The sequence below is a fragment of the Jaculus jaculus genome, chromosome 10, assembly GCF_020740685.1.
Source record: "Jaculus jaculus isolate mJacJac1 chromosome 10, mJacJac1.mat.Y.cur, whole genome shotgun sequence".
Classification (NCBI taxonomy): domain Eukaryota; kingdom Metazoa; phylum Chordata; class Mammalia; order Rodentia; family Dipodidae; genus Jaculus; species Jaculus jaculus.
In genome coordinates, this window is record NC_059111.1 from 14,200,713 (window position 1) to 14,462,497 (window position 261,785).

At 48.1% G+C, this 261,785-nt stretch overlaps 2 protein-coding genes across 3 annotated transcripts; one reads left to right on the top strand and one right to left on the bottom strand.

Moving 5' to 3' along the window:
- Positions 1–21,299: 21,299 nt before the first annotated feature.
- On the top strand, positions 21,300–158,118 carry Smad3 (SMAD family member 3). Its single transcript, XM_004662563.2, has 9 exons — positions 21,300–21,909; positions 134,973–135,166; positions 135,329–135,460; positions 137,172–137,246; positions 140,066–140,116; positions 149,395–149,607; positions 151,715–151,852; positions 152,778–152,922; positions 154,562–158,118. The coding sequence occupies exons 1-9, from the start codon at positions 21,704–21,706 to the stop codon at positions 154,683–154,685; spliced, it is 1,278 nt and encodes a 425-aa protein (XP_004662620.1). The 5' UTR covers positions 21,300–21,703; the 3' UTR covers positions 154,686–158,118.
- A 4,111-nt stretch (positions 158,119–162,229) lies between these two features.
- On the bottom strand, positions 162,230–206,105 carry Aagab (alpha and gamma adaptin binding protein). 2 transcript variants are annotated; one of them, XM_004662566.2, is made up of 10 exons: positions 205,992–206,105; positions 189,931–190,121; positions 189,701–189,797; positions 188,872–188,961; positions 185,179–185,262; positions 169,750–169,832; positions 168,666–168,762; positions 165,013–165,117; positions 164,583–164,632; positions 162,230–164,025 (listed from the first exon to the last, which is right to left on the bottom strand). In XM_004662566.2, the coding sequence occupies exons 1-10, from the start codon at positions 206,062–206,064 to the stop codon at positions 163,948–163,950; spliced, it is 948 nt and encodes a 315-aa protein (XP_004662623.1). In that variant the 5' UTR covers positions 206,065–206,105; the 3' UTR covers positions 162,230–163,947. The 2 variants fall into 2 exon arrangements, with proteins under 2 accessions (XP_004662623.1, XP_045016157.1); XM_045160222.1 differs by lacking the exon at positions 205,992–206,105 and adding an exon at positions 194,990–195,103.
- Positions 206,106–261,785: the final 55,680 nt, after the last annotated feature.

Sequence of the window (261,785 nt, forward strand, 5' to 3'; positions counted from 1 at the left end):
TGCAGTGTTGAGCACTCCTGTCACTTCTTTCCAGCACCATGATGCCTTCTGAGTCATCCCAAGGTCACTGCCATCTGAAAAGAGAAGGTTCTCTACCAAAACCAAAAGTGAAAGTAGCCTTAATATATGGGTATGAGCATTAAGAGAAGTGCTTACTGGGCAATTTGACGAACATAGTGTATACCAGTCATTATTTTTATTTATTTATTTATTTATTTGAGAGAGAGAGAATGCACACATCAGAGCCTCTAGCCACTCCAAACAAACTATAGATGCATATGCCACCTCGTGTATCTGGCTTATATGGGCACTGGGGAATCAAACTTGGATCCTTAGGTTTTACTGGCAAGTGCTTTAACTACTAAGCCATCTGAAGCTCTCCAGCCCTCCAATCTTTATTTTTAAATACTTTTTTTTTTTACTTATTTGAGAGAGAGAAAGAAGAAGATAGAGAGAGAATGGGAACACCAGGGCCTCTAGCCACTGCAAATGAATTACATTATGTTTTCCTGGCTGCTTGACCCTGTTGAATACCTTTTCATATGTTTAACAGGCCTTGGATAAGTGTTTAGGTATCCTCTCTTATAAAATGCCATTCAAGGGCTGGAGAGATGGCTTAGCGGTTAAGCGCTTGCCTGCGAAGCCTAAGGACCCTGGTTCAAGGCTCGATTCCCCAGGACCCACGTTAGCCAGATGCACAAGGGGGCGCATGCATCTGGAATTCGTCTGCAGTGGCTGGAAACCTTGGCATGCCCATTCTCTCTCTCTCTCTGCCTCTTTCTCTGTCTGTAACTCTCAAATAAATAAATAAAAATAAACCAAAAAAAATTTTAAAAAATAAATAAAATGCCATTCAAGGGCTGGAGAGATGGCTAAGTGGTTAAGGTGCTTCCTCGCAAAGCCTGATGACCAGGTTCGATTCCCCAGTACCCATGTAAAGCCAGATGCACAAAGTGGCACATGCATCTGGAGTTTGTTTGCAGTGGCTAGAGGCCCTGGAGTACATTCTCTCTCTCCCCACTCCTTGCAAATAAATAAGAAAAATAATTTTTAAAGTGTCATTCAAGTTTTTTTAAGTATTTTGTTTATTTGACATATGGTGGGGGAGGGGAGAATGGGTGTGCCAGGGCCTCCAGCTATAGTAAGAGAACTTCAGGTGTATGGACCACTTTGTGCATCTGGCTTTACGTGGGTGCTGGGGAATCAAACCTGGGTCCCTAGGTTTTGCAGGCAAACCACCTTAACCACTGAGCCATCTCTCCAGCCTCTGTTTTTTTTTTAAATTTTTGATTTATTTATTTGAGAGCAACAGACACAGAGAGAAAGACAGATAGAGGGAGAGAGAGAGAATGGGCGCGCCAGGGCTTCCAGCCTCTGCAAACGAACTCCAGATGTGTGTGCCCTCTTGTGCATCTGGCTAACGTGGGACCTGGGGAACCGAGCCTCGAACTGGGGTCCTTAGGCTTCACAGGCAAGCGCTTAACCACTAAGCCATCTCACCAGCCCTGTTTTTTTTTTTTTTTGTTTGTTTTTTAATCTAAGTAAACTGCACAAACATGTCCTCAGTGCTGACTCGTAGGTTAAATGCAAGGGCCTGGCTCAGGAATGGGGAACTCGGCTCACATTGGAACCATATCCCAATCTGGGCAAAACCAACAGGCAACAGGATTTTATTTATTTACTTTTATTTACTTTGCAGTACTAGAGATCCAACCCAAGGCCTCATGCATACTACATCCCAGCCCAGAAAATGGACTTTTAGACTTATAGTTGCAAAATCCCAAACCTCTTTTCTTTGACACCTCATCCCAATCCTGAGGAAATCTTTGTCCATGGTCACATGTCCAGCGAGTCCTTTCTGGAGGAAGGCTGAACCCACTGCTGTAGTTGCCTTTTTTATTTTATTTTATTTTATTTTATTCATTGAGAGAGAAAGAAAAAAGCAGATAGATAATGAGTGTGCCAGGGTCTCTATCCACTGTAAACGAACTCCAGATGCATGTGCCACCTTGTGCATCTGGCTTATGTGGGTCCTAGGGAATCTGACTCGGGTCCTTAGGCTTCACAGGCAAGCACCTTAACTGCTAAGCCATCTCTCCAGCCCTGTAGTTATGGTCTTGTTGCTAGGACAAAGCACCCAGCCAACAGCAGCTGATGGGAAGACAGGGTTGGTTTTGGCTTACATTCTCAAGGGGAAGCTTCATGATGGCAGAGGACAGCATGTCATGGGCAGCGGCTGTACATCACTCCTTGCCACAGCAGGTGGAAGACAGCAAGAAAGAGCTGCACTGTGGCAAGGGAAGCTGGCTGTAACACCCCTCAGCCTGCCCCCAGGAACACACCTCCTCTAGCAAGGTTTTACCTCCCAAACTGCCACCAGCTAGGGACCAAACATTCAAAACACACGCGTGACACGGGAGGGACATCCCACTCAAACTCCAACAACCCCTGTGCCCGGGGGAGGGGTAGGGAGGTACTTCAAGGGACAGGCACTCTTCCCCATGACCCTCTTGAGGAGAGACAAGGACACTTACAGAGGACGGGAGTTCTGTTCCGTCTTGAGGCCCATGTAAGGCAAGCCCTGGAAGCCACACCTGGTTCTCCTCCTTTGTGGAACTGAATCCCTCCCACTGCTGAAGCCGCCTAGCCCAGAAAGGCTGGGGCCAGGGAAGGGCCTCGTGGAGCTTCCGTGTAAATGAAGAACGGAGAGCTCAGCCCAGGGCCTGGCACGGGCCGCAGTGATGTGTCACGGCTCCTGTGAAGATGGCTGGATGCATGGTGGAACAGATCGGTGATGTTAAAAAGCAGGGTTTGCTGTTGCGCGGGCGCTGGGGAGATGGCTTGGCGGTTAAGGCGCTTGCCTGTGAAGCCTAAGGGCTCGGGTTTGATTCACCAGGCCCCACATAAAGCCAGATGCTCAAGGTGGGATGTGTGTCTGGAGTTCGTTTTCAGTGTCTAGAGGCCCTGGTGCACCTATATTCTGTCTCTCAAATATATATATATATATTTAAGGCAAGATGTCTGGACCACAGTAGGTACCTTCCTTAGAGCAGCTGTCTTTCAGATGAGTTTATTACACCCTGGAAGTGAGGAGCCGACTCTTGTAGAGTTCTGTGATACAACCCAGGAACCAGCAGGAAGTTAACTGTAAGCCACCCCGACCCCCAGTGGGATTCCAGTTCCAAGCATTTCAAGTCCCCAGTGGAATTCCGAGCAGATCAAAGGAAGCTAGTTCCCCTGACTCCTAGATCAGCTGACATTGGTCCCAATCGAGTGTTGCTAGCATGTCCACCTGCCCTCATGTGAATCGTATCGATCCTCAGCAACATGATGTGACATGTGGCATCCGTTGCAGAGCCGTGGAACCATGGTGCCCAGCCACACAGCCACAGGGGAGCCCTGTTCCTCCTTATCAGCTCTGGAACACAGGCATGGAGACTGGAGAGGCTGGGCTCAGGGTGCCTGTGGGCCACGTTATGAGACCTTGATTCAGCTCTGTGGGCCCACAGGCACTGCAGTGGCAGTGAGCTGAGTCATGGCCCTCAGTGCCCTAGAAGAGATGGCCTCCCTTGATGAGATTCAAACAAAAACAACCCGAACCCTGAAAACGTGCCATCCATCAGTCACAGCTTCCTGAGGCTGGGGAGATGGCTCAGGAGTTTAAGGGGCTTGTCTACCAGTCTGCCAGGCTGAGTTCAATTTACCAGCACCCATGTAAAGCCAGAGTGGCACCTGTGTCTGTCATCACAGTGGCAATGGAGATGGAGCCAGGAGAATCTGGAAAATTGTAAGCCAACTAGATTGGCATGCAGTAGCAAAAACAAGGCAGATGGCTGGAGAGATGGCTTAGTGGTTAAAGTGCTTGCCTGCAAAGCCAAAGGACCCAGGTTCAATTCCCCAGGACCCACATAAGGCAGATGGCACAAGGTGGCACATGCATCTATAGTTCGTTTGCAGTGGCTGAAAGGCCCTGGCACACCCATTCTCTCTCTCTCTCTCTCTCTCTGCTTCTTTCTCTCTCCCTTGCAAATAAATAAAGTTAAATTTAAAAAACAATAAATAAAACAAGGAGCCAGGCATGGTGGTGCACGCCTTGAATCCCAGCACTCTGGAGGCAGAGCTAGGAGGATCACCACGAGTTCAAGGCCTCCCTGACAGTACAGAGTGAATTCCAGGTCAGCCTGAGCTAGAGTGAAACCCTACCACGGAAAACCAAAAATAAAACAAACAAGGGAATAACTGGATCAAACAAGATGGAAGGAGTGAAAGACTTCTCAGACCTTCACAGATGCATGCACCCAGGTATGAGCATGCCCATAAACACACACACACACACACACACTTCTAGAGATTATGATTGCAAAATTCAGAATTTATGCAATCATGTTCACCTTTTTTCCTTGGGTTAGGAGTGGCAAAAGTAGGAAGGGTTTACTTGCTCTGCCACCTAGTCCCCTGGTCTGCCTAAGGAGTCCTTGCCCACAGTGGATATCTAGACCATGTCTTTTAAATTGAAGTGTGCCCACTCCCAGAAGGGGACCAGATCCAAACAGCACTGTGTTGGGGTCTGGGCAGAGAACCAGCTGGCACTTACACACACATACTCACACACACACACACACAGAGAGAGAGAGAGAGAGGGAACATACGTGTGGGTTTAGCAATCTTCCTTACTCCAATTTGAAATAAACATGAAAACACAGTGTTCCCTCTCATCATTAATAATGTGCTATAGTTTCCACATGTGGCCAGGCTGCTCTCTGTGCCAACTGACCCCTCCCGGGCTAGCTCCCCACAGAAAGATTGATTAAGACCCTGACCCACGAGGGCGGAGTGCCTGGATGCTGGACCTTGAACCCCAATCTTCACAGAGGATGCGATTCCCAGAGGAAATGTTAGATTTCCCCCTTGCGGCCCGGGGGGAGATGAATGCGTTCCTGCCTGAACCTGGCTTCCATCTGCTCCAGAAACACTCCTACATGAACACTCCACACACCACAAAACCGCAGGAAGTGGGGGTCCGAGTTTTGAGGGGGAGTATACGATTGTGTGTGTTCTGGACATTAAGTTAGGGTAACGTGGCTTCTCTTGGAAAAAATCTAAGAGGCGGAGGGAGCGCCCGTGGAAACGTGAGCTGTGCGCTGGCTGGGGGCTCAGCAAAGTACAGCCAAGCTCTGGATGGAATGTCTTACTAAGCATGTGTGTGCGTTGGCTCTTCATGTGTCCATTCAAATCCCTATGAAGAGGCTACCTACCTTGTACCAGGCACGGTCCTTGACACACCTTTGCTTATGTAGATGAGTTCCTGCTGTCTGCTGGAGTCAGCTGGGGACAGAGCCTCCCCCCCAACCCCGCCACATACTCTGGCTGTAGCATGAAGATGCCTGCCCATCCATCCAGCCTTTCTTCCACCAAGCACCCCGAATGTGTTTGCCCTCAATGGATGCTCAGGCAGAGGGCCCAGGGCTGTGTCCTGGTGCCCTGGTAGTGTCCGGCTTCCTTTCTTTCTGTCACTCCCTCTCCTGATGTCATCTCCAGGGTCCCCGCGGGTGGTCTTGGCAGGATCTGACCCTGAGAGTTCAGCCGCAGATTAAAGCTGACAGGAGCCTAAGGCTTGAGATGCTACTCTCCCACCATCCTCTGCATCTAGCTAGGGGATTCCCAAGGACCAGAGGCAAATGCCTCTATCTGTGGAATCAGCCAGAGCTAGAAGAGTCTCAAAGGTAAACAGGTTTTAGCCAGTAGCAGGATAGTTGCAGGGAAGAGCTCCACAATTGATTAGTAATGTCTGCTGTGGCCAGTGCAAAGGAGGGTAGTGGAGTCATGTGTACACATTAAAATGGGTTCAATCCCTTAATCTTACAGATGAAGACATTGAGACCAGGAGTGTCGATGCCATGCAAGCTGGTAGTGGGTCTTTTGAGATTTCCTGGCTCTCTAGTCAGGCTATTTCCTGCCACTTCCACAGGCTTCCAGCCCTTCAGTTTCTTTGCAGGCAGAGGGACTTCTCCCCAGGCAGGAGCCATCACCTTGATCTATGAGTGAGCTCAGCCCCGTCAGTTCATCACCCTGCACTGTGACCTGTTTCTTTCAGTCCCTGTCATTTCCTAGTGACGATTCGAGGGTGGTAAGGCAACTGAGGCTGAATTCTTACTGGAAGCAGCAGGACTGTGGTCCAGGCCTCTTGGCTTTCAGCAATGTACACAGAGGGCACTGCAGGAGCCCCTGACTGGAGGCCTCAAATGTAAAACAAGATGCAATACTTAAAAAAAAAAGTATGGGCTGGAGAGATGGCCTAGCGGTTAAGCACTTGCCTGTGAAGACTAAGGACCCCAGTTTGAGGCTCGATTCCCCAGGACCCACGTTAGCCAGGTGCACAAGGGGGTGCATGTGTCTGGAGTTCGTTTGCAGTGGCTGGAGGCCCTGGCATGCCCATTCTCTATCTATCTGTCTCTTTCTCTCTCTGTCTGTTGCTCTCAAATACATAACTAAAAAAAAAATAAAAACAAAATAAAACAAAAATTTATTTATTTATTTATTGGGGGAGGGGTCAGGGATAGAGAATCAGCATGCCACCAGGGCTTCCAGCCATTGCAAAGGAACTCCACACACATACACCACCTTGTGCATCTGGCTTTACATGGGTCCTGGAGAATCAAACCTGGGTCCTTTGGCTTTGCAGGCAAGTGCCTTAACTGCTAAGCCATCCCTACAGGCTAGTATTTTCTTTTTCTTTTCTTTCTTTCTTTTTTATGCAAAAGAACAAGAGTGAGAGGGGGAGAGAGAGGATGGGCATGTCAGGGATCCCAGCCACTGTAATCAAACCCAAGATGCGTGTGTCATCTTGTGCAAACGTGCGACCTTGCGCATTTGTATCACCTTGTGCATCTGGCTTACGTGGGATCTGAAGAGTCAAACGTGGGTCCTTAGGTTTCACAGGCAAGCACCTTAACTGCTAAGCCATCTCTCCAGCCCAAGATGTAGTATTTTAGTTATGAAACCTCGGGCAAGTCACTTCAGCTCTCTGGATCTCCATTTCCTATTATTAGCCATCCATCCTCCAAACATTTATTAATCACTCTGAATGTGCTCAGGCACTGGTGGTGGAGGCAGAAAAAGCAAGATGAGGCTCTGGACACGAAGGGGCATAAATCAAGCATCATGCATCAGTGACGCCAATTACATATGCCAGTGGGTTCGGGCTATTAATTGGCATGGAGGGCTGAACTGGGTCAGTTGGGGGCTGAGTCCTACTCTAGAAAGAAGAGAAGAAAGACTTCAGACAGGGGCGATGCTCTAATGTGTTTTCACATGAAGAGGAGGTGTTTGTTTAGTTGGAGAGGTGGGTAGGGATCACAGGTAGGGGCCGAGGACATAGCTTAGCAGAGGTGTTTGCCTTGTACGCAAGGTCCTAGGCTCCACTCTCCAACATTGGGGGGAAGGTAGAGAGAGAGAAGGACAGAAGGAAGGGAGAAGAGATGGAGGGAAGGAGAAAGAGGGGAGAAGAGTGAATTGAACAGAAGCACAGGACATGAAAGAACCAAGAATAGTGTGATTTGCCTGGAAAGTAGATGGGCTTCCAGGAAAAGCCCCACAGATGAGACGGGATGGGCCATATCTCCAAAACCTTCTCTTTTACCTGAAGGACCATGATCTCCATTCTCTGGATCTGTGCTTCCCGTAGGGCTGGCCACTAGTGCCTGTGGCTGCTGAGCACTGTAAAGTGGTCACTCCTCATGGAGATGGACATGTGATGCACACAGTGACTTGTATACATACAAAATGATGTGACTTTTCTATCGATTACATATCAAAAGGATGCCAAACTAGATATAGCCAGTTTTAAAATTTTTTTAATTTTTATTTATTTATTTGAGAGTGACAGGGAGAGAAGGAGAGAGAGGGAGAGAGAGAATGGGTGCGCCAGGGCCTCCAGCCACTGCAAATGAACTCCAGATGCATGTGCCACCTTGGGCATCTGGCTTATGTGGGTTCTGGGGAATTGAACCTGGGTCCTCAGGCTTCACAGGCAAGTGCCTTAACTGGTAAGCCATCTCTCCACACCCCCCCCCAAAATATGTTTAATAATACATTATAGGGATTATGGAGATAGCTCAGTAGCTAAACTGCTTATCATGCAGGTATGAGGGCTTAAGATGCATGAGCTGGAGTGAGTTTAATCCCCAGCACCCATGTAAAAAACTGGGTGTGGCCACACATGCCTGGAACCTCAGTCATGTGGGGAGCAGACAATGGAGAGTCACGGGGGCTTGCTGGTCAGCCAGTCTGGCTGGACAAGGCAGCTCCAGGTTCATTGAGAGATGTTTGTCTCAAGGAAATAAAGCCGAATAGTGATGGGGAGAGCAGAACATGTGATGCCCTCTGGTGTCTGTTCATGCATGCAGGGTACATGTGTCTGCACACATGTATGCATACAAACACCTCCCCACAGCACCACACGCACTGTACATGCATGTGCAAAAAATCCATTATTAAGTTGGGAAGGTTGAGGGAGAGGGATCGCAGTGAGTTTGAGGCCAGCCTGGGTTTACAGAGTCAGTTCCAAGTCAGCCAGAGCTGAAGTGATACCCTGTGTTGGAGAAAAGGTGGGGGAGCTGGAGGGATGGCTGAGCAGTTAAGGTGCTTGCCTGCAAAGCCAAAAGACTCAAGTTCAATTCCCCAGGACCCACGTTAGCCATTTGCCAGATGCACAAGGGGGCGCACGCGTCTGGAGTTTGTTTGCAGCAGCTGGAGGCCCTGGTGCACCCATTCTCTCTCTCTCTCTTTCTCTCTCTCTATGCCCCTTTCTGTCAAATAAATCAATCAATAAAAAATGTTTAAGAAAAAGAAAAAGGGGGGTTGGAGAGATGGCTTAGCAGTTAAGGCGCTTGCCCATGAAGACTAAGGACCCAGGTTCGATTTCCTAGTACTTAAATAAGGGATACACACAAGGTGGCACAAGCATCTGGAGTTTGTTGGCAGTGACTGGAGGTCCTGGTGCACCCATTCTTTTTGTATCTGCCTCTCCACATAAATAAATAAATAATGTTTACTTATTTTTCTTTGTCAGAGAGAAAGAAGGAGAGAGAGAGACAGAGATAGAGACAGAGAGAGCGGGAGAGAGAATTGGTGTACCAGGGCATCCAGACACTGAAATTGAACTCCAGACACATGTGCCATCTTGTGCACATGTGTGACCTTGCGTGCTTGCATCATCTTGTGTGTCTGGCTTACATGAGATCTGGAAAGTCGAACATGAGTCCTTAGGTTTTGTAGGCAACTACCTTAACTGCTAGGCCATCTCTCCAGCCCTAAAATATTTAAAAAAAAAACAACAACCCATTATTAAAATGAATATTCCCTGTTCCTTTTTCTTTTATTAATAAAATACAGCCTTAAGAACACTTAAAATCACACATGCTACTCTCATTATATTTCTATTGGACAGTATTGCTGAAGACAATGGCAAATCACTGAAAGGGATTTTTTACAAAGCAGAGGAGATGTAAATTAGATTTGTGCCTTAGAACTCTCCCTGTGGCAGCCAGCAGAGAATGGAGACAATTAGAAAATTGTCATAATAATTGACGGTGAGCAGCGACAGGGGCCCGAGTTAGATGGAGGCCTGCGTTGGAGAGATGGATTGTTTGTTTGGAGGTTGGGGGTGGCTGAGCTTTGGGGTGTGAGAAAGGAGGAGCTTCAGGGCTGCTGGTTGGGCTGACCATCTGGAGGTTTGGAGGACGAAGTAAGAGGCTCCCAGAGAAAGCTGTCACCTATCAGTGATGTTTATAGGGAGAGGTCTAGACCATGCTTCAGACCAGTGGTCTATCAACCACTGGGCTCAAGAGTGAAAGGGGAGGGTTCTGACATAACTTGTCAGGATTCAGTTCTTAGTTTTTCTATGTGTTTTACATACTAGCCGAAGTTAAACTTATTTAAAGAAAAAGCTAGAGTATTTTTTGTTTGTTTGTTTGTTGTTTTTTTGAGGTAGGGTCTTGCTCTAGCCCAGGTTGAATTGGAATTCACTATGTAGTCTTGGGGTGGCCTCGAACTCAGGGTGATGCTGAGATGATGGGGGTGAGGGGGTGCTATATTAGGTACTTTCCTTGTTGTTGTGACAAAATACTTGAGAAGAAGAAACTTAAAGAAGGACTTATGGTGGCCCGCAGTTTGAGGGGATATGGTCCATCACGGCAGGAAGGCCTGGTGACAGGAGCTTGATGAGGCAGCTGGTCACATTCCATCCACACTGAGGGAGCAGAGCTATGAATGCTGTTGCTCAGCCTCCTTTCTCCTTAAAAAACAAAACAACTGTTTTGGGATGGAGGGATGGCTTAGTGGTTAAAGCGCTTGCTTGCGAAGTATAAGGACCCATGTTCAACTCTCCAGATCCCACATAAGCCGGATGCCCAAAGGTGACGCAAACGCAAGCTCCCACTAGGTGGCGCAAGCATCTGGCGTTCCATTGTAGTGGCTGAGGTCCTGGCATGCCCATTCTTTCTGTCTCTGTCTCTCTTTCTCTCAAAATAAAAAAAAAAATGAAAAAAGTTAAATTCATTTATTTGAGAAAGAGAGAGAGAATGGGTGCGCTAGGGCCTCGCAAACGAACTCCAGACACGAGCGCCCCCTTGTGCATCTAGTTTACGTGGGTCCTGAAGAATCGAACCAAGGTCCTTTGGCTTTGCAGGCAAGTGCCTTAATCACCAAGCTGTCTCTCTAGCCCCCATAAAAGTTTTTTTAAACTTTAAAAAGTTTTTATTTTTATTTATTTGAGAGTGAGAGAATGGGCACACCCAGGGCCTCTAGCTACTGCAAATGAACTCTAGATGCATGTCCCAACTTGTGCATCTGCCTTATAGGGGTCCAGGGGAATCAAACCTGCGTCCTTAGGCTTCGCAGGCAAATGCCTTAGCTGCTGAGCCATCTCTCCAGCTTCTGCTTTTTCCTTTTCATTCAGACCAAGATGCCTGCCAGTGGAATGGTGCTGTCTACAGTTAGTGTGGGTCTTCCCACCTCAATTAACATCAGCAATTCCCTCACAGACATGCCCAGAGGTTTGGCTCCTAGGTTGACAGTTGAGATGAACCATCACAGGCCCCTGAGGAGTTCCGGGGAGAAGTACGAGCTGGATACTCATATTTGAGAGTCATATGCTAACCCTAGACTCAAGAGCAAATAAGATTACTCAAGGAGGGCTGGAGAGATGGCTCAGCCGTTAAGGTGCTTGCCTGCAAAGCCTAATGAACTCAGTTTGATTCCCCAGTAAGAGCCAGATATACAAAGTGGCACACGCATCTGGAGTTTGTTTGCAGTGGCTAGAGGCCCTAGTGCACCCATTCTCTCTGTCTGCCTCTCTTCTCTCTGTCTTGCTATGCTTGCAAATAAAATATAAAGATTACTCAAGGAGAGGATTTGTCCTTGGGGACATCAGTGTGCATGGAAGTTTGGGGTGGGGGGAGAGGTTCCTGACAATCTCCAAATCACCACGCACCAGGGAGCACAGTTAATGCTAAAGCTTCCTGGTTCTCCTGAGTGGAGTCACTGAGGAATAAGTGAGACAAGAGGAAAGATGTGACCCCTCGGTTGTCAGGCGGCGTGACAAGGATGGGCTGTTCCAACAGCTTTCCAAGGGGCCCTTTGGTCTTAGCATCAAAAGCAGCAATTCAGGCTGGGGAAACGGGTCTGTAGTTCAAAGCACTGGGTGATGTAAAAAGCCCGATGTCTGAAGTTTGGATCCCCAACACCTACATCAAGCTGGACGTGGTGGTGCATGTGTCTATGATGCCAATGGGAGGCAGAGACAAGAGAATCCCAAAGTGAACAGGCCAGCTAGTCCGGTGTTCTCAGGAGTGAGCAACAAGAGAAATCCTGTCTCAAACAAGGTGGAAGGCGAGGGCTCATGCCCGAGCCTGTCTTCCGTCCTGCACACACTTGCCGTGTGTGTGCCCCAAATCACACACAGACACAGCACACACCAAGCAGCAAGTCTCTTTCTAGGGACGTATTCAAATGAAAACATCAGTCACATGAAGCAATGGGTATATGCAAAAATGTCTGGAGCGTCACCTTTTATGATGCCAAATAACATCAAGGAGCAAACTTAAATGTTCAATTGTGGGAAATTAGTTTAAAATGATGACACAAAATCCTTTACAGACATTCGAAACAATGTTACAGATATCTATGCATTGACATAGAAAGACAGTCACAATAAGCTCAATGCAAAAGCAGGCGATTCAGCATGATTCCTTTTTATTTAAAAAAAATATTATTTATTTATTTTCACTGAGAGAGAGGCAGATAGACACAGAGAGAATGGGTACGCCAGGGCAGCCAGCCACTGTGAAGAAACTCCAGACACATGTGCCACTTTGTGCATCTGGCTTTACCTGGGTCCTGGGGAACTGAACTATGGTCCTTAGGCTTTGCAGACAAGCTCCTTAACCACTGAGCCATCTCTCCAGCCCCAGTGTGCTTCTTTCTAGTTGGTGACACTTATTTCCATTGTGGCTAAGAACAAGGACAGTTGAGCTAGGTTGTCAGAGCATGGCCACTCACAGATGTCATATTGCATGTCTCACTGAGCTTTTCTCAAAAGAAAATGACAATAACATAGCCCATAGGCAGGTGTGAAAACTAAGTAAGTTCACCTACCCTGTGAAAACAGGGCCAAGCACTCCTAAGACGTCAATACGGACCAGGCTTTGGTACTAGTTGTTTTTTTTTTTTTTTTTTAATTTAGTTTTTTGAGGTAAGGTCTCATTCTAGCCCAGGCTGACCCGGAATTCACTCCATAGTCTCAGGCTGGCCTCGAACTCACATTGCTTCTCCCACTTGGCCTCCCAAGTGCTGGGGTTAAACGTGTGTGTGCCTGGCTACTTTTTTGCTTTTGAGTGTGTGTAGTATGTGTGGTGTGGTATGTATGCGTGTGTGCGCATGTTGCACACATGCGCGTACAGAGGCCAAGAGGAGAACTTCCTGGTGTGCCTCCACTTTGCTCATCTGCATGTTCCTTTGACATGAAGCCTCTACTGATTCTGGAGCTTGCTGGGTTTGTTTGTTTGTTTGTTTGTTTTTGCAGTGAGTCATAGCAACTCTCCAGTCTCTGCACCCCCACGTACTAGAGTTACAGACATGTATGGCCATGCCCAACACTTTAAGTGGGTCCGGGGGAATTGAACTCAGGCAGTTTCAGACTTCCTTAGGCCTCAAGTTTGCACAGGAAGTGCTCTTTCCCACTGAGCCATCTCTCCAGCCCCCACTGTTGCTTATTTTTTTTTAAAGTCCCTGTAATTCACTCACTTAAAAATGCACAATTCAGTTGTGTTTAGTATAGTCACAGAGTTGGATAGTCACAACAGCCAATTTTTAGAACATTTTCATCACCCTAGGAAGAGACTAGTACACATTTGAAGTCATTCCCCACGCCAGCTCCTTGCCAGCCCTTGGCACCCGCCCCTCTTTCTGCCTCAGAGAAGATCCTCGCAGGAACATTTCATAGACATGGGACCGCACAGTGCGTGGTCTTCTGAGACCTGTTCTTTTACTGAACATAGTTTCAAGGCCTATTATGCCATACCATGTGTTGGCACTTGGCTTTGTTTCTGTAGTAGATAGTGTGTGTGTGTGTGTGTGTGTGTGTAAGCGTGCAGGAATGTGTGCATCCATGCACGTGGAGGCCAGAGGTTGACATCAGGTGACTTCTCTCACTGGGTCTCTCACTGAACCCAGAGCTCACCAGTTTGGTTAGATACATTAACTAGGAAAGCCCTATCTCAGCCTCCCTAGCACTGGCTTTAAAACAAAAAAAAACCACAAACAAAAAAGGCATGTTACATGGGCTGGAGAGATGGGTTAGCAGTTAAGGCACTTGCCTGTAAAGCCTAAGGACCCAGGCTCGATTCCCCAGTACACACGTAGGCCAGATGCACAAGGTGGTGCATGCATCTGGAGTTCATTTGCAGTGGCTAGAGGCCCTGGTGTGCCCTTTCTTTCTCTCCCTCTCTTCCTCTTTCAAATAAACACATAAATAAATAAAAACTTTTTAAAAAATGTACATTACAGGCACATGTTACCATGCCCAGCTTTTGTTTTTGTTTTTGGTTTTTTTTGAGGTAGGGTCTTGCTGTAGCCCAGGCTACCCTGGAATTCACTAGGTAGTTTCAGGCTGGCCTCAAACTCACAGCTAGAGTGAGATCCTACCTTGAAAAACCAAAACGAACAAACAAGAATATTCTAGATGTGTGTATGATTTTTGAGAGGTCAGGATTCTGCTCTGCCTCCAGTCACATCCCAGTACCTGACTACTCAGGAACACTGGGGCCCTTTAAAGGACAGCAGTGCTCACTGATGAAAAATATAGATAGGAGCCGGGCTTGGTGGCACACGCCTTTAATCCCAGAGCTCGGGAGGCAGAGGTAGGAGGATCTTTGTGAGTTTGAGGCCACCCTGAGACTCCATAGTGAATTCCAGGTCAGCCTGGGCTAGAGTGAGACCCTACCTCAGAAAGCCAAAAATAATAAAACAAAACAAAAAAACCAGATAGTCATTATTTCTTCTCTAGAGTCCACGTTCTTCCTTGGGACACACTCCTCTGCTTTCACTCTAGTACCGCTTCCTTTCTTTCCTTATTTAGTGCTAGTTTTTTAAGGAACATTGTATTTCATTTTTGGAGTTTACTTTTAAAATTGTGGTCAAATACATTAACAAAGTTTACCACGTCATTGATGTCAAAACGTCTAGTTCAGAGCTGTGTCTGAAGCTCGGTGGGAAGAGTGCTTTCTTAGCATGCATGAAGATCTGAGTTCAATCCCCAGTACCACATAAAGCGAGCATAATACCTGGTGTATAACTGTAATTCCAGCATTTGAGAGGTAGAGGAAAAGGATCACAAGTTCAAGGTCATCCTCAGCTACATATGGAGTTCCAGGCCAGCCTGGCTGACAAATCAAAATGTTCATGTCACCGGGCATGGTGGCGCACACCTTTAATCAGGAGACAGGGGTAGGATCACCTTGAGTGAATTCCAGGTCAGCTAAACTGAGACCCTATCTCACAAAAACAATGTTCAGCCAGAAGTAGTGGCTCACGCCTTTAATCCCAGCACTCAGGAGGCAGAGTTAGGCAGATTGCCATGAGTTCAAGGCAACCCTGAGACTACATAGTGAATTTCAAGTCAGCCTGGGCTAGAGTGAAACCCTACCTCAAAACAAACAAACTAAACAAAACCAATGCTCATGTCAGCAGTATTAAATACATTGACGTTTTTCTTCTGATGGCCACTACCACCTTTTATTTCTAGAACTTTCTTCATCCTGTAAAATTTAAACTCGGCACCTATTCCTAAACATGAACTCCCATTCCTTTCCCTTTCAGGGCCTGTAAACCACCATGCTGCTTATCTGTCTCTGAATTTTATTACTTTAAGTATCTCATATAAGTAGGATCATACAAGTTTTGTTCTCTTGTGACTGGCCGATTTAACTTACAAAGTTCTCAAGGTACATCCATGCGGTAGCATGCATTAGAATTTCCTTTCATTTTTAGACTGAACAATATTCTATTGTGTGCACATACAAACCACATTTTGCTTATCCATCTGTCTGTTGCTGGTTATTGTTATTCATGCAGCTGTGAACGTGAGTGTGCAAATATCTTCTGGAGACCCTGAATTCAATTCCTTGGGTATATACTTCTTTTGACTTTGATGTAAAAATAGCATGTAATTTCAATTTTTAAATTTTATTTATTTATTTGCAGGCAGAGATACAGACAGAGACATATACAGGGAAGGAAGGAAGGAAGGAAGGAAGGAAAGAAGGAAGGAAGGAAGGAAGGAAGGAAGGAAGGAAGGAAGGAAGGAAGGAAGGAAGGAAAGAAAGCAAGGAAAGAAAGCAAGGAAAGAGAAGGCAAGCAGGAGTCTGGGCTAGGGCCTGTGTCTACCAGTCTCTTCCGTTCATTCCCTGGAGTTGCTTCTCAAGCCAGCAATGTTAGGCGCGGGGGTGGGGGTGTCTAAAGCCTAAAGTTCACACTCAAAGCCTAGCTGCACTATAGGTGTATGTAGGTGGTGTGACCCAAGGGACTTGAGCTCTTAGTGATGGTGGGCAACTGGCAACTGGGGTGGGGAGAGGGCCCCACGTGCATTTTAGGAGTAAGAAGGGTTAAGGTGCACCAGGAACCCAGCTAGGAAGGAAGTAACGCTTGGGTGTTTTGTTTTACCGAGAAAGTAAAGCTGAAAGAAGGGAAGTGAGTTCCTCAATGTCAAAAAAAAAAAAAAAAAGATGGGGTCCGGAGGGGGAGAGGAAGGAGTAGGAGGAAGGTTAATCAAAATATAAGATGTAGGGCTGGAGAGATGGCTTAGCGGCTAAGCGCTTGCCTGTGAAGCCTAAGGACCCTGGTTTGAGGTTCGATTCCTCAGGTAAGCCAGATGCACAAGGTAATGCATGCATCTGGAGTTCTTTTGCAGTGACTGGAGACCTTGGAGCACCCATTCTCTCTCTCTCTCTCTCTCTCTCTTTCTCTGCTTCTTTCTCTCTCTGTCTGTTGCTCTCAAATAAATAAATAAAACCAAAAATAAATAAATAAAACCAAAAATATTAAAAAATATTAAAAAAGAAAGGAAGGAAGGAAAGAAGGAAGGCAGGAAGGAAGGACAAGCATACCAGAGCCTCCAGCCACTGAAAACAAACTCCAGATGCACATGCCACTTTGACATCTGGTTTATGTGGGTACTGGGGAATTGAACCCAGTTCATTAGGCTTTGCAGGCAAGCACCTTAACTGCTGAGCCATCTCTCTAGTCCTACTGAAGGTAATTTAAAGGCATATGAGCTCACCATTTTTCCAGAACTGTATTTTATTTCAGCCTCTTTGATGGCTGCCCATGTGCATGGTTTTTGAAAGCAGATTCAATGATAAGGAGCCAACAGTTTTCCAGCCATTGTATGTGTGTGTCTAAAAGACTCTGGGCCTGGGATGAGGCAAAAACACAATGACCTCTATACTTAATACATGCATATATGCAAATACAAATGCAGGGAGAGAACTCATATAACATATACTATTGCACTTAAACAAGCAGGGAGAGAGAGAAAAAAAAAAAAGAGAAAGAGGTAGAGCGAGAGAGAAAGGGAGAGAATGGGCACACCAGGGCCTTCAGTTGCTGCAAATGAACTCCAGACACATGTGCCACCTAGTGCATCTGGTTTACATGCGTGTCTTGGGGAACTGAACCTGGATCCTTTGGCTTTGCAGGCAAGTGCCTTAACTGCTAAGACCACCTCTCTAGACCTATTTTTTAAAAAGAATATTTATTTATTCACTTGCAAGCACAGAAAGAAAAAAAAGACAGAGGGTAGTTTGGAGAGAGAGAGAAGAATGAATGAATGAATGAATGAATGAATGAATAAATAAATAGGGGCATGCCAGGGCCTCTTGACACCACAAACTCCAAATGAATGCATCACTTTGTACATGAGTCTTTAAGTGGGTACTGGCGAATCAGACCTAGGACATCAGGCTTTACAGGCAAGTGCATTTAACTGCTGAGCCATAGCTCCACACCCCTCTCCGCCCCTCCTCTTGCCACCTTTCTGTGCAAAGTGAAAACAGAACATGTCCGATGCTCACCACTGGTTGCCCGGACACCTGTTAGCTAGCAGGGACACAACCCTCACTTCAGTCAGATGTTCATTTCTTTGCATGGTCCAAACACATTTTGGCATCTTGGTCCTCCAAGCTTAGTCCTGAGAGCCCTGTCCGTTCCCAGGAAGACAGAGTCCCGCCTCCGCCCCCATACCGCCTCTCCTGAACTTTGTACTTACCATGATGAAAAATTAACTGGGCTAATGTTTCCCTTCCAAGGACAAGGACAACCTCTACAAGGCAGGCCTGGCTGGGCCCCAGGAGACCAGGCGTCAGAATGGAGTTGTATCCAATCCTGGGCCACCCACTCATTCGATACCCAAAGTGGACAGGTCATGTAGGGTCCTCTCAGCCCAGAGAGGAATCCCCGTGCCCGCCCCCCCCCAGGGCCAGGTGCCCCCCCAAACCTTTTCACATAGAAGGCCAGGGCCCGAGGAGAAAGATGGAGCTCAGAAACATTAGGTGGGTTCAGCAGTTTCCCTGCCCGCCAGGTGGTCCCTGTCACATGGATGCTGGCACGGGAAGGAAGTACCCAGCAGGGTTCAGGCAAACCAAGGGGCTGGCTGACTACCTACTTCCTACTCTTGGGAAAATTAAGGGGTTGAATAAGGGCCCCTTCCAAAGCTGTGATTTTAGAGGGTGGGGTACAGGCCAGAATCTTCCATGCCTCTGAATCCTCAGTGCGTTCCCTTGCGCGCTCTCTCTCCCCTCCTTTTCTTGCTGTTCTCTCTCCTTTTGCCTCTCCCTCTCCCTGGATCCTCACCTCTGGGGGGCCAATACCTCCCTCAGACAAGGCTTCCTCTGTGCAAGATGCAGGGCTTGCCCTGGAGTAGAATGAACCCAATTGCTTGGAACTTTCTAGACTGAGCACGCTGTACAGTTAAGAGTTGTTCGGTCTACCCTCAATAGCAGAGTTGGGTGAATGAGGCCAAACGCTAAGGTGGGTCAGGGATGCCGCCTGAGGCCCTTGGACTTGACCCGGCTGCCTCACAAGAAAGCTGCTTGGTTTGATGGTCAGGTTAAAAGTAAACCATTCACTTGGAAGATGTTGACAGCAGAATCCCTTTCTGTCTTTCTCCACCCACTCAGGTACACCTCCACCCCTGCCCCTTGATGCTTCCCCGGCCTGTGAGCTTCTTGCGGTTAGACCTTCATCCTTCACTGAGGCGGTCCCAGCCATGAGGAGGACTGTGTGATGGAGCTGCTGGAGAGCTAGATATAGGTCTCTCCCTCTGACTCACCCCTCTTCATGGCCTGGGTACTGGCCACAGGTGTGCTTCTAAGTATTGGAATGCCTGCAAAGCCCCAAGTCCCACAGCCAAGCTAGGAGGCTGTGGGGAGGGCAATCTGTAACTCCATTTTACAGGTGAGCAAACACTGGCTGCCGGACTGAAGTCAGAGCAGGACAAGTCATTTCATTTGTGTCCTTTCAGACAGCTCTCAACGGTGTCCCTGTTGCAATCTGTAACAATTTGGGAAGATCACGGACAAAGGCTGCACAAAGACAGAGTTCAAACCCTGGCTTCTGCCTCTTGCGCTCCTGAGAAGTACCTTGTGTCACCTGCGAATGTGACCCATTAAAAAGCTGTATTTCACGGGCAGAGCTTGGGCTGTCAGGAATAAAGACAGCAAGTAATAGGGCTGACCCATCTTCCTTCCCCTCTCAAGAGGGCTGGGAAGACTGAGGGGAGAGGGGGGAAAGGGAACAGGGGGGAAGGAAGAAGAGAGAGAGAGGAGAGGGAGAGAGAGGGAGAGAGAGGGGAGAGAGAGAGGGAGGGGGAGGAAGAAAGGCTGTTGTAGCTACAAAAGAGCTGAATTCATCTTGGGGTTTCTCTTTCAGGACCCAGAAGCCTAGAGGTAGGAAATGTTGGGGAAGCCAAGGGGGGGGGGGGTCTGACAGGTTGATGGGGGTGGGGTGGGAATGGGGAATCCTTGGTGGACAGGGTCTGAGCCCCAGCAGCCGTTGATTTTGTGGATTGGACCACACCTCATAGGGCTTTGTAACTCCCACTCGCTCTGGGTTTAAAGATAACTTCTTTCTCACCACGGGGGGTTTCCTGCTGTTAAAAACAAACAAAGCCTTAGCTACAAGGCTAGCCCTACGGGGAGGCCGCAGCGGGAGAAAGGCCCGCGTGTGTGTGTGTGTGTGTGTGTGTGTGTGTGTGTGTGTGTGTGTTTTGGGGGGGCGGGAGGCTGCAGTAACGCCTCCGAGCCACGGAGGGGCTGTGAGTAGCCAGCCCTGAATGAAATCTGATGAGATGTGTGTGGGGGAAGCCCTAGGGCTCCCCAACTGTCAGGTTCTCTTGACATCCTACCTAGGCTAACTTTGAATATGTAAACTTCCTAAGCCCTCCCCTCGGACTTCACTTTTTTTTTCCCCCTCCTTTCTTTCTTTTTTGGCTAGTTCACTGCTTTATAAACAAAGCCCTCGCTCCCTATTTATTTGGTGTCGAATTTCAGATCTGTCTCTACTGAAAGTCTACAACACCCTGTAATGTTAATTTCCCCCAAGGATAAATTCTAAATGGCCTTCAACCATTCCTTCACCCTCAACTCGACTGTGGTCTGTGAGGCCTCAGGCCCAAGAGACACCCCCCCCTGGCTCCAGCAGTTGCTCAGACTGACACCGACGCCCCTAACTCTACACTTTAGGGAGCCTTTCCCCCTTTCAAACTCCCTCCTCCGCGCAATCTCGGGGCTGGCAGCTGGGGTGACCTCACCCAGGAGAAAGTAAAAAAAACAAAACAAAATAAAAATAAGACAGCCCCCACGTAATCAGCCACAGCGCTTGGCTCCAGACCGACCGAGATGAGCTGACCCCAGACTTCCTGGGCCTCAAACTTTCCCGCACCCCTTATCTCACTGTTCAGGGGTGGTGGGGGGGTGCAGCCCGCCCTGGCCCATCGCGCCTGTTGGGTTATTAAAACTTCCTTGCCAGACTCCCCGCAAACTCCATCGGAGCTCGCCGAGCTCTGGCCTCTAGCCGTGGGAGGAGGGGGGCGGTGGGTGTCCTCCGGGCGCCCCTTTCTCAAGATGTCCCACCCACCCCCCACGCCGCCCAGCTCCCCCGGGGGCGGAGGCCCAGGCCAGGGTCCCCAGCGCGCGCGCTGCGGCGGGGACGCCGGCCCTGCCCGGTGGCCCACGTGGGCGTGCGTGCTCGGCGGGGAAGGGCGGGCAGGCTGCCCGGGGGGATGGGGAGGGGGGCCGGCGGCGGGGCGCGGGGGAGGAGCGGGGAGCCCGGGCGGCGAGGGGGCGGTGACAGCGCTGGGAACGGGGGGGTGGTGGAGCCGGGGGGGGGGGTGAGATAGGTTTGCACGCGGATTTGCATGAAACAAGAGACTGGGAGCTGAACGGGAGCGCGGCGCTGCACGGCCCGGGACGGGCTCTGAGAGCGAGCGGGAGGAGCGAGGAGGAGGAGGAGGAGGAAGAGGAGGGGAAGGAGGACCACAGGGAGGCGAGGCCGCAGCAGAGGCGGAGGGATCTGCGCATCCAAGCCCAGCCGAGGCGAGCAAAGTTTGGCTTTAAAAAAGGGGGTTGGACTTTTTTCTCTTTTCTTTTCTTTTCTTTTTTTTTTTTCCCATTCCCGGAGGCGGCACCCAAACAGCTTTAACCCCGTGCGGAAACTCAAAAAAAAAAAAAAAAAGACAGAAAAAAAGAAAAAAAAAAAACTTTCTTGCTGCCACTCTGGGAGTCTCGCGGCTGCAGTCCCGTCTCCGCCCCGTGCAAGCCTGGGACCTCTGCGGGACCCGGGAGCGGGGTCGTCGTCGGTCAACACCGCTGCCTTTCCGTCCGTCCGTCCGTCCGTCCGTCCGTCCGCGTGGGAGATCATCGGGCGCCCACCCTCTCCCCCCCACCCAGCCTCCCAGCTGCAGCGCCGCCGCCCGGCCCAGGCGCTTCCCCGGGACAAGTTAGTTCGCCAAGAGTTGAAACGAAGTGAAGTTCGGGGCGCCAAAGGGGGGGGGTTCTCTCCCCCTTTTCCAACTCCCCCCATCCCCCCTCCCCCGGTGCCCTGTGCCTTGGCCGCTCGATTCCTCTCCCTCCCCGCCCCTCCCCTCCCAGCCATGTCGTCCATCCTGCCCTTCACCCCTCCGATCGTGAAGCGCCTGCTGGGCTGGAAGAAGGGCGAGCAGAACGGGCAGGAGGAGAAGTGGTGTGAGAAGGCGGTCAAGAGTCTGGTGAAGAAGCTTAAGAAGACTGGCCAGCTGGACGAGCTGGAGAAGGCCATCACCACGCAGAACGTCAACACCAAGTGCATCACCATCCCCAGGTGTGTGTGTGTGTGTGCGCGCGCGCGCGCGGGTGTGCATGTGTGCAACGGGAGGTATGTGTGTGTGTGTGTGTGTGTGTGTTGGGGGGGGACTGAGACTTAAGAGCGCGGGTTGAGAGAGACAGTGGGGGTGGTAGAGGTGGTGGGCAGAGCAGCCCCCACCAAAAAAAAAAACCCTACCCCATAAAAACCTTCTTCCGGATTTGCCAAAGGCTCCCAAGCCCCGGGCTTCCACGCGGCACTCTGGCTTCCAGACTTCAGGATCGCGGTCCCACCTCCGGGCAGCGGGACGGTGGTGGAGAGGGGGGCAGGGGGATGCTGCTTGCTGAGGGTTGGCCTCGATCTCTTCCCCCCACCACCACCCCAAACCCACACACACCCCACCCCCGGGCTGCGGGCTCCGAGGCGGGCGCGGGGGGGGGGGACGCTCGCTTTGTTCGGCTCCGCGGGGCCGGGCCCCTCCTCCGCCTCCCGCCCCGCGCTCGTGGAGGTGGCGCGGAGGTGGCGGGCGAGTGATGTCCCTTTCTTTGCTCCCGTCCTGTCCACCGCCACCCCCACTCCTCCTACACCCCAATCTCCTCTACAGGAATGCAGTCCGTACAGCTGAGGCTGTGGGCGAGGAGACAGAGAGGAGAGAGGGAGAGCCTAGTGATTGACAGATTCCTTCTTCGCTTTCTTTGCCTTCGGGATTAGCATTTTTTTTTTTAATCGAGTATTTTTAGATTTGGTGGTGCCAGTCTCCCGCCACCAACCCCCCTTCCCCCGCGCGCACGCACGCACGCATGCACGCACGCTGTTAGTTGCAGAACAAGGCTCTCTCTCTGACTCTCAAGTGGGAAGAAGCAAGGAGCAGGAAAAGTAGGGGCCTCTCCCACTCTCGACCCCACTCTACCCTTCCTTATTTTTAGTCCTGTTGCGGGTGCCTACGGAATGGAGGGGTTAGCTCCAGACAGATAACAAAACACACAGCCCGGAGCGGGCCTCCCGTCGGCCTCACTGCATTCCTGTGCAGCCCTCTTTCCCAAAGCGTTTTGCCATCTGTCCTGACCTCCTTTATCCTTCCCGTCGGGCTAGTGAGGTCGGCTGGGAGCTCACAGATGGCTAATGGAAGGGGTCAGTGACTTCACTACCCAGGGCCTTCTTAGAGGGCCTAGCTGCACCTGGCTGGGCATCGGGGTGGGGGAGCTCTTGGGCTTTCTGCCTCCGCTTTTGAGCCCCCTGTAAAGTTTGATTCCAAACCAAGAGGGAGGGAGGGAAGGGAGAGAAAGAGAGAGAGACAGAGAGAGAGAGAGAGAGAGAGAGAGTGAGTGTGTGTGTAGGGCATGTTATTTGGGGACACTAGGCTGCAGAGGAAGAGTACAGATTCCAGGGGCTAAGATCTCTTCTTGTTTCCGAGCCAGGGGTGGCCTCCATCCTTGGCCACCTGCTCAAGGCAGCTGTGCGGGGGCTGCCAACAGTGTCAGGGTACAAAGCAACATCTGTCCACGGGAACCCAGGGCTGGCCTTCTCTGGAAATAAACACCACATATGGTGGGAATGCTGACTTAAAAAATAGTTTTTTTCTTTTAAAGCTACTGAGTGCCCCCCCCCACATCACTAAAGGAAGAGGGACAGCGGTGTGCTGTGCATCTGGGGAGGGTATTCTGGGCTTCTGATCTGAGCCAAGGCTGACTCCAGGGGAGGTGGTGTAGTGTGATGGTCAGTGACATCTAGGTTTTGTCCCCTTTCTGGTTCCTTATTCGCTATTCTCCGCCCCCCCCCCCCCCGCAGTGAAGGAGGGAGGGTGGATGAGTTTCATTTATCTCTGTCTGAGGAAGGGCCTGAAAAATCTGCTGTCTCCAATCTGCCTGAGTGTGCCAAGGGACCAAGTGCTTTATGCATTGAATAAGGAGAAAAAAAAAAAAAAACCACCACCAGTGATATCAATTACGAAACAGACATCTGTGTAAAGTGTTTGACAATTTGCAAAGCACTCTCGTCTGGCTTTGTGAAGTCCTCCAAGAAAGACAAAAGGAAACTGGCTCCTGGAAAACAGATAAGGCAGTTAGGCCCTAAGATGATCTCGTTTTCAAAATATTTCATTTTTATTTATTTACTTATGAGAAAGAGAATGGGTTCGCAAAGACCTCTAGCCACTGCAAACAAACTCCACATGCACGCACCATCATGTGCCTCTGGCTTACCTGGGTCCTGGGTAATCGAACCTGGCTCCTTAGCCTTTGCAGGCAAAGGCCTTACCCGCTCAGCCATCTCTGCAGCTCACCTGACTACTCTGGGCTTTGCTTGTTTGAACATTGTTTGCAGAGTGCTGAAGCGTTATTATTGGGGGGGGGGGATGCACAGGCGGTGGATCTTTGCTTGGGAGGTGGTTCTTGTTTAATCTTCTGGTTAGTGACAAGAGAGGTCAGGCCTTCCCTTGTCTTGGTTTGCCGCCCCAGGTGGCATAGTTTGGCCTGCCTTTTCTTCCTGTGTAGACTTCCCAAATCCGGAAGCATAGGAAAAAAAAAGCTTCTGAGAGTTCAAGTCTCCCTCCTGGCCTTCTTGTGGCTCTGTTAGGCCTGAGCATCTTCTGCCTGTCAGGAGAGGACCCGGTGTCAAAGCAAGGACCTCCTACATGCTTGGCCAGTGTTCTGCCTCGGAGCTACTCCCCCAGCCCTAAGCAGGTTGTTTTCTTTTGTTTTTCTTAGCTAGAGAGATCAGTTGCTTGGGTGGATCCAAAGTGGATTTCCATCCCTGGATTTCTAAAAAATGTTTTCATCCCTGGATTTTGTGCCCACGCCTCTGGATCACCTTGTCTCCCTCGGCAACAGCTGCGGCTGGTTTTGTTCATGGGCAGAAAACCAAAGGGCTCCTCTGAGGGAGGTTAGGATCTGTCCTCTTGCTGGCTGTCAGTCTGTCTACTGAGTCCCACCATCGTGGCGGTGGCGCCAGTCCCCTTGCTGTCCTCATGCTGCCTCTGAGAACGAGGGCTTTTTGAAAGCTTTTGGAAAGCGCTCTCTTCCATACCCCGTAGGTGTCCACATCCTGCAGAGGAAAATGTGTGACTTAAGTCACTTCACGGCGTGTGGGGCTGGAGGAGGGACACTGGGTAGATACTTCAGAACGTGCTGGGAGATCTGGACTCTGGGGTTTGAAGACCGAGTCTTGAGATTCAGCCGATGGCGCTGCCATCCCGGGCCACAGTGGCTGCATACCGTGCCGGCGGCTCCTGTGTTTCCCTTAGTTCTGGCCCGTTGAAGCGGGGTCGGGAGAGCAGAAGTGACACAGACAGTTACTGAGATGGATGCCAGTCACGGAGGTGACAGGAGCTGGCTGTGCATACTTCACAAAGTGCCCCCCCCCCCCCGCCGCAATTCCCACATGCTGGGGCAGGAGCAGCCGGGCAAAGCCGCAGGTGTCTGGCTCCATCTCCCGAGGGGACCTGCGGCCCTGGCCTCTGACAGAGGTGGTGAGGTCTGCGGTAAGTGGTCCTGAGATGCCCATCTAAACCATCCTTCTCATAGCCGCTGGCGTCTTGTGCTTCCTTCCATCAGTGGGATCCATGCCTCACCCAGTTTGGGGGAGCTGGATCAAGCCAAAGGCATTGCTTGTTTGGAAGGGAACTTGGGCTCCCCCCCACCCCCGCGCATCGGAGCACCCCGACCAGAGGAAGATGGGAACAATGAGTTATGTACTAGGGCCATCACACAGCATCGCCTCCCTCTCTCTGCACTCCTTCGTTTAGTAGGACCTCCTCCTATGACATCCTGAGACTTTTGATGGGGAAGCAGATCCTCATCTGTCACACCACTTCTTGGCCTTCTGGGGACAGCCATGACACCTGGGCTCCAGGGCGCTCTCTTCCATACCCCGTAGGCGTCCACATCCTGCACCTTCCACATCTGTGTGAACCAACTGCAGCAAGCCCGCTCCCAGCTGCCAGGGAGGGAGCACATGGGGAGAGAGGCCTGCGGGACAGTGCGTAGGGGACAAAGGGGACTGACTCAGCCGCCCCCGAAAGAGGAACCAGCCCACCTGGCCTTTCCTGGCTGTATGGGATCTTGACTCCCGCTGCTTGCACAAAAAACATTATCTGAATGTTTAAGCCTTCATGTGGCAGGGAGCCCCTTGCAGCCAGTTCTGATCAAATGTTAACCGGGCCGCGTTTTGTGGATCCATTGAGATTAATCAGATCTCCGTGAGATCTGAGGCATTGTTACAACCCCTGGGGAGGATGCTGAGGTCCACTGGAGAAAATTTCTGCCTGTGAAGAACATATCCTGCAATGAGAAAAAACATTCACAGGGCATTATTTAAGAGTTAAAAAAATATTTATTTAGGGCTGGAGAGATGGCTTAGCATTTAAGGTTTGCCTGCGAAGCCTAAGGACCCAGATTTGATTCCCCAGTATCCATGTAAGAGGGTCACAAGTGTCAGGCGTTCGTATGCAGTGGCTAGAGGTCCTGGCATGCCTATGCTTCTCTGTCAAATAAATAACAAAGTAAAATAGTAAAAAATTATTTATTTATTTGCAAGGAGAGAGAAAGAGAGAGAGAGAGAGAGAGAGAGAGAGAGAGAGAGAGAGAGAATTAATGGGTCTGCCAGGATCTCTAGCTACTGCAGTTGAATTCCAGATGCATATGTCACTTTGTGCATCTGGCTTTATGTGGGTACTGGGGAATCAAGCCCAGGTCATTAGGCTTTACAGGCAGGTGCCTTGACTGCTGAGCCATCTCTCTAGTCCTATTTGAGAGTTTTTAAAAATTATTTATTTGTGGGGGGAAGCGTGCATGTGCCACAGTGGAGGTCAGGGGACAACTTTGAGGTGAATGTGTTCCACCTTTGAGACAGGGTCTCTTGCTGCTCGCTGCATATGAACTGCCAAACTGCAGAACGCAAAGAACTGTCAGACTAGCTGGGTGGAGAAGAACTTCGATTCTCCTGCTGGGACTGTGGAGGCTACTTTCCGTCTAGTTTTACATGGGTGCTGGGGAATTGAACCAGGGAGTAGACCCTGGGCAAGCATTTCTTTCTTGCTTGCTTGCTTGCTTGCTTACCTGCCTCCCTCCCTCCCTCCTTCCTTCCTTCCTTCTTCCTCTTCCTTCTTTCTTCCCCTCATCCTCCCTCCCCTCTCTTCCTTTTTTTTTGGTTTTATGAAGTAGGCTGTAGCCCAGGCTGACCTGGAATTCACTGTGTAGGCTCAGGGTGGCTTTGAACTCACAGCTATCCTCTTAGCTCTGCTTCCCAAGTGCTGGGATTAAAGGCATGCACTACCACACCTGGCTTTTTTTTTTTTTTTCTTTTTTGCAAATGTTTCTTTTGTTTCATTATGGCATTTCCTTTTTGAAAATATTTTACTTCCTTGAGAAAGAGAGAGAAAAAAAAAAAGCAGATAGAGAGCAAGAGAATGTGCAGGTCAGGGCCTCTAGCCTCTGCAAAAGAACTCCAGACGCAGGTGTCACCTTAGGTATCTGGCTTCACATGAGTGCTGGGAAATTGAACTTGGGCTGTTAGATTCTGCAGGCAAGTGCCTTAACTTCTGAGCATCTCTGTAGCCCTCATTACGACATTTTAGTACGTGGATATCATTCGCTTCCTTTCCCCTTGTTGATTCTCTTCCCAAGTAGTTCCCCTGTTCTTTCATGTCTTACATTTTATTTATTCATTCCTTTAATATTTTATCTTATTTATTTATTTGACAGAGAAAGAGGGAGCGAGAGAGAGTGAGGAGAGAATGGGCACACTACTGCAAATGAACTCCAGACGTGTGCGCCCCTTTGTGCATCTGGCTTATGTGGGCCCTGGGGAATCGAACCAGGGTCCTTTGGCTTTGCAAGAAAACCCCTTAACCACTAAGCCATCCCTCCAGCCCCATTCACTTATTTATTTTGCTTATGTGTGTGAGGGTGTGCATGCATATATACGCATGCCTACCTGCGTGTATGTACAAGGCCGTGTGTGTGTGTGTGTGTGTGTGTGTGTGTGTGTGTGTGTGTCCAGACTAGAGGTTGATGTTGCATATTTTCCTCAGTTGCTTTCCACTTTATTTACTGAGCCAGGGTCTCTAACTTGAACTCAGAGCTCTCTCATTGGACTGGTCTTCAGAGTCAGCTCGCCTTACAGAAACCCTGTCTCTGCCTCCTGAGTGCTGGGGTTACCAGTGGGCCACCACGTCCATCCAGCATTTGTGTGGGTGTTGGGGATTGAAACTCACTTCCTCATACTTGTGCAGGAAGCGCTTTATCCTCGGAGCCATCTCAGTCCTTACACGTATCTTTTTGTTGTTGTTTTAAAGAGCTAGATTATACACGTGAGAGGAAGCATGCTATAATTTGTCTTTTTCATTTTGATTTTGCTTGACATAATGCTCTTCGGTTCCATTCATTTTCCTTCAAATGACATCATTTCATTTTTTTTTTTCATAGAAATGTGTTTGGACCTAGGGAGAGTTGTCTGTCAGAATGACACCTTTGGGCTGGGGAGATAGCTCAGTTGATAAGATGCTTGCCTTGCAAGGATGAAGAGCTGCGTTTGACCCCCAGCACCCGTGTAAAAGAAATAAACAACAGGGCTGGAGAGATGGCTTAGCGGTTAAGCGCTCGCCTGTGAAGCCTATGGACCCCGGTTCGAGGCTCGGTTCCCCAGGTCCCACGTTAGCCAGATGCACAAGGGGGCGCACGCGTCTGGAGTTCGTTTGCAGAGGCTGGAAGCCCTGGCGCGCCCATTCTCTCTCTCTCCCTCTATCTGTCTTTCTCTCTGTGTCTGTCGCTCTCAAATAAATAAATATAAAAAAAAAGAAAAGAAATAAACAACAACAACAAAAAGAACCAACCAAAAAACAAGGTGTTGTGTGATCCCAACACTGAGGAGGCTTGTTAGCCAGCTAGCCCTAGCCTTATTGGTGAACTGCAAACCAATGAAAGACCCAGTCTCAAAAAAGAGGTGAACAACCCCCTAGGTTGTCCTCTGGCCTCCACACATACACACATGTGCCCGCACACATATGAACGCAGTGCATTCTTGCCCCCCCCCCACACAAATGGTGCCTTAATCTCCTGCCTTTTACCAAACCGAGAGCTGCTGTGAACGTTGAACCTCCTCCCTTGCCTGTGAGCTAGGTCTCAACTGTAACCTGTTTTCTCTTTGAAATAGAAAGTAACTTAGTGTTACAAACTTGAAATTCAGGTTTCCTGGGTGGGAACAGAGACTTTATGAGCTCAGAGTCTGATAGCGTGTCAATAAAAAGTGGATGACTTGTAGCTGATTGTGGATGCTTAGCATTTAACCTGTGGTCAGACTTGATCTTTCCTTTCTTTGATTAACACTTGATTTAAACAACAACAAAATCATATAAGCCTGTGCTTCTGAATGGATATACGCACTTTTAGTAATATATCTTCAAAAAGTCTCTGCGAGGACATAAATGACTATTTTTAAAATATTTTATTTTTACTTATTTATTTGGGAGAGAGAAAGAGGCAGATAGATAGAGAGAATGGGTGTGACAGGGCCTCCAGTCACTGCAAACAAACTCTAGACACATGTGCCACCATGTGCATCTGGCTTATGTGGGCATTTGGGAATCGAACCTGGGTCTTCAGGCTTAGCAGATAGATAGATGCCTTAAGTGCTGAGCCATCTCTCCAGGCCTAAATGACTATCTTAAATAGAAAAAAGAGCGGATGGATACCAAAGTCATTACTTTTGATGAGAAATAAAAGAAGTTAAAAATTGAGAGAATTTGGCTGGAGCTTATCACATCAGGCATCCAATTAAAATGAGTTTTTGAAAAATAAATATTGGTTTAATAATGTAAACTTGTGATTGCTGCTATATTATTATAAGGGAAATAAAATTAGCACGATTTAATGAACTGAATGACTTAATTTCCACTTGTTAATTTATTGGGAGATTTTAATGCCATTTAATGCACTGTATGGCCATTATTCTAAGTGAGCCTCTTTATGAAAGAAACAGGACCAAGCACTGCTTGAAGTTGAAACCAGGCTTAATTCCCTATTACCATACTCTCCCATCTTCATTTTCCACTGGCCTCCCCCTTCCCCTCCTAGATGGGAAGTAATAGATCATGAATAGTTCTAATTGAATTTTGTCCTTGACTCTTTTGCTCTTTTTAAAAAACTATTTATTTTAATTTATTTATTAGAAACAGAGAGAATGTGTGCGCCAGGGTCTCTAGCCACTGCAAATGAACTCCAGACACATGCGCCACCATGTGCATTTGACTTATGTGGCACCTGGAGGATTGAACCTGGGTCCTTAGGCTTTGTAGGCAAGTGCCTTAACCGCTAAGCCATCTGTCCAGCCCTGCTTTGGCTCCTTTGACTGGTTAAAAACGAGAAAATAGGGGCTATTTGATTCAGCAGTTAAGACGCTTGCCTGCGAAGCCTAAGGACCTGGGCTTGATTCTCTGGTACGCACGCACGTAAGCCAGATGCACTAAGTGGCGCATGCATCTGGAGGTTGTTTGCAGCGGCAGGAAGCCCTGGCACAACGATACTCATTCTCTCTGTCAGCCTTTCTCTCGTTGCCCTGCAGGCATAAGGACCCGAGTTCAGATACCTGGCAACTCGGGTGTGGTGGCGTGAGGGTGTGGTGGCATGAACTTGAAACTGGGGCAGTGGAAACAGCGAATCCCTGGGCACCATGGCTAGCCGATGTAGCTGAATCTAAGTGTAAGATTTAGTGAGAAACCCTGTCTCAAAGGTGTGGTCGAGAGTGACCCCTACCTCTGTCTTCCACACACGTGTGCATATGCAGCTGCACATAGACATTTGCATGCCCATCACATATACATACATGCAAAGAAAGGAAGAAAGAAAGAAAGTCAGCCTTTCTTTCCTGGCGAGAACGGCCCAGAAGGCTGTACCCTGGGACAGTCAGCTTCCTGTGCTGGGAGGCACCGGTAGCTAGAGCGATGTTGCCCAACCCACTAGGCCTTGCCATCTCCAAGCACAGGGTTCCTGGAAACAGCTGGAAGTGGCCATGCTGAGTCCCACCTTCCCGCAAAACTGTGGTTTTTAATTTCACTCTGTTCCAGGCTTTAGAAGGAAGAAGGTTCTAGAGAACTTAGCAGCTTCTTTGTGCTGCTGTGTTTTCCTTGCACTTACCAGGTGCTCACCCTGGAACATCTTGAATGAGAGCAATTCTGTTTCTGTCGTCTTCACTCTGCTGGCTGGTTAAGCATAGGTAGCTGTGTGTGTGTGTGTGTGTGTGTGTGTGTGTGTGTGTGTGTGTGCTTGTCTTTAGTTGATTTGTAAAGGCTGCTTGCTTCGTGTTAAAAAACCCGTTTCCTTAAGCTCTGTAGTATATTGCCTTCTGACAAAGGTGACTGTGTGCGTGTGTGTGTGTGTGTGTGTGTGTGTGTGTGTGTGTATAAGAGAGAGAGAAAGAGGGAGGGGAGGAAGAGGGAGAGAGAACACATTAGTCTTTGTTTTGACTTAATTAACAGTTTGAGAAATAGCGCATCTGTAGGACAGACAAGCCCTGCCATCCTCCGTTGATTATTTGAGGCCCCTGCTGCAAACAGCTGCTGGCCACAGTGACACCCTGCAGCATGATGTTTTGACAGAGAGACTCAGTTTAAAGTGAAAACACAGTAGAAGCCTATTAATTAACAAGTTTGGCTAATTCTGGACCAAACTAAAGGCCCTTTCTCCCCATAAATGCTATCAAAAGAAAAAACTAGCAATGAACTTGGTCTTGGGATTTATTTTGGAGGCAGGAGGCCTGGGTCGTGCTGGACCTAGCTCTGTTTCTGATGAGATGTGTGACCTAGGGCAGGTTGCTTCATTTCTCAGGGCCTCAGATGTTGTCAGCTAGGAAACTCTTTTAGATAAACTAGTGTCAATCGCTCTAAGTTGCTTTCCATGCAAGTATTTGAGAGATTTCCATCTGTGGGCTGGGGAGATGGCTCAGCCTGTAAGAGCGCTGGCCACAGGAGCATGAGAGCTGGAGTTCATTTCCTAGCACCCGTGCTCAAAAACAGCCACGTGTGGCCAGGCGTGCCTGTAACCTCCGCCTTGAGATGGTGGAGAACCCCCGGGGCTCACTGGTCATCCATTCTAATCAAAACTGGCAGCACTGGGGTTCAGTGACAGATGCTGTCTCAGGAAAACAAAGTGGAAGAGTGACTGAGGAGGGCACTTAACATTTTCTCACCTTTGCTTGTGTGTACCAAAAAGTACCTGGCTGGAGAGATGGCTCGGCCATTAAAGCTGCTTGCTGGAAAGCCTGATGGCCTGGGTTCCGTTCCCTAATACTTACGTAAACCCAGATGCACAAAGCGATGCCTGTATCTGGAGTTTGTTTGCAGGGGCAAGAGGCCCTGGCATGCCCATACCTAATCTTTCTGCTTGCACATTGATCAATACAATATTAAAGAAAAGAAGTTTCCATTTGCATGCAACTAGTCCATCAATGAATCTTACATCTTTCTTTAAAAGTTTTTTTTTTTTTTACTTAAGCTGGAGAGATGGCTTAATGGTTAAGGCGCTTGCCTGTGAAGCCTAAGGACCCAGGTTCAATTCTCTAGGCCCCATGTAAGTCAGACGCACAAAGTGGTACATGGGTCTGGAGTTAGTTTGCAGTGGCTAGAGGGCCTGGCATGCCGATTTTCTCTCTCTCTCTCTCTCTTTCTCAAATAAAAATAAATAAATAAATAAAATTTTAAAAATTTACTTATTTTTTGCTCATGTGTGATGTACATGTGTGCATATGCGTGTTTAAACGTGCATCGGCACATGTATGTGTGTGGCATGCATGTAGAGGCCAGAGGTTGATGTCAGATGTTTTCTTTGGTCTTTGACCACCGTATTTTTGAAACAGGGTCTCTAACTGAACCCAGAGCTCATTGCCTTGGCTAGGCTAGCTGGCCAGTGACCCCCAGGGAGCCCCTATCTCCACATTCCCCCAGCACTAGAATTATAGACGCCCACCATGCCTGGCATCTTTACCTGGTTGCTAGGAATTCAAACTCAGGCGCGCCTGCTTTTGTGGACAGCATTTTCCCCAAGGAGCCATCACCCCAGTCTTCTTACTGTTTTGTGTATCTTTTCAAAGTATTATTCCAAGACCTACCTGCCCAGTACCTGGTAATTTATAGAAAAGAGAAGCACAAATCTTTAATTCACTTGTAGTCATCCCTCGTGGTCCTCCGCTCTCCTTTCCTTACCCCGGGAGTCCAGATCGGTAAAATTTAACTTCAAAGGCGTGTAAAAATAACTGCACGCTAGGATGAAGACACGGAGGCTGTGTGTGTCTTGACATTCAGTGAGAAAGTTTTCTTTCTTTTGTCTCTATTTTTGGCTGGTCTCAGAGCAGGAAGTTTACTTAAACTAATGACCACAAATGCCTAAAAATGGTTAAGTGTAAGAGATGGGCTTTCTAGAGGATACCTGTGGAAAATGTTTGCTCATATGTCAGCGTTTATTCAGGAAGCTGCCTTTATTTATTTTCAGGCACCTATATAAAGACCGACGGCCCTGGATTGCGCAAGCTGGGGTCCCTTTGTCAGACAGCGAGGAGGTTCCTAGTGTCAGTCCCCTGCTGGGAAACGAAAAGCAAAGCCAGTTCCCTTTCTGTGTGTCACAAGGCGAGAGCTCCTGCCTCGCTCTGGCAAGTTCTCCTGAGTGCCCTGCGGAGCATCGTTAAGGAAATGGTGTGTCCACGCTCGCCGTGGACATACACTGTGACCAGTCTGGTCTCTTTCTCTGCTAAGTGTTGCATCCCTGGCTGTCAAGCCAAGTTATCGCTTGGAAGGGTCCCCAACTTCTTTTCTTCTGCTTTCAAAAACTAGGTTTTTGAAAATCGTAATGCTTTCTGGGTGTCTGTGTGTGTGTGTGTGTGTTTAAAGGTCTGTTTTGATGTTGTCATAGCTCAAAAATGCCAAAAGGCATTTTTTCCTTAAAAAATCACCTCTGGGCCGCGCCCAAGTGTGGAGTAATGGATCCAGAAAGGGCTTTTTTGAGTAGTTACAAGAGCCGTCTCGAAGCTGGAAATTGGGTTTGCTCGAACCACTCCCCGATGGTATGAACTCGTGGCTTTGCTGGGATTCAGGCTGGCGGCACACGCACCTCTCTGGAGCATGCTTTTTTGTGTGTGGCACTCTCTCTCTCTCTCTCTCTCTTTCTCTCTCTCCAAACAGGTTCTTCATACATCACCTGGGAGCAGGGAGGGAGGAGGGCAGGAAGTGCAGAGCCAAACAGAGAGCCCTTTGAGTCTTGAGAGCTGTGTGGTGCCCTCTGGCATTCCCATCTGGAACTTGCCAGCAGACCACCTACCTCACACAAAATAAGTGAGATAAGGCAGGCCAAGCCTAGGTGTAGCTCACTGCGCGTAGTAGGTGCACATAGCGAGTGCACATAGTGGGTGCTCAGTAAGTGCTCATTAGTCCCCTTTAGAGGGAAATTTTTGACTGATGGTCTCAATGAGTAGTAGTAGGGCACACCCCAGACCCCCTAGTTTTCAGAGCTCACTATTTGGGGAGCGTCAGTGTGTGTAGGGAAGGGTCTATTGTCAATCTCGTCCCCCAACCCCTGGGAGCATACAGCCATGGTGTTTGTTGGTTTAGGGTTTGGTGGGTTCTTGAAAGAGGAATGCTTGGAGTTCCCCCTCACCTTCTCTATGGCCATTTAAAAAGGCTTATTGGACTGACTAAAAATAATAGAGCGGCAAACAAACTTGGATGAATCAGTGCCCCTGGTGGGGGATGGGTAAGATCCCGAAGGAGGAACGTGTGACTCACGCACTGGTCACTGATAGCTGCCTGTAGTGTGTGATTTTTGTTGTTGTTGGTGGTGGTGTTTTCTTGGGACCAGGCTGGAAGTCAGTTCCATTTTCCCTCAGCACCTGGCCTGGCTGTTAAGTGACAATAGTCACAGCGTCGGAAGTTCATGGTCCCAAAGTGATTGGGCTGTGCTCAGTGGGACCTCAGATCTGTGGAGGAGGGACGGACGCATGCTTAAGGAACCAGACTGAGCCCTCCTCCTCACCTGGTGCCCACGGGGCAGGAGGTATACAGAGCCAAGGGGCAGGCCCATGGTGAGCCTGCATCTCTTCTTCCAGTGGGTAGTGGCGGTGTCTCTTTCTTGGGCCACACTGGCCTCTTCCCCACATCCATCTACCGAGGGAAGATCTTGTGTGTATCGTAGGTAGACGTATGGGCCTGAGTTCTGGGGAAAGAGAAATGCCGGGGGCTGGGTGGAAGCATCTGGAATGTGGACTTACGGTGTGGAGAGTTTTCATAGACACGATTGGGGGATGTTGCTGGGCCTCCACATTCCGCTTGTGAAACCAAGGGGTTGGAGAATTCTTAACATCTGGACATCAAGGTCGTGTTAAGATATTTGCCAAGACAGGATGTGAGAACGCATTCCAGTCCAGTTTGCTCCTGGAACTCTGTCTTTGAAGTGTTCCATGCAGGGTGCAGGCTTGTATATGCTCTTGTGCTGTGCAGCCGATGGCCGGTGCTAATGGCCGTGGTGTGGTCTTGGCTCTGAGTCCCACCCGCCGTGACCAGCCTGGCAGTGGACGAGGGACTCCAGCCCTTGCGTGTGTATTTGTTTGGCTTTTGTCAGTGTGACCACAGAGATAAAATCCTGTTTGTGAGGTGTCCAAAGGCAAACAGGGACAGGGGGACCAGCGTAACTTAGTGGACCCTTTCAAGAGAACACTCTAAGCTGGGCGTGGTGGCGCATGCCTTTAACGCCAGCCCTTGGGAGGCAGAGGTAGGAGGATCGCCGTGAGTTCAAGGCCAACCTAGAACTACAGAGTGAGTGAGTTCCAGGTCAGCCTAGGCTAGAGTGAGACCCTACTTTGAAAAAAAAACAAGCAACAACAATAACATAAACACACACAGGCTGCAGAGATGACTCAGTGATTAAGATACTTGCCTGTGAAGTCTAAGGACCCAGGTTCAATTCCTTAGTACCCATGTAAGCCAGATGCACAAGGTGGCACATGTGTCTGGAGTTTGTTTGCAGAGGCTGGAGGCCCTGGCATACCTGTTCTCTCTCTGCCTCTTTCTTTTTCTCTTTCAAGTAAATAAATTTTTTAAAAGAGAGACAGTCTACCCATGGGCACAGAAGATGTCCTGTAGGAGTCCAGGGGAAGAGTAACCATCCTGGTAGGGGCAGAGGGTTTCACAGAAAAGCGGTCCTCTAGCCGGGCCTTGAAGGATGCCCAGGACTGTGGGAGGAGGGGGTTGGAGGCTGTACGGAAGGAAGGCCAGACAGCGTGGAGAGTCCTAACGTCTGGGAAAGGTAGGGCGGCTCGGGGTGGCCAGAGTGGGGAAAAAGGAGCCGCCAGAGGAGTTGGAAAAGACGGTGCCAAGCGCTGGGCTGGCCAAGCTTGGCGTCTGGACCTCGGGCTGTAAGCCTCCAGGAGATTTTAAAGTAGGCGAGTGGCGTCTACAAGCCACCGCTCCCTTCGTATTTTGTTTCCTTCCCCCTGACCCTGAGGCCAAGTAACAGCAGGTTTTCTGCCCGAGTTCTCCAGGTTGGAGTCATAATCCTTACACCGCCATGTGGACGGCTTTAGGCTATGTCTGGAGCAGGTTGAAAATAGCGTTTTGTTGGCTGTCAGGAGTGAAGACATGTTGTTCAGCCAGGAGGCTCGGGGCGTGGAGAGCGTTCAGGTAATAGGCCTGTGAGTCATGTCATGAATGCTTTGGGAAATGAGGGGTAATGCTGTTGGGTTCCCCAAACACAGGCCTGAAGATGAGATCTGAAAACCCTCTGGATTTCCCTGGGCCTGGCACACAGCCTTATGCCAACTGCCTCTGGCCAGTGCAGCACATTTTTCCACTGATGACCAATTCCAGACCACGCAGCAATCAGCCAGCAGAGTTGAGCTCTCCACTGAAGAACCCTATCAGTGCATTCAAAACAGGTTCTGTTTTTAAAAATATTTATTTATCTATTTATGAGAGAGAGGGGAAGAGAGAGAGAGGGAGGGAGGGAGGGAGGATGAATGGGCATACCAGGGCCTCTAGCTACTACAAACAAACTCCAGATGCATGTGTTGCCTTGTGCTTATGTGGGTACTGGGGAATCGAAACTGTGTCCTTTGGCTTCACAGGCAAGCTCCTAATCCCTTTAACCACTAAGCTATCTCTCCAGCCCAGGTTCTATTCTTTTTTTTTAAGGTTGATTTTTATTCACAAGTTCCATAATTATAGACAGTAAACTATGGTACTCCCCCTCCACTTTCCCATTTGCAACTCCACTCTCCATCATATCTCCTCTCCCTCTCAATCAGTGTCTCTTTTATTTTGATGTCACGATCTTTTCCTCTTATTATGATGGTCTTGTGTAGGTAGTGTCAGACACTATGAGGTCATGGATATCCAGGCCGTTTTGTGTCTGGAGGAGCACGTTGTAAGGAGTCCTACCCTTCCTTTGGCTGTCACGTTCTCTGAGAGAATCAGGTAGACTAGGTGTGGGGATACCCGCTTGTGACCCCAGCACTCAGGAGGCAGAGGCAGGAGGACTGTGAGTCTGAGGCTAACTAACTAGGTTACATAATGAGATCCCGCCTAGAAAAATGAAAAGGAGAGTAAAATACTTGTTTAGATCAGTGTTACTCATCTTATCATTGAGCGCAAACAGAAGTCCTGTTGACCATTTAAACAATGGGTATAATTTTCCTTATCTCTTGGGAGTCCGCTTGTTACTGTTGCTAATCTGAGTTAATAGAGTTTTGAAGAGATAAGCTTTTGTGTCCGTGGACTGATTCCTGTACAGGGGCCATTTTTCTTTCCTTTTTCTTTTTTTGGCAAACATCTCTAGTCATCTGTGGCCAGTGATGACACCAGGGGTAGCCTGTGGTGTGTAGTGTCCTGAGTTCAAATCCCTGCTTCCCCGTATAAGGAGCTGGTGACCGTGGACAGGTCACTTAACTTCTTCTACACCTCCCATTCCTTATGAGTAAGGTGAAGGGAATAGTCCCTTCCAGTTGGTTTCTTGAAGTTACTCATTTACTTCTGGTCTGCGTTATGAGCAGCTCAGAGGAGGTGGGGCTGTTTGTGTCACCTGCCACTGCTTTCTGAAGCAGAGTTCTTTGGGTTTCTGAGTTCCCACCCAGGACTTCACGGATTCCCACTGTGAACTGTGCACCCGCACGGCAGGAGCTCGGACTCAAGGCGTGCACGTGCTTCCATGCCTTGACCTGGAGCTCGACTGAGTTGTTGCTCTTGGCCTTGTGCAAGGACTCGAGTTAGAAGATAGTTGGGGGAGGGGGGGCCGGCGCTGTGGAGATGGCTCAGCGGTTACAGGTCCTGTCCTGCAGAACCCAAGGACCAGGGTTCAATTCCCCAGTGCCCATGTAAAGCCAATGCTCAAGGTGGCCCATGCATTTGGAGTTTTTTTTTTTTTGCAGCAGCAGTTAGAGGCCTTAGTGTGTCCACTCTCTCTTTATGTCTCTGCAGTGCCAGCCTTGGGTACTCTAATCCTTTCTTGTCGTGATTCTGCTCCATGGTGTGCAGACAGTGTCCAGTGCAGGCTGGAGGCTGATGGCATCATTCTGGGCAGGGTGGGCCATCTCTGTCCCCACAGGAGGCTGCTGAGGCCATGAGGGTCAGCAGCAGGAGGTGGGACTCAGGAGTCCAGAGTTCCCCCCTCGCATTGAGTACTTTTGTCAGTGTTGTGACAGAATACCTGACAGAAGCAACTGAAGGGAAGAGAGGGGGAGAGAGAGACATTTTATGCAGCGGTGTAGTCACTGTTAAGTTGACTGTGCTCTGGTAAATAACCCCTACCTGTGCCCTTGCAGGCAGCCTTATTTAAAAGATTTATATTTATTTATTTGAGAGAGAGAGAATGAGAATGGGTGCGCCAGGGCCTCCAGCCACTGCGAACAAACTCCAGATGCGTGTGCCCCCTTGTGCATCTGGCTTACGTGGGTCCTGGGGAATTGAACCTGGGTCCTTTGGCTTTGCAGGCAAGCGCCTGGACCTCTAAGCCATCTCTCCAGCCCAAGCAGGCAGCTTTATTTAAACTCAGGGCAGTGCACGCACGCGCACACACTCAAAAGAAAGGCTATTTGGGAAAAAGAAGGGGTTCAGTGGGGGGGGAAGGAAACAGAAAAGTTAATGGGGGTGAATATGACCAAAATACATTATATAAGTATATAAAAATTATTTTATTTATCTGAGAGAGAGAGGAGAGAGAGGGAGAGAATGGGTGTGCCAGGGCCTGTAGCCACTGCAAATGAACTAATGCACGCATTGCCTTGTCAATCTGGCTTATGTGGGTATTGGGGAATCAAATCTGGGTCCTTAGGCTTCGCAGGCAAGTGCCTTAACTGCTAAGCCATCTCTCCAGCCCCCAAAATAAAAATTTAAAACTGAACCTTACAGGGAGTTACCAAACTATTGTTATATGCTAGCATCATGACATGGTAAAAGAAAAAATATTAAGTTCGAAATAGAGAAAACCTACCTTTATTAGAGAGAGAGAGAGAGAGGTGGGTAGGTTTATCTTGGCTTACAGTTTTGATGGTACAATTCATCATGGTGAAGAAGGCAGTCTTGTGGCTTCCTGATGGTGGGACCTCACAGCTTGGCCTGTTCACGTTTCTGTAGGTCAGGAAGCAGAGGCAGTTGGCATTAGGCCTGGGCTATAATCTTTCATTGTCCACCCCAGGACCTCCCTCCACCAGCCAGGCCCACAGTGCTACCAGGTGAGGAGCAAGTGTACAAATACATGAGTGTGTGGGGGGGGGGGCATTTCTTTTTTTTAAATTTTTTTTTAATTTATTTATTTTGAGAGTGACAGACACAGAGAGAAAGACAGATAGAGGGAGAGAGAGAGAATGGGCGCGCCAGGGCTTCCAGCCTCTGCAAACAAATTCCAGGCGCGTGCACCCCCTTGTGCATCTGGCTAACGTGGGACCTGGGGAACCGAGCCTCGAACCGGGGTCCTTAGGCTTCACAGGCAAGTGCTTAACCGCTAAGCCATCTCTCCAGCCCGGGGGGTGGGTAGGGGGCATTTCTGATCTAAGCCTCTATATAAGCCCTGCTCTCTGCCCTCTGTCCTCCAGCACCGTGAGAGGAAGCGGATTGCTCACCCTCCTAAGGAAAGCCACGAAATGAGACATCATTCCCCTCATTTTGTACACAAGAAAACCAAGGCCAAGGCCAGTTTCCTTAAGAAGGTTGCTGAAGGTCTCATGATAAGGGGTGGACAGAGTCCCGCCCTTGGCCTCCTTCTAGAATCAAGGGTGACTGGGTAATACGCCACACCACCCTGGTTATTTCTAAGTATGTAAAGGAGAACTGCCATTCACAATTACACCCAGATAGTGGTCAGACCTGTCCACACAAGTGGTCACCCTGACTCACCCTGTCCCTGCACCAGTGACTGTCATGCCCGACCACAGTTAATTGGGAGAGTTGGACTGGCTGGTGTCCAGGGCTTTTGCTGAAGGGAATGACTGTCTGAAGTCCTGAAGCAGGTTGGCAGTGTGATATTTTACGACAGGCCAAGACCCTCAAGATCACTCGACATAGTGAAGTCATCACCAGAGTGGGACGGAAGTCAGAGTTGGGGAGCAGGCAGCTTGGCTGGTGAAGGGAGGGGAGACAGGCGGAGGAGGAGGTGTCACTCGTGGGCTGTGGAGAATGAGAGATAGAGGGTGTCTGCCACCCACGCCAGCCCCGTTCGTTTGAAGTCAGGGTGTGCTGCCAGGCCCGATGCCCCTGGGTGACGCTTAATGGCTGGGGCAGAGTTCCCCGTTCCCCTGCTCCTTTTTTATTTTTATTTTTTTTGCTGAGCCTCAGACAGGCTGTTGGCGGGGATAGGTGGAAGTTTAGCGGCTAACCCTCCTGCTGAAGAATTTTGGAAGGTGGCGAGGAAGGAATTATAAATAACAGCGCGCTTGCCTTTTCTTTCTCTTTGATTGCGGTAAGTGCGTGGCCCGTGCCAGGCTCGTGGAGGGAGCATGTGGCCTGGAGTAACCCCCGTGCCAAACAGGATTGTGTCAGAGGACAAGTCGACGGTGCTGCCTCCCTCCGCCTCCGGCCCCCAGCGCCGGCTTTCCGAGTCATCCAAACCTCGACTTCGTCTCTTGCCCCAAATAATTTATCGGAAGTCTGGAGAGGACCTTGGGTTCCTGAACTCTTCAAGCCAGCTGCGGCCATGGGCAAGGAGGCTCTGTGGTGCCAAGCTCCGAGGAGAGCAGCTGAGGTGACAGAGGAAGGGCGATAGGCCGAGCACAGGTAGATGGCAGTCAGGGCAAAAGGAAGTTGGCACCGACGTGGGGAAGTTCAGTTGGGAGCACGGTGCTCCTTATCGGCCTCCATGGCCCTGGCGGGGCTCGTAAGTAGAGCAGCCTGCATTTCTCCTGCAGTCACCCACGGTGAGGAGATGGAGAGTAGTGACCGCTTCCCAGCTCAGGGTCTAGAGAGCCCTGATGTCGGTGGGACCACTAGGCTTTCCTGGTGGGAGACCAGACCTCAGAGAAGATCATGAACGGTGAACCCATCTCATGTGGAGCTGAGGTCCTTCCTTGCCCTTGTGCCTTGATGATGCAGTCAGCTCTGGACCCATGCCCTCTCTCCTGTGCCCACTTCTCTACACTGGGGCCAGATTGGCTGGGGCAGGACGCTTCTGGCTAAAGGTAGCCCGGACCCCTGGATCCCAGCAGATAGCTTCTGCCATATGTTGACTCATTGTCTCACCAAATTGTGGAGGTGCTCGGAAGGACTCAGGAGCCCTTATCTCTCTGCCTTGCCATCTTCGGTTTGCTGAGTCTTGTCCCCTTATGGTCCACAGGTGGATACGGTTGTTAGAAACATCAAAACATCACTGTGTGTGTGTGTGTGTGTGTGTGTTTGACGTGCACGTGCATATTTGTGTATGTGTGCATGTATGGGGTGCACATGTATGTAGGGGCCAGAGGTTAATGTCAAGTGTCCTTGGTAGCTCTCCATCTTATTTATTGTAAGAGGGTTTAAAAAAAAAGTATTTTATTTATTTATCTGAGAGAGAAAGAGAGCATGCGTGCAGGCACACCAGGGCCTCTAGCCCACTGCAAATGAACTCCAGAGGCATGCGCCACCTTGTGCATCTGGTTTTATGTGTGTGTGGGTGGGTGGGGGGGCATTGAACATGGGTCCTTATACTTTGTAGGCAAGTGCCTTAATGGCTGAGGCATCTCTCCAGCCCTGAAATAGGATTATTCACTTGGACCCGAAGCTTGGTGATTTAACTCATCTAGCTATCCAGCTTGGTTTAGGGATCCCATTTAGGGGTTACAGTAGGGTCACCACACCCATCCAGCTTTTCTGTGGCTGCTGGGGATTAGAACTCAGCTTCTCATGCTTGCAGTGCAAGCGCTTTACTGAGTGAGCCATTGCCCCAGTCTAACATCGCCTTCTCTAAGCAGCTACAGACCATGGCAGAAGAGGGGTACCTCTCCCTGGGGGTGTCTATGCTAGAAGAATTTCTTTCCCAGAGCCTCCCGGGGTGTCACTGGTCTGTGTCATGTCACATGCAGTTAATGGCAGAAATGCTGGATTGTCACCACGTTCTTGGAAGTCAAGGTCCCAGTGTATTTCTTTGACTCATTTGAGTGCTTGGAATGGTGCCAGGCACTCAGCAAAATCTTACTTCATATCTGCTGCTTGCTGGTCTCCCTCTGAGGGAGACTCCAAGCATGTACCCACGTCTTGATGCTTTCTGAGGCCACGATGGCACAGAGGCTGGGCCCTGGCTCCCCTCCTTGTAGTTGACCGGGAGATGCAATTACGAAATTGTGCCAGGCCAACTTGTAGAAGTCTCCAGTTGATCTGCAGCTCTCTGGGCGACGTGCTTAGTGGCTCCCAGAGCTGCACGTGCGAACTAGAAGGGACTCTTGAGCACTGTGCCCAAGGGACATGCATTTTGTGACTCAGGTCCTTTCAGGCAGCTCAGATTTTTGTCTCCACCCCTTGCATACCATCTCATTTTCCTCTTGACAAGGTGAAGATAAAACGTGCCCTTGAGTGAGCGGTTGGGGGCGGGTACAGATACAAAAACCTCCTTCCCCAGGGGGATTGTCTAAAGGTTCCTGTGGGATTCCAGCCTCAGAGCCATGCCCTGTGTAATGTCATGTTTGGTCCTGCCTGCTTCAAGATTACTCTAAGAGGGCTTTCTCCCATGTTCTCTTAATGTTGGATGGCCAAAGACGGAAGTGCTGGCCCGTTTGGGGTAGGCTGTTTGCTATTTCCTGGTAAGGAATACCCTGAATCTTTTCACAGTGTTCTGCAGGTGCTCAGTCCAATTCAGAGGAAACAGCCCATCCCTGGGAGGCCTCCTGTTTTATTTCCCTATTGATCTAGGAGTTGGGATAACTTGACACCCCAAGGAATGTCTCAAAGCTAATTAAAGATGTTTATTTGAGGTTTGCCTGTTTTCATTGCCTGGCTGAAAGAGTTGCCCTTTTGGCTTTGCTTAAGAGAAAAAATCATGGGGTTGGGGTGGTGGCTCAGCAGTTAAAGGCATTTGCTTGCAAAGCCTGATGGCCCGGGTTTGATTTCTCAATACCCACATAAAGCCAGATGCACAAAGTAGCACTTGTTTCTGGAGTTCTATTGCAGTGGCAGGAGGTCCTGGAGTGCCCAAATTGTCTTCTCTCTCAAATAAGTAAATTAATAATTTTTTTGGCGGGGGGATGTTTGAGGTAGGGTCTCACTCTAGCCCAGGAGGACCTAGAATTCACCATGTAGTCTCAGGCTGTCCTCAAACTCACAGCCAAGGCGTGAGCCACCACGCCCAACTAACTTTTTTAACAGAAGAATCCCTGCGACCGATCCCAGGAGTGGGAATTTCCAGGATGGGGAGGGGAGGGGAAGGAGAACTGTCTTCTACCCCTGTCACAGAGTCCAGCACAGAGAGGCTTCTTTGAGCATGATCCTGTATTCCGAGCTTTGCTTGAACGCTCTCCAGTTCTCAGGAGCAGTTAAGTGAGTAGTGAGGTAAACCAGGCCGGGAAACCCAGTGAAGCTATCTCAGTGTGAGGCAGGCTCTGTTTGATCAGCCTCGCCTCTGAAGTTAATGGGGCAGGCTCCCCCCTCGCACGCACAGAGGGACTATTGGTATGTGGGGAAGTGGGGCGGGGGCTCCCGACCTTTTCTGTAACCATGCCACGGACCAGCGGTGTCTGATGTTTACTGTCGCTTGTTTATGAGCGGGAAGTGTGGTCATAGCTTCGTCTCTTGTGGGCTGCATGGTCGTCCTGCATGGTTCATGTGGGAAGTGGTTACCATTAGGAGGAGGAGGAGGAGGAGGAAATAACACGATTCACGAAAGAGCTTTGATCCAAAGGCTTTTTTTTTTTTTTTTTAAGATTATCATCTGGCCACTGTGTTTTCTGTTTTTATTTTATTATTATTATTTTTTTTACTATCTGCTTTTACTCCAGTAATGAGAAAATTGAACCATATGTTGGGACATCATTCTGCCCAACTGGGCTGAGTCAGGATTGCGAGTTACACCTCTCCTGTCTCTGGGTTCCATTTGTCACCACTGTAGGGATGACTTCTAGGTCTGCAGTTCTTCAGAGCTCCAGAACCTTGCCTCTAGCTGCGGTCTTGGCATCCCTACCTGACCATCCGTCCCTGCAACAAACACAGCCTGGCGAGTATCATTTCTTTCTTTTCCTTTTCTTTCTTTCTTTTTTGGTTTTTGAGGTAGAGTCTCACTCTAGCCCAGGCTGACCTGGAATTTACTATGGAGTCTCAGGGTAGCCTTGAACTCACGGCGATCCTCCTACCTCTGCCTCCTGAGTGCTGGGCTTAAAGGCGTGCGCCACCACACCTGGCGAGTATCATTTCTTTCTTCCCTCCCTCCCTCCCTCCCTTCTTTTCTCTCTCTCTCTCTCCACACACACACACACACACACACACACACACACACACACACACAGAGAGAGAGAGAGAGAGAGAGAGAGAGAGAGAGAGAGAGAGAGAGAGAGAAATAGGTGCACCAGGGTCTCCAGCCACTGCAAATGAACTCCAGATGCATGTGCCACCATGTGCATCTGGCTAACGTGGGTCGTTAGGCTTCCGCAGGCAAGCGCTTTAATCGTTAAGCCATCTCTCCAGCCCATGAACCATTTCTTTTTCTTCCTCCTTCCACAACCTGCTCTGGTCTGCACCATTATTGAAGCTCCCCGGTTCATGAAGGGCTGATACAGCCCGTAAACACAGGAAACAAAATGCCAGTGATCTGGGATCCTCCAGGCACAGTGGTGCACGCAGTCCTGGTACCCAGGAAGTAGAGGCAGGAGGATCGAGAGTTTAAAGTCATCCTTGGTCACATAGGGAGTTTGAGACCAGCCTGGGCTACACGAAACCTCGACTCAAAAACAAAAAAACCAAACAAAGGGCCTGTTTTCTTGGTAAGGCTGAGGCCTTTTGACCATTCTCACTGAAAGAGGCTGGCTCTATCTGTGACTTTGGGGAAATGTCACCTTGACTTCTGGAGCACTAGTCTTCTTATGGACAGAGTGACAAGTTTGAGAAGAGATTTGCAGAAGTCTCTGGCAGTCCTATTGGTTCATGAGTCCTCTCTAAATTCTCCTCCTTGGCTTTTTGCCTTTCAGTGTGCATCTAGGTGGGATGAATATAAATTTTCAATGATGATTTGCGTCCAAAGATAGCCCATTTCTTCTTTTCTTTTTTCCTTTCTTTCTTTCTTCCCTTCATTTCTTTGCTTTTTCTTTTTAAAAAATATTTTTGTTAGCCAGGCGTGGTGGCGTACGCCTTTAATCCCAGCACTCGGTAGGCAGTGGTAGGAGAATCACCATGAGTTCGAGGCCACCCTGAGACTACGTAGTGACTTCCAGGTCAACCTGGGCCAGAGTGAGACCCTACCTCAAAAAACTTAAAAAAAAACTTGTTATTTATTTGTGTGCGTGTCAGGCCCTTATAACACTGCAAATGAACTCCACATGCATGTGTCACTTGTTTTTTGTTTTTTTTTTTTGGCTTTTCGAGGTAGGGTTTTGCTCTAGGCCAGGCCGACCTGGAAGTCACTACGTAGTCTCAGGGTGGCCTCGAACTCTCAACAATCCTCCTACCTCTGCCTCCCGAGTGCTGGGATTAAAGGTGTGCACCACCACGCCCGGCTTGTGCCTGGTTTTACGTGGGTACTAGGGAATTGAACTCAGGCTAGCAGGCTTTGCAAGCAAGTGCCTTTAACAGCTGAGTAATGTCCCCAGCCCCTTTTTTCCTTCCTTCATTCTTCCCTCTCACCTTCTCTTAATCTTTTGGCATGTGTGTAGAGTACGTGTGGTGTGATATGCAGTGTGATGGGCATAGTTTATTCGTGCATGGGCAGATGCACACGCCGTGTAGTTGTGTGTGCATCAGGTGTTCTTTTCACTCACCTGACTGTTTTCTTGAGACAGAATCTCTCCCTCAGCTGGTTTCCCTGCCCCACCCACCCCACTGGAGTTACAGGTGTGTATGGCCACACCTAGCTGCTTATGTGGATCCTGGGGAATTGAACTCAGGTGGTCTCAAGGCCTCTCAGGCCCTCGTACTTGTAAGCGAGTACTTAGCCACAGAACCATCTCTCCAGCCCCTATGACTGTTTCTTGACCTTTCATGATTGCATCATAGTTGTCAGTTCCTTGAAATTACGTGCCCGCCTGCTTTCACTGGTGGTGGTGGTGGAGGTGCCGCTAGACCCTGGGGCTTGGGAGCCACCAATACATGGTAGAGCCAGAAAGTCATGTCCTCCCTGCCCTCATGGTCCGTCCCCTACTCCGGGGTAAAGTCAGGCTAAGGGAAACCAGGTTGCAAGTGCTGAGAAATATGCTTTAACTACCAAGCACGGGCGTCCTGTGCTTCGAGGCCATAAAAAAGAAATAGAGGAAGGAAGGGAACAGTGTTCACAGGCTAGTTAGAGATTTCAATACCAACAGTCAGCTCTCTTACCCCTCAAGAAACCAGAGTCCCAAACTACACTGCTAGCCTCAGCCTCCCGGGCTCACAGCTCCATAGAGCGCCCCGTTAAAACTGGCTCAGACCTGCTAATGGTTTTACTCAGGCGCCTTAACCAGCCACAGACGCACCTCCGAGGGTTCCCATTTGACCCATACACCAGGAGTGGCTCAAGAAAAGACCGTAAACTAGGGAAACACCACCTTCGCCCTCAAGTGTCTTAAGACCCCTGACACGGCACCTGGATGGTGACCTCAGAAAGCATCAGGGTAGGGACTGTAGAGATGGCTCAGTGGTTAATGCACTTGCCTGCAAAGCCAAAGGACCCAGGTTCAGTTCCCCAGTACCCACGTAAAGCCAGATGCAGCAGGTGCTGCGTGTGTCTAGAGTTCATTTGTAGTGGCAGGAAGCCCTGGCACACCCATTCTCTCTCTTTGCCTCTCTCTCTCTCTCAAATGAATAAATGAATAAATAAATAAATAAATAAATAAAAGCATCAGCTTAAGCACACAACTGACCTGTCCTCTGACATTGTGTGTCTAGCATCCTTCAACATCGAGACCCTCTTTGTGATGAGGAAGGGAGAAACTTAAAAGACCTGGCTCCCTGTGCACCAGCCTTGTGACCTTGGGTGAGTCACTTTGTTAACCTCAGCCCCTGACTTCCTGGTCTGTGAACTTGACGTTGTAGGATTTTAACGTTTCCTTCACCTTCGAGTTCAAATTACTGCCCTTGCATTCAAAGACATGACTGTTACTCAGCCTGAGAGTTTCGGAATCATGGTCCAGTTACTCTGGGAGTGCACAGAAGTCTGGGGGTTCACAGGTGAGGGCCAGATGGAAAGAGGTTTGGCGTTCCAGGTAAAATGCGGCTGGGACTCTTGCTTCCTTGAAGTTCACTCTTGGTAGTTTGGGTCACTGTTGGAGGCTCTTGACCTTGGCTAACAATTCTAACTCTAGAGCAGTTAATTCAGAACAACTGCAGGTTAACTGGGGGAGGGGGGCCGGCGGTGGCAAGTCAGTAATTCTGAATTTTTCCAGGTGATTCTAGTGTGCAGCCAAGACCGAGAGCCGCAGCCGGAGGTACTTACGCGAACCTGTGGTTTGGTGTGATGGGCATGTGTTCTGGGTGGAAAGTGATAGTGGCCAGCTACAAAAATAAAAAGCAAGCAGGAAGAGAAGAGTCACGAGTCTGGATGTGTGTAGATGCCTGTGTGGTGAGGAGCTGCCCCCGAGTTTGGAGCCCCAGTTTTCACGTCTCTCTAGGTCAGTGGTTTCTCAACTGCTTTGAAGTAACGGCACCATCTGCCTGTTGGTTATTTCTGCCCAGGAAACCAGAGTACTGAGTGGGGGTGGAGCCAAGGGTGGAGCAGGAATGGATTCAACAGGCCATTACACACCCACCCACACTTTTTTTTTTTTTTTTTTTTCCTTCATGAAACTTAAGATGCTTCTGTTAGAACTGGCATTCCTCAGCGCCGGATCCTTGGCAGTGCCCTCGTGGGTTGTGGGGGAGGGTTGCGGAAGGGGGTGGGGAATGTGTGTCCCTGACCCCGAAGCCTTGGAAAAAGGGACTGTGTATGTGATAGAGATGCCACTTCATTTGCCCTGTCGAGACATTCCCCTCGGTGCCTAGCTGTTTCTGGTTCCTTAGCAAGCATGCAAGATATTTAATATGGCACAGCAGTGGGCATGAAAACGTGAACTTGAGAGAGAGGGAAGCGGGGTTGGAATCACTGGTCCAGGTAGAGGCAGGCAAGGGTGAATACTTAATTGTGTGGCCACGTGGGGCAAGAGAACTTGTTAACTCCAGTGAACCTCGAGGCACCTCACAGCTAAGGGTGGGGATGGCGTAGCTAGGCGAACAGCTTGCTCTGAGAGGTGCAGGTGAAGTCAGTTTAGGTCAGGCTTTACATACACGTATTTGGCGGAGGATACGGGGCATCTGTCGGTGACGCATCGAGGGAGCTGTGCGAGGCCTTCGCGGACAACTGCGCGCTGTGGTCCCTGTCCTGGGATCCACTAGCGCTGCTGTGCCGGGAGTGTCCTAGAGACCGGGAAGCCGTCGGGACTGGACAGGGACAGATGCTTGGAGGGACATGGCCTTGAACTAGCAACTCTGTGTGTTCTCCTTCCCGGCATGATACCAGGTGTGCCCAAGAAGCACCTCCGGCGGGCACCTCATTGTTGGCGAGCTTTGAGGTGAGGTTTTGCTCCCATGCTCTCGGGAGTAGTTTCCTTGGCCTGTTCTCTCTCTCTCTCTCTCTCTCTCTCTCTCTCTCTCTCTCTCTCTTTCTCTCTTTCTCTCACTCTCTCTCTCTCTCTCTGTGAAGGTTGGTCTTTGCCAAGTCTCTGTTTTCTTATTTTATTTTTTGGTTTTTCGAGGTAGGGTCTTGCTGTAACCTAGGCTGACCTGGAATTCACTGTGTAATCTCAGGCTGGCCTTGAACTCATGGCGATCTGTCACGCTTGGCTAGTCTCTGCTTTTTTTTTTTTTTTTTTTTTTTTTTTGGAGATAGGGTCTTGCTGTAGCCCAGGCTGACCTGGAATTCAATTCACTATGTAGTATCAGGGTGCCCTTGAACCCACAGTGGTCCTCCAACCTCTGCCTTACACGTGCTGGGAATAAAGGTGTGCGCCACCACACCTGGCTTAGTCTCTGCTTTTTAATGGGACCATCCACACACCTCAGTTTCCTGCGTCCTTCTGGTTGGAAAGTCCTCTCCGTGTCTGCACCATGTATCTAATACGTTTTTGGTTCTGGGAGCCACTTGGCACCTCTTAGTGAAGGCTGTCTTTCAGGAGTTGGTGGTGCTAATTTTCTTTGGTTTGTCCCGTGAGCATGATGGTGATGGACCGTAAATACAGGACTGGCTTTCCGAGGCCCCGGCGTGGCCAAGGCTGTCATTTCCGTGCGGCTGATGATTCCAGAGTTTCCAGTCATGTGCCGAGCGTAATCAGTGGCAGATAAGCAAGCCATGTGCATACTTTTTAAGGTGGGCAGCGGAGGCCTTCTGTGTACATGTGTGTTTGTATGCTTAAAAAAAAAAAAAGCCTCTATTTTTCTGGGCAGCAGAGCTTAAGTTTCCAGTAAACATCGCCTCCCTTTTTACTTTACCTTTTAATTTGGTGTTTATGGTCTGTGCTTTGAGATTGAGTCTCTCTGATGCCAGCTCTGCCTGAGCCAGCCACCCTTTGTGTCCTGTGGCATAGAGAGCAGACTCCTGGCCGTAGTTCCATGCCGCTGATTGACAGCTCGGACTGCTCGCTCCAGTTCGTGGGTACAGATCTGCACTTCCTGCACCACCCCGTGATCACCTTGCTGGCAGGAATTTGTAACTCTGACCCAGGCTGTGTTTCCCATTTGCTCTTGTTGGTGCGGGGGGGGGGGGGACCGCCTCCCCCCCACTTGACCTGGAAGACTGGCTTGAGGATTGACCTTTTAAGCTAAGCTTTTGAAATTCTGTGGGTGGGATCAGGGGAGACAGGTGGGTGAGCAGAGGCGGTGAGATGGACAAGAGGCCAGGTGTGAACGCGCTGAAAAGGGAAGCTTCGGCAAGCAAGACCTTGTGAGCTGTTCACCCGGTGGCACCCCGCAGAGGCAGTCAGAGACCCCGGCTGGCCGGGTGGGGGTGGCAGCCGAAGGCACCGCGCGCTGGTGGCTGCTGTGGTGGCTGGTGGCAGGCTGCGCTTTTTTTTTGTTCTCTTTTTTTAGTTCAGCCCTGCTAGAAAGACTTTCAGAATGCTGTCCCCCGAAAGAAGGGGGCGGGAGGGAATCTGCAAGGCGCGCTGCTGCTCTCTGTTCCCAGCGGGAGGGGAGTGGCTGTACTGTGAGGAGGGGACAGATTCCTGGCTGGGACAGGGCTGACCTCTGACCTTTGCCAGGGTAACTGTTCCCCCAACAAAGGCAGCGCATTGAGCCCAGAAGGGAGGACACTCCCTCCTCCAACCTATAGAGTCCCTTGCGCAGAGTGGGGACCTCTGTCTCTGGCAGCGTTCTCTTGCAAAAGTGGGCTTTTTGAAGGTGCCCCTGGCTGCTTTGGGCTGTTATGAAGCGGCTAGGAGAGAGAGCTGACCTTGGCTGCTGATACCTTGTATTTTTCCAAGGACCAACCTTCCCCCCTCTCCCCATACCCCTTTCCCTGAGCCTCTGGGAGATTTGGAATAGCAAAAATAATAAGCCAAATTCCCTTCCATCTGGGCGGCTCTGTGTACAGCCTGGCAGAGGCGGGGTGACGTGGCCACACACTGTGGTGGTCAGTGCACTGGTCTGATGGGTATCTCTATAGTGACCCTGGGCGGGGACAGGGCAAGTGTCTTGTTTCTCTTTTGTAGGTGGCCAGGGACGGCTTACGGTGAGTGGAGGAGCAGTCTCTGGCCAGCCCTTCTTAATCTCCTGAGACCTTTTAATGGCACTGTTGCATTAAAAAGAAACACCCACGCTGTGCGCGCTCTCAGAAAATAATGGATTCTCTTTCATGTGCTGTCACTGGGACAAGGGGAAATGCTGCCACTTCCCTGTTTTCCTGCAGGTTTACAAAGCAGTCTTTCATACGGCGTTCCCTTTCATCTCCGGACAGCCCCTGCCAGTAGGTGCTGGGATAGATGTACAAGCGGAGAGGCAGCGGCTGGACTGGTCCAGGGCTCACAGCTGGGCAGTGGCTGGGTGGCTTGGTGGGTGGCTCTGACTGGGGGCCTTGGGTGGGGAGGAGAGGACCGGATGGAGGGGTGAGTGGTCCAGACAGCAGCCGGTGGTTGGCTTTGCGCCCCCCACCCCTGTCTTCAAAGCCATGTAGCGGGCTTCTGTTGCTGAGGGCCGCCCTCTCCCAGAGGGCTTGGCTGTGTGCATTCTGCCCTGTGTGGGAGCCCGGATCAGTGTGACTGAGGGGGAGGCAGAGTGGGCCAATGGAGTGTTGCCCTGAGCAGCTGGCGGCAGGCCACACAGGGAGCTAGCTTAAGGGATTCCCTCAGCAGGGTGGGATCCTCTGTCTCATGTGGCTGAGAGGTGGGTTTTGAAGGAATGAGGCATTTTGAGCCTCTCCTCTCCTGGTGGTTGTGAAGGATGATGGTCATAGGGTCTGGTTGTGTCAACACTCGGCTTCACCACTTAGCAGCTCTTGAGTTGGTCCTATGAACCCTTCAACCCTCAGCTCGTGATGCTCGCCTCCCTTCAGAAGCCGTGAAGGCATCTCCCCCCACCAGGTGGGACATATCACATTAACTCCCTTGCCCAGAAATTACTTGAAAGGCCACCTAGTCTGTCACTGATAGGTGGGGGAACTGAGTTCCTGGGGGGTGTGGTGTTAGGTCCAAGATCATGTCGTAAGTTAATGGTAAAGTCAGAGATAGGGTTAGGTCTCAGGCTCCCATGCCGTTAGGTTTTCTTTTTTTTTTTTTCTTTTTTCTTTAAATTATCTTTCTGCCTTTGCAAATAAATATAGAGGGAGAAGGGGAGAGAGAGAGAGAGAGAGAGAGAGAGAGAATGGGTGCGCCAGGGCCTCCAGCCACTGCAAATGAACTCCAGACGCGTGCACCACTTTGTGCATCTGGCTTTACACAGGAACTGGGGAATCAGACCGGTGGTTAAGCTTTGCAGGCAAGTGCCTTAACTCCTAAGCCATCTCTCCAGCCCTCTTAAAAGTTTCTTGAGGGCTGGGGAGATGTCTTAGTGATTAAGCGCTTGCTTGTGAAGCCTAAGGACCCCGGTTAGAGGCTTGATTTCCCAGGAACCATGTTAGCCAGATGCACAAGGGGGCGCATGCATCTGGAGTTTATTTGCAGTGGCTGGAGGCCCTGGCATGCCCATTCTCCCCCCACCCCCGTTAAATAAATAAATAAAAATATCTTTTTTAAAAAGTTTCTTGAGCCTCCTTCCTCCCTCCATTTCCTCAGGACTGAAACATTCCTCCTGGACACATAGGATAGCTATAACATACCCACCTCCATTTTCTTGTTCGTTGACAGCCTGACCAATGGTCATTTTCCTAGAGCACTCGTCATCTTAGGAGATAAATATGCCAGCTAGCACCTAGGAATGAGAGCGTGAGGGCTTGATGCCAACTTCTAGGGGAAGGAGAACAGGCTGGGAAAGACTTTGATGTTGGCTTACAGAGCCTGATGACATGTGGTGTACGTCGAACCCTGGCTTTCTAAGAGTGCTTGATGGTGCGTGCGGTGCAGGAGCTCAGTGCCTGGGCTTCAGATCATGGAAGACCCAGATCCCTGGAAGCCCTCGGGGCTTTCTCTGTTACAGCTCCTTCCCCATACCTCGGCCTCCGAGTTTCTCTAGGATTTCAAATCAGGGTGAAAGGCACTGTGTGTGTGTGTGTGTGTGTGTGTGTGTGTGTGTGTGTGTGTGTGTGTCTCTCAGAGAGAGAGAGAGAGAGAGAGAGAGAGAGAGAGAGAGAGAGACACAGAGAGAATTGGCACACCAGGGCCTCAGCCACTGCAATCGAACTCCAGATGCTTGTGCCACCCACTGGGTATGTGTGACCTTTCGCTTGCCTCACCTTTGTGCTTCTGGCTTAAGTTGGATCTTGAGAGTCGAACATAGGACCTTAGGCTTCACAGGCAAGCGTCTTAACCACTAAGTCATCTCTCCAGCCCTCTTTCTTTTTTAAAAAATGTTTTATTTATTTGAGAGAGAATGGGTGCGCCAGAGCCTCTAGCCACTGCGAATGAACTCCAGACGCATGCACCACCTGTGTATGTGGCTTAAGTGAGTAGTAGGGAATCAAACCTAGGTCCTTAGCCTTCGCAGGCAAGGGCCTTAACTGCTAATCCGTCTCTCCAGTCTGAAAGGCACTCTTTCTATCTAGGGGTAAGCCCTGGTGTGCCGGAGAGTCCACAAAATGGTGGGAAACAAGATACTATTGCCTGCCTTCAGTTACCCTGTCATCCTGGGGGTCTCCATGTTGCCCCCATGCCCACACTTTCCTCACTGCTGCCATGCCGGCTTACCAAAGCTGCCCTCTTCTTGTCTTGCCAGCGATGAGTCCGGGGCTTTGCACGTGCTGCACAGTTGCTGGAGCGCTGAGGGGACGCCCCAGCCCTTCACTGTCTCCCCTGCACCCCAGCACTCCCCAGACGTTCCTCTCTGTGGGCATTGCATATCTGCCATCCAGACCCGAGACTTGCCCCTAGTCTCACAGAAGGCTGGAGGGGTCTTGCGGACTGAGTCTGCTCGAGTCACCTGCCTTCCGCCAGCAGCTGAGCGCCCAGCATGATACCTCCGTGTGACCTCTTCAGCAAGTGAGTCATTCGTCCCCCAACCCACACCCAGATAACCACCCTGGCACTTTCAAGGGGGAGAACTTCTGGTATCATTGTAGCTGTGGCCATGGTTTCTCCAAAACAAGGTTGTTTTTTTTTTAAAAAATGAAAGTATAGGGCTGGCTTGTCTTCGCGTTGTCATGGATTGTCAAGTCCCCAAGCCCGTCCTCACCGTTGGCACTGGATTTTGGATATGAATTACAGATGACCAATATCCTTCTAAAATCTTTGGTGGGGGGTGCTTTCATAATTTGACCTCGTTCTAATTCTTCCCTGTGGTCTTCTAGAATCATCTGCTTGAAGGTGTGTGTGTGTGTGTGTGTTTTTAATTGCTGTAATCAGATTGTGTCATTCACCGTGTAACTAGGAAAGCCTGAAACCATATCACGTATTTACCGCAGAGGGAACTTAATACAGGGCCTTGGCTACCCTGGTGATAATGGAGCCAAGAACCCAGACATGCGAAGGCGAAGTGACCCAGAGCTCAGCAGGAGGCCACTGCCACTGTGAGGCTGGAAGGACAAAGGGAAGAGGTGGCATTCCAAATGCCCAGGGTCGAGGTCACCGTGGCCTTGCGTAGAACAGCTGCGGCAGTTTCTAGAAGTGCCTTGGCTTCTCCATCCTTCCCGCTCCACTCGCCAGCGTGGAGCTTAGAGGGTTGGGGGTCAGCCCTAGGCCGGCTGAGCAGGCAGTTTGGACTGGAGCCAGCTGAAGGTGCGAGCCTGATGCTCTAACTGGATCTCGTGACTTGCTTTCCCCATGGCCTCCTTCCAAGTATCCATGCCACTCCGTCCACTGAATGTCCCACTGTTCATCTAGCCGGTCTTGATTGTTGGGTGAGCACTGACTTAAGAGATGAAATCAGCAGTTCTCAGTGTGGTCCCTGGACAGCAGTATTGGCATCTCTGGGATGTTGTTAGGAATGCATCTTCTCCAGGCTGGAGAGATGGCTTAGCCGTTAAAGCACTTGCCTGTGAAGCCTAAGGACCCAGGTTCAAGTCCCCAGTACCCACTTAAAGCCAGATGCACAAGGTGGCATATGCATGTGGTGTTGGTTTTCAGTGGTTAGAGGTCCTGGCACTACAGTTGTCTCCCTCTCTCTCTCCCCCTCCCAAATAAATAAAAGTATAAAAAGTAAATGAATCCTCTTTCCAATCCAGGCCTCTCAGAAACCCCGATTAGGGGAAAAGAGGAAGCCTAACCACCTTTATTATTTTTTTAATATATATGTTTAAAATACTTTATTTGACAGAGAAAGAGGGCAAGAGAGAGAGAATGGGCATTTCAGGGCCTCTAGCCACTGCAAACAAACTCCAGACACATGTGCCCCCTTGTGCATCTGGCTAACGTGGGTCCTGGGGAATTGAACCTGGGTCCTTTGGCCTTGCAGGCAATGCGTTAATTGCTTAGTCACCCCTCCAGCCCAATATATATATATTGGTTTTTCAGGGTAGGGTCTCACGCTAGCTCAGGCTGACCTGGAATTCACTAGTCTCAGGGTGGCCTTGAACTCATATCGATCCTCCTACCTCTGCCTCCCGAGTGCTGGCGTTAAAGATGTGGGCCACCACACCCAGCTCCCAATAAATATATTTTTAAAATATGTATTCATTTCCAAGGGGGGGGGAGGGAGAAGGGGTGGGGAAGTGGATACACCAAGGTCTCTAGCTGCTACAGACATATTCCAGGTGCATGCGCCACTTTGCGGTTCTGGCTGTATGTGGCTCCTGGGGAATTAAACCCAGCTCATTAGGCTTTGGCAGGCAAGTGCCTTAAGCACTGAGCCATCTCTCCAGCCCCAATGTTTTTCCATTTTGTCAAACAGCTAAAGCTAGCAAAGGTGGGAGTTTGTTTTGAGGAATACACATGGTGTCAGGAGCGATAGGTATCCCATACATGTTGGGTCTCCCAGAGCTGCGGAGAAGGCGGTGTGGCCATAGGAAACTGCCCTGTGTTGGTTCCTGAGGTGTGAGGGCTGGAGAACAGCTGTGGACACTTAGGATTCATGTTAGCTTTTTTCCCTGCCCCCCCCCCGAACTGTTTTCATTAAGAGTTCTAATCTGACCCTGTGTGACCAAAACGAGGCTGGCCTGGCCCCTTCCTTCCTTAGCGACATCACTTGAGCCTTCTCTGCTTCTCTGCCCTTCTCCATCAAGCCCCTGCTCGGACCCCCTTCACTGGCCATGAGATGATTGGGCGGCAGGAAATTGCTCTCAACCTCATGACCAGCCCCCCCCCCCAGATATAAAGCTGATTGGGGTTCACACATCTTCCCGAGCCTGTGGCCAACCTGGCCACCTCTGGGAGCCTTTGTCCTAGCCTAGTGTGTGTGTGTGTGTGTGTGTGTGTGTGTGTGTGGGGTGCTCACAAGCAAAGTCACCAAGCTGGTCTCCCAGACTCTGCATTCATTTTCTTTCTCTTGTGTGTGTCTTGTATCCTCCTGTTTGATCTCTGACAGGCAGGGAGTTCAGCAGGCGCTGCAGGCTCAGGAGAAAGGCCCAGTCCCGAGGGGCAGATGGGCCTGCCCAGCCTCCGAGCCATCGGCGGAGTCGCTGCTCACAAGCGAAAGGGGAACTGGGTGGTAAGCACTTTTGCTGACTGGTGGTCATGGGTAGGCCAGTTAAGAACGGCCATGCCAGTTGAAGGCGAGTTACATATAGGACACTAAGGAGACCTTTGTTCCTGTCTTCCTGACTCTCACAGCCTCTGGGACCAATGGGAGGACTCACCATGACACACTGCATGCCGTGACCAGGGTGGCCCAGTGTCTCCTCTGATCAAGGCCTTTCCTAGCTCGTGGCTATAGCTCAGAGAAAGAAGGCTTCCTCCCCTTGGGTGTGACTCCGGCACGGAGTCTGAGCCCGCGTTGATTCTGGTCCACAGCTGTTGGGACCGTCACGGCGTCCCAGGCCCCCATCCTCTAGGGGGGTTCACGGGGCAGGCCCAGGACCTCCCAAGACAACCCGCACAGCTGGCCTGGGGAATGCTTCCAGTGAAGCCGTGCCCAAGCTGCGGGCAGGTTGCAACACGCTGTCGCCAGACGCTGGCACTATTAAGTTGCAGCTAGAAGTGGCATTAAGATGGGAGGTGAAGAGGAGAGGACCAGCTGCTCCCATGTCACCCCCCCGTGCCGCCTCCCCCCCAGAGGCTCTTCCCGCATAGGGCGAGAGCAATTACCTGGGCATTCTGAGGCAGAGTCAGCACAAAACCACCCCATGCTCCTCTCAAAATTGCTGCCCCGGGAGAGGGCCGTGCCAGGGTGGGGAGGGGTGGGGTGATAGCTCCAGCCCAGGGGCCTGCTGCAACAGGTCCTAATGACTCTAAATAACCACGTTGGAGGCAGGGCCGAGCCTTGAACTTAATAAACACACGTTACTTCTCATGCAGCCTGTGACCACTGGAGGCTCTTAATTATCTGAGATGTGCTTTACAGGCATTTAGGGAATGCACCAGGATGGGACTAACGCAGGCAGGGGTGAGGCCACGTGCCTTTATTATGGTCTGAGGGACCTGGGCTTGAACTTCGCGTTTAAACCCTGGCAGGTGGTGGCTGCCTCGGTGTGTGGGAGCCTGTGAGAGCCACTGTCATTTTCTTTTTGTTAAGTGTGCTTGCATTTGAACCAGCCCCAGTATCCCAGCCTCCGGCCAGGCACCAGGGCCGTGTGACAGAGAACTTGGTGGGTGCAGAGGGAGGACAGTGAGCTGGCTGGGCAGGCCATGGGCGAGTCACATCACTTCTCTGAGCCTCGATTTTTCTCCAGCGGGAAGCTGTTTGGGAGTTGTTGTAAGAGGGGGTCAACGTGTGTACAAATCACAGGGAGTGTGTCATTGGGGGGTGGATCTTGTAATCCAGCCCTACTAGGTATGGAAAGAGCAGTTTGCGCTCTGGCTCTTCATGCTTACTGGCTGTTTGTTTGTTTGTTTGTTTGTTTGTTTGTTTGTTTGTTTTTCCTGTCTGCTTTCCTGGTGTGTGATGGAGTGAGCCAGCTGCTTCCACCGCTGATGGTGTTTCCGCTGGATTCTGTCAGCCTTGAATAAACCCTTCCCTCCCATAGCTGCTTCTGGCTGGATGTTTGTCCCAGCTGCGAGAAGGTTCCTGCAACACTGACTGAGCCGTCCGTCTTCCTTCGCCCCTGGGCTCTTTTCTCGTACTCCATGCCAAACAAAGTATGTAGCCAGCCCTGACTGTGGTCCTAGGCTGAAGGTCCCAGGCTGGTCTGATACCTTTGTCACAGCCTGGATCTCCTCTTACTGGTCTGAATTGCAGAGCTAAGAAACAATTCAGAGGCACGTGGACCACGCCGCCTGCTCTGCTTGGAAGAGCCCAGGCCGCTGCAGGTGGTGGGAGCCCCATTGATGGCGAACAACGTGCCCTTGTGGGAGGTGTTCCTGGACCTACTGGGCAGGCACTGGCCTGAGCTGTGGAGCAGTTTCAGTGTGGAAGTTGCGCGAGGTCCATGGTTTGAGTCCCTGCTCCAGCCTGGTCTCCCGAGCGAGCCCTGTGATCTTCACTAGACAGCCGGAGTCTTGATTTTTCTGAGGCTGGGTTCTCGGGGACTGAAATCTCAGATTGGAGTTGGTTCTCTTTACTAGTTGCTTGTTCTTGGGCCAGTTATTCACACCTCCTGCAGCCTTGGTTTGTCCATCTGTAAACTAAGGATAATGTGACGCCTCCTGGGTAGTCGTGGGGATTCACTGAGCGCAAGGGAAGGAGGCAGTGTCATGTGTCTGGCCCATGGCAAGACGTGGCTGGCAGTGCTCCTGGTGGCGAAGGTCAGGAAGGGGTGGACGTGGTCAAGGCGCTGGGATTGGTGTCGGCTTGGAGCTGCAAGGTCTCATACTGAGAGTTCATGAATGCGCCCTGTGGTGGTTTTCCCAGACTTGTGACTTCCTCAGTCTGTGCTCATAGATGTTATCCAAGGGGGTGCGGGGGCATCACAGAGATCAGAGTGTAAAGACCTGAGTTCTTGTTTTCTCAACATCTGCCCCTCATTCATGTGCGCTTCAGCCATCGCTTCTCCATGAATCTCAACTTCAAATGTAAAACAGTACTGATGGGGTGTGACCTGATGAAGACTTGGGTGTAGAAATCTTTCATAATTACTTTAGGGGAGAGGAATAAGAGCAAAGTATGCATGAGCCCGCCATAATCAAACCCACTAGAGCTGGGCATGCTGACGCACACCTTTAATCCCAGCACTCGAGAGGCCAAGGTAGGAGGATCGCCATGAGTTTGAGGCCACCCTGAGACTACATAGTGAATTCCAGGTCAGTTTGGGCTAGAGCAAGACCCTACTTTGAAAAACAAAAACCCCATGAGTTTGGGGGTAGGTCAGTGGATAAAGTGTTTTCCATGTAAGCCTGAGGTCCCAAGTTCAGATCCCCAGCGTTCCATGTAAAAAGCTGGTTCTGGTGGCACCTTCCTGTTATCCCAACAGTGGGCAAGTGGAGACAGGTTGATCTTTAGGACTTAACTGCCTGGCTTGTCTAACTGAGTGGGTGAGCTCCAGATTCAGTGAGTGACCCTGCCTGCAGAATTGAGATGGAGAGTTCTGGGGAAAAGACATCCAACATTGACTTCTGGCATCCCTCTACATGCATTCTCACAAATGCAATGCATGTGTACCCACACACATACATATGCCCATACACATATGCCCCACGCATATACACATGTAACACACACACACACACACACACACACACACACACAACAAAAAAAAACACCATTAGTTGGGCTGGAGAGATGGCTCAGCTGCAAAGCCTAAGGACCTAAGTTTGATTCCCCAATACCAGTGTAAGCCAGATGCATAAGGTGACACATGCATCTGGACTTCATTTGCAGTGGTTAGAGGCCCTGGCACACCTATTATCTCTATCTGCCTCTTCCCCTCTTTCTCTAAAATAAATAAAAATATTTTTAAGAATGTTAAGATATCTGTTTGTATAGTACTTGAAAATTAATTTTAAAAAACTAGAAAAAAATATGATACTGGGGCTATCTGCATAGTCTACACTATCTAAGTGACGCTTGCCCACTGTTTTCCTGAGGAACTCGAAGAAGCAGTCATTGGCATCACTTAAGGTCAGAGTGCTAGATTTTTGTACCACACAACTTCTCCTGAGCAGGTTAAAAGAGAAGGAAGAAAGAAGAGAGGAGGAGGGAGAAAAAGCTGCTGGGTGACGTTTAGGCTTGTCCCCTAGCTGGAGCCACAGTGGTAGGTCTCAGGGCCTCAGGAAGGGAGCAGCCCCTGTGGTTGCAGGACTAGCGTCAGCTGTGGGGAGAGGGGGCGGCCGGAGTGAGTACTGGGGTTTCTTCCTGCCCAGCCTCCCTAGCTGGGACCGTTTCTGCCTGGCTCAGGCCTGGCAGCCCAGCAGCAAACCACAGAGTACATTTGGGGCCCCAGCCGCTCATTTCGAGGGTGGGGCTGCGTTCTTCTCCTGCCACAGTGAGCTAATTAAAGAAAAGCTCTGGGAGTGGAGAGAACTGGCCACAGGACGCTGGGGTGGAGGATGGCTTGGGGCAAGGATGCCACCACAGCCCCCGGAAGGCAGGTGGCAGCGGGTGCTGTGGGCCCCATGCGTGCCTTGTGGGATTTTTTTTTTTCTCTTCTCTCTTTTTTTTTTTTTTTTTCCTCCTTTTCTCTTTTCTTTTTCTGGAAGACTGGAGGGAGCTGTGGAGGGGCCAGTGGGATGGAAGGTGGACTTGGTCACCGAGGGGACCAGTACTAAAGATGAGATAAAACTTTGAAATACTTCATGAATGCGGACTTTTTCCCCATCACGTCCCAGGAGCCAGTTGTGTACCAATGCAGATTTTTTTTTTTTTCCCTCTGAGACCCTGCCTTTACTAGCCTTGGGGAGACTGGGTGTGACTCACATTCCCTAAGAGTCAACTGAGGCTGTGAGAAGCAAATGGATGTTCTTGTTCAAAGTCACAGGGTTAGGGCTGAGACTAGAGAGATGGCTCAGCAGCTATGGCACTGGCCTGTGAAGCCTAGCGGCCTGGGTTCGATTCCCCAGTACCCACCTAAAGCCAGATGCACAAGGTGGTGCATGTGCCTGGAGTTGGTTTGCAGCAGCTGGAGGCCCTGGCAAACCCGTTCATTCCCTTTTTCAGTCTCTCTCTGCTTGTAAATGAATAAAGGAGCAAGGACTTGAGACACTTGTTTCTAGTGTTGGCTGAGCATCTCATTACAGGGGGAGTAACACAGTTCCTAAGGTCTGTCCCCATCTTGGCCCTGCAGGACGGGAGCCTGGTTCAAAGAGCCATGTAACGGTTTCTTGAAACACCTTTGTGGCTGAAACACTGGTTGTCTACATGGATTTGTTTTAGGAGTGCCGGGAAACCCACTTAAAGGAGTCCCCTTGTGAAATCATTTCAAAAAATGAGGAGTTACACCGCCTCCCCATGACTTGCTGCTTTGGCAAATGTCACGTGGCAAGGTGGCTCTGAGTGGTGCCAATGGTGACTACCGCATGGGGAAGGACTGCCCATCCAAGAAGGGGGCCGTGTGGGATGTGTGCAGGAATGTTGGGGTGCGCACACTCAGAAGTTGGGACCTACACGGGATCCCAGGCTGTGTTTCTCTGGTTGAGTTATGATGTCATCAGTGTGGCATGCTGAGAGGTTTAAACCACAATGCTGGTGGTGACAAGCCAGTGAACAGTCACCATTGCCCCATGCCCTATGCATGTTCCTTTCTGCATTTTCACTAGTCATTAATAGTTCCAGAATTTGTGGGTGACTGACTGGCTTGAAGGCAGGTTTGAGGTTGGGGGTCTAGCTCAGTTGGTCGAGTACTTTCCTAACGTGCATGAAGCCCTGGGTTTGATCTTAGGAACCACATTTAAAAAAAAAAAAACTAGGCGTGGTGGCGCACGCCGTTAATCCCAGCACGCAGGAGGCAGAGGTAGGAGGATCGCTGTGAGTTCGAGGCCACCCTGAGACTCCATAGTGAATTCCAGGTCAGCCTGGGCCAGAGTGAGACCCTACCTCGAAAAACAAAACAAAAAAAACCAAAAAAATAGAACAGAGGTATTTTTTAAATTTTTATTTGAGGGATAGAGAATGGGTGTGTCAAGACCTCTAACCACTGCAAACATACTCCACTTGTACGTGCCACCGTGTGCGTCTGGCTTACGTGGTACCCGGAGAATCGAACCCGAATCCTATGGCTTTGCAGGCAAGTGTCTTTAACTGCTAAGCCATCTCTCCAGCCCTACACATGTATTTTTATTTATTTCTTTAAAGTCAGGTCTTTTAAATTTATTATTTGTGAGCAGGGAGGGAGAAAGCGTGTGGGTGCACCAGGGCCTCTTGCCGCTGCAAGCAAACTCCAGATTCACACGTCACTTTGTGCGTCTGGCTTTACATGGGTGCCCGGGAATCAAACCTAGGCTCGCAGGCTTTGCCAGCAAGCGCCTTTAACTTCTTAGCCAGCTCCCCAGCCCTAAAACTTTGTTTGTGGTTTTTTGAGGTAGGCTCTCACCCTAGCCCACGCTGACCTGGAATTCACTTGGTAGTCTCAGGATGGCCTTGAACTCATGTTGATCTTCCTACTTTGGTCTCTCAAGTGCTGGGATTAAAGGTGTGCACCACCATGCCTGGCCTCAGTATTTTTTTGAGGGGGGGGGGAAACAATGACACCAGACAAGTTTGGTGAACCAATAATACTATTGGGGTTACTTACAGAGCAGGATGAGGGGTTGTTTACAGGAGCAATAGATGTTACATTTTTATGTTATATAAAATGTACCACAGTATATAACAAGTTTAAGTCCATTCTTCTATTGGTGTCCTCTGATGACCTGGTTCTTTTATTTTATTTATTTGAGAGCAACAGAGAGAGAGGGCGAGAGAATGGGCGCACCAGGGCTTCCAGCCACTGCAAACGAACTCCAGACGCGTGCGCCCCCTTGTGCATCTGGCTAACGTGGGACCTGGGGAACCGAGCCTCGAACGGGGTTCCTTAGGCTTCACAGGCAAGCGCTTAACCGCTGAGCCATCTCTCCAGCCCTGACCTGGTTCTTGATGTGTGGGTTGCATGAAAGAAAGAGTGAAGGAGTCGTCTGTTTGTGTCCGCTGAGGCTGAGAGGGGCTGTGGTGGTTTGATTCATAAACTTAGGTGTTCTGAATGCTAGCTCCCCAGCTGATGGAGATTTGGGAATTAATGCCTCCTGGAGGGACTGTATTGTTAGGGACGGGCTTATAGGCTTTATAGCCAGTTTCCCCATGCCAGTGTTGGGCACACCCTCCTGTTGCTGTGGTCCACCTTCTGTTGGCCAGGGGGTGATGTCCACCCTCTGCTCATGCCATCGTTTTCCCCTGCCATCGTGGAGCTTCCCCTCGAGCCTGTAAGCCAAAATAAACCTCTTTTTCCCAGAAGCTACTCTTGGTTGGGTGATTTCTACCAGCAATGTGAACCGGACTGCAACAGGGGCGTAGGACTAATTGAAGCTCTACCTTTGTGAGATACCAGAGGCCCAGAGAGGGTGAATGCCTTGTCCAAGGATGCAGAAGGAGGCGCCAGAGTAGAGAGTTTAAGTCTGGTCTCCTCCCTCTGCACTGGGGAAATCACAGTGGACAAAGTAGGGTTGTGGCTCTTTCATAGTGCTGGGGACGTCTGGGTGGCAAAAGGGTCGCTTCCATTCCACTTTGTGTTTTGTGCTTGGCTATTTTTTCCCCTTGGGTGCTGGGGACATCGTTCCATGCCAGAATTAACTTGGGAGGTTCTGGCTGCTGGGCAAGTAACGAAGCATGGGCCATGTCCCCGCATGTGACTGGAACGACTCCAAACCCAACGTGACAGCAGCAGCTGAACGAAAGGAATCACGTATGTGTGACCGTGTACACTGGGGCGAGAGGGGACAGCCCCGTGTAGCAATGCACTATTTTTCTCTGAGCACAGAGATCTGACGTTACAGGAAACCATCCTTCCTAGGACTAGGTTCCTGCTCACCCTACTTGCAGACCCCCCCCTCCAATCCTCTCAGCTCAGGGTCAGTGTGTCTGTGGTTTATGGTAATACGTATGGGCGTCATCGAGCTGTTAACCGCTTGCATGTGGAAGAAGGCTTGAAATCTTGCCAGCACCGTGGCCCTTCCCCTCAGGTTGGTACGCCGGCCCGTGCTCTCACGAGCAGCTCTGGCACACTGTCCAAATTGGTGGTTGGCAAGCGATGATGATGCAATTGAATGTAGATTTGGTCCTTAGGAGAACTTCCATAGAGTTCAAAACCTTTTTAAGGTTTTCTTTTATTTTTGTATTTTTTTTTTATTTCCTTATTTGCTAGTAGAGAGATAGAGAGAATGGGTGCACCAGGGCCTCCAACTACTACAAACGAACTCCAGATGCATGTACCACATTGTGCATCTGGCTTTATGTATGTACTGGGGAATCGAACCCGCGTTATGCTTTGCAGACAAGTGCCTTAACAGCTGAGCCATCTCTCCAGCCCCCTCTTTTAAAATCATATTTGTTTATGTGTGTGCGTGTGCGGTGTGTCTGGTGTGTGATAGGCATATGGTGTGTGCAGTGTGCCTGATGTGTGATAGGTGTATGGTGTGTGTGTGTGTGTGTGTGTGTGTGTGTGTCTCACATGTGTGTGTATCATAGTGCACGTGAGGAGGTCAGAGGACAGCTTGGGCTTTAAGGGCCCAACTTCCACTTCGTATGAACAGGGTCTCTATTTTTAGCTGCTGGCTTCACCTCCTTTCTCACCGTAGGCACGCTGGGATTGTAGACGCGTGCTCCAGAGATAAGAAGGGACAGACCCAGGGTTTTATTAGACCAGTGACTTGAGGGAAATGACTTGTTTCTAAGTCTCAGCAGCTCCCTCACTCCTTAGTGTGGACAGCCACCTGGCCCTCACAGCTTGTGGGGCTGGTGTGAAATGATGGCCTGAAAGGGCCTTGTGACCTGTCCAGTCACTTGGGGGATGGCATATAGAATCGAGGGGACCGCTGGGTTGCAAGATAGAGTAGAGTGAACGTCTCCTGGCTTGTGGGGAAGCTGGATTCAGAATATGTCTGCTCTGTTTAAGGTTGTGTGGATGGAAACCCAGTTTGCATTCTTCAAGGGTGCCTAGACTGTCTTCTCATAGGGCACCTGGCAGGTCATGTCCGGAGTGAGGGGCATTGATGTGATCATTCTGTATGCCAACCATGCCAGTTAGACCATCCTGGGGGAACTGCTGGGAGTGTGTACTGATGGCCTGCACGGCAGTTTGTGTCATAAAAAGCTGACGGAGTAGAATGATGTTTTACAATTTTTGTTTTAAATTTTGAAACATGCTATGTCCACACACACAGCAGTTATGAACTTGCTCAGAAGTATGCAAAAGCCACTTGAAATGTGCAAAAAAGGAGGGCTGGAGAGATGGCTTAGAAGCTAAGGCATTTGCCCATAAAGCCCAATGACCTGAGTTTGAATTTTTTTTTCCCCCAGTACCCACATAAAGCCAGATGCACGGTGGTACATGCATCTGGGGTTCGTTTGCAGCAGCTGGAGATCCTGGTGCACCTATATTCTCTTTCTTTCTGTGTCTCTCTGTCTCTGTCTCTCTCTCTCTCTGCTTGCAAATAAAATACATATTTTTTAAAATGTGCAAAAGGAAGCCAGGTGTGGTGGTGCACCCCTTTAATCCCAGCACTGGGGAGGCAGAGGTAGGAGCACCACCATGAGTTCGAAGCCACCCTGAGGCTTCATAGTGAATTCTAGGTCAGCCTGGATTACAGTGAAACCCTACCTCGGGGGGGAAAATAAAAAGTACAAAAGGGGCTCCTCTTCAAAGTATCCATGTTGCCATCTTCTCAGAGCAGTGGAATGAATGTGTGTGAGCACTCGGATCGTTCCTGTTCTGTAGAAGTTTGGGGTCCGTGCATGGCATGGCGCTCATCCAGGACCCCTCCAGCAGGTGTGGGTGGCTATGGGTGGCAAATGAAGGCACCCAGCCCTAGGGATTCTGTTGAACTGGAGCAGGGAGAGGAGTATTGTTTCTATGGAGAGGTATGCAGCCCCTAGCCTGGAATTGACTACCTTTTCAACCTGTCTTCTGTACGCAGGGTCCCTTCTGCCCCTCCTAGATGCCGCTCACTTTCTCCACGGGACACTGCACACCCACTACCACATAGCACCCCCCACGTTCCCCAGGCTGCTTCCCAAGCCCCTATGCGCCTTTCTGTCATTGTCTTAAAAAATTTTTTTTTGCAAAAAATATTTTAGGGGGCTGAAGGGGATGGCTTAGTAGTTAAGGCATTTGCCTACAAAGCCAAAGGACCCAGATTCAATTCCCCAGGACCCACGTTAGCCAGATGCACATGTCTGGAGTTCGTTTGCAGTGGCTGGAGGCCCTGGCACACCCATTATCTCTCTCCCTCCTTCTCTGTCAAATAAAGACATAAATAATAAAAAAAGAAATATAAAAAATATTTTAGAGCTGGGCATGGTGGCACACGCCTTTAATCCCAGTAGTCAGGAGGCAGAGGTCAGAGGATTGCCGTGAGTTTGAGGCCAACCTGAGACTACGTAGTGAATTCCAGGTCAGCCTGAGTGAGACCCTACCTCGAAAAACCAAAAAAAAAAAAAAAAAAATTTTTTTTTAATTTTTTATTTATTTATTTGAGAGCGACAGACACAGGGAGAAAGACAGATAGAGGGAGAGAGAGAATGGGCTTGCCAGGGCTTCCAGCCTCTGCAAACGAATTCCAGACGCGTGCGCCCCCTTGTGCATCTGGCTAACGTGGGACCTGGGGAACTGAGACTCGAACCGGGGTCCTTAGGCTTCACAGGCAAGCGCTTAACCACTAAGCCATCTCTCCAGCCCTTTTTTTTCTTTTTTTAAAGGGTGTGCCAGGGCTTGAGCCAGTGCAAGCCAACTCCAGACGCATTGTAGGTCCCCCAAAACGGGGCCCCCACGCTCTGCCCGGATATGGCGACACCCCAAATCACTCACGAGAAGTGGTCTTGATGCAAAACTGCAAGAGGATTTTATTCCAAGCGCGCTGGGGCCCACAGTCGTACACCTCACAGGGGTAGAGGACTGCAGAGCCCCGAATGCAGGAACGGGACAGTTTTTATAGGATTTCTAACAAAGCCTGTGCATTAAACCAATCATTTCTTAACATCAGGAGCCCGCGCAGTGCGAGCCAGTCAGTTTATGCCACTCCATAGTTTCTAAGCCAATTGGTCCACAGGGGGCTTGAGTAATTTAAACTAATCAGTTTCCTATGACCTCGGCGGTCAGCATTTGCGCGGGTCCTTGGGTCCCCACCCAAGGAGCAAAGTGTGGTCTGAGGCAGGCTGCTACAGCTTACGGTGCAGGCTATTAAGGCTTACGGTGCGGGCTATTTACAGAAACCAAATAAGCGGTTTACTCCATTACTCATTTCCCATCCTTGAGGGCTATCTCACGCCCTTTTTACCTAGTTTTATATTAGGAGCGGGCTCTGATAAAATGAGAAGAGGGATTCTTTACTTACTTCCAACAGAGAGTAGAGCCTGGAATTTGAGGTGTGTAGGGGCCGCTTAAGCTCCTTTTGGAGCGTGATAGTATTTCTGGGCTTCTGGATTCTTGAGCCTTTCAGCATGTGCCACTTTGTATATCTGGCAAACATGGGTTCTGGGGAATCCAACCTGGGTCCTTAGGTTTCACAGGCAAGTACCTTAACTGCTAAGCCATCTCTCTAGCTCCTCTCTGTCTTCTGACCTCAGAATGGTTCCCTCTCCCTGGCCTTGGTCACCTCGGCTCCCTCTGATCCCCTCTCCTTTCTCTGAATGTTTGCTGAGTCACTTCCTGCCATGGGTACAGAGCTCAGTGGATCTTTTTGAATGTATGCACTTGGCCCTTCTCCATGAAGGTAACTTGCCTATGTGTCATTCATCCGCCCAAATCTGTTTGTCAGCTTCCGTTGTTCCAGACCCAGGTCTTATTTATGCCTGTTCTCCACTCTTCCTCTTCCTCTTCCTCCTACCACCCACTGGGAAGAGAAACAACCGAGGTCAAGGTGGACATGTGGCTTCAGACATGGCCCATGGGCTCCCCCTTTGTCTCACATCAGTGGGACACTGACACCTGCTCGGCCTGTCGTGTGGGGGCCATCCACATTTGTGACCTGATGATGAAGTTGGCCGTGGCTCAGGGCGCCCAGCATAGGTGGAGAGATGGGGGGTACTGCTGACGCAGGAAGTGGGACCCTTGAGCCCCACACACCCATCCAGAGCTTCTGTTTCCTCAGCTGAGCTGTCCTCGGCTCTGACATTGGTGCCTTGAGGACTGTTCATGTCCAGGAGCCCAGCATGGACTCCCCACTCGTGTGTGGTTTTCATAGGCACCCGACTCAGCAGGGCTCTGGAGCTGAGCTGAACCAACCATGGTTTCCTCTGCCTTTTAACTGCTTCCGGGGCAGCTGTGGTCCTCTGATCTCCCCCAAAAGACCTGTTGGAGAAAGATTGATTTCCCTTCCCCCTTTTTTTTCCCCAGGGTTGGGTGTCACTTGAGCTCAGACTGACCTGGAACTCACCATGTAGTCTCAGGGTGGTCTTGAACTCAAGGGGATCCTCCTACCTCTGCCTCCTAAGTGCTGGGATTAAAGCCATGCAGCACCATGCTCGGCTTAATTTTTTTTTTTGGTTCTCCCCCCCCTTCTGTTCTTAGCTATGGTTAGACCACTGTAAACAGTTACTTGGATTCATCCACATTGAGCGTGCATTGCTCAAGGGGGTGAGTGACTTGACCTTCTCAGAGGTGTTGACATTCAGGGGCCTTGGAGGTGGCTGCACAGAGGGAGGCAGACCTGGAGGAGGAAGGAAAGGGGCCCAGGGCTGAGCAGTAGGTAGAAGGGCCTGCTTTTCAAAGAGCCTGGCCCCTGCTGGGTTTGTTGTGGCAGCATTCAAAGGCAGGAAAATAGATAAGATCAGACTTTAGGCAAAGCTTTCACCCCCTCCCCCGCCCCCGCTTTTGATAGCCCAGAACTTTACCTAGAGCAAGCGTGGGTACTTTTCAACTTTCATAAACCCTGCATCCAACACAGTGCACGGGACTGCCTCAGGCGCAGAGAGTTTGGTGAATGGATGGATGTGTGCTTCCCTGTTCCCATGGCAACTCTAGGGTGGGGGGTCCAGTGTGTACACGTGAGTCACAGGGAGAAGCAGCTTTGGGAAGGTTAGGCATGCTAATCAAAGTGTCTTACCAGAGAAGAGGAGGAGCTTCTAGAACAAAAGGCCAGTGGCTAAGCATGGTGGGGTGCACCTGTAATCCCAACAGTAAGGCTGAGGCAAGAGGATCAGGCGTTCAGAAGGCTAGCCTACGCTACAAAGTGAGCCTCTGTCTCAGAAAACATGGGCTGGCTGGAGAGATACCTCAGTGGTTGAGGCACTTGGCTGCAAAGCCTCACTGCCTGGATTCGATTCTCCAGTACCCTCGTAAAGCCAGATGCACAGAGTGGTACATGTATGTAGCGTTCCATTGGTAGCAACTGGAAGCCCTGGTGTGCCCATTCTCTCTCTTTCTGCTTGCAAATAAGTAAAATATAGTTTAAAAACTTTAAAAAAGTATAACAACTGGGCTGGAGAGATGGCTTAGAGCTTAATGCACTTGCCTGCAAAGCAAAAAAGGACCCAAGTTTGATTTCCCCAGGGCGTACATAAGTCAGATGTCTGAAGTCTGTTTGCAGTGGCTAGAGGCCCTGGAATGCCCATTCTTTCTATCTGCCTCTCTTTCGCTCTCTCATAAGCAAATAATAAATAAAGACAGAGCGAAAGAGAGGCAGATAGAAAGAATGGGCATTCCAGGGCCTCTAGCCACTGCAAACAGACTTCAGTGGACTGTAAACTGAAATAAACCCTTCTTCCCTTAAACTGATTTTTGTCAGGTATTTTGTCCCAGCAATGAAGTAAGGTTGACTAATAGTTTGGTTATTTGAGAGAGAGAGGCAGATACAGAGAGAATGGGTGTGCCAAGGCCTCTACTGCTGCAAACGAACTCCAGAGGCATGTGCCACCTTGTGCATCTGGCTTACGTGGGACCTGGGGAATCAAATCTGGGTCCTTAGGCTCTGCAGGCAAGCGCCTTAACCACTAAACCATCTCTCCAGCCTTATGAATTTCATTTTAAGGGTTGTCCTTTGATGCTGTCTCTCATGGGCCACCCGTCCTTGGGTCCTAGTTCAGGATCATCTGGTTGAGAGGTGTGAAGCCTCTCTGCCTTTGTTCCCACTGGGGATGCGTTCACACTCACTGTGGGCAGTGTCGTTCTCTCACTCATTTCCCGTTAATACCATCTACTGTGGCAGGTGGCTTTGGCAAGGGGCTCGGGCTAAGTGGCCAAGCTTACACGGGATCTCCTTATTCTGGTTTTCTTGGTTTCCTCAATGGTTGTCAGAGGAGAAAGTGCATCCTTTGTGGGGCCTTGCCCACCCCTCTTCCCTTATCGGTGGTGAACTCCATCTCATTATGCATGAAGCCATCTTAGTTCGGAGCCCGAGGGCTGACTGAGCGTCTCTCAGAGAAGTTTATAGGGTCTCTGGGGTCTTTTTTCTCCTTGTCCCTGGGGGCCAGCTGTTCTCCCACATTGAGCATTGATGCCAGCAGGGAAGGACAGACCCGTGGCCTCCCTGTGCACAGAGTTTGGCCTTGTGGGTTTCTGGGTAGTTCTTGTCCACTGCCCCAGGGCCTCTCAGTGTCAAAGCGGCAGACAGTTTGATGTCACCTGCCCCTCAGGAGGCGCTGTCAGTCAGGAGGCCCTGGCGACTTTGGCCCTATGCAGAGCTAGGAAGGAAGAGCTCTGGCCTGGAGTTCTTGTCTGTCTTGCTATGTGACCTTGAGCAATAGACTTGATGTCCCAGTCTGTTTGCTCCTGACAAAACAGATGGACAGGTACTCTCTGCCATTGAAAAGAGCTTCCTGTGGATGGGAGGAGAGCTCATAGGCCCCCTGCAGAAGCACAGCGACAGCCCTGCATGCGAACTCTGAGGAGCAGGCCCTGCATGCTGAGAAATGGCTGGGGGAGGTTCGGGGGAGGTAAGCAGAATCCCTCCAGGAAGCCAGTGGGATCATTCAGTCCCATGGGACACCGAGGTCAGGCTGAGCACCCGCGAGGTGGCAAAGAGCCTTGTGACTACCCCTGTGGCCCATCCAAATCCACACACGCTGCCGCAGTTGGGTCTCTCGGCCCAGCCTTCCTCTGACTTCCCCTTGGACACTGGGCCCATCCTCCAGCCACATAGCCAGAGACACCCCTAAAAAAAAAAATGTGCCACCTATCATTTGGCATCTGCTGAAATTTGTTCAGGGACTTACGTTGAAGGTTAAGAGACCATGGGATATGGCCCTGATGTGGGCACTCAGCCCTTTGCTGGCCTTTATTCTTTTCCTAACTCGGGACCCTCTCACACGCAATTCTGTTTGTTTGGAATGGTCTTCCCCAGAGGTTTTGGCCAGCTACGTGAGTGATGTCTCTGCTTAAATACCATTTGAGGACCCAAGAGATGGCTTCGTAGTTAAGGCGCTTGCTGGCAAAGCCAAAGGACCCCCAGGTTCGATTTCCCAGTGCCCACATGAAAGCCAGATGCACAAAGTGGCACATGCGTCTAGAGTTTGTTTGCAGTGGCTAGAGGCCCTGGCATGCCCATATTCCCTCTCTGTCTGCCTTCCTTAAATAAAATATTTTTGAAAATATCTTGTGAGAGAGCCCTCTAGCTTAATTACATTCCATGCACACTCCCTCCTAAAGCCTTGTTTTTTTTCTTCAGAGACCTAAGCCCAGCTTGTAGGTATAGATCAAGGCTATTGATTGCTAAACTCAGTCTTTCCCTGGAGGGTAGGGACCATCTCTTCTCCGATGTGCTCAGGCCCAAGACCAAGGGGCTCAGTAAACATTTGTAGGTAGGAATCAATCCTACATGTAGGATGCATTGCCACCCCTGCACCTGGTTTCCTCGGGTGGGGGGGTTCTGTCCCCTCCTCTCTAGTCTCTGAGTGGCCACTGCACACCTGCCTGCCTCTTCCTGGCTTCTCTCCTCTGGCATCAGAACTTATCAGTCACACGTCTCAGCTTTTTGCACTTCCTCTGATTACCTAATTCACACGTAGGTGTTAATGGTGCTAATGACATAGTGTTTATTACCCCACGGGATGCAAAATGATGGTATCAGAATATCAATTCCTGGGTGGTTTAAAACCCTTCCCGGGAACTCCTCTGGTTAAGTCCATGTTGATCCAGTGGTTCCCGAGGCCCAGTCTGCCCAGTTTGGTTCTTTCCGACTTCGTAGCTTTAGTTGCCTCTTATCATCCACCCAGCACAGTGCCTGGCACGGGCAGGACCTCTCAGAATGTTTACTTCATAGATTTAAGAGTGGCAGATGATGTGACCATGTCTCACCAATACCCATTTGGTGATTGGGCCTTAGACACCAGAGGAATGACAAAGGGTTGGAATTTTGGGCACAGTGACTGTGACGGCTCCAGAAAGACCAGGGGGTGTTGTGTCCCCTGGGTGGAGGCCATTGCCCATTAGATCTCAGAATCCCAATGCGGTCCCACCTAACGTATTGGCTACACCCCATCTGTCCTCTGAGGGTGAATGGCACTCCTCTGCTTTCCAAGGTGTCCTCTTGACAGCTTGTGGTCATCTTCAGGTGGGACAGAGAGTAGCCTCTGAGCCCTGCCCTGGGTACATTGGCACCTAGTCTAAGCCGGTACCTGCCTGGCTGTGGTCCCTCCATGGGCAAATTCTGCACGCCCCCTCCTGCCCGAGGGGACAAGGGGAGAGTCCTGTGGCTTTGTCTAAAGAAAACCTCCTTTTAGGTTAGTTTAGCCTAGGCAGGGGCCAAGTGCTGTGGAAAGTGCGTGGGTGGTTTGCTAAGCTTGGGCTGAGGTGGCTGGGTTCTCTGGGGTGGGTGTGAGGCTGAGGCCTGTGACATCATGCTGACATTGGGTGTGGAAAGTCACCCTCTCTTACCTGGGCCATGGGCCCTCCCTTTCTCTTTCCCCTGCCCAAGGTGATCTGTATCTATGGAGGACAGGGGCCGGGGTTGTTTCGAGTGTGTTCAGGTGCAACGTGTGTATACACATGAGCTTTGGGAGGCCAGAGGTCAGCCACAGGTGCCACTTCTTAGGTACCAACCTTTTTTTTTTTTTTTTTTTTTTTTTTGACCCAGAACTTGCTGATTAAAGCTAGACTGGCTAGCCGCCTAGTCCCAGGCATCCACCTATCTCTGCCTCCCCAGCGCTGGGATTATCAGCCTGCATCCCCAAGCCTAGCCTTTTCTCTCTGAGCTCTGGGGCTAGAACCCAGGTACTCATGCCCGTGAGGCAAGTACTTAATGGAAGAAGCGCTGCCCAGAGGCAATTTCTCTAAAGGAGGAGTGCACCCAGCCTCTCTCTGCTCAGTCCCCACCCTCCCTGGCTTGTCCCTTGGGGTCTGATCAGTATCTGTGTCCTCCCTCATTGGGCCTTAGTGGCTCTGGTAAACAGCTTTCCACCCAGACTCCAATTTGCTGCAAGTGAAAGTAAGTCCCCAAGAAGTGAATGACTTCAGGGACAAATCCGCGTCGTAGTGCCCATTGTGAGAAAGGTCTTCTCCAACGGTTACTAGAGTTTGAAATAGTCACTTTGTCCTAAGAGGATGACATCCTGTCTATGGGTGTCAGAGCTCAGCTGCTGGCCTGCCCAGGATGCACCAGCCTGTTTAGCTAAAACATCTCTTCTCGTTTCCAGTAGACAGCCTTCCAACATGCCCCTGTGTACCCTCAGCCACTGGCAAATCGTGGCCTTCCATGAACCACAGTGTATCAAAGCAATGTGATGTGATTTTTTTTTTTTTAATGTTTGTTTTTTGATGTTTGGATTTTCGAGATAGGGTCTCACTCTAACCCAGGCTGACCTGAAATTCACTGTGTTGACTCAGGGTGACCTCAAACTCATGGCGATCTTCCTACCTCTCTGCCTTCTGAGTACTGGGATTAACGGTGTGTACAACCATGCCTGGCTAAGATACTTATTTATTAGTGAGAGAGGGAGAAAGAATGGATGTGCCAGGGCCTCTTGCTCTGTAAACGAGTTCTAGATGAATGTGGTGCTTTGTTCCTCTCGCTCTTTGTAGGTCCTGGGGAATCAAATCCAGGCCATCAATCTTTGCGAGCAAACCCCTGGTGTGATCTTTCAGTCCTAGGCAGGACACCCCTCTAGACTGGCCCCTGAGCATGTCATTCATCCAGACCCCAGGGAGCTTCCTACCCTCATGCAAGCTCTGTTCCCCCATACAGTCCCAGTTCCAAAGCCCAGCAGTTGGCCCTTATGCCCTTGCTTGTGTCTTGTGACCTCATAGGGTGATGAAGACATTTTCACGAGGAAAAATGGTGGAAATCCAAAATTTCACTGATATGGAGGTGAAGATCAAAATGCTGGAGCGATTGCTTAGCAGTTAAGGCACTTCCCTGTGAAGCCTAAGGACAAGGTGGCACATATGGCTGGACTAAGTTTGCTAGAGACCTTGGTACAACCATTTTTACCCTCTCCCTCTCTGTCTCTCTCTCCCCCTCTCTCTCTGTCTCTCTCTCCCCCTCTCTCTCTGTCTCTCTCTCCCCCTCTCTCTCTGTCTCTCTCCCCCCCTCTCTCTCTGTCTCTCTCCCCCTCTCTCTGTCTCTCTCCCTCTCTGTCTCTCTCAAATAAAATAATTTTAATTAAATAAAATTTTTTTTTAAGTGATGGAGCACTAAGGAGACAGGACTTATATTAATGTTTCATAGGCCAAAGTACTTTTGAGAGTGGCTCATTTTCCATGGGTTGGTCCTTTGCCTTCCATGGCTAGGGACCCATTCTTTAAAAAAAATTTTTATTTATTTGAGAGCGACAGAGAGAGAGAGAATGGGTGCTCCAGCCACTGCAAATGAACTCCAGACGTGTGTGCCCCCTTGTGCATCTGGCTAACATGGGTCCTGGGGAATTGAGCCTCGAACCAGGGTCCTTAGGCTTCACAGGCAAGTATTTAACTGCTAAGCCATCTCTCCAGCCCATAGGGACCCATTCTTGTTCACCTTGGAGACCCAAGAGTAATCACTTGGTAATTGCTTGTGGAAGGGCTGATGGCAGGAACAAGAACCATTTGGGAACGTTTAATGCTTGGCTGTTATAACCTCACCGTGCCTTACTACTTGGTAAGAGACAATTTCCATTGTGAATTCTTGGCATGTGGGAATGGCTTTTGTGTGGGATGCTCGCCTGGAGTGGAAAAAGAAAAGGCCTTGTGGTGGCAGTTTTGAAAAAAAAAATTGAGTCATTTTGCTCTGATTGAAACTGAGTGACTTTGTGCAAGTCTCCGGGACCCGTGACCCTCCTCTGCAGAGTGGGTGGGAGGCCCAATCGGACTGGCTGGCTGTGGACTCTAGTGATTGGACACCCGGCCCTTCCCCAGGGGCTTCTGCACAGTGCTGGAATCTTCTGCGGCCTCTGAGAGCAAGCCAAGAGCCATGGGGATAATTAAACCTCGCGCACACAAAGGAGGACAAGGAGGGGGGGGGGCGGGGAGAGAGAAGGGAGCACATGCTTCGTGGACAGGGGACGAGAAAACCCCAGAGCTGAACTTTGCGTGAGCCCCGCGTGCTGCCTGCCGTTGCGACATTCAGTGACCCTGCGTGCTGCCCGGTGATGTCAGTGGGCTGTGGCCCCACAGGAAGCTGGGCTACCATCCGCCTGGCCGAGCAACGTCTGCTCCTCCCTCTTGGCCCGGTTCTTCCCGCCCAGCCCCTGTTAGCACGAAGCCACCAAGGCACCGTGTGCAAAGAGAACCACCCAAGGATCTGCCTGCTTTCTGAGGTCCTCTGCCAGAAGCCAGCAGGTTCTCTTAGGGGTGCTGGTACCTTGTGCTTATTGCATTCATTTGTTTTTGTTTTTTTCAAGGTAGTGTCTCACTCTAGCCCAGGCTGATAATGGAATTAATCTCAGGGTGGCCTTGAACCCACGGTGGATGCTCCTACCTCTGCCTCTCAAGTGCTGGGATTAAAGGCATGCGCCACCACACCCGGCACTTGTTGAATTTTTTTAAAATATTTTTTTCTTTATTTGAGAGCCACAGACAGAGAGAAAGAGGCAGATACCGAGAGAATGGGCATGCCAGGGCCTCCAGCCACTGCAAACGAACTCCAGACACATGTGCCACCATGTGCATTTGGCTTACTCTGGACCTGGAGAATTGAACTTGGGTCCTTAGGCTTCACAGGCAAGTGCTTAACCGCTAAGCCATCTCTCCAGCCCCCACTTACTGTATTTTTATGAGACCATGCCTTGGTGGGTATCCCAGGCTGGCCTCAAATTCACGGTCCTCTGACGTCGGCCTCTCCAGGGCTGGGATTACAGTTGGGTGCCACTGTTTCGAGGTCCCTTGTCGTGGCTGAAGACTTCTGGGGAACCCGCTGGCAAGTGGTTGAGTTACTAGATTGTATCTGTAGGGTCTGGCGAATGCAGGGAAAAGTTAGATTTCTTGTTGCCCTTGGAGCTCTGTGCTATTTGGGTGGTGGTGGTAAAACTCAAACTCCCAGAAGCCCACCCTGGGCTGAAATTCAGGAGTATGCGGTGGCCCTGGGAGACTTAGAGTTCCTGCCTGTGCACTGCCCCGGCCTTCCCAGGACTCCAGTCCCCAGCGTCAGAAAATTTGGGTGTAGAAGGATGATAGTATAACAGGATGAGGGGGAGAGGAGAGAGAAAGAGGAGGGCGGGGGGGAGATGCAGGCGTCCCTTACCCTGGTGATGGAATTTGCCTCCCAAGGCCATGGGGCTTGAAGGGCACGTGCATGGGAAAGTTCGAGCAGAATGTGGCCCCGTGGCAGGCTGTGACGAAATGAATGCCTAACAGTTCTCTAGGATCAGCTTTGTCTACAAAGAAGCTTCCTGTGTGGGAATGACTAGGTTTACAGAATTCGCAAGCGCTCCACGGAAACCCATCCCTATTGCCACTGTATAGGCATCCCTGATGCCAGCACCTCCCATAACCACAGCACCTCTGTCAGTGCTAAGAAACCAGATGAGCTTGTGTATTATTAACAAGTGTAGACTTCAAAAAATATATATATATATTTTGAAAAATAATAGTGTTGGCTTAGGGAGATGGTCAAGTCTGTCAAATGTTTCACGTGACCTGAGTTCGAATCCCCAGTGCCCATGTAAAAATGCAGGGCTTGCAGCTCTTGGGAGGTGGAGACAGGAAGGTCCCCGAGGTTCACTGGCCAGCCAATCTAACCTAATTACCGAGCTCCGAGCCAGTATGAAACCCCGTCTCCAGGGAACAGGATCAACACCCATGGCTGTCCTCTGGCTGTCACATGTAGACACGCAGACCTGCACGCACAAACACATATATGCACATCAAAAACTTGTTACACCTCCCAAAAGTGTAGACAAGATACCATGATCAAAATCCAGTCCTCTCCCACCACCTCCCAAATTCCCCCTTCTATTTTGGTGTCTTTTTTTTTTTTTCCTCCTATTCTGCAGGTCTTCTGTAGGTAGTGTCAGCCACTACAAGGTCATGAATAGCAAGGCCACTTTATGTCTAGAAGAAGCATAGTAAGCAGTCCTCATTTTCCTTTCACTCTTACATTCTTTTAAAAATTTTTTTTCATTTATTTATTTGAGAGCAACAGACAGAGAAAGAGGCAGAGAGAGAGAATGAGAGAGAGAGAGAGAGAGAGAGAATGAGTGCGCCAGGGCCTCCAGCCACTGCAAACAAACTCCAGATGCATGCGCCCCCTTCTGGCTAATGTGGGTCCTGGGGAATCGAGCCTTGAACTGGGGTCGTTATGCTTCATAGGCAAGCGCTTAACCGCTAAGCCGTCTCTCCAGCCCTGGCTCTTACATTCTTTTGACCACTTCTGCAGTAGTCCCTGAGCCTTGGAGGGTGTGATAGAAATGTGTCGTTTAGTGTTGAACACTCCACCGTCTCTTTTTCTTAGCACTGTGGTGAGTTTTAAGTCATTCCAGTGGGCATAGCCATCTGAAAAGAGAGTTTTTTCTAAGCAAAAGTGAAAGTAACAGTAATATATGGGCATAAACATGTGTTTAGAGTTTGGTGTGTGTGTGTGTGTGTGTGTGTGTGTGTGTGTGTGTGTGTGTGTACACACATAAATACAGAAATTCATAAAAGAAAAGTAACCTTACTGGGTTGTAACTCATACACCATGACAGTCCCTGTGTTAAGTGTATGTATTTGGTGTTTGTGTGTACTTGGTGTGTTTGTGTATGTATTTAGTATGTTAACATGTACTTAACGTTTGGCTGTCCTTTTGTTTTTCCAAGGTAGGTTCTTCTTCTAGCCTAGGTTGACCTGGAACTCACTCTGTCATCTCAGGGTGGCCTTGAACCCAATAGTGATCCTCCTGCTTCTGCCTTCCAAGTGCTGGGATTAAAGGCGTGCGCCACCACACTGGCCTCTGTTGCGCATGCTTGAATCGATATGTTAGTGGAGTTGTGCAGTTGTTACCACAGTGCGATGTGAGAGCATTCTTGCTACTGCTAAAAGCCTCCTGCAGGCGGTCACTCTTAGTCTCCCTTTACCCCGGGAGCCGAGTCTGTCTGCCTTCTCGGTGGATTTGCCTCTTGAAGATGGTGTCTGTAGATGGAATCAGCACGATGTGGCCTTTTCTGGCTTACTTCTTTATCATGACGTTGCAGTAGCCATACTTTATTCCTTTTTTTTTATTTTTATTTTTTTGACATTTTGTGTGTGCGGGGGGGGGGGGAGAGAACTGGTGTGCCAGGGCCTCCAGCCACTGCACGCGAACTCCAGACACGTGTGCCACACGTGTGTACGCATGTGTGACCTTGTGTGCTTGTGCCCCCTTGTGCATCTGGCTTCTGTGGGACCTGGATTGTCAAACAAGGGGCCTTAGGCTTTTCAGGCAAGCACCTTGACTGCTAAGCCATCTCTCCAGTCCTCTATTCTTTTTAAAAAACTTTATTTACTTATTTGAGAGAGGTTGGGGGAGAGGAGAGGGAGAGAATAGGCACACCACTGCAGATGAACTCTATGTGGATGCACCACTTTGTGCATCTGGCTTTATGTAGAACCCGGGTCGTCAGGCTTTGCAAGTAAATGTCTTTAGCTGCTGAGCCATCTCTCCAACCCTCTATTCCTTTTATATGGCTAAACAATATTCCGTTATATAGACACACCGCTTTTTGTTCATTCATCAGTGGCTATTTTAAGCTTTTGGCATTTTGGTTTCTGGGAATAATGCTGTGCTCCACATGTGTCTAGCTTGTAGTTTGGACATGTTGTTGCTTATTTTTGATAAACACCTTGTGGTATTACTGAGTCCTTTGTTACTTGGCATTTAAGTTGTTGAAGGAATTGCCAAATGGCTTTTCCAAAGCGGGTGTCCTATTGAATGATTCCGTTAGGAATGTACAATGGTTTCCAGTTTCTCCTCAGACTTGTTAATACCTGTTATTGTCTGCCTGTCTTCTTTTTTAAATTGACAACTTCCATTATTATCAACCATAAGCTATGATAATTCCCTCCTCGTGCACTTTCCCCTTCACAAACCCACTTTCCAGCATATCCCCTCCTCCTCCTCACAATTAGTCTCTCTTTTATTTTGATGTCATCATCTTTTCCTCCTATTATGAGGATCCTGTGAAGGTAGTGCCAGGCACTGTGAGGTCATGGATATTCAGGCCATTTTGCGTCTGGAAGAGTGCGTCGTAAGCAGTCCTACCCTTCCTTTGGCTCTTACATTCTTTCCGCCACCTCTTCCGCAGTGGATCCTGAGCCTTAGAGGGTGTGATCTAGATGACACTCCACTGTCACTTCTCAGCGCTATGGTGCCTTCTGAGTCATCCCAGAGGCTGCCTGTCTTAATTTAGCCCAAGCTGCTGGGTGAGAAGCAGGATCCCATTAGGTGTTTTTTTTTTTTCTTTATTTATTTTATTTGTAAACAGAGAGGGAGGATAGACAGAGGGAGAGGGAAGATGAGACTAGGTATACCGGGCCTCCAGTCACTGTAGATGAACTCCAGATGTATGTGCCACTTTGTGCGTCTGATTGACAGAAAGAGGCAGAGAGAGAGAGAGGGAGAGAATGGGCGCGCCAGGGCTTCCAGCCACTGCAAACAAACTCCAGACGCGTGCGCTGCCTTGTGCATCTGGCTAACGTGGGTCCTGGGGAATCGAGCTTTGAACTGGGGTCCTTAGTCTTCACAGGCAAGCGCTTAACCGCCAACGCATCTCTCCAGCCCTCCAAAAGCAGACTTTGGGGCAACTCTCCGAGTGTGTGTGCATGTGCGTGCACACGTGTGCGTGTGTGTTAGATGTGAAAAAGGAGAAAAAAGATGAAGACTGAGATGTTGGTGTTCAGTATTGCAAATAATGGGTTTGGTCTGCATGGCCTGTCACTTTCAGCTTTGAGCTTCCTGGTGGACAAGGCTAATGGTGATGTGACTCTGATCAGATTAATGTGTGTCCAAAAAACTTACACAAAATTCTCAAGACATGGGCATCTCTCTCTCTCTCTCGTGTGTACGTACGTGCATGTGTGCCTGCCTCTGCCCAGAACCATGGTGCTGGCCGGCTCTACCTGCTCCAGTCCCCCCCACCCATCTTTCCCACTCTGTGTTTCAGGGTCTTTTCTCACGTTGACATTCATTCCACCTCCCCTGTCTCCTGGAGAAAGCCAGCATGTATGAGGGAGGTCCTGGCCCAAACTGGACAACATCTCGTGGATTTGCGGCCACTGCCACCTATGGTTGTGCTTGGCATGGTTGGGGGCAGGGAGTGGCACTCGGCTCAGAGGCCACCCAGACGGCGGGCCTCCCGGGGGGCAAGGAGCAAGCTGCTTCTTAACTCTCTACATATGTCACCTTGGGTGGCCTTGTCCCCAATAAAAAGGGCTTTACTATGATGTTTGCGGTAGCGTCCTTCATCCCCCTCCTTACTAGACTTGACCAAGGCTCTCTAGGTGGCAGGTCATCACTATTGTACCCTTTTTCAGTTGGGGGAAATAGGGATACAGAGCAAGGAAGCCCTTGACTCTGTCACCTACAAAAAGATGGCTGCAGTATCCAGGGCCTTGCCCTTCTCTCCATGTTTTCCTTCCCCTCTGGCCTGCTGATCTCCAGCATTTTATTTTATTGAGATAAGGTCTCATGTAGCCCGTGCTGGCCTCAAACTTGTTATGGAGCCGAGGATGATCTTGAACCTCTGATCATCCTCCCCTGCCTTGCCTCTACCTCCTGAACGCTGAGATTACAGGTCTGTGCCACCTGCCCAGTTCATAGTGGGGCTGGGGATTGAACTCGAGGCTTTGTGCATGCTAGACAAGCATCCTACCCAACTGAGTTACAGCCTGTGAGAGGCCAGCATTCTTTTTTAAATACTTACTTGAGAGAGGGGAGGGAGGGGGGAAGGAAGAGGCAGATAGAGAAATGGCGCACCAGGGCCTCCAGCCACTGCAAATGAACTGCAGATGTGTGCGCCGCCTTGTGCATCTGGCTTACTTGGGTGCTGGGGAATGGAACCTGGCTCCTTAGGCTTTGCAGGCAAGCGCCTCAACCGCTAAGCTATCTCTCCATCCCGCAGCAATCCTTTCTTGCTTGGGGACTTTGGGACATGTAGGTCATTGTCCCCATTGTGGCATTGGCAGGGCTAGGTGTCTTGAAACCCACTGTGATCATAGGGAATAATTGTCAAGCACCTCACAGCTGGCCAGGGCCAGAGACCAGATGCCGCCCCCAGCCCAGTGCCCTGGCCCAGCCCTGCCTGGCACAGATGGGTGTGAGGTTTCGGCAGCAGGCCTGGGCTTCCCAGAACCCTGCCGAGAGAAGCGTGAGCAGGAGCACCCTGGCCCTGTGTCACGTGGAGGACACGGCCACGGGAAAGTCGCCTTTTTCTCCCACGCAAGTCAGATCTCGCCCCCACACCCACAGCTTTCTTGTCACTGCAGTACTGAGCCACGATGTTCTCAGGACAGAGCCCAGCAGCCCTGCCCAGGAGTCTGCCGTGACAGAAATGCCGTGCGGCATGAGCCAGCGGGGGCGTCACCTGGCCGCCACCGTGGAGTCACCTGGGTCCGTGGCTGTGTCCGCGGACGCGGAATCCAAGCCTGCTGTGGGCAGGGCCTTGAGTGCTCTTTTAGTTACTATAGAAACCAACAAGGGAGAGGCCTGGCCCCTTAGGGACACTTTGGTCATCATCTTGATGGTGTCCCTGAGCCTGGCCTTTTCAGCCACAGTTTCTAGAGAGTGATGTCACGCCTCCCCACTGCCGTGATGGGGGGAGGTCTGTGTGGGTTCACTCACAGGTCTTGCATGCAGAGAGAGGTCACAGGTTGATAGCAGGCGGCTTCCTACATTGCTGTCCACCTTACGGATGGAGATAGTCACTTGAACCCAGAACCTGCTGACCCAGCTAGTCTGGCTAGCCACCTCCTGGGGACTCCGTCTCTATCACCAGGATGTTAGGATTGCCGCCTGGCATTTATATGGGTCCTGGGGATGCAAATACTTTACCTTTTGAGCCATCTCCCCAGCCTGTGTTGCCTTCACTGAGTCCTGCGCTGTGCTGTGCTCTGCCTATAGGAGTGGGCGGGGAAGTGGCCCTGGGAGGGTGGCATGCCCAACGGTGGGAGCCTGGATTCCCTGGAGGTAAGGACTTGGGGCCAGAGTCTGCAGGGTGAGCGGGAGTCACAGAAGAGTCTCTCGGGCCCAGAAGTGTATCTGGAGGACGATGTATCTGTCTTAACATGTCCTGTTTGGTTTAGTTCAGTGGTTTTTTTTTTTCTGAACCCCTTCTTTGTGCATCACCGAGCATGGCAGGGGTCATAAGTCTTTAGAGAGGGAGAGGAGATGTTGCTGAAGTTGTCCTCAGAGCCTAAGCCATCATGATGGGCAGAGGGAGGACCATCCCAGGCAGAGCTCTGAGCGCCAGGAAATGAGGTCCCCTGGGTGTTGGGAATTCCACTGGGCAGGTGGGACATGTGCCCGGCACGTGGGAGCTGGGAGACGGGGTGGCTTCCCAGTCATCGGGGAGAACAGCCGGCCAGCCTTCCCCTTCACAGTTGCTGGCCAGCCTTGCCACGGGAGAGGATGGTGTGTCAGATGCGGAAGGCGGGGGTCAGGAGGTGAGAGGTGAGGTGTGGATCTTGATAAGAGCTCGCAGTGCGCTTGGAAATCCCCAGGCTCACTTCCTCCAGGAAGCGGCGCTGGAGCCCTCCACCCCGCAGTGCTTGCTCGGGGACGCCACGGCCGGCACGGAAGCTCACACCCGCGTGAGCATCTGACTGTAGTGTCTCGGCCTTGTCCGTGGGAGAGCTGGGGTCATGGCCAGGCTGGTTAGCGGAGTCCCTGGGCAGAGTAGTAATCTATTTGAAATCCACATTGTGGGCGGAAGGCTTGTGTGCCGGAAGGCTTTGCAGCAGACAGACCTGAGTCCTTTGACTTCAAGCTAGCTGTTTTCCGGTCATCCTGGCTGCGCTCAGGTGATGACCCCAGGGTGTTGCCAACATCAGGCCATGAAAGCAGTAGTCATCTGTGAGCACAAGCAGAACCCCAAGACCTCAACAGCTCAACTGCTTCATGCTTTTTTCCCCTTCATTTTATTTATTAGGGAGAGATAGGGGAGCAGAGAGAGAATGGGTACACCAGGGCCTCGAGCAACTGCAAATGAACTCTAGACGCATGCACCAACTTGTGTATCTGGGGAATCGAACCCAGGTCTTCAGGTTTCACAGGCAGGTGCCTTAACCGCTAAGCCATCTCTCCAGTCGTCCTTCATGTTTCAGCAGAGTTGGAAATGACACACCCAAGGTAGCACCTTGAGGGATCCTCATTCACTGAAGTCTTCCTGGCACAGTTACCATGCCCCCAGTGGGCTCAGAGCAGATGGCTCTGGCTGTGTGATTCTGAAGACATGCACCCACCTCCCTTCCCGCCAGGAAGCTCTCTAAGCCGTGGGAATAAGCTCCGGCTGGATAAGCATGGGTTTTCTGGAGGCAGAACTTCTAGGCCACAACGGCATGCTGATGTGGGTCTTAGTGACAACTCAAAAGAGCCATTAATATAGGTCGGGGATGAGGCTCAGTTGGTAGAGTGCTCTCCTAGCAACACCCGCAACATTGGGTTCAGTCCCTGGCCCCTCACGAACTGGATGTGATGGTGTACCCCTGCAATTTCAGCACTTCAGTATTGGAGGCAGGAGGATGGGAAATTAAAGATAACGAGTTAGATGCCAACCTGGGCTACATGAGAGTTGCAAATAAATAAAAATGAAAGAAAGAAAAAGAGCAGTTAATTAGCTAAACAGCACAGGCGGATGAGGATTCGTGCATTGACCACAAACATACCTGTCTCAGAGCTGATGCCAACTCCCCGGCACCTCACACGTGTGGGCACCCTATGTGCCAGCTAGTGTGGTCACAGCAGAAGGGTGCATAGCCCATGTAGAAATGCATGCAAGGGCAAACCTCTTCAGAGCGTGCCTTCTTCCCACAGTTGTGTGGTAAGTGGTCGTAAGCCTTCTACTGATGAGTGGTCATTCCTTCTTTATTGGCTGTTTGCCCACAAAGTAATTCTCTGTTGTTGAGTAAAGGTAGAACTGGGCCCAGAAGACTGGAGTCTAGGACTGTGTCATTAAAAACTATATATTTTAAGCAGGACGTGGTGGTGCACACCTTTAATCCTAGCACTTGGGAGGCAGAGGTAGGATTGCTGTGAGTTCGAGGCCACCCTGAGATTACATAGTACATTCCAGGTCAACCTGAGCTAGAGTGAAACCCTACTTCGAAAAACCAAACAAAAAATTATATATGTATGTATGTATGTATGTATGTATGTACAAAGTTTTATTTATTTGAGAGAGGGAGAGAGAAAATGGGTGTGCCAGGGCCTCTAGCCACTGCAAACAAACTCCAGACACATGTGCTACCTTGGGTATCTGGCTTACATGGGTCCTGGGGAATCAAACCTGGGTCCTTCGGCTTTGCAGGCAAGTGCCTTAACTGTTAACCCATCTCTCTAGCCCTGAGCCATGTTTTAAATACCTGACTTGAACTTGAGAGGAAAAGCAATCAAATATTGTCATAAAAAGCTCTAATAAGAGCTCTGGTTATAGAAAGGGCAATTGTCACCCAGCGTGGAATACAATAAACTTACTTAAGATAGCTACCTGCCAGGTGTGATGGCTCTTGGGAGGCTGAGGCAGGAAGATCGCCAGTTCTAGGCCAACCTGGAATACAGAGCAAGGCCCTGTCTCAAAGCAAAAGCTCAGACAGAGACATCATCTGGCTAAGGCTTTGTGCCCATTCACCAGGATGTCCGTGGGTACTGAGTCATGAGGGGTACACCGTTGCATGGCTTAAAGTGCCGGGTTCCAGTCGCAGACAGTCTCATGTTGCTGGGATGAACTTCCAACCCAGGCATAGTTATGGAGAAAGGGAATTTATTTGGAGAGTAGAGATCGAGGGGAAGTTCCATGATGGCAGAAGTAGCCCCCACGCAGTTTTACAGATCCAAGCGGGCAGAAAAGCCACCACCAACACCGGAAGCGAGCACACTTTAGGAACTCTCTCCAGTGCTCCGCACACCTTTAGACTGGATCTCCAAATCCACCCCCATGCCGTAGGGCTGGACCCTAGGATCTGATCGCCCACAGTCATGCCTCCTCCAGCCAGGTGGCTGCAGGTCTAAATTACAAGTGTGAATAGACTCCTGTTATTTATTGGGAGGAAGTCAATTAAAACTACCACAGTTCCTGAACTGTCCTTTGAGACATAACCCAAATGCCCGCTCCTCAGGAGTCCCCACCAGGCAAGGGCCGTCCTGTCTCTGAAAGTCCCCAGCACGTTTCTAGAGCTGGCTTCACGTATGGTGTTCTTGATGTAGAGTTGTACAGGTCCAGTGATGTGAGGGCACCCATTGGACCTGGGATCTGGACCAGCCCTGGGGTGATGAGCATGGGGTTTTGGGGGCAAAAGACAAGGCCTTCTGCCACAGAGGGTGACAATTTTTGAAAGGGAGGCCTGGCAGAGGTCCATGGTTAGATTGGCAACCGTCATGGAGCGGTCCCTTAGGAGCTGCCCTGGGGGTTCAGAAGCCAGCTCACCTGTCTGAGGGTTGAGGAGCGAGGTTGCCTGGTGCCTGGGGAGAGGGCGGGGTTCTATCCTGGGTGTGCCCCTCTGTGGCACAGGTGGAAGCAGCCTCGGGGAGGGTGATGTGTCTCGGCTGCTGCTAGAACAGCTGAGTCCCCGCCTTCCTTTAGAAAGGGGTACCTTACTGCTCCAGCAGAACTGGGGGATCCTCTTCACCAGCGCACCACATCTCGCGTGTTCTGGGGGAAGGGCGTGACCATATCTACAACACGATGAACGCCGAGACCTTGCATCTCAATCTACATAGATAGTGGCTGTTTCCTGTGGCCTGGCCCGGGTTGGGAGGGTGGCTCGCTGGCTGCCCGGAGCTCTGACTCACAGCCCGGCGTGGAGCCCAGTGGGGATTTCCACGCAGCCTCGGTGTTGTGTTCTCCTGTTTCCTGTTGGCCTGCGACGCAGGCTGGCTGTCAGCAAGTACCCCTGGGTACTGGCAGCCCAGGCCACCAGCCTGCCTGCGAACCCCCGAGGACACCTCGGTCCTACCTCCTGTCCCTGTGTGCCCTGACCCTGGGCAGTCAGCTCCGGGGAGGGCTGCGAAGGGACAAGGAAGGAGAGCTGGCTGGGGGTGGTGGCGTGGTGGCAGCTGGACTGGGCCTGTAGGGGTAGAAAAGCCTTCGTTGGTTCCAAAGGCCCTCTGATCTGCTGACTAGAACATTCGTGAAGGAAACAGAAATAGGAGGCTGTGGGCCCATTCACCTCCTACGCTTAAGGGAAGGATTCCAGGATAGTTGATTTCTTTAGGTCTTTCTGAAACATCTGTTGAAGTGTGTCCGCTCCTAGCGCCTCCATTTCTCAGTGGAAGGGCATGCCACTGAGCATTCTGTACCATCAAAGACTTGTGCTTATTCACACATCTTTTTTTGTTTTCTCTCCACGACTTTCTGTATTCTGTGACTGATGTTAGCATCTTACAAATGTTACCCTTGTTTGTTCTCATGACTGTTGTCTAAGGCTGTATTGTCTAATATCAAGTCTCTGCCGAGGTTCAAATTTCAGACGATTAAGATGAGTCCAGTTCCTCAGTCCCACTGACCACTTTTCAAGCACTCATGCGGGTTTGTGGCTACCATAGTGGACAGCACGTTGTCAGTGTCACAGAAGAAAGATTCTATTGGCTAGCACGGGTCTAAGGACTGGGCATACATCCCCATTCTGTACTTGAGGAGACAGAGTCCCACGGGGTTAAGTTGACTTGATTTCCTTATGAGGACGAGCAAATGAAAACGTTCTCATTTTATTAAATGAATCTATATAAATTTTATATGTTGATAAAAGAAACTAAAGAGTTTTCTTTAAGAGAAATTGATCTGTAGGCCCCAGGGCCTCTTCATTTAGCCCCCGGGGGTGCTGCGCGGGTCAACTTGTTCACTCTTTCTTCCCCTCAGCTGTGGGTGGCTGTTTTGTCTGGTTTCCCAGTGATTTGGGGGAACAGGCAAGCCAAGAATGCTTTCCCTACGGGAATCTGTTGGTCTCTTTTCCTCTGTGGGAATCGATGGTTATTAGCGATGACTTTTTATTTTATTTTATTTTATTATTTTATTTTTACCTCTGGTTAGAGCCAAAAGAAGTCTCAGGAAATAGACAGAAATATACACTGCTCTGTAATGAAAACCACCAAGGTCCAGAGAGGCGAGGGGAGTGCGCTGGCTCTTAGCTTCTGTTTTCAAGCGAGAGGTTTGTCTGACAATTGCAGGAAGGGAAAAGGGCTTTGGGGTTGTACAGACCAGGGTTCAGACCCCAGCCCTGACTTGGAGGCTGTCTCGGGACTATAGACAATAGCTTTGACTCGGTTCATCTCTGAAACACAGATGAAACATCTCATGGGTTGGGTTTAAGTGGTTTTTCTTTTTTTGCAAGCATGTGTGCATCATGTATGTGTTTATGTAGGTGTATGTACATGTATACGTGCTCTTGGACATGTGAGGAGACCAGAGGTCGACATCAAGTGACAATGTTAATCACTCTCTACCTTTTTTATTTTATTTTATTATTAGTAGAAACTTTGTTTGTATGGAGACATCGTGTGTTGGTGGCATCATTTCCCCCTTCCCTGCACCCATTCCACTGAGGCCCCTCCTCAGTGGGCTTGCTGGTGCTCACCGCGGGGTTGTGGGTTCTGAGTTGTGACGGCAGGAGTCAGGCAGTCACTGTGGCGGGCGGCGGCGCTGGACACTCCCTTCCACTCCGGGGCTCTTACAATCGTCCTGCCCTCTTCTGCGAAATTCCCTGAGCCGTGGTGGGCATCCTTTAAGTCTTTAGTGTCGAGCTCTTGGCAGCTTCCGGATTTCTTCGGTGCAGGTTTCCGGCTTGCCAATTCACCTGTGGTTTCACCCGGGCCCTGGCTGCTGTGTGAGGGGTGGTTCAGCTCCTCATGTCTCACTGCCTCGCTCTTTGCGGGATCCCAGCAGCCCCGCACCAGCGGCAGGGGTACTGGGGGACTCTTGACCTTGTTTTTTAGTTTTTTTTAATTCTTTTTATTTTTATTTGAGAGCAACAGAGGGAGAGAAAGAGCATGAATGGGGATGCTAGGGCCTCCAGACACTGCAAGCAAACTTCAGATGCCTGCGCCCCCTTATACATCTGGCTAATGTGGGTCCTGTGGAATCGAGGCTCTAGCCAGATCCTTAGGCTTCACAGGCAAACGCTTAACCGGTAAGCCATCTCTCAAGCCCTCAACCTTGTTTTTTTAATTATTATTATAATTTTTTATTTATTTGACAGAGAAAGAGGGAGAGAGAGAGAGAGAGAGAGAGAGAGAGAGAGAGAGAGGGAGAGAATGGGCATGCCAGGGCCTCCAGCCACTGTAAATGAACTCCAGACCCATGCACCCCCTTGTGTATCTGGCTAATGTGGGTCCTGTGGACTCGAACATGGGTCCTTTGGCTTTGCAGGCCAGCCCTCGACCTTGGTTTTTGAAAGTGGGTCTCTTACTGAACTTGGAAGCTAGTCAGCAAGTCCAGGGATCCTTCTGTCCCTGCCTCTTTAGTGCTAGGGTCGTACACTGCCGCGCCTGGCCTTTACGTGGGCTCTGGGGATCTGAACTTGCGTGGCAAGCACTTAATGATTCCCCTCCCCAGCTCACAAATTAAAGATTAAGTTGGGCTGGAAATGGCTTAGCAGTTCAGAGCACCTCTTGTACAAGCACAGGGCCTGAGGAGGCCTGAGAAACTGCTTGAGTTTGGTCCCCAGGACCCACAAAAACAGCTGGGTGTAGTCACTCACCTGTTAACTCAGTCTTTTAGGGGAGCCAGAGACCAGAGAATTCCTGCAGCTCACAGGAAAATGGCAAGCCCTGGGATCAGTGAGAGAATCTAGCTCAAAACAAATAGGCTGGAGAGATGGCTCCGCAGTTAGAGGCGCTTGCTTACAAAGCCTGATGGCCTGGGTTTGATTCCCTTAGTGCTCACGGTAAAGCCAGGTGCACAAAATGGTGCATGCATCTGGAGTTCATTCGCAGTGACAGGAGGCCCTGGCGCTCCCATTTCCCCCAGCCCCTCTACTCTCCTCTCTCAAACACATAAATAAACAAAACTAGGTGTTATAAAAAGAAAGCAAACAATAGGTAGAAGAGCAGTGGAGCAGGACATCCAGCCACTGGTGGTGAGCTCGTGGGGTCCCCTAAGGGTACTGACACATGCACTCACCACATAAGCCACACCACACAAGAAAAAAAAAAAAAAAAAGAAAAAAAAAACCCAACTAAATTGTGTTTCGGGCCAATTTCTGGCATATTGTAAGTGCTCAGTAAATGGCAGCCATCCGAGTTCCAACGGTGTGGTCACCTCTTCCCAGCAGTCCAATTTCATGGCTCGGCATCTGGGACACGGCAGGCCCTCACACGGACACTGTGCCCCGAAGTGGAGAGACAGGATGGGCTTATTTTGGACCAGTGTTCTCGTGGCGTTTCCAAAGTCTCTGTGCTGCAAACCTTGGATTTCTTCCTGAGGACAGACTACAGTTTACAGCGATGAGTGCCCTGCTCATCCGAAAGGGCTTAAGGAGAATGAGGGCCCAGAGTGCCCAGCAAGCCGGGAAACAGAACAAACAGTGCCCCCTCCTTTCCAGCTTCTGGAGGTACTGTAGGCCCAAGCAGCCACTGGAAAACAGGCTGTCATCAGTTTTACTTAAAGGCTGTGCCCCTCTAAAAAGAAGCAACATCAGTGACTGTCCTGGGTCCCATGTGACCCCCCCCCGCCCCCATCCTGAGCTTAAGGACCTGGAGGATTGTTGGTGTTTTGAAGAAGACAAAAAAAAAAAACTATTATCTTTTAGTTTTTCGAGGTAGGGTCTCACTCTAGCCGAGGCTGACCTGGAATTCACTATGTAGTCTCAGGGTGGCCTCGAACTCATGGTGATCCACCTACCTACCTCTGCCTCCCGAGGGCTGGAAAATCTATTTATCTTGAGAGAAGTTGTTGAGATATAAGGTTGGATAGATACTGTGGTGGTTTGATTCAGGTGTCCCCCCCATACATTTAGGTGTTCTGAATGCTAGGTTCCCAGCTGATGGATTTGGGAATTGATGCCTCCTGGAGGCAGTATATTGTTAGGGGCAGGCTTATGGGTGTGATAGCCAGGTTCCCCTTGCCAGTGTTTGGCACACACTCTCCTGTTGCTATTGTCTACCTTATGTTGGCCACAGGGTAATGTCCACCCTCTGCTCATACCATTGTTTCCCCCCTGCCATCATGGAGCTTTCCCTCAAGTCTGTAAGCCAAAATAAGCCCCCTTTTCCCCAAAAGCTGCTCATGGTTGGGTGATTTCTGCCAGCAATGCAAACCTGACTGCAACAGATACTCTTCCAGAGATATTTTGAGGCAATTCAGTAAAGAAGGTATTTAGTTACCCTTGGGTAAGTGAAATTCTTCATAAATCAAAAAGGGGAGGGGTGTTGTTGGAGAGATGGCTTAGCAGTTAAGACACTTGCCTACAAGGCTTAATGACCTGGGTATTCAATTCCTTAGTGCCCATGTAAGACCAGATGCACAAAGTGGCACGTGCATCTGGAGTTTGTTTGCAGTGACTAGTGGCCTTGGTGTACCCACTTTCTCCCTTTTGATCTCTTTCTTCTAGCAAATAAGTAAGGTATTAAAAACATTTTAAAAAGTAACCACCATGGGCTAGAAAGACGGCTTAGCGGTTAAGCTGCTTGCCTGCAAAGCCTAAGGACCCAGGTTCATTTTCCCAGTACCAATGTAAGTCAGATGCACAAAGTGGCACATGCATCTGAAGTTCATTTGCAGTGGCTAGAGGCCCTGGTGTGCCCATTCTTTTTCTTTCTGCCTGTCTTTCTCTCTCTCTCTCTCAAGTGAATAAATAAAAAATAAAATAAAATAACCACCATAACCAGTCATACACTTGACAGAGCCTCACTGTGACTGTGTACATGGGGGCATGTGGTGGCCAGGGGACCACCTCAGGCGTCAGCAGTGTTGTTCCTAAGGTCACCATGTACCTTATTTTGAAACAGCATTTCTCACTGGACTGGAAACTCACCAAGCAGGCTAGACTGGCTGACCAGTAAACCCCAAGCAGCTGCTTGTTTCCCCTCTCTCAGGACTGGGATTACCACACCTGTGTTTTGTTTTTCTTTTTCAATGAGGATTCTGGGAATTGAACTTGGGTCCTCAAGGTGAGCACTTGGCCCACAGCTCACCTGTGACATTGCTGAAGACAAAGTCTTTTAGCTTTGAAAGCTGTTTCCTCCCACAGTGTGTCTTTGGTCTTCACAACCCTGAGCCCAGACAAGGGGCACCTGAAGAGCTTCCAAGGGCAACCAGGGGGAGCTGGTACCAGAGTGTGACGCTCTCCCTGGCCTTAAGGACCTAGAAAATTCATGTCAGGAGGCTGCTGGCTCCTGCCTACCTAGCAAGAAGCCGAGGGAAGAGTCAAGCCGTGAGGATGTTCACTGAAAAGTACTACAGTGAGGATACAGTCACCACATGATGTTTCAGTCAACAGGCTCCCTGGATAACAGTCCCTTAAAACGATATTGGAGGTAAAAAACAACCTATTATCCAGTGACATCCTAGCTATCCTAGCCCAACCCTTCATGTCCGTGTGTGGAGAGATGTTGCTATAAACAAACCTACTTTCTTGTCAGTGCTGTGAAAGTACTACGCATATAATCACGTAGAATACACAAAATTTGGTAGTGCCTGTGCTGGAGAGATGGCTCAGCAGTTAGAGCAGCTGTCTGCAAAGCCTGAGGATCCAGGTTCGATTCTCCAGGACCCATGTAAGGCAGGTGCACATGGTGGCACATGCAACTGGAGTTCATTTGCACTGGCTAAAGGCCCTGGTGCACCCATTTCCCTCCCCTCAAATGCTAATAAGTAAAAAAATCTTTAAAAAAAAAAAACCCACAAAACTCAGTACTTGGGCTGGAGAAATGGCTCAGTGGTTTGCAATGCCTAAAAACCTAGGTGCGATTCCCCAGTGCCCATGTAAAGCCAGCTGAAGTGTGTTGCATACATCTGGAGGGGTTTTTGCAGTGGCTGGAGGCCCTGGTGCACCCATTTGTCTCTTTCTCTCTCCTAGCGATTAAATAAATAACCTCAGTAGCACTAATAAATGGCTGTTAATTTACATATTTACTGTATTGTCCTTTTTTTTTTTTTCTGACATAGGGTCTCGCTGTGGCTCAGGCTGACCTGGAATTCACTCTGTGGTCTCAGGGTGGCCTTGTGTATTATACTTTCTTGCATGTGCAGGTGTGCTGCATATGTGGATGCATGATCATGTATGTGTGGGTGTGTGTATGGAGACCAGAGGTTGACACTGAGTGTCTTCCTCAGTTACCCTCCACCCTTTCTTTGAGGAAGTGTCTCTCACTGAACCTACAGCTCATCAACATGACTAGGCTGCTTAACTGCCGAGGCCCTGGCATCTTTCTGTCTCTGCCTCTCCAGAGCTAGGAGCGCACAGCACCTCGCCTAGAATTGAACATGGGTGCTGGGGATCCGAACGCGGGTCTCGGGCTCGTGTGGCAGTCACTGTACCCCCTGAGCCATCTCCCCAGGCCCCTGGACTTCCCCTTAGCTTGTCCTTCATGATTTGGAACCTCTGTTTGTGAGGCTTGGAAAGAGGGCTGGTGGCCCCTACTGACTGACAAGATGCTAATGTACAAGTCGAGCTCACTGAGGAGAACTTAAAACGAGAAGCTGAGTCTGAAAGGACGTGCCACCTTAGCCGGACAACAGCCTCGGGTTTATGCATCTTTAGGTTGCTTGATGCAATCTTGTTAATTTGCTCGTTGTCATGGTGGCCCTAGGAGCAAGAAGCTCTATGAGGCGCATGTCCCTACGCCCATGTCACATAGTTAAGGAATGTAGCAGAGTACACTGTCTAGGTGCGCTGATGTGCACTCTGTGATGTCTACGGAATAAAATCTAGCCACACTTTTCTCAGAATGTGTCTATCATCCCACAATGCACGCCTAGGAAACCCGGGCATTCTCTTCTTGTGGGCACCCACTCTGGAAGCCCCAGGGCACAGGAGAGGGGAACAAAGGGCAGGAGGAAGTCACCAGAGGCAAACCGGGTGCGTGGCGTGACCAGGTGATGGGTGATGCGTCCCGTGTCCAGTGCTGGCCCTGACCTGCACGCTGCTGCTTCCCCTGCCGGCCAGCTCCGTGCCAGCCTGCGGCTGTTTGTGATGCCGCACCTCAGCCTCGAGGTTTCCACAGCCAGCCAGCCAACCCGCCCACATCTGCAGAGGTTAACTCCTGTTCAGTGTGCATGCGCACAGTGTCCCAGTGCTACAGTATTGCTGGTATCTGCCCGAACCCACAGTGTCTTCCCACGGGGACAACCACTAAAGCTAGTAGCTTTTCCCTTCTCCATCCCAGTAACACGCATCCACCCCCAGCCGTTATTGTCACTGGCCACACACGGGCTGGGGGCGGGGGGGGGGGGGTCTGTGACCTGGCCTCAGGCCCCGCTCTTGCAGATCACTGTGAATGAGGGCCATTTGCATGGTTCAACGTGAGCCCGACGCTTTCTCGGCCTCCTTGGGCCTTTTGCTTTTATAGCTCAGCAGAGACATCTGTGATGGCAGACGTCCAGGGTGCGTGGTATTTATTTTTGATTTGAAATATGAAAAGCATTTTTTTTTTTTTTTAAAGACAACCGACTCCTCTTGAGTCATGCCCAGGGGGAGCAAATGGCCTGGAATGGGAGCCTGCGCTCGCCAGAGGAGGCTGACAGAGAGGCTGGGTTAGGTCACCGCTGGGCTGAAGTGCACTGGCCCTTAGAGCAATATGTGGGCAAGAGCTGCAGCCCAGGGGTGATTTATTGTAACCGCTCACTTCACCAGGAACCCCACACGCTAGGTTCCCACAGGACGGGACAGCAGCATGCGATTCCCACACACAGGCCGAGTTGAGCAACATGCTTGAGTAAGAGTTATCTTCCTTGGCAGGGTGGCTGTGGGGGTGTTTGTCCCTGAGAAACTACCTTCAGCAGACAGACGGACAACCTCTGAATCCCTGGAGGTCGTCTCCTCACTCTGGGTGTCAGATGCACGGGAGTCACGTTAGGTCACCCTTAGGATCCTTGGTGGGCCTCAGCTCCATCTTGCTGGGTGGGTTGGGCCTGGTCTTCTGAGACCTTGCTCACACATGAGGACTCTGAGGTGTCAATTGCCATTCTTGTCCATCCCCCGCCCCCGTGGCTTCTGAAGTGGTGGGGTTAAGTCAGGGCACTGTGCCCAGATCCCAGATTTCAAGAACTCTAGGACCTCCTGTCTGTGGTCTCCTAGCTGCTACCAGATGTGTCTATTTCTTGCTTTTTTCCCCCCATAGACTTCCGGTGGAGCTCTGGGGTGCAGCATGGAGACATGCATTTCAAAATATCTTACTATTTATTTGAGGGAGAGGAAAAAACAGGCAGATAGAGAATGGGCGCACCAGGGCCTCCAGCCGCTGCAAACGAACTCCAGATGTATGCACCACCTTGTGCATCTGGCTTACGTGGGTCCTGGCGAATTGAACCTGGGTCCTTTGTCTTTGCAGGCCAATGCCTCAACCAATAAACCATCTCTGCAGCCTAAGACATGCGTTTTAAGCTTAGGTGGCCATGGTTCTTACAGAGCTTCAACAGTGGGCCAGAGGCTGCCCCTGGTCCAACCTCGCCTCCCACTGTCGACCTGTATTGCTCATGGGAGTATTATTTTCGTCTCTGTGTTGAAAGCCTGTCTCCTCCAGGGAACCCACTCTGTGACAACAGTCCTTTCCCTGTCTAGTTTGTGGCTGTTACCCAGTGCACAGGACAAGGCCTGGCACCTAGCAGGCCCTCAGTTATACATTTGTCGAATGGGCAGCTCTTTTTTTTTCCTTCAGCAGATGGTAGCGTGGCAAGCTCTGGTGGCCACGTGGCACATCTGTGTGCCTTGGTGTGCCGTATGGCCGTGCCCAGTCTTGGGTTCTTCTTCCTTGTGGGATGAGGCTCCCTGGTGAAGATATTCATGTGCCACGTAGGCCCCCTGGGCAGCCCTGGCGTTGCCATGGGTAGGAGCAGCAGGGCTGTCCAGTGGGACCCATTTAGCTCTCAAACCTTAAAGAGGGGGCGGGGCAGGCTGGACTCTACGCCCTGAGCCAAACACCGGGCTGGTCGGGCCTCACATGGAGACGAGACGCCGGCGTAAACCCAGGCGAGGATGCTCGCAGAGCCAGGTTCACGATGGATGAGCAAATATTTACCCTGTCTGAGGCATTCTGTTTTTCTGTCTCTTGCCCCTCTCTGCCTGCCATCCATCCTCCCTTTTTTAAATTTTTATTTGAGAGCAACAGACAGAAAGAGGCAGAGAGAAAGAGAGAGAATGGGCGCACCAGGGCCTCCAGCCACTGTAAGTGAACTCCAGATGCATGCACCCCCTTGTGCATCTGGGTAACGTGGGTCCTGGGGAATCGGGGTCCTTACGCTTCACAGGCAAGTGCTTAATCGCTAAGCCATCTCTCCAGCCCCCCTTTTTTTTTTAATTTGAAAGAAGCCCAAATCTTGGCAGGGTAATTGACTGGCTTGACAACAAGCTCTCGGTGTGTCTTGACACCTCCCCAGGTGACTGGCCACCTGGCCTCTCCCTCCTCTCAACCATGGCCTGCAGAGGGCAACAGGTCACTCGGTCTGGGCCTCCACCTGGACAGATGATTCGTTTTGGCAAGTGTGCTTCACGTGAGGGCACGCACATTGCCCTTGTGTTGAAGGCCTCTGAGTCCCTGCCTCGGGCACTCCTTTATGGCTTGGGTGGCTGCTCATCTCGCTGCCCCTTGCCACCCCAGCCTCGCATTCCCCCCCCCAATTTTGTGTCAGACTTCAGGTCTTTCCTCTCAAGATGGTAAGAAGTTCATGTCCAAGGCTGGGATAGATGGTGAGAGCCCAGCAGGGAAGCAGGCCTGATGGACGGAGAAGCTAATTTTATTATTTTACTTTTATGCCTAATGTCTTTTATTTTTGGCTTTCAGAACAGAAAATAACTTACAGGACTTAGAAGGACTATATTATAAATGCCATTCAAATATATCCTTTAAAGATACATGAATTCCCTCATTATTTTTGAGGAAAATACATTTCAGTAAAATATTGTGAGTATAAACTTGAGTTTGTATTGCAGTAAAGAAAGATGTTTGTTTTGTTCTTGTTGCCCTTGATTTATAAGTTTATAGAATTTTTTTTTGGGGGGTGGGGGTTTCAAGGTAGGGTCTTGCTTTAGTCCAGGCTGACCTGGAATTCACTATGTAGTCTCAGGTTGGCCTCGAACTCACAGTGATCCTCCTACCTCTGCCTCTCGAGTGCTGGGATTAAAGGCATGTGTTGTCATGCCCAGAAAAACTTATATCTTTTTAGAAAGCATTTGTAATGAGAGAAAGAGAAAGAGAGGGGGAGAGAGCAATATGTTTTGTTGTTGTTGATTTTCGAAGTAGGGTCTCACTCTAGCTCAGGCTGACCTGGAATTCACTAAGTAGTTTCAGGGTGGTCTTGAACTCATGGTGATCATCCTACCCCTGCCTTCCAAGTGCTGGGATTAAAGGCGTGTGTCACCATGCCTGGCGAGAGAGCGTATTTTTACACCAGGGTCTCTTGCCACTGTATATGAATTCCAGACACATGCCCCTTTGTGCATCTGGCTTTACATGGGTGCTTGGGAATTGAACCGAGGCTGGTAAGCTTTGCATACAAGCACCTTTAATACTCTGAGCCATCTCTCCAGGTCATACAAACTTTTAAAATTGAGAGTTTTTATACCTGTATATAATGCATTTTAATAATTCCTTCCACATTACCTTTGTCACCTCTTTCCTGCCCCCTTTCCACTGAACCCCTTTTTTCAGCTAGGCACTCTTCTACGTTGATGTGTTTTTTTGTTGTTTGTCCCGTCCCCACCCCCCAACACTTCACCATTCATGACAGAATGTTGAAGCACCGCTATTGTGCCGGTCTTGTGTGGGTGACAACAGTCACTGTGAGGTCACGAATGCAATGGCCACTTCATGTCTGGAAGGCAGTGTTCCACAGCACTCCTCCCCATCCTCTGGTTCTCACATCCTGCTCCCCTCTTCCACGATGATCCCAGAGCTTTGGAAGGGTGACCTAGATGTCCCATGTAGAGCTGAGCACTCAGTAGTAACTTATTCTCAGTATTTTGATGAGTTTTTTTTTTTTTTTTAATAAGAGCACTTTTATTTATTTGCATGTAGAGGGAGTGAAAATGAGCACACCAGGGCCTCTAGCCTCTGCAAGCAAACTCCAGATGCATGTGCAACCTTGTGCATCTGGCTTTACGTGGACACTGGGGAATCAAACCCAGGTTGTTAGGCTCTGCATGCAAGTGCCTTAATTGCTGAGCCGTCTCTCCAGCCCTCTGAGTTTGGAGTCTCAGGGAGGCTACTTTTATTGGGTTCAGAGGAGCTGAGATCTAAACCGTACTGCCCAGCCTTGCTGGTGTGTTCCTGTGAAGAAAAGGGACCTGGCCCTTTGCTGCTGACAGGTTTTGTTTATTTCTGGGTTTTCTCACCTGCATACTGGCCAGGAAGAGTTAGTTCAAAGGCAATCAAGTAGACTCCACCTTCCCCATCACTCACCTCTTTTGGAATGTGACGAACTCTGAGCCAGCCAGGTTCTTCTTGGACTCCGTGCTGTGTGGTTTGTTGTTCCTGACCTGCTGGGAAATCCTTTGGCGGGGTTGGGTTGAGACATGAGGCATCTCTGGGTAGGAGGTTTTTTTTTTTTTTTTTTTTTCTAGGACGTGTGTGATTTAGACAGTTGGGATTGTGAGCTGCCTGTTTTGTCTCACTTACACACAAGACTGGGTTTGGACCTTCCAGGCTTTTGCTCCTGACCATTCGGTAGCTTGAGCCAAAACCACTCAACCTTTCTGAGCCTTAGTGTCTTCATCTGTATAAAGCAGGGCGTGATGTTTGGGGTGTTTATAAGAATTGGAGCTGACAGATGTAAAGCCCACAGACATGAACACAATTCCTGATACGTGGCGATACTTGTGCTTGCTAAAATCTTGAGGTTTTAGCACAGGGTTTCTTGGGGAGTGTTGGTGTGTACCTTTGCTGGGAGAAAATAAAATGAGAGCTTGTCGGAGGCCTCTCTCAAGAAAATATTGTAAGTCTTCTGGGTAAAGAATATTGCCAAAGCAACAGTGCAAGGTTTTTAAAAATCACATCAGGTTTGTCTGAAATGGAAATACAATGTGAGCTTTAGTGTCATTTTAAAACTTCTGGCACTGTTAAAATAGAAAAGGGAGGGCTGGGGAGATGGCTTAGTGGTTGAGGTGTTTGCCTGCAAAGCCAAAGGACCGAGGTTCGATTTCCCTAGGACCCAAGTAATGCAGATGCACAAAGTGGCACATGCATCTGGAGTTCATTTGCAGTGGCTGGAGACCCTAGCGTGCCCATTCTCTCTCTCTTGCATGCACACTCTCTCACATATATAAACAAAATTTTAAAAAATGTAAAAGTGAAAAGGTGAAGTTAATTTTGAAAAGTATGTTTTATTTGATGTATTAAAGTATTTCATTAGTACCATGTACTTAATATAAATTTTTAAAAAATTAAATTTTGTGTCTTGCCACTGCAAACATGTGCCCATCCAGCTTTATATAGGTGGCTTGGAAATTAAACCCAAACTGGCAGGCTTTGCAAACAAATGCCTTTCATCACTGAGCCATGTTCTCAGCGCTTATAAAACTTATTAATTAGCTATTATTGTCAGGCAAGGTGGCACATGCCTTTCATCTCAGCACTAGGGAGGTTGCCATGAGTTTGAGGCCACCCTGAGATTACATAGTGAATTTCAGGTCAGCCTGGGCTAGAGCGAGACTCTACATTGGGAAAAACAAAACAAAACCAAATAGAAGCTGTTAACTTGCATTCGTTCTTCAGCCATGTCTTGAAATCATTGAAAACATTGTGTGCGTGCTGGTTTGATTCACGTGTCCCCCATAAAGTTGGGTGTTCCCCGAGGCTGAGGTGTAGCCAGTGAGGAGTGGAGGGGGCCACGTTTAGTAGTTTTCTCCACTTGCCTTGACTGTACCTCCTGTGCCCCGGGTGTTGGGCTCCGTGCACGTACCACTTTTGCCATCTCGTTTAATTCTCACAAGCGCCTGTACTGTAATGGCTGGCTTCCCCGTGTGTTTGATAGATAAGGAAACGGGTTCAGAGAGGCTCGGCGGCTCATCCAAGGCCACAGAGTTAGGGGTGGGGGGTTGGACTGGGGCCTGCTGGCTCCACAGCTGCGTTCTTTCTATTCATCTATCTTCCTTCCCCTGCGCAGGGACCGAGAATTAATTTGCATGCAGCCTCTTGAGCTAAGGATTGGGGGAAAGTACCAGAATACGGGGAGGTGGAGCCTGCTCAGCAGCGCCTTTGAGCATCACCGTAGGAGGCCTGGGCCTGCTTTGGCTGTGTGCGGGTCTAAGAACCTTCCACCTGGTGGTGGGTTCTCTACCCACTTAAGCCTTTCGTGGGGTGAGGCTGGGTGGAGGTGTCGCTGATGGGGGAGGGGGAGGCAGGGATTAAGGGGAGGTGGTGGGCCATTGCAGGGGCCCGAGGACTGCCTGTGCTCAGCTTACTGCCTGAGAATGCTGAACCATCCGTGAGCGCTTTCTGCCTGGGGAACCTCCAAGAATGTGGAGGGGTGGGGATTGGGCAAGCTCATGAGTGTGTGTGTGTCAGTGTGTGTACACATTCATGCGTCCACTCATTCACCCACTCACTCACTCACTCACAAAGTATTTACTGACTACGTGCCTTGGCCCGGAAGATCAGGCTGTTAACTTGTCCTGTACCATAGTGCCCTGGCTGGTTTCTGCCCCACAGCAGCCCACAGAAGTGCTTGGCACCGTCCCCATTCTACAGTGTTGGAAGCCGGAGCTCAGGGTGGCGGTCCCTTGTCAGGTCAGATGGCTACTGACTGGAAGAGGCGGGACTTGAGGAGTAAGGGCCATGACCGCCCTGTCCGTCTCTCTTTAGACCTGGCCATCAGCCAGCGGGGAGCCTTTGAGCTCTGTGTGCTGGGCACTGAGCTACATTCTAAGCTTTTCTTTTCTTTTTTTTTTTTCTTTTTTTTTTTCTTTTAGGGATAGAGAGGTGGCTTAGCAGTTAAGGCTCTTGCCTGCGAAGCCAAAGGACCCATGTTTGACTCTTCAGATCCCATGTTAGCCGGATGAACAAGATGACACAAACATGCAACAAACATGCAAGGTTGCACATGTGCACAAGGTAGCACACATATCTGGAGTTCGATCACAGGGGTTAGAAGCCTTGATGTGCCCATTCTCTTTTTTTTCTCGCTCGCTCACTCTCAAATCTAACTAAATACGTGGGGTGTGTGTGTGTGTGTGAGGGGGGGGGGGATCCACTGGGAGATGTCTCCGTTCCCCGCTCAGCTTACGGCTCCCGCTGTAGCTTGGGAGGACCCTTGAATGGCCACCCCCCCCCCCCTCCGCGGAAGGGATAGCCTGTGCTGACCTGCAGAGAATCCACTGGCGTGCCCTGCGCTTAAGAGACAGCAGCTACATGACAAGACTATGTCTTAGAAAATAATTAGCAAGACTTAAAAAAAACTTTAGAGAAAGAGTCGGAGAGAGAATGAGCATTGATTGCTAGGGCCTTTGGCCACTGCGAACGAACTCCAGTTGCACGTGCCACCTTGTGCGTCTGGCTTACGTGGGTAACCCCACTTGCAAGATTTTTGGTCTGTGGAGGGGAAGCAGAGCCCTTTGTAATCAGCCATGTACACATGACCAGGTAGCAGGCACTGAGGGAACACCTCATCTCTGTATCTGAACAACACCTTTCTGTGCCAGGAACCGGAAGTGGGTGGTGAGAGTTAAACATTCACCAAGTGAGTAACTCTGTACCCATGGCTCCTGCAAGGGGGCTCTGGGGACACCCTCTCATCCCCGCTCCTCTCTTCCTTGCTGGGCTGCACCTCCAGCCCCAGCGAGTGCTTATTGCAGGGGTACTGGAGAGAGCTTGGAAGGTTAGGTTGCCAAAGTAACCTTCCAGTCTGAGAGGTGGTGGCTTCAAGAGTGTGGCGCTAGAGGAGATGGTGGGGTGGGGGGAGCATTGGCCAGGCCAGGGGGTCCTGCCCCTGCGTTCAGCACTTGTGTCTCTGGGGCATGACAGAACTCTCGGAGCCCATTGCCGGGTCTCAGAAGATGACACACAGGCAGGTTTGTGTCGCTGCCCTCGCAGAGCTGTCGCATGGGTTAGATGAGGTGCCGTGCTTAACTGCACTGAGTGACCTGGAAGCATGGCTCACAGTCACAGGTTTAAAAAAAGTATTTATTCGCAAACAGAGAGGAGGGATACAAGAGAGAGAATGGGCATGCCAGAGCCTCTAGCCGTTGTAAACGAACTCCAGACACATACAACACTTTGCGCATCTGGCTTTACCTGGGTACTGGGGACTCAAACCTGGGTCCTTTGGCTTTGCAGGCAAACACCTTAAAACCACTAAGCCATCTCTGTAGCCCAGACTGGCTTTTTAAAGAATCACACGGTGTGGCACATGCATCTGGAGTTCCATTGCAGTGGCTAGAGGCCCTGGTGTGCCCATTCCCTCTCTCTTTCTACCTCTTTATCTCTCTGCCCTTTTCTCTTTCTCTGAAATAGATAAATTCTAAAGGAGATGATTGAAAAAGTCATTTACAAGCTGCCAGACTCCCCCCCCCCCTTAGCACTCCAGGAAGTCTATCCTGATAAACTCTTTTCCTGGTTCAAACTGGACCCGCCTCCCTGTAACTTCTCTACCCTTTAACCAGCACATCCCTAAGCATCTCGTCCTTTGGGGATCCCCTGTCCTGTCCACTCAGACATTTTCTCCTCCCGGAAATGCAGTAGCTTCCTGTCCTCTTCCTCCGTAACTCCATTTTCACCTCGTCCTCTGTCTCCTGCTCACTCCCTTTTCCAGCTTGCTCATGGCCCATGCAGTGGGCCACATTGGGTCCCACTGAGATGGCCGAGGTCTGTGCCTCCCTTCCTCCCCAGTCACGATGACAGCCTGAGCATGTGGAAGGGTGAACTCCGTGGTGCTTGCTGAGCTGCTGGTAGAAATGGGAAAAGCCCTCCTAGACATTTCTCTCCCTCATCAGAGGAAAGCCACATCCTATGCAGCTCATTTGGGCATTTCCCAGCTCATAGCCATATAATGTTCCTCACTGTAACATAAGTTTGCCCTAGATGCCAATATTGTATCGCCGTTTTATCAGAAAAAAGTTAATTGGAATTTTTTAATGCATTTTTTGGGGGGAGTGTAGCGCTTCCGTGTGCCTCTGCAGACGAGAAGGAAAACAGAGGGTGAGCTTATTGCCAGCAACAACGGAGCCAAATCTGAAATTAATTTACAAAGTCATTAGTATTTTCCATTTGCGAACCCAAAAATGAATGTCAGTGCAGTTCCTTGTAATTAACTACAAATTAGAAAAGGATTGGGAGGGCCTTTTAGGGACTCAAACACCAAACTGGAGCAGGCGTGGTTGGGGGTGGCGGTCACGAAAGCTGCTCTGGTTTTGCCTCAAGCTCGTGGCTTTGGGAACACAAGACTCAAATACTCCCCAGAAGAGAGCACTGCATGAACAGTTTGGAAACTGGCAGGGACCCTGGGAATGATCTGTTCTAACTTGCTCGTGTTCTGATTCAGGAAGGATGAGCAGCTTGGCCTAAGTTGCATCAGAGCTGGGACCAGAGGCCACCCTTCTGAGGCCATGGTCCTTGCCAGCCACCACTGCCTCCTGTGTGTGTGTGTGTGTGTGTGTGTGTGTGTGTGTGTGCGTGCGCATGCGCCTGTCATGTTTCACGCTTGACAGTTGCCAGTCGATGTCCAGCGTGCATGTGTAAAGCAGTGCTCACCACTGGAGCGGAGGCACTGGGAGGGTGTGCTTGTCACCCTCTCCCATGGTGAGTTTACGAAGAAAACAGTGGCTTCTTCCTTCTGTTAAGTAGTCTGGTTATTTCCCAGCCTCCCCCGCTCCCCTTCCTGAAACCGCACCCTCCCACTATGCATGGGAATCTGCCCTTCTGAATGGAGTTGGTCTGGGCTTCATTAGCAGTGAGTGTGTGTCCGTGTTTGAATGATGCTTGGAGGCCCTGCAGATTCCCCTGGGTTGCAGAGGATCAAATAGGCCCGAACTGTCACAGAAGCCATCAAAGGGCTGTAGAAAATGCCTTTAAAACCTGGTCCCTGGGCTGGAGAGATGACTTTGTTGTCTTCTCTCTCTCTGCTCACAAATAAATAAAAAAATTTTTTTAAATCAATAAAAAAAAAAACTTGGTCCCTGGACTAGAGAGGTAGCTTAGTGGTTAAGGTGCTTGTCAGCAAAGCCAAAGGACCCAGGTCCCAGGTTCAGTTCCCCAGTACCCATGTAAAGCTAGATGCACATGGTGGCACATGCATTTGGAGTTTGTTTGCAGTGGCTAGCGGCTCTGGCATGCCCATTCTCTCTCTATCTGCTTGTCTCTCTCTCTCTGAAATAAATAAAATGTAAAAAAAATTTGAAAACACAACACCTTGTCCCCTCACCCAACTGAAGTCCCATGACGCATGTCATTTCCCCGCGTCGTGTGCATGTGACAAGGTGGCATTGAGGCCGGCGCTGAGTTCACATTGCTTACTTCCATGGTTTCCTTTCTAGAAAGTGTCTTAAGTGGCTCAGAGTGACCCTGTCTTCACGTTCCTTTACCCCAGTGACCCTGACCACAGCTCAGCCGCTGTGTGTGTGTGTGTGTGTGTGTGTGCGTGCGTGTGTGTGTGTGTGTGTTCATTCGTTCATCAAAGGCATGTCTCCTGCGTGCAGAGAACGTGAAGTAGGTGACTAACACATCTTGGGCTCACGGGCATTGCTAAGAACCGGCTAACGGTAATATTTTGGAGCAGCGTCACAAACAGCTGGCGGAGCTCCGTGCCCTTCACAGTACGGCCACGTGTGTGGCAAGTGGCAAGGACCCTTGTCTCTGCCCACAAGCACACCAACTTGAGGAGATGGGTCATGAGTTGGTGAGACTGGCTCCAGGGAATGCCCGTCAGAGCTTGCCCAGGGGACTCTTGTCCTGCAGGGCCAGAGTGTCTCTGGGCCACACCAGGAGAGTGGATGAGATCTGTCCCTGGGGACCGGTGGCAGCTGGGCGGGGTCTGAGCTGGCTCTGCTGCAGGACCGCGCGACAGGAGGTGAGACGGCAGAGCTGTGGTGCGGAAGGCGCTTGGCAGCATGAGGGGAGAAAGGTGACCTGTGCAGAGGGTGAGAGAGGTGGACAGGAGAGTGTTTCTGTCACCCAGGCCCCTCCCCGTGCCAGGGGAGAGGGCCCCGTAGCTGGTTGTGCCACCTTGGCCAGTGACCCTGTGCTCCAGGGGGCTCAGTCCTGAGCTCAGAAAGGAAGAGACCCTAGAGCTGGAGAGACGGCTTAGCGGTTAAGCACTTGCCTATGAAGCCTAAGGACCCCGGTTCGAGGCTCGGTTCCCCAGGTCCCACGTTAGCCAGATGCACAAGGGGGCGCACGCGTCTGGAGTTCGTTTGCAGAGGCTGGAAGCCCTGGCGCGCCATTCTCTCTCTCTCCCTCTGTCTTTCTCTCTCTGTCTGTCGCTCTCAAATAAAAAAAAAGGGACCCTAGAGACCCTCTCATGGTCACAGCACACAGTGGACAGCTGAAACTTATTGCCAAGTGCTTAGGACCAAGTAGGCTTCTCTGTAAATAGTTTCATTTTCCCTTCCACTTAATCTTTTTCATTACAATAACAAAAACGTTTGAAGACAGAGACGAGTTAATATGTTGTTGTATATATGTTCTCCGGCCAAGAATTTCCTAAGTGTTTATATACTGAAGGACTTTGAACTTGATTTTCTCAGCTTCCCCTTTGCTGGCTCAGACTCCCCTGTAAGATGACTGTTGTGTGCGTGTGTGTGTGTGTGTGTGTGTTGGTGGGGGATAGTGTAGGTGTGTTGCACGTGAGCTCACATGCACTCGTAGCGTGAAAGCACAAAATAGGGCCGGGGAGATGCCTAGTGGATAGAGTGCTGGTCACACAGCTTGAGGACTCGAGTTTCAGGCATGGCTTTGACCCCCACGTAGAAGCCAGAAGCTGTGGTGGGCTTCTGTAATCGCAGCAGGAGGTGGGAGGCAGAGATGAGGAGAGTTTGCTCCAAGCTTACAGGCCAGCTAGGCTGAGGAACCACAGCCGTGAACGTGAGAGCCTCAAACAAGGAGGACGAGGGTCAACACCTGACAACTTCCACATGTGCAGCCGTGCGCTCACACACGTGAACACACACACACACCAAAAAAACCCACCATGAAGTAGTCAAGTTATAGGACAGTGATAACTTACCCCGGGTACTTGTTACCAGACTTACCAAGCGTTAGCGTCTGCCATCTTCATTTTCTTCATTTTTTTTTTAAGAGAGAGAATATGCATTGGCACGCCAGGGCCTCAGCCACTGCAGTTGAACTATGCTTGCACCACTTAGTGGGCATGTGTGACCTTGTGCTTGCCTCACCTTTGTGTATCTGCCTTACGTGGGATCTGGAGAGAGATCAAACATGGGCGCTGAGGCTTTGCAGGCAAGTGCCTTAACCGTTAAGCCATCTCTGCAGCTCTGTCATCTTCATTTTAGACACTTGTAACAGCCTGTTTCTTTACATAGACAGAAAGATTCTGTATAGACCTCCAGATACCCACCTGTCCCTTTCACTCTCCCTTTAAATGACTTTTTTTTTTTTTTTTTTTTTTTTTTTGAGGTAGGGTTTCACTCCAGTCCAAATTGACCTGGAATTCACTATGTAGTCTCAGGGTGGCCTCAAACTCAAAGCGATCCTCCTACCTCAGCCTCCCGAATGCTGGGATTAAAGGCGTATGCCACCATGCCTGGCTCTGGCTTGCTTTTTTTTATATGAAAAAAAAACAACAACTAATTTTCAAGCAGAGAGAGGGAGAAGAGAGATAGAAGCATGGGTGTGCCAGGGCCTCTCCTGCTACTGCAGACTAAGTCCAGATGCATGTGCCACTTTGTGCATGTGGCTTTTACGTGGGTACTGGGGGTTAGGCTCTGCAGGCAAGTGCTTTAACCCCTGAGCCATCTCTCCAGCCCTGGATGTTTTTCATTGCTCTCTTAAATGGGTGCATGCAGGAACTTTTTTGTTTGTTTGTTTTTCAAGGTAGGGTCTTGCTGTAGCCCAGTCTGACCTGGAATTCACTATAGAGTCTCAGGGTGGCCTTAAGCTCACAGCAATCCTCCTACCTCTGCCTCCCAAGTGCTGGATTAAAGGCGTGCGCCACCACGCCTGGTTCCTAAGGACTTTTGTGTTTGTGAAGCCACAAACAGCTTAACAATATATGAGGCAACACAAACCCATGCATTCCCAGAATGCAGTTCCAAGGATATATTCCTTGTGGGTGACATCACACCCACACACCCCTGCTTAGTTGCAGAGAAATGCAAGACCTTGCCACTTTGATTTCCTTGCACCTTCCATGTGATAAAATAAACTCCTGAGCTCATTAGCTTTAGAGCAGGTGGTGTGGCCTTTTTCTTGAGTGACCCTCCGCATTAGTCACGGTGGCCGCATAGGAAACCTTTGAACAAAGAAGGTTCAGATTGCTCACTGTCCTTCTACCCTTAATCTCTAGCCTCAGTTATTTCTTCTCCAGCCAAGTCATGGGTTCCTCCCACTTGGCACTGGCACCCAGACTCTGGGTTTCCTAGCAGGCCACCGCCACTTGAAGTAGCACATGAACCCCCCAGGTGTTTAGATGGAGGCACCTGCCTCAGGTCAGGTGGTGGACAGGGCTGTGTCCAGGGACAGTCTCCTTGCTATCATTCCAGTACTGTCCGTCAAGTGGGACTTAATTCCTCCCTGGGGACCAGGTCCAGACGGGAGCATGGTGACAAGTGTCAACAGAGAAGTCCAGCCTCTTCTCCAGGGAAGGTGGGGGAGTGCAGGACAGCCGAGGTTCACTCTCTTGTGTTTGCTTACGTTGGCATTTGACCATTTTTTTTTTTCTGGAAAAGTATAGGGTGGTTTTCATTTTACCATCACCACATCATAGATGGACCTTTTCTCTTGCTTTTTTTTTTTTTTTTTTAATGATGTTTTTGTTTATTTGAGACACAGAATGAGTATGGGCATGCCAGGGCCTTCTGCGAGTAAATTCCAGATGCATGTGCCACTTTGTGTATCTGCCTTTACTTAGATATCGGGGAATCCAACCGGGGCCATCAGGCTTTAGCAATGCAAGTGCCGTTAACCGCCGAGCCATCTCTCCAGCCTATCCCCCCCCCCACATGTAGCTTTGGAGCCCAGGCTGGCTTTGAACTCCACCTCCTGAGTGCAGTCCCTGTAGGCTTGTGTCACCATGCCCAGCTCCAGTAAATGCCTGTATCTACACTTCAGCAGGACGAGATGGATCCTGCAGATGAGTTTAATACTTCAGCCGTTTTCTGTGCTTCCCAGCTAGGTTGTCCCCATGTTTGGCAGAATTGCTCTTTTTTCGGGCTGCAGAGATGGGCTTAGCTGTCAAGGTGCTTGAATGCCAAGCCCAACAGCCTGAGTTCAATTCCCCAGCACCCACACCAGCCAGATGCACAGAGGGGCGCAGGCATCTGGAGTTCATTTGCAGTGGCTAGATGTCCCTGTGTGCCCATTGTCTCTCCCTCCCTCCCTCCCTCCCTCTTCCTCTCTCTCTTCCTTTCTCTGTATCTCTCTGCTTGCAAGTAAGTAAATAAAACATTAAAAACTTAAAAAGAGTTGCTCTTTTCCACATACCCTTTGCACTGGGATCCAACCGAGGGCCTCGCCCTCTCTAGACAGCTCTCTATCACGGAACCACATCCCCAGCCCCCTGGTTCTATTTTGTTTGCTTGCTGGCTTATTGGTACTGATTTTAGCTTCCACCATTCTGGATTTTTCCTTATGACGTTGTTCCTACCGAGTCCCATCTTCCTGCATAAAATCCTGCACATCACATTTCACTGATGTCAATCAGTGACTCTCATTGTCTGTCATTTTAGCTCTTTAGTTGTTCTTGGTTTTGCTTATGTGTTGAATTCTTTTTTTTTTTCCCTCCTTTGAGTTTTTTTTTTTTTTCCCTTGGGTCAGTTTTTTTAGTTTTTTTATGTTGCCAAGAAATATGCTACTTCAGTCTGTTTTTTATTTTCAACAAATGTTGCAAGTGTAATTTTAGCCATTACTAGGCTTGTTTGGGGTTGTTAATTTCTCTCAAGTCTGATTTTTTTTTTTTTTCCTGGTAATCTGCTTTGTGCCCGCGGGGCCAGGATGGCAAATTAAAATAACTCGTGACTTTTTTTCCTCCTTTTTCAGTATTGAGGATGGACTTCAGGGCTGCTGTGCAAAACCAGACAAGCACTGGACCACCAAGCTTCTCTCCACTCCTCTTTTCACTGCTCATTTTGAGACGAGAGACTTACCGAGTTGCTCAGGCTGGCCTTGAATTCACTCCGTTGCTCAGACAGGCCTTAAACTCGCAATATTTTTTTGCCTCAACCTCCTCCTGAGTTAGGCGGGGTTACAGGCCTGTGCCGCCAGGCCCAATTGTCTTGCTTCTTTTTGAAGAGTTTGGAACCGTCTTGTTACTGAACTGTGAACCCTCTGGAGTTCTTTCTTTGTGTTTCTAGAACTTTCCTTTAGTAGCAGCAGAGGAAACAGAAGCTAGGAGTACCCAACGTGTTCTTGAAGAGAGTTGTACTGTCTTGACCATCAGGGGTCCCCTCTTGCCACCCTCATCTCTAGATGCTTAAACACTTAAGCTCCTGTGCCCTGGCCCAAAGCACCAGGCTGGTACCCAAGGAAACTTGGTAGATGGGAGGCAGAAGTCACACCCTAGGGACACAGCCCTCTTAGGGCTGGTTTCCTCATGGGTCCTCAGGGTTGCTGGTTCAGAGGCCGTTAAAATTCTTCTAAACTGGGCCTGGTTGGGCACACCTTTACTCCCAGCACTTGGGAGGCAGAGGTTGGAGGATCACTGTGAGTTCGAGGCTAGTAAGAGACTACATTGTGACTTCCAGGTCACCGTGGGCTGGAGTGAGACCACACCTTGGAAAACCAAAAAAAGGGGGGGGGGATTTTTCTTCTAGCCTTATCTTTCCTGGGTGGGGTGTGGACTCTGGGATGACAGGAAGCTGGGTTCCTGAGGAAAGCCCCTTCGTGGGTGAGGCAGAGCTGTTACTCATGACCCAATGGCCAGTCCTGGCTCCTGGGACTCTGCTTCCCCCCGTAGGACATTAGGCCTAAGCAGCAAATCAGCGTGGCAGGGTCCTCTGGGGCCTAGGAGAGCCTGTTGTGAGGAACGCCGCCGGTCCTCTCCAGTCACTGCCCACGGAGCCACCCAGCTTGGCTCGGGGGCAGCTGCACCAGGGGAGCCGAGTCCATGGTGAGAGGGAACACTCACTTTTCCCCTGCAGCACGGCCCTGTGGGCCGGTGCCTCCGTTTCCCTTTCCTTCCTTCCTTTGATGTCTTGCCATCTCTTTCTCTGTGGCTCAGCCTGGGACCGTTTTGAGATGGCTCTGCTGATGTGAAGGACCTGTCGGGCATCATCATTGGTATCTGTGTGCATGGAAGCAAAGACTTGCCTCCCCTCCTCCAGTAAGCAGTGAAAAGTCCACCCCGTGACCCTCCCAGCCCCGGGCTGTTGGTGGAGTCCATTCAGGAAGATAGAAAATATTAGTTTTCCAGTGTGGTTTGTCTCCACCATTTCTGCGGAATTTGCTGGATGTTTAAACATCCTGACCCCAGCCCACCTCAATGCAAACACTCTTCACTGAGCCTGTTACAAAATTACCTTTGAGAGCTGTGGGCTGGAAAGGTGGTTAGACACAGGGTGTATGTAACTCCTGTGAGCTCCATTAAAGCAGGCTTGGGGGTCTCTGAGGCTTAAGGGAGCCCAGAAACCCATTCGGGTTATAGCCATTCTTGTGTGATGCATTCACCTTGGAAAAGGAGGTTCACGTGGACCTTCAGGATGCTAACAACCACATTTCTCCTTTTAATATTTTATTTATTTTAGAAAGAGGCGGGGGAGAGAGAATGGGCACACCAGGGCCTTCAGCCACTGCAAACGAACTCCAGATGCATGTGCCCCCTTGTGCATCTGGCTTACACCGGTACCAGGGAATCAAACCTGGATCCTTTGGCTTTGTTGGCAAGAGCCTTAACCGCTAAACCATCTCTCCAGCCCCTAGATTTCTTCTTTCTGTTCACATGTGGGGAAGACACAAACCACAGATGCCACGTGATGTCCAGTGAGAATGTCACAACAGCAGTGCCAGGTTGGGCCTTCTCAGTCCTGGATCTCCCTTTCCAAGTGAATTTCTATTATTACAAGCTGGAGCCTTTGAGGGTGGGGAGCTGGCCTTCAGGGTGCCTTTCCTATAGAAAGGTCGTAGAGCCTGATGTTTTCATTTATTTATTTATTGGTTTGTTTGCTTATTTATTTGTGTGAGAGAGAGAAAGGGAGGGAGAGGGAATGAATGGGCATTACGAATGAACTCCAGACACATGCGTCACCTTGTGCATCCGGCTTACATGGGTCCTAGGAAATCGAACCTGGGTCCTGTGGTTTTGCAGGAATGTGCCTTATTGGCTAAGCCATCTTTCCAGCCCCTGAAGTTTCTCTTTAATGGATTCTCCTCGCCCTCCTTGTCTGCAACTCTAAGCTCACTCTAACTCTTCCCATAGAACTGTATGTTTTTCTGCTCTTACTAAAATTCTGATTAAGAGCAGCCACACCACAGCTTGGATATTGTGCGGTCTTCATTCTCACCCATGTTTTTATCACATAGGCAGAGTAGCCAATTTTATTTTATTTATTTTTATTTTTTTGGTATTTTATTTATTTATTTGAGAGTGACAGAGAGAAATAGGCAGAGGCAGATACATACATACACACACACACACACACACATATATGTATATATGTATATATGTATATATATATATATATATATATATATATATATATATATATATATATATATATATATGGGGGGAGAGGGAGAATGGGCACACCAGGGCCTCCAGCCACTGCAAACAAACTCCAGACACGTGCCCCCTTGTGCATCTGGCTAATGTGGGCCTGGGGAATCGAGCCTCAAACCGGGGTCCGTAGGCGTCACAGGCAAGTGCTTAACCACTAAGCCATCTCTCCAGCCCATAGCCAAATTATTTAAGTGCAACATGAGTGACCTCTATTCCCACTCTTGATCAAGTCCCTGTCCCACTCTGAAACCTCTTGCGACATCTTTACTGTTTGCATCTCTGTTGGGATTCTGTTTTTCCTTTTGTCAAGGTAGGGTCTCACGCCAGGCTGACCTGGAATTCACTATGTCGTCTCCGACTGGTCTCGAACTCATGGTGATCCTCCTACCTCTGCCTCGCGAGTGTTGGGATTAAAGGCGGGCGCCACCATCGGGATTCTGGTCTTCCAAGCTCCCACCAGAATGGTCCCTTAAGCTGTGCTTACAGCATCCTCAGGTGCCTCTAGCCCGCCGCTCCAGACTCCTCCCACATCCCTTCTGCCAGCCAGCTCCCGTGGTCTATAGACTCCACTGTTAGACTCACCACAGCAACAGCCCACTCTTCTTTACCAATTTTCTGTATTATGTTACTTTTCATTTTATTTATTTATTTATTTTGGTTTTCCAAGGTAGGGTCTTGCTCTAGCTCAGGCTGACCTGGAATTCACTATGTAGTCTCAGGGTGCCCTCGAACTCATGGCAATCCTCCTACCTCTGCCTCCCAAGTGCTGGGGATTAAAGGTGTGCACCACCATGCCCGGTTTAAAAATATTTTATTTACTTATTTATTGGAGATTGAGAGAGAGAGAAAGGGGCAGATAGAGAAGGGGTGCGCCAGGGCCTTTAGCCACTGTAGACCAACTCCAGGTGCATTGTGCCACCTTGTGCATGGGTACTGGGGAATCAGACTTGGGTGCTTAGGCTTCACAGGCAGGCGCCCTAACCACTAAGCCATCTCTCCAGCCTATAGTTACGTTACTTGTTGTGACACAATATCTGATGAAAACAGCTGAAGGAAAGGTTTGATTGGGATCACGGTTTGAGGAGACAGAGTCCATCATTACAGGAAAGTACGGTGGTAGGACCACGAGGCAGTTGGTTACATTGTGCCTGTAGTTGATGGGGGAGAGAGAGGTGGATGATTTGTGCTCCGCTCACTTCTTGTTCTGTCTGGGCCCCCAGCTTATTGGCATGGTGCCATCCACGTCTAGGATGGGTCTTCCTACCTGTTAAACGTCTCTGGAAATGCCCTCATAGACACACCCAGAGGTGTATCACCTAAGTGATTCTAAATCCAGTCAGGTGGCCATGAAGATGAACCGTCTTAGGTGGGGAAGATGATACACCACGTGGGGAGACCGGGGTACACCCATGGAGGGCACTATGACTTAGGTCTGGCTCTATAAGGAGGGAAGACTCCCCTTTGGAAAGATGGGGCTACAGGCCGCAGTGTTTACAGATGGGCGGCATGGGGGAAGCAGGGGCCAGTGTCAAGTGTCAGAAAAAGGGTGGGGGACATGGGGGTGGTGTTCGTTGACAGTCTACAGGATATCAGCAACTCAGTACCAGCTGGTAGCTGGCAGGGTGCTGATCAGATCAGAGCGGCCCTGGGTCTAGGGTCACATGTAAAATCTTCCAACTTCTAAAAGTTGGCAAGTCATTGAAAAAAAAATTTTTAAAAAACACTTCATAGGCCAAACACAACATCTGTGGGCTGCCGCCTATTTTCGACCCTCGGGCCCAGACCAATTAATTGATGGCTGTCTTCTGTGTCTCCCTTTCCGGCTGGAGGAAGTGTCCAGAAATCACTGAGATTGACCACCAGTGAGGTGGGGGACAGGAAGGAGCAGAAATCTTGGCTTCAGCCTGTCACTCATTTGCACAATAAATATTTACTGGGTGTGTGGTGGTCAAAGCACTTTCCCTGTCACTCCAGAATTTTCCTGACCAACATCTCGGGTGAAGCATGTCTTGCCCGTGCTGGAGGATTCTGCACAGTCCACACTTCTCCCTGGGGTGTGGCCACAGGGATCTGAGGAAGGTGCAGATGGGGAGGACGGTCGTCACACTCAGGTCCTGAAGAAGGGTCTTTGGAAATCAGCATAGGGTAGCAGGGGACCCCATGGGGAGACATCTGGCCTGAAAAAAAGCCTAGAGATCCAGTCACAGGAGCAGAGGGAGCCCGGCCAGGCACACTTGTTCTGTGAGGTCCTTAGAATTGGTGGCAGAAATCACTGAGTGGACCTTGTGGCCATTGGTTAGGTGGTCTGTCTGCTGGCCTTTACTTAGCCAGCGTCCATTGAGGTACCTCCTGCATGGGTACCTTAGACTTAAGGCCTTTGGCCTCTATCTTTTAAAGAATACTTTATTTTTTCTTTATTTGAGTGAGAAATAGGGAGAGAGAGGGAGAATGAGAATGGGCACACCAGGGCCTCCAGCCATTGCAAATGAACTCCAGATGCATGTGCCACCTTGTGCATCTATCTGAGTTATGTGAGTCCTGAGGAATTGAACCTGGATCCTTTGGCTTTGAAGGTAAGCACCTTAGCCACTAAGCCATTTCTCCAGCCTCCCTCTATCTGTTTTTAATAATTAATTTTACTGGGATGGAGAGATGGCTTAGCTGTTAAGGCACTTGTCTACAAAGCCAAAGGACCTCAGTTCAATTCCCCAGGAGCCACATAAAGCCAGATGCACAAGGTGGCGCATGGATCTGGAATTTGTTTGCAGTGACTAGAGGCCCTGGTGCTCCCATTCTCTCTCCCGCCCTCTCTCTCAAATAAATAAATAAAAGTAAAATATTAAAAAAAGTTAATTTTACTTAAGAGAGAGAACACAGGAATGTCAGGGTCTCCAGCTGCTACAAATCAATTCCAGGTCCATGCGCCCCCTTGTGCATCTGGCTTACATGGGTCCTGGGTAGTCAAGCCTGGGTCCTTTGGCTTTGCAGAAAAACGCCTTAACCACTAAGTCATCTCTCCAGCCCCCCCTTTTGTTTTTGAGGTAAAGTCTCTAGCCCAGGCTGAGTCTTAGGGTGGCCTCAAACTCACGGCAATCCTCCTACCCCTGCCTCCTGAGAGCTGGGATTAAAGGCCTACGCCACCCCTGGCTTTGTGCCTTATTTCTGACAGGCTCTCAACAGGGACTTGTTTAAATTCTCTGGTTACTGAACTTGGGGTTGGGTGTCTCCAGAAAAGCCAGCACGAACTTTGATTTGCGGGGGAACTCAGTTTGCTTGGAGGGACTGTTTTGTCTTCTCCCACTTACAGGTCTGTTTGAAGCAGTCTCAAAGATCTTAAGTAACTTGCTCAAGGCCACCCAGCTAAGCAGTATGGAACTGGGGCCTAGAGCAAGTAGTGTGGTGTCTGCTGTTTTTATTTATTTATTTACTTTAATCCTCCAGGCCAAACTGTTAGATTTTCTAATTCCTGTGCGTGTGTTCATTCCTGTGTGATGGTCTCATTTTTCTTACTGTTTCCAGGAGTGTCGGTGTCAAATGTCGAATACTAGATTTTCCTTCTGAATCCTTGGCTTCTGTCCCTGTCTTTGATCACTTCCCCGGCCCCCATAGTCAGTGTGGAATCGAGCTAGAAACATTTCATTCCCCGGGGCTGTCTTGTCAAGAAACTAGGTCTTTTCTGCAGAACTTTTTGGGGACAAGTCACCAACGGGCTGGAAAGCATTTCTTTCAAGATTGATGTTCCCTGTTTTTACCTGGCTCGTGCTGCCCTCCCGCCTTCGCTGCCCTCCCAGCGTTAGTTTTAAGTGTGTTAAGTGCTTTGTCTGCTCAGTGTCCCGCGTAAGAAAGAGACTTGGAGGCATCATTCCTTGATTGGCAACCCACCCCCACCCCAGATGCCAGGCTTCTGAATGGATTGAGAAGCAGCCCCTGGCAGGCGTGAGGCATGACTGCACTAAGTAACACTGGCCTGCAAGGTCCCTGGACCCCAACATTTACAGGTGCCAAGAGCTTGCGGCGTGGCCTTATGATCTACAAGAAAGAGATTCTGTGAGTTAGCGAGGGAGAGAGGCACCCCGTGTTGCTCTGGAACACAAGGTCATGAGCCCTCTCAGCCTTCTGCTGGACTCAGACGTCACCCCCCAACCCACTGCTCTTGACTCCGTGAATCGCTAGTGGCCAGGCTACACACGTGACTGGGACAGCGGGGTCTCTCTGCTGACCCCACAGCTGTGGAAGTGCTGGCTTTCTGTGTCCTTTCTTTTTTAAAATTATTTTGAATTATTACTGTTATTGGTTTTTCGAGGTAGGATCTCACTCTAGCCCAGGCCGACCTGGAATTCACTATGCAGTCTCATGGCAGCCTTGAACTTGCGGCGATCCTCGTATCTCAGCCTCCCGTGTGCTGGGATCGAAGACGTGCACCTCCACGTCAAGCTGTTTTTAATTTTTGTGGCATGTGTGTATGTGTGTATGGTGTATGTTTGTCTCTTCCTATGCATGCAGGTGCACATGCCAGTGTATGTGTTGCTGGTACATGTGGATGTGTGTGCATGTGGAGGTCAGAGGTCAGTGTGGGGGCGGTTATCATCAGGCAGACTCTACCCTTCTTTTTATTTTATTTTTAAAAATTTTATTTTTTGGTTTTTTGAGGCAGGGACTCACTCTAGCTCCCGCTGACTTGGAATTCATTACATAGTCTCAGGGTGGCTTCGAACTCACAGCAATCCTCCTACCTCTGCCTCCCGACTGTTGGGACTAAAGGCGTGCACCACCATGCACGGCTTTTTTTTTAGTGAGAGAAAGGATTGGCATGCCAGGGTCTTAGCCACCGAGAACAAGCTCCAGAGACATGCGCCACCTGTGTGCGTGCGTCACCTTGTGCATCTGGCTTACGAGGGTTCTGGGGAGTCGAACCTGGGTCCTTAGGCTTTGCAGGCGAGTGTCTTAACCACTAAACCATCTCTCCCGTCCTCTACCCTTATTCTTTTGATACAGGGTCTCTCACTGCACCGAGAGCTCCCTGATCAGGCTAGATAATATAGCCAACCAACCCTGGCAGTTTCTGTTTCTACCTCCCCAGTGCTGGGACCATAGGCCTGGGCTACCCTGTCCGGCCTATATGTGGGCACTGATGGATCTGAACTTACACACTCATGCTAGTGCAGCGAGCACTTTACCCAGTGAGCTGTTTTCTCACTTACTGTGTGCACGGTCCCAATAAAAAATACATGGTCAATGAGCGGCTATCCTGAGCAGCATGGGGCAGAATGGTACTTTATTAGAGAAAGAGGGAGGGAGGGAGGGAAATGGACCCTCCAGGGCCTCCAGCCACTGCAAATCCAGATACATGTGCTGTCTTATATATCTGGCTATGTGGGTCCTGGGGAATCAAACCTGGGTCCTTAGGCTTTGCAGGCAAGCACCTTAACCACTGATCCATCTGTTCAGCCCCAGAATGATACTTTTCAAGTCATTCGCTGGTGTGTGTGTGTGTTTACACAAATGCCTGACTAGCCCAGCCCGTAATGCAGCAGAGGCCCTGACTGTTCCTCTAGTGCAGTCTCCAGTGGGCAAACCTGTCACGCCTTTTTAGGCCACGCCCCTTCCACAGGCTTCTGGCTCTTCTCAGAGTTTGTCATACAGATGAAGAATGAAAGGCGTCACCTGAGGCCCAAAGTCTTGGTTGCATTTTAAAATCGGCATTCTGATAGTCTTTGGGAGGCTTTTAGAAAACGTACTGAGGTGTCATGATGTGTAATTAACCACACACATTTAAAGTGCGTGATAGGATGAGTGTGACATCTGGATATGTCCCCGAGGCCATTGCCACAGTCAAGCTAATGAACATGCCTGTCACTCTCCGGGTTGCCTTCTGTCCCTTTGGAATTTCACCCTTGTTTGCCTGTTGTCCCCCCACACCCTCTCCCCCGCGCCCCCCGCAGCTGCTGACCTGTCACTATGTATCACTTTGTATTTTCTGAGCTTTCATGTCAACGAAGCTACCCAGCATGGTCTACTTCTTATCACCTAGCACAACCATTCTTAGACTTGGCCATGTTTGTGTGCATTTCTGCAGTAAATTCTTGTCTGTGACTTAGTGACATTGCATTACAAGGATGAGTGTTGAGCTTTAAGGGATTTATTTTTCAGTTTATCCTTACTTGAAAAGGTTCGTGAAATTGTTTTATTTCTACTTTAAAAGTATCTTGGAGGGGGACCCAGGTGTGGTGGCACGCACTTTTAATCCCAGCACCTGGGAGGCAGAGGTAGGAGGATCGCTGAGTTTGAGGCCAGCCTGAGACTACATAGGAAATTCCAGGTCAGCCTGGACGAGAGTGAGACCCTACCTCAAAAAAAAAAAAAAAAAGAAAAAAGTATCTTACAGGAGAAATTTTTAAGTGTTCTTTAAAGAACAAGTATTTAGTTGGCTCTACATTGTTACCTAATTAATCAGTGAGCGTCTTAATTAATCAGTGAGTGGTCAGTGTCTACTGTGTCTGCTGTGTGCAGGGTTTGGTGGCACGCAGGGCCCAGAAGGAGTTTAACGTCCCATCTGGCAGCTGATTGGCTCATGAAGTCATCAGTAGTGACAGTGCATTCTTGGATGTGCTTTTCGACAGGAACCGCCATCTTTGCCACCACGCTGGGGAAGCTCTGGCTCCCAGCAGTCTCCACACAAGACACTGGCCTCCTCTCCTGCAGGCTGTTGCCACAGACATGTCCTCCATAGCCTTTGGTTCTTTGGTGACCAAGTGTGGGCATGGACTCCCTGAGCTGAGGGGGATTGGAGGGCCCCCTGGGTCCTGATCTGAGGGAACCCTGTGCGATGGGGTCCATGGGCTTTGGCGATTTGCACCCTGGAGAGCAGGGAGTTAAGAGGTGCCATGGGGGGCTGGAGAAGTGGCTTAGAGGCTAAGGCGCTTGCCTGCAAAGCCTAAGGACCTATGTTTGACTCTTCAGATCCCATGTAAGCCAGACACAGGTGAGGCAAACGCAAGGTCGTATGTGCCCAGTAGGTGGTGCAAGCGTCTGGAGTTCGAGTGCAATGTCACTTCTCACCTCTCCCCCCCCAAAAAGTACCATGGGTGGCTTTCCCAGCAAGAACCAGAGAAGAAGGAAGTCACTGGGGGACTGGAGGCCCCTTTCCTATGGCTCATCTACATTTACCTGCAGGACAGTTTCTGTACCTGGGATAACTCTGGGTGCTGTGGAGTGGTTTAGAGGTCGAGGCTATCCCTGATGCATCATGAAGCTACTGTGTCGTCGTAGAGCTTATGGGAGCTTTGGATGGGGGAGGGGGAGGACAGAAGAGCAACTTCTCCCATTCCCCTGTGGCCTGGCCTCCCTCCTCCTCATGGAACCTATTTGAGGACCTGGTGATGCACCCTCATTGTCAGCCCATGTTAATGGTGTGGGGGATGGTGGGGAGGGCAGGTTCTGGAGGCTGTGGGTTGCTGGCTGTCTTGAAAGACAAGCCCACAGTGGGTAGGAGGTGCCTGGTTCCTTCCTCGAGGGCTCCCCTTCCCTGTGTGTGGCCCATGTGTGCAGTTGCCCCAACACCAACACCTGCATTTCTCATCTGGGTGGGAGTGACATTCAGTGTGTTTGGGTTTGCCATGCACTCCGATTCTACGTGGGGACCAAAAGAAAGCCAAAAGCAAAAACAAAAAAGCAATGCCCCGCTCCCCAAAGTCCCGTGGCTCCTGAGCACGGATCATCCCGCAGGGCTCCTCGATCTCACTCCCATGTTCAGGTCAGTTCACACCAAAGCCGGCCACAGCTGTGAGCTGACCCGTGAGCCTCCTTGTCATCTCATGGCCCTGTTCTTGAGGCCAGTGGCGCTGCGGTCCCCACTCACCCATGTGGTGTAAGCCACCTCCTCTCCAGCAGGTTGTCCACATCAGTTTAATTCCTCTCCCACACCAGTTGACGGACAGGGTCGGGCTGATGTTGCCACGGGGCTTGGGGTGTTTTGTTTTTTGCTTCTAACTTTCTGGAAGAGTCTAACTTTCGGACCCTGCCTGCTTGTTGATCCATGTAGAGTGGAAAAAAAAAAAAAGGCCTTTTTTGGTCTCCGTGGTCTTGACCCTCATTTGCTCCGACACTAGCGGTGACGCAGGTGTGTGCGGCCCGAGGCCCTCGGTGGTGGCAGGCAGTGAAAGGAGGCAGAGTGTAGACAGAGGATCCTGTAAGCTTCTTACACTACGAAGTAAGCTCCCCCCTGGATTCATGAAATGCCAGAAGGTGCTAGAAGGTATGGGGACTAGGGGCTGTGGAGGGAGTGCAGACAGTAAAGTGCTTTCCTTGCAAGCATGAAGACCAGGGCCTGTCATCCCAGCTCTGGGGAAAGGAGACAGGAAGACGCTGGGGACTCACTGGTCAGAGAGCCCTAAATAATGAGCTGCAAGCCAATGAGGGGCTCTGTCTAAAGAGGAGGAGATGGTGTACTTGAAGGTGACACCTGAAGTGGTCCTTTGGCTTTATTTATCTGACAGAGGAAGAGAGAGAGAGAATGGGCGCGCCAGGGCCTCCAGCCACAGCAAACGAACTCCGGACGCGTGCGCCCCCTTGTGCACCTGGCTAACGTGGGTCCTGGGGAACCGAATCTAGGTCCTTTGCCTCTGCAGGCAGACACCTTAATCGCTAAGCCATCTCTCCAGCCCTGTCCTTTGGCTTTTACGCACACTTATGCACACATATTTTACGCCCACCTTCCCATGTCTTCAGAAGAGTGCAACCAGTTGTTGGTGTGCCATGATAATCACACGGCCAGTGTGTACTTGTGAGCAAAAGTGACCTGCCAGCCCCATGGCAGCTGGGGCTCCTTGCCCACCTGCTCCTGGCTACCGTGAGCAGGAAGTTGCCTGATCATGCCAACCCTTTGGTGCTAATTGATGGAGTGGCAGGGACTGGACGAGTCAGAGGAGAGGACAGAGGGGAGGCCGCTGGGGCGGAAGGAGCCATAAGATGGGTTGCCGTGGGCATTGCTGGGTGGCTCTTGGCAGAATGGAGGTGTCTCAGAGCCGAGGCAGGTGAGCCTTCCCTTGAATCCTCTCTGCCTGGGATCGAGGCTACTTTACAGACACAACCTTGGGCCAAGGATCCTTTTAGGCAAAGAGGCCATCTTAAGCACAAGGCCATTGTCACCCTCACTTCCTAAGTACCTGACTGGCTGGCTGAAGGCCTAGCCTTCTTGTTTGGACTACCAGAGGCCAAATGCCCCCAGTGAACCGGAACCTTTTGTTCAGATACAACTGGAAGTCTGCACCCTTCGAAAGGAATGCTAATTGGCTGTTTAAACGTCCCCAGAACGGCAATGCCTGGGATATACAGGCCACCCACTTTTTATTATGTAGGATGGAAATTGATTCTGTTAGCATGAAAAGCTTTGGTCCAGAAAGAAGTGGGGTGTTTGTGGAATGCCAGTGCTGCGTGTCCCACAAACCACCACAGAGCCTATAAGCAAAGGCAGCTCCTTAACTCCAGGGTATTTAACTTGGCCTAAAAATTGATCGTGTTCCTTTTCTCCATTGTTCCAGCTCCCCCATTCTTATTTTTACCCCCGCCTTCAGTTCTGAAAATTCCAGAGATTGTGTAGGGATGTCCCACCCCTTTGCCCTTGTGACGTGAAGTTGTCATCTACACTTGTGCCAGGCTGCATGCATAGCTATCCTGGGAAGCGTATGGCCTGTGGGCTAGATGTCTGACACACTCAAAAGGCTTAGGGCCATTTTGTAAAATAGGAAAAGTGGGGGGGGGGGGCTGGAGGGATGGCTTAGTGGTTAAGGCATTTGCCTGCAAAGCCAAAGGACTCCAGGTTCGATTCCCCGGGACCCACGTTAGCCAGATGCACAAGGGGGTGCACGCGTCTGGAGTTCGTTTGCAGTGGCTAGAGGCCCTGGTGCGCCCATTCTCTCCCTCTCTCCCTCTTTCTGTGTCAAATAAAATATTTTTAAAAAAATAGAGGAAGGGCTGGGGGCATAGCTCAGTGGCAGAGCATGTGTGCAGGCCTGAAAGAAGGGGTGATGTGTGGGACTACCCCCTTTCCTAGTCTGGGAGAACTGTGCACAGCAGGGGCTGAAGAGCCCTTGGCCTTGGCGCCGTCTGTGAGAGCGTCACCCAGTTATACAGTGTACACACATTGCTCACACTGTAGCACCCGGGGCCCCTACGTTATCTCTGGCCAGTGACTCATGATGACGGAAGTCAAAACTGTGCCCGCGCTGCGTGACCTCCTCACTTGCCCTCCTCACCTCTCCAAGTCACGAACGCCTGCCTCCCAATTTCTCTGAGTCGCTGGAAACTTTCAAGGTTTGTTTTGCTGGAACAAAGCAGCCCAGTTACCGTCGGAGTCATGGGCGGGTTCCGTCCGTCCTCCCCAGGCAGCCGGCGAGAATCTCCTGCAGAAGACAAGACAATCCCGCCCCCAAGCGTGCAGCCGGCCCCCCGGGAAGTGAGTCACGCAAACCTGAGGGCAGGAGGCGGGAGGCCAGGCCTGAGCCCCTGGGAAAAAAAAACATAAAATAAAAAGGCAGCGAGGGGCGCTTCAACCCTTACTGGTTCTGCTTTGTGGAAGAAAGTGAAAAACAGAGTGACTAAGACTCCTGTCAGAAGAGATTGTTTGTTTTGTGAAGTGAGCTAATACGGAAGTTCACTGGCAGATAAGGCTTGAGAACTGGCCCTGTCAGGGGAGGTGGCTTTCGGGGTTCTGGCCTTGAGACAAAGCCAGGCCTTCATCTTAAGGTAGATGTGAGTAGAAGGTCTTGGAAGGCGTCCCGCCCGCCTTTTGTCGCCTCTAAGCCTGCTTGCTCCCCCTCAGAGAAGAGACCCTCTCATAACAGAGTCCCTGAGCTCTTCCTCCTTCCCTGTCTTTTTCTCTTCCTTCCAGAGTTACACTTTTGAGACTGAAATGTGTCTTTCCCTAAGTAATCATTTTGGTCTCCCCAAAGGAAGCATTATATGGACACAGGCAGAAGGGAACCCCTTTTGTCCCGTGGGCTTCAGCCTGGCCCTGTGTTTAGGGTTCCCTCACATCGACAGTGACAGTTAACCCCGTGTCCAGAGAGGGTCCAGGTGTTGGTCTGTACTATGAGCTGGAGCCCCCTGCCCATCAGAGGGTTGAGTGGGCAAGGGCTGTGAGCATCTTAAATGCTCTGTGGGTGGTCACCCAAAGGCCCGGCAGCCCCCTTTTCAGCCCTAGATCTGCCACGTGGATGCTAGTAGCAGGCTTCCCCCATGGTGGGATGGCCATCCAGAAAGTTCCGAGCATCCAGGTACCATTTCTTGCTGTTCTGGGTGACTTTTAGCAAGACACTCAGTACCATATGAGATTTTTTTTCATCTGAAATTAGGAATAACTAACACACACACACGTGCACGGGTCCTCTTCTCTACGGAGATGATGTATGAAAAGGGCTGGGCCAACATCTGCTCTGTTTCCCTCCATCTGTGCCCACCAGGGGCATGCCTTTAACCTGGGGTTCTCGAGGGAAGTGGGCAAACTAATGCCCCCACCATGGGACCCTGGCGATGTCTAGAGATGTTTTCACCGGCCCCACTGGGATGAAGGTGTTCTGATACCTAGTGAGGGGCAGGCTAAGGACGTGGCTGACCACGCTGTGGAGGGCAGCCTCGCCTGTCTGAGGAGGACTGCTCCCCACCAATGTCTGCAAGGCCAACTTAGAGCAAGTGTGGGACTCGCCTCACTCACAGCCGGCATTGAGAAGTTCCTGGAGACCCTGTGGGTCATAGTTACGTCAGGAAGGCAGTCACATCGCTATGGGTCAATAGCCCCCTTTTACAGAAAGTACACTCTGGGGCTGCAGAGGTGTCTTGGCAGTTAAGGCGCTTGCCTTGTAAGCATGAGGACCTGAGTTCTGATCCCCGGCACCTACGTTAAAGCCAAGCATGGTGGTGTGTGTCTCTAATCCCAGCATCGAGCCAAGAGAAGCCTGGGGCTCACTGGCTGGAATTAGTGAGCTCTGGCTTCAGTGAGATCCTGCCTCCAAGAAGATGGAGAGTGAGAAAGACCCAAAAATTGACCTCTGGCATGCACACCTGTACATCGACATGGCCCGTATACATAAGAACATGTATGTATACGTGCACACACACACCATGCCAAAAAAATGCACTAGCAAAAAAAACCTTGAAAGTGTCCTATAGTATTTCAATTGATAACAGCCTTTTTTCTTCTCTTGTGGTACTGGCCATGGAACCTGGGCCTCACTAGGTGAACACTACCACCACTGAGCTCCACCCAGCTCCTGGTTCCTTTTTATTTGTAACTTTTTTTTGAGGTAAGGTCTCATTCTAGTCGCTGTAGCCCATCTCAGGCTGGCCTTGAACTCACAGCGATCTTCTTACCTCTGCCTCCCAAGTGCTGGGAATAAAGGCATGTGCCACCTCGCCTGACTCCATTGGTAACTTAAAAAAAAATTTATTTATTTGCAGAGAGAGAATAAGTGAAAGAGTATATGAATGGGTACACCAGGACCTCTTGCTGCTGCAAATGAAGTCCAGATGCATGTACTACTCAGAGCATCTGGCTTCATGTGTGTGTTTGGGAATCAAATTTGGGCTGGCAGCCTTTGCAAGACAGCACCTTTAGCTACTGAGCCATCTCCCCAACCACTAACTTTTTTTTTTCTTTTTAATTTAGTTATTTATTTGGTTTTTTGAGGTAAGGTCTCACTCTAGTTCAGGCGGACCTGGATTTCACTGTGTAGTCTCAGGGTGGCCTCGAACCCATGGCGATCCTCCCTACCTCTGCCCCCCGAGTGCTGGGATTAAAGCCATGTGCCCCCATACCAGGCTCCTCTTAACATTTTATTTTATTTTTTCAAGTAGGATCTTGCTCTAGCCCAGGCTGACCTGGAATTCACTATGTAGTCTCAGGCTGGCTCAAACTCACGGTGATCCTCCTACCTCGGCTTCTCTGAGTGCTGGGATTAAAGGCGTGCACCACCAAGTCCGGCCCTCACTTTTTATTTTAATGTCATTTCAAACTTTGGAAAGTTGTATTGGTCAAACATGAGTTATAGTAACATGCTCTGAGTCACCAGCCTAGACCCTTTGGGGGGGGAGGGGAATTACCAAAGAGTTAGACCTTGAGGTAACTTTAAGAGTTAGTATAGGGCTTAGCAATTAAGGCGCTTGTCTACAAAGCCTAAGGACCCAGATTCGCTTCTCCAGGTCCCATGTAAGCCAGACACACAAGGTGGTGCATGCATCTGGAGTTCATTTGCATTGGCTAGAGTCCCTGGTGGACCCATTCATATTCTCTGTGTAATAAGTAAAAGTTAAAATAAGACCTTGAGTCTATATAAAGCAAGGGTGTTGACTTGGAGGATAAGGATGCTTGCCACAAAAACATGAGAATGCCTGAGTTTGATTCCCCTGGGCCCACATAAGTGGCTGTATGTGGCCACACATGTCTGTAGCCCCAGTCCTGTGGGGAGAAGCGCAGAGACTGGAAAAGTGCTGTGGCTTACCAGAACTGCAGCTCCAAGTTCAGAGATTCCCGCCTCAGGGACTGACACAGCTGAGCTGAGCGATAGGGGAAGGACACCCGCCGTTCCTTTCTGGGCTCCGTGCGCCTTCGAGCCTGTGCCCCACACCACACAGGCTACACATGCAGAAACAAACACAAACAAAAACCTTCAGTACAAAGAAAGAATGTGTTACTGTTCTTCACAGAGCAGGGCAGGAAAGTGAGCTCGCAAGCATTTAACAGGTGTTATTTGCAGCCCCAGCAGGGTGGTGAGTTATGGGGAGGGCTGCTGACCTTGGGCAAGGTGGGGGTGTGTCAGTGTGCTTCCTCAACCAAAAATGAAGGGGTGGGATTGGATGTTCTTGAAGCTGTTCATGGATGAGCCACCACGTCTCCAGAAAGGTTCTTTTAATGTGTGTGTGTATGTGTGTGATTTTTTTTTTTTTTTTCTTTTTGCAAGTGCGGGTGGAGGACAGAATGGGCACGGGCACATCAGGGCTTCCAGCCACTGTAAATGAACTCCAGACATGTGTTCCACTTCGTGCGTCTGGCTTTACATGGGTATCGGAGAATCAAACCTGGGTCTTTATCCTTTGTGGGTAAACACCTTACCCACTGATCCATCAGCCCCACAGACAAGCTTGAAGCAGTCTTCGAGTTAAGCAGTGTGCCACCTCACCAGGACTGCGCTGTCCGAACAGGGAGCCTTTGTGTTGTCACCTGTAGCCAGGGACATAACCTCCAGGTCAGAGCAAGGGATGATTCAGATTTGACTGAAGGCTGATCAACAGTGGTACTTTGTCCCCAAACCAGATATCCCTCCTGGCAGACATCAAATTTTATTAGAGAGAGAGAGAAAACAGGCACTCCAAGACCTCCAGCCACTGCAAACGAACTCAAGACACATGTACCACCTTGTGCATCTGGCATATGTGGATCCTGAGGAATCGAACCTTAGTCCTTAGGCTTCGCAGGCAAGTACCTTAACCACTAAGCCATCTCTCCAGCCCCTAGCAGATATCATTTTCAGGACTCTATATTTGTGACTGGCCTGAGTTGTTGTCCTGAATTTGGTCTTTGCATGGAAGGAATCATTCTGATGTCTAGCACATGCAGAGCTAACAGGAGGAAAAATCTCACAGTGGATGCTGTGGTCTCAAGGCCACCTGGAACCCGTGCAAAGGGCCTTTTCAGTCACCAGCAGACATGAGATCTGACAGAGTAAGCACCCAAACTTGACGCTCAGCCTTGCTTTTACTTTAGACCAAAAAGAAGACAGGAAAAAAAAAAAAAAAGGCCAAAAACCAAACCCACAAAACTTAATAAAAGGGGAGTATAAGGATTTTCATGTAGTTGAATGAAGCCCAACTGGTAGGGAGGCCTGCTTGACTGTGAAGAACCTTTTAGTCTTTTGCTAAAACCTAGCAGGTCTTAAGTGCATGACAGGGGTTTGGGTTTTGAATTAACATCAGAGGAGTTTGGTGTAAGTTTCTGCTTTATGCAGATTAACCCTGAAGGCCTGTTGGCAGATTGTTCTCCAAATACACAAACTAAGTCTTGTGAAATGTCCGCCTTATCTTGGTAGCGTAGCTGGGATCGGTGCATGGGGGTGACTCACACGGGTGTCAGGCTGCCCGTGAACTCTGGGGCTATAGAGAAGTTGGTCAACCTCTCAGTCTACTAAGAAAAACGATCCACCTTGACTGAGAAGACTAACGGTGGAGTCATTGTATTAGTCAGCCAGTGTTGTGTAACAAACATGGCAAGCTCTCACCACCATAAAGCAGTGATTGACAAAAAAAAAAGAGAAAATTCCGGGCATGATAGTGCACGCCTTTAATTCTAGCACTTGGGAGGCAGAGGTAGGAGGATCTCGGTGAGTTCGAGGCCACCCTGAGACTACATAGTTAATTCCAGGTCAGCCTGGACCAGAGAGAGACCCTACCTCAAAAAAAAAAAATGGGTGGGGGGGGGAGACAGTGAATTGTGTTTCCTGCTTCTGTGGCTCACTGCTTAGGTCTACTCCATGTGTGGGCTGTAGGGTAGCTGCTGCCTGGCACCCAGTTGTGGAGGGGGGAGGGGAAGAAGAGACACAGTAGTACTCTGTCTCCACTTGTGCTCCATTGGCCAAGGCAAGTCAGTTGACAACCTAAATCAAGGAGCAAGAAAGCCCCGTGAAGGAGTGGCAGAGCCCAGAGCAGGGCAGGATGTAGACAGGGTCCCTGTGCCAACACGCTACAGTCATTGGCCAGCACGGTCAGTGACCCCTTTGAGATCTGACTGGAGGATGTTTGGAGGACGTTATACGGTGAGGTGCTTGTGAGACGACTCACCAGAAGTCACTCTGTTACTATCACTCTTAGTACTCAGGAGTAGGAGGTCATCACCTCCACCACCCCTGTCACCTAGTACTCAGTAGTAGGGAGTCGTCACCTCCACCCCTGTGGAAGTCACAAAGAAAGCTCATCCCTTCGAGTGATAGGAGAGTTCAGTATCGAGAGAGAATTTCCTCCCACTTGACTTCTATTCTTCCTGGTCCGGGCAATGGGCCCTGTCGGGTGGTGTTGAGGAATGGTTTGATGAGCGATTTTCCTGATCGCGATGTGGTGTATGGTAACAGAAGGCTGTATTTCCCTGCGCCCACACCAGAGTGTGGGTGTGAGCCTGGGTCTGCCTGTCAGGGCCACCGTGGCCCTGGGGGCCAGACCCCCCCCCCCAGGGTTGTGACGTGCCCAAGCTGCGGGTCGTGCGTGGCTCTCGACCTGTGTCTGCGCTTGTCTGCTCCGCTCCTGTCCTCTGACCCGCCGGACCTGGCGCGGCTGGGGTGCCGGGCTGAAGCGGTAGCTGGTGGCCTCTGGCCCTGGGCAGGACTCTGGCAGGCTCCACCCTCACCGCAAGCTTTAGACTCTGGCACGTCCAAGTCCTTGGCTGTGGCTCCCACCACCATTTTGGGACACTTTTACGGGTCCCACTTGGAGCCAATGGGAGGAAACCTGATTTCCTGCCACAGGAAATTGTTTGGCTAGCGAAGAATATATTTAAAGATGAAAACCTTGTGTCCAGGGAGCTGGAGGGAGTTGTTGGAAGCATGTTTTTTTTTTTTTTTTGGGGGGGGGGGTGTCTCTCATGAGGCAGCCACTGGGTATGTGACAAGAAACTGGTCCCGAGTGGAGAGGAGGCTCAGTGACAGCATCCTGGGCCTGTCCTCTCTCCGGCAGCTGGCCGGGCTGGCTCAGTGGGTCTCAAATGGACTCTGCAGCTGAGCATGCGTAGTGCTCAGAATGAGGACTGACTTCACTGTATTTACTTACATTTACTTGTTGGGCCCAGTGCCCCGCTGGGCTTGGGAGGGTATGTTCCGGGACACGTCATCTGTATTAAATCCAATAACCGGAATTCCCAGTTCACTCGTACTATTTTGGTTAAGGGTTGGGTGTGCGTTTTGAGCAGGGCAGCGGGAGAAAGGAACAGCAAATGAGCTCTGGGGAGCCCAGGCGCTGTACCAAGTGGCACCGCTACGCATGCATGTGGAGATGTGGACAGGGTGCCATCTCTGTCACGCGGGGGGATTTTGTGCAAAGAGAAGCAGGGCTGGAGCGATGGCTTAGTGGTTAAGGGGCTTGAATGTGAAGCCTAAGGACCCAGGTTCAGTTCCCCGGTACCAACATAAGCCAGATGCACAAGGTGGCACGTGCGTCTGGAGCTGGTTAGCAGGGGCTAGAGGCCCTGGTGTGCCCATTCGCTCTCTGCTTTTCTGTCTCTTTCTTTTTCATAAATGAATAAATAGGTAAATAATAAAAATATGGGCTGGAGAGATGGCTTAGTGGTTAAGCACTTGCCTGTGAAGCCTAAGGACCCCGGTTCGAGGGTCGATTCCCCCGGACCCACGTTAGCCAGATGCACAAGGGGGCGCACGTGTCTGGAGTTCGTTCACGGTGGCTGGAGGCCCTGGCGCGCCCCTTCTTTCTCCCTCCCTCCCTTCTACCTCCCCACCTCCCCACTCTCTCTGTCACTCTCAAATAAATAAATACATACATACATAAAGAAATAAATAAAAATAAATATTACAGGGTCAGGGGCACCAGCCAGGTGACTTCTCAAAAATCCCACCAGGTTGGACTGGTGGGCTTGTGCTCACGAGCTGTTGAGCTGGAACGTGCCAGTCTCCCCGCCGCGGGGACACAGTGTGGCAGCCAGGAGAGCTGCGGTGCCAGGGAGGATGCTGGGTGACCCTGGGGTCTGAGCGCTGGGTAGGGCAGGGGCCGGTGCACTGAGTCAGCTGAGGAAGACTTTCCTAACAAAGTGCACAGCACGGTGGGTGGGGGCTGGATGGAGACAGCAGGCAGACGTGATGAGGGTATCATGGGGCTGTGCTAAGCGTGCACCTGGATCTCCCATTCTGGGGACTCCCTTTGCCAGGCACCATCATGGGCATGGGGCAGTGAGAGTTCTGTACTACTAAGGCAGCAGACTGCTGCTCTCCGCTCTGCTCTCACCGTGCCAAGGGCTTCTGCACGTCTAGGGTAAGGCTGTCTTTATTTCCGGTGAAAACTATGAAGCTCGGGTTCAGATGGATGACAAACACAGCGTCACTAAATCCAGGCTTAGCCCAGATCCAAAGCCCTCAGTACTCGCTTCTTTGAGTTGTGGTCTAATTTGCAAATTACACATATTTATAGTGTTCATGTTGATACGTTTCAACATGTATGTACCTGCAAAAAAAAAAAAAAAACCAACAAAAAACACTACAATCAAGGTGACAAGTAGAATCAAAGTCTCCACAGGCAGCCCTGCATCTGCCAAGCTGCTCTTTCTCCCAGCGCCTTAGTTTGCGTTTCTCCCGTAAATTACTCCACAGTTCACTTAGGGGAGCACGTCTGTAAACCCAGCACGTGGAGGCCAAGGCAGGAGGATTGTACAACTTTGAGGCCGGCCTGTACTACGCAGTTATGCTGCGTTATCCTGGGCCTAGGGTAACACCCTGTATTGGAAAAACAAAATTGGTACAATTTAACATTAAGAACTTACACAGGGGGTCTGGAGGGGTGGCTTAGCAGTTAAGATGCTTGCCTGCAAAGCAAAAGGATCCAGGTTTGATTCCCCGGTCCCCGCGTAAGCCAGATGAGATGCACAAAGTGGCGCATGCGTCTGGAGTTCGTTTGCAGTGGGTGGAGGTCCTGGTGTGCTTATTCTTTCTGTCTCTCTATTTGCAAATAAATAAGTAAATGAATAAATGAATAAGCAAGCTGCTTTCATTCAGCATGATTATTTCTAGATCCATTCAGTGGTGTGTGGATCAATTTTATTTAACTTTTTATTTATTTTGGTTTGTTTTTCATATGGGGGTTTCGCTCTAGTCCAGGTGACCTAGAAATTCACTATGTAGTCTCAGGCTGGCCTTGAACTCACAGTGATCCTCCTACCTCTCTGCCCCATTCCCCCTGAGTGCTAGGATTAAAGGCATGCGTCACCATGCCCAGCCCAGTTTTATTTGATTTTTTTTTTTTTCTATTGCCTCCCAGGCATCCATTTGCACGGTTCTGTCTGCATTTACCCATTTGTGCATATGTCTTTGGGGACCTGTGCTTTTACTTCTCTTGAGCTCAGAGGCAGAACTGGGGGGGCTGGTGGCGGCGGCAGTGTCATAGAGAAGGCTTATGCTTTTGACTGTGAAACGAGCAAGCTGTTTTTCCGAGCCACCGTGCCCATTTTCTTCCCACCTGTGCTGTGTGAGAGTTTCAGTGGCTTGGCATCTTTGCCAACACGTGGCAGGCCCAGTTGTTTTCATTTTAGCTCTTCTGTTGGTTGGCTGGCTGGCGTCTCGATTCACACTTCCCTAATGAGTAATGATATCCACATCTTGTCATGCATCTTAGCCACCTTTATATTTTTTGTATAGCATCTGTTTAAGTCATTTGCCTTTTATTTTAAAATTGGGTTGTTAATGTTCAGATTGAGGAGTTCTTTAGAAGCAGGTTCTTGATTAAATAAGCGCTTTGCAAATGTTCTCTCCCAGGTTGTCCTGTTTTGTTTTGTTTTGTTTTGTTTAATTCTCTTAGCAGGCTAGTGTCTTACAGAATTCCAATACATCCACTTTTTAAATGACCTGTGCTTTTAGGTGTGGTATCTGAGGAATCTTTGTCAGGTCACGGAGATCTGCTCCAATGTTTTCTCCTTAAAGTTTTATAATTTTGAGTATTGTACCATGACCTCCTCCATTCAGTGTTTAGATAGGTATAAAGTGTTGGTTAAAGTTCATTTTTCCTGTCCATGAACATCCAAGCTTTTTTTTTTTTTTTGGTTTATTTTCATTTATTTATTTGAGAGTGACAGAGAAACAGGCAGAGAGAGAGAGAGAGAGAGAGAGAATGGGTGCACCAGGTCCTCCAGCCACTGCAGATACACTCCAGATTCATGTGCCACCTTGTGCATCTGGCTAACGTGGGTCTTGGGAAACCAAGCCTTGAACTGGGGTTCTTGGGCTTCACAGGCAAGTGCTTAACTGCTAATCCATCTCACTAGCCTGAACATCCAGTTTTAACACCACATGTTGAAAGACCATCATTTCTTAGCTCCGTTGTCTCTGGACTTTTGGTGCATATGTATGTGACATGTCATGGGTTCTGTGGGTCTGTTTGTCAGTCTCGATTGGGCTCAATACCGCACTGCCTTGATGACTGTTACAACCCCCCCTTGTTCTTTAAAATTTACCGCTAGAGCAATTAAGGCATCCTCCTCATTATTTTTAATGTATATTTTTTATTTATTTGCAAGCAGGGATAGAGACAATGACATGCCAGGGCTTCTAGCCACTACAAATAAATTCCAGATGTATGTGCCAATCTGTGCATCTGGCTTTACGTGGCTACTGGGGAATTGAACCCAGGTTGTTAGGTTTTGCAGACAAGTGCCTAAGCCGCTGAGCCATCACTCCAGTCCATCGTTATTATTTTAAAGCAAGAGGGTATCCCTCCTACCAGTGCGGCAGCTCCATCCCACTCACGGTGTCTCATACCTTCCTCCTCTCCTGCAAAGGCAGCCCCAGCATCGAGCTAACCCCGGGTTGGGGCTTCTGTCAAACCCCAAAGAGGCAATGTGGCCACTTGCCTAAGCTGTGAACATTCAGTGGCTTTCCAAAAGAGTGAGAGTGAGAAAAGCGGAATAATTCTCTGTCCCCACTTCCCACTCTCCCTTTCTCTCTTGTTCAACTCCATGATTCATCCCCCTGCCCAGAGCCATGCTGGGGAGTGACTGCACTGACTAGCGACATTGGCTCAGTTAACTTTTTCATTGCTGGAACAAAATACCTGACCAGAAGCAACTTAGGGAATGAAATATTTTTTAAAAAAAAACTTTTTTCTTTTATTTATTTGAGAGAGAGAGATTGGACGCCCCAGGGCCTTCAGCTGCTGCAAACGACCTCCAGACACGTGCGTCCCCTTGTGCACGTGTGTGACATTGTGTGCTTGCGTCACTGTGTCTGGCTTACGTGGGACATGGAGATTCGAACATGAGTTCTTAGTCTTTGCAGGCAAGCGCCTTAACCACTGAACCATCTCTCCAGCCTCCTTTTTTTAAAAAATTATTTTTATTTATTTGAGAAAGAGGCAGAGAGAGAGAGAGAGACAGAGAAAGAATAGGTGTTCCAGGGTTTCTAGCCACTACAAATAAACTCCAGATGCATGTACCACCTTTTGCATATGGGTACTGAAGAATCAAACCTGGGTCCTTAGGCTTTGCAGGCAAGTGCCTTAACTGCTGAGCTATCTCTCCAGGCCCAAAGGAAAGCCATTCATCTCATCTGGTAGCTTCTCTTGGCAGGATAGTGCTAAGGAGCAGGAAGCCAGCTTCAGACCCTCATATCAGGAGGGAGGAAGCAGAGAGAGAGAGAGAGAGAGAAGAGCAAGTAGGGACTATGACACCTCCAGGTGCACCTCTAGGGACTCACCTCCCGACCTCCTCAAGGTGCCACAACCTTCCCCAAATGGCACCACTACCTGGGGATTAGGTATTCAAGCACATGAGCCTATGGGGGGCAATGTACGTCCAAACCATCACAGACATAAGATTAATGCTCAGTGGTTGATGTTCTGCAAAGCTCTTTCCTTCCCTCCCTGACAGAGTCACTCTAGCCCAGTCTGAACCTGGAACTCACTCTGCAGCCCTAGACTAGCCCTGAGCTCACTGGGATCCTCCCACCTCAGCCTCCCAAGTGCTGGGATTAAACACACACGCTGCTGCTGTGCCTGGCTGCATCCTGCCAAGCATTTTCAAATGAGCTCCACGCTCCTGTGAGGTCCAACGAGTGGAAGAACACTCCTATCTTACAGATGAGGCCGTTGAGGCTCCTGGAGACCTCATACCTTGCCCGGGAATGCAGAGGCAGGAGAGTGAAGGCCATGCCAACCCTAGGGCTCATGACTGTACATCTGGGCCCTAGGGATGCACCCAGGGCTGTTCTTTCTTGTTCTGCCTGGTAATTACTGTTTTCAGCTGCGGGGCTCCTTGGTGCAGGCCCCACGGGAGGGAGGTAATTACATCCTTCCAGATACCAGTAGTCAGCAGCTCGCAGCTTGTCCCTGTGCCTACAACCCGCCACTGACCTTCACCTGTCCGTCCTATTCCCAGGCCAGTAGCTTGGAGATTGATTGGTTGGATCTTGTTGTGTGTTGGCTGGTGCTTCTGGCTGACATCGGTCACTCCCACCCCACATGGTGCCCAAAAATACAGACACATGGGTTTCCACGGTCTAAAGAGGTACAGAGGACAACTTGCAAAATGTCTTTGCCACACCCATCTAGCCGCTAGAAACGCTAGAAATACTGTCCCTCCGACCTGTGGAGACGTGGGTTGTGTCTTCTTGTGTGCCTGGTAGGTTGTTTGGTTGGTTTTGGAGGTAGGGTCTCACTCTAGCCCAAGCTGACCTGGAGTTCACTGTGTAGTCTCAGGGTGGCCTCGAATTCACGGCGATCCTCCCACCTCTGCTTCCTGAGTGCTGGGATGAAAGGCTTGCGTCACCACGCCCGGCTCGTGTGCTGGTTGGTAGGATGCCTCTTCCTTCCAAAATTACCTTTCTACTCTACAATCCCCACCCACCCATCCACCCCACGTGACCGGGATGGTCCCAGCCCACCTCCGTCACATGCAAAGCCTGCTGAAGCTTCTCACAGAGGCTGCTTAACTACTTTTACAGAAAAAGCAGCCACCTGGCCTCTTTTTGTATCTCTTCCCCACCTCCTCTGGTCACCTCCACCCAAGTGTGTGTGTGTGTGTGTGTGTGTGTGTGTGTGTGTGTGTGTGTTGGGGGGCGCTCGGAGCAGTGGCATGCGCCTTTCTGAAGCACAGTGACTCTCCCTGTGGAGTGCTGTCAAGTCCCTGGAGCCCTTCCGTCACGAACAGTGAGAATGCTGGGGTCTCACGAGGCCTCTGGTGGCGCGCCCCTTTCATCCCGGCACTTCAGACGCAGAGGTAGGAGGATCGCCGTGAGTTCGAGGCCAGCTTGAGACTCCATAGTGAGTTCCAGGTCAGCCTGGGCTAGAGTGAGACCCTACCTCAGAAACAAAAAAAAACCAAAAAAACAAAAAAACGCCCTTTTAGCACTCTGCCATCTGGGGGGTGGGGCAGCTCGAGAGTGCCAGCCAGTGGAGTTGAACTTGCAGGGCACCTCAAGGGGGCTCAACTTCAGAGGCCAGCGAATCGAAGCTTCTTGACTCTCTTTTTGCGCCTTTCTTTCCGCCGTGGCAGGTCTCTGGATGGCCGGCTACAGGTGTCCCATCGGAAGGGGCTCCCCCACGTCATCTACTGCCGCCTGTGGCGATGGCCCGACCTGCACAGCCACCACGAGCTGCGGGCCATGGAGCTGTGTGAGTTCGCCTTCCACATGAAGAAGGACGAGGTGTGCGTGAACCCCTACCACTATCAGAGAGTAGAGACACCAGGTACGGACGCCCCACCCTCCCTCCTTTCCTTCCCTGCCCACCCCCAGGGTTAGACGGGAGGGTGTGCTTTGTGTGTGTGTGTGTGGGGGGGGTGGGGGGCGAGTGTTGGGACTTTGGTGCCAGGTTGGCACTGAGCACCTCTACTCTGTCTCACTTGCGTAGTTCTACCTCCCGTGTTGGTGCCACGCCACACTGAGATCCCAGCCGAGTTCCCCCCACTGGACGACTACAGCCATTCCATTCCCGAGAACACTAACTTCCCAGCCGGCATCGAGCCCCAGAGCAATATCCCAGGTTAGGCACGACGGACGGACGGACGGCAGCGCGGGAGGAGGCGGGGAGGGCACCGAGCCCCGCTCTCTCGGCTGCCTTGGCATCTCCGTCCTTCCCGGCCTGAGCACGGAGCTGGCCCTCGAGCCCCTGACTCAGAACCACATCCCTGTCGGGACAAGACCCGAGGCCTTAGCTCGCCGCTCACTAATGATGCTTTTCTTGGCGTGGAGGGTTGGTGTGGCCCTCCGGCGGGGCCTCGGCACAGTCATTCATTTTGGAAGCGGAAATAACAACACTGTGTTTCTCTCTCTCCCGTCGGCCTTGGGCAGGAGTCCCAGCGGGCTAGGGGCTGCGGAGTGAAGGGTGGGTGAGGCCGCTGAGAGAGCTGGAGGTACCTTGAACTTGAGGGCCCAGGGATTGGGAGTTGAAGCCAGCGACTCTTTCTTTAGTTTACTTGAGAGGGAGGAAGGAGAAAACGGGCACAGCAGGGGCTCCTAGCCACTGCAAATAAACTCCAGACACATGCACCACCATGTGCATCTGGCTTATGTGGGTACTGGAGAATCGAACCTGGGCCCTTAGGCTTTGCAGGCAAATGCCTTAACAGCTAAGCCATCCCTCTGGCTCAAGGCCAGTGACTCTTTGAAGTCTTCACTCTGCAGTAGATGGACATGGGCTGCATTGGCAAAAGTGCAAGTATTTCTAGAAACCCCTCATTTACATATGCAAATAGCATGTGAATCACCGCCCAGCACTCTGGGAGTCCGGGGGAGCGAGCAGGGCTTAGCTCACGCCAGGGCCGGTTAGGGCAACTTCGGCTTGCAGGGCGGCGCTCCAGCTATGTTCCTTTGGGAGCCTTCTAATTTGGACGTGGCTTCGCTCTCCCTGGCCTGAGGCTGGCTGCGGCTTGTGTCTTGGGTCAGAGCGTACAGAAACAAGCATGCAGAAGGCCAGCTCTCCAGCTTGTCAAATCCTTGCAGGTAGCACTGGTCTCTAGGGGTCAGTCACCAACTCCCTGTCGGATGGCGGACCTTGGTGGGCTTCAGCAAGGACTAGGGGCTTCAGAGAAATGAATCGCACGGGCTCCACCGTCACCGAACCGCTCCCTCACTGAGGAGCTGAGCCCTAGAGGTAATAGAAAACAGGCAGCAGCAGCTGATGTGCCCAGGAAGACAGATGAGGGCCAAGAGATGGGCCTGTGGCCACAGCTCTTCGGAGGACAGAGGTAGGCGTAGTCGAGGCAAGCCTAGACGTCTTCCTGGATAACCTGACTTTGAAGGACAGGGACAGGTTAGCCTGGCAGTGGTCATTTCAGACTTGGGTCAGTGTGTCCGATCCTCGTGACAGGCCAGAGGGCGGAAGTGGGTAGGCCCAAGCAGGGCTGAGTCCGGGAGCTGGCACCCTCCCTTGAGTTCCAGGCCTGATAAGTACATGTGTGATTCTCTAGTAAACTCATGGGGCCCCAGAGCTATGCTCACCTGCCTTTTAGTTTGTATTTTTAATTTATTTGAGAGAGAGAAAGAGAAGCTGATAAGATGGGCGTGCCAGGGCCTCTAGCCACTGCAAATGAACTCCAGATGCATGCACCCCCTTGTGCATCTGGCTTACGTGGGCCCTGGGGAATCAAACCTGAGTCCTCGGGCTTCCTAGATAAGCACCTTAACTGCTAAGCTGTCTCCCCAGCCCTTGCTTGCTTTTTAACAGAGCATCTGCTTCTGACCCCTCCCCCCAGAGACCCCGCCCCCTGGCTACCTGAGCGAAGATGGAGAAACCAGTGACCGCCAGATGAACCACAGCATGGACGCAGGTCAGTGGCGCCCGCGCCCTTCTCCTGCTCCTCCCTCTGTTCCACCCGCCGTGTCTCTACCCAGCGTGTGCAGAGGGCACTTTACATGGCAGGTGCTGGGCTCGCGGACTGTGGTGGGGAGTGACAAGAGGGTCTGCGGTAACCCCGTGTCTCCTATATCCCTGGTGAATTGCGGGCACGCAAAATGCTCAGGGAGGAAGCATGTCTTGCAGTGTAGCCATTGCTTGAATTGAGTTTTATGGGTCTTAGGCCCATCTGGATGATGTGCTGCTGTCCAGGGGCTGGCGGGGGTTGGGGAGGTTAGGTCAGGTAGGCTCCGGCAGCAGAAGCAGTGTAGGTCTGAGGCAGGGAGAGCCTGAATGGAGAAATGGCCTCTTCTCGTGGCCAGCAGAGCTCTCGGAAGCAGCTATTTTTATATGGTAGCCGAATGTGAGAAGTGTGTGCCTGGCAGGAGGGGCCCAGCCCCGCTTTCCTCTCGCCACATTCCCAGATGTTTCCCACGTCATATGTTATGGGAGCAAATTGGTTCCAAACCAGCAGCTTCTTGAACAGTCCCAGCTGCCACACAGGACGTGCGCTGAATTGTGTGGTGGGCAAGGAAGGGAAGAAGGGGCCCGAGCAGATGTTCCATTCCCACGATGGTGGGCACGCATCGTGCCCACGGAGCTGCTAGACATGGCGGAGCCACCTGCCTGGAGCGCAGCCTGGGAGGGAGAGGCTGTGCAACTCCCAGGAGGAATGCAAGAGGCTCACGTACAAGTTCTAAGCACACACTCCCTGGCATCTGGCTGGGGTGGTGTGGCACTTTTAGGTTGAGCACATTCCCTAAGGCACGCCGGCCCAGCGGGGGGTGGGGAGGAGGAGGGTGGGGTGCTGCTGGCGGCGGGGGGCCCTAGCTGTTCTGCATCGAGGACGACGACCTTCCCGGGGTCGGTGCCAAGTGACCGCTGCATGCTCGCAGCTACGAAGTGCTGGCACGGGAAGCGGGCCAGCTAGGCAGCGTTCCCTCCAGCTGCAGGGTGTCTCACCACCCTGCTTTCTCTCCTTCCTCCTTGCTGCTCTCTGTAGCTGTGGAATTACTGGTATAAACAAACACAACCAGAGGAGCAGGTCTGTATGTGGGGAGGGTAGCCATGTCTCCAACCATTCCTGGTGGTGTTTTCTTCCCCCTCCTTCTCCTCCCTTCTACCCAAGTTTGCTCTCTTCCCTCTCTCCCATGCCTCTCCCCGCAGGGGTTCTTTGGGGAGCACAGTGATTTACAGGTAATACTAGGGTTTGTGGGCCCAACCAATGTGGGCATGGATGGGGGGGGTCCCTTTCTTCTCTGCTCTTCCTCCAAGTGGTCCATCAGAACCCACCTTGTTGCTCACAAGCTAAGCTCCCACACCAGCCGAGAGGTAGCCATGTCTCTGGCCAGACATCTCTGCGCTGGGTCATCCCTGGGAGCCCTTCCCCCACCACCTGATTCCATAGCCTTCCTAGGGCCTCATTTGAGTTGAGCTATCCCAAAATAGAGGAACAGTCTTAGTATCCTGTGTACCAGTAAAGGTGTTAGCATTTTTTTCAATTATGTTTTTATTTATTAACTTGAAAGAGGAGAGACAGAGAGAATGGGTGCACCAAGGCCTCCAGACTTGGCAAATGAACTCCAGACACATTGCCATTTTGTGCATCTGGCTTACGTGGGTCCTGGGAAATCAAACCTGGTGGGTTCTTTTGACTTTGCAAGCAAGCACCTTAACTGCTAAGACATCTCTCCAACCCAGAGTTAGCATTTTTATTTTTTTGATGTACCAATCATCTCACTTAGCTTTTATAGTTCATACAATTGATAGTAATGTCCCCATTTTGTACCTGGGGGGAAAAAAGGAAGTCTCAAATAGGTTAATGTGCTTTTGCCAAAGTCACACAGCTGATATGTAGCTTGCCTGTCAAAGCCCCATGGCTGACTGAACCCCTACGCCCCCAGGGACTGTCCCCCATCCCTATTGGGCCAGGCACCGTCACCACTGTGGTGGTGGTGATGGGCAGAGGTAAAGTCAGTGACCGTCTCTTGTTATCCCGGAGCTCACAGCTCTGTTGGCACGAAATCAAAGGCACACCCCCTCCCCACCCCTCACCCCTGCCCAGAGATAACTCAAGGTAGCTGCAGGAGTTGGCCTCAAGGGTCTGGTGGATATCAGCGAGTGGTGCCCTGTGGAAAGGCGGCCGCTGGTTCTTTTTGAAGACTAATGCAGTGGGTGGGTGGGGGAGAGAGATCAGAGGACGCATTAGACAGAGCTGGACTTGTGCCTCGGCTCCCAGCGCCTTGTGCTGTCAGTCTAGTTGCTGAGCTACGTTTTCCAGGCAGGTTTATAAGTTTCCCAAGGTGTAGGTATTTCCAGGTACCAGGTGGCTGGACTTCAAGCTGGGTAGAATGGGGTGGCCAGCCTTCACTGCCTGGGGCTGTGCCCAGAAGGGAAGGGGTGGGGTGGGGTCCTTTCAGCTGTCTAAGCTCAATCAACCTTTACTGAGAGCAGTGGTCACTGGAGAGACCTCTGCAGCTCCGTGCTGGAGCCCTGCCTGGGCTCCTAAACGCTCAGCTGGTGGGAAGCCTGCTGAGTCCAGCCACTCAGTCCAGCCATCCCACAGACAAGAAAACGTGCCCAGCAGGTGCGAGGGGGTGAGGCCAAGCCAGGAGTGGGTTTCTCAAGACTCAAGGTTCCATCAAGGGCTCACTTCTGCTGTGGTGAGCTACCCTGCCTGGATTGTTGAGTCACTTGGTCCCTCCCTCCCCAAGGATCTCTTATAATGTCTCACAACTCTGTCTCACCTCGCAGGTTCTCCAAACCTGTCCCCGAATCCGATGTCCCCAGCACACAATAACTTGGGTGAGTAGTTCGGTCCATACTTCTCCTGAATGTAGCGCCTCTGCCCTCCCCAATCAGTCCAGCTCAGCCCGGTTTCTGGTTACAGTGATTCTGAGGTCACTTCAGAACAGGGAAACCTGAGTGTAGCCGTGGCAGGAAAGGCAGCCACATGCTGGGCTTGTGTTTCCCCCGGGGGGCAGTCAGACGTGAGTGAATGAAGATGCCCCAGACCTCGGGCCCAGGAGATGCGGCCACATGTGTGGTCCGGAGCGGGGCCACAGGCAGCTGTCCAATCACAGCCCATCGGCTTTCAGAGGCTTTTAGATGCACTCGCTTGGATTTTAGCTGAGTATTTCATTTTACGGTAATTTTGTTAAATTTATTTATTTTTATAATGTATACCATAATATGCTAAGTATAAGGACTTTGCAAGGAAAAGCCCACTGCCCACCACAGGTGTCTGTCATGGTCTTGGATTCCTGAGTCTGGTGGGTACACTGCCTCCCTTGTTCTTTCTTTTCCTTCTCTTGTGAACATTTTCCCATTTGCATGCCTGGTGGACCTCGCTGTGGTGTGATGTTTAGATCGGCTCACCCCGTCATCTCCACAGTGGCCCTCAGCTGTTGGCCCACAGATCAGTGCTCCCAGGGGCCCCACCAGCCTGTGGGGCTGTGTGTGGTTCGGGCTTCATGGAGTCCTGGAGGCTGCTGTTGGAAGGGCTTGACCCAAATGAAATGACCATGTTTTTTGGGGGAGTCTTGAGTATTCTGATTGGGTAGAAGATGCAAGTTTGTTTTTTTGGGGGAGCTTTATGGCTGGCCCTCGCTTTGTGGGTAGGGAAAGCAGCCCATGGTCAGTCGTGGTTGACCAGAGTGGACCGGATGGGCTGTAGTGCCCGCTTGTTTGGCAGACTTTGACAGTGTCAGATAAAACTCATCGCTTGGCATAGAGGGAGGTGTGTCAAGACCCTTTAACACAGACCCCCATGTGGGCACATGTTTCACCATCTTCATGGCCTATCTCCGTGAGTCTGTGCAGGGGTCGTCTGGGGAAGGTCACCTTCCCGATAGGAAAGGACTGACTGGTAACACTTGAGGCATTGAAGGCCGTGACTGTGAACTTGACTCTGGGCTTTCTGCTTTCTCAATGGATTGCTTCAGCATTATTTTCTGAGCCATTTCACCCTGCTGTGGGCAGGCAACATGTTTAGGGGACAAACATGTGACTCTGGCAGGCACCTGTGTTTGAAACCATAGAGGTCACAAGGCCAGCCCAGAGGTGGCTGCTGCCTCAGTCGGTCGGGCCAGTTTTCCCAGGAGGCAGCTTGCTGGGATTCATCCTCTAGAGGATGGCTTCTAGGGTGATGGGTGAGTCTCGCGCTTGGATCTAAGGCAGAGCCCCCAGAGGCGTGGCCCTCTGTCCCTCTGTAGCCCCTCTGAGCTGGGCTGCTGGCTTGTGCATGGAAAATTCCTAGGTCCCTGTGTGTTGTATGCACACATGTGTCTGCAGGCCAGAGTTCAGGCGTCCTCATTTTGCTGAGACAGGGTCTCTGGCTGAATCCAGAGTTCACCATTTTTCAGCAAGACTGGCTGACCAGGGAGGTCTAGCAACCCTCTTGTCTTTGCCCACCTCAGCATGTAACCTGAGGCTACAAGCACACACCACCAAGCCAGGCATGTCCCAAGGGTGTTAGGGATTTACCTCAGCTTCTCATGCTTGCTCAGCAGGCCATTTTAGTGAGCCATCTCTCCAGCCTCCTTTGAGGTCATTTCTTACAAAAGCAGGACTGTCCCTGAGCCTGGCCTGTGGTGAGCAGGTGTCACTTGCACTGATTTAGTGAACAGGGGACTAGTCAGCTGGCAAGTTGGGGTGAGGACTTAGGTGGGATGCTGGCACGGTGTGGAGGCCTTGCCCCCACTTCACCAGTCACAGGCTCCGAGTGAGGGTGGTGATGAGGCCAAATGTTCCCAGTCTTCTGAGAGCACTTGTCTTTATAACCACCGTGTCAGGCAGAGGACTTGTAACTTTTCATCTGACAGGACAGAAAACCAGGGGTTAGACTGGCGTACCTGCCTTGTCCCGGGTCAGGCTACAGCACAGTGACTCTGAACTCAAGCTGCGTCTGTCTGGCCCACAGCATGTAACCCCATGACAGTGCCTACAGGAGGCCATCGAGACAGCTGTCCCTCTGCCTCACACAGACCAAGAGCCCAGAGCACTGACTAACATTTGCGGGGGGGGGGGGCAGATGTCAAGCTGTGGCCCCTGCCTACTCACCATCCCCCCCCCCACACACTCTCCTCCATGCCCCAGCCACTTCTTGGCAATCCCTCTGCCAGTCCAGTCTGGAATGGAGGGCCCAGGTGGACCTGTTTCCTGGCCTTGCTGGAAGCCAGTATGAAGCATAATGATAAAACAAGACGTCAGTACAAGTGAGGAGGCGGCCTTTCACCAGAAACATGCCCATTGTCCCCTGAGTTTACAGTATAGATGGATGCCAACGTCCAGAGCCCAGCCGTATCTGCATCCCCCTGTGGTGCCAGGGGAGCAGTGCCCAGGAGGAAGCCAGGGAGACTCGGTGCACACGTGAACAGGACCTTGAAGGACAGGTGGGCAGCGAGAGGGAGGACATCGCAGACGGAAAGGCAGTTGTGTCCCCAGGTTGTCAGGAGGGACAGAAAGGAGAGGTTGAACGCCGCCTCACCCTGTCCCCCACGGAACAAGATTGCCAGTAGGGTTGAGAGTCTGTGGAGTCTGATGTGCGGATTGTAAATTCTAAGGGAGGGCACTAGAGGAATAGAAAATTGGTGAGTGGCTTCTCCGAGGGAGGGCTGGCTGAGAAATGGCTGAGGGCCGGAGTCTACAGGATCAAATGGACCATGGCAAGGCCAAAGGTGTGATGGGTCTGGGGTGAAAATGGAAGGGGCACAAAGCCTTACAAAGTCTCAAAGCTATTGGGAACCACTGCCTTAAGTGAAGGCTTTGCAGGCATCCAGCTCCTTGGAGCCCTGGGACTGGCATAGCAGCGTCTCTGAGAAGCCCACGGAAAGGAACCCTGCCTGTCCCGTGCTCTTCCTGCTGACCGCTGATGGACACTTCCCCTTGCCCTACTGACCAGCCCAGCGAGGCCGCCCGGATGAAGACTCTACTGAAGGCACGGCAGTAAACAGAATGGCCCGAGAGCGAGGCCAGGCTCCAGAGTACAGCCAGAGACACTCACAGCCCAGGGAGCGGGGCTGAGGTGCAAGATGGGGTCCTTAAGCACAGTGGCCAGAGAAGATCGGCCCTCGAGGACAGGGCAGAAGTGGGGACACGGCGGAGGTGCGAAATGAGAGCGAAGCAGCCAGGAAGTTCAGGGGCAGGTTTTTCGGAGGGAGGCGAGGCCCGAGGCAGGCAGCGGTGGGCTGCAGGGCAGCTCCAAGGTGGGGAAGTAGAGGCAGTGCAAAGCAGCAGGTTTGGGGTGTGTGCCCAGTGACAGGTGAGGGTGTCTCAAACTGACCATGCCTTTGCGTCAGTGTGGGGTGTATGTTCTGTATGATGAGCGTGAACAGATGTGCGTGCCGGCCAGAGAACATCGTGTCCTTTATGGCTCATCTGAGTGTCACTGAACTCGGAGCTGCCATCTTCACAGTCCCGCGGGCTGGCCAGTGATAACCCAGCTCTTCTCCCCACAGGACTGGGGCGACAAAAGCACGTGCGTCCGTGCCCGGCTGTTTATGTGGGTGCCGGAGAATGGAACCTGGGCTGAATCAGGCCTTCTCGGGACCTTGTGGTTACCCACTGAGCCTCAGGATTGCTATACTGTCTAAAGAGCTTACTAGACAAAAGGCCCGAACGAGACATGTGGCTGGCATTGGCCCCAGGGCTCAGGTGTGGAGAAAGCTGTGCTTCCTGCCACGGGCAGACCACTTCTGTAAGGGAGGTGTGATAGGCAGCATGGCTGAGACCCAGCTAAGCATGTCACCTGGGGACTGGTTCTGCGGAACCTTTGGGTCCCCAGTTCTGCAGGGCAGGAGATGTTTCTGGTAGGAGATGTGGTGTCAGGTGGGTCACCTGGACTTTCCTAAGCCTATGTCAGAAGGGTTGAGGAAGGAGGTGGCAGGTATGGAGTGGACTGAAGTATCGTGTGGAATCCTGCCAGGTGAGCTAACTGTCCCCACTGCAGGATGGGCAGGGCTGGGTGACAGTGGAAGGGCCCGGAGGAGAGGGCATAGGCTGGCTCTAGGCTACCCTCTTGCCCTGCATGGGGTCTGCCTCTCTGGCTTTGCGATGATTGCAGTAAACTGGTTGTTGGCTTGAAAGAGCTTGCCATTCTTTCTGTGGATGCCTTGTTGCTTGAATCCTCAGAAGTAGGCTGGGATTAGAACCTAGATGCTAGGGGACACACCTGCCCAGGGCTAACCTTCACGTATTCGAGCGGCTGAGCGACTCTGGTGTCACCTTTACTAAACCTCACACGGTCACACCATGTAGTAGGGGAAGGGAGATTCAGGCAGAGGGACATGGCAGGGACAGAGATGGCAGCCAGGAGGGCTGTGGCATCTCCCAAACAGAGGCCGAGGGGAGCTCTGCAGCTGGGGAGGGCCCGGACCAGCCAGGCCTCCTCTCGTGTCCCTTGCTCGGTCCCCACTTTTGGTTTACGAGAAAGTTCATTTCCCTCTCTCGCCTCCCCACCTCTTCCTTTGCCGATTGGAATCTTTTTGCACATGGTTTTAATAGGCCTCCCTTAATCCAAGTGTTGCCCTCTGGGTTTTATTCTGTTTTCTTTTCCTTAAACAAAACAGAAAGACTGTGCCAGCTTGGAACGGGGCTCAGAACCAAAGCCAGCCAATACGTTAGGCTGGCAAGGGGCCAGCCCAGATTGAAGGGCCTCATGCCACTTGAGAAGCCTGGCCGACACCGTGCTGGTGGGGGTTGAGGCCCTGGATGGCTGAGCGGGAGGCTCGTGTCTCCAGGGCCTCTGCTCTGGGGCGAGGGATTAGCACAGACCCGGGCTGCAGCAGGGCTGAAGGCAAGGCCGGCTCTGCTCTGCCATTGTTTTCATACCTCAAGTATGCAGTCCTCGGTCTGCAGGGCAAACATCCACTTTCCTCCCGGCTGCAGCAGCCAGCCTCTGACCCAGTCCTGCGCCCCCCCCACCCCCCCCCCAGGCAGCAGGCCTCCAGATCCTTCTCTGAACGCAGCCCTGTGTGAAACTGCTTCTGTATTAGCTGGTACACTCCTTTTAAAACAGTCTTTCTTGGGGGGGGTTACATGATGTGTGTGTTTGGGCATGCCCATGCCACAGCACACGTGGAAACCAGAGAACAACTTTGGGCAGTCAGTCCTGTTCCCTGCTGCGTTCGCCAGGGCATCCCCACCTTCCGTCTCACCCCCAACGTGCTGGGATAGCTGCCGGCTGCCGTGGGTCCCAGCTTTTACGTGCGGTCTGGGGATCCAAACTTGGGCGCTCAAGTTTGGCAAGTGCTTTATCCAGTAACCATCTCCCCAGCCCTGTTCACTGGCAAACTCTTGAACCCATGCCCTGCCTGTGGGGCAAGAGATTTGAGACAGTGTTGGAACCGGCTTTGCTTCCCTGCGCTGCAGGACCAGTGGGCACTGCAAGCCCACCAAGCACGTGTGTACGTCTGGGCGGTGACGGCGATCTTGACGGAAGTAGCTGAGGGAGGGAGGATTACCCTGGCTCAATTTGCGAGAGAACGGCCAGCAGCTAGGTCATGCCTCTGGGAGTTGCCGAGCTTGCTCACATCTTGGTGGATCAGAAAGTAGAAACCAGGGCTGGAGAGATGGCTTAGCGGTTAAGCGCTTGCCGGTGAAACCCACATTAGCCAGATGCACAAGGGGGTGCACGCGTCTGGAGTTCATTTGCAGTGGCTGGAAGCCCTGGAGCGCCCATTCTCTCTATCTGCCTTTTTGTCTGTCACTCTCAAATAAGTAAGAATAAGCAAAAAGAAATTAAGAAAAAGTAGAAATCGGCCTGTAACCCTTAAGGCCTTCCCCCCGGGGGTCCACATCTGCCAGCTAGGTCCCATGTTCCAACGGTTGCATAACCTCCCAAAACAGCACCAAGACCTGGGAACCCCAGTGCTCACACGCAGGAGCGTTGGGGGAGGGGGATTTCAGATCCACAGCATGGTAGTTGTTTACCTTTTCTCTGGCTACTAGGGAACTCAGAGGCAAGCTGGGGGCCTCCAGTAGGAGTCATGTGATGGCATTTTGTTTCTCTTGTACCCCTTTGATGTGGGTAAAGGTTTTTTGTGTTTTTATTTTGTCAACAATAAACAAGGGCATATGTATAGTTAAAAGGGGAAGAAGTCACCAAAGAAAGAGCCAGGGGGTAGTGACTGTTCTCTAGTCAAAGTGCTGGAATGTAGAGGATGGAAAGACATGGCCAAGGATTGCCCTTGCTTGGTCCTGCTTAACCAAGGAAGCCTTCAAGCGGTGCCCTGGCTTAGTGACACTGACCCCCAAACCAGAACCTTCCTAATAATGCATCTGGCCATGTCCAGGCTTTTCCACCAGTGTGCTTGTGGGTTCAGAGGTGTTTGGAGAAGGGCTCAGATCTGCCTGGGAGGGCCTCTTGGCTTAGGACTTCCTGAAGCGTGGTTCTGGCCCCGTGTGACAGACACTGTGGGTGGCCCACCAGCCGTTCTCATTCAGACTAGTGGGGTGTCAGTGTTCCTGGGAGCCTCTCTCTCCCTGGACTAGGCCCAGGGAATTACAGACAGGACTTTGTTTTGGGGGGGAGGGGGGTAAGGCTCTGTTCCACACATTGCTGAGTAAGTCAGGACCGAGCCACATGGGCTGACCCAGGCCAGAAGCACAGTGACCTAAATGGCTTGCTTAGCTATCTTCTAGTACACTGGTCAGGGCAGACTAGGAAACTGAGACCAGAGAGGGAGCTCATGCCCTCAAGGCCGCACTGCAAGGTCAGTAGTGCCCATACCTAGGCAGTGGCAGCTCTGACATGTTTCCTGAGCACTTTGAACTTGAGTTGTGCTTGGATTTTTTTTTCCCCTTCTAACACTGTCCAAAATAGCATAGCTCACATTCTAGCGGCCACACTGTTTAGAATATAGCTTATCTCATTGGAATGCTGAAGCATCTGGTGGAGCCGGGGGCACAGGCCACGGCTGCTCCTGTCCCATTACCGTCCTCTGAACAGCAGCTCAGATCCCCTGCTTCTAGCTTGGACACTCCTTGCCCCACCCTGGGAAGAAAAGAGCCAAGAAAACTTTGCTTCTTTTCTACATCCGGGGATCAAGCAGGACCCTTACGCTTTCAAGGCCACCATCATCAGTATCAGTTTGCTGGGTGCCTGCACTTTAGCTGAGCCAGCTCTGCGTCTCCCACTAGGGTAGAGGCCAAAGTGTTGTGACCAGGCTCAACACCAAGGCAGTGGCTTCCACCCCTTGGAACACAGCTGGAAGTGTCTGGGGACAATTTTCTTTTTCTGTATGTGAAGGGCAGTGGTCAGCCTTGGGCGTCATCCTTAGGCATGCTGTCCACCTCTCTTTGAGCCATGGTCTTTCACTGGCATGGAAGCACCAGGGATCCTCCTGTCTGCACCTCCCATGAGTGGATTCCAGGAGTGTGCCACTGTGGCCAGCAGTTCACACAGGGCTGGGCACTGAACTCAGGTCCTCATGCTGGAGCAGCAAGCACTGAGCTAGCTTTCCAGCCCTCTGGGAGCAGTTTTTATTGGGAGGGTGAGGTGGATATACGCTCCTAGCATCTAGTGAGTGGAGGTTAAGGATACAGCTTGACATTCCCTAAGGTCGGGATCCTCTTGCTCACAAGAAGAGTCAGTGCCAAGGTTGAGCACGCTGGCAGAGGCCATTCTGACCCTCTGGCAGTGTGTGCTGTAAGAAGTGTTGGGAGTCAGTGTCCCCTCCCTACCCACAGCAGGACCTTGTACCTCAACTTTGGAGGGAGAGATGGCTTCCCTGAGGACAGTACAGCTTCTGGCTGTTAGGGGCTTGGCCCACGATCAAGGGCTGGTGAGCACAGGTCTCTGCTCTCAGAAGATGCCTGACACGCAACTTCTTACAGGACTCTTTTAAAAATAATAAAAAACACCTTTATTTGAGAGAAAGAGAATGGCTGTGTCAGGGCATCCAGCCACTGCAAACAAACTTCAGACACATGTGCCAACTTCTGCATGAGGGTACTAGGGAATCGATCCTGGGCACATGCCTTAACTGCTGAGCCATCTCTCTAGCCCAACATGTGAGTTCTTAAGAGTAGAGCTCCTGGGCTGGAGAGATGGTTTAGTGGTTAAGCGCTTGCCTGTGAAGCCTAAGGACCCAGGTTCGAGGCTCGGTTCCCCAGGTCCCACGTTAGCCAGATGCACAAGGGGGCGCACGCGTCTGGAGTTCGTTTGCAGAGGCTGGAAGCCCTGGCGCGCCTATTCTCTCTCCCTCTATCTGTCTTTCTCTCTGTGTCTGTCGCTCTCAAATAAATAAATTTTAAAACAATTAAACAAAAAAAAAAAAAAAAAACAAAAAGAGTAGAGCTCCCATCAGGGAAGGGAGGAGAGGGGCCTTGGGATCTTATGATCAAGTTGGACACTGGTGAAACCAGGTTGTGTAAGGATAAACCCTAAATAGCCCGGTAGCTCCCCATATATTGAAGAGAACCCTGAGACTGAGCAGATGCAAGGCAAGTCCTTTACTAAGCCACCTAAGTAGGAAGACCCGAGTTTGAGTCTCAGCACTCAAACTCCAGAGTGAACCAGCTGAAGGTCTGATAGTACCAAGCACTAGGGCTCTGCCTGCCAAGGGGGTGCTGTGGAGGTATGCGGCTGAGGGCACAAGCCATGGAAGGTGTGAGGGTTACGGGCAGGGACACTTCTGTATTAGTAGTTCTCACAGGACAACAGGTCTGCTCTTGTCCGACAGCTCCTGGCTGTCCATGGAGCCTGACAACCAGGACAAATTCAAAGTTTTCTTCAGCCAATTTGTGTCTTGGCCGTGCCAACATCTGGCTGTCATGGCTGAGCCTCAGTCCCTCTGGGCAAACAATACCTTGTGTTTGGGTTCGGTCTTTGGGGGGACCTTGGGAAGAGAGGCTATAAAAGATGGTCATGTAGGTGGCATGGCCCATCCTGGGTCTGTTAACAAGGAAAGGCCCAGCATGGGGCAGGGTGTCCATGGGCAAAAGGAAACATCTCTTCATTCAGGGGCAAGTCTCCAGGAGGGTTTCCCTAGACACGAAGGGTGTTGTGCTGGAGAGGGAGGAAATAGTGCTCCAGGCCCTCCCCAGCACCCATTGACCTGGCAGACGCTGTTTCTCCACAGACCTACAGCCCGTCACCTACTGTGAGCCCGCCTTCTGGTGTTCCATCTCCTACTACGAGCTGAACCAGCGCGTTGGGGAGACGTTCCACGCCTCACAGCCCTCCATGACGGTGGATGGCTTCACTGACCCCTCCAACTCTGAGCGCTTCTGCCTGGGCTTGCTGTCCAATGTCAACAGGAACGCGGCCGTGGAGCTCACGCGGAGGCACATCGGTAAGGGTGGCCACGTCTCCTGTGCTGTGTAGTTGTTCCCACACAGGGACAGTTACTCTGCCAATCTGGAGGCAACTTATTTAAGAAGGGAAGTCTATGGGAAAGCTAACATACAAAATACTCTTTATTTACACGGAGAGAATGGGCACGCCCCGGCCTCTTGCCGCTTCAGATGAATGCAACACTATGTGTACGTGGTGTTACATGAGTCCTGGGAAATAGAACCCAGGCTGTCAGGCCTTGAGCCAAGTGTCTGTAACCACTGAGTCATCTTTCCAGCCCACCCTCTTATTTGGTGGGCTGGAGCTGAGATAAGGGTGCTTGCGCTCCTTGCTTCAATCCCTTCTATCAAACTATACAGACAGGTGGATAATTAGTTGGTCATCCTTACAGCAAATGATCTCTGAAATTTTAAGAGTTTTGCCGGGTGGGGTGGCACTCACCTTTCATCCCAGCAGAGGCAGGATCACTGTGAGTGGGAGGCAACACTAAGTAAGTTCCGATTCAGCCTGAGCTCAAGAGAGACCCTACCAGGAAAAAGCAAAATAAAAACAGAAAAAAGCTTTAAGATTCTTCCAAATGAAGTTATATAGCAATGCAAAATACAAAAATACAAAAGAATTTATCCACTTTAGGGCTGGTTTACTAATTATGTATTTATTTTTAATTTGAACAGAATCTTTCTTTTAATATTTTTTTTTTTATGAGAGAGAGAACAAGAGGGAGAGAGAGAACTGGCATGCCAGGGACTCTAGCCATTGCAATTGAACTCCAGCCACATGTGCCACCTTGTGCATAGGCATTATCTTATGTGTAGGCGTCATCTTGTGTGCATCTGGTTTATGTGGGATCTGGAGAGTTGAACCTGGCTCTTTAGGCTTCACAGGCAAGTGCCTTAACAGCTAAGCCATCTCTCCAGCCCTTAGTAATCTTTTATTTCACCTACTGAGCCATCTCCCAAGCCACTATTAATTAATTTACTTTGAGGCAGTGTCTTACTATAGCCCAGGCTGAACTGGAACTCGCTTTGAAGCCCAGGCTGGCCTTCAATTCACAGCCTACCTCAGCCTTGAAAGTGCCAGGATTAAAAGCATGAGCCACCATGCCCAGCTTTGTTGTTGTTAAGTTTTTAAATTATTTTATTGTTTTGGGGGGGGGTGGTTGAGGTAGGATCTCATTCTAGCCCATGCTCTTTCTTTCGATTAATTATGAATTTTAATGCTAAACTGTTCAGAAAAGGTAAAACAGAATTTCTCACTATGGAAATGCCCGTGGTCGGGATGGTGGACCCCACACCCAGAACACAGTGGCAGCTGTGTTGCCAGCTTAGGAAAGAGGACGCAGGACGCAGCGCTTGTCTTCTGACAGTCATGCTGAGGATAGCTGGGCTTTTTAGGGAGTGTTGGGGTCAAAAGGGCTGTAGACCAGATGTAGTGTGACCCCCTCAGATAGCATCCTGCGCCCCAGAGGCTCACTCAGGAACTGGACGTGACTGCTGAGGGGACGTGACCCCAAGAGAGCCAGGGCACTTCCTTCCATACTTGCTGGGAGGCCGGGGACACAGGACAGTTTCCTGTGGGAGGCGTCCCCTCGTGCCTCTCCTTGTGTACCTGAGACACCAAGGAGAGGAAACAGTGCGGGAGGGGGACAGGAGCTGAGTACTAGGGCGGTGGGTCACCTGGTCTCCACCCCTGTGCCTGGGCCTGGAGTCCAGTTGTTTTCCTGCCCTGTGGCCCTCTAGGAGGCAGAAGGGGACATCCCTCCCCCCTGAGCAAAGCTCACTGTTTACACAACCACTGGAGTGCTGAGCCAATTTAAAATTAATTTCTGTCCATCTGGAGTACATTGAGGAGATGAAGGGAAAGTAAGTGATCTAACGTATGGAGTGCGTTAGGAAACCACACGAGGCATGGGGCCCGGCCTGCAGTCTCAGGAGCGAGCGCTGTGGGCTGCTGCCATACTTAGGCCCACTCTGTCCGCGTCACTGAGACTCGGCGCATGCTGGGGTCTCAGCTTCTGCCTCCCTTCACAGCTTCCAGCGGGGATCTGGGCAGGTAGTAGAGCTCAGGGTTGTAAGCCCCGATCCTGTCTTCTTTAACCCCTCCAGGGAGAGGGGTGCGACTCTACTACATCGGAGGCGAAGTCTTTGCTGAGTGCCTCAGCGACAGCGCTATTTTTGTGCAGTCTCCCAACTGTAACCAGCGCTATGGCTGGCATCCGGCCACTGTCTGCAAGATCCCACCAGGTAAGCACCCCCCGTGTGCCTTAGAGGGCTGCGGGTCCATCTTTCTCCACTCTCCTCCCCAGAAGTATCTGCAGTGTCAACCTCGAGGACACAGGGCTGAGCTCTTTGCCTGGCTGTCTTCCAGATGAGAAGGGTATGTATGAGGCAAGGCTTCCTGGAGAAGGGATATGTAAAAGCCAGGGCCAGGCAGAGTCAGCCCATTTCCCACACAGCATAGTGGGCCTAGCAGACAATTTACACTGGCAACATGTTTACAACTCTGATGTCATCCAGCCCTCTCTGTATCTCCAAGGAGACACATTCAAAGAAGCTGGGGCAGCTGAAGGACTGGCTAGCCTGGTGCCCTGTCACACCTCCCCTTCCTCTTGGAGCAAGTGAGCTGAAGCTGGGTGGCCTTCCCACCTTCTCGTGAGGTCTTTCAGAGCTGTAATGACCAAGGCCAGGGCAGGAGCTGGGCTGGCCCATTCCTCAGCCCTCCTTGCCTTGCCTCTGGGCAACACATTCAGGGTATAAAGACTTCATTTGAAGACTATTTGTGCTTGTCTCTATCTGGAGAATTAGACACACCTTCACTTTGTTTTGAATGTGACCCAGGCTTCTTGGCCCTGTCCTGTGTGGAGTGTGCTGGTGCCAGCAAGTCCCTTGGAGTCCTGCTTGGGTCCCTTCACTCAGGGCAAGGTCCTCTCCACACTGTGTGTCCCCCTAGCCCACCTACGGGCTTCTTTCTCAGCATCCCCACAGTGGGAGGACACTTCTACCTGCATCTTCCTAATAAAGGGGAACAGATTCAAGGGCAGGGATAGAGAAGGAATCCATTGCTGAGCATGACCGTGTGCCACTTGAGACATGCAAATCAAGCCATGCGGGTGGCTCAGGGACTCTGCTAACCACTTTCCACCCACGAGTGTGACTTTGTCGTTGGCAGGCTGCAACCTGAAGATCTTCAACAACCAGGAGTTCGCTGCCCTGCTGGCTCAGTCTGTCAACCAGGGTTTTGAGGCCGTCTACCAGCTGACGCGCATGTGCACCATCCGCATGAGCTTCGTCAAGGGCTGGGGAGCCGAGTACAGGTGGGTGACTCCAGCTCTGGACAGCCAGGAAGAAACACCTCCCCCTGCCCCCCCACTCAGGTCCTGCATGGGGACAGTGGCACCAGTCTGTTTATATGGAGCAGGAGCTGAGCCTGGACTGGGGTCCTCCTGCCTGCTTTGGAGCAGATGGTTTCAAATGACTCCCACCAGGACAGTCAATGTTTAAAAATGGCACTGATCACAGTTCAGGCCCTTAGACTGTCTGGACTCTTCCTCGACGAGGCAGGACTTGTGCTCCCAAGCACCCCAGGGCAGACACAGAGGTGCCCACATGTCAGCCAGGGCCTTGCAAGCTCCTCTCCCCTTTTCATTTTTCCAGATGTTTGGAATCAGTTTTGTTTGCAGTCACCCTGCACCCGGCCAAACCCATTTCGGTACTGGCTCTGGGCCATTTTTCATAATGAAATCCTGATGAGCATGACTTATGGAAAGTTAGATTCTCATCAGGATGGCGGTCTGAAAAACCCTCCTCCGTTTACCACTTGCAGCTGCCCCACAGTGCCAGGGACCAGAGCGCCTTGGTCCATTTTATCTGAAATCCAGGGAGGGTGACCGCCCCCCCCCCCATAAGTAAGCAATCAAAGTAGTGAGACCTTAGGTGAACTGAGGGCCCCGTCATGATGATCCAGCCCAGCTGGAGGAGCACTTCAGAAAGCCTTTCCACCCTGGCTGAGATCACTCAGGGAACGAGCGCGAAAGGGAAAGGACGGACCTCAGTAGAAGAGTGGCAGGGGAGGCCCAGTCACCTTCTTGGGCTCGAGTCAGTGGGCACAGGGTCCTGCTTAGCCAGGCACCCAGGGCTCAGTGGGTGCCTTTCTGAACCTCCCTCCTTATCAGCAAAGCATAGGCCGTGCAAGGAAGGTGAACCTCAAGATAGTGGCCCTGGATGTGGTGTGGCACCAGAGCCCTCCAGCTCGGTGCTGGGAAGAGCTCCATGGTGGCAGAAGCCCTTTCTTCCCTGGGGTACTGTATCCCTGTGCAGGACACCCTGCCAGCACACCCAGTCCTGTGTGGCCCACCCCGTCACTGCCGCCTGGCAGCACAGCAGCCCAACAGGCGGGTGCGGCCCCTTCCCAGAACTGCCTTGCCCTCTTCCTGCCTTGCGAGCCAAGGAGGGTAAGGTTTCAGCCCAGCACTCCATGAGGCTACAAGTGGGCCCAGGCCTCACCTCCAGCTGGCAGTGGGCACCCATGCAGTAGAGAGCCTTTGGGAGCTGCGTCACTAACAAGCCTGAATTTAGACAAAATTTAGAAAAGAAGCGTGTGCTGTGCCTTGGTTTTTTCCAGCAATTGTCCCGCTAGCTCTGTTCATAAGATTTTCCAAAATAAGGCCGTAGCTGGGGATTCTATCAGCACATGGGGAACTGAAGGCATGTGGGCTGTCAATGCTTTGTAAAAACACTCTCCATCAGACAGACACGTCATCACAACTGCAAGGCTGGCCCAGGTCTGGAGAGGGGCTGCAGGCACCCCGTGGCCTCCTTAACTCTTGAAGGGCCTTCTCCCCGTGGCTCTCAGCAGAGCCTGCTTCCTTGGTTGGAAGAGTTTGGCCTGCTAGGTTCAACAAGTTACGGTACCACCACCGGGTTTTAAAGCCTGCCCCTTTGCTATTTTTGCAGGAGGCAGACAGTGACCAGCACCCCCTGCTGGATTGAGCTGCACCTGAACGGGCCTTTGCAGTGGCTTGACAAGGTCCTCACCCAGATGGGCTCCCCCAGCATCCGCTGTTCCAGCGTGTCTTAGAGACCGGGCTGTGGGCTTGGGGAAGATGGCCTGAGAGGAGATGGAGAAAATCAGAACTCTCCCCAACCTATTCTTGTCAAAGAAGATGATTTCTCTCACAGCTAAGGTGACACCAACCTGTTTTTGAGAACACAGAAGGAAACCCCAGGGGATGGACTTAGCATCAGCTGTGGCTGCTGCACACACTGCCCTTTATCCCGTTCGGAAGGCCAAGAACTGGCTTCTGCCTGGTGGTTCAGGTAAACAGGTGGTGTTTCAGCGTCCGCCTCCTCTCCCCAGCCCGCCGCCTCAAGGACAGAGGTCTGGGATGCCACAGTCCAACAGGAAGACACCCCTCTCTAGGACTGGAGGAAGCCACCTGTGGAAGGGGGCTCTAGAGCTCTGGCACTTCTGGTAAACACCCCTCTCCCACTGAGCATGCCCAGCTCCGCCATCTGCACACCGAGTCCCTGGAGAGCCGGGTGCTCTCCCCGTGCAGAGCACACCGGTGGCTGTGCTTGGGAGAAGACTCGTGGGGTGAGAGCCATCTTCTTTTCCTCTCACGTGGCAAAGCTGGACCTGCTGAGGCTCCGTGTGTCTACTGTCTAAGCACACGGACCTCGAAGGCCGCAGACCACGCTGTGCTCCCGTGACACAAGGGTCCTGTGCTCACAGCATCCTGGATGAGGCAGCGCTCCGCCTCGCCAGCTGTGTTAATTCACCTTCAACAGGTGCTCTCTTAGATGTCTTACATTTCACAGAAACATTCTGGGTGGGGGCACCTTGACCAGGAAACCAGAGTGGAGCCAGCAACTGCTCTTCCCAAGGCTAAGGCTACACCTGGCAGCTCTTTGGAAGCTGAGATTTACAGATGCAAATTCACCAGAAAGAAAAAATATCAATCTCAGGCCAACAAATCAGAAGGCTTTTAAGATGTTTTTACACCTTTGGAAAACACAGGCTTCATGCAGCGAGGTCTGACATCTTCGCCCTGGTAGAGGCTTACCAGTGACTTCTGCGGCAGGGGCGCTGTGTAACAATCATGGCTCATGGCAATGACAGAAAGCTAGTATAAATTATTTCAACTAGAAAGCAAAAAAGCCCTTTTCCTGGCCTTCCGCAGAGCACAGCATGCAGGATCGCTGACTGTTCCTTTCTTCTTGGCTGCTGTCTTGTAGGAATCGACTTAGCCCGCACGCTCGCGTGGGCTCGTGCCAGCAGAGACCCCGGGATTTCCTGTGAAGTCCCATCTTAGTCTGGGTGAGAGGTGGTGGTGTGTGCTTCTGGCAATTTGTGAATGCCAAATGTGAGGACTCTTATGCTCTTAGAAGATGTTGGGGGGCTTTCTGGTAACTCACCTGTAGGACTCGGTGACCCCTGATACTCTAGCCACGTTTCCAGTTAAGTGAACCCCCCTTAACCCTCCTGAGGACAGAGAAAGGATGGAACAAGCCCCTTGTGCATCGTCCTTCAGGCTGTGGAACAATTACAAAACCCTCATGTCCCCCAGAGGGCATCTACTGCGGATGTGAAGGTTGGCCTTGCTCGTACAAACACAGGACACCCTCTGAACCTGCTGCATGTCATTGATGCTCAAGTCAGTCCTGACCAAAGGCAGGCAAATTCCACTGTGGCTTCTGTTGAAACCGTTGTGGTCCTCTATGAAGTTTCTGGGGGCCTGCATTCTCCACTTGCTACAAGATCAGCTATGGCTTCCTACGTCAGTTAACCTCCCACCTGGGGCAATCTTGTCCACTTGGCTGCATTGGTTACCTGAGTTCAAAGCTCAAACCTAGGCTTCGTGTAGGAGGCATGAAGTGTAAGGTGGGTTCTTTGAAGGTCAAATGAGGAAATGGAAACAAGCCTACCTGTGGCATCATGGAGCATTGCCCCCCTTAAATCAACCATTTAGTTTTGATTTAAATCCGGTTGAATGAATGGCATTTATAGCCTTAAACACTATTTAAAAGGCAGTTGAAAAGGGCAAGAAGAAACCAGGGCAGTTAGGTAGTCGGCAACTTGACCATGTGTGCTATTTGAACTTCAGGCTGCTGTCTGACATCAGCTTGTGGCTTGTACTGGGGGTGTCTTCAGCACCTACTGAGGAGCCGACTTCTTGTCCCCTCCCTCCTCGACCCTGACTAACTTAGATCCTTCCAGGGTGTTCACAGGGATCAGCCTTGGCCAGTGTGGGATACAGGCCTGTGTTGGCATGTCATCTCGGCTGGCAGACTGTAGAAAATCTGACATTTTGAGACGAGCCTTGAGTCGGGAGTGGGGACTTCTGATTAGGACAGCAGGTATGAGGGCAAGGCTGCGTTGTTTCTTATAGACAGTGATGATTTTTCACGTCGCTGTTAATGCACTGAAATGAGCTGCAGCACTGCCCTTGGCTTCCTGGAGTCTGGACATGTTTCAGGGCTGAATGTCTCGGGTGGAGGCAAAGGTAATTTCACTCTAACCCCCAAGCCATTATTCCCGAGTCCCCTTGTTCCTCTGGGAAAGACATTTGCCAGAGGGGCAAGGGTATCACCATAAGTAGCAAGAGCTAGGACTTTTCCCAAAAGACATCTTTTGATTAGAAGGAAGCTTTAATGGAGCTCAGTTTTACTGTCTTTATTCGGCATCGTGTTCCATCCTTGGCGTCCTTTAAGGAATGCTCTTCACAATGTACAGATCCCTTTTAAAGGCGCAGGAGGACATGGGTCAGGCAGAGAGAGGAGGCCCCTCACAAGGGAACGGCAGCATATGGCACCTCCTTAGAAACAGCTGTCCCATAAAGTGTCACTGAGTTTCTTGGAGGCAAGCTGCTTTTAAATGCAGAAGTAATGTATGCTCTAACATTCTGGTGTTTTTATATTTATGTATTAAAACCATTCAGACAGATAACTATTTAATTTCTTAAGGACAGTTGGAAAGGTCTCCTCCTGGGGACAGTGGCTGCAAGAGCTGGGGCACAGCCAGTTCTGAATGCTGGTGGAGGGGGTAGTGGCTTTTTTGGCTTGGCGTCCAGAAACACCAGTCCAGGCTGGGTCAAGAAGTGGCAGCGTGCAAAAACAGGCACCTCCGAGTCAAACCGAGGTCCTTCCACTGGGTCCTTGGAACCAGGCCTGCTCTTCCTGGAGTGAAAACTTCACACGGGGAAGGAGCCACCTTCCTCCAAGAGGCATTTGCTGGGGCAAGCAGGCATTTGTGGACTGGTTTGAAGATGCTTGGGTGAGCAGAGGACTAGAGCATGGAGGCTCTGACTTCATCCTTCAGCCAGCCTGACCTGTTATGATCTTTGTAAAAAGCATGTATTTATAGTGTTTTAGATTTTTCTAACTTTTGTATCTTAAAGCAGAGCACCTGTTTAAGCATTGTACTCCCCAATTGGTAAAGAGCCGTGTTCCCCTCTCTTCCTGTTGTAAGTGCCCTTCTAATAAACTGCCCACGGGAAAGCTCCGGGCCAGGGGCTCAGGCCTCCCTCTTGCTGTCTCTGGGAGGAGAGGGGAGTTACGAGCCCCCGTGAGGTGCTGGGGCTTCGGTGACCAGCACGCCCAAATGTGCTGCCACCGCTGTGCCAGTCACCCCTGCCCATCACGCAGGACGCCCTTGGTCACCCAGCCCTACACCTGGAGATGACTGAAGGCCGCCGCCTCCCGACTCCCGTTGTCACACACGCCAAGTCCATCTTTCCTCAGATGGAGGTAGGTTTCCACTTTGCAGCAGTGACCGCCAGCCCTCAGGAAGTCTTTCGGAATTCCAGACCTCTAGCCACTGCAGCCAATCTAGATGTGTGCCTCAACCTTCTGTGGGCTCTGGGGAGCCGAACCTGGCTCCTTAGGCATCACAGGCAAGCTCCTTAACTGCTAAGCTTCTCTCCAGCTCGTCTGTACTCTTATAATGACCTCAAAAGATGTTCATCAGAATGTAAAATGCCACCTGGTACTCCATAGTCTAAGAGGCAGGAGAACCTGGGGCAAAGCGGGGCTTCTCCTGCTGTCCTTCTAAAGGATCCCTTGAGCTGCCTCACATTCCTGCCTTAGAGGTTGCCCCTTGGCTGGCTCTCCCACTCTCACCCCTGCAGGGTTTTCAGGTGCTATATGGCCTCTCTCAACAGCTGATGGTCAGCAAGGCTCTGTTACTCAGCCTGTTCCTTGAGCTAGATGACCTTAAACCCAAATACCCTGTGACTCCACAGAGCCAGCTCCACGCACACCTCTGTCTTGCTCCATCGCTGTTTGCTGAGGTTCCTTTTGGAAGGGCCTGGCTGCAAACCTCGCTGGCTCTCCTTGGCCCTCTCATGCTTGTTCTCACCGCATATGGCTCCTAACATTCTTTCCTGAGGGCTTCGGTCCTCAGGATTCTAAGCCACATAAATGCCAATGACCCCTAGATGGGAACTTAAGGCCTAGATATCAATCCTGAGCTTCAGACTCAGACACCAGCCTGCTGCCTCCTGGAATAAGCCAAGTGCCACTAGGACCTCACACTTACAATACAAAATTCGCCATTCACTTTAGCAAGACAATACAAAATTCGCCATTCACTTTAGCAAGCCATCTCCCTTACAACTGGGACAAAAGTAAACCTGTAGAAATCACATTTGTTCACAGCTCCCCACCACCAGTGGTCCCGTCCCCCCAGTTCTGCTCCAGCCCCACTCCTGCTGCCCTGTGCTGCAAGGCCTCCAGTAACTGGGCCCTGCCCTAGCATTCCAGCTCTTTCCTAACCTCCGCCATGCATTCCATAAACACAACTGCCTGCGTCAGCTTTCTGCCACCAACCAAATACCTGAGATAGTGAGGGGAAAGGGTTAGCTCCCAGTTTCAGAGGTGTCAGTCCATGGGCTTTAGGCCTGTGTTATGGCAAATCATAGTGGGAGCCTGTTGTGGGAGGAGCTACTGACCTCACAGCAGCCAGGAGGCAAACAGCAGGGAGCAGGGTCAAGGACCTACCACCAGTGGCTTTCCATTATGCCCCACCTCTTAAAGGTTCTACCACCTCCCAACCATACCATGAGCTGGAGTTGAGGACCAAGCCCTTTAATACTGGGCCTTTGGGAAGATTTCCTATCCAAACACTAACTTTTTGCCCACCAGCACTTCCCACACCCCTCAGACCCACAGTCCCCACTGTTTGCCACAGAACATTGGGCTCTTGGCTGGTCTCCACTCTCCAGGGATCACAGGTGTGTGGCCATGCCCAGCTGTCTAGGTGGTGTTGGGGACGCAGACTCTGAATCAGGCCCTCATGCTGGCACAGCAAGAACACTTAACCACTGAGTTAACTTCCCATCTTCAAGGTCCGCTTTTAAATCCCGACTTTTCCAAAAGAAAATAGCTGTAAATCCCAAAGGAGCTAGGATAGGGCTGAGCACTGTTGAGGAAAGGGGCATACTATCGCGGGAAATTCTTAGGTCCTCCAGGCCGCATGCAGAGGAACAATTCAGGGACAGGCAAGATACTGCTGATAGCAGAACACACTCCATGGAAAGACAAACGGCAACACTTGTGATGTTGGTAGGAGGCATGGGGAACACCACAGCAAACTGAGAACTCCAAGACCCCTGAGCACATGCTCATAGGCTAGAGCTGTATGTTGGGTCATTAAATGAAACTCCAGGTGGAATCAAAATCAAACACTTGGAATTTCTCCCTGTACGTTCAGCGTTTTACTCGTGTGTGTGTGTGTGTGTGTGTGTGTGTGTGTGTGTGTCTATGAAGGGGTTGGAGGGGACTGTTGTGCATCCTCAACATCTCTCCACTTTAATAAATTATAAGAGAGAATGAGCATGCCAGGGTCTCCAGCATGAACTCCAGATGCATGCACCACCATGTGCACCTGGCTTACGCGGGTGATGGAGAATTGAATCTCAGTCCTTGGGCTCTACAGGCAAGCAGCAAGCAACTTAACCACTACGCCATGTCCCTAGCCCTCCACTTTAATTTTTGGGCCAGGGTCTTCACTGACCCTGGAATGTACCGGTTTGGCGAGCCCTGCCAGCAGGCCTCAGGGATCCCTAGTCTCTGCCTCCTCCACAGTGCCTGCTTCTGCGTGGTGCAGGGTCTGAACTCAGGTCCGCATGCTGCGCAGCCAGTAGCTCTTTACCCATTGAGCCGCCTCCGGCTCCCAGCATTTTACTTCAATGAGATCTGCAAATTATGGGGCAGTTAACAGTTAAGGTGGTGCTAGGTTTCAAACCAAGCATTTACTCAAGGTGGAACCAGGTTCAGCATATTCTCTGAGACCTGTTTGTCCTCTGATGTGACTGGATGATGAGGTAAGGCTGTAGCCCACCTGCCTGTGTCCGTGGGGAGAAGATAAAAGCACATCTAGCTCATCTCAACAGTCCCTGAAACTGCTTCTCTGCCAAGCAGGCTGCTCAAGGAAGCGGAGCCCCACATCATAGGCCTGTTGTGCTAAGGTTAGTTCTGCATCAGTGAGCACCCAAGCTCAAAATAGCTGGGAGCTCTCATCTTACCCTGCAACGTGACTCTCCGCTGGCCGTGGCAGGCTGAGCCAGGCCGAGGGGCTGTCCTCGTGCTCTTGATGCCTCATTAAGAGACTGGCCCAGGGCTCATAGAACATGTCAAGCCCCAGCAAAGATGTGTATCCCACCTCTCCATCGTAGGAGCATGCTGGCCATACAGCACATGCTGTCAGCAGTCTGCAAGAAAGCTCTGCAGCCCTTGAGCCACACCCCATGTTGCTCAGCCATCTAAGCCTGACTTCCCTAAAGCTCTAGCTTCTCTGAATCGGACGTGGCCAAGTTCTATAAAGAGCAAGTACACTGGTCCTGCCAATCCTCTCTTTGTACGGCAGGACAGCACCATTTTAAAATTATAAATACATCCATGTCTTCATCGCTCTGAAATTATTACATAACACATGATCTCAGGGAAGAAAACTTTCAGCCATCTCTCTCTAGCTTCCAACACTCATGGATCTTCAAACTTTGTGACCTTAGCCACCAGAACATGGGTCGCACTTTCCAACAAAAAACTGTGGGCCTACTATGTGCCAAGCACTGTTACATAAGTCAAAGCCAACCTCTTACCTTGAATCCTACTGGAGATTGCAAGCTGTGGGTGCGCACAGAGACCACGTGAGCAGAGTGTACCTGCCTTTGCAGTGTTAGAGTCACATGCTGGGTCCTTACACACCACTGGGTACATTTCCCCTGCATATCCCAACAGCTGAGGCCTGAAAAGCATCAGCAGGGTTGAAGGGATGGCTTAGCAGTTGAGGCGTTTGCCTACAAAGCCAAAGGACCCCGGTTCAATTTCCCAGGACCCACGTTAGCCAGATGCACAAGGGGGTGCATGCGAATGGAGGTCATCTGTAGTGGCTAGAGTCCCAGGCACACTCATTCTCTCCCTCCCCTCCCCCACTTTCTGTCAAATAAATAAATGGAATGAAAAGCATCAGCAGACCTCACACACAAGCATAGCGGATTCCAGAGCCTGCAAAAGCCTGGCAAACTTGTGTCGAGTATGTGTAGTCCAAAGAAGGGTGCAAAGTCTACCCCAGCTCACAGCACCGCCCAAACCATGGAACCACAGCAACACACATCAAGAGACTTTGTCATTAAGTCATTGTTTAATTACCTGGCTTCGTTTAACCAACAAAATCAAGTTCACAGCCTTTTCTAGTCAGTATTTGCTAACCAGTTGCCCTAATATATTCTCTACAATCTTTTAAGAAAAACATGTTCCACCTTCCTGACAACCCAGAGCCAACTTCCCTCATATTCCTGATTCATGTCGTCACCTCAGACAAACGTCAGTCCCACTGATGGGACCGTGATGAGCCATAAGGCTCAAGGACCTTAACAAGAGTGAACGGGAGGGGGAAAAAAGCCACTAAGCAAGCCAGCATCCCCATCACTCCCAACATGGAGATGGTGTCGGCTCTGTAATGTCCCTGACCTGGTCCAAGCATTCCACCTCGCACATCTGATTCAGACACGTGATGCCCAGAGCAGGCAAGTCTTGTTTCTAAGTGTGTCTCAACCTGCTTTCCCACACCAGGCCAGAACCAGGTCTCAGGCTGTGTGTAGCACCACTTACCATGGGCTGAGCCAGCTCAGAGTCACAGCGGTGACCTATGTACCAAGTATTCTACAACAGCAGAAGGAAGACATCTTATTTGCTGGACTCTCTGTTCTTCCGGGTGAAAGGTTCCTCTGGGGCTGCCTCACTCAAAGTACTACTCAAGAGGAAGAACAGACAGCAGATGTCCCCTGGGTTTAGCCCTGGAAGGGCACAGAGGAGCCAGCAGCCTTGGGAGCAAAGCTGAGAGCTCAGACGGCACTATCTTAACACCTCACGTCCTCACTATGGCTCAGTACCACTGCCTTCACAGCGATCTACTGGTCTTAATGGAGAGAAGGGGGCTCTGCCTTTTGTTCAGGGTCTTACGTGTGACAGCAAAGCAGTGGCGTCTCAAGTAGCAGGGAAGTGCTCCGGCAGCACAGTGTCCACCACCACGCCCACAAAGCATGCTCGAGAACAAGTGCCTAGTCTCCCTGGCCCATGTGAGGATGTACCAAGGCTTTTCATTCTCATGGGGTGGTAAACCTTCACCTTTCGCCTCACAACGCACACATGGGCCTGCCGAGTCTCTGTCACAGGGCCTCAGACATTGAACTGCCAACGCAATGCCCAGAATGACTTTCTCAGAGGTAAGTCTGGGGGCGCACACACTGCTGCCCCCTTCTCCTCCAAGAATCCCAGCACAAGTTAATCCAGAGCGGTGCCTCTGCTCAAGAACACTGTCCCAGTTTGGAGCTGCATGCTCTTTGATGGGGAAAACCAATGCCCAGGAAACGACACCAGCCCTACCCACAGCCACTGGGGTGAGTGCAGGCAATGCCACACAGAAGTCCGCCCCGCAAAGGCTGCAGGCTGCCACCTCTCTCTCCCTGCTTTCCAAGACAGGTTCCCAGGCTGGCCTTGGACTCACCATCCTCTGCCCCCTAAGCGCTGGGTCACGGGCATGCGCCATCACGTCTGGCTCTCCTTTCACCTGGGTAATCACACAGTCCTCTCAAACTCATTCTGCTCCCATTCTTTACAAAGCATATGGCTACATTATCACTCATTCCTGCCGCCACACTCCTCGCTCCCTGATACTGCAGGAGCTCTCTATTAGAAACTAAAAGTAAGATGACCCTAAAAACCAGTCAGGTGGCCAACATGGCCATGGGAATCTCAGCCAAGCTCAGCTGGGTTGAGCAGGGAAGCATCTTGGGTGGGCAACACTGACATCTGTGTTAGTCAAACCTAGTGGTAATAATTTAGTGTTCTTCGTCAGAAGAAAGGCCTTCAATTTCATCTCTGTCTCCCCCAATTGCCATCCAGAATGCTTTGGCCACCTGTGGAGAGAAGCATGCAACAAGTTTCAAACATCAGCTGAGTTTCAGCTCATTTCCTATGTCACATCTTGAACTACTTTGCCCTCCAGCAATACATCTCGAAGTCCTTCACTACTCTGACCCAAACTTTCCACGTCAAGAGTCATGCCCACACATGATCAGGAATGTCTCCCAAGGTGATGTGTGAGGGTACAGTGCACATTGTCAGCCCGAATGTCCAAAAAGGAGCTGGATAAATTATGACACAGTTCACTTAGTGGAATGCTATTAGCCATGTATGTTTCCTGCCAAGCACATGGGCAGTGTTGGTAGGAACAGAACAGCTAAGAGTTTTCCGGCTTTGCTGGAAGGCAAACGTCCCGGGTCCCCTCGTGTCACAGAGCACACATCTGAGATACTGTAGGGTTACCACAGTAACTGCATCACTTTGTACAAACGTTCAACCGGGCGTAAGTTAACAGTCCAGTGAGGCTCACACTGACACCCCTTAGAAGTACACACAGACGACACAGGGGACCTATGAGAGGTCCTCAGTAAGTACCCGACTGATATCTCACCTTTTCTGCATGCAACTTTCTTTGCTCATGAGGAAGCGTCGCAGCCTTGTCTAAGGGGAGAATAGATCTTAAGAGATTTGTCTGCTAGCACAGGAGCCCCTCAGTGCACGGACGTTCTAACACTCAAAGATGGTAGACAGGTTTCAAAGATGTGAGTACACGGTGAAGTCATTACAACTGGGATCTCCCAGATTTTCCAGATGGAAGGATGGGAGTGAACTGGTGGCCACAGGAAAGTGAGAGAACAGAGAATGAAGACAGGACATTCTTTCCCCAGGGAGTTTGTTTTTTTTTTTTAAACCACAGAATGGCACAATCCCCCAAGCAGCTAAGTTTCTCAAGACCAGAGCTCAGAATGTGGTCTAGCAGCTATAAAATGAAGTTAGGTAAGCATCGATACATGAATGGGAGACATGGCAGAGTTCATTACCTTTCATTTCCTTTAGCTTTGAAAACAGTCTCTCAAAATTTTCCAAATCTCCTCCTCCAGTCGTGAGACTGGCTAACTCTTGAATGTCCAGGTCCAGCATCGGATCTGAAATAAGGGTTTGTCTCACATTACTTGTGTGTGCTGGGTACAGGGGACTCAGCAGTTAGCGGAACACGACAGAGCTGACCTTAATGCCTAGTCGACTGCAGTTGTTCCCCTCTTCCCTCCCACCTTCTATGCCCTCAGCTTCTGCAGTGTCAGGGACTGAACTTAAAGACGGTGATGACTTATACTACTTTGCATCTACCACAATGCCATGCAGTCTTGTGTTTAAATCTATTTGGATTCATTAGCTTGTCTAAGTTCAGGGAACATGTCAGGTAGGTAGGTTGTATATAGAAAGGAAGGAGGATAAAATTTGCTATTTATGCACACACAGTAATTGATTAGGAACACAGTCACTTTGTGCTTAAAAGTAGGAAAGGAAAGAAGCCAAGATGGCAGTTTTAAAGTCTGGGTGAGTATGGACAATCTGCTGAAGAGGGCCAGCCACAGGAGGAGAGGACAACCAGGGGACACTGTGTTGAGTGAGTGAGAAGACATTGTTTCAACACGGGGTGTCCTATACTGAATACTGAATGTCCATGGAGGTCAAGATGAAGGCTGGAAAATGTCAGATTTAGTAGCTTGCAGGTTCACTGGCGACCTTCACATATAACCATTTAATGGGGGAGGAGGGAGCCGCAAAAGCTAGATGAAAGTTAAGAAAGGAGTAGGAGGCAAGGAATGAAAATGAGCTTAATAAAGAGAGACAGAAAGAGGTACAGAGTTGAGGAAGTGTTTTTCTTGGTTTGGTTTTGCTTTTATTTCTATTTTAATATTTTATTTTATATTTACTTATTTAGGAGAGAGGGAGAGAACAGGCACACCAGGGCCTCTAGCCACTGCAAATGAATGCTAGATGTATGTGCCACCTTGTGCATCCAGCTTCACATGGGCTCTGGGGTATCAAACGGGTCCTTAGGCTTCACGGGCAAACACTTTAATTGCTAAGCCATTGCTCTAACCCTATTTTATTTTAGTCCTGCAAAGAAATGACCTAGCTCCCGTAAGCTTTTCAACCACTTTACCTCAGTGTTAATTTACACAACCATGAGACAAGTAAAAATCACAAAATTAGTATTAATTCAATGCTACTAAGAACTACAGGCTTCATCTAGATGTCATCAGTTTCCCACTGTTACTTTTTTCTGTCCCGGGCTCCTACAGAAGTTACCTGTCAAATCTCATTATTCTCTTCCAATGACTTCCTTACTCTTTCCTAGTCTTTCATGGGTGACATGCTTGAAGAGTACCAGTCAGTTATGTAATACGATCTCTCTCAACATGAGCTTCATGTCTTAGGGTTATGCTGTGGGCAAGTCCTTCACAGAAGAAGTGGGCTGCCCTTCTCAGTGTCCTGCAAGAGGGACTGCTGTCAGGACGCCTCATTACTGGTGACGCTAACCTTCGTCATGTCTAGTGGCTGCTGTCTTCTGGGTTTCCACTTGCCCTTTTTAAGACCATATTGATGTCTTCGAAGGGATTCTTCTAGACTATGCAAATATCCTTCTAGTCAAATTTCCATCCACTACTTAAACCTCCTTGAGTGGATCTTGCCTGCAACAACTATTCAGTGGTGCAAGCCCAATACGGTTTATTATTTTTCTCATTCCATCTATGTGCATTAACTAAAAATCTTCTCTATGGCCAGGCATGGTGGCACATGCCTTTCATCCCAGCACTTGGGAGGCAGAGGTAGGAGGACCACCGTGAGACTACACAGTGAATTCCATCAAGTTTAGCCTGAGCTAGAGTGAAACTCTACTTAAAAAAAAAAAAAAAAAAAAAAACCTATATGGAGAAGTCTTATCCCCACACCAGTTGATTTGTGGTAGCATAGACTCACTGGTTTTCTTTTATTCTATAAATTGAAACCAAATAATGTATTTCACTTGTCACACCGCTCTGCCTTCCATTACTGCAGTCTCTCTAACTAGAGGCTGCTCTGAGAACTTCCTTACTTTGTGGCATAATGAAGTGCTGCTGGTTTATCCTGAGCTTTTTCATATCCCAGACTAGAACCAACTAATTCTCAAGGAGCCCTGTTCTTTTTAGTGGCATTTAGAAACAAAGATCCAAGCAAAAAGGATTGCCCCTGGGGTACAGTTGCTTCCTTACTCACAGTGGACAACCTGGGGAATGAACAGATAGAGCCACACACGCATCCCTCACCCTTTTTCCTTATCGCTTCTCACTGTCCTAACTACAAGTGTGCCACACACATCCCTCCCCTCCTTCCTCTCTCTTCTCACTGTCCTAATGTGTAAAGTGTATTTTAAAGGCCATGAGGTCATACTGACCTATCAGATGCTATCCAGTACCAAAGGGATTATTCCAGCCTTCTCTTTTCTGCATGTGTAACATCTTTCTCTGATAGTGAGTAAAACAGCTCTCCTTATCTAGAACAGTTCTCATGTTTTCAACCCTAATACATATGAAATTTCAGAATTGTTAACCCACGCATCTGTGAGAAACAGATGCGGTATTCCTGTTTCATTGTGTTCTTAGCCTCAGGGTACCCAATCCAAGTGCTGTTTACCAAGTTACTTAGGCTTGTTTCTAGTCCCCCATCCCCTTCACATGATGAATGGTTTAGCAGTCGAAATGTATGGAGGTTTAAAATCCAATACAGGAAGGATTCAACTGAGTGAACAAGGTTAAGGAAGTTGAAAAAAATTACACATATTCTTTCTTCTTAGTATGTTTCTATAACAAATCACTTGACTTTTCTGCATGGACTGTTTTACAATCAGAAAAAAAAAATCTTTTCAACATTCTTACTGCACACGAAACAGGAGGAACAGCAGCAGTTCCCTGGCTATTCTGAGCCAAGCTCCTTGGTATCCTGGTCTTTTGGACAACAGACTGAATCCCAGTTTCTGGCCCAGGTGCTGTGGTGTTCTTAGACAGGTAAACTTCTCTAGGCTTCATCTCCACAGAACAACTTCTCTGCCCCACTTCATGACCAAATGAGAAAGTGGATATTAAAAATCCTTAAAAGGAACTGGGTATGGTGGCACATGCTTTTAGTCCCAGCACTCAGGAGGCAGAGGTAGGAGGACTGCCATGAGTTTGAAGCCACCCTGAGATTACATAGTGATTTCAGGTCAGCCTGGGCAAGAGCGAGACCCTACCTCAAAAAACAAACAAACAAACAAAAAGCCTCAAAAGGGTGTGGAAAGGCTTTTGTGTTTCTGTATATATATAAAATTATAATGTTCCTGTGAGCATTAATTCTGACTATTGTTAAATACTGTGGTAAAAATAAAAACCTGCAAAATGCAGAGCTATTTACCAACTGGTTCTGTCTGTCTTCACAAATGATCTGAACTACGATCCTGCTGAGTCAATCTTGAAGGAACAAGTACATCTATCTTGTGTTTGTCCTCCCCTTCACCTGACAGACAGAGGCAAGGCTCACATTCATTTGGGGTACACTGTCCATTTCCTTCTCTTCATGTTTAAGGTTAATGTCCTTCTCAATGAGTTCTGCTCAGACATCTACTCCCAAGTTTTGCAGTTCTCCCTCAGTAGCCAAAGGAGGAATTTACCCACAATGCTGTCGACCTGGGCATCTGTTGTGTTACATGCACCGCCCCGCTGTCCAGGGAGGGGTTCTGTCCTCTCAGCTGCTGGCAAACGGGGTGGCTGTGGAGGAAGACATACAGAAGCATCAACATCACAGCACATAAAAACTGGAAAGGCTCACACCACACCCTCCCCTGCTGGGTGCACAGAGGTAACACCACCACAAAAGACAAGGAGACAGAAGGAATCAAATCACAATTAAAACTATGTAGCCTAGCTGGGCGTGGTGGCACACGCCTTAAATCCCAGCACTTGGGAAGCAGAGGTAGGAGGATCTCAGTGAATTCAAGGCCAGCCTGAGACTACACAGTGAATTCCAGGTCAGCCTGGGCTACAGTGAGACCCTACCTTAAAAAAACCAAAGTAATAAATAAATAAAAATAAAACTATATAGCCTGAAAACTAACCCAGTAATATTTTTCCCCAAGAAAAAACTAGGAAGTGTTATGATTTTGCTGTGGATTACTAAAACATGTTTTGGTTGGCTTCATCTAAGATCTGTGCTATTTTCAAAGTGTGAAAACATACACAAATCCTAACACCAACAACTCAGAGGCAAATGAAAAAGACCCTAGGAAAGACTGTGGCAGGGAGCTATCTACTTTTGGCCCCAGCCGGCTGACCAACTTAGAACCGAGCTGAGGGCAGGGCATGGACCTGGACTGTTAGCTCCTTCAGGGCAGAGGCATCACCTCAGATTTGGACAGAAATACTGAAAAAGATCCACTGATTGTATTTTCTACTTAAAGATCTGGAGGCAAGTCTGTGCCTCAAGGAAATCCTAGCACATTTTAAAGGCTCTAGCGAGAACACATGGCACATCCCCAAGAGCAAACCTCCTGACAGGCAGAGTGCCTCTATGCGGCTGAACCAGCCTCCCAGGTCAGGCACAGGGAGGCTGCTGTAGAGTCCCTCACCTGCTCTAAGCCTCTCTGCTGCCCCTTAAATGGAAAAGAAACAAAACAAAATAAAATGAATGTGCAAAGATTTATAAAGACAGGGAGAATTAAAGTCAAAGAGGAGAAAAGACGCAAGAATAACCTTCACCTCTGAGCGGCAGCTCTCCGCGGATGCAATGCTGGGGTTGGCTCCAGCCAACGAGCTGAGAAGGCTAAAGCCTTGGTTCCTATCTGAAAAGAAAACCAAAATGTGCCACGTTACATGTGCGTTGCGTGTTGTGCTAGACGTTAACATGTCTGGGGTAATGAAGCACTCTAGTTCCTTGTGAGTCCGAACTGTAAAAATACTTACTGCTGATGACCAGTGCTGGTCTAGTTTGGATCTTAAATATCCCCCGAAGGCCCCCGATGCAACTGGGAAGCAATGGCACCTGCAAGAGGTGGAGCCTACTTGGAGGAAGTCAGGTCACTGAGACATGACCTGGGAGGGCATATTGGGAGGCAGGCCCTTTCTCTCCTTTTGCCTCCTGGCCACTACGAGGTGAACAGAACACCACACCGTGTACTGCGCATGTCAGTCATGATGTACTGTGGTGTCACATGCTTGAAGTGACAGTCCCAAGCAACTATGGCCTGAAACCTCTGAAAATGAGCCAGAATAAACCCTTCCTCCTTGTAAGTTCACCTTGGGGACTTTCTCACAGTGACACAATAGTGACGAACACATAACATCCTAATTCCAAATAAACTGGTTTAAATCTGAGGATATTAGTTTAGATTAAAAAAAAAAATTGAGTAGAGCTGACCCCATACACAAATTGTTCAGAGTACAAAATGCAGCACTGATGTTTAAAGTCACTGTGAACTAATATTTGAAACAGCCAGACACATATTATCAGGGTATTCTGTGCAGTTTTTGATATGAAGCTCTAATCCTGAAACATCAATGAGTCTCCTGCAGTTAAGGCTCCCATACTCAGAAGCATCTTAACATTTACTACATATATGGTGAGTTTCCCACACTGTGTCACGATGGACAGATCTGGAGGGAAGGTCTGAACTGATAAAAGTCTACCAGTCCACAACCCAAGACTGCTCCAAGAGTCACCCTGAGCACTGACAGAAAAAGGATTCTTTTGGAGATCCATTGAGTTGCCATGTTGGGACACAGGCCAAAACCCCCTCAACTTCTGCAAGAGTTCCAGGAGATTCTAAATTAAGAGGATTGAGAAACACTGCCTTACAGAACATGGAACTCCTATCCGAGAGTCTACAACTTCCTTCCACCTCGCCTTCCCAGTCTCAGCTCGGTTCCTCTAAACAAACTTCAAACTGAATCTTGATATGAGCCAGCAGGCTGATTTTAAAGCAGTTATGTGCAGTGACACCAGACTCAGACCACACATGAACACTGTGTTCTTCGGGCTGTCTGTATCCAAGGCAGTATATACATAATAAGCATAATGGCTCTCTCCCTTCTGTACTGAAAATTACTAAGATTTTGGGAAATTTTCAAATCCAATTTATAAACCTCTGCATACTCGAATCCCACAGGTTAAGTTCTTCGAGTGGGCATTCCCTAAACTTAGGACACATGCCACTCATGAAGAATAAAGAAACACGGGGACAGTCTGGGCACCTTAGGCTGGAACAGTACTGAAGATGCACCACTCCCGTTAGTGGCTGCCTATGGAAGGGGGCGGGGAGGACGGGGGCGGGGCTCTGCGCTACAGCACGCCTGCGCCTGCGTAGCCCTTCTCCTTTCTGTTCTCTGTCCATTCACCAACTCTGAGATGTTTTCTTTTGAAATTTCAGTATTTTATGCTACGTATATCTTACCACAATAAAAATAGTGATAACATTTCATGTTTCAATTCTAATGAGTGAAATTATAAGCAAAAAAACAAAAAGTAGTGGTAAGAGAGCTGAGATGGTGACTAGAAACTCTAGATTTCACTCATGGCTATGCCCATCTGTGTGACCTCAGACAAACCAATCTCCCTGTGCCTCAAATTTCTAACCTGCACTATGAATGGGTCCAAACACAAAGCCCACCTACTCTAGAAATCTGTGACTTGAAGAAGGGTTCTTTACCTTTTATAACAGCAACTTGGAATCAGCTGGACATAAGGGTTTTTTGTTTGTTTGCGTGTTTGTTTGTTTTCCAACTGCTTAGTACAGATAAAAACAAGAACCATACATTTCAAAATCTTAAAATGCTCTCATGATGGACGCTGAGTTTATAATCAGGCTTCTGGCTGGTCCTAGAGAAGCTGGAACGGCCTGTTCTCAGTGTTTTCTGATAAACAGATGATTCAGACAGCTAAGGGCAGCTCGTTGTGGCCCACTGCTTATATTTAAGCACGTTAGAAACACACACAGTTATACAATTGGAAAATAAGTTGCTTTTGTTTATTCAAATCAGATGGCTTGCAGATAAATATTGCTCAAAAGACTTGGATGGTATTTACTACACTGTGAGTTTAACAAAACTCTTTCCTGGTTCACTGTGTTTTAAAATCCTGCCCGTGTGCACCCATTATACCACCATTCTGCGCATAGAAAAGAATTACATAAATCTTTTTTTTTATCTGCTAAGATTTTTTTTTTTTTGGACCCCAAGATTCAGGTCATGGGAATGTTACCTCTGTTAAGAAGGACCCAGTCCTTCATCAAGCAGTTAAGACTGGTTCTAACATCTTTGGTTTCACTGAGGCCACAAAATACTAGACTAGCAGGTATAAATGAACCGAGTCTTTAGAAAGGAGAAATTCTTGTGCGAAATAAATTGTTCTGGAAGATATAACACTACAATCTTGCCTAATCTCCAGGGGTGCTAAGAACTGTGGATAGTATCTAGCCCTGCATAGACTTTTTCCCTATACAAGCCAATCATCCCTAACCTAGAAATCCAAACTGCTCTAAAGTCCAAAATGCTCTTAGCACTGATGTGATACCACAGTGGAAAATTCCATACCTCATTTGGGTGGAGGATCACTGGCCAAATGCAGGTACAATAGAAATGAACAAAATTATCTTCAGGTTACATGCATAAGGTGAATATAAAGCATAAATGAGGGCAGGAAAGATGCCTGAGAAGTTAAGGTGCTTGCCTGTGAAGCCTAAGGACCCAGGTTCAATTCCCCAGAACCCACGTAAGCCAGATACACATGTTAATTGCAGAAAACTAAGAATACAGAGAAAAGTACAAAGAAGAAAATTAAATTACCAAAGACACTAACTAAAACTTTGGTAAAAAGTCTTCCTGTCTGTTCTGGTAAGTGGAACGGGATCTGACAGTGAGCCTCGTCTCTTCCATGTGGCAAAGGGAAGGCCGGGCATGTTCCAACAGTCGCTCCATTGTAAAGTCCTGTCTCTAGAGCCCGAAGCAAACTCCAGAAAATCCTCAAAGGAATGTTCAGACCCAAGCTGGGAAGGACGAGAGCCATGGAAGCAAGACTCCTGTGTCGCCCATCAACAGTTCCAAAGGAAGAGGTGGCAGGGGAGCAGTGCCTCCAGGGTGACCAGTGGGACAAAGTTCTCAGTGTCCTCTGCTTATACTGAATGAGAAACTTTGAAACGTCTTGTAACACCAGTCACACTTTATTTCCTCCCCGCTTTCTGACTCCTCACAGTTCTCTCTCAACACAATGTCTTCGTGAAACTGTTGCTTCTATACTCATGCATAAGGAGAAATGGCCTCTATCTAGTGTGTCACTCACAGTTGGGTGACAGGGAGGGTTTCGGGTCACTTTTGTAATTCCAGTGCTGGGTGCTGGGTTCACCAGAGGAGCAGCTCCCTTGGCTCCAGCTCAGTTTTGCACACTGCAACAGGCACAACTTCATTCTACACTGCCCTGGAGACCAGAGGCTGGGGACCATGAAGTCACACAGACCTAGATAAATCTGACAACCCAGAACCCTCTTCATTAACGACTTCCCCCCTCAAATCTGAGACTTCGTTTGCTGTAACATTAGATTCAATTTTTTTTTTTCAAGGTAGGGCCTCAGACCTGGAATTCACTATGTAGTCTCAGGGTAGCCTTGAACTCACAGCAATCCTACTTCTGCCTCCCGGGTGCTGGGATTAAAGGCATGTGCCACCACCACAACCGGCTGCAAATTTTTATTTAATGGTCATTTTTCAGTCTCATAAAAATGTGTATGGAGTTGGGTATGGTGACACACACCTGTAAATCCAGCACTGGGGAGGCTGAGACAAAAGTGTTACAAATTCAAGGCCAGCCTGGGCTTTGTAGCAAGACCCTGTTCCCCTCCCCTCAAAAAAAAAAAAACAAACAAACAAGTACATGAGAGGCACTGGCCTGCTCCTTCCTGCCCAGAACCACCCAGGCAGAAGTGAAGCACAGAGGCGCTGCGCTCCGGGAGCACTGGTGCACTGGGATCCAGGACCTGCCATGCACTCTCACTGCCCAGGACATACTCTAGCTGACTAAGTCTTTACGTTTATAATGGGAAACAGAGCTGTCCCTTGGAGATAGTACTGTCTCTACGACTAAAAGTCTGCATGCTCCTCTCCCACTTAAGCTACAAAGAAAACAGAAAGAAAGCCCTTGGGCCTTTTGGAAGTCAGACCTCTACACTTGCTGCTGGCCACATTTGTTTAATCCCACCACTTCTTCCCTGGTTAGAAAGGAAAAGGCCACATTTCCCCTCAATCCCACCACTTCTTCCCCGGTTAGAAAGGAAAAGGCCACATTTCCCCTCCTTGCCCTTCACTCTGTGGCAGTATCTGGTGGAAGCCTCACTCTACCCAAGAGCTACCAGTGCATTAAATTACCACAGCATTTGCCAGTGCACAGCTTGCAAAACCCAGGACAGAGCTGCGGATGACATAAAGTTGATACTTACTGTACAGTGCACTGCAGACACCCTTGCCCTCCTCTGTGAGACGGGGAGGGATGCCCTCAAGGAGAAAAGAATCAAACCACAGCTGACCAGGCTTCTGCTAACCATCTTCTCCTCGCCTCTAAAACCAACTCTTAAAACCAAACCACAGAGCAAGCCACGGCCTGAGCCTGCCTCCACCATACATGGACAGCAGCCCACTTCCTGATGTGCCACACAAGAGGAAACCACCTTATAGAAAATCAGGGGAGTGGGGATAGGGCGCTTCAAAAAAACCTGTCACACTTGTCTTGAGGCAGGAATCCACAGTCCCCCCTTTCATGACAACAAGAATAAAGGGACATTACCAAACTACAAAATGTCAGACCCCAGTGGTTGGTTTCTAAGCCACAAGCCAGACTCTCAACTAGGAAGCTGAGATTCCTATCTATACCCCTTCCTTAGAGTTGCAGCCTGGTCCAAGTGGGGGAGATTTCAGGCCAGACAGCGAATGCCACACACAGTAAGCAAATGATGCCGCCAGATAGGCCTGGGAGCAGCGTGCCCTGAGCGAGCACCGGGCCACTGCCCCTCTTGTGCCACCTGAGGCCCGGTCTCCGATGCCATGTGGGAGCTCTGGTTTCCCTTGAAGCCCGACCTTCACTAGGAATGCATTTCTTCCAGGGTAGAGAGGCTGAGAATACACGCTTTACTCCCTCAGCACAGTCCTCTCGGTCTGTTTATGACGCCCCTCAGGAGTCTTTCACATTCCTTTTCTCTCAGCTGAAATATTAATGCTACAGACAGGATGTGTATGGTTCTATGCTGTGGGTACAGATGTACTCCACACATCACTAGAGTTAAGAATTCCTTTCTCACCCTAAGAATCAAAGTTCACCCCTTTTGGAGCAGTAATGTGTTCATGGTGTTATGTTTGGGTGATGAAACATGACACTGGTAAAGCCAGTAAGATGACTGACTAGGTTGCAAGTCAACACAGAAGTTAGGCCCATCAGGGAGATTTGGAATCTCCCTCGAGTGGTCGCATGCTGCATAACACTTAGGTCAACTAGGGGCAACAGTACATGACACTGGTCCCCTAAGATGACCATGCGCTGAAAGATTCCTATTGCCTTGCAACACTGTAGTGCTCCCATGTTCATGGCGACACTGTCCTCTGCAGGTAGGACACACAGCACGTAACACTCCAGACTGACCGGCTGTTCCCAGTGAAGTACTTACTGTACTGTCATTTTTCATTGAATCTACTCCTACCTACAAGAAAAGTTCCTGTGAAGGAGTATGCCACCTTACTCCAGCAGCCACCCCCATTCACTGCATCGCTTGGCTGCATTAAGAAGCCTCGTCGGGGCTGAGCTCCCCCACCCTAGGCTTGTACAGGTGCATTCCATTATAACTGCACATCACCTATGGATGCGTTTCTCAGAGCCTGGCCCCCTGGTTAAGCAGAAAGACTACACTAATCTGACAACAACTGTACTATAATTTAGCCTGCTTGTTTCTGAATCTGATATTACATGTAAAATAGTTAAAGTAAGTTTAAGATGTCTCCCTCTCACAAGTAAGTTCATCAATATTTATTCCATCAGCCACCAGAAGCTTAATCTGTACTAAGAGCCGAGACGACCGGTGCACTGACACCATGCCCTGTGGTTACTTACAAGGATTTAGAGAAAAACAATGCCCAACCTTAGACCTAGCCACCGCCCCAGAGCACCTAGCCTACAAGAGTTCTGTGTGGCCAAAGAAAGCACCTGGCTCTGACCCTGACCTCCCGCGTAGCCAGGGTCAACGCTTCATCACTTGGGCTCCTGTCTCTAATCAGCCAATACTGTCAATTAAGCTACCACACTGTAATGGAAAACCACACAACATCCTGGTCAGGAGACCTGCCACCCTGCCCCACGCTGGCTAATTCACTGAGCAAGCGAGGACAAGTCACCTCTCCTCCCGAGGGTCTGCTTTCGCCCATCCACATGCACTCCTACAGATTCTAGATTCTAGCTGCACACATGTTGTCATTGGAGACAATACCCGCTAAGGTCTATGAAACACGAGCGCATGTAATCTGGGTCGGCCTAGCCAGCAGTGACCAGCTAGAAAAACAAAATAGCTCCTAAAAAAAAACACTAGGAATGGGTTTCCAACCAATCACCCAACATCACCCCAAAATTGGTCCACATCCCTTCCCCACATGAACTGACTACATTTCCCATTCATGTGGACTCGACAGGGTGTACTGGCCCTTTTTGAGCCAGATCTACTTTCTTCCCAGATCACTGCTTAGAGTAAATACTCCATAAATTACCTCCTGCTGTGCTCTGGAATGCCTTCATTTTCTTTGTAATTGGCAAACAATTTTAAGCTTTAGGGAATGTCCCCAAAACAGCAACTTGTAATTTGAGAAATGAAGTTGTTATTTGGCCCGATTATATATATACATTATATAAATGCAATACAGGCTGTAATTAAATCTCTTCTCAAGTTATGGTTTCTATTTATTATATTAGACATATCCCATTCTTCCCACCTCCTTGATCATCTCAGTTACCCTGAGCTCAATCTTTCCCTTTTCTCCCAGACAAGATCTTACCATGTAGCCAGGCTGGTCTCCAAAACTTCCTGCCTCAACCTCCCTCAGTGCTGGCTAACAGGCACATGCCACCACACCAGCCACCCTTGCTCTGTACAAACGTTCTTTACTTCTCAGCAAGGCCAGGAAGAGGAGTGAGCAAAGCAAAATCCAGCAACAGGGTAGGGGCAGAGGAACACACATCTTTACACATAAAAGGCTGTACCAGTGTGTTCAGAGTTATCATACAAAGTAAAATAAACACCCCGCCCCCACATGCCAGCATAAAGTGGAACTCTGTTTGTTGAGTGAGCTATTCAACCAGAAAGGGATGGGTGATCAACCGGCAGGGAGGCCATGGTAGTGAGTTGAAACAGTACACTCTATTGACTGGGTAACACTGCTTGGTAGTTAAGTGATTCTCAATGAGAACCGGGCAGGGTGGAGGGACATCTTCAGAGAGTGAGTGAAGATTAGATATATATTCTCCTACCTCTAGTGGGCCTCCACTGAAAATCACTGCATTAAGGTACTTATAAAAATCTCCTCTGAATATAAAAGCATATTGATATTCTCACAAAGATTATCTTTATTTGAAAACAAGTATCTACGACACTTTGCTACAGTTGCCTCACAGACCCTTCAGTCTTTATCCTTTAAGGCTTCATGATTTTAATGATTTTAGCTACTCCTATTTTGATTGTTAGCCATTTACAGATGGACAATCCTTCTAGCAATCTAAATTTCAGTTCATTAAATTCTTTTTTTTTTTTTTTTTTTTTTTTTTTTTTTGAGATAGGGTCTCTATCTGGTCCAGACTGCTGACCTGGAATTCACTATGTATTCTCAGGGTGGCCTCAAACTCATAGCAATCATACTACCTCTGCCTCCAAGTGCTGGGATTAAAGGCGTGCACCACCACAGCTACTTACTTAAATATATCTTAAATATATTTTTTGTTAGAAAATTGAAAAGTTCTCTCAATCGTCTCATCAGGACCCCCCCCCCAATCCATTTCTTTGTTTCTTTCCTACTAAAAAATGTTATAGTAACTATGATGTTTCTTCTATCAGATTTATTTCATTGAAATTGTTCAAGGTCAAATGACCTTCATGTTCCAAAATCGTGTCTAGTTCTCACGGTGCCTGACCCATCAGCAGCCGTCAGCACAGCGGACCTCGCCATCCTCCCACACAGCCCTCTCCTCTGGTTTTCTCCCTCACTCAAGTCCTCCTTCTCTTTCTCCATCCTTGAAACTGAAGTTGTCCCTGGGCCTAACCCTCCTGATCTACTGAATGTATTACCTTGATCTAGGTTCAAAGTTTTAAACTCCACCCACCTACCCCATTGGCTACCTGACATTTTAATCTATAAAAATTAACATAAGGACTGGAGAGGTGGCTCAGCACTTAAGGTACTTGCCTACAAAACTTGATGACCTGGGATCTACTTCCCAATACCCACATAAAACCAGATGCACAAAATGGTGCATGTGTCTGGCATGCCCATTCACTTTCTCTCTCTGCTTGCAAACAAAATTAACATAAGCCCAAATGAATTTCTGAGGTCATCCTGTGCCTGCTTCAGATTGCTCAGGCCCAAATCCTAAGTCCTCTCATGCCTCATGTCTGAGCCATGAAATCATGCCCGCTGTTTCAAAACAGAGCCAGTACCTAGCCTTCTTATACCTCCCTTGCTACCCCCCAATCTGAGCCACTTTCCCTTCCCTGGAACATCACAATACCTTCCTAAGAGGTTTTTTTTGGGTCCCTCCATCATCACACAGTCTCCAGGGTCACCTTTTAGGCCTTAAGTCAGATCATGTGTTCTTCTGCTCAACGCCTTGTAGTAGTCCCCAGTTTAATCTCCGTGAAGGTCTGTTGTTGTCACCCTTTGAGCTTCTGGGAGGAAGGGTTATCCTGGCTTCCATCTTGAGGGGCACTTCATCACAGCAGGGAAAGGGAAGTAGAGCAGAGGCTGGGCACCACAGCTTGCCACAACAGCTGGCAGACAGTGGCAAGAGTAAGCTGAGCTCAGTCAAGGGGAAGGCTGAGCTATACCACCCCCAAACCCACCCTCAGAAACACATCTTCTCCAACAAGGCTCCACCACCCCATCTGCCACCAGGTGCGGGTGAAGCAGTTAAAACCAGTGAGTCTAGAAGTCATCTGACTGAATACCGCCTCCCACGGATGAAAGCTGCACAAGGGCAGGCACGTCTTTTGCTCCCAATGTACACTAAGTACAACATCTTGCACGCAGTGTGTAGTAAACAGCTATTTTCTGAATGAATACTTGAGAAACTAGAGCCTAAGTTGGAGACCACAGGGAGCCTGGAGGCCAACAGATGAAACCTTAAAGGCCATATGCAGTCGGGAGTGTGCTCCAGGCACTCAGCTGCCTCTACTGGCGCTGGAGTTGGTGCAAGCATGGGGGCCCTTGGCGGTACAGAGGAGGGATGGAGAGGTGCCAACCGTCATCACCTTTTCCTACAGGACTCAGGAATGGGAGGAAGCAGGTCCAGGGCCACTGGAAAGCTTTTCATGTGCCACACTTATTCTTACAGATGAAGCAAAGACAAGTCAGAACTAGAAGACTGTTTGTGACCATGGGTCTTAACCACAGCTATGTAGCTGAATCCCTGGGGGACTTTAAAAGACTGCCTTCCTTTTCTAAAACAAACGCAGCCCAGATGGCACAGGTCTTGAAGCTTTGCATGGCTGGGTGCCACTGATGAAACCCCACTTCATTTCCCAGATCAGGAATAAGACGCAGAGGGTATGAGATCTGCTTAAGATCGCCCAGGGCTGTGAGGGTTAGGACTGGAAACTGTCCCTTGATTCTTTGAACAACAAGCAGTATGGAAGAAACTTCCTTTTAGCAAAATAACATAAATATTATTAGGAGTTGAATCCAAAATGCAAAACCACGAGGATCTAAGTTTACACAAGGGCTCTGATAAGTGGTTTTTAAAAATCCCTATACCAGACCTTAACTCAAACCCATTACTTTAGCATCTCAAAGGGAATCCAGATAACCTAAGGTTGCAGAGGATTCCAGCATGCAAGCAAGTGCGAGAACTGGTGGCCTACATGAACTCAGCACTGTTCCATGGCCGCCTCAAGCTCAGCTCATACCGGATATTGTGAAGCTTAACTAAGACAGCGGATGCGTTCTCCATTCATTACTGTCAACATCAGTGTGACTATCTCCTTCCTTCCTTTCTATTGAGTTATCATTCCCACATCAAAATCACCCTTCTAAGGCTACAATTCAGTGGTTTTAATACAGTCACAAAATTGTACAATATTCTTCACTATAAAACACTTTTTTTCACCTGATAAAAAAAATTCTATAACCTGACAACTTCTCTTGCCAGCCCCTGGAAACCACTAATCCACATTCTGTCCCTATGGGTTTAACTGGACATTTCATACAAATACAACTGAATAATAGGTGGCTTTTTGTGTGTAGCTTTTCCCACCAGGCCAGGGGCCATGGGATTTGCTGCCTGTGTTGTAGCATATCCTGGTGATTCGTTCCTTTGTAAGACTGAGTAATAGTCCAACTATGGACACCATGTTGCTTCTCTTTCCATGTCAGGGGAGGTAATGTGTCATACATTCTTGGTTGGCTTTACCCTTCTCAAATAAGCTGTATTCTGGGGTCGACTTTTCTTTTTTTATGTTCCCTGATTCATAAGGCCTTTGTCTTTTTCTTCTATCATTACTGGGGGCAGGGTCTGACTCAGCCCCAGGCTGATCAGGAACCCATTTCAGACCAAAAATCTCAACCTCCCAGTTGACAGATTAAGGGTGTGGGGAACACACACCCTTAGGGACTTTGACTTCATTAGATTATCTGCTTGTTTTAATCTCCACTACTGCATAAATACTCTGTGCTGGCTGGTTTGGATTGAATTTGTATAGTGCTCAAGTGAATTTTAGAATGTGCCAGTAAAGTGCCCCACCTAGTGTACTAGGATACTTGACTAACAGGCAAACTCAACACCTAGGGTCACTTCTGCTGTCTTGAGAACAGGCTGTCAAGGAACAAGTACAACTTGCTCCTCCCTCCCTCTCTTCCTCCCTCTCTCTTCTACCCACCGAGTGGAGATACATCCACAATGCACAAGTAGGGCTGTCCAATCTTGGATTTTAAAACCATGAGCTTAAATAAACTTATACAAAGTACCCAGCTTCAAGTATCTTGTTATAGCAACACAAAATGAATGACACATACAGTGTCCAGTGAAACACAAAAGCTTTTAATTTTCACAAAGTCTAATTTATCCTTTTTCTTTGGCTGTTTGTAATATTAACTTTGAGGAAAAGACTACAGGTAAAAAGCTATAAAGACATCCTTTATAATTGTTCAGCCGGCTCAGGAAGAATTAAATTGGCCATTTATTTAAACCATGAATTCCCATATGAGTAACATATCCACTGATCTCATCTCTATATTTTTAATTAACTAGATTTTTACATTAAGTATTTGACCTGTGAATGTGAGTGTCCAAGAAACTGCAAAAAAATACAACTCTGGCAAGATGTGTACATTTAAGAGCTATTTAAATACCACCTTAATTTTCAGTCTTTACTAGAATTGGAACTTTTCTCAAACATTTAAAATGATATTTGTTAAAAGTACATTTTAAGCAGTGTGGCGGCCCACACCTTTAATCCCAGCACTGGGGAGGCAGAGGCAGGAGGATCGCCATGAGTTTGAGGCCACCCTGAGATGAGATAGTGAATTCCAGGGCAGCCTGGGCTAGAGCAAAACTCTACCTCGAAAAACAAAAACAAATTTAAAAAAGGTTAAATTGATAAGTTCTATGCCTATACTTAACCACAATTTTAAAAAGAGTGGGGGGGGGGAAGGGACAGAGAAGACAAGAGACCCACAAGAAAATAAACCAGTGTGCATGCCTACTGGTGGGCAGCTCTCAGAAAAGCCTGCTGAGGAAGGTGCAGCCTGCTGGCACCAACATAGCAGAACCAGGCTCTGCGAGGAGCACACCCACCACACACTCTACACCAATCCACACCACCCGCCCCAGCCCACGACAACGCACATGCTAAGGAAGTAGCTCTTACACGATACTGTTCAGGGAATGACAGGGAAAACAGCTACACTTTCAGTATAGACACATTTTTCTCTAATGTTTTCAATCTGTGGTTGGCTGGATCTAAGGACATGGAGCTCACAAGCATGAAGGCTGATTCCAGCTATAACTGAGTCATAAAGCATCACTTTTATTTGTTTGTTTACTTATTTATTTGAGAGAGAGAATAGGCACACCAGGGCCTGTAGCCACTGCAAACTGCAGACACATGCACCGCTTTGTGCAGCTGATTTACGAGGGCGCTGGGGAATCAGACCTGGGTTCTTAGGCTTTGCAGGCAAGTGCCTTACCTGCCAGGTCATCTTTCAAGTGCCTTACCTGCCAGGTCATCTTTCAAGTGCCTTACCTGCCAGGTCATCTTTCACGCCCAAGGCATCAAGTGTTATAAGTGTGTAAAACAAGGGGTCAGGGGCTGGAGGAATGGCTAAGCTTGCCCGCAAAGCCAACCGACCCAGATTCGATTCCCCAGGACCCACATAAGCCAGGTGCACAAGGTGGCGCATGCATCCGGCATGCATTTACCGTGACCCTGTCAGTTTCCAGTGGCTGGAGGCCCAGGGACACCCATTTTCTCTTCTACTTTCTCTCTCTCAAATAAATAAGTATATTTTTTTAAAAAAAGGGACCAGAGTGTTCAAACATAAAGCAAATACGATCTTCTGAAACCAGCTCTATAAACACAACAAGTACTACTAAACATAACTTTATTCTGGCTTGACCTGGTTTATGTACCATACCGTAAGCGTGTTTGCATTTAGTCCAGAGCAAGGCTGCACTATGATAAATGCTCAGCACGGACTGACTGGGTTAGTGAGCGAGTGACAATGACTGATGCTTAAGCTGAGTTTGTTTTGCAAAGTGCATCCTTGGGTCGATGGCCCCTTATTTTTCCTAGATCTATCACTGCATTATTTGACTGTTATGGCAATAAATATAAAATCTAGTATTTTTTCAATGTAACAGACACATCAAATTCTCCCTAGAAAGGAAAAGTGGGAGAAGGAAGGATGAGAAGAAAAGGAGAGGAAGCAGCACCTCCTTTCAGCAGGAGTTTCTCCAGTGGTGACAAGGGTCAGACCATAGGTCAGGCAAGTGCAAGGGCACCAATCTCACTTAACACTCAGTGTCTGCCAACAACTGAGACGAAATAGCCTACTTCTGCCAAGCTGGCCATACGCTTAAAATGTGGCTTTCTTCACACCCATCTGCACCGCACACTGAGGCACTCACGTGCTGCAAGGGACAGAAACACTACACAGGCAGCCATCACCAAGAATTATGCTTTATGGTGAACATATCCCCCCCAAGCAAAACATCTGAGTCCCAACCTCTAGTACCTCAAAATTTGACCTTACTTGGAGATAAGGTTCTGTTAAAATGAGGTTATACTGTCATATTATGGTCCCTAGCTCAACATGATTACTAGCCTTAGAGGAGATCTGAACGCACGCACACACGAGGAGGAAGGAGAGTATGAATGACCACAGAACTCCGGATAGTAATATGCTTCAGCCAGCTCTAACAAGACTCAGAAGAAAAACCTAGAAGGATCTTTTGCCAGCGCCTTCATTTTGGACTCTTGGCCTCCAATACTGTGAGGCAACAAATTCCTGCTGCTCCAAGCCATTCAGTTTGTACTTATTCCTGTAATGCCAACGACCATGGGGTAGAAGGCTAGGTCTGAAATGTTGCTATCAAATCATCCAAGGCCCAACACTCACTCTTGAGCTGCTGCAACTGCTCTGGTCTCCCTGACTTTAGACCGCTTCCACCTTTCAGGTGCCAAACTTCCTACTCACCACCCTAGCACTAACCTTCAAAGATGCCACCTGTGGTGGTTTGATTCAGGTGTCCCCCATAAACTTAGGTGTTCTGACTGCTAAGTTCCCAGCTGATGGAGATTTGGGAATTAACGCCTCCTGGAGGGAGTGGATTGTTGGAGTGGGCTTATGGGTGTTATAGCCAGTGTCCCCTTGTCAGTGTTTGGCACATTCTCTTGTTGCTATTGTCCACCTTATGTTGGCCAGGGGGTGATGTCCAACCTCTGCTCATGCCATTGTTTTCTCTTGCTATCGTGGCGCTTCCCCTTGGGCCTATAAGCCAAAATAAACCTCTTTTTTTTTTTTCCCAGAAGCTGCTCTTGGTTGGGTGATTTCTACCAGCAATGTGAACCTGACTGCAACACCACCTCTTCCCTCACTCCTTTGGTAAACCATCTCCAGTAAGTCACCACTTCATACAGGAAGAATGCTTCCTCCTGCTAAAACAGCCCCAACTGCTAGGTGATGTTCTCCTGAGGAGTCTAGAACATACTACCAACTCTTCTTGGAACTCTTCCATTTCACCAACCCTGATCTGGGCCATTCCATGAAGAAGAATGCCAGGACTCCTGCTCTCCTGGAAGCTTGCTGCTGCACTCCCAGCTCTCATGGCACAGCCACATCTCTAATGCAATGCACCCATTGTCATTCTGCATTCACCGCAGACATGCGGGGCTTGCATGCTTAGCTGATGTTTGAAAATGATGCTTACTTGAATATCACAGATGGAGTAGGAGCTCAAGGCTAGGGCTCTGAAAGGTTTAGGATTTTTTTTTCCAAATGTATTTATTTTATTTATTTATTTATTTATTTATTTTTGAAGTAAGGTCTCACTCTAGTCCAGGCTGACCTGGAATTCACTATGTAGTCTCAGGGTGGCCTCGAACTCGCGGCGATCCTCCTACCTCTGCCTCTGAGTGCTGGGATTAATGCCGTACACCACCACACCTGGCTTAGGTATTTCTTGAAGCCATAACCAACACTAAGTACATATCACAAGTAACTTTCCACTCCTGCTAAACGAACCACTGAGCATAAATCCCCAGCAATGCACTACTTCTGGCTCTTCCATCAATTGAAGACTTGAGAACTGGAACAAACCTAAAACTTCCATATGATCTTAATGTTTCCACATATATCCAAATAATTTTAACATTTATGGGGGGTAATACCTAGACCCAAGTCACTTACCATTCTTCATCACAACATTGGACCAGACATTGGCATTCAATGCTTGTATGATGCGCTTTACTCCTGTAGATTCTGGGAAATCATCTGCCAGAAAGAAATGTGTATATATTTTCACACCCTTCTAATACCTACTATACATTTGTCTATATATATGCCTATATATCTCTGAAGCCACATTTGCAAATAACTGGCTTAATTATCTTATTTAGTTGCTTTATCACACTGTACTTGTGTAATAAGAGAGAAAAGCCAGTCAAGCCAATACAGAGCTCAGAGCTCCTGACAGGAATAGTCTATAAGCTGAATAACTAAATAAGCCCAATATTATTAGTTATATGATGAAATCACTTGCATTGCTTCACAATGGAATCTACTCATGTTTTCCTAAAAAGTTTGCTCTTTTTTTTTTTAGAGCAAGAGAGAGTGAGAGAGATAAGAGAAGTGGCATGACAGCGCCTCAGCCACTGCAATCAAACTCGAGACAAACCACCTAGTGGGCGTGTGTGACCTTGCACATGCCTCACCTTTGTGCATCTGGCTAACGTGGGATCTGGAGAGTTGAACATGGGTCCTTAGGCTTTGCAGGCAAGCACCTTAACTGCTAAGCCATTTCTCCAGCCCTAAAACGTTTTGATTAATTACACACTCCTAGCATGCCACTAAAGATACTAATCTTGGTTATCAATAAAGAATGACTTTCTAACTTTTACTCTGTTGAAACCCACTGTCAATGTTCCCTCTTCCAACGGAAACCATTACTAACTATTTTTAGATGTCTGGAGAAGAACTTCTGGGTTGGAGAAAGTTTAAGAGCAAAAGGGAGTGCCACAACTGGTGGCAGAAGGCTTGTAAGCCCACCTACTCAGAAGGCTGAGGTGGGAGGATCACAACAAAAATGAGGCCATCCAAGGCTACAGAGAATGGAAGACCAGCCTGGGAAACTTACTGAAAAGAACTGAGGGGCTGGAGAGATAGCTTAGTGGTTAAGGCACTTGCCTTCAAAACCAAAGGACCCAGGTTCAATTCCCTAGGACCCACGTAGACCAGATGCACAGGTGGGGCATGCATCTGGAGCTTGTCAGCAGTGGCTAGAGGCCCTGGCATGCCCATTTTCTTTCTCTCAAATAAATAAAAATTTTTTAAAAAAAATGAAAAACTAAGGATGTATTTCAGTGGTACAGTACATGCCTACTATGTGTGGAATATATGCCTACTATGTGTAAGGCCTACCCTAAAGGAAAAAAAAATAGACCAAAAATAAATCTACCATAATCCTGAGCAATTAATTAACAAAAAGCAACAGCTTGGCTTGGTATTAGTACTACCCTGCTTCTAGAAGTTGATTGGTCCTACTCAAAATAAGACAGCTTTAATTTCATTCCATATAGTGGCTTCTCAGCTATAAGCTAATATGGCACTGCATACAAAGGAAACACAGATTCTTCAGACACTGAGGATTCCAAGACTATGTGTGGAAAATAATAGCAGAAAGAAATTTCATTTCGTGAATCAAAGAGAAAGAGCTTGCAGAATAAAGTCTACAAAGAATCTATGCCTGGGGCTGGGGCCGGGGCCGGGGCCTGACCCTGGGAGGCTAACAGGAAGAAGGCAGAATTAGAAGTCAGATCTGAATTTGAACCAGGCTGTCACTCATCAGCTGCTGACCGAGGGCCATTCACTTGCACTACCCCCAAGAACAACAGGGGTGGCACCACGCTGTGCTCACCTCTCCTGGAGGGCGAATGTGCTAGAGCTGGTAGCTCACTGCTGTGGCCATCCCCACACAGGAAACTCCTGGAGGACAGCCACCAGGCTTTGCTGAGTTCACTGTGTCCACTGCCTAATGGTGCCTAAAAGGTAGCAGGACTCAGCAATCGTCTGATGGGCTCCTGAACCACTTCAAGAACAGCTACTATGTCAGTGATGTGGTGAGGAATAAACTGAAAATACAAAAATGAACTTATCACCATCAATGCTGATGAAGACTCAAGGGAAGTTTGTTTATCTGAAGAATGAATGACTTGATTCTTGAAAGAATTACTAGTACTTTGAGATGTTATATCCAGGAACCAGATATGCAATCTGAAATGAAGGGCTAAGGCCAGTGAGATGAGATCTGATATCATCCTAAAGCTTAGGAGGTGGGTTAACAATGCCTGCAAAGAGAGGATGAAGGAACGTGGCTTGGGAAGAGCTAGAATTTAAAAAGTCTAGGAAGGTTTTTAGTTTTTATGACCTGACCCAAAGATGACATGTAGTCTAGCCAAATTAAAAGTCTGTTTTAAGATTACACTGGGGCTCAAGAGATGGTTCAGTGGTTAAGGTGCTGCCTGAAAAGCCTAACGACCCTGGTTAAGTTCCCCAGTACCCATGTAAAGCCAGATGTACAAAGTGGCACATGCATCTGGAATTCATTTTCAATGGCTAGAGGCCATGGCCCACCCATATACATTCTGTGTGTGTGTCTGCTTGCAATTTTTTTTTAATTTAAAAAGATTACACTTAATAAAAGAACACAGTTCAGAGGCTAAATAGGAGATTCCAAGATGATAACAGAGAAACATTGCAGAGGAGAAATCCTAGTGCCAAAAACAAGTATTCATTCATGTTTACATGCACAAACATGGGGGCCAGGTCTAAGAAACCTAAAAAAAAAAAAAAAAAGCTACAAAAAAATTGCACTTGCTTATTTTTAATTTTCTTTACAAAGTACAATAAACACTTGCTTTTTTACTTTATTCCCCCTCACATCATACAACTGCCTTTGTCTTGTGCACTTTCTTTATACTGTGGTTTTTTTCAGTTTCCAATGTCTTTTGGGACAAAAGGTGCCTTCCCAGTGCCACTTCCCACCCACCAGTGCCTTCCGCACTTCTCCCCATGGAGGAGGGCCATGTGGGGGAGCGCGCGTGGAGCCTGCCATTCCCTGAGCAGCGACAGGGAACATGCTCTCCCATCAGGCACACCACGGCGCCGGCGCTTTTCCTTAGTGCCTGCGACTGTCCATTTGGGCAATCCAGTGATTGCACACATTTCATCTGTGGTGTCAAGTTACAAGACTGTCATGGGCCAAAATCTGTCTTATCCAGGTAGAGCCCACAGTAGGTGTACTTGGAATAAGAAAAGAAACGGAGAAGCAGGAAAGAAAAAGGATAAGAAATGAAAGGTTCAGACAGTACCAGCAGCTGCAGGAAGCAGGCAAGGCATAGCTGGGGGTGGGGGAGTCTGGGTTTGTTTTTGGTTCGCAGAATCCCCAAGACATATCCAAATCAAAGTTCTGGGAACTTAGCCTTAGCTTACTATGAATTCAAAAGAGGAATATAAACTCTATGAACAGAGGTACTGCTGTCCTTACTAGGCAGTAGGGAAAGGATACAGGACTGGGGAAATGACAATAGTTTTAGATAGAAATATTTTACTCTCATCCGTTTAAACACACACATGCACATGCTCGAGTGTGTGTGTGTGTGTGTGTGCACATACACACACACTTTCAAAACTGTGGTGTGAAACCAAAAGTGTTAATACTATGTTCTTAGTAAGATTACATTAGTGGAGTTTGATATATTTTTAAGGAAGCTGAGGAAAAACAGTGTTTCTTTAATTTCACTGTGATCCTCCTTCCCCACGTTAAAACAATCTCTCACATTTCAGCCCAAATGCCACGTTCTCCAAAGCCAAGGAAACACTTACCGTCCTCCTCAGGCAGCTCCTCTGGACTAAGTTCCACAAGCTCGAAGCCGTGTTTGATGCACCATTCTTGGGCTTTCTGGCGGCTCACTCCTAAAATGTGAAGAGTCTTTATGAATAGCAATGATATTAAACATGTATACCTGATCTCAATGTTTTTCTCTTGACCTGTGCTATTCTCAAAGCATCTAGAATAAGTACTATACAGAAATATGATCTCAGCACCGAAGTGTGATAAAACACTATACAGGATTCTAAAGAGAGAGAGAACTGGTGGGCTGGAGGGATGGCTTAGCAGTTAAGGCGCCTTGCTTGCAAGGCCTAATGACCCCGTTCCATTTCTTAGTACCCACATAAAGCCAGATGCTCAATGTGGTGCATACATCTGGAGTTCAGTTTGCAGTGGTTGGAGGCCTGGCACGTTCATTCTCTCTTTCTCTCTGTGACTGTCTCTCTTCTCTCTCTACTTAAAAGAAAGTAAAAAGGGCTGGAGAGATGGCTTAGTGGTTAAGGCATTTGCCTGAAAAGCCAAAGGACTCAGGTTGGACTCCCCAGGACCCACATGAGCCAGATGCACAAGGGGGCGTATGTGCCTGGAGTTCATTTGCAATTGCTGAATGCCCTGGTGCACTCATACTCATTCTCTCTCTCTCTCTCCCCCGAATAAACAAAATAAATATATATAAGACTTAAAATTTAAATATTTTTTTTAAAAAAAGAGGTAGCTGAAACAATGTTCATAAAGTCACACGATGAGCTGAGAAAGCAGACACACTCTGGCTACATGGAACAGCCAATGTGTGCAGCAACTACCGCCCCGTGGGATTCTTACCCTCTTCACACACTCGATCACAGACCAAGATCATCACCTCAGGCAACCAGGCCTCTACCAGGGGAAGCCACGAGGAGACACTGTCAAGACCCAATTTCTACAGGGAGAAGAAATAAGCATGCAAACACACAAAATTAGAAGAAAAAAAAAAAACTCAGAAAATGCAGTGGAGGAGGGGGCATGTGAAAATTTCTTATTCAAGGCTCCACGGAAAGCAAAGTCGTTCTTACCTGTGTGCTGTCAAAGTAAACCACAAATGCCTGAACAGATTCTGCAATCTCGGTGGTGACGAGAAATTTGTTTGGTACCACACACAGATTGATATCAGCTGAGTAGTATTTGTTATCGATGGTCCAGGGGTAAAACCTCACAGTCTCGTGGGAAGCTGTTTCCACAGGAGGACCATCTGTTCCAAGGATATCTAAATAAATGATAAACAAGATTACCATGGAAAGTCCAAAACCAATATACATTGGACAATTTAATAAGATATCAGATTAACCTAGGTCTCTGGCTGATTCCTTTCAAACAAGGATTCCAAAGAGCTCTACATTTATTAGGGTATTTTCTTCTCTAATCATTTGATTACAAAAGTAGTGGTAAATTCTTTTTTTTTTTCAAATTGTAATTATTTTTGCAGTGTTGAGACTCAAACCCAGGAACTTCCAAATACTAGGGAAGTACTTTGCCAATAACGTGCATTCCTGGTCTGTTCTCAAGACCCCCAAAGTTCATTATGTCTAGAGTACATAGCATTACAAACAATAAGATCATCTAGCCAAATCCCAGCCAAGAACAACGAGAATAAGAAGAATGGCAGGTATACTTGTTTTATTACTGCAGTACTTCTTGGGAGGTGGAGAGCTGAAAGAACTTATAATTATTTTGCACTTATTGCATGCTAAGAGGAACACGGGATTGAGGCTAAATCATTAGTCAAGTAGAAGAGCTGCCCATACCCCTTGGGCTAAGTGCTTACACATTAATTCAATTAATGAAACAAAATAATAGATACTGATAAATGACCCCAGTTCTATTTATATTCATTCTTATTCAGTCTTCAAAACCCGAATTCTTATTTGATGAAGAGACCTCCAGCGAATTTGAAGTGTGCAAAAGTCAAGCAAATTAAATATTTTAGATTATAGCTAAATCCTTCAGAAACCCATGTGCAGCGTGAGTATAATGGGAAATCTTCTTTGAAGAAGTCAAGTCAGAGAAACACAGAGATACACAGATGTAGTCACTACTCTGACCTGGGCCTCTCACACCCATCCCTACAACCTCCACTTTACACACAAGTGAGGAATGACTACAGAGTTGCAAAATGGCATGTCACTAGTTAGATTAGAACCAAGAAAATGATGAAAAACTCCTTTTCCAATCATACTAAAATGAATATGTAAAATTTCCTTCAAATTCCTCATTAGCAGAACACTGAAAATTAGAAGTTCAAATTTAAATTCCAGTGCTAGGATTACACACTTGGAAAGATGCCCTCTTTTTTGTTTGACTTAAGGATAAGAAAAATTATTTAGCTCAGAGGACCTCTAGGTATAATAAAACATAGTATGTGAGTGTGTGTTCTTTGGTTAATAACAGGGTTTTATTAGTAAGGTTTCACTGCATGCTTATTAGCAGGAGCTGGTCTTCTGAAGAAGAAAAGGCACATCTTTTGTGGCGCTGTATCCGAGTCGGGTGGGTGCACGTGTGCACAGGTGTGTGTACACGTGGCTGGTAGAGACTTAGGGCCTCTTCAGGTGTCATCCTAAGGAATGCCATCCACCTCCTTTGAGATGGTTTCTCATTGGCCTAGAGCTCACCACTTAGGCTAGTGAGTGAGCCTCTGGCCTCTGCCTCCCCAGAGCTGCAATTACAGGTGTGTGTACCACCATGCCTAGCAACTGTATGTGGGTGCTGGGAACCAAACCCAACTCCTTACGCTTGCAAGACAAGCACTTTACTGAGTGAACTATCTCCCCAGTCTTTCATTTATTAATATTTAGAACACAAAGGAAAAAAAAATACTGTCAATCAGAGCTCTTAAAACTTCAGTTATCTTGCCCTTGATTTTTGACTGTAGCTCTCCTCTCTTCTACTGGGCTTCCAGGGCTGAGCAAGTCCATCCTCCAAATGACAACAGTCACCAAATGATTAAGCACATGGCAACACCACCCCCGCTGAGTATCCATCAGTTGATATGACAAAACCAAGGGTAGAAACAAAAGGAGCCACTTGCCTAAGCAGAGCAGAGCCTGAAACTAAAACTGATGTCAGCGACCCCCCCCCCACCCGCCCTCATCATCCTTTCCAGCTTCCCCACATGCTGCAGCTGAGCCACACCACATCCACAAGCCACATAACTATCCTTGGGCCTAAGTACCCGCAGCCCTTTTAGAACAAATGCCGGTGCAAGGGTGCCACTTCCTGAAGCCACAGGCCCACCTACTTATGACATTCTGATCTTTACTCTGATCTTTTGAAAAATTTTTTTAAATTAAAAAAAATTATGAGAGAATTGGTGTGCCAGGGCCTCCAGCCACTGCAATCAAGTGTGCCACCTTGTGTGCATGTGCAGCCTTGCACACTGGTGTCACCTTGTATGTCTGGTTTACATGGGATCCGAAGGCAGGAAGTTTATCATGAATTCGAGACTAGCCTAGGCTAAGTAGTGAGTTCCAGGCATGAAAGGTGTTTATGTTTGCCTCTTTAATATCTGTAGGCTCTAAGTTATTGCCTATATTTAGTTCTGGTATTGGAAAATTCTCTTTGGTTTCCCTACCCTTTCTCATGGGTCCTTAGTCTTCACAGGCAATGGCCTTAACTGCTAAGCCATCTCTCCAGCCTGGTATTTCGATCTTTATATGCCCAAGGTGAGTCTGAGTCTCAAAGACTCTGAGGATGTGCATTCTTTCTCTGGAGGGAATGTTTGTTTGTAGAGCCCGCAATAGTCTCCCTTTGTTGCCTTTCATTTTGCTGAACTTGATGCAGTCAGCTCTGATGTTTAAATAAATTGAAGAGCAGTTTTGCAGGCTAGCCTGGCTCATCCACCTGGTGGAGCTGTGAGACACAGCTTTGCAAGAGACAAGCACCAGGTGATTTATTGCCAGGTCTGTCAGGTTTGGTTTCACATGTTAAAATAGTTAATTTGTGGCGCTTTTATGTAAGAAGTTATACATCAGCCCAGGTCCCGTAGCCCCCTGTCCCTCCCCTCAAGTGTAAGTGCAAGAACAAACTGCCTTCCCTATCTGGACAGGCCTCAGACAACCAGTCAGGTCCAGCAGCTCCTCCTGACTTTCCTGGCTCCCGGTGAACACAGTTCCCTATAGTCCTACACAAGTCACTGGAATTAAAGGTTAAGAGATGTGAGGGAAGCATCTGCCAAGACAGCACTTCAGTTTGGTGCCCCAACATCGCCACCTTCCTCTGGCCTGGCTTTGGGCTATAGCCCTGCCACCCTCAAGCTCCCCTCCCCTCTCCCCAGACCAAATAACCTAGGTAAGCAGTTAACTGAAAGGAAAGGCAGCTACTAGCTTTTATCCCTCGGCACCTGTGAGAGAGGAACCTCTTCTTAGCATGAGTTAGGAAGCCAACTGACGCTCAAGCCATCTACACTCATTCAGACATTCTCACACTCACTGGCCACGTGAGCCGATGCCAACAGAGTGTGCGCAACACAGTGACACTGGATTGTGATAATGTTCTGGGTTATTCCTGCCTCCTTCAGCAGAAGAGTGAGTGACACAAACAGAATCAATATATTTGTGAATAACTTGCCCAGTGATTAAATCGTTTTCCACAACCTAAGGGAAGTGACAGCTGCCGCTGCAAATCAAGATGAACCTTCCAGAAACTAACACTGCTGTGAGAATGCAAAATTTCATTTTTTTCTAAAACAGAAACTACCTTTCCAGCTAGGCATTGTTACCTCCCACTCCAGATACAAACATCTTTCATGGTGTCCCCTCTCCCTTCCCTCAGTGAGAGCAGCATGGAAGCCATAGTCGAAAAGACCAATTGAACCACCACAGGCCTGTGTTTGAATGCCAGCGACCCTGGCCAGCCTGATTTCTGTGTTTTACTTCCTCAATGAAGACAGACAGCTGTGTGGCTTCTGATGAGAAGAAAATGTGTAAGAAAGTTCTAGCGCTGAGCACAGAGGACGCCCTCAGTGAGCTGGGGAAATAGGTCAGCAGGTTAACGTGTCAGCACCATGTGCGTGAAGACCACGTTGGGATCCCCAGCACCCACGCAAAAGCTGGACGAGACGGTGCATTCATGTCATCCCAGTACTGGGGAGCCAGATACAGAGGGATTCCTAGGACTGGCTGGCTAGAAAAAAATAAATAAAAGATAGAGAATGATTAGGGAAGACACTGGATATCAACCTCTGGCCTCCACACACAAGCATGCATTCCTGCACACATGCACACACACACACAGAAGGGGGAAAAAAGCGCCCTCAGTAAACGTTCATCCCCCCCTCCCCATCTTGGTTTTGGTTGTGACAGCACTCCTGACTCAGTGGCTAGAGAGTCATGGAACACTTGGTAAGAACATTACAATTAGGAAAGAGCCCCTCCTTCAAGCGGCTCTGGTCCACCTTTTCCAGCCCTGACCACCGAAAATATGACATCGCCAAGTTTTCTTTTCCACTGTTAGGCATATATTAAGACAGAAGAGAAAGCAATTAGGAAAATTACGGAAGACAGCAGGGTTTGACGTCAGCTGAAGAGGAAAGTAGCCATTATGAAAGAAAAGAGCCCAGTAAAATTGTGGCTTGGGAAGAAGGACAAAGCCCAGCATTTCCATTAGCCAGAAAGGTAAAGGGCTTTAACAGTCTCCTGCCGGAACTCCGTGAGCCCGGTACAGGGGCGGCCTGGGGCTGCAGGCCCTTTGCAGCACTTACAATCCCAGAGACGCCCGGAGTCGCTGGCATGCAGCTGAAGGTTAAGAGTACTGGACTTCACATGGACATGGAGAGGGAATCTCTCTCTAGGACTTCGAGTAACGAGTGACGGGACCGCAGCCTCCCGGCGCAGCCCAGGCAGCATCTGGTTCAGGTTCGAGGACAGTCCCTCCCGGGAGCAGCCGGCCACTGCTGTGGTAGGCGGCACTGGCCCGAGGTCAGGCAGCACACTGTACTTCCAACACTTCCTGACCTCACCGAGGCACCCATCCCCTCTGCTGGTCACACTCTAAATCCCCATGTCCACGCGCTCCTGGGCCCAGTCCATCACCGTAGAAAGCTTTCAAAGCGGAAGCTGAGGAAATGCAGCTCATCCTCACCCCTTTCCTACAGTGTTCTTTCTTTCTGGAGTCATCTGGATCTGGTCACCAGGCCTCGTCTTAAGATAACTGCAGATCTGTTTGCACACATGGTCTCTGCTGGCCTCACAATGTCTAGGGACAAAAGTACAAACAAGAAGGTAAAAAGGGCTGGAGAGATGGCTTAGCGGTTAAGTGCTCACCTGCGAAGGCTAAGGAACCAGGTTCAATTCACCAGACCCCACATAAAGCCAGATGTACATAGTGGCACATGTGTCCTGAGTTCATTTGCAGTGGCTAGAGGCCTGGCATGCCCATTCTCTCTTTCTCTCAAATAAAACATTAGAAAGAGTATTTTTAAAAGAGAAGGTAAAGAAGTTGGTAGGGGGCTGGAGAGATGGCTTAGCAGTTAAGGCGCTTGCCTACAAACCCAAAGGACCAAGCAAGGTTCGATTCCTCAGGACCCATGCAAGCCAGATGTACAAGGTGAAGCACACGTCTGGAGTTCCTTTACAGGGACTATAGGCCCTGGTGTGCCCATTCTCTATCTCTTTCTCTGTCTCAAATAATAAGTAAAAATATTTTTTTAAGCTGGATGTGGTGGCTCATGCCTTGGGAGGCAACTGTGAGTTGGAGGCCACCCTGAGACTACATAGTGAATTCCAGGTCAGCCTGGACTAGAGTGAAACCCCGCCTCATAAAAACAAAAAAACAAAACCTAAAAAAGATTATCAAAAGAAGTTTGTAGGAAGTGGGTCAAGCCAGAACCATCCATCAACTTTGACGTTCTGTGGGCTACAAAGGCCACTGGTTCTCTAGGGCACAGCTCATGGACAATACAATACCTACTCTGAGGTTTTTGAGAGAGAGAATTTCTTTGCATCCCATTCGATTATATATGCAAAACTGTAGTCTTACATACACATCTAAAGCAGTGCCTCTCTATGGGGACGATTTTGCCCCCAACAATGACATATGTGAACTTCACCTGAAGACTTTCCTTTCTGGCTGGCACGGGTAGGGCAATGCTCCTGACACAAAGTTAACAGAGGCTCGAAACACTTGCTGGGCATCCTGAAGCACACAGGACAGCCCCACACAATGACGTCACCCGGTCCACAACGTCACACACAAGATAGGCGAACACAACAGTCAAGTCACCTGGTCCACAGTGCATACTGAGAAACCTTGACCTAAAGGAAGGAGCCTTTGTAGAACTAATTTTTCTGTATTCATGAAACAAAATAAAACTCCTGGAATGCAAAGTTGGCTCTTTCTTTCTCACAAAACTGAAGCTAGTCAGCCAGAACCATAACCTCCCATATAAATGTCTTCCACCTGTATCTTAAAATATTTATGCCTAATAAATCTATTCCATGCTTTATTTGATTATTAACCATAAAAATTATTTGGCAATTAATTCTAGATGCCTCAAAATAACTCTTGAATGAATGTTCATTTTACTAAAGAAAGGCTAAAACCTAAACAGGACAGTCATGAGATGAAACTCATTTTCATAGCCATGTTTTTTTCATAACCAAATCAACATCACATGCCAAGATTTTAAGGAGTCCCAGTGTCTACCTAGGAGGACAATGGCATCTTCAGCAGAGGCTAACCTACTTGGAAAGAAAACCAAAATGCCCTTGACCAGTTTCCAACAGATTCAGCCTCACAAAGACCCTGGACTCAAATACTAAAGATGGCAGTCCTCGTCATAAACCGACAACCCAGGTTCCAGCATCTAAGGGTGAAGTCATCAGGATCAACACAGTCAACGGACTGTGGAAACAGAAAATAATAAATCATACTTCATCAAAATTTTAAAACTTTGGGGCTGGAAAGGTGGCTTAGTGGTTAAAAGTGCTTCCTTGCAAAGCCTGCCAGCCTGGGGTTCAATTCCTAAGCCACTGTGGGTAAAGTCAGATGCAGAAAGTGGCACAAATGTCTGGCATTCATAGCCCTGGTGCATTCATGCACACACACATACACGTACTAGTAATTTACTTTTAAGCAAATTTAAAAACATTGTATCTGCTGGCTGTGTCAGCGCACACCTTTAATCCCAGCACTCGGAAGGCAGAGGAAGGAGGATCGTTGAGGGTTTGAGCTCAGCCTGGAACTACACAGTCCAGGCTAGACTGAGACCCCACCTCGAACAACAAAAATTACATCCAAGCCAAGTGTGGTGGCACACACCTTTAATCCCAGCACTCGGGAGGCGGGGGTAGGAGGATCACCATGAGTTCAAGGCCACCCTGAATTCCAGGCCAGCCTGGGCTAGCACAAACCCTACCTCAAAAGACCAAAAACAAACAAACAAAAATTTTAAAACATTATATCACATAGGGACCTGTGAAGAACTGCACAATTCGTAAGACAAAAACATTTTTAAATGGGAAATTGAAGATATTCTAATAAGAGGTATAACTGGATTATATGCACATGTATTTCCACAACTAAGGATATTAATTTCAACTCATAAACACAAGATGCTTCACACACTCACTAGGATGGCTGTGATCAACAACAGTGACAAGAACACTTGTAACTGGAATTCTTTTTTTTTTTTTTGGTTTTTCAAGGTAGGGTCTCACTCTGGTCCAGGCTGACCTGGAATTAACTCTGTCATCTCAGGGTGGCCTTGAACTCATTGCGATCCTCCTACCTCTGCCTCCCGAGTGCTGGGATTAAAGGCGTGCACCACCACGCCCGGCTGTAGCTGGATTTCTTAATGCATGAATGATGGGAATGTAAAACAGTGAACAGTTTGGTGGCTTCTTAAAATATTAAATATAAATTCACCACGTGACCTTACTATTTCACCCTTAGGTAGCTACCCAACAGAAACAAAAACATATGTTCACACACCAAGTTGTACAAGAATAAACCTGACAGCATTATTCACAACAGCCAAAGAATGGAAATTACCAAATACCCATCAACCGCTGAATGAGCAGGCGTAATGCAGGCGTACTCAGGTGTAATGCAGTGGGAGGTGTATGCTCTGACATGGACGGGCCTCAGAAACATCACACCGTGTGAATGAAGCTGGGCCCTGAAGACCACACATTATATGATACCATTTGCATAAAATGTCCAGAAAAGGTTTAAAAAGGACATAAAACTCTATGAAGATAGAAAGGTCTTCTTCAGCTGAGGGTGGGAATGAGGAAATGACTGTAAATAAGGACAGATGCTAGAATGTTCATTGTTATAGTGGTGGGAAAACTCTGCAGACAGAAATTACCAATGAATTATACCCTTAAAATGGGTGGATTTTACAGTATTTGACTTATACTCCAATGACAATGTTAAAAATCATCAAGTCAGGAGACACTGTCCCCTTTTTACTGATGACATAGCTGACCAAGGCATGAGGTTTAAGTAATTGTGACAATAGATGGTCCATGTAAACACACTGGTAAATACTTGTGGGACGAAGGGAACGTGCCTAACATCGGATAGCTAAAAGCAATCAACCCATTTCCCCCCAAGAACTTCCCGCAGGGTTCAGTCAGAGCCACAGCTCCATCCAACTGCCAGTACCACGCGGCTTACTCCCAAGTGACCCCTGAGCTCCTCTGCTGAGCAGACCCACGCCGGGCCCAGCCCAGCCCAGCCCAGTCCAGCCCTGTGATGTTTTTTTTGTTTTTTTTGTTTTTTAACCTCCATGTAGAACCAACCATCAGGTCTGCGTGGAAAACTCAACCCTAAGTTGTCATTTGTTCCCAAACCTAAAACATCACGAAGATGTTTGAAGACACTTCAAGAACTTCACAACTGTCACGGTCTGCCTTAACCTGCGTCAGTCTTGCTTCCTGAGTAAGTTGTTGGAGGTGGATTGGTAGTGTCCCTGCACTGGCTCCAATGTAAACACATGTTATGCCCAGATTAGCATTCCTGCCAGACAAATTTCAACAATTTTTGGACTTTAACCTTATAAAAATGATTTTATGCCGGATTTTATTATTTATTGAGTACTGTTGTTTGTTAAGGAATTATACGGGGCAAAGGCAGCAAGTCATTTGAACCAAGTGACCATGTGTACTTTCTAGATGGTTTTACCTTCTGCTGCATAAAAACAAGCACTGGATGGCACCAGAAATAAAAGTCTGAGTCTAGACGGGCTCAGAATCCTCCTGGATGATAAATACTCGGTACCGTAAATGGTTTTGCGCAACATGGGCTAGTAATAATACAATTATATAACATTAATAATACAATTCCACTGGGTTTGTTTTCCTTCCTCTCTTTACCTCCAACCCCATCCTGCCAACTTATGGCAAGGACGACACCCTTTAATGAGTTCACTCATCAACATCCAAAACATGAGTCTAAAACTTCACACACACACTGTCACATTCTCTTGTCCACAAGGAGTAAGGAAACAAGCTGAACACGGACACAGACATTTTCATTTAACTACAAAGGCTCCAGTAATCACGAAGGGTCAAGGGTAAATATATTCTAAGACCTATAAAAGCTCTCGCTTTAGTAGTAAAATCTGCAATTTCTCCTGCCTCCACGCTGACAACATACAGTGCCGGATGCCAAGAAGCAGATTCTTCACGTGCACCACACAGGAACTACATCCTGGATCCCAACGTTTGTGAACTGAACAACCTTGAAAAACCACAGCTTCTCTGAGCTTAAGTCATACACACATACACACAGGAACATGGACTGGACATGTTCCTAAGTCCCTTTGGATCCAGGGAGATTGTCAACTTGTATTTAAGCTTTCCTGCCTCCTTAAACTAACAACACACCTCTTGTAATAAACAATCTCAAGTTGTAAGGTTAACTTAAGGTTAACTTAAAAAGTTTGGGCTAGCGGGCTCAAGAGATGGCTTAGTAATTAAGGCACTTGCCTGCAAAGCCAAAGGTCCCAGGTTTGATTCCCCAGGACCCACATAAGCCAGATGCACAAGGTGGTACATGCATCTGGAGTTCATTTGCAGCAGCTGGAGGCCCTGGCACGCCCATTCTATCTGCCACTTTCTCTCAAATAAATTAAAATAAAAAATAAAATGTAAAAAATTAGGGCTGGAGATGTGACTCAGTGGTTAAAGGCACTTGCTTGCAAAGTCTGAGGTCCTAGGTTTGATTTCCCAGTACCCACGCAAAGTCAGATGCAGCAAGTAGCACCAAGTGTCTGGAGTTCGTTTGTAGTGGCAGAGACCCTGGCACACCCTTACTCACTCTGTCTCTCTCAAATAAATGTGAATTTAAAAAAATAAAAATTAAAAAATTAAGATATATTAAGTCTGATAGCTAAAAACAAATAAGTTTCTCTAAACTAATTTCCCACTGAAATCACTACTGTCTGACCACTGACTGAATCACTCTGTGGTCACTATTCTATACCCTTGTGGAAGGTCTCACTGGCCCACTTTTCTTCTAGCTGCTAAAGAAATACATAACTGAATCAAAGGCAGACTCCTCCCACCACAACAAAATAAGCAACTTCAATCAAAAACTGTTATTCAGGGCTGGAGAGATGGCTTAGCGGTTAAGCGCTTGCCTGTGAAGCCAAAGGACCCCGGTTCGAGGCTCGGTTCCCCAGGTCCCACATTAGCCAGATGCACAAGGGGGCGCACGCGTCTGGAGTTCGTTTGCAGAGGCTGGAAGCCCTGGCCCATTCTCTCTCTCTCCCTCTATCTGTCTTTCTCTCTGTGTCTGTCGCTCTCAAATAAATAAATAAATAATTTAAAAAAAAAAAAACTGTTACTCAATCCCAGGGTAGACCAAAAGGATCCACTCGGAATACCTCCAAAATCTACAGAAAAACTGCCAATTAGAAGCTGCTGTGGTTTGAATGTGAACTGTCCCCCACGGGCTGTGTTTGAACACTTGGTCCCCAGCTGGGGGCGCTGTTTGGAATGTTGTGCAACCTGTAAGGAGGTAGAACCTGGCTAGAAAAGTGAGTCAATGTGGGGTGGGCCTTGAGGTCTCAGAGCCAGGCCTCACTTTCTGCTCTACCTCTCTGGTTCCTGACTATGAATGGAATGTGACCAGCCAGCCTCCTGCCACCATGATGGACCCCTTGGAACTGCAGGCTGAAATAAACCCTGTGCTTAGTCCCAGCAGATGGCAGCGGGCAGACCCCTAGGGCTCACTGGCTAGCTATCTAGTCTAGCCAAACTGCTGAGCTCTAGGTTCAGTGAGAAGCAATGCCTCAAAGAATAAGGTGGAGGGTGGTGGAGGAAGATGCCTGCCACAAACTCTCACGTCCACATGCACACACATGTGCCCACATACACCTGCCTGTACACACAAACACGTGCACACACACACCACACACGTACATGAGAGGGAAAAAAGGAGTGAAGTCCTCTTTCAGCCTTCACACACATGCATGGCATGCATGCATTTGCACATATACACTTGCAGAGGCCACACATACAAATCACCACCACAGCGCAGGAGAGGTGGCTGAGCGGTTAAAGGTGTGTGTTTGCAAAGCCTGACTGCCTGGGTTCAATTCCCCACGTAAAGGCAGATGCACACAATGGCACATGCATCTGGAGTTTGTTTGCAGTGGCAGGAGGCCCTGATGTGCCCATACTTTTTCTGCCTCTTTCTGTCTTAAATTTTAAAAAACACCATCACCACACATACCTCACAAATGAATGCACGTGTGTGCACATGCACACACAGAGTAGAGTGAATCAGATATGTAAAGGAAGCTTAGAGCATCCTGAAGTCTCCTCTTCCCACTGCACGGCAAGCAAAAGAAGATCAGATTCAATCCAAAACCTGCCTGTGGCCTGACTAAACAAGAGGTATTCATTTTGGTAGTCTCCATCTCTTATCCCCAAGTTAAACTGAGCCTATGAATAACTCAACCCTTAATTGTGGTAAAGTGGGGGATGCCAAGTCAATACTTCATTCTAATGCTACCCACAGCCACCATCCCCACAACCCTGGAAGAAATGATAAGCCCTTTCTCAGAGCTCACTTGTCCATATTCAAATAATCTGCTGTCATTTTTCATTTTCGTGACATCAATGAGTAACAAGGGAAAGGCCATCTAATTTTAACAGGAATCAAAATTACCTAAAAGACATTTTACAAAATAAGATGACTTCACAGAATTTTACCACAAATGCTAATGTTTCGATAGAAATATACTACTACTATTGGCCAACTGTTATCGGCTCCTTCAAAGCCATGACCACGTGAACGAGGGAGAGCCCAGGAGGGTGGTATGTAACTGAAGTGCCAGCACAAGGGAAACCGAGGCAAGGAGACTGGGAGCTCAAGGCCTGCTGAAGTTACACAGCAAGAGCCTATCTCCAAAAGAAGTGGGGGTCCGGGGAGATCGCTCAGTGGATGAAATGCCCAAGCCAGAGAACCTTAGTTTGATCCCCACGTAAAAAAGCCAAAAGCCATGGCAGGCTTCTGTAATTCCCACATACTGACTGGTGATAGCAAGCTGAGAGGAGGAAACAGGAGAATTTCCCAGAGGCTCGTGGAAGATGAAGATGACCCCAAAGTTGTCCTCTGACCTCCACACATGCACCATGGCCTGCCCTCCCTCACACACACACACACAAACACACACAAATATAAAATATTTAAAATTGTTTTAAAAGAGGGAGAGAGGAAGGGAGAGGTGGCACATGACAGGGCATCATGGCCATCAGAACATGTAATAATCCCAAGATTGACTTTGAAAACACTTTCACAAATTACTGATGGGAATAAATACATATAAATCTTTGAAAAAGTTAAACTAGCATTCTTAGAAAACATGAGAACATTTTAGTACATTTATTAGATGGGTTTAAAAATACACATATCAATATTCTAATGAATGTACCAAAATATGTATTATTAGTAACTATTAGTATGAACATTTAACTATACAAACTATACTATACTTAGCTTCTAAGAATAGAAACTAATTTTTGATGTAATGTTCAAAGCTATAATAGAGATACGTGTGTGACTCAGAAGTACAGCACTTGCTTAAATGAACATGGCCCCTGCACAAAACAAAACAAACAAAAAGAAGAAGAAAAGTCAGGAAAGAAATGACAAATGAGTGACTAGGAAGATGGTGCAATGGTTTCTTGAGAAGCCTGTTGGCCTAGGTTCGACTCCCTAGTGCCCACATAAAACTAGACGTATAAAGTGACACACACATCTGGAGTTTGTTAGCAGAGGCAAGAGGCCCTGGCATACCTATACTTTCTCTCCCTCTCTCTGCTTGCAATGAAATAAAAATGTTTTTGTGCATCTGGCTTATGTGGGTACTGGGGACTTGAACCTGTGTCAACGGGCTCTAGAGGCAAGTGCCTTAAATGCTGAGCCATCCCTCCAGCCCAATAAAAAAATACACATATTTTTTAAGGCCAGGCATAGTGGCACACACCTTTAATTTCAGCACTTGGGAGGCAGAAGTAGGAGAATTGCTATGAGTTCAAGGCCATCCTAAGACTACATAGTGAATTCCAGGTCAGCCTAGGCTAGAGTGAAACCCTACCTCAAAAAAAAAAAAAAAAAAAAAAAACAGGCCAATGTTCTGGGGGAGATGATGACAACCATAAGCAAAACTTTTTAAAAAATTAATTACAAATGAGGACTGGAGAGATGGCTTAGATGTTAAGGCACTTGCCTGTGAAACCTAAGGACCCAGATTTGATTCCCTAGTACACACATAAGCCAGATGCACAAGATGGTGAGGCCCTGGCAAGCCCATTCTATCTGCCTCTTTCCCTCCTTCCCCCTCTCTCTCTCTCTCTCTCTCTCTCTCTCTCTCTCTCTCTCTCTCTTTTTTATTTTACATTTGCTCCTTTTAAAAAAGAAGACTGGAAAGAACTACACTGAAATATTAGCTAGGATTTTTCTTTCCATATGCTAAATATTATAAATAAGCACTTGTTTTAAAATGAAACAAAAGGGGACAGGAAGGTAGGGAGACCTGGAGGAAGGGAGGAACACTGCTTAGAAGAAAAACAGTAGTTGGTTACCACTTTGTAAGTGCTATATCTTAACACGGAGCTTTCTAGGTGACCACTAAGAAGCAAATCAGAGTATCTGTGCTGAAGGGACATCTTGGCAAATTGTATTGAAAGATGTAAGAAATAATTACATGGTGCTTTACAGTTTACAGGGTGTCCGCAAACTCGTATCACCTATCTTTCAAAACAGCTGTTCATATTCCTGTTTTGAGAGGGATTTTTTTGTTTTATTTTGTTTTGTGTTGGTTGGTTTTTTCAAGGTAGGGTCTCACTCTAGCCCAGGCTAGAACCTGGAACTCACGATGATCCTCCTACCTCAGCCTCCTGAGTGCAGAGATTAAAGGCGTGCCACCACCATGCCTGGCTCCTGTTTCTTAAGGGTCAGGAAAATGGCAACTGAATAGCTATGCTTTAAGCTAAAACCTAAAAATAAAATAGTTCTTAAAAACCACAGTTTTACAGCCATGCTTAGGGACCAGAAGCAAAAGCACTAGGCATAGTGATACCCCAAAAAACTAATGTCAGTGCAGAGTCTAAAATCCCAAGGAGGAAGGCAAAGCATTGTAACTGTTAGTGGAGGGGGCACGGATAATGTATAGAATGTATACATAATAGGGGAATCAAGAAAGCAATGTGTCAATTCAAAAACACAGCTCTCAGGCTTAGAGGTTAAGGTGTTTGCCTGCAAAGCCCAAGGATCCCAGTTTGATTCCCCAGGACCCACATAAGCCAGATGCACAAGAGGGTGCATGCATCTGGAGTTGATTTGTAGCGGTTGGAGACCCTGATGCACCCATTCTTTCCCTCCCTCTCTCTCTACCTTTCTCTCTCAAATAAATAAAATATATTTAAAAAAAAAAACAAAACAGCTCTCAGCCAGGTGTGGAGACACCCAACTTTAACACAGCCCTTGGAAGGCTGAGGTAGAAGGCCAGCCTGGGGCTATAGAGTGACTTTCAGGTCAGCCTGGGCTAGAATGAAACCCTGCCTCAAAACAAAGTAAATCAGAAACACATCTCTTGGGCTGGAGACATGGCTCAACCGTTAAGACGCTTTCCTGCAAAGCCTAACAACCCAGAGTCAATTCCCCAGCACCTACATAAAGCCAGATGCACAAAGAGGTGCATGCACCTGGAGTCCATGTGCAGCAGCTAGAGGCCCGGACACGACTGTATTCTTTATCTCTTCCTGCAAATAAATAAAAATAAAAACACAGCTCTCCTTTCAAAGGGAAAAATTAATAGGTTATTCTGGAGCCAAATATGAATGACCATGGCCAAGGAACACAGATTCAGGTCACCCCAAGTACCATGTCCCAATGTAGCAAATTTCATGAACTTTTTATATTAACAACGAAAGTCAGTCATAAGTGAAGGTATCTTTTTCAAAATGCATGGGTGGGAACAGCAAGTAGGCTGGTTAAAGCAGGCCTGAGGTAGTGTCTTGCTATAGGCCTCAGAGCCTTAGCTTTTGGGTGGTGTAAGCTGGAGGGGGAGGTCTGTTGGTAAAAGGGTTTAACTAGTCACAAGGATGTTAAGTCAAACTCAGAAGTGTGCAATGAATGGCTATTAGGGTGGGCTCAAGATAATCTGGCTGCAGACCTGTAACATTCCAGCTTTCCACAATCAAGTCCTAATTCGTCCAATGAGCCTCGCAAACACTCTGGCACAGGTGCAGCCGTTTGAGCGGAGCACGAGTTCAAGAGAATAACACCCTTTTCCACCAGCCCAGCAGGGCTCACCAAGCGACATCGCGCTGTCAAGCAACTCCAGCACCTTAACCCTCATCATTTGGCACCACAACCAGGGCCTCGGGGCTCATGTCAACGGGAGGGAAGTGGGGGTCTCGTAACACCCGTACGCTGGGGCGGGCAGGATTAATCCCATTTCACACGCGAAGCCGCGGTGACCCAGCCTGGGCCCAGTGGGCAGCGCGAGGGGCAGACACCTGGGGGAGGAGGAGCAGCCCAGGGCCCACGGCGGCGGGCAGCGCCAGAGCCGGGCCCCGAAGGCCGGGCCCGGGACATCGGCCCAGACGCCCGGCTTACTCACGTTGGACCAGTCGGTCTCCGGTGAAGGTGGAGCAGCAGCTGGTGACCAGCGCACAGGGGATGCCCGCAGCCATAGCTGCGCCCGGCACCGCCGCTGCTTCCGCCTGCGGCCGCACCACCGCGCAGGCGCGCGCGGGGAACTTGAGCGCCGCCGCCGCCTCAGGCTCCTCCCACTTCCGGTCCCGGCGTGGGAGCCGGCGGGCGGCGCACGGCGTTGCCAGGGGGACGAGCGCGCGTCCTTCTCCTAGGCGCTAGGCCCCTGGAAGCCGCCTCTGCGGGGTGATGTGGTCCTCTCCGGGCCTAGCCGTGGCCCAAGGGCCCGAGAGCGATGATGTCATCGGATCCATCTTAATCCAGGTGGGGAGCCCGCCTGCCCAGCGGGGACACCTCGCAGCGAGGAACCCCCCCCCAAGTCCCCAAACGCCCATCCTGTCCTCCCCCGCGGTGTACCCTGAAGGCTGCGCTGCCCATACTCATCTTTACTGCAAAAAAAAAAAAAAAAATCCATTTTACGTTGTAAGGCACTTCCCTGACACCCTTAGGTGCTCCCACATGCTAGACAAGTGCTTATCCACTAAGATACATAGGTTTGCTTTTTATTGAACTTTTTACTTTCTTTAACATGGAAATTGAATAGTATGCGTTCAAACCCTCTTAGAATGAATACTCTGATCTACGGATCTACACTAGGGTTCTATCTTATGCAAATGATGATAAAAGCTACCCAAAGATGGTTATTTAGGAGTTTCCGTATAAGTGATCTTCTTACACCACACACAACGTGAGGTAATGGTGAGACTGTTGGGTCTTGATACAGCACAAAGTTCAGACAGGTTCTCACTGTTGCCCAAGCTAGCCTTGAAACTCACTCTGTAGTCCAAGCAGATCTTGAACTTGCCATTCTCCTGCCTCTGCCTCCCCAGTAGTGGGATTACATGCCTACACCTACAGGCTTGGTGTTAAAAGCACGATTTTACAATGCTACATTTCTGACATTTTTGAGTCTGTTGACTGGGAGGGGATGGAGGAGACAATCAGACACCACTTAGTGGTGGTGCACACCTTTAATCCCATCAATTGGGAGGCAGAGGTAAGAGGATTGCTGTGAGGTGGAGGTCAGCCTGAGACTCCATAGTGAATTCCAGGTCAACCTGGGCTAGAAAAGGAGACACTACCTCAAAAAGGTGGGGGGCGGGGGAGTTGTGGTAGTGCATGCCAGTAGGATATTGCTAAAGAGGCAGAGGCAGGAGGATTAGGAGTTTGACGCCAGACTGGCCTACACATTCAGGGCTGGAGGGATGGCTCAGTGCTTAAGGTGCTTGCCTGCAAAACCTAAGGATCCCGGTTTGATTCCCCAGGACCCAAGTAAAGCCAGATGCACAAGGTGGTACATGCGTCTGGAACTTGTTTGCAGTGGCTGGTGGCCCTGGTGCCTCCATCCTCTCCTCCCTCCCTCCCTTTCTCTCTCTTCCTCTAATAAATAAAAAATATATATTAAAAAGAATTGTGGGAGAACAGTTTTCCCAGGCTCTCCACATGCTATCTCTAGCCAAATAGGTTCCTTTCTTTGGCTCTGTACGTCCCTATATAAATACAATAATTTAATAATTAAATAAAATAAATGTGGGAGAAATTAAAATATGTGACCTTCTTAGCAACCTAAGATTTTTAATGCTTTCTTAGAAGCACACACAAAATATGTTAAAGATACCTTGGACTGCAAATTAAGTGAACATTTTTAATATTGAAATGTAACACATATAACACAAACTCAGAGCTGGAACAATAGCTTAGCAGTTAAGGCGCTTGCCTATGAAGCCAAAGAACCCAGGTTCCATTCCCTAGGACCCACATAAGCCAGATGCACAAGGGGGCTCATGCATCTGGAGTTTGTTTGCAGCGGCTGGAGGCCCTGGCACGCCCATTCTCTCTCTCCCTTTCTCCCTCCTTTCCTCCCTCCCTCCCTCCCTCCCTCTCTCTCTCTCTCTCTCTCTCTCTCTCTCTCTCTCTCTCTCTCTCCCTGCCTGCCTCTCAAATAAATAAAGAAAAATTATATATAACTCAGTAAAATGTCTTTTTACAATCTTGGTGAGAAAACTGTCACAATCTTAACTTCTCTGATCTAATTCAATTTTTAATTGCTAAGCAGATTTTTTTTTGAACTAGTTAAGGCATTTTGTTTTTCCACAATTAAATTTGGTCATTTTAAGATTATTCACATTATAACTTTTATCTCTAAGGCTTGAAGTAATTTGCTAAAGTTTACTCTATTGGGACTCTCAGTGGGTCTGAAATGAGACATAAAATTGGTCAGATTTTTCTTTCTGTCAAAATTTTGATCACATGTTCTAAATATACTTGTTTCCAAAATTCAAGCTGCTAAACACTCCAGTGTTATAGGCTTCCCCAATAGGAATTGTACCTAAAATCGTTAACACAGCTTTTACCATCCTCTCAGCCATCACCTGTGATGAGTTTAGCTAAACTGGAAAATCAGAGTCCTTGGGGACGGCTTTCTTTTAGACAACCAGCTACAAATTTAGGAGTCTCCAGAACCACCCTCACTTTGGACCTGCCAGCTGGTTACAAACCCTGGGGCCCCATGACACTCTCATATTTGATTATTTGGGAGAAAAAGACAGAACTGGAGGGAATGCTACACTTATAATTTTATTGTAATGAAAAAAAAATGATTCAAAAGAGGGGACTGGAGAGATGGCTCAGCAGTTAAGACGCTTGCCTGCAAAACCTAAGGGCCCTGGTCCAACTCCCCAGAACCCATGTAAACCAGATGCACATGGTGGTGCATGCGCCTGGAGTTTGTTTGTAGTGGCTGGTGGCACTGGTGTGCCCATTCTCCTTCTTTCTTACTCTCTCCTAGTGATAATAAATAAATAAAAATATTTTTTAAAAAATCAAAAGAGGAAGAGACTTGGGGGTTAGAGTTTAGGGACATCCAAACATGGAGCTTCTGGTGATCCCTGTGGATTCTTGCAGCACCATTACCTCCTCCCAGGCACAACATGTGACAATATGCAGAGTATTGCCAACCAGAGAAGTTCATCTGAGCTTTCAATGTCCAGAGTTAGAGTGGAGTTAAATCTCACATGGCCCTGAGGACTGACTATGTGCAGTCTCCTGTTCTTTCAAACACCACAGCATGTGCAGCATGGCCCAAAGCCCCCATTGGAAACTGCTGGTAGTCTGTCTGGAAGCTACAGCATCAGACTCTTCTACCAGGCAGGACATTCCAGGGCCCTCCAGATCACCTCCAGTAGCCAAGGGCAAAAGCTAGATCTCTCTACACATAGTCCCTAAGCCCCTAGAGTACTACTGAATACTCCTCCATAGAAATAGCCATTTCTCCCTCACAGAGACATCATGTGGACGACAGAGCTTCAAGTTTCTCTAGTTCACCAAACCTGGACAGCCTCTGAAAAAGAAACAAAACTCAGGGGAGAATACTGTTGCTAAGTTCATACTTTCCCTTGACATAACTTCTTTCCTTGACATAACCCTGTTCCCATGTGCCTTGGAAGAGTATACAGTAGTATATTAGACACCTTTTCACTTCAAAGTGGAATGCAGAGAGGAGTGTGTTAGACAATGTGGTGGTTTAAATGAAATGCCTCCCCATAGGCTCATGTGTTTTGAATACTTGCTCCCCAGCTGGTGGCAGTTTGGGAAAGCTGTAGGACCTTTTGGGAAGGAGAAGCTTGCTGGAGGAGGTGTCTGGCTGGGGCTGGGCTTTGGAGTAACATAGCCCAGCTCCAAGCCTAAGTACATGGCTGCTTTCTTCCTGCCTCTGTGGCAATGTGATGCCTGGTTGACTAGCTGTTCTTACCTTGCTTTTCCTGCCATGATGAAACCTTCTCTTGTAACTATAAGCCATAATAAATCCTATCCTTCCATAAATGGCTTCTTGTCTCACCAGTGAGAAAATAACTACTCTGAAGCCGGGCATAGTGGCGCACGCCTTTAATCCCAGCACTCAGCACTCACGAGGCAGAGGTAGGAGGATCACCTTGAGTTCCAGGCCACCCTAAGACTACATAGTGAATTCCAGGACAGTCTGAGCTAGAGTGAGTCCCTACCTCAAAAAGCCAAAATAATAATAAATAAATAAATAAAAAGAAAAAAGGGAAAGAAAAGAACTGCTCTGGGAAACCTGAGATACAACATTACAGTAAAAGTTAGCCTTTGACATTGAGTTGTAAGACCAGAATAGATGAGCTAAAAATTGTCATCTCTATGTTGATCAGGGCCTGGCCTGTTTAAGAGGGTTTCTCAGGGCTGGAGAGATGGCTTAGTGGTTAAGGCACTTGCCTACAAAGCCTAAGGACCCAGGTTCAATCCCCCAGTACCCATGTAAGCCAGGTGCACATTGTGGTGTATGCATCTAGAGTTTGTTTGTGGTGGCTGGAGGCCCTGGAACACCCATTATCTCTGTCTCTCTCTATATATCTGTATCTTCTCTCTATCTCAAGCAAATATTTTTTTTTAAAAAGAGGGTTTCTCAGATACTAAGTGGAGGGCTATGCAAAGTATGGGTGACTACTTGATATTCTAACCTAATCACCAAGGTGGATACAAAAAGTAGGACATATGTCTGGCATTTCTTTGCTATGGCCAAAGACCCTGGCAAGCCTGCACACACACACACACACACACACACACACACCTAAAAATAGACAATTTTAAACTTTTTATTGACAACTTTCATACATATAGACAGTATAATATACTATGATCATAATCGATCCCCTCCTATCACCCTCTCTTTTTCCCCCTCCCAAATCCCATCCCCTCCATTGAATCTCTTCAACTAGTCTATTCAAACTCATCAAAGTGCTCAGAGGAAGTGAAAGTGGAGTGTTCAGCACTACGACAGCTCTATCACACCCTCTAAGGCTCAGGAACCATTGTGCAAGAGGTTGGCAGATGCATTTGAGAGCCAACAGTTCTAAGGAGTAGAGTAGAAACAAATATTTTTTGCATGCGTGTGGGGCGTGTGTATGTGCCCATGAGGCACCCGCTGTGCTACCCTGCAGGGCACTCACCTGCAGTGGCTGGAGGGGAATACCCCGTGACCAGCTCCATTGCTCCTCTTTTTCTGTCTTTTTATTTATATGTTTTTAATTTTTTATTGAAAGCTTCCATAATTATAGACAACAAACCATGATAATTCCTCTCACTCCCATTCTCCCCATCTCAAATCCATCCTCCATCAAATCCCCAACCCCTTTCAATTAGTCTCTGTTTTATTTTAATGTCATCATCTTTTCCTCCTATTATGAAGGTCTTGTGTAGGTAGTGCAGGCACTGGTACGGAGTCTCTTACTGATCTTGGAGTTTGCCATTTTCTCACAAGCCCTGGTGGTGGGGGGGGGGAGGGAGAGAACAGTTGTTTGTTCTCTGCTCCTGCAGGACCCCAGTTATAGACATGCAGGACCACACCCAACACCCCAAGGTTTATGTTCCTGGGGATAGAGCTCCAGCAGTCTCTCACACCTCCTCAGGCTCTCTTGCTTGCATAGGAAGTGCTCTTCCCTGCTCAGCCACCTCCCCAGCCCTGTTTTCTTAAACAAAGAAATGAGGGAGTTTCTAAAATCTTAGGTAATATATGTGGACATCATATGATGATGATAGAGCTATGAAACATGTTCTGCTGCCTTTTATTGCATTATCACGTAACAGGCCTGGTGTATATTACCTCACAACTCTCTGAAGAACTGTGTTGCCCACACAAGGCATATTGGGGGAGGGAGGGGAAAATGCTTTGGTACTCAGTGAGTAATTTCGTTCATCTGACAGAATCACAGAAAACACACAGAACTACAAATACGAGAGTGAAAGTTGACAACTCAAGGGAGGAGCCCAAGCATAAGGGCCTAAAAAGAGCTTTGCCCTTGAACTGCCCATTTGTACTTTCCAAATCATTTCCAACAGATGACAAAAGTCAGCTTAGAACAATGATTTGGACAAAATAATAATAATAATAAAGGACATCTCCCTCCTTGGTCTCTACAAGCAAGCAGTGAGTGTGTTCAAGGTATCAAACTGGGAGCCCTAAAGGTTTTACGTGAGAACCTGTGACAAGAGGACAAGTGGCCAGATGTGTCTGCCAGACTTTGATGCCCATCAGTGAAAGATGCAAATTCAATCTCTCGAATTCAGCACTTGGCTCCATGGGAACATTCCCAAGTAAGCCGTGGCCCAGGCTGTGTGCGTGTGAGTCCAGTTTCACTAGCAGAGAAAAGGCAGCCATTTCAAAAATGCCCTCAGCAACCCAGTCCTCAGATCGTCATTGGTGTGACCATGACTGAAGCAGGTGTTGGGTTCACCCATTTGCATAACAGAGTGCATTTCTTATGGCAGCTGCCCATTCAGTAATTGGTGCCATCTGTATTTACCTGAAGCCTGGTTTCTAATCAGAATGCAGGGAGTTTGGGCTTTGTAGTGTCAGAATGCCCATTTGATTCTGCGGGTGCTTGACAGAAGATGCCTGCCTGGCATTGCCAAGGAAAATGCACACTGAAAAAGCAGTAACACATGCTGCTCTTCTTTTGTGAATTATTCTTGTCTCCCACGACATAAAACAAAGCCAGAGCCACAACATCTATCTTCCTTCCCAGCAGCATGTGGCGCAGGGCCAGCTAGGGTGGAAAAGCCACCATCCACACAGTTATAATGCCCTTGACATGCACCACTTCCCCTAGAGCCTCTCCTTGCCTGATGTTTTCTGTTTTCTCACTTTAACGAACTTGCAGAAATGGGAGTCTGGCACAAATGGCTATCTCACCCCACTGCATCCCCCAAAAGAACAGGTGCCATTGAGGCTGCAGCATCATCTTTTAGCTGTTGCCCACAGGACAGGGACAAAGCAGAGACTGAGTGAAAGGAGTGCTCCTCAAAAACTGTGAGACAAGGCGGGCATGGTGGCACACACCTTTAGTCTCAGCACTTGGAGGATCACTGTGAGATCGAGTCCACCCTGAGACTACAGAATGAATTCCAGGTCAGCTTCAGCTACAGCGAGACCTTACCTTGAGAAACCAAAATATCCGAGACAATAACAAAGTCCTCTAAATAGACTGTCCCAGAACCACAGAGTCCATCTTTCTTCTTCTTCTCCTCCTCCTCCTCCTCCCCCCTCCTCCTCCCTCCTCCTCCTCCTCCTCCTCCTCTTCCTCTCCTCTTTGGCATTTGCATGTATGCACATATGTGATAGATCTGGCTACACTCTCTGGCCTGCAAACCCTGAGTATTCCTCTTTCTCTGCCTTCCCAGAGCTGGGGGTACAGGCACACGCTGCCATGCCCAGCATCTTATGAGGTGTTGGGAACTGAACTCAGGTTCTCAGGCTTGCACAGCAAGCATGTTACCCAAAAGCCATTTTCCTAGCCTCAAGGCAGTTCTTTTTAATGGATGTCATGATTTCATATGGCTCTAGCAGTTCAGGCTCACTATAAATCTGTAATGCGCATAGTTGCAGGATGTAGCTCAGTTGGTACAGTGCTTACATGATATGCAGAAAGCCCTGGTTTGATCCCAGCACTACATGCAATGGGTGTGTTGGTGTATTTCTACATTCCCAGCACTTGGGAGGTAGAAGCACGAGGGTGGGGGAATTCAAGGTCATCCTTGGCTACATAGTTAAGAACAGACTGGACTACAGGAGACATTATCAAAAAAAAAAAAAATACTTCAATAGGTAAACCCTGTATGTATTCTTCAGTGTTTATATACATATATATATTTGTGTGCACACAGGTCCATGAAGACCTTAATCAGCTAAAGGACAAACTAACAAAATTCTCAGGAGAGGATAAAAGAGAGGCTCTTGACATTCAGAACCTTGAAACCGCCATTCAGAGGACTGAGATGGGATTGAAGGTAAGTAGGGCTTCAGGTAGTGACTAAAATACTGGAAGGAGACATGTCTCCAGAAGAGAACGCTTGTGGTCTCCATGCATCCCTGAGGATCCAGAGCACACTCGCCTGCAGGCCGGCCACTAGCATTCATGTTCATCATTCATTCATTTTAATTGTTTTTTTTTTCACTTTTTTTTTTTTATAAGGCAGGGTCTCATGCTAGCCCAGAATGGCCTGGAACTCACTCAGTAGCCCAGGCTGTCCTTGAACTCAGTGGCCCTCCTGCCTTAGCCTCCACTGAATGCTATGACTAATAGCATGTGCCACCATGCTCGGTTGTTTTTTCCATGAGCATGACTACTGTTAGCTGACTGGTTGGTCTAAAATGTGTTTTTAATCTATTTATTTATGAGAGAGAAAGAGAGAGATAGAATGGGTGTGCCAGGGCCTCCAGCCACTGCAAACGAACTCCAGACTTATGTGCCACCATGTGCATCTGGTTTATGTGGGTTCTAGGGACTCGAACCTGGGTCCTTAGGCTTTGCAGGCAAGCACCTTAACCACTATGCCATCTCTCCAGCCCCTGACTGATTGATTTTTACCCCATCCTGTTCCAGAAAGAATTTAAGGAGAATAGCTAAAAGATCTATTGTGGCAGCTACTAATGTGTGATTTGATATAAAGAAGTTAAGAGTTTGATAAATAATACTGTCTGTCTAACAGTATGCCTGATCAAAAGACTTCATTCTCAGATAGTTCAGATTTACTGTGATTCTAGAGAAAGTATTTGGAGGTGTTTGTCTTGTGTAATATTATAATCAAGTGAGTAAAACTAAAGTAGTATACTAATTTGGGGACAGGGAAATAATGAAAAATTATATATAGACTGAAAGGCAGAGAGAATATATTTTTTTTTAAGATGGGAGGAAAGGGTTGATTTCAGGCTTACAAGTTTGTGAGGAGGTCTCATCATGGTGGAGGAAGCATGGTGCGAGTAGGAAGCTGCCATGCCATCTTGATGTAGGAACTCTTAAGTACTGGGTTTGGAGCTGAGTAATAAGTCTCAAGGTTCGCCCCAGTAACACCCCTCCTCCAGCAATACTGCACCTCCTAAATTGCCACCAGCTAGGGACTGAGCGTGAGGTTTAATCCAATCTTCAGACCAGGATGGTATTCATTTATGAAACCAGTATGTCTCCTCCAAATAAGGTCCAACTAATATCTATCCCCCAGACTTCTGATTTTCAGTGTGTGTTCACTGCAGTTTTCACTGTATGTTCAGCTCCACCACTAAGCTCCCGAGGCTGTGCGAAATGTGGTGCATCTTGTGGCCTCATCAAACTGGCACACGATTGTCCTATGTTACCTAGTAGCGAGAGTGCTGGACCCAGCTGGGATCTCTGGGTTGGCTACTTTAGATAATCTATTCCCTAAAGGCCAAATGCTTTCCTGAGATGCTTGCTTGAAGGCCTTGTTGAGCCCTGGACTGACCACCGTGCATGGTTTCATCTGTGATACACATGTGCATGCCCTAGGTCATTCAAGCTCTGGGTCTCAAGTTGTTTGTTTTGCTTGTTGGGATATTGGCCTTGAGATGCCTAATGATACCTTGGGCATGTAGTAACACTTAGCATGTTGTGGTTTTTTTTTTTGGGGGGGTGCTTAATTATACCATTCAAAGTGTTAGCCTAATGAGATGAAATGGTTTAGCTGAGTATCTTAAATCCACCGTAATGGCCTGAACTTTGACTTTTCTGTAACAGATGCACATTGAGAAGTATCTAGAGTTTATAAACTGCCAAGTGCTAATGGCTCCTGTTGATGAGAAGTTAAAGAGTCGTCTGACTTCCAAATGGTAAGTAAAATAGCCATTTGAGAGCCCCAAAGTAGATAAAACTAAAAATAAAAACTTTTCTCTATTAGGCCAAATCACTATGAAAGGCAAAATTTTCTTGGGTTTGTTAATCTCCATTCCACCAGCTTCTGTTAAGGGTTTTGCACAAGAAGTGAATAGCAGGAATTGGAGTTCATTGAAGTCCAGTGCAGGTTACTTTCTTTCTCACTGAAGTCTAATGTTTGGCACCATGACAATTACCTCAGAGTCCTAAACTAGTGTTAATTTTTGGCTTTATTCTTTTCTAGTGAAATAGTTTAAATTCAGCTCCTAAAGAAAACATTTTGATGCAAATTGATTTTTACATTATTCATATCAGTGGTACTTTGTATAGTTTTTAGCAAGCCACATCTGCCTTATTATAAAGGTACTTTTGGTATTCATAATAAGTGAAAAATAATAATAATGTTTGATTGAAGTATTCATTATGTAATACATCCTAAGAGATGGTTTATTAAAGTTAGAATTGAGGGGCTGAAGAAAAGGCTTAGCAGTTAAGGTGCTGCCTGCCAAGCCTGACAACCCAGGTTTGATTCCCCAGTGTTAGGTCAGGATGGGCTCCCAAAATGGAATTACCAAGAAAGCAGAATGGCAACCGAGCCATAAGGAAGTGGTTTATCTGCATTCCTGAAGAAAACACCCAGCCATTATCCCTTCCTTGCCTAACAATGCTCCCAGGTCATGGTTTCCTGCCCCTTATCTCACAAGTCACCTGGTCACTGTTCTGGTCTCACACCCTCGCTAATTTATTAATTTATTCTTTACTTATTTATTTGAGAGTGACAGAGAGAGAGAGAGAAAGAGAGAGAATGGACATTCCAGGACCTCCAGACACTGCAAATGAACTCCAGATACAAGCGCCACCTTGTGCATCTTGCTTACATGGGTACTGGGGAATTGAGCCTCGCACTGGGGTCTTTAGGCTTCACAGGGGTATTAGTCAGGGTTCTCTAGAGGAACAGAACTGCTAGAATGAATTATTTTTAAAAGGGAATTTATTGGATTAGCTTACAGTAGTCCAATAGTGGTTACAGGCCCAAGAATCACCAAACCTGGTAGCTGCTCAGTCCACGTGGCCAGATGCCTCAGCAGCTCCAACCCGGCACTGAAGGCCTGGAGGCTTCCTGAGGAGCCGCTGGGTTTCCATCTACATGGGTCTTCAGTTGACACTGGTCTTCAGTCCACACTGGAAGGCAGCAGCAGCCCTACCTGAAAATTCAGGTCGACTGCGCTCCACTCTTGAGAGTCAGCCTTGGCAGCTCATTCTTTTCCCAAATAAAAGTTCCATCTTTGCCTCAGAGTGGTTTGCATGGTCTTGGTCACTCCCAAACCTCAACCCAGTATCCACGTAAAGACAGATGCACAGTGACACATGTATCTGAAGTTCATTTGCAGCTGCTGGAGGCCCTGGCATGGCCATGCTCTCTGTTTCTCTTCTCTCTATGTCTATTTGCAAATAAATAAATACAAAATCTTTTAAAAAATTAGAATTGAGTAAAAATGTAAGGAGCCTGGCGTCACCCTGGACCATCTTACATGCAGGCCTCCTGAGTGAGTGAGTGCAGACTAAGCACATATAAACCACAAATAAGACCCATCCTCAAGTCCAGATCAACTGTTTGTAATCTGGCACCCTCCTTTTTTGTACTCCATAGCTGCCTGAAAACTAGGAGGCTTGATTTTTACCCATGATAGCTTTTCTGTTCTGTCTGTATGTATGTGCATGGTGCGTGTGTATGTGTGGGCTCACACATGCCACAGTGTGCATGTGGCGCTAAGAGGCAACCTGTAAGTGTAGGCCTCACTTTCTACCTTGTTTGAGACAAGGTCTCCTGTTTTCTGCTGTGAATGCCAGACTAGCTGGCCAGTGAGCTTCAGAATTCTCCTGACTCTACTTCCCATTGTGGTAGGAGTATAGGGATTACAGACTTTAAGTGACTACCAGGGATCCGAATTATGGTTGTCAGGCTTTTCTAGCAAGTTGATTTATTTTTTTATTTTGCAAGCTCTTTAAATAACTAAGCCATCTCCCCAGCCTGGCTTTCCTTTTTAGCAATCAGTAGTACAAGGAAAATCTGGTAGTCTTGAATGGTAGCGACAAAAGCCCGTAGATACACAAAGTGATCACTGTTGGCAGTGAATGCACTCTACTCTGAAGACAATGACAAGGACATGATCCAAACAGCAGATTTTCTCCAATGCTCTGGGCTGCTCTCAAGACCGTGCTGCCCACTTAGACAGTAGTCCTCCTGGTGTGTCCAAGCGGCTCTTCCTCTGCACCTTAGCGTGTGGAGTGTGCACATGTGCGGGGCCCAGAGGAGGGGTCAAGTATCCTCCTCCATTGCTCTGCCACTTATTTCCTACAGACCAGGATGTTCGTTCACGGACTGGAGCTTGGCGTCTTTCAGCCAGACTGGCTGATCAGTGAGTCTGTGATCCTCCTGTCTCCCCAGGTCAGCACTGAGGGGACAGGCCCATGGGGCCCTGCCCAGCTTCTTATGTGGGTGCTCGAGATTAGAGTTGAGTCCTCACTTTGTGCAGCAAGCCCTCTTACCCTCTGAGTCATCTTCCTAGACCCTGGTCTGAATGTTTTGTTTTGTTTTTTTTTTAATATTTTGTTGGGTGTGGTGGCGCACACCTTTAATCCCAGCACTTGGGAGGCAGAGGTAGGAGGATCACTGTGAGTTCAAGGCCACCCTAAGACTACATAGTGAATTCCAGGTCAGCCTGGGCTCCAGCGAAACCCTACCTTGAAAAACCAATATATATATATACATACACTTTATGGGCTGGAGATATGGCTTAGCATTTAAGGCATTTGCCTACAAAGCCAAAGGACCCAGGTTCAATTCCCCAGGACCCACATTAGCCAGATGCACAAGGGGGCACATGTGTCTGGAGTTCGTTTGCAGTGGCAGGAGGCCCTGGAACACCCATTCTCTCTCTCTCTCTCTTTCTCTCTCTCAATTTTTTTCTCTCTGTCAAATAAATAAATAAATATAGAGTTTAAGAAGCTAGGCATGGTGACACACTCCTTTAATCCCAGCACCTGGGAGGCAGAGGTAGGAGTATTGCTATGAGTTTGAGGCCACTCTGAGACTACATAGTGAGTTCCAGGTCAGCCTGGGCTAGAGTAAGAACTTACCTTGAAAAACCAAAAAGAAATAAATAAATAAGATGGAGCCGGCCTCTTGCAGTTCATTCACCTGCAGTCTTCTGTTGTACAGGGACACTTGGATGTGGGTACGTGAGTGTGTATGTGCCAAGCACATTATACACTCGTCCTATGGTTAGACCTTAATCTTTTGGTGGGTTTGTGTTCCTGGACTGTCACCTTCACAAGTTTTCCTTAGCACTTCCCTTTCTTCTTCTGTGGAACAGGAAGGCTAGAGATAGCGAGTCCTGGGACTGGCCAATGACACTTCTTCAGGCCAGATTAGATTTTGGTAAAATACTTTTCCTGGAGACTTGACAATTTTCATCATAGAGAATAAAGATGAGAAGTCTGGGAGGATTTCATCAGGGGCACTTTTGCCCCCAGGTAGAAGCAAGAGAGAGGTTTCTTCTCTGGTCTTCCTAGTGGGAAGACAAAGAGGCCAAAGGTACAACTCACAATAGAACAGGGCATCTTAAGACTCTGGCCCCCGAGTGTCCTCAATCTGTGCGCTGGTCTGCATGGACCCTCCAGCAGCTTGTCACAGGGTTAGTGCTCCTGGCTCTGGCAGCCGCCTCCGCGCTCCAGCCCCTGAGCCTTGGAACTCCACCCTCTCTCCACCTCTCAGGGGCGACCTTTGCCCCACTCAAGCTTTTTACGTGTTAGTAAAGTTCATAAAATTGTTCTTTAGTGATAATTTTATAAGAGTGGGTATCACCAGGTACTGTGGTGTCTTCCTTTTATTGCATCACTTGGGAGGCTGAGGTAGAAGGATCACTGAGTTCAAAGACAGTCTGGGCTACAGAGTGAGTTTTATACTTTTTCTTTGTTTTTACATTACTCCTGTGTAACTAGTGGCTGACAATAAGGAAAAACTTACACCTTCCCTGATATTTAAATCTTCACAAGTATTAAATAACAGAATGTAAACAAATACTGGCTGTGTAGGACCTACTACTTTGAATCTATTTAACATTGGCTATCCTATGATTTGATTTTATTAAATAAAATTCAACATTATGTATTTTTCTCCACCACAAAATGTTTTATAGGACAATAATCCTGTAAATTGTTAGTAATATAAACTGAGCCAGAGCCGGGACTTTTTATACTGTTTATAATGGTCTTTAGCAGAGACTTAGACGTGCTTGTGCTTGAATAAAACAACTGCAATTCTACAGTGTAAATGTGCTAAAGATTGTTCTGATTTATTGTAGTCACCAATAGAACATGTCTTATAAAGTATAATCTTAACTGGGAAGGATTGTTATAAAGTTGCAATTTGAGAAGCTTTTGTGATAGCAAATTTGATTTTAAATTCTATCTCTTTACTTAGGTTACTTCCAATGATAATTAACCAGAAATCATTTACTTTCCCTGTGGAATCTGAGGGTAAACTTTGGAGGCTCCAAAAACAGCCCAAGTCACATCCACGCACTATTAAAAGAGCAAAGGTAAGAGCCCCTAGAGGCTCTAGTAGATCAGTGATTGCCAAGAGCTTGGGGCCTGGGAGCAGGGGAGCTGAGGGCATGACATTTCTTTGGGCAATAATGAAAATGTTGCAGAATTCTATAGTGGTGAACACTGCATAAAACATCACTGAACAGTATACTTTTAAAAAATCAAACTTCATGTATATAATTTCTCAACAATACTGTTAAATTTATTTTATTTTATTTTGGTTTTCTGAGGTAGGGTTTTACACTAGCCCATGCACACCTGGACTCCACTATGGAGTCTCAGGCTGGCCTTGAGTTCATAGCGGTCCTCCTACCTCTGCCTCCAGAGTGCTGGGATTAAAGGCATGCGCCACCACACCCGGCAAAACTGTTAATTTTTTAAAGGACACTTATATCATGTTCCAAACCACAGAATGTAACCAATACACTGGTTGGTCTGTATAGTTTCATGTTATTGTTACTTCAAATTGTTCTACTCAGTTTCTACTGCCCAGAACTTTCTTCCAAAAGCAAACTAAGTCAGAGCACTATGAGAGGGTTTATATGTGTGAATAGGGTCCCAGATGGAAAGTTCCAGGTGGCAAGAAGTAGAACTCACAGGGTTTCTGATTTTGCATGCCTAGGTGCTTTTTCAGTATGCTTCCTGTTTCTTCCTTGTTATAGCTCAGGCCTTTCTAACAGATGTCAAGGTTGGAGATGACAGGAGTCAGTTTCTCACTGTTCTGGATGCTGAAAGGCCATGTGAAGGCGCTGGCAGATCTGAGAGCTGGGGAGGGCCCATGTCTTGGTTTGGCACTAATCCCATTTCATAGGGTACAACCTCATGAATACACGATCACAATCACCTGACAATACCTCCTTGCTAACACTGTCACACTGGGGCTTGAGATTTCAATATAGGATCTTGAGGCAACACAAACGTCCAGCGCCTGTGACTCTCCAGAATAACAATAGCTCATTTCTTTAAAACAGTTATTTATGTATGTATTTATTTATTTATTTATTTATTTATTTATTTATTTAAAGAGCGACAGAGAGAATGGACACGCCAGGGCCTCCAAGCCATTGCAGACAAACTCCAGACGCGTGCACCCCCTTGTGCATCTGGCTAACGTGGGTCCTGGGGAATCGAGCCTCGAACCGGGGTCCTTAGGCTTCACAGGCAAGCGCTTAACTGCTAAGCCATCTCTTCAGCCCCATAATAGCTCATTTCTTCTGGGCACCAGGTTATCATTGCTTTGGAAGTGCCAACTCGTTTAATGTTCAGAAAAATTCTAGAAAGAAGTGTTATCATTTTCCTTACTTTATTTGGGAAGAGACCAAGAAAGCAGATGGTATATAAGTTGTCCAAGAGAACAGTTTGTGAGTGCCTGAGGTGGGACTATGAACCCGTAAGTGCAGGGACCAAAAGCCATGTTCCTATTCGCTATGGCACTCTTTAGAAAAACAGCTTTATTGAGAGAAAACTTACTTATGACAAAATTCACCCATTTAAAGTGTTTATTACATGTTCAGTTTTAGCATATTCACAGAGTTGTGCAATGATTATGGAGTTTACTTTTGTTTTTTTTTTAAATTTTTTTGTTTATTATTTTTATTTATTTATTTGAGAGTGACAGACAGTGGGAGAAAGAGGCAGACATATATATATAGAGAGAGAATGGGTGCACCAGGGCCTCCAGCCACTGCAGATGAACTCCAGATGCATGCGCCCCCTTCCTTGTGCATCTGGCTAACGTGGGTCCTGGAGAATCAAGCCTCGAACCGTGGTCCTTAGGCTTCATAGGCAAGCGCTTAACCGCTAAGCCATCACTCCAGCCCCGAGTTTCCTTTCTGTAAATGTTTGTATTACCTTATTTTTTCCTCATCACACTTAACAGATTGTAATCATATACTGAATTATATGATTTTTTGTGTGGGGGGGGTGTAGTTCGAGGTAGGGTCTCACTCTAGCCCAGCCTGACCTGGAACTCACTCTAGTCCCATGCTGGCCTTCAACTCTCACTGATCCTCCTATCTCTGCCTCCCTCTGCTGGGATTAAATGCATGCACCACCATGCCTGATGAATTATATGTTTTTTTAAATTATTATTTATTTATTTATTTATGAGAGAGAGAGAAAGAGGGAGGGAGAGAGAGAGGAGAGAGAATGGGCACACCAAGGCCTCCAGCCACTGCAAACGATCTCCAGATGCATGTGCCACCTTGTGCATATGGCTTACGTGGGTAGTGGGGAATTGAACTTGGATCTTTAGGCTTCATAGGTAAGTGTCTTAACCTTTAAGCAATCTCCCCAGCCCTGTATGATTTTTAAGTGTTATTCTATTAGTCTATAAACTCAATGACTCAATTGGTATACTATGCCAGGGGACTCTCAATATTTTTTTGTTTGTTTCTTTTATTGTGGGTTTTGTTTTTGTTTTTGTTTTTGTTTTTTTTTTTTTTTTTTGAGGTAGGGTCTTACTCTAGCCCAGGCTGACTTGGAATTCATTATGCAGTCTCAGGGTGGCCTCAAACTTACGGTGATCTTTTTACCTCTGCCTCCCGAGTGCTGAGATTAAAGGCATGTGCCACCACGCCCGGCTATAAATGTTTTTTAATGAATAAGTGAAACGAGCACACTGATCTCCGCATGTGTGGTCCTCAGGTAGAGTATGCATGCAGGCTCCGCTGCACTTCCAGGTGCCTCATGCCTCCGTCTGCACTGGCTGCACTCAATCTGTTCAGCCACTCTCATGCCAGAGGTGGCTGTACACGTGCTGCAACGAGGAAGATAGACCAGGTCTCAGTGGTCTGAGAACCTACATCCTCGTCAGGAAGAGACAGCATCTCTCAGAAAACACCAGACAGTCCAAAAGCGCTGATGAAAATGAGACAAAGCGGTGATAACAGCCAATCAAATGTCCCATCTTCCTTATAGTTAAGTAACTGCTTCTATTAAATTTCAAGATTTTTTTTTTTTTTTTTTTTTTTTTGGCCAGGTGTCCCAGGAGGGCCACAGTTGGTCCACCAGACCCTGAGATTAGAGGCCTCTGGTTTATAGGAATGATGAACAAAGCATGTGACATTAGGACCTCTGTAAAATGTGTAGCTGTTATTTCTGTTCCATCCAAAAATGTCAAGCTTTGGTCAGAAATTTATTCTTCCCCCAAGAGTTTGGAGTCCCTGCAAATGATCATAATGACAAAGGAATATATGTGCCTATGAGAACAATGCTTCTTCGATCACCGTGAGCATGGGCTAGCTTCCTTTCAAGAGAGGCTCGTACTATTTCCCACCCTCGCTTTACCTCCAGGGCCTGTTCCCTGTTGCTGTTTTATCTCTACCGTTGGGGACATCTGCTTATAAATGCATAGCTCCTGACACAAAAGATGGCTCTAATTTTGCATTGTAAAGTCAATGAGAAACAGCACTGCCTTCCCAGCTGTTACACATGCTCCTGCAGCCGTATAAAAGCCTGTGTTATTAAGTAGTTGTGAAATCCCACTGGGATATTACCACCTTTAATTGCTTGCTCTCAACCTTTTAGACTAGGTAATATCCAGTTGCTTTTTTAACTCTCTTTTACCCCCAAAGTGGATAGCTGTTTTTGGAATTCTAATTCATGCCAAAAAGCTTAGACGACAATCGGGTTGCTCAACTGTAATTAAGAACTATAACTAAGAATTGTTTGTGAAGACTTGCTTAAATATGAATTTTTAAAATTAAACTTTAGAATTACATTTATAATTAATAAAAGTGAATATATCCTTAGCACTCACTTTCTGAAGGTTCCTCTTGAAAAAAGTGTAATCAGCGAAATATTCGTAAATTTGGAATTAAAACCTTAATTTCAGGATTTTCAGATGTACTAGTTATTCTTTGCATTGCTATGACAAAATTCATGACACAAGCACCTTAGGAGTGGAAGGGTTTATGCTGCCTCATTGTTTCAGAGTGCAGTCCATTATATGGCGGGAAGACATGGGGACAGAGCCTGAGGAGGCTGCTCACAGCGCACCCCCAGTCAGGAAGCAGAGGGAGATGAGGCTTAGCTTACTTCCTCCTTTTTATTCACTCTGGAGCTCTAGCCCATGGAAAGGCACTATCATCCTTCAGATGGGCCTCCCCTCCTCAGTTAAACCTCTCTGAAAATATCCTTATGGTCATGCCCATTGCTATTTCTATGGTGATTCAAAATTCAGTCAGGTTGACAGTAAATAACAACCATAGCAGATAGCTGTAGTGGACATCAATAATCTCCCCTTTGACTTATTAAAATACACATTATCTGATTTTTCCTTGATATTTATCATTCCCAGATACTCTCTCCAGAGTTTATCAACAACACATCCCTGCTACCACAGTAACAAGTGGAAACCATAAGGGTGCAGAGACAAAGCTAGTCATGTCACCTCCATTCTCTGCCAATCTTCCCAGCCATGGAGCCTTCCAGACATTCTTTTGTTTGTAATGACATGTTCCGTACAGGCACATAAGAAGATAAATTTGGATTGGTGGTGCAACTTTAAATTTTTACTGAAACATCATCATCATCATCATCATCATCATTAGACAGGGGCTCACTCTGTAATGTAGGCTAGCCCCAAACTCAGGTCCTGTCTCAGCCTCCCAAGTGCTAGGATTATAAAGTGTGCGCCGCTAGGTCCAGGTGAAGCACAGACACCCACATAGACATTTTATTTTACTTTATTTTTTGTTTATTTTTGAGACAGGGTCTTCCATGTCCCAGGCTGGCCTCAAACTCACTATGCAGCTGAGGAAGACCTTACATTTTTGATCTCCCTGCCTCTCCCACCCAAGTGCTAGGATTACAGGCATACAACCACCATGCCTAGTTTATGCATGCTGGGAACCAAACTTGGGGTTTTGAGCATGCTGGGCGTGCAATTTCAAGATCAAGGAACCTTGAGAAAAATACAACATGAAATATGGTGCCACATTTCTGAATTTTTAAATTGCATATCTCTAACAGCAAACGAATGGGTGTTGCCTTGCTCCAGGGTTGAGTCTGAAGAGCTCAAAGCAAATGGGAAGTACCTCTGGGGCTCATTTTTGTCATGTGTCTGTATAAGAAGTTTCTCCTTTCAAAACTTATCCTGGTAGCACCAGTCCTCCAGGAGTGAGGGACGGGGGAACACTTGAGCCCAAGAGTTGGAGGCCAGCCTGGGCTGCACAGTGAGACCTCAACTCAAAAAATAAAAAGAAGGCCAGGCATGGTGGCATACGCCTTTAATCCCAGCACTCAGAAGGCTGAGGTAGGAGGATCTTCATAAGTTCAAAGCCACCCTGAGACTACAGAGTGAATTCCAGGTCAGCCTGGGCTAGAGAGAGACCCTACCATGAAAAACAAAACAAAATAAAATATAGTAAATAAGTAAATAAGACAAAAAGAAAAAAAACATGTAATGTTGCATGCTTATAATCCCATCACTTGGGAGAAGGAGGCAGAAAGATCAGGAGTTGAAGGCCAACCTGGGTTACTTGAGAGCCTGTCTCATAACAAACACCTCCCTCCCAACAAAACAGAAAACAAAAAACCTTTCACTCCTGTGGCTGGGAAGATAGTTCAGTGGCTAAGAGCACCTGCTATACAAATAAAAAGTACTTGAGTTCCATCTGCAGCACCCACCCAGGTGTGTCCTGACACACTTGTAACTCCAGTGCTAAGGGGGTCGTTGACAGGGGGATCATGGGGCTTGCTGGTTAGCCAGCCGAGCTGAAAAATGGTGTGCTCCAGGCTCAGTGGGAAATTCCATCTAAAGGCAACAGGCGAACAACTGACCTCTACTGGCCTCCACATGTTGCCACACAGGGTGCACGCATTTGCATACAAACATGCACACACACATGCGTGTACCACACACACTTGTCACACATACACCACATATACACCACAATTTTCACACCTGTTCATAATCTTACCCATTTCTGTTTAAATGTAATAGTGGTGAATATTACCCCCCAAATATCTTGATAAAGCCAGTGCTTCAGAAATCTACCTCATGCTAATTCTGTACCTCCTGCACCCCCACGTGGTACCTGTGCACCCCAGTGTGAGAAGCAGCATCGATTTCTTTATCAGGTGTGTACTGAGGCCCTGCTATATGCTCGGCACCCGTTGGGCACTGGGAATACAGCCACGTTCCTGTTCTCATGGAGATAATGCCAGAGGAAGAGATAACTAGGCAGACAAGGACACAATTCCAGGGGAAAATGTTGTAATGGGCAAAGTGTAAGATTCTGCTGGAATGTAGAAAGGTCATGCAACTCAGACTCAAGAAGAATGGATTTCAAAGAAAGTTTCCTAGAGGTGACATCTGGGGACTCAATGCAGGTTGGCAAAAACAATGAGGAACTTTGGGGGTGAGAGAGGTCATTGATTGTGTGGGGTATTAGGGCTTGGGGCTCAAAATAGTACTAGTGGATCATAAGCCATTAAAGGAGAGTGGTTTAGCCCTAGTGTGTGTGTGTATGTGTGCGTGTGTGTGTGTGTGTGTTGTATAGGGGAATTGTTACAGTCAGGTTTGCTTTGCTGGTAGAAATCACTCAACCAGGAGCAGCTTGTGGGAAAAGAGATTTATTTTGGCTTATAGGCTCGAGGGGAAGCTCCACAATGGCAGGGAAAACGAAGGCATGAACAGAGGGTGGACATCACCCCCTGGCCAACATCAGGTGGACAATAGCAACAGGAGAGTGTGCCAAATACTGGCAAGGGGAAACTGGCTATAACACCCATAAGCCCGCCCCCAACAATACACTGCCTCCAGGAGGCTTTAATTTCCAATTGTCATCAGCTGGGGAACCTAGCATTCAGAACACCTAAGTTTATGGGGGACACATGAGTCCAGCTATCACAGGAATATAAGCAGCATAGTACAGCATCTGTTATGCCATTCCCACTACTTGACTTTTCAGATGCCAGGGTGGTTATGTCTTCCTATGTATTTTTTTTTTTTTTGGTCTGTTTTTGTTTTTTAAGGTAGGATCTCACTCTGGCCTGGCTGACCTGGAATTCACTATGTAGTCTCAGGTGGCCTCTAACTCATGACAATCCTCCTACCTCTACTTCCTGAGTGCTGGGATTAAAGGTGTGTGCCACCTCTCTCGGCTCTTTTTTTTTTAAATTTTTTTTATTTAATTTTTATTAACATTTTCCATGATTATAAAAAATATCCCATGGTAATACCCTCCATCCCCCCCACACTTTCCCCTTTGACATTCCATTCTCCATCATATTACCTCCCCATCTCAATCATTGTACTTACATATATACAATACCAACCTATTAAGTACCCTCCTCCCTTCCTTTCTCTTCCCTTTATATCTCCTTTTTAACTTACTGGCCTCTGCTACTAAGTATTTTTCTTCTCACGCAGAAGCCCAATCATCTGTAGCTAGGATCCACATATGAGGGAGAACATGTGGCTCTTGGCTTTCTGGGCCTGGGTTATCTCACTTAGTATAATCCTTTCCAGATCCATCCATTTTTCTGCAAATTTCTTAACTTCATTTTTCTTTACCGCTGAGTAGAACTCCATTGTATAAATGTGCCACATCTTCATTATCCACTCATCAGTTGAGGAACATCTAGGCTGGTTCCGTTTCCCAGCTATTATAAATTGAGCAGCAATAAACATGGTTGAGCATGTACTTCTAAGGAAATGAGATGAGTCCTTAGGATATATGCCTAGGAGTGCTATAGCTGAGTCATATGGCAGATCAATCTTTAGCTGTTTTAGGAACCTCCACACTGATTTCCACCATGGCTAGACCAGATTGCATTCCCACCAACAGTGTAGAAGGGTTCCTCTTTTTCCACATCCCCGCTGACATTTATGATCATTTGTTTTCATGATGGTGGCCAATCTGACAGGAGTGAGATGGAATCTCAATGTAGTTTTAATCTGCATTTCCCTGATGACTAGTGACGTAGAACATTTTTTTAGATGCTTATATGCCATTTGTATTTCTTCCTTTGCACTCTCGGCTCTTTTTAGTTTTTTACTATTTTATTTTCATTTATTTATTAGAGAGAGGGATGGAGGGAGAGAGAGAGAATGGGCATGTCAGGGCCTCTAGCCACTGTAAACAAACTCCAGATGCATGCACTACCATTGCATCTGGCTTACATAGGTTCTGGGGAATTGAACCTTGGTCCTTAAACTTCACAGGCAAGCAAGCACCTTAACCACTAATCCATCTCTCCAGTCCCATGTCCTGTTACTTTTATCCCAGACCAGAGCATACTACCGCACTATCTCCCTCTATTCTCTTTGTATTCAAGAGAGAGAAAGAGAGAGAGGAATGAGAATGGGCATATCAGGGTTTCTTGCTACTGCAAATGAATTCCACATGCATGTACCACTTTGTGCATCTGGCTTTACAGGGGTACTGAGGAATTGAACCTGAGCCATCAGGCTTTGCTAGTAAGTACCTTTAACTGCTGAGCCACATCTTCAGCCCAGTACTGGCAGACTTTCACGCAGATGGGGTGTATATCCCATTAGTGCTCATGGGCAGGAGGCCATGCAGAAGATGTGGAGGCAAAGGCCCCATTTTTGGCACAGTGGCAGTCAGTTTTTCATCACTGTGACAAACACCTGAGAGAAAGCATCTAAAAGAAAGATTTCTTTTGGCTCACAGTTTCTGAAGTCTCGTTCCACCTTTAGCTGGCTGGTTCCATGGTTTCTGGTTCTGCTGTGGTGAGGCAGAGCATCCTGGTGGGAAGGTGCAGTAGAACAAAGTTCTGCACCTCACTCTGGCCAGGATACAGAGAGAGAGAGAGACAGAGAGGAAGGGTGTGAAGACAAGATAGTCTTCACAGGCACCAACAACCCCTATGACCTTCCTCCATCACTTCCTAGTAATGCCACTGAATTACTAATACACCCATGGATTCATCTGTTGGAGACATCAGAGGCTTCCTAATTCTATCCCTTCTCCAAAGTCCACCTCTAAACACTGCCTGCTATACTGGGAGCCAAGCTTTCACCACAGGAATCTGTTCAGAGAGACTTTATTCTAGACCATAACAGGGACCATTACAGTGCTGTTGGGGAGGCAGAGAGAATGATACCTGATGGAGGGGGTATGCAGTCAGGAGTGCATCAGCTCACATTTCTTTTTAATATATATATTTTATTAATTTATGTATTTATTTGAGAGGGAGAGAGAGAAGGAATGTGCATGCCAGGGCCTCTAGCCACTGCAAACAAACTCCAGACACATGCGCCACCTTGTGCATCTGGCTTTATGTGCATGCTGGGGAACTGAACCTGGGTCCTTAGGCTTTGTAGGCAAGCCCTGAGCTAGCTGAATTAGTGAGCTCTAAGTTCAGTAAGAAATCATGTCTCCACAACATTAAGATGGAGAGTGACAGAGGGAGACACCTGATGTTGACCTATGACCTCTACACACATGTGCATGCATGTGTCCACACATTAGCATGCATATTCACAGAACATACCACATATACATGCACATGCAAAAAAAAAAAAAAAGCCAGGCATTTGTAATGCCAGTGCTAGGGAGGAAGAGACAGGGAGATTACTTGGTGAGCTCTAGACCAATGGAAGACTATGTCTCAAAAAAGGTGGATGGCATTCCTGAGGAACAACACCCAAGGTTGTCCCCTGGGATTCACACAACACACGCACACATGCACACACACACACACACACACACACACACACACCAGTATACATGCACCCACATACACCATGTGCATTTCCACACACAAACATGCATGCACACACTTAAAGAAAATTCATTTTTTTAATATTTTATTTTTATTTATTTATTTGAGAGTGGGAAAGAGGCAGAGAGAGAGAGAGAGAGAGAGAGAATGGGAATGCCAAGGCTTCCAGCCACTGCAAATGAACTCCAGATGCATGTACCACCTTATACATCTGGCTTACATGGGTACTGGGGAATTGAACCAAGGTCCTTTGGCTTTGCAGGCAAGTGCCCTAACCGCTAAGCCATCTCTCCAGCCCCCCAAATTCATTTTGAATAGATATAAAATCCAATGAAATCTATGTGATTACTCAATAATGGTTACCATGATTTTGCCATTTTCTCTCACCTCTTTGAACAAAATCCTTTTGTCCCCCATTTTGTTTAGTATTAAAAAATTTTTTTTGTTTATTTTTATTTATTTATTTGAGAGCAACAGAGAGAGAAAGAGGCAGGTAGATAGAGAGAGAGAATGGATGCGTCAGGGCCTCCAGCCATTGCAAATGAACTCCAGATGTGTGCGCCCCCTTGTGTATCTGGCTAATGTGGGTCCTGGGGAATTGAGCTTCGAACCAGGGCCCTTAGTCTACACAGGCAAGCGCTTAACTGCTAAGCCATCTCTCCAGCCCTTGTTTATGTATTTTTTTAAACTTTTTTTGTTTTGTTTTAGAGAGAATGAGAAAGAGAGAGGGAGAGAGAGAGAACTGGCACATTAGGGCCTTGGCTACTGCAATGGAACTCCAGACGCTTGTACCGCCTAGTGGCCATGTGCAACTTTGAGCTTGCCTCATCTTTGTGTGTCTGGCTTACGTGCGGTCAGGAAAGTTAAACATGGGTTCTTAGGCTTTGCAGGCAAGCGCCTTAACTGCTAAGCCATCTCTCCAGCCCTTGTTTATGCATTTTTATGTGGGTGTGGTATGCAGGTATGTGTTGAGGCTAGAGGTTGACATTGGGCTGTGTCTAGGTTTTACATGAGTTTTGGGGATCTGAACTCAGGTCCTCATACTTGCATGGCAAACACTTTATTGACTGAGTCACCTTCCCAGCCCAAATGTTTCTGTCTTCTTTTTTTTTTTTTTAATTATGACAGGGTCTCACTGTGCAGTTCAGACTGGTCTCAAATTCACAGCAGGCCTCCTGTCTGAGCTTTCCACGTGCTGGCAGTACAGGCCTGTGCCACTACAACCAGCATGGACAAAGGCTTTTAGAGAAAACCCCAGACATTATATCATTTCACTTCATATCATCTGTATCTATGATAAGGATTTTTTTCATAAGGAGTTTTTAAAAATTGTTTTCCCATCTAACAATGTTAACAACTCACTAATGTGTCCATGCTTAGCTTTCCCTAATTAAATTGTATTAAATTTGTCTTTCAACTGTTTGAATTAGGATGCAAACAAGAGCTGTATCTCATTTTATCTATGACAATTTCCCTCACATAAAACATGTCATTTGTTTGTTGAAGAAACAAGGTCTGTTTTATTTACTATCTCAATGCTATGCCCAAATACCTTATCAGAAGCACATTAAGGAAAGAAGGGTTTATTTTGGCTCATAGTGCTAGTTACAGTCCCTCATGATGGGAAAGCATGCTGGCAGGAGTATGAAGCAGTGTGTCACATTGCACCCAGAATCAGGAAGCAGAGAGCAATGAACCTGCTGCTCAGCCAGCTCTCTCCCTTTCTACAGTCCAGCACCCCAGCCCATGGAATGGTGTCAAGCACAGTGAAAGCAGGTCTTCCCACCTCAGTTTATCTAATCAAGACAATCCCAGAGCCTGCCCAGAGGCTAACTTAATCCAGATAATCCCTCACAGGCAGGCCCAGAGGCCAGTTTCATAAGTGATGCTAGGTCCTGTTAAGTCAACAATCAGGATAAACCATCACAAGGCCATTAACTTTTTTTTTTCACATTTAAAAGTATTTATTTATTTGAGAGAGAGAGGGAGAGAAAATGAATATGGACATGGCGCCAGGGCCTCATGCCGCTCTAAACAAACTCCAGTTGCATGTGCCACTTTGTGCATGTAGCTTTATGTAGATGCTGGGGAGTCAAACCCTGCCCTGCCGGCTTTGGAATCAAGTGCCTTTAACCATTGAACCATCTCTCCACCCATGCTCATTTTTTCATAGCACTGCTTCCTGTGGTCTGGATCCAGCTGGCTGCAAAGTCACGACGGCACTTTGTGGGGTATGCTGTCCTTGGTCCTTCTTGCAAAGTTGTGTTATCTAGAAGTGTGGGAAATTTCAGCTTCCATCTTTGGGGCAGGAGGACTTTCTTCTGTAGCATGATGGGTGGCATTCTTTTCCTCTTTTAGTGATATTAAGATTGACCATAAATCTAGATTTAATGAGCTCTGTCTGTCCTTTATCAATTGCCTTAGTGGCCATCAATGGCTGCCTGAGTACATTGTTTCATCAGGGGTTGTGTAGTAGTGGTTTTATAATTCTCACATTCATTCAGCATGTATTAGCATCTAGAAAAACTTCCTTAGCAAGTCTTTAGTGAATAAAAAACCAAAACCTGAGCTGGGCGTGGTGACGGACACACTTAATCCCAGCACTAGGGAGGCAGAGGTAGGATGATCAGTGTGTTTTTGAGGCCACCCTGAGACTACAGAGTGAATTCCAGGTCAGCCTGGCTAGAGTGAGACCCTACCTTGAAAAACAAAACAAGACCCTGAAAAATGTTTTTCAGGAAAAGTAGGATGCATGTTTGATTCCTGCTTGTATTTATGAATTTTCAGGTTAACTTATCAAATTTATCACAGTTTTTGTGCGGAGAATATTAGGATTCACAGAGTTGTATTATATTTGAAGTACTTCAATCCATTTCAGTCATTAACTTTTTAGCCAGTAGGAACTCCTTTCAAGTTGTCCCCTGAACAGTACTTTATAACTTACAAGGTACTCAACATACATTAGTCATTCAAACCTCACAAATAACACTGTGAAGTCTAGTATTATCCCCCATATTAATAAATGAGAAATCTAGATTATGGGGCTCAAACTGGGACTTGACGTCTATTGTTCTTCCTGTCATATATATTAACAGTTGAGAGAAGCAGTTAAAGGTGTCTGAATTGGCTCCCCATTTGTCTCTTCTCAGGCTTTGAGATTGAGTGGCAGATGCTCTTTACCAGTGGGAATATGATATTAAGCAACATCTACTGTTGAGGGCACTGCTTGCGTCAAGCCCCGTTGAGAACAATGTTATGCCGATCGTACTGTAACTTAGTAAATAGCCTCTCCCAACTTTGTTTGTGAAGCATTTCCATTTTGATTACTCTGTGTGGGCGCCACGGCTCAGACGTGTGTGGTTTTTTATGGTCTGCCTATGTCTAGGGAGCTGCCATTGCCCGCTGCCTAGTGTTTTTTAATTCACAAGTTCTAAAAGCAGCCTCAGCCTCCTGTATCCCAGCCTCAGTTTTAATAGCATGAGCCATTTTCTTCTTCTATAGCTTTGTGGGCATAGTAATAAAATAAATACCACAAAATCACTGATGAGATGAAAATTGAGCTCCCTGCTTCTGTGCAGCCATGTAGGTAAAACAGTAATTGGCTCCGATAATAACTTTTGTTCTTACAAACCAAAGTCTAAATGAGAGTCACATTTGATAAATCTGCTTGTAATTACTATCAAAAAAGAGAGAATGCAAAGTGTAGATTGTTGAATGACTCCAGATGGAGGAAATAAATGGCTGTTTTTTCTTGACCAACTTAAGTGTCTAAAGTTAACTCTGATATTTCCCTTCCTGTTGGTAAAAAAGGACCATCTTCCACAGAATGATTTTTTTTTGCTTAATGGAATGATTAATTTCCTTTTTGTTTTTTTTTTTTTAATTTATCATTGCTTTTCTTGAGGAAAAAAAAATCTCAATCTTAGATCTGATAATGCATTCTGGGTTTACAAGAATTTTCCTAAACATCCCTACAGATTATAAGACAAATGTAGGTTTTGAATAAGAATAGACGGAAGGGTTGCTGCATGGGGTTACGGCATTTGCTATGTTAAAAGTCAAAATGTAGATGCTTGCTTCCTCTTTCTCATAGCTGAGCATCCAATCCAGGGCCTCTCACATGCTAGACAAACATCTACCACTAAGCTGCATCTCAGCCCAAAGAGAAATTAAGTCATGCAGACTATATATTATTATTACTTTGATATATACATGCTTTGGTGCCAAAATAGTGACTCTTAAAATATTAATAGTTTTAAAAGACCTACCATTTCTTTTGCGCTCAAGAATCAATATTATAACCTTCCATTTCTGTTGGATTTTTAAAAAGCATTTTCCTTAATATTTTATTTATGCATCTATTAGAGAGAGAGAGAGAATGGGTGCACCAGGACCTTCAGCCGCTGCAAATGAACTCTATATGTATGCGCTTCCTTGTGCAGCTGGCTTCTGTGGGTTCTGGGGAATTGAACCTGGGTCCTTAGGCTTCACCAGCAAGCGCCTTAACTGCTAAACCATCTCTTCAGCACTCTGTTGGGTTTTTACTTACATGATGATTTGCTTATAGAACACTTGTGTCCAGAAATGTCCAAATGAACCGAAAACAACTGGATTTTAGTGCTGTTGTTCAATGTGGGTCAATACTTGGCCATTTCCTCCCCACACCAGTCCTCTAACTACACAAAGTTGATGGAACATAACAAAAGTTAGAAAACTGCTCTGGTCCACTGAGCCAGTGATCCCAGAATTAAAAAGTTCTAACAAAGCTTAGACGTGATAGATGAAGCTATTACCATCAACTAAATCCAGAACACACAGTTTTGAAGCCTCCTAATTAAAGGAACTGCATCTAGTCAATATAACACATATTAGCAATTTCCCTATCTTTTGTAGAGTGGAAATGATTCTGGAAGTTTAATTAAGAAAGGAAAAAATATGGCAGGTATTAATTTCAATAGAAGAGTTACTCAGTTCCCTGCAAAACTACCCTACAGCAGTAGTGCTTCGAGTGGTGAGCCACGCAGGGAGAGCCCTTCCCAGTCAGCTCGACATCACTGCTGTCGCCACGCGCGCTTAAAGGAGAAAGCTACAGGATATGCCTGGCTGGCAACTTGGGTCTCCACATGGGCTTTAAAGAAAGAGATTTGGTTATTCAGGTGCTATTTAAAAATAGATGGAAGTGCTGGGCATGGTGTGACACACACTTTTAATCCCAGCACTTGGGAGGCAGAGGTAGAAGGATCACCATGAGTTCGAGGCCACCCTGAGACTCCATAGTGAATTCCAGGTCAGCCTGGGCTAGAGTGAGACCCTACCTCAAGAAAACAACAACAACAACAACAACAACAACAAAAGGATGGAAGGGTTACTGCGCACGTTATGAAACGGCTTATCTAGACAGGACAGTTTTGTAGCCTTCCTCTTTGACCCTCAGCTGTCTATGGATGCTTATGATCAAACACATAGCCAGCTGCCAACCAGTCTGCCTGGTGACTACAACCATCTTAACAATTGCACACATCACGATCAGGGCTAAGATGCTTAACTAAGCTTAACAGTATCTTCAACTTCCTTTGAAAACAAAGTTACAAGGCCCAGCGTAGTGGCACATGCTTTTAATCACAGCACTGGGGAGGCAAAGGCAGGAGAATCACCATGAGTTCAAGGCTACCCTGAGACTACATAGTGAATTACAGGTCAGCCTGAGCTAGGGTGAGATCCTACCTCAAAAAAACAAACAAACAACAACAACAACAAAAAAAAAGTTACAGGAGTGGACAGATGGCTCAGTAGTGAAAGGTGCATGCTCGCAAGCCTGCCGACCTGAGATTGCCTTCCCAGCACCCACCTAGGGTTGTACACAAAGTGGCCCAACATTTGTGCTCTCAACGTCTACAGCAATGGGAGTGGGGCAGGAGAGTCCTGAAGCTTGGGGGCCAGTAGCAAAACAAGAGAAAGTGGAAGGAGAAGACAATACTCCAAGTTGTCCTCTGAACTCCACGTGTCCACCACCGCACCCCTCCCACACACAAACACCCCCCCCCTCTCTCTTTCACACACACACACACACACACACACACACAAAATAAAGAAGTCACACAGGCCATATATTATGTTTCTATTCACATGAAATATCCAGAATAGATCTATCAGTACACATGGAAAGTGGCTTAGTGGTCACTTGTGCGGGGCTGGGGAAGGTGGGAATAGAGAGCTAAGGGGTCCGAGGCCTCATTTTGGGGATGAAACTTTTGGAAGCACACAGTAGTGATGCCTGTCTAGCTTTGTGAGTAAACTCTAAACCACTGAATTACATACTTCAAGGGCAAATTTTCTGGTGTAGATTATATTATGATAAAAAGTCACAAAAGATTTCAGAAAATATTGGTAATATCATATTCTTAAGTGCCAAACTACCTTCTTTTTTTTTTTAAAAAAAATTTTTATTTATTTATTTGAGAGTGACAGACACAGAGAGAATAGAGGGAGAGAGAGAGAATGGGCGTGCCAGGGCCTCCAGCCTCTGCAAACGAACTCCAGACGCGTGCGCCCCCTTGTGCATCTGGCTAACGTGGGACCTGGGGAACCGAGCCTCGAACTGGGGTTCTTAGGCTTCACAGGCAAGCATTTAACCGCTAAGCCATCTCTCCAGCCCCAAACTACCTTTTAGTTGAAATTGTAAATTGCCCAACCTGGGAGACAGCTCCTGTAGACATTGTTTGTCTAAGTGCTGCACCTTACTAATGAAAAAGTTGACTTCCAGAGAGGGGATTGGACTTTCCCAAGACTCACCCAGCTGTCCCAAATGGAGCATGCAACTAGGTCTTATGACACCTTTTCAGTATCCCTCTTCCATCACCATTCTGCCTCTCCTTGTGGCTTCCTTTCAAGCATCACAGCAGTAACTGATTTGAGTCTTTTAATGAAGACTAGGGCTGGAGAGATGGCTTAGTGGTTAAGGCACTTGCCTGCAAAGCCATTTGAACCCAGGACCATATTTCCCCAGGACCCACGTAAGCCAGATGCACAAGGTGGTGCATGGGCCTGGAGTTTGTTTGCAGTGGCTGGACGCCATGGCACATGCCCATTCTCTTTTTCTACCTGCCTCTTTCTCTCTGTCAAATAAATAATAAAATAAAATAAAATGAAGACTCAGTGGCTTGAACAAGAGACTTTTGTTTTTCCAAAAGAAGGCAAAAATAATTATTTTTTTATTTTTTTGGTTTTTTGAGATAGGGTCTCGCTCTAGTCCAGGCTGACCTGGAATTCACTATGTAGTCTCAGGCTGACCTTGAACTCACAGTGATCCTGCTGTGCCTCCAGAGTGCTTGGATTAAAGGCATGCGCCACCATGCCCAGCCACAAATCATTCTTATAGATAGCAAAATCTCTGTGGAGGAGCAGGTCAATTTGTTGTGACGAATTTATCAGGTCCAAACTGAGAGGTACCTGTCAGTGTCCCTGGAGGCAAGTGGCCACATCCACAGACCGAGAGAGCCCTCTACCTGCGCCTATGGAGCATAGACTTCCTCCACCAAGTACTTGCCCTGGAAAGCCAGAAATAAGCAGAGAGCAGGTATTCATCTTTTGTCCAGCGTGGCTGGCTTCAAGCATTATTTCTGAGCAAATGAGTGATGTCTGAAGGTATATGTGTGTGCGCGATAGGAGATATGGAGGAAAATCTGGAAAAGCTCCTTTTCTGTGAATAAAAGGGATCAATTCACAACCTAAATAAAAGATCCAAATATATTTTTTCCAGTGAGAATTACATTAAAATAATCATTTTCAAAGACCTTTATATTCCTCTGAGCACCTAAAAATGTTAGTAAACATTTTTGTTCATCCTGCTTGAAAGTTTCATTGTTTCTTTGTTTCAGCCAAAGACAGAGTTGAGTGTAAAAATCTTGCGGGATCCTGAAAACATCCACCACAGAGTGGCTGTCAACGCCAACTATGGAATCAGCCTGCCATGCTTCAGTCAGAGAAAACCACAAGTAAGTAACGGGTTGACTTCATGAGCTCTTAATTTTCTTTAAAGAATTTAAAATCATTTATTAGTAGCATAAGGTATAATGTACATTTGAAGTAAGACTGTGTTGCTTTTGTCCTTGGAATTTTTTTTTTTGACATGAAGTGGCTTTTATTCTGCCTATAATTAGTTGTGATTAGGAAAGCACAGACCTATTTAAAAAGAGCTATTTATAGCTCTCTCTCAAATTTCACGGTTTTGATTGATATTCCTAAACAATCTAGCTCCATAATTTTAATAAGGAGGAAATGATTGGGTACGAAAAGGGATGATCAGAGAAATTTTAAGATATTTGGCTTTTGGATAGCAGGTTTACCATGAAGATGTTTTGACTTTGGATTAGTAGCAGGCTTACCATTAGAGAAAAACAAAGAAACTGCAGTGCTGTGTCCTTTTCAAACAGTGTGTCCTCAGGTAGTGTATGAAAAAATATAAGAAGAGTATTTGAAGCCTGAAGGGACTAGTTTCTTATGTCAGCAAAATAATGAGAGGAAAAGAATAATCAAATGTAGATTCCCATGAAGGTATCTCAGAATCTACCTATTTTTGCCACGGACTTGCTGTTAACATGTCCCAAGACAAGTTGTAGTCTTTCCCTGCTGTGGGGTTTTCTCAAGAGACTGAAGAGCAGTGCTTCATTTTAAATAGGGAAATATTTGAGATCTTCTAACACTCAAAGCAACTTTGAGAGTGCAGTCCATGTACTTTTAAAATACATTTATAACCTTTGGTTCTCTCAAAGCTCTTTTTTTTAAAAATATTTTTTGTTCATTTTTTATTTATTTATTTGAGAGCAACAGACACAGAGAGAAAGACAGATAGAGGGAGAGAGAGAGAATGGGCACGCCAGGGCTTCCAGCCACTGCAAACGAACTCCAGACGCGTGCGCCCCCTTGTGCATCTGGCTAACGTGGGACCTGGGGAACCGAGCCTCGAACCGGGGTCCATAGGCTTCATAGGCGAGTGCTTAACCGCTAAGCCATTTCTCCAGCCCTCAAAGCTCTTTTTTAAAACTAAGAACAAGATTAATTTTAGGATTAAATTGCAAAGTCATTTCTAATTTGTAGAACATTCTCAGATTAATCTTCCATATTTCCTCCACCAGACATTTTCTTTTTTTTCCACCAGACATTTTCAAGTACCTACTTCCTTCATATAACGTAGACATACATTCTCAGTCTCTTTATACGACCTTTATGTTATTCTTATGGGTTTGACTTAAGAGCATTTTCTCACACAAATACTTCTGTAGCCTAAGAAATAACCAGAAAGTTAGAGATTTTTTATTTCTGCTGAAACTTTATTTAAAACGTCAGTGTGAATAATGTGAAGAATTTTTTTTCATCTGTTTCCCATAAGCCCCAAAGCCCTTGAAATAAACATATTACTCTCTGGCTGTGCAGAGAGTAGCAGATTTCTCCCTTGTTGTTGGTTTTCCTCTTTAATCTAGAATTAATATTGGCTTAGCTGGCAGAGTAAGGAGGCTTTGCAGCCTGGGGCAACAGCTGCATTTCATGCAAACTTTGCGAAGAGTCTGGAAGCTTCTAAAGGCCCTACCTTGAGATGTGTCAGGGATTAGGCTTTGCTTTATGACTCTGAGAGAAGAGTCAGACTTAAATAAAGAATTCAAAGTAACATAATAAATCTGGGGGAGAATCTTAGTTGCTTGTTTTGTTTTTAGTATATTTCCAAATACAATGAGTTCTGTGGTCATTGTGGCCACTTATTCTTGGAACAAAGAGAATTTGAGAACCCCTTGGATGACACAGATAACATATGCTTATTTTATTATATTCAAGATCCTTTTTGTTTATAAAGACTGACTCCATTAAAGCCTATCTCATAATTAATTCTCAATTGTTTCATCTCTGCTACACATAATGCTGTGATAAACATCCTTACAAGTAAATTTTTGTCTACCTGTCTCATCATTTCTTTAAGATAGCTTTCCCAAACAACAGGTTTCCAGAAGTGGGAGTACTATAAAAACAATCTATTTTGTTTAAATCTGCTCTAAAATTGGGTGCACATTTTGTCTACTTTGCTCAAATTTCCAATCAAAATAATTGACCCTATAATTTTACGTTCATCTAGATATATGACAACTCAAAGCGTAAAGCTGTGGTTTCACTTTGGGTTTATGAAACAACACTGTTCCTTTGAGAGAAGCATTCAGGTATTTTAAACAATCATGTAGAACATTTTGGGGGTAGAATACAGTTGTGATTGTCCACTTACTAAATGTTTTTACCTGAACTGAGGCAATGTGTCTAGCCTAGTGATGCGCAATTAGGAAGTCAGCATCCAGGCGAACGGCCTCCTGGAGCATCTCTAAATGCTCAGAGGGGCTCACTGACTCTGCTCGCCCAGTGCCATGTGCTTCCTTCCTTCCAGTGAAACTTGAAGAGCCTGTCAAAAGCCTGTAAATAAATCTCGGGCATTTTTGACAGAGCAAATACGAATACACTGCTGCCAGTTCCCATCACTAGTTCTCAGACACTGGCAGTACTTCCTGCCTGGCGCAGAGGCATAGGCTTCCTGACCGTCAGGAGGCGATGGAAGATGGAGGCGCTCCCCAAGCTGCCTGCACATGCATCATATCATAAAACTGCCTTCGGATAGGAGCCTTTGTGAGCCCACTATGCGACATTATCGTTTATAACAAAGCATTAAGAGTGGAACTCACTGTGACTATAGTACCCTAAGTGTGGCAAACACACCCCAGACAACGCTGGAACATGTTGGGTCCTTATTGGTGTGCAGAGGTAGGAAGAAATCCCCCAAACTGTCTGGCTTTACTCTCTGGGTTCCAGTCAGTCTTTTTAATACAATGCACTAAAAGATCTACGGAAAATTTGACTTTGATTTATTTTAAAAAAATAAAATAAAAAGGGTCTCTTAAAAGGCTGGAAACATGTAACTGTTAACATGAATTTTAAAAGAACGATTATGAATGCATAACAAAATAGACACACAGAACATTGCTTTGAATTGCTGCACAAATAACTCTGATTATAACTGTTATGACCTAGAAAAAAAACATAAAGGCATTTTTTTCTTTGTGGCAAGATATGAATGGCTGTAGAGTTATACCAGTTCTTTGGTCCCACTTTCCAAATAAATAAATATATAATGCCATGTAAACTTAGACTCTCTTATTTATTCATGAGGTTGAATTTAATATTATGATGATTTCTTGATTTTATGAGTCGTACGTTATGCAGTGTGTTTTTTTTTTCCGCTAACTTAGGGCAGCAACCACACCTCACAAATCACGGTTTCATTCTTTACTGTCTCACGTGGGGTGTGCACAGTGATCTCTCCCATGGTCTCACGTGGGGTGTGCACAGTGATCTCTCCCACGGTCTCACGTGGGGTGTGCACAGTGACCTCTCCCACGGTCTCACGTGGGGTGTGCACAGTGACCTCTCCCACGGTCTCACGTGGGGTGTGCACAGTGATCTCTCCCACGGTCTCACGTGGGGTGTGCACAGTGATCGCTAACTGAAAGCACAGTCATTTCTGAGATGATGCGGTGAGGGAAAGTGAGGCAGTTGTGTTACTGTCAGATGATGAGAAGAGCCAGAAGCAAGTGGGGGTGGCGATCTCAAAAACATGATTGTGTTTTAAGCCCATGCATATGGCCACAATTACAGTCACAACATAATTTGGCAACGGTAGCAGAATTAGATTTAAACAAATTGATGTTACACTGCAGTAATTTAGAATGAGCTTGTTGCATTTATAAACCATAACAAGAAGCAGAGTGAATTAATAAACCTTCTTGTCACTAAGAATAAAAAAGGGAATAATTGCTGAGATGGAGCGAACTTAACAGATGACTAGAGTCAGCACCCTTTTCAGCCTAGATCTGGGGACGTGAAGGTCACCCCCATCGTGATGACAAAGAGGGAACATTTTGTTGGTAAACAAATTAATCTTTCGAAAGGTCACCATTTGTTTTAAGTTTTTATCCAGTTCTTGTCATCTGGAATTGGAGATTGACTGTCATCTCACAGGCAGGGGCGCAACGGAGGCACCAAGCTGCCGTCCGTTCGTTTCAGCATTCCTTGACAAAACTCCGCGCCTGATTGTGATGCTATGCGCGGCTGGTTTACAGCTGTCTCCGGACAGGAACGAGGCCCACCCCTGAATTCCAATAAGATGGGCCCGCACACTCCGCCCGCTGCAAGCTGGCCCTCTGCCCACAAGTAAAATGTAGTGCAGTTCAAGCCAGCAATTATCTCTCCCCTTCCTTCTGTGCGGCTTCTGTCCTCCCTTCCAGAGCAGATGTGGGTATTCACTCAAGTTCAGCATCGATTCTTCCTCACACCTGCCGGGGCAGGAGTTCCGACAGAGGTAGACGTGGAGGGAACCAGCAGACAACAATCAGCTGTAATTTCTTTGAGAGCAGTTTAAAAAGAAAATGATTTTTTTTTCAGGAAATGTGGAGTCAGCATCTTGGCTCCCCCTCCCTTTCCCCAGGAGCATTTGGTAAATTAAATTAGTTGAACTAAAGGAAATAGCTTTAAAGACATTCTGAGATGCCACATCCTATTTATGACACACAGTTATTACCCAAGGACTTGGATGGCATGCACAGAGTCCCTGCTTCCATCAACCACAGACAGCCTTCTCTTCAGGTGGCTTAGGGGGAGTTTTTGAAAGCAGTGTTTCTCCATGCCCTTCCTGATTCACAAGCTAGAGAATGTATTCCGCCAGCATGGTGGGGGCGGTGGAGGGGTGCATTGTCTGTGTATATGTTATGACTGTTCTCAGCGCCATGGCAGAGCATGAAACAGTGACAGGACACTGCCCGTGTTCAGCTCCCTGTCAACAGCCCTCTGCTCTGGGAGTGGGGAGAAGTCATGAGAGGCCATACCTTCATTGTAGTGTTCATTCCAAAAGGTGGCCACGTGCGTTTTCTCACTTCTTTCTGATGCCACGGTCAGAGCTTTTGTGTGAAGATCCCACAGACCTCCCAACCAACCCAGTACTCAGCACTTTGTGTGGTGGTTCTGAGTCCACCTGCCTGATGAGGAATGTGCTAGAAACAACCTCCTCTCCACGTCCTCATCTGAAGGCACAGTATCTATTCCATGGGGTGGCATCAGTACTGAGATGCAAATGTGTCCATTCAACCTACCTAGTAGAGATCTTGGAACAAAAAAGTGGTTTGAGAAAATTAGTAATTACTATTAGCAATCCTCACACACATTACATCACTTACATTTTTGCAGGGACCAGGGGAGGACAGCAGAATATTGCTGAGGGCCATTCCAGAGATACGGCTTAATCTCCTGTGACAGTGCCTTCTTTCCCACACAGACATGAAGACAGGGGCCTTGTTTCTTTGGTTTTCAAATCCTCCATGGTGCCAACTGTGCTTTACCTTCAACAGGTACCAAGGAGAGCTGGCCTGCCTCTCACCGCCCAGTCTCTGCTTTGATGCTGTGCGGCTCAGCTCACATTGAGCCTCAAACAAGTCCCGAGTTGCCAGCCTCGGGTCCACTTGCATAGGCCTCCTCCTCCTGTAGGGCCATCTGATAGGTTTGCCAGCAGCACAGCACCCTTGCTCTGGGATTCTTGACGCTGCTTTGTCACTAAGCAGCTGTTTCCAGGAATGTCACTGTGGCTCACGCTGGTGCTTCCAGGGGTGGGAGCTGATGTGGCAGGAGGGGTTCAGGATCAAGTGGAACGGAGCTTGGTCTTTTTGTAAAGCCTGGGTAAATGATCAGCATCCCAAGTCCCTCAGCCTCCTCTTCTGTAAAGCCAGGGCAACTAGTGATGCCGAGCAGGCACAAGTGTTACGGGGAGTACGGCAAGCGCACCAGCACTGCTGGTATGCGATGAGGGCCCAATAAGACTCCTGCTTTTCTGAAAAACCCCAAACCCAGCACCTCTTCCTTCTCTGTCCTTCACACTTGGGCTGTCGGAGGCATTGGATCCAGCCCTTTCCTGCTCCTGGGAGGGCCTAGTGCCCCGGCTTTCAGACTGTTACAGAACCTGCAGTGGTGGCAGAGGTTGTGAGGGTCAAAGGCACAGTTCCTTTTCATGACAAATAATGCAAGCTCTTAGAAGTAAGACAAACGACAATGTACGTTTATTTAAGTTAGATATCGAACTGCAGTGCATCACACTGCCAAGTGGGTTAATTTATACTGTCAGGTTTAATTCCGAGTATGTGTGTATACATTTAAATTTCTAGCAAAATTTTTTCTCAGGATTTAGATTTTAGCTTCATACTAGTCATATTTAGAAATTCAGCTCTTCTCACATACTGTTACATACTGTTCTACAATAGCCACACAAATAACTAAGGAGAGGTTAAAGCTAATACATGGTCTCAGAGTAGTGCCCTGGCCCCTACAGGCAGTGCATTGACATTAATTGGCATGACTTGAACACATGCGTATGCCATCTCTGATGCCCGCCTTTGGCACAGCACAAATGTCAAGTGTACACTCACAGCCCTACATGTCGCACCATGATGACAATCACACATGGTTTCATTGTTCACTTTTGGTTGGTTTTTACACAGTTTGAAATGAGGCTTTATTTTGCAGTGCAGGGAGGCCATGTTAATTTGTGGACAATTGCCATTACCAGTCAACAATAAAGTCTTACCTCAAAATTTGGATTCAACATGCAAAACAAAGTTGGGATGTTTTGAAATTGGGAGTGAATACCTGAAAGTACTAGGATATTTTTCTATGCATATATCCATGTGTGGTGTGTACACATGTCCACATGCGTGTGGGTATACAGGTGTGTGTGTACATGCATATGCATGTGTATGGAGGCCAGAGGTTTATGTTGGGGGGGTTGCCTCCATCACCTTCCACTTTAATTGTTGAACCTCCTTATTCTCGCTGAACCTGGAGCTTACCAATTCAACATGCTCACCTGGGGATGCTGTCCCCACCCCCGAGTGCTGGGATTGCAGGTGGGTTGCCATGTCCGCCCAGCGGGTATGTGGGTGCTGAGTGTGGGGGGTCTAAACTGAGATTGTTGTGTTTGCAAGTGTTTTCCTGACCGAGCCATCACCCCAGCCCAGAACTAAGATATTTGAAAATGAATTAAAAAGGAACCTGAAGGAGCATTTTAAAATGATACTTGACACAGTGTTTTTTCATTCAGTCTTTTGATAATAGCAGGGATTAAATATGCCAGACACTACACTAGGTGCCTTATGTATACAATCTTATTTAATCCTTACAATCTATATAACACATGGTATTTTATAATGATTTTATTGAAGAGGAAACTGAGGGCAAGTGTAAGTCACTTGCATAAGTCACTTGCAGTAAGGAAAGATATTCAGGATTCGAATTACCTAATTGAACAATTATCAACAAAATCCTTAGTTATTAGGGAACATAAGCAGATATTAAGTATTGATTCTTTAAAACATAAGCTCCTGTCCTTTAAATTTTCTGAATCATTAAAAAAAAAACTGGAGGCTGGAGAGATGGCTAAGCAGTTAAGGCACTTTTCTGTGAAGCCGAAGGACTTATGCTCGACTCTCCAGGTTCCATGTGAGCCAGAGGCATGAAGTGACACAGTGCACAAGTTGTACACACACAAAGGGTGCATGCATCTGGAGTTCCATGGCCCTAGTGCACCAATTCTCTCTCTCTCTCTCAAAAAAAAAGCCGCTCTGTTGGGCTTACCTCAAAACAATTTTTTTCCTTTACTTGCCCTCATGCATATGTTGTGTGTGTAGGTATGTACCACTTCCTGTCTGGCTTTATGTGGGTTCTGGGAAATTGAGCCCAGATTGGCAGGTTTTGCAAGTGCCTTTACCATTGAACCATTTCCCCAGCTCCCAGATCATTTTAATTGAAGAAAATCCTGAGATTATAGGTGCCATAACAAATCTTGAGCTATTTGCAATTCCTTATTTCTCCACATCAGGATTTTTTTCTGACTTGTACAAACAAAATAAAACACATAAATGGCTGGGCGTGGTGGCGCACACCTTTAATCCCAGCACTCAGGAGGCAAAGGTAGGAGGATCGCTGTGATTTCGAGGCCACCCTGAGACTACATAATAAATTCCAGGTCAGCTTGGACTACAGCGAGACCTTACCTTGAAAAAACAAACAAACAAAAACCATAAGTGACTTGTATGCTAACATGGCTGTAAAACTATAGTTATTATTTATAATTTCTGACATCTTCAAAACAGCCTTGCTGGGGCTGGAGAGGTGGCTTAATGGTTACAGATGAGCTACTGCAAAGCCTGCTGGCCCAGGTTCAATTCCCCAGCGCTCACATAAAGCCTGACCCAAAAAGTGGTGCCAGCACTTGCTGTATGCAGTGGCAAGAGGATCTTGTGAACTCCCCTCCGCATGCAAATGAATAAATAAAAGTAAAAATAAATAGACTTATAAAAGCCTGCTTATCTAGTGTTGATTTATACTTATGTAAATGTATTTTATCATATAAAACATCTGAGTAATAAATATAAGCATAATAATACTATATAACATACACAAAATAGTCTATGTACTTATATTTTTAAATATATAAAATTCAACATATAAAATGTTAAATTATTATGAAACTTGCATTTACTTATTCTAGTTAAAGTTGCATTTGAAAAACAAGCCCCACTGCCGAAAATAAATTTGAAAACCTTTGGCATAGAGTTTTACCTCTCCCACGAGTATTTTCTTTTTCACAAGAGCAGATCCTCTATTTAATTAAAACAAAGGAGTTAGGCTCTGCCAAGGGATTTCAAGCATGAGTAGAAAGGGAGGAGAAGGATTTGGGGGATCCTGGAAGGCATCTTGGCACTGCTCTGAAATCACCACGGGTTAGCGGCTGTGCTCTCAGGACTGGGCCACTCCCTTTTGTGACCCACTTTTCACTCAGCGCCCGGGGCTTTCCACTTGAGTCTTTCAGTGTTGCTAACCTCACAGCTCCACTTTGGAGAACCACAAATTAGGTGGGCAGAGGGGACTGAGTCCCATCTTTGATAGATAGGCTTTATGTACAAGAGGGTCATGGATAGAATGGTATTTCAATATAATTGGTTTCTATGCATTTTATTTCATGCTTTTTCAAGACAGCATTCTGAGAAGGCATCTATACACTTTACCAACTGCCCAAGAGGTGACTTTCCAGATTAGAATTCCTTGTGGCTGATTTTCTCTTCCAAACAAATACCTAGTGTGAGACAAAAATTATACCAGAACAAAGAAGTATCCATAAAACACTGTATTATGTAATTGTTTTGATGTTAGGCACCAAAGCTGTATTATTTTAAAAATATTTATTTATTTATTTATTACAGAGATAGAGAGAAGAGGCAGATAGAGAGAATGGGCACACCAGGACCTCTAGCCACTGCAAACAAACTCCAGACATATGTGCCACCTTGTATATCAGGCTTATGTGTGCACTGGGGAATTGAACCAAGGTCCTTAGGTTTTGCAGGCAAGTGCCTAACTGCTAAGCCATCTCTCCAGCCCCAAAGCTGTATTCTTTACACATAAAACATTCACTTCTCTTAGTTGATAGTACAGGAAGATTACCAAAAAAAAAAAAAAAGGATACAACTAATGCCAGGTGCAGTGGCACACACCCTTAATCCCAGCACTCAGGAGGCAGAGGTAGGAGGATCGGTGTGAGTTTAAAGCCACCCTGAGACTGCATAGTGAATTCCAAGTCAGCCTGGGCTAGAGTGAAACCCTACCTCAAAAAAAAAACCTGCAAAAAAAATGGATATATCTAGACTGCCACTCCAGATTTTCATATGAACTATACCTTTATGAGTAAAGATAGAAAACTCCATGCTTTTGAGCCAAGCAGGGTGATTCACCTGTAATCCCAGCATTGGGGAGGCGGAGGCAGGAGGATTATCCTGAGTTCAGGGCCAGCTGGGGCTACATAGTGGGCTCCAAGCCACCCTGAACTATAATATAAGATAGTGGTTTTAAAAAAAGCAAGATAAGAGCCGGACGTGGTGGTGCACGCCTTTCATCCCAGCACTCAGGGGGCAGTGGAAGGAGGATCACCGTGAGTTCAAGGCTAGCCTGAGAATACATAGTGAGTTCCAGGTCATCGTGGGCTACAGTGAGACCTTACCTCAAACAAACAAACAAAAAAGCAAAATAATACAAACAACAAAAAACTCCAAACAACACAAAGACCTCCATGCTTTTGCCTCACCGTAGTTTCTTCTTTACCGCAGAGATGAAAATGGAGCAGCTGCAAGGTTACACATTATTGTAAGCATCCTGTGTAAAATGACGCATGCAAAACCCCCACAGCAAGTGGCAGTAGAGCATGAGCCACAAGAGAAACGGGCCTAATAGAACTGTTGTTACCATTGTCCAGGTTAATTATCTACTGAGAGGTACTTGAGGTGAATAGATACTACTGCTGTGTTCCCCAGTATTCTAGCCCATTGTTCCTTAAACTGTACTTGAGTTCAAGTATACATCCCCAGCCTTTTACAACCTCTTTGGTAGACCAGAAGCAAACGCCATAACATAGAGAAATGCACACTACACTTTCTTCGGAAGCCCCGCCTCTGAGTCACAGTGGAAATGGCCAACCCAGAAGCTGTTTGTTTGGAGATGATCTTTTCAAAGCTGGGGGTCAAAACACTGGACTTTTACAGTGTTTCCACTTCCATATCTGCCATCAGTAATAACCAAATGCTGATAGCTAATGGCTAGCGATGAACAGCTGCCCCACATGCTTGAGTAGGACGAGCCACGGACCCACAGTCCGAGAGCACGGAACAAAGCCTCAGCACATCACTCGGTCTCCGAAGACTGAGGCGTCTCGTGGCCACACTGAGAAGGTGACATTCAGAATCACCATCAGTACCCCGCTCCTGACCGTGTGGCTCTCAGGCTAATGCTAGTTTGGTGCTTTGCAGAGTGGCCAAGTTCTCAGGGGAGACCAGGTGGTAATGAGTGAGGCTGAAGGCTGGAGGTCCCAGTGAGAGGCCTCACAGGAACTTTGGGGCATGGCTAGAGGAGAGGTAGCATCCAGTTTAAAAACAGAAATGTAGGGCTAGAGAGATGGCTTAGTGGTTAAGGCGCTTGCCTGCAAAGCCAAAGCACCCAGGTTCAATTCCCAGGACCCATGTAAGCCAGATGCACAAGGGGTGCATGTGTCTGGAGTTCGTTTGCAGTGGCTGAAGGCCTGGTGTGCTTGTTTTCTATCTGCCTCTTTCTCCCTCAAATGAATAAATATATAAAAATGAAGTGTAAATAAAATATTTTTAAAGAATAAAAAAAGGACTGGTGGGCTGGAAAGATGGCTTAGCATTTAAGGTGCTTGCCTGCAAAACCAAAGGACCCAATTTGATTTCCCAGGACCTACATAAGCCAGATGCACAGCAAAGTGGCGCATGCATCTGGAGTTTGTAGTGGCTGAAGGTCCTGGTGTGCTCAATCTCTTTCTCTCTTTCTCTATCTCTGCTTCTTTCTCTCTCTCTCAAGTTAATAAATAAAAATTTAAAAAGGGGGGTGGTGGTGGCTGGAGAGATGGCTCAGTGGGTAAGGTGCTTGTCTGCAAAGCCCAATGACCCAGGTTCAAGTCCCCAGTACCCACGTAAAGCCAGATGCACAAAATGGCTTATACATCTGGAGATCTTTTGCAGTGGCTAGATGCCCTGCCATGCCCATTCTCCCCCTCTCTCTCCTTGCAAATTAACCAATAAATAAAATTATTATTATTATTATTTTGGTTTTTCAAGGTAGAGTCTCACTCTAGCCCAGGCTGACCTGGAATTCATAATGTAGTCTCAGGGTGGCCTCGAACTCATGTGACCATCTCCTACCTCTGCCTCCTGAGTGCTGGGATTAAAGACGTGCACCACCATGCCTGGCAATAAAATTATTTTTTAAAACAGTAAAAAATAAATAAAAACAGAAGCAGTATAGCAAAGGCAGAAGTAGGGAAGTGAGAGGGCCATGGAGAGTGGCTCAGATCCCTGCCTGAGTATTTTGAGTTTTCCTAGAAAGAAAAAAAAACCAAAGATGTGGTTGGATATGAAGGGCAGGCTGATGGATGGTCATGGACAGGCCACTGAAATCTAATTGTCCAGTCTCAGTCAGGATGGTGAAAGGAAGGGCTTAAGGCACACATGTGAAATTAGATCACTCCTCGGGCCGCTCTGACTGAGGGGCATCCTTCTAGGTCTTCTGTACAATCTGCCCATGTCCTCGCTGATTATTGCGCTGTATTTCCTGTCCTCATGGCTGCGAAGCCGTTGTACTTTATGGAATTGCATTATCTCCTGACCTCATGGGCCGTTCATGAACCAGCCTAATGAGAGTCCGCAGGCACCCCACTCCCCGGCAATTTACATAAAGTTCTTTCCATCTCTTTCAGAGGAATGGCTCGTCTAGCCGGATGGCTGGGATTTCCTCTCAACCCCATCTGACTGTCTGTCCTAGTGCTCCTGATGACTCTACCTATGACCCCATGCCTCATTTCCTCGTGCCACCCCTCCAGCATTAGCCGAAGCGAGACTTGGTGGGGTTAGGTGGCAGCAAAAAAGGATAGAGAATAGAGGGCTTGGTTCCTCAAAGACCCTTTCTGCACTCCCTCTCACTGCCCACTGCCCCAGTGCCAATCCCCTGACCCAGCCCTGGACACTCAGAGCCACCCGTGACACACACCCTCTCAACTATTACCTTGTATCCCATTCTCTCTCTCTCTCTCACACACACACACCCTCACACACGCACGTGCCCAAGACACTAGCTTCATCTTAGTGTTTTCCACATGATGGTATGTTTTCAAACTTACCGTCTGTATGCTAAGTAAGAAAAAAAAGGGGATGGGGGAGTGGGATTTATTCATGGAATGGACTTTTCCTTTTATTTATTTTTTATTCATTTAACAGAGAAAGAGGGAGAGGGAGAGAGAGAGAGATCGAGGGAGAGAGAATGGGCATGCCAGGGCCTCCAACCACTGCAAACAAACTCCAGACATGTGCGCCCCCTTGTGCATCTGGCTAACATGGGTCCTGGGAGTCAAACATGGTCCTTAGGTTTTGCAGACAAGCACCTTAATTGCTAAGCCATCCCTCCAGTCCTTGACTTCCTTTTTTCCACTTGTAATTTCCACTGAAATTGAAGAAAAAAAAATAACACTTAGAAAGGAATCCCAACCTTGGTGAGCTGAGCCAGGCTATAATCAATGAGGGAATGACTGAGCACACAGGCTTGCTCTGCAGAGTACAGCTAAACCCAGAAGCAGTCCCTCAGCTATAGCTCTTTGCAGCTAGGTTTTCATGGCTATTTTTTTTTCTGGAATGTTCTGATTTAATTTTTTTTTAAATTTGTTCAGGTGATATTAACAACCCCGTAGTTCAAAGAAAGTAATCTCCAGGCTATCCTTGGTTTACAGGCCAACCATTTATATCCCCTGCTTTAGAATGGGGAAGGCATGGTTTGGGGTAGAATAATACTAATGTCACGTGGGGAGTCAGCTGGTAGTTTCAAACCCTGTACAGTGTTCTTTGTTTAGTGAGACCCCAGGTACAACCCTCAACTCTACAGGATCAGGGTTTGATTTTGCCAAAGTTAAGTCATCTCATGGGTACCATGGAATGGGAACAAATGGACATCCAGGCTGGGATGCTACACTGTGCACTGCAAAGAGATCATGCGGCCCTGAGTTTTGATGCCCAATACCTCCATAGAACCAAACACAGCACACAGCTGCAATCCCAACATGGTGAGGTAGACAAGAGACCCCCAGGACTTGCTGGCTAGCTAGTCTAGCTGAATCAGTGAGTCCTGGCTTCAACGAGAGACACTGTCTCAAACAACAACCACGGGCAAAAAGAGCAAGTGAGAAAGACACCTGACATTGATCTGGCTTCCACACACACCTGCATACATGAACATGTACACACATGAACATGCACACACATGCAAAAAAAGGTCAAATTCAAACTAAGCCAACTGGTGTTCTCCTTATTCCACACTGCCACCCAGGGTGCTTTGCGGGTGGAGATTTTGATCTGTATCAGGCAGCAGAGCTGTGTCCAGTTAAGAACTTTTTTTTTTTTCCTAAAAAAATGTTGTATTGTATTGTATTTATTTGACAAAGAAAGAGGCAGAGAGAGACAGAAAGAGAATGGACATGCCAGGGCCTCCAGCTGCTGCAAACAAATTCCAGATGCATGTTTCACCTTGTACGCTGGCTTATGTGGATACTGGAGAATCAAACCTGGATCCTTAGGCTTGCAGGAAAGTGCCTTAACCACTAAGCCATGTCTCCAGCCTAAGAACTGCTTCCTTTAGTGGCTAAGGCATTTGGCAAAGAGCTTTCTCTACTCTTGTGTGAGAGAAGTAAATAAGTTACACTAACTTAAGACATGGAATAAGAGGCGCTAGTACTTTTGACTGTGTGTGTGTGTGGTGTATGCACGTGTATGTGCAGATGTATACATCCTGTGCATGTGTATACAGAGACCAGAGGAGAACGTTGGGTGTCCCCACTCCATAGCTCTTCCACATGTTCATGTTCTTTTTTTTTGTTTTTGGTTTCTTGAGGTAGGGTCTCTCTCTAGCCCAGGCTGACCTGGAATTCACTATGTAGTCTCAGGCTGGCCTCAAACTCACAGGGCTCCTCCTACTTCTGCTGGGAGTAAAGGCATGTGCTACCACACCCAGCCCACATATTTTCTTTTGCAAGCCCCAGAAATTGTCTGTCTCTGCTTCCCACAAGACTGGCATTGCAGATATATATGGTCACACCCCGCTATTTATGTGGGTGCTAGGTAACTGAACTCAGGCATGTCCCTCATGTTTGCACAGGAAGTACTCAACCATTGAGCCATCTCCCCAGGACCTGAGAAGCTGGCACTTTTAAGACAGAAACTTGCCCAAGTCAATTGTAAGCTCCATGAGGCAGGGACCATATCAGTCTCCAAGAGCAGTACCCAGCATGGTCAGAATTAAATATAAATTTGTTGTGTGTATGTGGTAAATGACTTTGAATAACAACTGGTTCAACATCCTTGTGATTAAGGTAGGCTGAGTTAGGTTAGTTTAAATAATAAAATCCCATGTGCTACATTTGACTTACTTTGGTAGAGTAGTTTTCTTTGGGACCATAAAAATTTCTTCCCAGGGCTACAGAGATTTCTCAGTGGTTAAGGCGCTTGCCTGCAAAGCCTAAGAACACAGGTTCAGTTCCCCAGTACCCATGTAAAGCCAGATGTACAAGGTGGCGCATGTGTCTGGAGTTAATTTGGAATGGCTAGAAGCTCTGGCGCACCCATTCTTTCTCTCTTAAATAAATTAATTAATTAAATATTTTAAAAAATTCTTCCCATGGGTTGGAGAGATGGCTTAGTGGTTAAGTGCTTGCCTGTGAAGCCTAAGGATCCCGGTTCGAGTCTCAATTTCCCAGGACCCACGTTAGCCAGATGCACAAGAGGGTGCACACATCTGGAGTTCGTTTGCAGTGGCTGGAAGTCCTGGTGTGCCCATTCTCTCTCTTATCTGTCTCTTTCTCTGTCACTCTTGAATATGAACAACAACAACAACAAAATTCTTCCCAGATCTCTACAGGAATTATTTTGGCCTTGCCTAGATCATCATAGCATGCTGTTAAATGCATTTACACCCAGTATCCTGTGTAGAAAGGGGTCTTTGCACCTTTTTCTCTTGCTGGTCCTCTTGGCAGGCAGGAACCATTTACATTCCACTTTCATGGTCTTTACACAATGCTTATACATAGTAGGCACTTAATAAATGGTTTCCTTCAATAATCCATTGACTATCTGATGAGGAAGGGCACTGTACAGAAGTGAAGGGGTGGGAGGGTATAGTCTCAAGGGCATTTCTCCATCTCCCCTCCCCCAACTCCCATCTGTACACACCACTTCCCTTTAGCTTTGGTCTAACCCTAGGACTTGCTCTTGGGGTGTGAGCCAGAGCCCAGGTCGTCAACATAGCAGCTGACTTCAGGAAGTTAATATGAGGTTATGTCCTCTCATACCTCATTTTCTGATTGTAAGACTTTTTTAACTTTATTTTTATTTATTTATTTGAGAGAGAGAGAGAGAGAGAGAGAGTGAGTGAGAATGGTCACACCAGGGCCTCCAGCCACTGCAAATGAACTCCAGACACATGCACCCCCTTGTGCATCTGGCTTATGTGGGTCCTGGGGAATCAAACAGGGGTCCTTTGGCTTTGCAGGAAAACCACTAAGCCATCTCTCCGGCCTGATTGTAAGACTTTAAAACAAGAAAACACTTTTCATTGAAGAAAATTTGGCAAACACAAAGGTAAAAAGATCTAAAAAATGCATGTGAACTCAGCTTATCTCCCTCAACGTAATTATTAGAAACAGTTATTAGAGTTGTTTTCCATGTACATGCCTGCCTGTCCTTCCTTGTTCCTTCTTTCTCTCCCTCTCTTTCCCCCTCATCTCATATCAAGGAAAAATGCTCCCAGTGATAATATTAAAATAAAAAATGCAGGACCCGTGTGGACAAGGCTCCAAAACATCAATGAGCAACATCTAAGAAGATTTGAATAAATGGAAAGCTAGATCATATCCCTGAAGAGGAAAAGGTTTATAGTAAAACCTGCCAGTCGTCCCCACATTAATCTTCATAGCTAATACAATTCCAATAAAAATTCGTATGGATTTGAGTGAAGTGTTTTACTTGGTTTCAGTGAAATATTAATTCTTTTCAGCTTGCCAATGTTTATCGTCTTGAGGGATAAACAGGCAAGAGGCCTTGCTTCTTTCTATACTAAGGAAGATTAATGAAGGTGAACTTTTCATACCACTTACTAAAACATATGATAAAATTATAGCAATTATAATAGCACTCTATGGAGAGAAAATTAACAGATCAATATAATAAAATTAAGCATAGGTACTGACCTTTGTATAAAAAATAACTTAGAGTGTGATAAAACTGACACTGTATGTAAGTCAGTGGGAAAAGGAGGGCTTAATAGAGGAATGGCACCAAGTCTCTTGGCAAATGATTTGGAAAAACAATACTAAGTTAAATCCTAACCTTGCATCCTATACCAAAGAAAACTCCAGATGGATTAAATTAAAGTAAAATGTGTTTTTTCTTAAAAGAAAAAAAATAAGAAAGTATAAAAAGAGGACTGTTTTTCAAGTTGGTCAAAGGAAGAGTTTTTAAAAACAGTGTAACCCCATGCGATATTAACAATCCTTATGTGTGCATGTGGGTAAGAAAAACCTATGTTTACACTGGGCGTCAGCCTTGGATCTGTCACGAATTTCGGTGTGATCTGAGGGCAATTCATTTATACTGCTTATATGCTGATCACTTGTAACCCCATCTGCTTCTCTGCTTCCTTTGGTGTCCCTTATTTTCCATTTGGGTCACCAGAACATGACACGGCACACAGGAAGGCAGGGCCCAGGGAGGTGGCTCAGTGGATGTAGCACCTGCTGGACAAGCTTGAGGACCCGAGTTTCAGCTCCCCAGAACCCGCATAAGGCCAGAGGCAGCGGCCAGCCTTCGCAGTCCTGGCACAAACACTTGTATCTCTAACATACCTCTGCGCAACAGGGACTAGGCCAAGACCAGTAAATATATGGTGCTACCAATAAAGATGATACAGGTTACGTAAAGGTAAGTGTAAACTCTTCAGGAGTCGCTTTACAGAGAGACATAAATTTAAAAGACAGAATTAGAAAAGCACGTGTTATAGATGTTCCAAATATTCAGTGTCTAGACATAGTCATGTGCCACAAGTGATGTTTCTGTCATGATGGACCCCATATAAAATGGTGACTTCACAAGGTTATAATGGAGCTGAAACATCCAGCGACATCACAGCCATCGCGACAACATAGTGAAACTTCTACTTGGTGGTACTGATGAAAATAAAACCACCGTCCTGCCAGTCGCATAAAAGAACAGCAGATGTGGTTACTTCCAGAGCACAGTACTGGACGGAGATAAGAAATCACTGGTGCTGGTTAGTGTGTTCGCTGTACTAAACCTTTAGTGCTGGGCTCCTTGTCCTTGCATGGCAATGTTTGCTGTGAAGAGCACTCTGGGGGAAGGGAGGCACAAATGAACACACACATACACACAGAGGGAGAAAAAGAGAGGGAGAAGAAGAGGGACAGAGAGAGAGAGAGAGAGAGAGAGAGAGAGAAAGGGAGGGAAAGAGAAAGCAGGCCCAGTGAGGTGCTTTTCTATTCGGATTGCAAAAGGCATTAACACTTTTCCTCCCCCCACCCACTTTTTTTTTGAGGTAGGGTCTCACTATAGCTCAGGCTGACCTGGAATTCACTATGTAATCTCAGGGTGGCCTTGAACTCATGGAGATCCTCTACCTCTGCCTCCCAAGTGCTGGGATTAAAGGCATGCACCTCTATGCCCAGCTCCTTTCCCATTTTAAAAAACAATTATTTACTTATTTTGTGTGCATGTTTGTGTGAGAGAGAGAAAGAGAAGGAGAGAGAGAGAGAAATGAATGGGTGCACCAGGGCCTCTTGCCACCACAAAGGAGCTCCAGACACATGAGTCACTTTGTGCATCTGGTTTTACTTTGGTACCGGGGAATTGAACTTTAGCTGTTAGGCGTTGCTAGCAAGCGCCTTTAAGCACTGAGCCATCCCTCCAGCCCTCTTTCCCATTTTTGCACTTAGTAGATCATTTGCTGAGTACCTGTTGTCCTTTTTGCTGTAAACACATTTAATACTTGGAGCCTGTCACAGATATGACTCCCACTTTACCGATCAAAAGTGCAGAATCCCCCAGGATAAGGTATATGACCAGTTCATATAATTAATAGGTATCTCTCACAATTTGTGATGCATTTTCTTTTTATAAGAATCATTCAGGGTATGAAGACCACTCTAAAAGAAATTACTAAAAAGGGACATGACAATAGATGACCAAGTCATATTCCTTAAAATTCATTTTAGTGGGCTGGAGAGATGGCTTAGCGGTTAAGCACCTGCCTGTGAAGCCTAAGGACCCCAGTTCGAGGCTCGGTTCCCCAGGTCCCACCGTTAGCCAGAGATGCACAAGGGGGCACACGCATCTGGAGTTCGTTTGCAGAGGCTGGAAGCCCTGGCGTGCCCATTCTCTCTCTCTCTCCCTCTATCTAACTTTCTCTCTGTGTCTGTTGCTCTCAAATAAATAAATAAAAAAATTTTTAAAAATTCATTTTAGTGCTATTCCTTAAAATTGGTTTTAGTGCTAAATGAGTTAATGGCGTGTTTTGATATGGACCTGATTTGGAGTTGAGATTACTTCCCTCATCTCAGCAACAGCGCCTCATCTGACCACCCCTCGCAGGTCTGCATAGGCATCTCTTCCGTGGCCTCTGCTGGTACTGCGTAGAAATTATTGGAAAGCCCAGTGGAGTCATTGAAGTAAAAGTCTCAACACTACTCAGGAAGGGATGCCAAATTAAATAAAAAGAGCCCCAGCAGTTCTGCAGCTGCATGCCAACCCAACTGCTGGTATGAGGTAAATGAGGACCAAACTTCATTTCACTTATGACCCTAGCCAGTATTTAAACAAAGAATGCCTAGAGACTGCCACACTGTTCTGCTCTAAGAGGATAAACAGCAATGACAGTAGTAATAAGTGACGAACTTACTGACAGAGGCTGTCTTAGATCTTAACTGATAGGTCTACCAGCTAAACTTACTGCCTCACATGTGGTCCCAACAGTACTTATTTATTATTTTTGTATGAGATATAACAGATATAAGTGAAGTGGGCAGGGCCTTATTATTTCCCAGTGATTACTTTGTTAGCTTAAAGTTTCTGTTGGAATGCCAAAAATACTGTTAAACATAGCAACAAATTTATTAGATTCTTGTAAGTTTGAACCCATCAGAGAACATCCTGAGTACAGTCTATAGAAAGCTCCTTTGAAGAAAAGTTTTATGCAAAATCAAATTGTCACTTATCTCTTAACTTTGCAGAATAGTTTAATATGTAAATATAAATATAATTTGTTATAATTAAACAAATTATAGCAGTGTACTTATTGTCTGTGTATTAATCCTTGCATACATTTTTTTCCCATATGATATTGAAAAGAATGCTTGTTCCTTGGAATGAAATATTCTATATCTTGGTCCCATAAAAATGGGAATGTGGGCTAAAAAGAGTCACACTTTTGGGGGGGGGTTCCAGGTAGGGTCTCCCTGTAGCCCAGGCTGATCTGGAATTCTCTGGAGCCCCAGGCTGGCCTTGAACTCATAGTGATCCTCTGTCCTCTTGTCTTTGCCTCCTGAGTGCTAAGATTAAAGGTGTGCGTCACCACGCCCAACTAGACTGATGGTTTTGGTCATTATGCCATCTGGAGGGATGCTGGCAAGCACCTTGGCTCTTGAGGAAAGTGAATGCAGCTCTGGCCATGCTTCCCAGACCTCCTCAGAACCCTCTTCCACAGAGCAGCTCACCCAGCTGTAATCTGAGGAGCAAGGGCACTTTGGGAAATTTTGCTAAAGTGCTGGATTTGTTTTCATTATTTTAATGGGAAACATTTCTAGACTTTATTACACATTTTCTCCCCTTAGTCACATTTTTACTGGAAGTTGCTACTTTCTTAGGGCCATCATAATAAACCCCATATTTTACATGGTGCACCAGGAGGCTTGTGAGCATTGTAGACATCACGTGTGTAAAATAGCACCTCTTAGCTGGACATGGAGGTGCACGCCTTTAATCCCAGCACTCCAGAGGTGAAGGTAGGAGGATCACTGTGACTTCAAGGTCATCCTGAGACTACATAGTGAATTCCAGGTCAGCCTGGGCTAGAGTGAGACCCTACCTCGGTAAAAACAAAACAAATCAAAACAAAAACAAGGGCTGGAGAGATGGCTTAGCAGTTAAGTGCTTGCCTGTGAAGCCTAAGGACCCTGGTTCAAGGCTCCGTTCCCCAGGACCCACGTTAGCCAGATGCACAAGGGGGTGCACACATCTGGAGTTCGTTTGCAGTGGCTTGAGGCCCTGGTGCGCCCATTCTCTCTCTCTCTCTTTCTTTGTCACTTTCAAATAAATAAATAAAAATAAACAAAAAAAATTTAAACTTAAAAAGAAAAGAAAAACCAGCACCTCTTCTCCATGGGCATCTCTCTTCACCATGGTCTTTGAGTCTGTTCACAATCACATTGCCACTTCTGCTGTGAGATACCCTGCTACCATCCAGTGAGCCCCTCCTGCTCTGAGAACTGTGACCCTCTGTGTGGTTTTTATTTTTGTTTCTTCTTTCCCTCCCTGCCTTTCTCTCTTCTTAACCCTTCCTTCCTTCCCATCCCTTCCCCTCCTCTCTTTCTTATCTGAAGGCTTTCCTGTTTGTGCCTTGGCAACAGTGAGACATGACTGTTATTACAAACAGATTATGACGCCTCTGTTTTCTCTAGGTTCATCAATTCTAGGAATCAACAATTCTGTACATTTTTTTTTTCTGCTTATACTTAGGAACTTTTCACTTTGCTCTATATTCAGACCTATTATGTGCAGATAGCAGGTACAGTCACACACCACTCAACAGTGGGGTGCCTTCTGAGAACTGCGTCTGCTGGGGGATTTCATCACTGTGGGAACATCAGAGAGTGCGCTACACCTGCCCAGCGAGCCCGTGCGGCCCATACTGCGCTGGTCACTCTCCATTGCTGTGACAAAAATGCCCCGAAAAGCCACTTCGAAGGCAGAAAGGGTTTGTCGTGGCTCACAGTTTCAGAGCTTCCAACCCAGAGTCACTGAGCCCATTTCTGTTTGTTGTGGGTGTCTGGTGAGCTAGAACACTGCGCGGGGAAGGAGCTGTGAAGTAGAGGTCTGTGGTCGCCAGGAAGTAAGGACAGCAAGTGAGAAGAGTCCACAGACAAGATGTATATTTCAAAGGCATGTCCAGTGACTTTCCTCTAGCCAGGCCACTTGGACAAAGAGGCCAATTTAGCTATGAACTCATCATAGATTAATTAGTCCACTGAAGCAGTTAGCACCCTCGAGGTCCAGTCAGCAGTCCACAAGCTTGAAATCAAGCCTTCAATACACAGTTATTGAAGGACATCTCACACTCACAATGAACACAACAGCATGAGATTGACTCAAGCTTGGGAAAACATGATGCAATGAAAATAAGCAGTAGGCACAATAGATGAGGCTGTGGACTGAACACCAGAGTGCTCTTCACAGCAAACATTACCATGCAAGGACAAGGAGCCAAGCACTAAAGGTTTAGTACAGCGAACACACTAACCAGCACCAGTGATTTCTTATCTCCATCCAGTACTGTGCTCTGGAAGTCTGCTGTTCTTTTACGTGACTGGCAGGACAGTGGTTTCATTTTCGTCAGTACCACCAAGTAGACATTTCACTGTGTTGTCGCGATGGCTGTGATGTCGCTGGATGTTTCAGCTCCATTATAACCTTGTGAAGTCACCATTTTATATGGGGTCCATCATGACAGAAACATCACTTGTGGCACATGACTATGTCTAGACACTGAATATTTGGAACATCTATAACACGTGCTTTTCTTTTTTTTTTTTCTTTAATTCATTATTTATTGTTAAGTGATATAAATATGCATTAAGTGAGAGATGTCACTTGAAGGACTTACAGAAATTTATTTATTTATTTTAACAGGGACAGTTATGATGAGAGCTATAACTCTGATAGATTTAAAAAATATGCTTATCATTTGGAAACCAAGAAACCAAGAAAGTGAAAACACAATCACTCTTTCCTGGCTAGCTGCTTCAGGAACAGACTCTTCAGCAAACTACATTTATTTTGGCATTCTAGAAGGAACAGAGAACATAGCAACCTTAGCTATCTTACGTGACAGGCAATCACATAAAATATAAAGTTGATAATACAAAATAAGTTACATAGGTTCAGCAACCAAATGAAAATTCAGATAATAAATTCTGTTCACATCATACATTGTACATACTTGTTGCAGTCCGGTTCGCATTGCTGGTAGAAATCACCCAACCAATAGCAGCTTCTGGGAAAAAGAGGTTTATTTGGCTTACAGGCTCGAGGGGAAACTCCACGATGGCAGGGGAAAAACGATGGCATGAGCAGAGGGTGGACATCACCCCCTGGCCAACATAAGATGGACCACAGCAACAGGAGGGTGTGCCAAACACTGGCATGGGGAAACTGGCTATAAAGCCCATAAGCCCGCCCCCAACAATACACTCCCTCCAGGAGGCATTAATTCCCAAATCTCCATCAGCTGGGGAGCTAGCATTCAGAACACCTAAGTTTATGGGGGACACCTGAATCAAACCACCACATTCCGCCCCTGGCCCCCATAAACTGATATCCATACATGATGTAAAATACAATACATTCAGTCTGACTTTAAAAGTCCCCATAGTTTTTATCAATCTCAATGATGTTCATACATCCCCATAGTTCAAGATCTTTTAACTGAGCCATAATACCAAAATATAACCTCAAAAAACCCAGAATGGCACAGAATAAATATTCACACTGCAATAGATGGCATTGGGCATAGCAAAGAAACATTCAACCAATACAAGATTTAAAACAACCAGGGCAAACATCAAACTCTGTAGCTTCAAGTCCAGCAACTCAAACCAGTGACAAATCTTCAAGTCCGACAATTCTAACCAGCAACAAGTCTCTGGCATTCCAATTCCGCCCCTCCAGCTAGGCTACTCATAGTCCTGGGAAACTTCACCG

Excerpts from the sequence above, each read along its gene's own strand:
- Smad3 (XM_004662563.2), top strand. The coding sequence starts at position 21,704 with ATGTCGTCCATCCTGCCCTTCACCCCTCCGATCGTGAAGCGCCTGCTG. Across the intron at positions 140,117-149,394 it reads CCCAGCACACAATAACTTGG|ACCTACAGCCCGTCACCTAC; the intron begins GTGAGTAGTTCG and ends GTTTCTCCACAG. Across the intron at positions 149,608-151,714 it reads GCTCACGCGGAGGCACATCG|GGAGAGGGGTGCGACTCTAC; the intron begins GTAAGGGTGGCC and ends TAACCCCTCCAG.
- Aagab (XM_004662566.2), bottom strand. The coding sequence starts at position 206,064 with ATGGCTGCGGGCATCCCCTGTGCGCTGGTCACCAGCTGCTGCTCCACC. Across the intron at positions 169,833-185,178 it reads CAATGTTGTGATGAAGAATG|ATAGGAACCAAGGCTTTAGC; the intron begins GTAAGTGACTTG and ends TTTTCTTTTCAG. Across the intron at positions 164,026-164,582 it reads GAAAGTTGCATGCAGAAAAG|GTGGCCAAAGCATTCTGGAT; the intron begins GTGAGATATCAG and ends TTCTCTCCACAG.